Raw genomic sequence first — 272,668 nt, forward strand, 5'->3', positions numbered from 1 at the left:
GGCCGGGACACCAGAGACCTCCCGCTCCCGCCCCCCCGAACGCCCCCCTGCAGCCACGGAGCCCCGAAACGGGGATCCCCGCCGGGGTCGCGTCCCGTCCCCCGGGCCCCCCCCGCACTCACCGGGCGCCGGGATGAGCCCTCCCCACGCCGGGGCACGGCCACGGGCATCGCCGGGGCCGCCGGCACCGACCGAGGGACGGGCGGCACCGGGGCGGCCCCCGCTGCCCCTGCCCGGCTCCACCGGCCGCCGACGGGTCCCTGCGGCGGCCTCTGCTCCCTCCGCGGCACGTTTCCAGCTGAAAAAGAAGGTTTTTAGACAAAACCAGGGATTTAAACAGAGCTCGGAGCCGCCCCAGCGCCCGGTGCTGCCGGCGCCGGCCCTCGGCTGAGCCCCGGGGCAAAGCAGCGGAGCCCCGGGGCAAAGCCAACCAGCCCCCCCGAGCCGCCCCCGCACTCACCGCTCCGAGGGGTCCGTCCCGCCGGCGGCCGCTCCGGGAAAGGGCCGAGGAAGAGAAACCGGCCGGTGCCGGCGGCCGGAGGGGTCACCGGCCGCCCCGGGAGACCCCCGGCCCCGCCGGACCCCGTCTCCCCCCGGTACCGCAGCCCCCCCGGCCGGTCGCCGGGTCACGGTCGGAGCTGGGGCTGAGCCCGCGGCGGAAGCCGGGAGCTGCCGGTGCCCCCCGGCCGAGCCTCAGCCGCCGCCCCCGGGGCAGGGACCGGAGCTTCAGGCGGCGCCGAGCGGGCAGCGGCCGGTACCCCCGCCGCCGCACCGGAGCCTGCCGGCGGCATTCTCGCTCCGGAGCACGCCCGGAGGCGCCGGTGGCCGCTCGGCCCCGGGAAGCGGCCCCGGGAAGCCCGGAGACAGGCCCGAAACCCGGCGGGTCCTCCGGGCCCGGGCGGCCGCTTCCGCCCTTCCTCCCCGCGGGCGCTGCGCCCCCTGGCGGCCGGGCGGCCCTTTTAAAGCCTCGGGGGGCGCCACCGCGCACCTGAGCCGCCCACCCACGTGACTCGGGGGGGGGCTGATTAGGGGCGTGGTCATACGGAAAGGGGGCGTGGTCACGACAGCCTGGCCACGCCCACACAACCGCCTCCCGCCCGGCAGCGCCCCCCGGCGGGCGCGCAGCCACGCCGCAGGGACACCCCCGCTCGCAAAGGAGGGCGCCGCCTGGCGGACACGGCCCGGCACTGCCCCCGCGCAGCGCCATCTGGTGGATGTTTGGCGGTACCGCAGCCCCCCCACCACCCCCGGTACCGGTGAGCGCGGCGGGGGGCGAGGGGGGGCTCGGGCACCCCGGGGCCATCGGACACCCCCGCAGCGCCCCCAGGGGGTCCCCGGGGGCGGGCGGAGGCGTAGGGAAAGGACACCCCGCTCACGGCGCATAGTTCGCGCTCCAGTGCGCGGCCAGACGGGGCAACTCACACCCCCCCCAGCCCCCCCAGTGACAATCGTGTCCCCACCGCCCCAGCGTGACCCTCCCCACCGCCAGACCCCCATCCGCCTTTTGGTTTTCCGCATGATTTTGCCCCGTTTTGAGCGTGGCTTTTCTCGCTTTATCCCCCGGCGAGGGGGGGAACCGTCCCCCAGCCCCGCCAGCGGAGGGTCCCCGTGGCTCTCCCCCTCCTCGCCGGGGGGGGACAAGGGTGTCCCCACGCTGCCCCCAGACACCCCGGGAAGCGGCAGAGCCGGAGCCGGGTGGACGCATGGATGGAGAGCTCGGCCATCACCCGGCCCCGGCAGCGCCGAGGTGAGCGACACGGCATAAAAAATACCAGCATAAACTTTTCTTAGCTTTTCTTTTTTGGGATTTTTTTTTTTTTTTTTTTTTTTACAATTTATAAAAAAAAAAAAAAAGCTTTTTTTCCAAACCGAAGCGGGCGCGCATGCACGCGCTCCCATTAAACTTCCGTTCCGTCGTGCAAATTGCTGTGGACTTTGACTTCCAAGTTCACCTGCTTCACCTTCCTGCCCTTCCCCTCGCAGGCACCCCCCGCTTCCCGCAGGATATTAACGTTCCGGACGGTGCAGTACCGGCTGTCCAGGGCCCTCCCCGCGCCCCTGGGCAGCTCCACCTTGGTGTTGAGGGGGTGCTCCTCCGGGGGGGCTCCGGCAGCCTCCCGCTTCCTCCGCAGCTTCCGACACCTGCGGGTGAGGAGGCAAATTCCCGACAGGACCAGCAGCAGCAGGGCCAGGGCGGCGAAGGCGCTTCCCAGGGAAGCCCCGCTTTGGGACAAGGAGGCTGCCACGGCGGCTTCCTCCCGCTCCAAGACCAGCGACTTCATGTTGGTGCCGTTCTTCGTCTGGTCGCCTTCGTTGTCGTAGACCAAGGAGTCGTCCAGCGTCAGCCTCCCGGCGCCGTCCGCCAGGTCCCGGCGCCAGCGGCGGGCGAGGGATCGCTGGACGCGAGGCCCCGCCATGCTCTCCGGCCCGATCACGTAGATGACCTGAAGGTACCACTGGTGGCCGGCTTCCACCTTTAAGAACGGGAAGAGAGGTGCGCAAGGGAATTTTAACCACGGCTTTTAAATCAAGCCTTTTTCTTAATGAAAGGAAGAGCTGGTTGCGTTTTTTTGGGGCTTTTTTTTGTGTCCCGTTCCTCATGCAAACAGCAACAAAAGCACCGCAGCGGTTTTGTGAGCACCCGCAATAATATTTATCACCGAGTGAGGTGCTCAGTCTTGCTCTCCATCTTTGGCAACTGCAATAATTAATTCAGGAACATTAATGATATGTTTTGAAAGAGCTGCTTTCCCGGGTGCTTTGGAAAAGAAAAAAAAAATCATCTTAATCACCAGAATAAATTCCTCATCTCCATTTTCTGTGCCGGAGTCTGCTTCTTAACGGGCTCCACTGTGAATTTATGGTACAATCTCAGCAATGCCAAGATGCCTTAAGAGGAAACGTCCTCAAGTTGCGCCCGGGGAGGTTTAGGATGGATATTAGGAAACATTTTTACACTGAAAAGGGTTATTACGTGTTGGAAGAGGCTGCCCAGGGAAGCGGTGGAGTCACCATCGCCGCGGGTATTTAGAAGACGGGTAGACGTGGGGCTGAGGGACACGGGTTAGTGGTGGTTTTTGGCAGAGTCAGGCTGATGGTTGGACTCGATGAGCTGAAAGGTGCCTTCCAGCCTCGGCAATTCTATGATTCTAAGCCCCTTCAGCAGACAGAGGTCACCGAGTTACAAGGAGGGCCTCTCTGGGGAGGGCCAACCCAAGCCAAACGAGTGGTGTTGTGTGGAGACATCACGTCCCACCACACCATCAGAGAAGTCGGCTGAGGGTTACCGTTAAGCTGCAGAAGGCTGCAAGACCCACCTTAGCATGAATTTGGTTTCTCTAAGCGGCGTCAGGCCCAGAGCCTACAATTCACAAAGGATTCGGCACATCCTGGGCAGAGAAGTGAGTTTCGGGCTACCCGTACCCCTTGGCACCTACCTTGTAGAGAGCATCCACCTTGAGAGTAAATCCATCGACGCCGGGCATGCTGCTTACCGAGTGAAACTCGGACAGCTCGGAAGCGAAGTGGGCATCGAAAGGCACGTCGTGGAAATACTTATCCGTCACTTCTGGTTGGTTTCGGTCCTGGAAATCAGAGAGGCGTGATGAAGAGGAGCGCACGCCGTCGTCTTGCCGAAGGGATGCCAGAAGCCAGGTCACTGAATAACACCCACCTACCGCTGCAGAAACGGAACCCAAATGCCCGGTCCCCGCTGCCACACGTGGGTACGGACACTTCTCTGAACGCGTAGCTTACTGCGCGGGAAATACTGATGACCGATACGATTTGTAGGCACTTCACACTGTTTTAGCACCGATTCTGTCAACATGAGCTTTGCAGAGCCGAAGACGAGGAGAAGAATTTGAGCAGCGAGTTTGATCCAAACTCAAACCATCAACGTTACCCTTGTCTGGTGAGCGGGGCTGCCAGCGAGGACGCTGGCAAATGTTAATTACAAAGCGTGTAAAAGGAGCTGAACGCACACCGGGAGCTTATTGTAGGTTTATACAAGAATTTCTGTGTCACTGGTAAATAAATCTCCCTTTATACGACGCCAGTGTGTCAATTGCAAGCCACGGGGTTGCAGAGATCACGGGAAACTTTAAGAGTTTGGTACCTCACTTCTTTTTCTTCCTAATTTGGGGTTTCTTTTTTTTTTTTTTTTTTTTTGTTAGACTAAGAAACACTCATGGATAAAGACCGAGGAAAAGCTGATCTTGTCCTTCACGGTTTGCACCTCTCTGCCCAGTATTTCAAAAGCTCCACCGCATTTCTCCGCTCAGCCCTTTGCAGTCAGAATCTGTTCGTAGTCAGGAAAAAACGCAAAGAAAGCAGAAGCAGAGGGCGGTTTTGCAAGTATTGGAGACCCCTCACGGCCGAGGGAAGCGTTCAGACGAGGAGGCTAAACCGTTGGGTTCAGCGCGGGCACCACGCTTCATTCTGCCTCTGGTTTTCGGTGGCTGCACAAAGGCGCAGGCGGCTGGGAGGGTGGGAGACGACTCTGCAGGATGCTGGGGGGGCGGTTTTGGGGGTGCCTGGGGTTCTCAAAGAGAAAACCAACCGCGCTGCATCGCCTGGGACAGTCGGGCGAGCGAGAACACGGGACTGAAATAGCTAACAGCAGCTAAATATCAACGTGGGCAATGCCTCCCCCCACAAGCAGGGAGGCCGTTTCGACCCCAGGTCCGTTAGGTCAGCAAGAGGCTGAGACCAGGCTTCTCCGGGTGCGATCACACACGATATTCCACATTGCGGTTTTGCGCACCGCAAAAAACTTACCAAGAGGAGAAATCGGTGTTTCAGGTGCTTGTTGGGTTGAATACAGCCATACTGGGGCCCCTCGTTATAGACGGTGCCCGTCGGGTCAAAGAAAGGCACGTAGCCGTCCTTGCCCGTGCACAGATAGACTTTTTCCAACTGCAGTTTGTAAGCGGCGTTTAGGTTTTGTTCGGGGTTCCAGAGGACGCGGCCGTACAGGATTTGCCCTGCGGAGGTCGGGAGGAAAACGGTCAGGTTAAATTCTCCAACAGGAGAGAACCATTGCTGGAGCCAAACTACCCACGGCGCTGGGTTTTGAAGGGCTTTGATTTGTGCGTGCAGGTGACAAAATACCGTGCCAGGGCACATTCTCGTCTTGTCCTGCTGTTACAGGCCTGTAACAAGCTCCAAATGACATTTTTTGCTGTAAAAGAGGCAAAGCCAAATGCGGGTTTTACCCTTCTTTCAGAGGAACGGAAGCTGTGAAGACAGAGAAACACGAGGTACAAGCAGAACAGGAAAAGAAAAAGAAAAAAAATCCTACCCTTTGAGAAAGCCCCTTTGTAATCCATTTCTGCCAGAGACATTTCGGACTTGGTGGGGTCCATCAGAAAGACCTTCTCGTTGTTACAGAGCTGAAACTCCGTGTTCAGGGAGTAGACGACAGGAACCGGGCGGTTCGTCTGCTGGAAGGCGATCGGGATCAAAAATCTAAAATCGGGACAACGAAAGGAGAAAGGAGAGGTTTAGTTTGGACAAGCGCGAAGCTACCTGCAGCGTGCTTCACCCCTTTCTTCCCTCCTGCTTCACTATTTCTAGCCTACTCTAGTCCAGGGTGGTATCCAGCCCAAGAGGACTCGTTGCCCCAGTTTTCCGGGAATGCTGCAGGACCAGCTGAAGCCAACAGGTTGATCGGCGACTTTCTTGCTGTCCGGGGACAGAACAGGTTTGATTTTCTTTCTGCCTGGGGACGACCCGAGGCCCCCGCGGGCTTCTGCAGCCCCCGGGGCTGAAAACCCCTCGCCGAGACGTAGGACAGCCCAGGGCAGCCCCTGTTCGGGGTGTCCACAGTCTCGCTAGGTGTGACAGAGGAAAGGCAGGCACACAGGTGAAGGCAACTCTTTTGAAGAAAGTTTTATTTTTCAAGAGAAAGCACAGACGCCTGCCTTGCGCTCAGGAGTAACAGACCCCGAGGGGGACGGTCTCGGTGACAGGGGGACTCCTGAGCCAAAGGGGAGGTTCCTCCCCTCCCCTTTCCCCTTCCTGCTGCCGTTGTAGTGTGTCCCACGTCTGCTGGGACCACGCCAACAACCCGCACGGGCTGAAACCGTGCCGCTGCCGTGACGACAGGGATTCCTTACCGCTCGGGAGCGTGAGCCGTGCAGGGCAGGGGCTTGTCTCCGGGCTCTGCCCAGGGCTGCGTGGGCTGCACAGTGCAGGGGATTAAGAAGATGGTGTACTCTCCAGAGTAGTCCTTCCTGGGAACAGACGGGAGACGCTGCGGTCACCGAAGGAGACTCCCAGCTGTTCGCCCAGCTGAGGTGTTTGTCTAACATCCACCGTTTTGCAAGTGGCGTAAGCAGGCAAGACAAAGCTCAGAGCAGGACCCCTCCCTCGCCCCAGAGATGTCCATCGCCTCCAGCAGTCGCAGGAGGGACAAATGTGACCTGCGGTGTTTCATTCGCCCCTCTGTGCAAGGAGCACAGACTGTAAGAATAAGCGGTCACACACAGAACCAATAATGAAAAGGGTTTTTTTTTTAAAAAGTGAACCGAATATTACTAAATCGTAACACACCCACCTCCACCAAGCACAGTGCTACCGATTAATTCAGTCATGGCCAAGAAACCCTGCTGTTAACTCGCAGACTGCAGAACGGCCTTGAATACACTGTCACCTCTGGTATCTACCTACGCGCTGCCTTAATTGCTAGAAAAATGCATTTACAAGGAGATGAACTGATTTTCCCCTCTACTTATACAACCAGTAGAGGAGCGTTTCAGCCCCGAGAGCGGCGCCCTGCGTGCTCCAGCTCTGAGGCCTCGAGCAAGGCTGGCTCCCGGCCGCTCCGCGCTATCGCTGTGGCTGCCGAAAGGGCGACAGGGATTGCTCTCTCCGGCCTGGACCCGAAACTGCTCCGCTGCTGCTCTCGCCTACGCGCACGTTCATGGCTTAAGAAGAACACTGCGCTGTGGGAAGCTGCCGAAGGTGGCTGAACCCGCCGTCCTCACCTGTTATAGGAGCTGGTTGCTCTCCAGAGCTGGTAGGGAGAGTCGAAAGTCTGAGCGCTCCACAGCAGCTGCAGGTCAAATTCGATCCCTCCCAGGTGGTCTGGGGTCATTAAAAAAGACTTGACGTCTGGCAGGCTGTGGTGCTCCATTACGAAAAGCCCTGGGGCGAGGACAAGGAGGTGACAGATAAGGCAGAGTACGCTCCATGCTGCACACCTCAGCCCAGAGGGACTCCTCACGGCAAGAGGGGCTCGTTCCGCTACCTGTTTTCAGAGCGGATCTGTATTTGTACCTTGATTTCTTTCTTTATCAGGGCTAATGCTCTCACCTCTGAACTTGGCCTGCGTCTTGAACTCGATAACCAGCCGGCCGTCCTCGCGGATGTAGATCCTGATTATCTGCAGCCGGGCTGAGAGAACGCTGTCCGTCTGAATCCCTGTGGAGAGCAGCAAGAACAGAGTCAGCGGGGAGGCCACGCAGCGCAGTCAGGCCTCAGGTGGGCTCCAGAAGCATTTGAGAGCACTCCAAAAAGCCACGGTTTAATTGGGATCATTCTCCAGTGAATCAGCTATACACTTCTTCCATTACCCACATCTGCCGCCTAAGTCTCACTTACGCATAAAGGAAGGAAATACACTGGGTTTCCCGCTACGATTAGCCTGGGAATGTAACTTATTTAACATAATAACTTGTAGATCATTATTTCTGGGTACTCCTGGCCTTAATTCCTGAGTGGCCCGCCATGAACAAAGCTCTGCGCGTCCCTCCTCTACAACACCTGGCGTCACCGCCAGCAGAAGGCACTCCAAGGTGAGGCACCGTCTGTTCCTCGTAGCCCTTTGAGCCGCAATTCTGCTCAGGGCCGCAGGCTCGGGTTCACAGCACACACAGGCTCCAGGTATCGTGGGAAAGGAAAATTAACAAGCTGGAAATAGAAGACTCGGAGGCACAGGATAAACCACACACAGACGAATGGATGTAAGGTCTTGGATGCAACCGCCAGCAGAGGATAGGAATGATTTAGGGATACTACGGAAAAAAGTCCATCCGTGAGAGCCAGGAGGCTGAAGAACTGGTGACTGCAGCTCCCGCATGAGAATCACTGAAAAGCGTCGGAGAAGTCACTCCGAATATCCCGTGGGGAGCAACCTCTGCCTGGTTGTGGAGACCCTGATGAAGAGACAGCTCTTTTCCTGCAGCACTTTCTGGGTCCCAGTGACAACTCGGGGGGGAAACGACAGCCCCCTCGCCAAGCTTACACAAATGCAGGCGTACCCGGACTCAGCCCGCACGCTCTTCACTCCAGTGAGTGCTACCCCATGCTCAGGACTGCGGTGGCAGCGCAGAAACTAAGAGAAAGGAAAAAAAAACAACCCCCAGAACAAAACAATTCAAATGCCTCGGACCTACCCGTCCTCCAGAGAACAGTGTCATAGAAAAAGGAGAACTCCATCTCTGTGTGATGCTCAAGAGATGCCCAACCTCTCGGCGCTGTCACGTAAATATAGGACACATAAAGTGGGACGTGGACTGTTAAGAAGGATTGAGCGGAGTCCCGTACCTGTCAATAAACCCCAAAAAGGTGGTTATGCACCTTCCAAAGGAGAGACACCGGCCCAGACTCGCAGCACCCACGGCATTCGCGTTCTGCTCTGCAAACAGGGAAAAAAAGCCAGAGAACCTGCAACAAAAGACGCTTTTTTTAGTTCTGGACCGTGGACGCCCTAAACACAGGGAGGATAACGTGGGGACGAAGTATTTCTAAAGCTACAGAACGTCATTGCTCCATAAAGACTGAGCGTTATTGGCAAACAATTAGCCGATTTGCAATAAAGTTAATGCCGGCCTGCTATTTGAAAAATAATAATGGACTGCGGGGTAAAAAGTATGCAAGCGCAGAGCGCTCCTTACACACTACAATTAACTCAGAGGCGATTGTCTGAACTTTCCTTAGCTTGAACTGTAGGTACTTTAGACAAACCTGCATTTTAAATAAGGGTAGGTGCTGAAAACACACCGGTGCCATGGTACAAAAGGAGCTGTGGTCACAACTTCGCCTCAAACCCTCCCCCCCTCCTCCCAGTTTCCAATTCCGTGAATTAAAAATAAGCAATTCTGCTTGTTCAGGACTGGCCCTAAGAGGATTTGAAATACCACAGCTCTCCGGTTCGATGTACACCATTTATTATCTGCAGAGCGCAGCTGTACTCCCCAAGGCCCCGAGAGAGCTCCGGGAGACATTCCAGACCGGTTGGTGCCAGTCTCCACGTACTAAATTCTGCAGTTGTTCCGTTTACGCAGCTTCTCTGGATCTGTGCAAATAATTGGAGCTATAAAAGGAAAGTTAACCATGTATTCCAAACTGGCAGGAATTAAAAGAGATGACGTTGGCCCTAACATTCTGACTGGGAATTTAATACAAGAACGTAACGCAGATGAAATATTCACTCGAGCGGGATGTGCATGTGTAATCCACCCGTGAGAGGGCAGTGAGAAGCGTCTAGTAGCGAAAGCTGTTATTTTATAGATTCACATTTTCTGGCTTTTGGTCTGCCAGTCAGTTAAAGAAGAAATTACTTAAAAATTCCCACGACCTCGCTCCGCTGCGGAGTACGAACTGATGTGCCTCTGCTCTGTTCTTTTCTCATTCACGTTGGCTAAGGATACAGCCAAAATTGTAAAAGAACTGAGCACAGCCGAGAATGTTTTGTGTTTCTAATACATCCTTGTATTTAAAATAAATGTTTTACCGGTGCTTTGAGGATTAAGAGAATAAAATTGATGTTACCCGACGAAAATAAATTCATCAAGTGCATTTCACAAAGCACCGTTCTTTTCTAGGTAAAAGAGGGAAAAAGCCATGCTCCCGTTGTATGAGGCAGCAAATGGACAGAAACACGAAGTGGACCTTTGCCCAAGGACTGAGAAAGATCATGGATTACGTGGAAGAGTTTTTAAACACGGCCTCTCACCTGGAAGTCAGCGGTGACAGAGCCTCCGCAGACATCGATTAGTTCAGTCATGTCGTAATAAGCATCGAAAGTCCAAATGCAGCTCTTCAGGTTGAGGTGTTTATAGAGCTGGATTGTCTTGGCCTCTCTCACGGTGGGGTCGAACTGGTAAGGGCGGTCATAGCCGGGACCGAGAACGATGCTGTCGTAGGTCACTTCATCCAGAAACCCTGCCTCTGGGATTAAGAGACATCAGGACACTGAGCGCTCCAGATTTTAAAGAGCTTGAAGCCAAGTACTGAGGTCCCATTTTCACTCTCAAATCACGTCAGTGACTTTTATTACGTTAAGGACTTAATGGGCTCCTCTCCCTTCATTATCCTAGAAGTCAAACCGGATATACACAGGGGAAAACGTTATAGGAATGGGGTAAGAATCCTAAAAACCAAACTTACGAACCTACTAACGAAAGGCGTACGTTAAACTTTAAGAAACGCAGAACAGCTTGAGTATGAAATGAAGAGAATGAAGCCCAACCGCCCCCTGCCCACCACGGGACAAGCGCGGACCACATTGCCCTGAGCGACAGAGACACAAACTGCTTTTTTTCTTTGGCTCTGGCATTTCCTTCAGCAGCGAATTTGCTTTTGCTGCTTCTTGTTGCCAGGCGGGAGACCTCGGTGACACAGACACGGTGATCCGCTTCCTGCGGATCCTCCTCTAACCGCATGGATATCGCAAGACAGATTTGAAGAGCAGAAAAACACCGGCATGGTGTGAACCTACGACCTCCTCAAACAGAGCAACGTCGCTTAACCCCCTTATCTTTTAAACAGTCTCAAGACAACTTTGTTGGGCAACTCTGTTCGCTGCTGGTAGTACAGGACGATTAATAATTATTTACATAACGGCAAGAGAGCCCAGAGGAAGACAAAACCTTCTTTCTCTGCATTTCTTTACTGGCTTCTCCCCGCCCCCGAGTTCAGAAAGCAAAGGCTGGCTTTAAAGATTACCTGAGATGCCTCTGAGGTCCCTGATGGTGACCAGGTTTGAGCAGACGTGCTGGTGCCTGTAGATAGACTCGGAGAGCAGGAAATGCAGATTGTGCAGCGGCAGGGTGGAGATGAGGGGCAGCATACCATCCTGATGGGGGATCTGCACCGAGATGTGGATTCTGGAACAAACAGGGGATGAGAGAGCAGGAAAAAGCAGCCCTGGCGGGCGCGGGAGCCTCACCATTCCCCCTCACCCCCCAGCACAGACAGGCTGAGCCCGCTGGTGGCAGCCTGATGTTTAGTTTTAGCTGGATTTTCCCATCTCCACACCCGCTCCTTGAGCTGTCCCACCAGCTCCAATTGCCTGAGGGAAAGGGCACCCCCTCAGCAGAGCAGGGTGCGAGGAAGAGAGCGGGAGCACTACCCTGAGCACCCTACGCTGCTCAAGAGGGCGCAGCGCGTGGGGGGACGTGGTTTCAGACACACGTTCTCCCCCTGGCCCAAGCCAGCTCTGTAATCCCGCTGACGGACTGCGCTCTCCCCTTCTCCAGGCTCCTACCTGTTGGGATGCTCCTTGTGCTTGACATCCAAGTACTTCAGGGTGGCGATGAACGACTGTGCCTGGAAACCTCGGGCTGTCCCTGCGACCACAGGAGTGTGACAAATGGCACTGTCTGTGCCTATGGTAACCACGTTGCTTCTCAGGGGGGTGCCCACGTGGCCAGCCTTGTCCACAGCCTTGGCCACACAGCGCACGTGGAACCGCCGGCTGAAGTAAATGCTGTCCAGCACCTGCAGGGAACGAGGAGGGAGAAACACGCAGGTGTGTCAGACGCCACCACTGCAACCTCCGACCGCGTACAAAATCACTTTGTCCTGCTGTTTTTGAGGCCGCACGGAGCCAAGGCACAGGCAAACGCAAACCAGGAGCGTGTCTGTGCCAACGCTTGGACACGCAGATGTGGTCGGCTTCTTGTTACCTACGCTGTAGTAGATACTCGAGTATATCGGGTGCTTTACAGCTTCCAAACTCTGCCCACATGCTGAAGGGAGGGGAAGAGGGAGCCTGAGCTGTTATGATCTGCCAGGCTCCATCTGTCTCCTGCCACCAGGGATTTCCTGAAGCGTCTGAACGTTCACTGCTGCTTCCCACGTCAACAGAAGTGGTGCTTTTAGCAGGCTCAGTGAAGAACAGCGCTAAGTTTTCTGAAGCCAAAAGAAAAACAATAATCCCCAAGGAAGCATGCGGATGTCTCATGCCAGTTCCCAAACCCGAGGAGATTTTATGTTTTCAACTCTGCGTAACTGAAGTGTGCGCTACCCACTAAAAATGTCTCAGGCTCACGCACGAGTTGGCACGGTCTAGAAACACACCTGGATGCCTGAGAAGAGCTGAGACATCACAGTTGGGAGCGCCTGGGAAAAGCCCCCAGGGGAAAACAGTAATTCTGTTTGTGGGGCAGGACGTGAGCAGTCCAGGGACAGAGAAGTCTCGGGCCACACAAGGAGCAGTGCAGCAAACCGAGTGCCTGAAGGAAGAGCGGTTCGTAACTTGAGCTATGCCCTTCCCGCAACTCGAGCGGGACGGAAGGAAAGCGGACAGTCCCCCCAGCCAAACCCTGCTAACACAGGTCACAGAGGGGCGCTGAGCTCTTATTTGGGCGCAGCCACTTTTTCAGGCGCGTGACTTTTCAGCTGCAGGAAGGCAACCACGTTTCACATGTGAGTGACCACACAGCACACAGACTGAGCCTCTGACGCCACGCGCTCTTGTGGCTTCACCTGGCCACGTACCTTATGGTTGACGCTAGTGAACGGTGTGTTGTCGGTGATGGTTTCAAAAGGCGACCTGGCTCCGTTCCCATCCGTGGGGGTTGCTACTTCCCAGCTGAACTGTATGGAAGACTGGTTGATCCCAGCCTCGCTGCAGCGTTCCTTCATGACCGTGTACTTGGGGAAGTGAGGGTCACAAGGAGTGACACAGATGAGGGGATAGCCTGGGGAAGGGGATTTCTTAGCACCGTCCTTGGTGACTTCTTCCACCCGGTCGTAATCAGCCAGGGTGACGACCTGTACGGACGCAAGACGGCAGCATTCGCCTGGTGCCGAGGGGAGGGGCAGAAAAGGCAATCCTCCCCACACACTCCAAGCCTGCTACATCATCGCAGCTCTTTATTTCGGAAACCCCACTGGGGTTTTTTCAGTCTGTACTTGGAGGGGTTCTAAATCACATCCATTGCAATGGGCAACTTACCACGGGAGGAGCTGGCAGAATCAGGCTCCCTGCTGCCTCCTGATCCAAAATAGTCACTGTTGCGGTGCTGGTCTCTCCAAGAACAGCTTCCACTGGATCATCTGGACCCAGCACCAGAGAAAAGGATTCATGCCACTCCCGGTCTTCATTGGACATGATCTCCACCTTAAACATGATGTGGTTCACACCTGTGAGAGGAAATGCAAGAGAAACAGAGAGAACTCGATTCATCATCAGATATTGCTCTAAAGTCCCCACGGAAAAAACGCACAGCGGGGCTAGGCTATGACCACTGAATCATTATGATAAAATACGCATTATAGATTTTATTTCCGCTCATTTCTACTAATAATTTAGCCCTGTCTGCCCAGGAGTCTACTCTATACATACAACTCCAGCTATGACAACTGATCCAACTGACGGGGTGATAAGATTTACTAGCAGATGCCACCCGAGGATTAATAATGCCCGTCTTGTATTAGCTGTCTGTAGTAAAAACCTACGATTCGAAGTACGTCCCCCACCCCTGCTGTGGGCAGCCCTCCTCTCTCTCACGCCAGTATGCAGAACTGCTTGGTGAGGGCTTCTCGCTCCAGCAACGTGGTCTGAGCTGTTGCACTGGATCCTGAAAGATCTCTGCTGAGCCTTACGTCTTCTGAAGAGCACTTTAGTCTCGCCTGCCCGATTCTAGCTCTTCTTCCTCTGTTCTGATCACCCTTCATTTAACAGTTCAGTCTTTTTGCATTAAAAAACTACAGCCACAGCAGAGCGCAAGGCTGCAGCCCAGAAGAGTCACACTTTAAAAAAAGACCGCACAGTAAGTGCTCTATTTAAAATACATTACCAAAAAAACCAGAAAAAAACCCCACAAACAAACCAAACCCCAGATCCTTCCCATCCCGTGGGGCACTGTGAAGGGATGAAATGTTGTACACAAGAGAAAATATGGCAAGATGTGGGACGGCCTTCCCATTTTTTCAAGCGACATCAGTGCCAGTGAGCGGAAAGTCTCAACCATCTTTCTGTCCCCTTAGGCATTTATGGTCTGCTCGGTAAAGAGCTCACCACCGCCGGGCTTTCATTCCCTCCGCCTTTTCATTGCTCCCCTGCTTGGGCAGCAGCTTGGCACTTTGCTTCACTGAGCAAAGTGGGTTGGTGCTCAGAAGCCCAGCGTGTTTGAACCAAGAAGGCAACCAGAAGGGGAGAGGGGAAAGGACAGGTCTCACGCAAGGAAAGGGGAGAAGTCTTGCACGCCGCTGAAATGCTGGATAGGTGTTTCCTCCCGCAAAGACCACGATGACCGCAAGATCCAACCCCAAATCGAATACTAAACCCCCACATCTCAGGGTGTATTATGCCTTCTTACGGCTAATGCAGATCACTTCCCTGGGAGCAGTTAGACCTGTGTTGTCTTGTAAACCTCGTGCAAAAAGTGGCTTTTTCCAAATCTCGCAAGTATTTCCCTTCAATGCTCCTTTCCGATATACACAAAATGACACTGGTGATGCCACCTTCCCTCCAAGGACCCTTTACCTGGGCTGAATTTGAGCATTCGACTCTTGGGATAGTAATCCACTCCGGCCTGAGCTGAGCCATCGCGGGTGCTACAGCGGACTTTCGAGGTCCTGTTCTGATCCCCTCTCCGGACCACCTTGACATTTATAACAGCGACACCCTCCGGGCCAGGCGGCTCCCGTACTTGATACGCAGCTTCTTCAAACTCAATGGTGGGTGCTAAAGAAACAGCAGTGAAGGAAAAGCCTCAGGTTTGCACAGCAGGTGACTCTTTACACGTAAAGGGCGTTCAGCAACCGGGCAGAGCTAAGCTCAGCTCCTTTTAGACACTATCTACACACCTTCAGAGCAAGGGGCTCCTCAAAGCAGGGGCCCAAACTGCAGCTGTAAGGGTTGGATGCAAATCAGGGTAAGGGTTGGGCAAAACTCAGCGCACGTATTGGCTACGGAGGATGGCAAATGATTCTCCCGTCCCCTGCCTGTGGCGACAGGACAAGGGTCAAGGGTTTTAAACTGAACGAGGGAAGATGTAGACTAGATAAAAGTAAGACATGTGTTACACTGAGGGTGGTGAGACACTGGCCCAGGTTGCCCAGAGAGGTGGTCAGTGCCCCATCCCTGTAAACGCTCCAGGCCAGGTTGGGAATAGGGAGCTGGACGGGGCTCTGAGCAACCTGATCTAGTTGAAGATGTCCCAGCTCATGGCAGGGGGGTTGGACTAGGTGGACTTTAACGGTCCCTTCCAACCCAAACTATTCTATGGTTATACAAAATCCAGGCCACACGATGGTGCTACAGCCCCCACTGTCAGTCACACCGGAGCGACCCGGGGTTCCCCACAGATCTCTCCAGGCTGTCACGCTGTGGAGGGAAGGCCTCGTCTCCCAGCACAGCAACTGCCAGTGCCACTGCAGGGGGATGGGAAATGGGACAAATGGTGGGTTCGAGCCACCATTATTCAATCCTTCCCTTAAAACCAGTGGAGTGCACAAAGCCATCACGTCAGTGACCTGCACACAGAGCTGTGACCGTGTCACCGAAGGCATTTTACATGTACTAAATTAAACCGCAAACTGTTGATGAGACTGTGCTGACTACCTTGGAACTGCATCCTACATCCTTGCCGAGTGTCCTCCCTTACCATCTTCGTCATTGGTGACAGTTACGGTTGCCACATCCATCTTCCCAATCCTAGCTCCACTCCAATGGTTTCCAAGCGGGCTACCAAGATAGACCTGGAACTGTTCTTCTGGTTCAAAGGCAGAATCGTCACTGATATAAACACTGCAGTTCTTCACCTGAAGCCAAGTAAGCGGGAGAGAACGGCAAACATTCATAAATCTGATGAAGCCACTTCAAGGCCTCACTGTACTTCGCTATCTAGGGTTTAATGTCCGAGAACTGTCAATCCTGGAAGAAACACTTCTATTTTTAAGGCTGCTACTTCAGTGTGGATGAACCACAGTGTTACATGACGAGGCACAGCAGCGAAAACATCTACTTCCACAAACCGACAGCCCTCTGCCACAACAATCCCGAGTCCTGCTGACACAGAGGATTCGCATTTCATGTTTTAACCAGCTTTATCACAAAACAAACAACCCCTTCAACAACTTGCATATTGCCAGGACCAGAAGAATTTGTGACTTTAAGCATCTATGAGACCAGTTTGGACAGCCTCTGTCAGCTCCCTCTGACAACACAGAGTCGAGGAGGACATCTGAACCTCTCTCATCAATGGCTCTTCGTTCTCCCTAGAAGCCAGGTTCAGCTCACCTTCTCCCCTTTCAAGAAAGTGATGCGAGACTCCTCCGCATTTCTCCTCTCCGCGAAGTCCTCCGTGACCTCTGCTGTCTGGCTCTGGGTGTAGCACCTGACAGAGGACTCGTAGCTCAGGTCCCCGGTGCGGAAGATGGGGATGTGCAGAGTACCCTCCTTCTCCTTCACTGTGTACGTATCCCTGGTGAACTGCATGCTCGGTACTGCAGGAGGTAATAAAAAGAGTCAAGCAGCGTTGAAGCTCCACAGAGAGACAGGAGCTAATCGAGACACAAACCCCCTGGGAGAATAAATGGCTTCACTGTGCCTCAACGCAGCATTTGGTTTCAAACAAACAAGCGACCATTACTGCCATCAACCCTCTACAGAGCACAAGATCGAGACCCTGCAGCGCTTCAGAAAGAAGGCGTCTCTCCTTGTCACCTCTCAGGCACCTAACTTCAAGAGCTGACGAGACTTGTTCCTTCCCTATCGTTTTGGTGCTGTTGCAATGCGCTGGAGAACAAGACGGGGTTGGCCATACGGGGACGCTGTGTTTGCCAGGCATGTCAGGAAGGGATTACACCAGGACTCAGTCCTGCAATGGATGCTGTGTCTCAAAGCATTATCCTGCTGTCTGGGGACAGACACGCAACAAACGGCTCGCAGCAAAGAGGGCAGACCTCAACAAAAGATACAAAGGCAGAAATGATTAGAGACTACTACAGAGTTCGATTATACAGCGTGTGCTTTCCTTAGGCAAGCAAACGCGGGAGACGTTAAAACACAGGAGAAAGTAAACGTGCAGTGAGACTTTCTCACGTAGTAAGGGGGACTTTAGCTCCCAGAAAGCACGAAACAAGGACTGAGCTCTGAGCAGAGGAGGCAAAGCGCGGCTGAAAGTGCGGGAACGCTATGGGAAAATTCATTCTGCACTTCTGAAAACTCCAAGCTCTAGCGGCCAGTGAGGCATGGAAAGAAAGGGCAGACAAATGGAATGGGAGGATCCCAGGAAAATAGGCTAAATCCAGCCGAGAAACAACCTAACTCGCACTAGCCCCCTGCTGCGTGGAAGTGTTAAGGAAGAGGCCAGGATTGACCAGGTACAGCTGCCACGGGTAACTTACCATCTTGGAAGATGTCATTAATGGCCACGACCGCTTGGAATGGCTTTGTCAGCTCGGCTCCATGGGGTGAGCTGAGATAAACAACGAATGTCTCCAGCCCTTCTATCACCGGGTACTGCGCATCGTCCAGGATTGTCAGAGTGCAGGCCTAGAAGGAAAGCAGAAGTCTTGCTTTTAGAGACGCAAGGTTTTCACCCTTCCCGGCACTCACATTTGGGTGTCCAATGTAAAGTCATTACGTCAGGCCTTTTCTGAACTCATTAATCAACGGAAACGACGTTCTAGATAAATCCGGCACATCATTTCAGAGAACAGGCAGCCATCTTTATCCTGGGAGAGGTGGCCTGACCGAATCTTTTCCAGCTGAAGTGCTGATCAGGTGTGGGTCTGTGCCTGGCAGATTCATTAACAATTCTCAAGTGGGCCCGAGACGATTTTCAAAACCGGCACATGGCAAACACGGAGCACGCACATAAACAGGAGAGAAGTGTCACCAGACAGAGCAGACTCATCAGGAGTCACAGTGGCCTCTCACCTCTTCTGTCTTGCCCGGCCTGAACTCTATTTTTCTGGAGCTGGGGACATAATCGATTCCCGGGCTGGCAGACGGAGGGTCTGACGTCCGAGTGGCACACCACACCGAGACGGGGGTTGAGAGATCAGGTCCCTGCCGGAGGACTGGAATCTCTATGTTCCCTGCATCACCAGTTGCACGTCAAAGAGAACCGAGATGAGAAAGCAGCCACACACCACAAAACCGCTCCTCTCCCTTCAGCATGCCCTTCTCCCTTCACCACTGCTCCCGCACCCAGGCTATTGCGGAGAACAACCCCCAGCCTTCCCCACAGGGGCAGAGGGAAGAAACAGCCCCCTGTTCCTCCTCACCTGCGGCCTCACTGACGGTAAAAGTAGCATTCCCCAGGAACACTGTAGAGGCATCGTTGGGACCACCGATGAAGACGCTGGCTGAAGCCCGGCTGCCAATGCGTGCGTTATCTGAGGCATCGGCCAAGACGATCTCAAACTCCTCTTCTTCTTCGTATTCACTGTCATCGATCAGCGTAACGTCACACGTCGTCACGGTGACACCCGGACCGAAAACTATGCGGCTGTCATCCGCCATCCCCCGGGACTTGAAGTCGGAGCCGGATTCCAGCATATAAAGGCTGCTTCCCTTGGCTGATTTGGGGACAGTGTAGCAGACGGCAGACACAGTGCTGCTGGTATCCCCTGAGACACAACAGAAAAAAACTCAAGGCTACGGAAATATTTTAACTCCATAAAGCTACGGATATATTTTAATTCCATAAAGCTATGGAAATATTCTTACTCTATTTGGTGGGGACACCACTCACTTAAATAATAAAGCAGCATTCAGAAAAGAGGGAGAGGAGTGAAAAAGAACACCATCCCTGCTCCTAAACTTGCATAAAAGCTGGCTTAGGTCTGACTTCCAGGAAGGCACCCTCCAAATCTGCGCCCTTGGTTACTGTGATCAGGAAACGGGTGGCACTTGCCTCTTAAAGAACATACAGTACAGTGTTAGGGTCCACAGAAAACACAGTATCCAGATGATAGAGAAGCTGCAAGTAAATACAAGGGTTTGCTCCTGCTCATGCTGGGAGGAGAAATGAATCCAAAAGTCAGGAGCTTGAACTGCGTCGGTGAATCTTACAGCAGAGCTGGGAAAGATAAAAAAACCCCAAACATCTGCCCTGTTGCGGTGGCTTGTCATTTCAGTTGCGCCACCAAGCTACTTCCAAAAAATCAAAGAATCACCCCAAAATCGTAAACAAGCAAATCCCAAGGAACACCACTTGTTTTGGGGGTCACTGTTATTTGCCTGCCGCAGGAAGCAGTCGTTTGCCTGAGCCCGGCAAAGGTATATAGTGCAAAGACTCCTCGGCAGCTTTGCAGTAATCCTCGTCATGCGATAAAAGACTGCAGAATAAAGCACAGAATTAAAATCCAAGCTCTAGGCAGCCCCACATAGTTCACAGTCTGTCCGCAGGGGCTTCAGTTCTCTCTGTCCCCAGTTTACTGTTGGCCACAGTCTCCAGGGCTCCCCATCCGCTCTCGCTGCCGAGTGGGTTCAGACTCCGCACGTCTCACCCACAGCAGTGCCTGCGGAGCTGCTTTCCCTCCCTCCCGTGCCACAGAGCACCAGGGAGCACAGGAATTAGATATTAAGAAATTTTTCACTGTGGGGGTGGTGAGCCCCTGGCCCAGGCTGCCCAGAGAAGCTGTGGCTGCCCCATCCCTGGAGGGGTTCAAGGCCAGGTCGGACGGGGCTTGGAGCAACCTGGGCTGGTGGGAGATGTCCCTGCCCAGGGCAGCGGGGTGGGACTGGATGGGCTTTAAGGTCCCTTCCAACCCAACCCATTCTATGATTCTATGAAAGTCATTCTGCCTGGCTCAACCCACCTTTCCTTTCAACAGGAGCAGAGAAAAAGCCATCGCTCTCGCTGACGTGGTACGTCTTCCTGTCGAACTGCAGGGTGGGCTCGTCCTCTGCGTCCATGATGGTGACCGTGGCCCGGGTGACGTTCCCCAGCAGAGCATAGGCTGGCATGCTGAGCTCCACGGCGAAGCTCTCCGTGCTCTCAAAGACGTTGTCATCGTTAATGACGATGGTGCAGGCCTTGGTGTCCTCCCGCTCCTCAAACTGCACCTGGAAGGCAGCGAGTGGCCTGCTCTCTTCGGACTGGGCTCTGAAACTTTCTGTCCCTCCTGCCTTACCCTGGCCTGAGTCACATACCCTGGGCACGGGTGGCATCAGACACAGACCTTCACCAAGGGTAAATGGCTGGGGGAGGTCAAAGGCAGCAGCAAAGGCAGTGCACAGCCCCCTGCCCCCTAATTTCAGTCATGGTTTTAGCCCTTTGCATGATGAGGAATGACATTCCTGCTCAGGGCAGCCTGTAACGCTTGTGGTCTGTCAGAACACTGCTGCAAAGTGCGTCCGCCAACACAAGAAAACTGGTGAAACCTCTTCTGAAAGCAAAGAAACCACTAATTTTTAGAAAGGAAATCGTCTCCTTTGTGTATTTATCAGTTCTTTCATCCAGGCTTGATGGCCTGCATGGTTTAGGGTGGCTATTAGGAAAAATTTCTTCACAGAATGGGTTATCAAATATTGGAACAGGCTGCCCAGGGAAGTGGTTGAATCACCATCCCTGGAGGTGTTTAAAAGACGGGTAGACGTGGTGCTTAGGGACATGGTTTAGTGGTTTTTGGCACTGTTGGGTTGATGGTTGGACCTCTGAAAGGTCCTTTCCAACCATGACAATTCTATGATTCTATAGTCAGACCTTCCCTCTCCTGGTGTCCCCAACCTACCTGCCCTGCGTACTCCACGTAGTCCTGCTCTCCTGGCTGCGAACCGGAGCTGGAGGTGGCCGTTCCCTGCTCGGTGCGGCACAAGACAATCGCGTACTGGTTGAGGTTACCAATCCGCCTCACAGTGACGCTCACAGAGCCTGCGCTCTCTCTGACGTTGTAGCTGGAAATGTTATGAAGCAGATACAAATAACAGGCTGGGGAGCAAACCCTATGTCTTCACGCTGATGCAGAGCACCACAGACTCAGGCTGACTGTGGCCTCCATGCAAAATCCAAGGGATGCTAATAAGCAGGGTCTTGGGCAGACGGCAGCTATTCCGCAACCCTACTCCCCGGTTTAACCCGGCTGGGTCTTCTTCTTGCTGATGCGCACATGAGTTCCCACTTCCACGCTGGCTGCTGTTGCCCTCTCCCCAAAATCAACAGCGTTAATTCAACAGGAATGCCACGTGTGGTGCTACAGTGCACAGCACTGCGACCTCCGTCCTGATGGGGCGCCAGCGAAATACAGGCAGAAATGATGGTAACTGCCCCAGAATTTCATTTCCATGCTGTAGGTCCAATGACATATGACAGAGCTCAACCTGCCCCGCTCCAGGTAAGAGCCCAACCGTCAGAAGAGTGCTGTAAAGCCCATGCCATTTACCTGGTGTACGTAAAGCTGAGGAGAGACCACTGGATGTGGAAGATGTTGCCGCTGACTACATTGGGTTTGCTGTCCTTCACTAGGAACTGAAAGCTGTCCACGGTCTCCTGAACCTTCTCCTCGTGCATCACGTACCGAATGAGGCCCTGGTTCACGTCCTCTGCAGGAAGGAGACATCCGATGAGCCAACCCAGGACTTCAACGCAGTTTTAAAGACGAGCAGTGCGGAGACATGCATCTGCATGGCCGCAGGGATCGGCTTCTCCGCACACCCTTTATGCTGCAGCAGCTTTTCTAACTTCCTTGGTCTTACCTGTGGTGGAAGCCAGCCTACAAGCTGTGACAAGACATTCCCTCGATAGTCTAAACATCGACCAGACCTTGTGATGATTAGATCCACATACAGTACCTACAACTCCTCTTTACTGTCCCGAGTCAAATCTCCAGCTCTAACAAGTCTGGAGAACCTGGGTGTGCTACAGGACACGGGCTGGCATCTCTACGAAATTACAGGATTTCTGCAATCGAGAGCTAAGTTCAATTCTTATTTTTGACACACCTCTGAGATCTCCCCCTTGTCTTCTCCCCTCCCACCTTTTTTTCTTCCCCACACACAAGCTGTTTTGACAAACTGAAGCGGCTGAAGGGAAAAAGCAACAATACACAGCCCAACTTCCATACCCTGCGTAAAGGTGGTCACAGTTGTCCCCGGTTTCAGCTTGTTCTCCACGTAACCGTTTCTGGGACCAGTTGTTATCTCATAGATCAGCTGTTTGTCATCTGTGTCAGGGTCCGTCGTCAGTAATTCCTTCTTAGTGATTAGATTGGTTGCCTGGATTAAAGCCAAACCAAGGGAGTAAAACTCTGGAGATCCAGCAGTGCAAGCCTGATTGACCGTTCATCCAAAAAGCCCAACCATCCCTCTGTCAAACAGTGCTCCACAAGGGAAAAGCTAGGGGATGTAAAAGCACAGAGCACACAGTACAGGAAGGGTTCACATTCTGCCTCACATCTGGTTTGTTTAATAAAAAAAAAAAAAAAAAGACATTGTGGCTCAAAGAAAAGCAAATCCAGAACAAGCTGCCCAGCCCTATCGATCTGGGGCTAAAAGCTACGACAAATATTTGGGTTTCACCCGGAAACTGCTGCTCCGTGAACCGTGCTGATGCTCAGGTGAGGCCTGGCTTTGCCCAAAACATTTGCAAACCGCCTCGAGCTGAACGATTCGCTCAGGACAGTTCATGCTGCTTTAGTGTGCCTGCACTAGTCCTCCTTCAAATGACCTCACAGGGATGTGCCTCAGTTCCACCACATTTTGCCTTCTCTTTAAAAAGAAACCAGCTTTAAGAACAGGAGAAAAAGGAGAATTGAGCTGCCTGAGGCTGCAGGAGTGCTTTTTCTGCAGTCAGGAATTTGAGCTGAGATAGCCACTTCTTAATGCAATTTCCTACTACAGCCTCTTCTAACCCTTTTTCCTGGGAAGACCTGAAGTATTTCTTTGCAATTAACGCCGGGTCCTCAAAAGCACGCGTGAGAATTTCTGGGGGTTTTGTTCGAACGTCAGCAAAATGAAGGCGCGTCACAGCAAGAAATCCCTATGCCGCATTTCTTGGAAAGCCAGGTATCTCTGCCATGGCTGCTGCGGCACGTAATCAAGACTTCTCTGCCACCAGCAAAGCTGAAAACAGACCGCCCTGGGGAGGAGGGACGAGGGGCAGGACGTGTCCACCCAGGTTCTTGTGCAAGAACCAAGAAGAGCCAGGCTTGGCGGTCCTGCTGATGTAAGGGAAGAAGGTGACCCAGGAAGCAATTTAGTGCCCTGGAGCCACGGTTTAGCTAATGGAGCTGCAGGGTAGGCATCCCTGCACACCTCTGCCTTTTCCAAGAGGCACAGAGGGACACCAGTGCTCTGTCACAAAAATAAAAATGCTGAGGGATCAGGAGGTTCTCTCGTGAAGCTCCTTCTCCTGGAACAGCCAGAGGAACAAACTAAGCAAGCAGTTACCTTGCCATCCACGTACTCCAGCCACTGCAACCCCAGGTTGGTGACGACCCTGGGTGTCCCATCATCCACAGAGAGAATGTCCACTTTGAAGCGCTGCGGTGCTGTTGTCACAACCTGACAGAAGTTCAGAGAGACAGACGTTACTTTGGGAGTCGAAGCCTCATCCACCGTATTACCAATTTTGCTCCCTTCAGCTCCGTTGGGATCAAGGTCCTGCGGCGAGTTTGCACACACAAGGGCTGGTACACCAGGGAAAAAGCGTGCGGCAACACATAACTGAGAATACTCAGCTTTTACCTTCAGCGGAGCGACAGCAGCTAAGTCTCCCCTTCTCTGAGAGGAGGTAGTTTTCTATTAGCTATAGAAGATCTTCCTCGCATCCCTTCTCCTCCCCTTACCTTCTTCCCCCCGTCCTCCATAATGAAGAAGGGATTGGTGCCATCAGACACAGTGAAAGTGAAGCGATCTTTCAGCGAGTTGCTGCCATCATGACTGTAGCTGATGCGGTTCTGGTATATGTCATCCATTGTGAAGGTGGTGGCTTGGTGGTAACGCTGCCCATTGCTGGTGCGTTCAATCAGGCCGTGCCGAGGGGGCTGCACGACGGTGAACGTAATAGACTCAGCCTGCAGCAAGGAGACAGAGTGGCAAAGCTGACGATCTGAGCCCAGGAACAGGGCAGGCAGGTCCTGCCAGTTCGAGATACTTGGAGAAGGACTCTACGCCCAGACAGCTTTCCTTGCGCAGTGTTTCCTACCAGGGGTTGAAACGCGGCACCGTGTGCTGAATTGGTTCATCCTGAGGCCTGCCCTGTCTTCATCTACAAAATAACCCCAGTCAGGGAGAGCTACGCCAGAGCCATCACACCAAACTATTGGTTCGGCTGGTCTGAGACAGCTCCCGCCTTCCTGACAACCCCTTGAACGCAAGAGCAGCCCCCCATTTTTGCAGCCATTCTAAGCAACGTGCCCCTTGTCACTTCTGTCGGGGTGGAAGCAGCGAGGACCTTTGGGGCAGGATCTTTGGCTCAGGGCAATAACCGGCAGCCAGGAGCTCTCTTGCTGCGGGGAAACTGCGGCGCATGAGGCAGAGCCAACGTGACACCTGAGACAGACCCAGGAGGAGGAGGAGGAAATGTCATTTTCACCTGTGCTAGCTCAGTGTCAAGGCTAGGCATAAGCTGAGTTCAAATCCACAGAGAGAAGGTGGGACAGGGCAAGCATCAGCTCTTATCACAACTTCTAAGTGTTCTCCATGCAGGTTTGTTGCTTATGTGTCTGAGAGACGCCCCAGATGACGCCGTTTCTCAAGCCAGGGCTTTGCTTCGCTCACGCACTCACTCATTCATCTGTTTATATACAAACTGGGCCTCCCACAAGCTGTTTGTTTGATGTTGGGATCAGACGGGGTATGATCACAGGGAGAGACGACACTCCCTGGAATCTCTCTCTTTGAACACAAGCCCATTTTGCGGATAGCCCAGATGTGCGGCAGAAGAGGGGAGGGAGGAGGCGAGGTGGAGTCCTGCCTTACCTCTGTGTCAGCGTCTGTTGCTTTAAGCTCAAACTCTGTGATGGTTTTTCTCACGCCTTCCTGAACTGTCATCCCCAGGCTTTGCACTACGGGTAAGGAGTCATCCACAGGGTTTATGGTGATGTCAAATGTCTGGCTCACCTGGAACAGGAGGAAAAGCCTCTCTTGACGAATTCAGCCTACCAAGAGCGCAACTCCATTGAAACAGCAGACCACCGTGATGCACTGAGTTTGGGGCACTTTGGTTTGGCCTCGTTTAGTAAGTAAACAAGAGCTTCTAAGTTCAGATCTTGTGAACGTGGCCTCTTCTATCCCTCCCCACTAATTTATCCTTCCTCTTTCTGTGATATTTATGGATACGCACTTTCCCCTTGCTCCCTCATTCTCCTTTGTCCCTCTCCCTCTATTTGCAGCTATGACTCTTCCCTTTCAGACAGTAGGAAGGAGACATTTCTCAAGGGTCTAACTGTGCTTCTGGGTACGTTGTCAGTGCGCTGGATCAAAGCTGAGCTCCAGGAGCAATTGGCAAGCAGATGAAAACCAGACACGAAATCTTAGTACACCACTCTCATGAGGCTACATCTCAGGTGGCTTTCCTTCCCAGGGCTTGCTCCCTCCCCTGTGGTACCTAAGATCTCTCGCAGCAGGGGAAGTAAGAGCACCCACCATTGCCAAACGACAAGCCCACACGTGGCTTGTTTCATCTCCTTTGCTACGTGTAACTGTCTCTTGCAAGCACGCAAGAGGAAAACTGAGTCCCATCACATCCTGCAGAATCAGCAGCCTGCTCTGACTCAGGCAAAAAACCGTGCTGAGACTCACCTCGTTCGTTCCATCAGACACAGAAAAGGTGAACGCATCCGTATGCTTTTCGATGTCACTGGTGTGGACGTACTGGATGCTGCGAGAGGCCAAATCCGCCTGGCTGAAAGAACTAATTCTTGTCCCTAGAAAAAGAAAAAATAGGGGAAAAAGTGCAACAGAAAAAGCGAGGCAGGGAAAAATACAGGGAGCTGGACATATCTAGCCATAAGCACTCAGTCTTGGCCTGTTCTGCTCCAATTCAGGCTGTACCATGAAGCTGAGCTGAGCCAGGGATTTAGCTGGCACGGAGCCTCCTAAAAATTCTGCTCAACAACTTGTAAATTAACGTAGCGGCAAAGCTTCTGCAAAAAGCAGCGTAGACTTCTTCCCAAACTTACAATTTTAGAAAGGCACCTCACACTGCCAGGACACCCTGTTGGGGACGGGTGGGCCTCTCAGGGCAGAGAGCGAGAGAGAAGCTGTGAGAAAAACAGCAGATTTAACACTTGGATTTTCACTCCTGTTCAGGCCTGATCTAACCAGGGCATCACTGAGTATGGGCAAAAAATTTCCCGGCCTCACAGCAGTTTTCAAAAATGCCTTTAAAGTCTCTGCTCTCTCTTCCCCTCCTTGCGCCCCTGCATTTAGACAGAGTAAGCCCCACTTTCAACGCTGACTTCTTTTGTGACATCTTTACAGGTCATTAGGTGTGACGCGGACACAGGAAGGTACCCGACAAGCATTTTAAAAAGCATTTGAGCCTTTAAGTCTCATTGTTGCGTTCGACAGTCCTACTGCTCTTAACAGCCACCAAAAGCCTGACAAAAAGTTTGTCGCCACTTTATCACGCTAAACGGCTACTGACAAGTATTGGCCACACTACAAAAGACACTGGGATCTGATATAAATAAATGAGCCCAAACTGGATGATTAGCCGAGGTTTCCTCAGAGCTCATTAGCTTTAGAAGTTCGTGTTCTCTTTTGAAGACTCCAGTACTCTCTCCCTAAGTTTAGGTCATTTAAATCACGAGAACTCTTTCACAGTGTGCGACTCTGTATCTTTTTTTAGTCCATCGCAGACATGAAAAAGCACAGAAATCAGAATCATCACATAACAGGAGGAATAAAATCCTTAATCAAGCTCTTTCAGGTCTCCGAAGTACAAGATTCACTGTTAAGTTTGCAATTTAGACAAAAATATTGCAAGTTCTTAATTTTCTCTCAGCAGGGGGTTTGCTGATTATAACTTTGATTCGTTATTCCTACCCTTTCAACGTGTTTGCCAGAGGACAGCTTACACCGTGAGAAAATGAGGCAAACCACGCACTAAATCTCAGCTGTACAGGGTCTGTCTGCATCTTGAAAACATACAGCAGATATTTCCGCTTTCGCTTCATGTTAACGAGAGATCTAATTCTAAGAAGAAATATAGTCTTAGATGAGTATGATCTAAATCAGAAGAGCGTATTTTATGACAGCACAGATTTAGACAAATTAATCAGAGAGGGGTAGGACAGTCATACTGTCAGTGGGCATGGAAGGCAAATCTAAAATTCAGATCACATTTGCGGGTAATCCTTTTCCGAGTTTCACAGGATTGACTGATATCCCCTCTCCGAACTACCAGAATTCATTATCCAGCGTATCCATCTCGCCACAACTAAAACTAACCCTGTGGTTAGGTCCCTTCCTCTCTCCAAAGCTGGGAAAAGAGGCTGGTGTTTCGGGATGAAGGGCCATACTGGCCAAAAGGGGACTGAAAGCAAGTTGTCTGTTCACCAAGGTGGGCTCTATTACCATGGACACAGGGGATGGATTATTCTGGGAGTTGTCCTGGATGTGGTCACGGAAATGGCTGAAGGTTTGCCCGCAGCAGGAAGTCCTGAAAGAGGAGATTCACACAGCGGCCAGCGGGACTGACCCGCCAACTCCACCAGGCAAGGTTCCCGTGGGGCATAAACTCACGCAGAGGCTGAATAAATCCTCATCTGTGATTACTGGGCTGCCTTGTCTCCACTCACCCTGTTCTCCACCTCTCTGGGCTAACGACCATTTGATTTCTATCGGGAAACATAACCCTTCGCTGCTGCCTCCAAGCACGTTTTTTCTGCAGTGACCCTGGGGGGTTTAAAAGCCCCTCCGGCGCTTTTCTGCTAGGAGTAACCAAGCGGGTAAAATACCACCCTGCTTACCTGGGGAGGCCACACGCTCCAGGCGCCCCAGCTGCGGCTGCCTGGTGAGCTTGTACTGGAGCTGGGTGGGCTCACTGTCCTGGTCAGTGGCAGAGAGCTGCAGGGTTGTGATCGTCTTCGCCGAGTTCTCATCCAAGACCAGCCCTTTGTTAGCGATGATGGAGGGGGGAAATCTGTTCTCTGAAAGGGTTAAATGCAAAGCTGAGTTAGGAGACAGCCACCCTCCTTTCCCTGCTGTTATCCAAACCAGGTACTTGTGCTCAAGCAAAAAAAGCAAAAGACAACATACACAAAAACACCTCCCAGACTGCTAATTCCAAAACAGGTACTCTGGGCCTCGGCATTAATCGAGGGGATGGCAACATTATAAAGTCTTAAAGACAATCTAGACAGTATGAAGATACTAAGGGGAATTTTTCTACCTATTCCACTGAGTTTGTCAGAAGCCAAAGAACTAATCCTTACAACCGTGAACTCTCCCCATGCCCCAAACTTGAATTAACCGCAAATAAAAAGAGCATCTCAAGAATGACATCTTAACTTGCAGGACACGTGGGATGGGCACCTATGAAGGCCTCAGCTCTCAGCAAAGAAAACATAGCTTCAGCACTATCTTTTACCTAACACAGTAATATAAAAAACCTGGTCCGTCAGTTTGTTGCCGTCTGCATCGATCACATCAAAGGTGAAGGCGAAATTTCCGCCAGGATCCCCTTTCTTGTGACTGTACACCACTTGTCCTGGAGAGAGGGACAGGAGAAAAGAGGTGGTTTATTACAGGCTGCACCATTTAATCCTTAGTTTGGAACAAGGCTGGCGCCACAGGCCGAGGGACCTGGGGCTTGACAGAGCTCCTGGATTTGGATTTCATTACTTTTTCTCTTTATTCTTTTTCTCCCGCTGAGAGAGACTTTCTTTAACACTTGCTTAACGATACGTGTTTCTGCTGTAACGGAACAACCTTATCTTCTTTCTTTCCCTCCCCTGCTTCAAGTCATCCTCCTCCTCTCAAAAAGATCACAGAATCACAGAACATCTCAAGCTGGAAGGGACCCATAAGGATCATCGAGTCCAACTCGCTGTGCCTCGCAGGACTACCTAAGACGGCCACATATTACTCGCCATGATTATCTAAAGTCAAGCACTCTCACCTTTATTTATATCAGCCTGGGTGAAACTTTTGACAGGTCCTTCGACAGAGATCTGGACTGGATTATCGATTTTGGTCAACTGCAGATGCCCCACGCTGGGATCTCTCTTCATGACAAATCTGATCGTCGTGTCATCTGAATAAATAGCTGCTGCTCTCAAGTGCTGATCTGTCAGGTGTGCTGCAGAGCCTGGACCACAGAAAGGAAGACCACAAACAACTTCAGGCCAGTCCGGTTAAACGACTGGTTTAGACTGGACCATACAGCAATACCAAGCAATACCATTCTCCCTCTCCCCGTACCAGCTGGGAGCTGCAGGTTCCTGTTGGCAGCTAATGTGGGGGGCTGCTTCTTCGGCAGGTCCATGGAGAACTCCAGCCTCCCCGTCTGCCTGTAGAGACCGTCCGTGATGGAGAAGCCAAACTCATCTGTTTGTGCTGCCGCACCGCTCTGAGTATAAACGATCAGCTCATCCAAAATGTCCTGGTAGGTGAAGGATGAGCCCATGGACAGCACACGTCCATGCTCCGGGGGCTCCGCGGCAGTCTGCCTCCTGCGGAGATGACCTGACAAATAGATGGATGAAAATTATGGGGAGAAGACAGCCGGCTGGGGACTTTTTCCATGCCAGCTCACAGAGGCGGACGTAGCCTTACCGGCAAAGCTGAAGGAAGTTACCTGCTTATTGCCAAAACTGGTAAGAATTTGGCTACAGAGATGAGAGGTGAAAAAGGGAGCAGAGCCCTCACTAGTTGAACACGACTCTAGCCGTCACTTGACACACTGCAGATAGACACCAGGTGCTCAGCTCTTTGGAACTGAACCCCGCAATAGGAAATGGGGTAACACAAAAGGGAACTTCCCAGGGAAATGCGTGCAGTCCCCCTTCCTCCTCTCCCACAAACAGCCAGGGACATCTCCCAAAGAACAGGTCTGTTCTGAAACACAATCTTTCTGCGGCTGCTGCTCCAAACGCAGACTAAATGTGCTTTACGCAAATACGCCAGGCTCCTCTCTCAGCTATAAAGACACACGGACACGGACGCACAAAGACATGCTCTCTCGCGCTCTCTCTCGGCCCCCCCAAGCTTGTCAGGACTTACCACGTTCAGGACTTTTGGTCACCACGATGACAAGCTCGCTGTTCTGGGTGTCCAAGTCCTGCAGGTTGAGGGAGGCGTTGGTAACCACCACACCCGAGCCCTCACGCACTCTGACAGGCTCCAGCACCATCTTTGGGGGCTCATCGTTCCGCCGCTGCACGGGTCCCAAAGGCACACAGTCAAAAAAGGGAAACGGCCAAGGGGAAAAGACCGCTGCCCCCCTGAATGAAATACAGGCTCCCAAATGACAGTACTGGTGCTGATATCCATCAATGGGCTACACCAGCCTCTCCAAATCTATCCAGCATCTTTTAAAGAGGGAGGAGACATCTGAAAAATAAGCCCTGGGGAAGACGCTGCGACGCACAACTCTGGCGTCACAGGGGAATTACGGGGCTGCACTAGGGGAAGCAAACAGATAGGAGGAAGGAAACTCCCTTTAATCCCCTTCCCACAAAGGAGTGCGCAAAGCTTGCGCTTTAAAGGGCATGTGTCTGTGCGAAAGGAGAGGGCCCTGGCAGCCACTGAGCACAGACGTACCTGAATTGTGATGTTGATGCTCTGCAACTCAGACTGGCCAAAGCTGTCGCTCACGTAAAAGCTGAAAACATCGCTTGTTGGCTCGATGCTCTCATGGACGCTCTGGAAGTAGTAAATGCTGTTCTCTAGAACATCTCGAAGGGAAAAGGATGCGTCTCCGGTCACAGCAGACTCACTCTGCGGGCCAAAACTCTCACCTGCAAACCAGAGCGCCGCCAGTGAAAGGCTGTTCAATTCACTGACGAACTAAAAATAAAAGCAGCAGGATCAGGAGAAGAATGGCACACTGTGAAGGGTGCAGAAGGATGTCCGTTCCTACAACACGGCTTTCACACATCTTGTGACCTTTGCAGAAAGGAACATCTGCTGCCTTAGAGCAGGCATTAGGGAAGCTGCAGTTTTATGTGTAATACAAGCAATGCCACGTCCCAGAATTACTCAGGCTTTCTTCAAAGATGAGACAATGGCTGATGTGCCATCTGGCCTCAAAATAATCTCTACCTCCAGCTCCACCTTGCAAAACTAAGTCTTACGCTTAAGAAAATCACCCAGCCGTTGCCTATATTCAAGGAGAGAGGCTCACCATTACCAAAATGGCACAAACCGGAGTTCATTCATAGGCCACAATTAGGAGGGATGATGTGTAACGATTCGCAACCTGTGCCCTCCAGAAGAAAGGCAATCACGGTTGTAACAAGCCACTAGACTGGCAAATCCACAGTGATATTTTACAAAGGTGAGTTATGATTTAAGTCAAACGATATATGCCACTCCTGTTAGGACAGCACGCAGGATTAAGCAGACAAGTCTCCTGGAGGAACATCTTTGCACAATATGGTAGAAATCCTACCTTTTCTTGATAATGCAATGAGAAAAGAGAACGTTACTGGCCACGCTCTGCCACAGCTCTCGCAGCCTTAAAGCTTGCTGGGACATTTAGAGGGATTTAGCAAAGTTTGTTCTGTGTAACGAGGACAGCCAAAATAAAGCATGATGAAAATACATCACATGGGCTTGTAGAAGCTTTTCATGTCCCAATCTCACAACATTGACCAGTCTGGAACAAACAACAATTAGGAGGAAATGCTCCCCAGAGACACTTTATCTCCTAACGCTGATCTCACGAGCTCTTTATGATCAACCGACGCCAACCAGCACCGCACCGAGGAACTGCGGTGAGCCAGATTAGAATGTGCTCCAGCACGGCAATTCCTACGTTCCCTTGCATTAGCCATGAGGAAGAAGAGTTAGCCAAGCACTTTACCTGTCTTAGTGTTTTCAATGTAGCCATACATAGGTAGAGAGATAACTGTGACCTTCAGGTCTTCCTTGGCAGCGGTATCATAATCAGCAGCTAAGTGGTGATGGGCCAGCAGTGGGACCCTGCCCCCCTCATCCACCTGGAAAGCAAAAGCAGGTGACAGAACTACTGGAAACACACACAACACACAGCTACACACAGATGGTTACTGAACAAGTCTGCCTCTATGGAAGAGGCTTGCCCGGTCTCCGAAGTCCTGCCCTGTCCTCCCCTAGATCTGTTAAGCACAAAATCAGCTGGAAGGTGAGGTGGGATGGGAAGAACAAAGCTTGCCTGGCCCCCAAGAGGAGCCTGCGAGTGCTTTTGCGGGGCAAGAAGAGAGCTGGCAGAGTCACGCTGACCTCTTGGGAGGCGAGATCTGCATTTCTTGTTGAGCAGAGCCTTTTGAAGGCAAGGGAGGGGGAATGTAAAGCTGAAAAGGTGGGAGATGACTTCAAAAGGCTTTGATAAGGAGTCTGAAATGCTGCGTATCACTCCGAAGCACCAGATGTTTTCAGACTTGTCTTTGCTCATTTTTTACATGCAAGCTGGGGAAATAAGGGGCAAAATATTAAACAGGAGGAAGGGAGACTTGTTCCACTGATGTCAACAGGACACCCTAGGGAGAACCCATCTCCTGACTGGAACAGATGTAAGAAGGTAAGGTTCAGGGATGCAGCCTTATTGTCCGCCTTCTCTGGTCTCCAAGTAATTTGTTAACCCTTTGCCCTCACAGGATTGCACGCACGACACCGTGTTTCTTCTGTGATTTCCCCTCAGTTCAGGAAAGCTGTTCAGTTCCTCACATCTACGACATTCTTGTCACGGTTCCCAGTATCCTGGGTAGCCACTTACAGTGATATGGTCAGCAAAAGCAAGGAGCGACGGCGTGGTTTGGGCAGGCGTGATAGTGACGGTGAACATCTGTCTGTCCAGCCGGTTGTTATCAGCATCCAAAACAGCGAAGTGGAAGATGTCCGTAACTGGCTGATTGCTGGTCTCAAACGTGGTGGAGTAGCTGGGGAAGACAGAACGCGATCTGGGTCAGGGAGTCTCACTGACAGTCAGGCAAATACATCTCATCTCTGCATTCAGGGGTTTTCGGTGCCGCCCACCTAAAGTATCACCATGACACTGCGGATACAGAACAAATTCCCATAATCTGAAGCCGCACCAATTGCTGGCATTTCAGACATGCACAAACACCTAATTCCGCAGGCGGGAAAGGCTCTCATTTATAATCTCACAGGACACCAGGGCCAAGAAAGGGAAAAATATCTTTGATACACTGTACTAGCATAATATAGCCCAGAGATCCCTGCGGAAAGCCCTCTCAGCTTTTAACTGGCACAGCTTGAAGGAGAATAGCTCTTTGATACCTGATCCGCTGGTTGTTGATGTCTTCCATGGTGAAATTATAAACCTTGGAAAGCTCTTCGTCGTGAGAGCCAGACATCCGTAAGAGGGTGCCGTATGCAGGCAGAGATATTAACTGGATTCTTATCTCTGAGTCAGGAGAATTGTTGTCCTAAACATGAAGGAACAAACCAAACCAAATCAAGACAAGATTAGCTTTTGTTTCCCTCCACTAAAAATGGGAGGAATAAGATGTTTTATAGGGAAATACATCAAGCTAGCTGGGTCAGACCCACAGCTGATGAATATTAAATGAAGCTCTCTTGATGAGAAGAGACTCCATTGGCTTGACATCCTCAGAATCTACCACAAAATGTCTTTTTATCTTCTCTCAGCTCACAGAGTTTTTTCTGTGTGTCTTTGTATCGCATCAGCACAATCTCCCAGACATAAACCTGGTATTTTTGTTTTCGAATCCGGATTTTCGAATGGACTGTTGGACCATTTATGTAATAGGCATTTCCTGATTCCAGATAAAGTGAGCCAAAATTTAGCTGATGGCTGGCACAGGGAGGAACTGTTGCCCACAGCGACACAAAGCTAAGTTCAGTTGTTAGTAAAACAAAGGTTAATGAGGAGCAATGCTGCAAAAGCCAGATTCAAATCAAATTAAAAGCCAATTTTTGGCTCTTTTTAACTACATTAAATACAACCATCTCTATGACATCGCAACTCAGATGTCATCTTTCTTCTAGAAGTTTTTGTTGGTTGCCTGAAAGAGAAGACCCAAAGCAGAAATTATCGTATCCTCAGCGTACGGGTCAGGAACGAAATCCTCTTTTCCCTAACTGTTCTCTTACTCAGATTAAACCTGAAGAGCTCCCTTGTCAGCCCTCCTCCTTCCGAGGAGAACAGGACAGTCCCCAGCCTTGTATCCAGACTGATCCCTTGGAAAAAGCATTCACCTGCCTTCTTATCCCAGCTCACCCCCTGCAGTTCCCTCATCACCTCTGACAGCTACTACCTGAGGTGTCTCCAGCCTCACACGTGCACTGCAATCTCTCCTCCCTCCTCGCTAAGGGGAGCATATCTGCATACCTGAAACCCGCTGCTACTGCATCTGCTGCTAAACCATCCGCGAGGAGTAAAACACCTTGCCTTCCACCAGCAGGACAACCCTTGTACAACACGCAATCCCTGTGACCAACTCCAAGCTACCAAAGAGCGCAGCATCTTGGGTCGCTTAAACCTCCCCTCTTCAAATACGTCCAGAAAAAGAACCAGGCAATTTTGGAAGGGAGGCGAGGGGGATGAAATTTTCAAGGGATTAGCACTTAGCAAATCCATGTGCTTTCTGAGCGAGTCTGTTTTGATACTAAAATCTAGGATTAACTCAGTTCTCATGTTTAGCGTGGTGGTTCACCTCTGTTACAGCCAAACAGGGAGAGCCTTAAATCCCTGCATGACGAAAGAGTCTATTATCCCCTTTTTGGCAGCAGTTGTCAGGACACAGACACAACTCGAGCTCTCTGCCGAGAATCCACGCCGAAGGCAGAGAGGTGAGTGTGGCGAAGGGTTTGGAAAGGGAGCTGGCAGCATTCACCGGGTTTAGAAACAGATGAAAGCTTACAATATAAGCGAGGTGCAATCGAGAGAGAGTCACAGAGCTTTTACTAGCCACGGTGACTGCCAACAAGCAGCCCGGGGCCGGCTGCGGTCCGTTGTTATCCAGCAGGGACACTTCCACCCTCAGCACTGTGGTCACTGTGGTGACACCGTCGGTGACAGAGATTTCCATGCTGTCCTCTGCTGCTGCTGAACCATCGTGCACGTACTGCAGAGCATTTCGAGTGACGTCCTCGTAGGTGAAGGTGTCACCTTCCCCAAAAGAAAATGCACAAGTCAGAAAGATTCTGTTCAGAGCAACACTCCAATTCAAGTGACCTAAGGCCCCGATTTAGTGAAACACTTCATCACAGACGAAACTGGCATTTAATACCAACCTTACAGGGATGTGAGTTATGAAGACATTTATGAAGGAGCTAGTATATATGCAGGGCAGAGGAAAAGCTGTGACCTTCACAGTTCCACAGGCACAGCGACTCTGTGGTTCTCAGGGAGCGCACAGATCCTGCTTTCTTCCCAGCTGCTTTGTAAGCTCATGCCTGTCATAGCAAGATAAAGCTTCCCTCTCCACCTCTTCTGCTTGCGCTGCTCTCCTACAGAAAACGCTTGTTCATCTGATCACACACTGGGAAGCGCTGCCACCAAAATCAACAGTCAAACTCCACAGGAGCTTTCGACTGCGGGGTCACAACAGGTTTACATGGACTTCAGTGGAAACGTTCACTACGTTACGCCACCAAATTACTTCAGATATAACTTACCAGGTAAAACAAAACATCCCTTTTGATCTGCCAGAGCTGGCAGATGTTATCGCTAGACCACTCTCCATTGTCTTTGCAATGTCATGGGGAACAGGAGAGGTGCCTGAGGACTGGAGGAAGGCTGACATCACTCCAATCTTCAAAAAAGGCAAGAAGGAGGACCCAGGGAACTACAGGCCGGTTAGTCTCACCTCTGTCCCTGGGAAGGTAATGGAGCGACTCATTCTGGATGTCGTCTCCAAACACATAGAGGAACAGGAAGTTATTGGAAGTGGTCAGCATGGATTTACCAAGGGCAAATCATGCCTGACCAATCTGATAGCTTTCTATGATGTTATAACTGGTTGGCTGGATGAGGGGAGAGCCGTAGATGCCATCTACCTTGACCTTAGCAAGGCTTTTGACACTGTCTCCCATAACATCCTCATTAGGAAGCTGAGGAAGTATGGGCTAGACGAGGTGACAGTGAGGTGGATCGAGAGCTGGCTGAGTGACAGAACTCAGAGGGTTGTGATCAGCGGCACAGAGTCCAGCTGGAGGCCTGTAACGAGTGGTGTCCCTCAGGGGTCAATACTTGGACCAATTTTGTTCAATATATTCATTAATGACCTAGATGAGGGGACAGAGTGTATCCTCAGCAAGTTTGCTGATGATACCAAGCTGGGAGGGGTGGCCGACACTCCAGAGGGCCGTGCTGCCATCCAGCGTGACCTGGACAGGTTGGAGAGCTGGGCAGAGAAGAACCTAATGAGGTTCAACAAAAGCAAGTGTAGGGTCCTGCACCTGGGAAGGAAGAATGCCAAACACCAGTATATGTTAGGGGCGGACATGCTGGGAAGCAGCTCTGAGGAGAAGGACCTGGGGGTCCTGGTAGACAGCAAATTATCCGTGAGCCAGCAGTGTGCCCTTGTCGCCAAGAAGGCCAATGGCATCCTGGGCTGCATAGGGAAGACTGTGGCCAGTAGGTCGAGGGAGGTCATTCTCCCCCTCTGCTCTGCACTGGTGAGGCCACAACTGGAGTACTGTGTCCAGTTTTGGGCTCCCCAGTTCAAGAGGGACAGGGAACTACTGGAGTGGGTCCAGCGTAGGGCAACCAAGATGATTATGGGACTGGAGCACCTCCCTTACGAGGAAAGTCTGAAAGAGCTGGGACTCTTTAGCCTGGAGAAGAGAAGGTTGAGGGGGGACCTGATTAATGTTTACAAGTATCTAAAGGGTGGGTTTAAGGAGGACGGAGCCAGACTCTTTTCAATGGTTCCCAGCGACAGGACAAGGGGCAATGGGCACAAGCTAGAACATAGGAAGTTACGTTCAAATACACGGAAAAACTTCTTTACAGTGAGGGTGACAGAGCACTGGAACAGGCTGCCCAGGGAGGTTGTGGAGTCCCCTTCTCTGGAGATTTTCAAGACCCGCCTGGATGCAGCCCTGAGGGATGTGCTTTAGGCAATCTTGCTCTAGCAGGGGAGTTGGACTAGATGATCTCTAGAGGTCCCTTCCAACTCTGAAGATTCCGTGATTAGCAGCTGGTTACACTTATCATAATAGAGTCACTGTCAACTAGCCCACACATCCTTGGCAGAGGAAACGTGTTGACTCAGCCAGGAACAGAAGGGAAAAGACCTTTCACGCGCTCTCTCCTGCAGGCACACACTTCCAGGCAGAAAATTCGCACGCTTGTGGATGCAGCCGTATCTGCCAGAGGCATCGGTCTCCTCCTGGTCAACTACACCAGCTACGTGGATAAGCACATGCTTACCCCTCTCCGGTGCTGAGGAAGACTTCTGCTCGACTCACCTGCTCTCATGCGCTCCTGCACGCCTGCGCTGTACTTGAGCACAATGCCATGACGGGGAGGTTCCACCAGCTCAAAGAAAAGACCCTCGGGAGCCGTATCTGTGTCACTCACGGCTAACTGGATCCCTGCGCCAGGGAAAGGGAGCACGGCTTCAGCATCCTCAGACACGACACTGGGAACATCCCTTTGTGATGTGCTCTCGTGAATGGAGTCAAAAAACTGTGATTCAGTCAGCACGTGAAAAGTAAAATAATTCTGGAGCTGCCCTAGCCCAAGGGCTTGCTGGTTTCGTGGAAATAATTAGTCCCCTGACGATGTTCAGATCAGAGGCTGTATGAGGGAGCTATTACCAGTATGGCTCACAGACAACAGCTATGCAAACCCTCAGCTTATGAGAGAGATGTGCCCATGCTCCTATAGCAGGGGGAGTATCCACAAAATCCCCAGAGAACCTCCTGACGCGAGCAGAAAGTGGCTTATTCTTAACAACCCAGATCACACCACTAGGCAGAGCAGCCTAAGAGGGAAAAAGCAGAGGAGCAGCAGGTCCCTGATGCTGCTCTCCCCTGCCTCAGCCCACGAACAGTCCTGCCACACGCTGGAGGAGTACTGCCACATCTCCGGGCACTTTTCTGAGGCACCGCTGCAGTTTTCTCAGTGGGTGCTGCTACACCCGCGCAAGCACAGCTCCTCAGCCAAACAGACAGCGGTGAGCAAGACCAAAACCCTCCTCTGCCCCATCCATGCGGCCTCCTGGCAACAAACACCGTGTCTGAGGCTGAGCTTTGCACCCCATCTCTGGCACCCTACTCACCGATGGTGGCTTTGCCCCCCTGGCTGACCTCCAGGAAGGGAGCTGTGATCTGGAAGACTGGAGGCTGCTGTTCCGCAGAGAGCAAATGGATGACAAAGACCATCTCCGGGGTTGTGTGTTCTCCATCAGACACTAGGCACAGACAAAAACCACGCCTGAGTGTAGGCATGCGTTTTCAGGGGCAACTCAGCTGGGAAATTCACCTTTCTGGACAAAATCACCACCCCACAATGGCTGACTTCTCTCCCACCTTTGTCAATGAACATACACACGCAATTCACACCTGCAAAGAGTAGTTCTCTTCGCCTCTACGCAATTTAATTGTGGAAATGCTTCCACGCTATATTTAAAAAAAAAAAAAAAAGCCCAAAACTCTGATGCCCTTGTTCACATTGGGAAAAATAACAGGAATGAATCAGGCTTTTAGGATAGATTCCAGGCAACTACTAGAAAAAGGTGTCTACTGAGCTGCAGCTTAGCTTCTATAAAACACTGCTGGGACACACATGAATTAATATTCTGCAGGCACGTGCATTTCCGAAAACCCTCCTGAGCACCCACAGGTGTGCTTGCAGCAGAATAAAGGCCAAGGAGTAACAGGCAACGTGAAGGGCACGAGGATAAAAACCGCTTCGTCCAGGAGAGAGCAGATGTTTCACATACCTGTGAATCGGAAATTCACTGACTCTGGGAGACCTGACAGGACAAACACAAGCACAGAGTTAATTGTGGTCAGGACGGGAAAACACATACTGACGTGGATTTGAACAACTTTTGGAGAAAGCAAGTGGTTTCTACCAGACCGGAGTCTTTCCTCACTGAGGAAAGCACTCTTTCCTTGCCTTTGCTTCAAGTAATAAGAGATAAAATGCCACCCCCTCCTCCGAACTGTGAAACTCCTCTTGATGTCAGCAGAGGCGGCCATGGTGATGCATAGAACTCCATCGACCATGCACTGTCACTTCATCACACAATCCTGTGCATCAACTGGTCAAACGTGCTTCACGTTTGTCCTGTTTTTGCCCCTCTACCTCCTGCTCCAGACTGTTTCTCCTCTGATGGCAGCAATCTTTTAATACCCTAGTTCAATAGGGTATACCTAGATCAATTCTAGTCTCAACCTCAAGGATTAAGCCCACAGTGCATCAAAGATCTGAAGCACAGGAGGGACGACAAGTTCCTAACCACACAGCAGCTGATCAGCAGTTTGCCCAGCACAGCATCTAGCCTTGGCAACGCTACTTGCTGCAGCGAACACTGCCGCATCCCCATAATTCACCGCATGTTGCTACACCAAACCGCAGGGGAAAATCTTGCTCAAGTCACAAGAAACGGGTGAACTCTTGGTACGCTCCTCCAAGGCAGATTCCCACTTCCTTTGCATTGTCAAGCCTCACGCCCTCGCGAGTATGGATATAACCATCAAGTCATTCCGGCACTGGAGGAAGACCAGCAGTCCCAGCTACCTCCACCAGTCTGACACAAAGAACATTCAGTTCCTTACCCGCAAAGGAGAAGGCCATGATCTCTCTCAGGTGAGGAGCTGCAGTCGGCGGACGATAAGCAATCTTGCCATGGTTTATATCTGCTTGGGTGAAATACCTGACGGGGGAGAGCGGTCTGTCTCTATGCTCCACGATACCTACGGAGGGAGGGAGCTCAGTATTAACAGGAGGAATGCACTTCATTTTTAAAACAAGATACCAAAGGCCACAGCTTTCTTTTCTCCCCCCCCAAGTACTTTTTTTTCACATCTTCAGTGGCTCCTGTATGAGTCAGATGGTCGTAACTCCGCCGAGGATGGGTTCTTGGGACATGAGAAGTTAAAGACAGATTCCTCACTTAGTCATTTCTGCAAATACCTCTCACGAGGGAGGTGGAAAGCAGAAAGCCATGGAGTACAACATTCAATATATTCCAGACAATAGTAAGAAAAATGAACTCTGTGGCCTACTCCCAAACGAGCCAAAGAAATTGGGTTAAGAAACAAGGCGTTTGAAAGCTGAACAGATTAACAGATGCCTCCACAGAACGATATTTTGAGGGAAAAATCAGATGTGCTCAGCCACCAATTCAGCAGCAAGCTGCCAGGTTCTGAACAGGTACACTTGCCTTGGCCAGGAAGGAGAGGGACGGTCACGTTGAACAGGATTTTCTCACTGGGAATCTCCGGGTCTACAAAGGAGAGGTGATGGGGCTCAATCACTGTCACACGGTCCTCCAGCACCTCAATAAACACATCAGACCATGAGCATCAAGGCCAGAGACATGGGAAGAGTCACCCAAAAATGCATTGAAAGAGAATTTGCTTTGCTCTAGTTAAAGATCAGGGAGTCTTTGAATGTAAAATCCTAGTTCTCAGACCTAAAACTGACAAGGGATGGATGGGTTGAGCCTTTACCAAATCTCTCAAACCTGTACAGAATAGGGATTATCTGGGAGGAGATTACAGAGGACACTAAAGCCTGATAATGAGTAAAATGTGATAGAATCTTATGGTCCACCTAAGACCACTTTCAGCTCACCCGTCAACCACAGCAAATGTGTAACGCAGAAGCTGTGTACTGTGATGCTCAACAGAAGAGAGCTCTATACAGGCCCACCTCTGTTAAGTCCTTTCTGGAGGATCAGAAGGGGTTTATAAACCTATGAAAAAGAGAAACACACCTCCTCCTTCATAAAATTACGAGCTGATGCCCACTTCCAGGTCGTCCAGGAAAATGGCATTGTTTTTAGTGCACTCTGTCCCCTACAGAGGCACAATCTCTACGCTCACAGGTGGAGGAGCTTCTTTTTTGACCTACGGCAACTAAGAAGAGGTAAAGGAAAATCTAATTTGATCAAAAACTCCTTAGATGAAGACATAATTAATTGCCTACGTAGTTTTCTGGTATAGTCTGATGTGGCTGGACTGGACTTCCTTTTAAAAGAAATCCTGAAAATGACTCAGCCATCTCCATTGGAATATAGAGGAATCAAAGCTTTCCCTTTTGTTTTAAATCTGCCTAAAATTGTTCTGATCCTTCCATTACAAGATTATCATTAGCCAAAGGCTGGCAGTGTGTTACAGGAATTATGGTGCTGCATGAACAGACTTAAGTGCACAAAAGCCCTTAACTTGCATGTGTTCATGAACCTTAATCCTGCGGAATTAACAGCTACGAGAAGTCACTTGAATTAAATAGTTGAGCTGGGTATGAAAAGCATGCAGTTCATTTCATAATCGTGAACAAAATCATGGAGAGAACAAGCTAAATTAAGGATACGGGTAATTAATTCATCTGCTTTGGAACACGGAATGATCAGGTTCAGGAACAAATTACAGGTTGCCACCGGCCGCTGACTTGTGCTGGTTACACATCTTTAAGGCCACCCTGTCCAACCTGTGTCTCGTTCTGCTGGCCTTGGGTCACAGACTGGACATTGGCCTGGGCACCGGCAAGGCGAGGTTTCCTGACACCACCACAAATGCCACCGAACCCCCAGTTCGTCTCTCTACAGGGTTTTTCACCCAAAGGCATCAGAGGCGAAACCGCAGCCGGTGAACGACCGCTGTGAAGCAGTAAATAAAACCTTCTCAGTCCTTCGTAGAGATGAAAGTGCCACAGATCTAACTGGAACCAAAAGCCACAAAGTTTGCGTTATCAACAGCTCTGCATAAAAAAAGCAGGCTTAAAATTAACAGTGGTGTCCCTTTCATACAGCCACTTCGGTAAGGGAAGGGAGGAGCACCTCCATACGCTTGCAAAACTCTCTCTCCTTCACAAACCCAATCCCAGTTTGCATCCGGCTAGAGCGAAACTGCTCCTTTTACCAATATGGGGGAAACAGGTGACTTGATTGAAGAAAAACCAGTACAGATGTTACATCCAGTTTAACCACCAAAGAGACACCAAACTCTCTCTGACCTTTCCCAGCAGGACACTCAAAGACAAGGCTGGAGGTATGGGAAGACTTTAACATTTTGCGCTCGCTCTTCAGCCGAGCAGCCAGTTTAATTCTGAAGGCGTCTGAAGGCGGACGAACAGAACTCAATCACGTTGATGCAAGGAAGTGCAATTTTCTGATGAAAAGATTTAAGGTTATGGTTGCTTCATAGTTGCCTCCAAGGCCTATTTGTCTCTCCCAAAGGTAGGACTCGCAGGTTGCAAGGCGCCCCTCAGTAAAACGTGTTTTATGGCTCTATTGAATTTTGTGGTGTGTAATTAGCTATAAAACCCAGCACTGCATGGCTCAGCCAGACATCTCCCCCATCAATTTTGCCAATAATGACAACAACAAAAAGTCAAGAGCAGAAAGATACATCGCCGGCTATTGCTCCAAGGAACAGTCTGAGCATGTTTTATTATTGCCCACGAAAGGTCACCACTATTTTAAACCCTGACAAGGCCGTTGTGTCACGGACTTTTCACTAATCCCTCTCCCACAGCTTCCTTTGGCCTGTCCTGGTGCCGTGGCTGGCAAGCTGTGCTGGCTTACAAGTCCTTTGCCTCCTTTAGGAGGCTCCTCCCAGGGACCCGTTGCCCCTGGGAGGTCTGCCACATCTGCTCTCCTGCACCGCATGGGCCTCTCAGCGCGCTTTTATCTGTCAGAGAGCGCCCAAGGGCACAGGATTTCTGTTTGATAACACTGAACATACTGCTGGCACCTCAGACGCTCTAAATAAATCATCGGGAATGAATAACGCCAAGGATGCCTGCACGCTCCCTTCAAGTTTGTAGGCCCAGCTCTCCTGAAGGGTTGGCAGGAGCCAAAGCTCTGCTTTTCCACCGCAGCCTGCCCTGTCCCAGCCAGCTCAGGACTGCTGCTCAGGAGATTATGATCCTGGTGCCTCTCGGAAAGCCCCACAGACCACAACAAAGCCAAGGTGATGACTAAATCAAACTCCCTGCCTCTGGGGTCCTGGCTCTCCGTGTGTCCCAAGGTGCAGAGCCCTGAAGCTCTCCTCTAGCTCATCCACTCGGGATCCCTCCCTAGGGAATCAAAGAACTGGAGACAGCAGGAGAAGTCAAGAGGAAAGCTGGACTTCACCCACAGATGTGACGGGGACACACCGAGAAGGCACGCGCAAAGCTCCCCAAACCAACTTTAAACTTCGAGGTCATCTTTTCAGTTAACAGCCAGGGAAATAACTACATTCGAGAGACCACTCTATCAAAATGGTCATTCCCAGAGTTGATGCCGCAAGAAAAGGGCATTCAGTTCCACGGATGCAGATATAATCGGCTCGCCCGAATGTTTTCCACCTACGTCAGTCTGTGTTCCTGATGTCAGGATGATGGATGAAAACTTTCTAATGCGGGTGGGCTGCAGTTCTGATAAATAAAGTTTTACAGTGGAATTACAGGCAAGATCTATTCGTTACAGTCTCTCTAACCCGCAGTTTTTCACTCTTGCCACTCCTAATGGCTTCTCAGGAAAAGGTGTTTTCAAAATGTTAAGAATTCCATTCGAAAGACGTTAAACTTAATTTTTTCTTTTCTCTCTCCCTCCCCCTTCCAGTCTATACAGTCATCACTTTTAATACTGAATTTTTCAACTTTATGTTTTTGTTTTCTCCTCTCCAGCTACTCTTCTAACCTGTCTGTCTTTTTTTTTTCCTCATTTCTGCCTGATATCTATCTGGTGCATAACACCTTGTTCTGCAGATTTAGCTCCATCTTTGAACCAAGCACAACGGCACGGACAATAGCAAGGAGAGGAAACAAGGCTCAGCGGTCGCCGCTCTGCCCGAGGCTCCGGGCGCTGTGCAGCGCCGGAAGGAGAGTGGGAAAACAGAAATAATCGGTCGGTTCCCACTTACGGCCATGTGCAAAGAGGAGCCGAGGGAAAGCTGAGGCGCTCTGGGCGTCTGCGGCAGAACAGCAACGTTGAAGACGTGGCTTTCCAAGGTGGTCTGCGCACTGGCAGAGCTGGACACCTGGGAAGGAAAGATCACATGAGTGGGGACCTGACAGAGGACACCGCTGCTTTTCTAGACCACTTTCATCCTTTCCCTCTCCTCTCCTGCTGCTCTGGGAAGGCAAAGACACACCTTTCCAGCAGATACCGACCTTTAAATAGTCATACAGGCCTTTAAATAGTAACCAGATTCTCCGTTATTACCTGTACAATCTAGAAAGGGTTTACCTCTTTATTAACATTTAGAAAGACGTCTGCTTGCAAATTCCCTACCTGCTATTCATTCCTGCTTCTGAATTTTTTGCTGAATTTTACTCCGACTGTCTTTGCAGCTTAGTGGAACTTTTCATCACAGGGACAGGAAAAAAGAATGGGTTTTTAAACCTTCCTCCCACCCTCAAAATGACCACCAGTTGTACTGACAAGGTGAAATTAACTGGACTTTTAATAAGGGCACTGCCTCGGCAGGGACTCCCTGCGATCCCAACATCTTCCAAGACAGGCTGCGCTTGCGTTTCACGGAGACCCATAAAAATGTCCCATACGCCCCTGCAACACCTAAGTGAAGTCAACGGTATCCAACCCGTAACAGCAAACCTGCAGTAATGACAGATAAAACACATAACATGGGATTTGTAAAAATTCAAAGGACCAAAGCCATGCCCTAGAGATAAGCCTGCAAATGTTCACAGCAATCCTGAGATAAGGCAAGCACCCAAAGAAATACAGTCCCCTTCCTTGTTAGACAGTTATGGCTTTATGAAAGATAAAGAGTAAGGATGGAATTCCGCACTTGAATTCAACAGAGCACTTTGTGAGCAAGAACGGACTTCAGCACAAGCTTCATTTCAAGAAAATGTATAAAAGCGCATCGATTTTCTGAAATGAATGAAATTATTTTAGCCGTTTGCTGGCCCTGTTCTGAGTTGCCGTCATCCGAATGGTAATAGCCAAAATATGGATGAAAATGACGTGTTGGCCCTTTCCGAAATGCCCCGGTCCACAGCTCAAGACTCAGAGAGACGTGTCACGGTCTCCTGACGTGACGTAGGGCTTGCCGGACGGTTATTGCTACCGCTCCAAGATACTAAACCCACACATTTAACTCATGCAAAACGCATACTCTAAAAGAGGAATGGAGCAATTAAGCTAAAGATTAGCTTGTTCAACATTGGCACTCACAAATTCCTCATTATCGCTTATGTTAATTACTTTAGAAATTACCTTAATTGCCTCTCTGGTGCTACAGTAATAGCTTCTGACTTGTAAACCAGATGTAACAAATCCTGCGTGCAAGCGTTCACGTAGGCTTAGTATTATGGGAGGCTGTTAAACCTTCCAAGCAAACAACAAGGACCTGTCTGAGGAATTTTATGGCCGTAAAACCTGTGGGGAGGTGGGATTCATTTTAGTATTACATCTGCTGGGGAGTATTTGTGCCTTCTTGCCTGTTTGCAAGAAGAAGTACGCCACAGAAAAATTAAATTATTAGCTTAGGGACTGCAGAACGAAGGAGGGTCGCTTGGTTTTGGGGCTCACCAAAGAATTTTTAAAAAAGGCACTCCGAACACTGTGCAATCGGGAGTAAATATTACAGGTTTTACGAGAGGGCAATGTATTCGCCGTGCAGCACCAAGGGGTGAAACCTCCCTCTCCGAACTGCAAAGGGGGCATTAAAAAGGCCAGGATACGGGCTGCAGCATCACACCTTGCACAGGGAAGTCCTTTCACAGAGGTCTGGGTGGCAGGAATGGCTTAGGAGAGCAGGCCAGAGGATGAAGGTATGGGTCTCCTCATGCAGATCCAGGTGGAGGACCTCTAGGACAGACAAACCCCAGCTATCTGGACCCACCTCCCCACTTTTCGCTTGTCCACAGGGACCAGCCTCATCCCGCAGAAGGGTGGGCGAAAGGAGTCCCTGGACACACTGCGTCACGCTGATGGGATGTTACAAACCTGCTAGTTTCATCCTGTGGAAGTTGTAAGTGCAGATCTGTTTTGCCCATTCACTCTGCGGACTCGATCTCAGCGAGCTTTTCTACAAAACCCTTTCCTCCCTGAGATGGAATTATTCCACAAAAAATCAGGCCAGCTATTAGTTTAATAGCTTAAATGTTAGATGCTACTTGAAAGACCATTTTCTCCAGATTTGCAAGACGGCCTGTGATTTGACACCCAGAAGGTTAATGCCATCGCATGCGGCTCAACTCTGCGGGTGGCTGGCTGGCTCCACTGCCACAGATTAAAACCTGGGGATCCACACGCAGCAAAAGCTCTCTTGCGCATGAGGAAGACTCTCCCACGAATACAACGGTGGGCTGCATCCACCCTGACGCATAAGCACGTTCATATTCATCTACAGGCATGCAACGTGCACCGATATACACGTAAGTCTGTATGTAAATACAAATACGTAGTTGCAAACATACTTCTGTGTGCATGCCTGTATTCATGTATGTGTATCTATTAAAACTTTGGGGTATAAGATACAGGCAATGGCAGACTGAGTAATCTCAGAGAAAAATGCCAGCAGAACTGCTGTGTGACCCTCCCCGTGAATGTACCTGGAACTGGAAGGAGTCACTCTCTACTTCAGATCCGGAGTGCCTGTACCACACGATGCCTTCGTTGATGTCCTGCTGGGTAAAAGAGGTTGTAGGCGAGGCTGCTCTTCCATCAGGCAAAAGCTGCCACGAGTCTGCTGGGCCATCTGCCGGCATTGGGACCAGAAGCACCACTTCACCTGGGAAAAGCAAAGACGAACAACCAGGGCACAGCTTGTGAGAAAACAAGGAGGAACAGACGCCCTTTCACCAACCGATGAGCATCCAAAACAAATGTCCATCCAGGCTTAGGTTTTTTCCATCTAGTGTGACTAACAAAAATAGCAGAAGAGCTCCTAAAAACCACTAATGGACCTTGCAACATCCCACTGACACAGGGAAATTTTATCTCGTCTCTTGGCAACGCGAGACAGAAGAAATACACGGTCAAGCAAAAAACAGCATCTGCAACTTTAAGCTCCCAAAATGTCGTTCTGCCCGCTGACCAGCCCGTTTCAACCTTGAAACGTGCCTGTTTCATAAACTGAGCAGAAAAAAAGACGCAAAGGACATTCTGGAGTGCCTGCGCAGGGCCAAGAGAGAAGTGAGACCCAGAAAGGGTTAAAAAGCATTGCAGGAGACTCTCCATCTTCCCCTCAGGGGCACAACGTGAGCATCAGAATACAGCATACTAATTTTTTTCAAGGTCAGCTCTTTTGGGTACTTATTATGCCAAAAAGTATACTCAACCGACTTCTCTGAACAGAAGTCTTCAGCTGAACAAGAGCTCTTCACCAGAGATAGCGACGGAGCCCTGTATCACAGGCTGTACAGAAAGTGTGTACGTCCTGGTTTGTCGCTTCTCCTCCAAAGAGTATGTAGCGTTTCTATCTCCAACGTCCAGCTTATTTCTGATTTTTGTATCAGAAACAGATTCTCAGCTGGACCGCAACATCACGGGCTTCACTGCAGAGAAGAGAGAGAAGAGCAGGACGGGGGCACGACCCCCTGGTCATCAGCTTTCCTCACAGACGCCTGCAAGGGCTGGATTTTGATGTCGCTACTCCTGTTCAACGCACTTTAATCCAAAAACATCATTCTAATAAAATTACTCAAAGAGCCAAGAGAAGGGTACCAAAACTTTGGTCAGCAATTTCATTGGCGTGACCGTTTTTCCCAAGCACCCACATAAAGGAAATTAAAACCTGACAAAGAGCTATGGTATTGAAACAAATGGCATATTTTTCTATTTTACAATGTAATCTACTTGGTTTGGAGTTAACGTAGTCTGTGAAAAAATTATATGTTTCCCCTGTCTTTACTATTCTTGAGTATATATAATTTGGCTGCTCTTTAAATAACTTGAGAGTTGTATATTGTGCTTTTCTATTAGTCTTTGAAAGTATCCCTCATGGCTACCAATTCAGAAGCCACATATATGATAAATCACTTCAACTCTCCTTACAGCATTAATCATTCTGTTATGCAAAACACCCATCCTACGCTCTCCCACTTCATTTCCCCAAAACCACCCTCAAACTGTTGGAGAAATAAGAATTCATCAGGCTGAAATATCACACTTCCCTTTTATCGTCAAACTCTATGCTAATATTCCCTTATCACGGCCCTAATTACACTCCCCATCTTAGGCTTTTGCCCATGGGAGCTCACCACCTTCATCTTCCGTGGGATTTCTAAAGATGCTAATCACATACCCAAAGGAGTCAGGGCCCGCAAGTTGTTTATCCCTCCCAAAGAGAAGAAACAATTAGAACATACAGCTGTTCTAAGCAAGACGCATGCCTGCGTGCCTTCCTATAAATTAATATTTAATGCGATCAGGTTGGAGAACTCCGTGGTGTTTCCTTATGTGGTTTACGACTACCATTTCATTTCAAACACATTTTTTTTAAATAGAAAAGCACCTGTTCGTTGGTTACACACACGAATGTACAACTTGGGCACGCTCCGGCAATTTATTAAAACATATGGAGACTATAAAGCTGCAATTTCCAGAGCTGTCTTGAGGATTCAGGCGCTGCGGTCTCACACGTTTTAAGAAGAGTGGACACTTGCGTCACTTTTCACTGGCATCAGAGAGCTCATCCTCTAAGAAGGTACATCACGTGGAGCAGCTTAGGGCATAACGATACCTACTCCTACAGAAGCACGTATTTTTGGCAGGTATCAGAGCTGTGTTGAGGCATCCTGCATGCTGGGAGGAGAGCCAGGTCAGACACCGCTTCTATTTCTAGAGATAAAACAAGAGGTCCGGCATAAAGAGATCCTTAGAAAGATCGACCTCTCGCCGGTGCCCCATCGCACAGAACCAAATCAAGCCCTGCAGCAGGAGGGGATCCGGACAGGGATCCTCCTTCCCTAATTACAGCCCTTTGCTTTGGTTTCAGAGTCTCCAAATAAAGGGTGAGAAGCCTTCTTGGTCCGTGCGCTTGTGCTATGTGTAGTAGATAATTCTAAAGTGGTTTCCTTTCCTATCTAAAAATCAAATTATGTATTTTCTACAGGTATGAATATCTTTTCCATTACTCAAATACTAAGATAGGCAGATAAGCCCTCCCTCATTAAGGACACATTTCCTGCATTTCTCTGTCTTATTTTTTTCCTCCCTTTCGGTGAAATAGTATTCTAGATAAAATGTTGAAGTTCATTGATTTCTACTGCTTATTCCTCACCTGCAGCTACAAACCCATTTGTGTTGCTGCAATTAATTACAGTAGAGATAATTATGGTGATACAAATACAGGATTATAAATTTTGGTTAGGGTTAGGCAGCAGGAGACAAGCTCCTCAGGGAAAAATTCTTGTTTTCATGTAAATGCTTATTAAATACGAGAAGACACTCCTTCATTTGCAGTAGACTAAAGGGGGAATACAAATTAATTACTTCTCTTCTAAATTGCAAAAATAACATAATCTCTGTTTCCATCAGGTACTGGCAGCTGTTATGGAAACCAGCCCATCCTTACAGCAAAAGGCAAAAAAACCAGCACTGATGTTGCTAAAGGGATCCTCGAATTTTATCGGGCTCAGACAATTAAAATCAATGATATCATTTCATGGAAGTGCAAAAATGTATTATTTAAAGACACGGTTCTAGTGAAGAAAACGGTGATGCTGAGCGGGAAAATAGCATTTTTCTTTTCTGTCCGTATTTCCTTTCCCTCCACAGATGGCGTCCTCTCTTTTCCATCCAGTTTCTCTCCGTTTGTATCTCAGCTGCAAATCCCAGCACCTTCCATGCTCCTCCTTGCCTCGGGTTCAGAAGATGTTCTATAAGCTGCAGTCCTACGCGTGGGGCTGCTCATGAAAGCCCTTGCTCTGAGAGATGAGATCAGAGCGTCTCAAAAGGAATTTGGAGACAAGGATTATATACGGGTGCGAATGTCACCAATTTCTGCTTGAGCCAATAACCCCTTCCATTAGTAGAAATTAAATCAAATGTCGTGGAATTTAGGGAGTTCTCCAATTCTTCACGGTAAACATTTGCTCAGCATTTTCCAGAGGTAGATACTACTCTACGCTGCTCTTAAACTACACATTCATCACAGCATATTATCTTTTGGCAGTGAGTAAGAATCTGCCCTCCCAAGGCTGTAAATCCACCAGAATTTAACCAGGGAAGCGCAGCTGCAGAAGTTCAGATCACCAGGCAGGATGAGAGTGCTTCATTATTTTGCATGCTCATTTGAATTGGAAAAAGATGAGGTCAGCAGCACTTATTCAGCATAGTATTATAAGGAAATATTCCCTCAAATGCTATTTGTTGTGGGCAAAATACCATGGAAGAACCATATTCCCATAGGTCTTTTTCCCAGAAGTAACCAGAACCTTGCACTTTTATTTAGCAGATGGACACCTTGGGACATGTGGGGTGAAAAGCAACGCCCCACAGCTGTTTTTCGACAACAGAACTCTGAAGATACTTACCGTGTCTTGGCTGGTCCTTGATGATGGTGTAGGTTATCTCGGAGTCACGGGCACCGGGTAGCTCGGCGTGCAGAATTGTCCTGGAGATCTGTAGCATGCCTCCCTGGGGCACCCAGACCAGGGAATTTGTCACCAGCTGAGGGCTTCTGTCCTTCTGCATGCAGGGGGACAGCAGAAAAAGTTAAAAAATTAACTCAACGTCAGCGAGGCCACACTGATGCAAACAGATTTTTCAAGTGAAAAGGATCAAGCAGAGTATTTTGGAATTTCTCATGCGTTCAACTCTGGTTGTCTGCTTCAAGAAATGGTTTTGCATCCTTCACCTATGTCCCTCGGACCCAGTTCTCACCCTGTAGAACTGACCTTGTCCTCCAATGTTTCTAATTCCTATTGCTGACCCAAAACCTTCTTGACCTCCGTGTCCCTCTGTAATTTTGTCTTTTACCACCATCCTCATTCTCTCTCCACTTGACTTTCGACATACCTTGACAGAATTGATCTCCACGGCACAGTGGAAACAACATCCGAAAAAAACTATCCAGTCTCCTACACTAGTTTGATTTGATCCACATTTTCTATCACATCTCTTCATTTTATTCCTAAAAATACACACCTTTTAAAGGTATTTGGAGAACAACAGCTTCTTACCCATTCAAAACTATCTCCTTATGGCACCTTCACTATCTTTACACACATCTATAATGGCTCTTCAGGAGCAAACCCAGATTCAAGACCAACCTCATGCTTTTCTACATCACAGGGGAAAAAGGAACTTCAGGGTATGCAAACACTAATGATGAATTTTTGGCAGAAACATGAACTATGATGGTCTTCCATCCTTTGCTTGAACAGAAGCAGTTTAACATTCAGAAATCAGATACACAAAGTTCACTTAGTAGCTACTGCACCAAACCCACATCACGTTTTTTGCTAAGCTAGAACATATTTGTAGGAAGACTTTTAGATCAAGTATCTTCTCTCCATGTGGGGACTCACACCCATGGTCAAGTCATCTCTACACCACGTTTCTAAAACTGAAGTCTGCCTGAGCGTCCATCAAAGCCTTTTGCTACTTTGGTGGGATTTCTAACCTTCAAATTACTCCTGCGCCTTTTCTTCAAATGACTATTTATCCGATATTCATTCACGCTTCCTGAAATGTGGATGTCAGGACTGGATGCAGGCATGGTTTCACTACTATTTTCACTTACTTGGTAACGCTACTCTGGCATTCAAGGATTATATTAGCCCTTTTTGGCTCTAAATTACTTTGTTAGTTCGTGCTCTGTTGGACAGGCCACCAAAACCCCCGGTGACCTCTTCTGTGACACGGTTTTTTCTTATAAGCCCAGTTGCTGTAAATGTGACTTTTCTTCTTGATTTCTGCAGATTCGCCTTGAAACTGGCTGTGGCGAACTGCATAATCAGTCAAAATCCTGACTGTTCCACCTACGTGGCATCTTCCTCCTCATTTACTACTCCACATAACCGTGCGTCGCCCCAAAACTGATAAATGACTCATGTTCTTCTGAATCTGCAACAGAGACAGTAGAGAGAGCTAAAAAGATGTTTGTGAGAAAGAATCACATTAAAGGATGATTTCTCATCTCCATTTTGACACGTCTGCTGAGCTACTTTCACAGATTCATTTCGTACTGTACTTATTTCGCACCGTGTTCATTTCTAAAATGCCGCGTGATCTTCGACCGCGTCAGGTCAAGAGTTTCCCAGCACAATGGTTGCTTTATTTTTTTGAAGAACAGCGGAGAAGAAAACCAGGCGCTGTGCCAGCCAAGAGAACCCTGCCAATATATATGATAACTTTCCCCTGACCTTATCGATTCCATCACATCACACACAGAAGCGTAACTCTGGACCAGGAAACACACTAAAAAGGTCAGAAAGGTCCCTGGATTTATTGTGTAAGGAGAGAAAAGTGGGACTAGCCACACCGCAAACAGTAACAGGCAAAACGCACTGTCTGAAAATAAAATATTTCAAAGCGAACGTTAATTAAACACAAGGCTGTGGGTTTGCTATAAACATCGAACCCTCTGGCTTTTTGCTAACTAAAGGACTGAATATTCCTCCACTGGCCACGTTAAAGCAGTCACACGTTTTGTAATAGCATTTCCACCTGGTTTTGATGCTGCGATCCTGCTTGTTAATAAGAACACAGTCAGGAGACAGCTCTTTTTGCTTGGTCATCTTTTTAAAAAATATATTTAGCGACAGGCTATTGTCTGATCTGAGCGCTCACCCTGGGTTCCACAAAACAGCTAGAATCGCAGTAGATTTTTTATTATCTTTTTTTTTTTACTGATAGCTGAGCACACCGTTAGCAAACTGTGGGAAGGCATTCGCAGCATGGGAAAAGTGTTTTTGGAGAGCCCAGGGAGGGCAACACGCTCCCATGTCCATTCTTCACCTACCTTCCCCCAGGGAGGGCCCAAGACGCAGTGCCTTGCAAATATCTTGGAGACCTCCCTTGGCTGGATCTCCTCTAGAGGTCCAACACACTCCTAGAACAAACATCTTTTGCCTTTTTCCTGCATTCCCCCCACTCTCTCGGAAAAGAAAGGCTTCCATATCCCATCAGGGATGGGCAGGTGACATGTGGGTAGGTCTGAGCTCCTCTGACTTACAGTCCATAGCCTGCAATCCCATTTTCTAGGGCATGGGTTCCTTACTCCCCACTGGAGCACCACCGGTGGTGCTCTGCCAAAAACGAAGCACCGGCAGGTCTCAAATTAACTTCACAGAAGCCGTAATTGTTCGAGAACGTCAACACAAATATACAGCAGTGCAAATCGTTATTAAGAGCTCTGAAAAGAGAGGCCAGCGGTTCAAACGGCAGCAGGTCAAACGAAGTGTTTGGATGGGGGCAAACAGGGAAAAGCAGGCTGGTAGCAAGCAAAGGGACTAAAAAAGCACCTTGCAGAAAACAAGGCATACCTGTTGTGAAGAAATAAAACCCTCTAATTCACAACACTTGGAAGGTTATGTTGTCCTTCGTTTATGTTTTCCCACTTCCACCGCACGGCTCCTATGGATTAACGGCTGAGAATTACGCTGTCTGAGCCCATGGAACAGGAATCCTAGAAATGGCCTTTCACACCAGTTCTGACTATATAAAACCATCCAGAAGCACATGATAACAAGGGTACTCAGGTAAGCGACGTGGTTATAAAAACACACCTTGAACTCCCACAGCCCCAGCCAGGGTCCTACCAGGCTCTTTAGCCATCTTTGGTGTACACCAAGGGAAAAAAAACAAGTGTCTTTGCGTGTGTGTCTCAACAGCACCTTTTCAGGACCAAACCCTGCACGCAGTTCTGTTCCCGAGGCTACTCCACACCCACGATCATTAGGATGAGGCAGGAGCTGGGCATCTGCCAGCTCTACCCTCACACTAAAAGCTGCTCTGCTCTCGCCTCTGTCACCAACCTTCATTCTTCTCTGTAGCCAAGGGCTGCACTTGGAAGGAAAATGAGAGACAAAGGAGCGCAAAATGGGCCAATAAAAGAAACTACTCAGCGATCAACCCGTACTGGCATTTACGAGAACCTGCTTAATCAATAGCAAAAAAAATTAAAACGCGTTACAAACAGCACAGCGTGGTGTCCAAGCGCTTTTAGAGTCCTTCCGATCTTATACAGGCTCCTTAGGGCAACGTCAGTGATCTGGGGAAAGAAACCACAGGCAGGGTTGCTTTTATTCCAGGAGTTTAATAACTCAGCACCAGCCTTGAAAGCAGCCCCTTTTTCATTCCCAGGCTGACGGGTGAGTCTTGCCACTAATTACCATTAATTACTGCCGCAGCTTCAGGAGCGCCCGCAGGGTCCGAATGGGATCGGTCCCTCCTTGTGCTAACTACACGGACGCACGTAGCGCTTGTAAACCTGGCTGAAAATGTTCATGCCCAACTTGCTGTGAAAGGCAGCGAATGCAGCAGAGGAGGGGACAAAAGAGGGCTGACATCAGCTGCTCCTGACTCCATTTCCCAGAGCAGAACCTCTCCAAGATCGTGTAATTCTCAGATCCGTACATAAAAAGACTGCAAACAGCAGACGACTTCTCTGACAGCTCCATTTTTCATTAGCCTTTCACATTAACTAAGGGATAAGGACATTTTCAGCTTTTTTTCCTTCTGTTTTTTTTTTTTCTTTTTTTTTTACAATACCACAATACCAGAACTGAAATGCTTGCAAGCACTTTCAGCTTTTAAAAACTCAATTTTTTTCAAGGCTCCGCCACACATACCATACGTACTTCACGCCTTGTTTGGCTGGGGTTTGTTTCATAAACAAATGGAAAAGCACCCCTGATTCTAATTTTCCTGCTGTAATCTCCATAAAATTTAATGTAAAGCGCCACTTCATCTTCCAACTACAGAAGAGACAAACGACCATTATTTAATTACGAACTGCAATAAAAGCAAGAAACAAAAATTAACATACACGTTAATAATTTCTGAATGTAGGTATCTGTGCCCTGTCCTTCGGGAAGTTATCCAACAGAAAGATGCATCAAGTGAAAGATTTCAGCGGAGCAACGCTGAGCGAACAGCAGGAGACACCGCCACCGCCGCACCACTGATACACCCTGTCAGCCACACTGTTTGGTTCGCGTGTGGTCCTTTTGTGTCTCCCACCACGCTCCCATCAGCCCACTAACTGCTTTGCCTCTCTCATCAGCCCTGTCCCCACCATCTGCTCGTTCTCTAATTCTCTAATTCTTTGCAAAACTCTCACCTGCAACTCCAGAAAATCTTTTTATCAAGCTACTACGGACTTCGAATTGTCCGAAGCTGCACATTTTGAGCTGAACCATTCCTGTCGCAAACCAAAAATTGAGGTGACCTCCAAAACTCAATCGATCCCCCGCTTTCTCCTGTCTTGTGACCACAGCCTGGCGGTAATGTGGGATTAGTGACACCTCAGGGACATAGCGATACTTCTCCAGACTTCGCATTTGTCTCCGAGGGTTTATGCCACAGCACGTACCTCGGGAGCAATCTTAACGTGGAACAGGATGTTCTGGAAGTGGTATCCATCGTTCACTTGCAACAGAACGGTGTCATCCCGAGTGTCGGAGCCATCGTGAGCGTAACGCAGCAGTCCGCTGGCAAGGTCATCCAGGTGGAATACGCGGACCGCAGAAGCCGAGTCTCCAGGAGCTTTGATCAGACGCCCGTGACGTGGAGGCTCTAAAACCATCAGCACAACGTCCTGAGGATTGTCACTGTCTCTCACACCAAGCAACAGCTCTGTTATCGTTCCAATTTTCCCTCTGCGGACGAGGAGGGCCTCATTTCTGAACACATAGGGGGCCTGAAACACAAAAGCAGCTCTTAGGCGTTTGCTAAACCGTAGCAATTTGATCATGATCATAGTCTGGAATGCAAAATGTGGGGTTACGGAAATTAGCTCACTTCATCCCTGGAAACCTCCTATTTCTAAGCAGCAGAGAATCACTCTCCACACTTTCTCCCCCAGCGGGCAGATCGAAGAATAGCTAGCAATTTAGACTGACTTAGTTACATTAAAATAAGATTCTCATACCACAGCTAGCTTAGGAAGGGAAAAAAACATTTATATAGACATTTATATAGAAAGCAATTTAGTTATCAGCTAGAGCCTGTATTCCCTTTGCCGTCTGCATGGATACGAGACAAGGGACACAGCTTTGCCTTATTACCGTCCACGGAAACTCAAACGGAAATGCGGACCCCAACTATTTTGGGAGGTCTACGTGTTCCATGCATGTCTGCAGGCCCAACGGGAATGCAGGCACCTCAGACGCTGAAGATTTACATCTGAATAATCAGTTCAGGGTGGGTCGGGGATGGAGACACACCATATTCTCACTGCGTATAACCTACAGCTTCGATAACTCAGACAGACGTCTTTCAGAGCACTGACGCTTGAGAATAAGACCCCAGACAACCAGCACGCCCAGGTTACCTGTTTCAAATGAGTTGCAGAGAGGGGAAAAAAGGAAGCAAGGAAGAACGAAAGGAGAGGGAGAATAACCTGCACAGGTTACACTAAGAGCAGTGAGCCAAACTGAGAGGCAGAAGCTTGAATTAACGCTTCTAAGTAGAAATGAGTGAATCAAGTGACACTGAAGGATGTGCTTTTGCTTGTCCCGCACTGATGAAGTCCACCTTGAAGACAGGAAAACTGGATGTCATCAGCATCATTATTTCTTTATCTTCAAATACTTATTTTCAAAGACTCCACACAGCCCTGCTCCTCCTAGAATGAAGACCAGCTAGAGTCCACGTTTCCGCTGGTTTAAATTCGTTCCCTACTTCTTCGCCGTCAAAAAAGTTTAAATCTGCAGTGTCTATTGATCCCGATAAAACATCATTTGCCATCAGTAATACCTTGCCTCGGGAGGGGGGAGATCCCGCAGAGACAGAGGCAAAGCCCCGGGAACGTTCAGTAGAACGCGAACCGCTGCCGTCTCACCTGCGGACAACTCGTCAGGGTTATTAAGGATCGGCAGGCAAAACTCCTATTATTAAACCTCACTTACGTATTCTGGGGCAGTGACTGCAGCTCTTCCTTAGGTGAATGTCCTACTAGGGTAAACAAGAGATTCGACCAAGCAAAGCTTTCAGCGCCAGCCAGAATCAATAGACACGCAACAGGATCAACATCCGCAGTTTTTCTTACACGAAAGGACAAACTACAACACTTGTAATTTCCAGAAGTTACGGAACGACTAATACGGAATACAATGATTAAAAGCAACAAAATGCAATTAAAAGAAATTATAATTCCTAACCCTGAAGCTACCACACCTCTAGGACCCCAAACTGGAAAAAAGCCGAGCAGTGCAAAGTCTCGAGATTGTCAGAGAAGCACAGAAATCACCCATCTCAGGAGGAGCTGCTTCCTATAAGGAACACTAGATGTATTAAACTGGAGACCCCCCCGCAGGACCCCAGCACGGTACGTGGTGACAAAGTCAGCAGCTCACCATGGTTTTGAGCTGCTGGCTGCACTCGGCATGAGGCACCACATAGCACCAGCACCTTCAGACACAAGCCCTGTCCACCACTGTAATGATTAAAAGAAATTCATTTCTTCGATCCCTCATTGTGAGGATGGACGCCGAGTCAGGCTCGTAGGCAGGAAGGAGTCAGCACTAAAAGGGAAAGGATGATGGCCAGACTTCCAGTTACAGTTTCATCAAGCCATTTAATGCTCCTCTGAGGATGTAAATGGGCCTTAAGAGCAGCAGACTCTCGTTTGCAGTTTAAAGTCTCTTTACACTGCTCGAATATGCCAAGTAGCCACAACTTCCATTCAAGCAAAGCTATCTCATCGAGCATTCAACTAGACTGTTCGACTATGGAGAAAGCTCGGTGCAAGCTGCAAAGCCTCCTTGGAAACCTGGACCCCATTCAAGTGAGTCCACGGCCAACTCCTCGCCAGCAGGACCAGCAGCAAGGGGGAAGCTGGGCTGGGCAGCTCCAGCACATCCACTGCCCTGGAGGAACGACCGGAGCTTGAGCGGGATCAAAGCCTGTGCGGAGGGATGTGGTGATACGACAGGCTGAGAGGCTGCGCTTGGCACACGCAGCTAGGCTGGGCTTGAACAACTCTTTGCTGTGCTGCTGTGTCCTCTCCTTTAATGGGAATCGTAGAATCATAGGGTTGGAAGGGACCTCTGGAGATCATCTAGTCCAACCCCCCTGCCAGAGCAGGGTCGTCTTAGAGCAGGTAAGACTTGAACATCAGGGCAGGTAATCTTGAACATCTCCTCATATCTTGTTTTTTAGAAAGCCTACCCTCAGAAGAGGAGTCACAGACGTCCTGCCTCCGTGCCATCCCTTGGGTGAGGCCCCTCCACGATACCATGCTACAGACCTTGAATAACAATAATACGAGCGACACGGACACTCGACGGTACCATCAACTTGCCACAAGTGGTGAGACGTTTAAGAGACACACTTTAACCAGCTCACGCTGATTTAATTCCCAACTGCCCTGGAAGAAAGCAGTTAAGTAAATGCTCTTGATTGTCAAAGCCCCCCTGCCACAGGGATCAATCATCGTTCAATTGCCCTGCACTAAGAGACCGAACTAGACCATCCGCGGATCCAAAGAATAATTTAAACAGCAGGGGCTCCTTAACCCTCACTGATAATGGCTCCAGGATTGCACAGCTACAATTCCCCACACAAGTACAATTACACGCAGCAGCTTCTTCAGTCACTTACCCCAAGTCCAGCTCTTCCATGTGACTCTTGGCTGCCTCTCAACTATGTAAGAATTAAGTCTAATTTGCCTGACCTCAACTCCAGCTCAAGTTCTGCCCAGCTCCTTCGTTATCACTGCAAGAAACCACGGCTCCGAATGGTACAGAATTTGCGCTTGTTTCCAAGCTTTGTTACATTACCTGTGTTGAAAACGCTTGAATGTTGACCACCTCAGGACGGGAGAAGAACTGTTGATCGCTGACCTTCAAGGAAAACTGTCCTTTCCTAAACAAGTCCCAAGCAAGCCAAAACACAGGATAATATAAATTAATGAAGTACTCGTGCAGGACTCAATAATGACAGAAATATTATATATTCAGTAAATTACCAGCTTTGTGACAGAAGCTTTAGCTCAAGGTTTTTCAATTATGTTTTTATAGTATTTTTTTCTGAAGATTCACAACAGTCACAACAGGTAACAAAATACCTTTAACTATGTAATAATATACCCTCGCTTCCCTTTAACTAATGATACGCACATAGGACGGCATCTCCAAGATAAAGTACCGATTCTAAATGTCAGTTATTTGCCGCGAAAGAAAAACGTCACTTTTCTGGCTTCGGAACAGAAGCTCCAGACCAGGCAGACCAGGAAAAAAACCATGACCCAGAAACACGTGCCTGAAGTCCAGTAAAGATGAGCTAACCCTTGGCATCAGAAGGACACCCTGCAAGTCTTACCGAGAACAACGGATCAAAGAACACCCTAATAAATACAGGCAGACATTTAGAACAATTCCACTGATAGCAGTCGAGTCCCAAGGCTTTACGGTGATGTCAATCAAGCGTGAAATTTGGCAGGACGACTGGCTTATTGCCTGGCAGCAGGAAAAAATCTGCTTCCTTGTGACATGCTGGCAGCGTGAGCGTTGCCAGCTACTAATCACCGCTAATTATCCCACGACACTAACAGAGCTCATATTGCAGGCAAAGAAGTAATGGCTGAATGCAGATTGTGCCGCAGAGCATAGCGGTGACATCGTTGGACCATCTTCCTGACGGTATCAAGGAGTTGTTGTAAGAACCAGAGTAATACGCCAGTTTTAAACCCACAGCAGAGTACCCTAAAGATGAGACAGACTCCTGCACCCCCAAAGCACAACAGGTTTGGTAGCTGGATTGCAGTGACCTCTTATACCGTAAACAGAGAAGTTTTGCACCGTCATTTATACTACGGTGCGGTGTAAGTACATTGGTAATTTATTCAACAGCAGGGAAAAGTGCGCTTCCCTGGAAGAATGTTTCCAAGGAAATACCTGTTCTCAAGATATGTCATTTTTTTTAAGGCAAGAGCTCTGAAAAAAGTTTCAGCACGGTCACCTGGATTTCTCTTTGCTGTGCACAAAGCGGACTCTCTTCTCCTTCACATCCTGGGAGCTGAAGCGGTCGCCTTTGCTCAGCGGCACCTCTTTCCCGTTCACCGCCATCACTAGCCTGCCGTTGGAGGGAGCACTGTCGATATGGAACAAGAGCCGTCCTCTGTCGCCACCCGGATCACGCACACCCAGGAAGGAGAGGTCCAGGGGCTTTACCCCGCCAATTCCTACTGTGAGGGTGCTGTTCCCACGGAAGCTCGGGGGATGCTTGCTGGCTAAAAAGAAAGAAGGGGAAAGTACTACTGAATGAATTACAGCCATGGGCTGCGTTAGCATCTTGCCTGTCACTACCACCTTTTTGGATAACAGACCGGACCCTTATAATGCCCTCTTCGTTACTGACCTAGGTGGACAACCACCATCTTGAGAAGAACCGCAATCCATCCCAGTCCCCACTGTGATTTTGAGACGCTTGGGCAACTTACTCCCATCTCGAGGTCCCTGTCACAAAACTCAAAGCCAACACACACGCGCCGCTATATCTAACTAGGTAACTTCACTAGAAAACCATATCCATGCACAAAAAAAAGAAAAAAAAAGCTGGAGAAAAATAGCTGCCAACTTTTAACAGTCAACACGGAACTGCACAAAACTGAACTCCAAAAATGCCACTGAATGAACACTACTTCTGGCCCTAAAATCTGCTGGATGTCTGCCGGCTCGGTTGCTTTATCATGAGAGACGCTCACCTTCTTCACACTCTCTGGTCCACGTATTGCCATAGAAACCCTGGCCACAGGCAGAAACACAAATCTTATTCTTCAGAAAGGTGGTGCTGTCACAGAGGTGGCACAGGCTGTCACCGTCACACTCCAAGCATCCAGGAGGACAAGCTGAATTGGACGGAAAGCACAACCCCATTGAGACACTGCAAAAACAACGCGTCCGCTGGTGCGCAGAGCTGCCCCCGGGGCTCAGAACAGAAACACCACTGCTGTCTGTGTCTTACCTACCTGCCAAAATAATGAAAAAAGAAGGGGCAGGGAGTTGAGATAAAAGAGCTGTTAACAAGTTCCTTCCCCATTTGACGACTGTTTCCCATTGACTACAGAGCACCTGAGACGATCTTCCAAATGGAAGGAACACATTTTTAAGTAACTGTTATACCTATTTGAAAAAAATACTCCAAACACACTTTCAGGTCCAACACAGCTTGTTAACCCACAAATACAACTGAAACCTCTCTAAAAATGTTGTTCTGACACCTGGCTTTTTATTTCCAGTGCGTACACACATACACACACACTAGCGGCCATCTACATTGAATCTCATTCCTCCTGAATTAGTCGCATCTAAATGCAGATGCAGCCCGTTATCTAATTCTCAGGTGACAGCATCACCTCAGCAGCATCTAAGCTCTTCCTCTTCACCTCAGCTTTGGAGAGAAAAAGCAGCGTATAGAGAACAGAGCCTACAACCCTGGTCCCTCTCTACCACATCACGCTCGCTTTGCTTACCTGAGCACTTTCGCTGTGCGTCGTCTGCGTAATATCGCTTCCCGCATTTGTGAACACAACGAGCGTCCAAGAGGAAAAAGGGGGCTTCGCAAAGGCTGCACTCATCTGGTTGGCGACACTGAAGGCAGCGTTGGTCACACCCTAAAAGTCGTATGAAAAGAGTTCGGCTCGACACCGCTTTGAACGGCTTGAAAGACGCCCTGTAACACCCCGCAGGAACCGCAGCCCTCCTGCGTGTGTGTGCTGGAGGGCAGCGAGACATCTGAAGCTAAAGCATGCCTTCTGAATGCAAGACGTGCACAAATCAGGGGAACAAGCCGGCAGCAGCCATTAGAAGTAACGCTCAAGAAGAACTCACTCTGGCAAGTGTCTGATTCCTTGTAGAAAGCTGCAGGGCACCGCTCCACACAAGCTCCTTCGTGGAGAACGTAGCCCTCCATGCACTGCAGGCAGTCGGTCCTCTGGGGACCTCTACAAGCGTTACAGCTCCAGTCACACTCTGGAATTCAAACAATTCAAAAGTCAATGCAGGGCAGCCCTTTCTGGGGCGCTCACCCTATACGTTAGCACTTGGGGTCTACGAGCCATGGGAATATAAGCCCTAGGAGCAAAAAGCACAGTAAAGAACTGTTAAAGAGAGACTAAAAAAAGAAGAAAGCGTGATTTGTACTGAGACACGTATTACAATTCAAGATACTGGCGGGGTTTTTTCCCCCTCTCGGACTTAACACGTTCTACTATGTCAAATTCGAGCAGGGTTGGCTCTTGGTCAGCATTCAGGCCCGCTAACACTGGCACAGTTTTGTTACCTGACTTTATCCCATAAGGAGCAACGCTCTTTTTCTGCCAACACTGAGTTTGTTGCTCACTAGCAACTATCCACCCTGCTTCATCAACCTCATGCTTTCAAATGACTCCGACCAAAAGAAACTGAAATCGCTGTCGCTCACAGTCCAAATGCCCTTCTGGAAAGGCCACTGGCCAGAAACACGCTGGATCCGGCTGGGATCAGATCTGCCTTCACATGTCCTTGTTCTATGTCCTCTCCAAGTCTTCAGCAGAGTCCCAACCATGCACACGTGCCCAAGGACTACTCCGGCTGCCAACACTGCTGTTCACTTCCTGGTGGCACTTAGACGGTCCGTATCAGCAATTAATGACAGACCCACTTGGCTGACGAGACAGACGAACAGGCAAAAGCAAAAAGGGGGGAAACAAGGACTCGTTGAGGTGAGCAGAACTACTCCAGTCCATGCAGCAGGTCCAAGACAAAGCCAGGACAAGAGCCCTGCCTCATTCCAACACCCTGAACACCAACGTCACCTCTCTGAAGAACCGCAGTGTTAAAGGGACGGATGCTACTCAGCCAAGCCAGGTTCGGGTACTGAGCAAGCCAGCTAGAAATGAGCACTCAACAACAACTCATTTGTATTATTATCCTGGTCTTAGTGGCGTTAGCTGCAATAAAGCCACGTTATCCTCACTTATTTCCACTCTCCTTGGGAGTTCTGGACATCTTTCAAGTCATGTGTCTTTTAAATCACTCCAAACTGTTGTTTCTGCACTCAGCCAGTGATGCAGTATTTAATAAGACGGAGAGAAGCAGGTAAGCACACGAGGCCCTACAAGCACTCTAAACCAGATTTAGCCCGGTAAGCTCACTCATTATTCAGCTGACCCATGACCAAACGAATTGCTGGCCCCAACCCTTGAAAAGTTCGCTGGCTCACTTACTAAATCATTTACAAGACACAGGTTTGCAACAATCTCGTTTCGCTGAAAGGCTGAAATAGGTGACAGTGAAGTGCCGAAAAAGAGAAAAAACGGCAAAAGCCTCACAAGAAATCTCTCGCCAAACAACTCCCCGTCTCACACACGCTTCTTAAAGCCGGCTACCTGCACAGATCACGCTGCAATGTACCGCAGCCTCAGCAATTATTTTTTTATTATTATTTTTTTTTTCTTTAAAGTGGCAATGTATTTTTCACCTCTGCAAGTCTTGCTGGAAAAATCCAGGTAATACTGCTGAGCGCAGCTCTCATACTGGCATTCTCCAAACAAGAGGACCTTCGCTGGGTCTCTGCAGGACGTACAGCCGGCAGCTGATTCACAGCTCGAGCACTGGCTGCTGCAAGCTGTGGAAAGACAAAGACAACGAAAAATAACTGTAATTACTGACGCGCCAGCCAACGGTACACGTGAAAATGGTATTATCCTGTAGGCTTGCCCCTCCTCTTGTCCTCTTTGAAAGACGCCTGCGGAGACTTCGGAGTTTTTGCTGCTTATGTTCCATTTCACCGTTTCCAAAATGTAAAAAGCCTTCTTCCATTTGGAATAGAATGTTACGTCTCCTCACGCTGCTTCTCACTCTCCTCTGGACAGGTCAGGGTAAAACACTGACCCTTGAATTCAAATCACCAAGTAAGAGCTTTCCCTGCCTCTGTTTTTCCTATTTTCTTTAAGTAACCTGCATTTCGTACGATTCCAGACTTAACCCGTGAACGCACAAATCTGGAGACCACAGAAGAGTGCTGCAATCCAGTTAGCAAACCTTGGTGGGACCGAAGACCTGTTTAATTTCACTTCAGGTTTCCATCTTTTTATTTGCACGTAGTGTGAAGTTTTGGAGCAAAGAAAGGATGCCAGGAAAAAAAAGAATTCAGGGCTTTACTGAATCTAGGATCAAAGTCCAGAGGTTCAGAATATTGCAACTCACCTCTTTGATGTCCAGGGTCTAAACTTCTCAGGATGCTGTACTAACAGCCGCGTGCACGCAGCGCTGATGTCAGAGCTCTTAGTTAACTCACAGCAGAAGATTTAATAGCTATGAAAGACCAAAAATATTTCCTAGCCCTCTGCCTACGCACTGAAAAGCTCGCTCTGATTCTGGTGAGAAGAAACTTTATAAAATAAAACATGCGGGAAACTCATGGAGGTTCACGTTTGCTTTATACCAACAACTGTAACCACCCTGTTAGCAAGTACCACGATGGCGTACGCAAAAGGGACTCCTAAACTCCTGGCCAACTACCCCTAAATCCATACGGAGTCGGCATCTTTGCCCAAGCTCAATTCTGTACTTGCGATAAATGAGAAAAAGCCCTGAAAACACAGCCCTGCGTGTTTAAACTAAAGAACAAAGCACAGCTGGCCATTTTTAATGGAAAAAACCAAACAAAACCTCTCCTAGGATTTAGCACAACTACAGTCCAGGTGCTATATACCGACATTACTTGCGGTACCATGTCAGTGACACGCTAATTGTGGGATGCTAATTTAGTGGTATGCCAACTGTGGAAATCCACTTCAATTTGCTTGTAATTCAAGACAGAGGTTTATATCCGTAAAACCCCAAAATACCAAAGTACATGTGAAGATAGCCGTGTTCCTCTCACTGAAGTGATAACCCAGCGCTCTTCAAAACAGTGAACTTGTTTTAGCTCATCTAAAAAATGTCACAGAAGGCCTGTGTTTTATTGAGGTACAAATGATTTCTAACAAGATGTTTATCTAAAGAACCTGGCAGCTGGTTTTGCGTGCTCTGGTGCCTGTTTGATTTCCCTTCACTTAAGAATACTACACAGAAAAAGTGCTATTTCCAAGTGCCACAAAAAGCCAACTCTTACAAGTATGTTAAAAATTCCACACGAGGTCTCAATCTATAGAAGCTGGGTTACCCGTGAAGGCATGCCAGAACAGCAAGCAAAAACTGTATTTGAAATCCATCCTGTCTGCTTGTTTTATTAGCCTGAGTCCCTATCTGCATTTTTAAACCCATGAAGAACTTGTTAAGCGTTGCCCTGTTCCTCGGCCAGTAGGTCCTTGAGTTTAAAAATATCTCCGAGAGCCCATACCTGCACTCAGCATCTCTCTGAACTTCATTCCAAACCCGAGTTCCTCAAAAGTGCAACGCGACTAAAATAAACGTTGAAGAGAGACCAAATTTTCTCAGCCTAAGAGCCGACCTCCGTTTAAACAATTTTCACTACCTCTAAGCGGTAGCTTTCCAGCAGCCTGGGACAGTTTCTACCTACGTGGCTTATCAGCAGTGCTTCACTTGAAGAGGCACAAGTGACACTTGGAATGACAAAATTCCAGTGCACCGACGCACTTCACCGTGAGGCTCCTGCCGCAAGGATTACACGCGCTTCTTGAAAAGCCATTTGCACTAAAGAGATTGGAGCAGTTCAATTTGCTCGCAAAAAATCTATTTGCACTTGAGCTACTAAACCAAATTCAGGAAGGGGACAGTCCTCAGGAACGTTCCACTTCTACCACGATGTCCTGAGGGAGGAGGTATTGACAGGGAAGTTTTCATTAGAAAAGGGCATTTTAATTAGGAAGGGAGGTATTCTGGTGTAGTTAGCAATAAGAGAATCCATACTGCGGGAGAGAACAGTGAATATCTCGTAGAGCTTGTAGGAAACTAGGCAGGACAGTGAGAATCCCACAATTCCTCTTTTTTATTCATCTTTTTTATCACTTTCCTTCTTTTCATTATTATTGAATAGCCTTTTTTTTTTCTGTCAGCAGAAGAACGGTACAAAGTCTTCCACCTATTTCCTTGAACTTATGCAAGGTGTCTCCATTTCTGCTCGCAAGATGGAAATAATAGTTTCAGGAGAACCATATATTTCAACAAAAGGCGGGTAAAGCTGACAGCTGCTACCAGCTTCCTCCTGCAGGACCTCATCAGTAAAGAAACTGGGTCAAGACAGGATGACAACGATACCTATCCTTAGTGCGGTGCAACAGAGTTATTTTATCATAAATCGGGGATAATTTAAACCAGGACTTACGAAATCTGAGCGTTCAGGTTCACAGCAACCACACCACTGAAGCACTCACTCATTTTCAGGTGCGGGTATTACAGGGGGTCAATTCAAGCAGGGTTTTTTCACATTTGTTTTATGCCTCTGGGCCATATAATTTTCCATTTGGGAACACCAAGCCCCACAACTATGTGAGGAATAACCCAACTGCTGTCAGGGCCAGAGCGAACATAGACTAGTAAAGGAAAAGAGAGGCGCCGAGAGGTTCACACGGGATAGCAGGAGTAGGATAAAACATTACTGGACTTAACACCAGATCAATTGCATCAGACCGTTCGGAGGTAAAAACATCACAGCTCAAGTCAGTGGGGGCTGTGCCTCCCAAGCCGTACCTTGTTTCTACCGAGGTTTTACACGTGGAAAAATTCAGCATAAATGCTGCAGTCTTAAAACAGCTTCCACGGCAGGTGCTGGCAGGTTGTGCAGCGGGGAGGGGGTTTGCCTTAGCAAGAATTGATTAAAACCGGTCTAAACTTGTCAAGTTTTCACAAAGCCCAGAATCCACCAGGACTTTTGGCCACTTCTCTATGTACCGCCTAGACAACTTCACAAGGAAGCCTACACAAACCCTCCTGCAGCTTTTAACTACGGGACCCAAAGCCTCTTGCCTTTGAAGTCGCTACCAACACCACAACTGTGTTCAAATGGAACCCACGCTGTAGGCTCCGTTTCTAGGGCAGCTAATCACCTCTGTCAACTCGCAGCCAATTTTTAGGCACTTGAAATCTTTCTTTTCCTGGCGAGAGGAACACTAAGCGAAGGAACAAGAAAAGGCATGTCAGCGAATACGCCGTGGAAAGGAGAGAGACACTCACGTTTGCAGGTCTGCCTGTCGTCCCTGTAGTATCCCGGGGAACAGGCTGGCGCACACATGCTGGTGTGGGAGAGAACCAGGCTGGTGTCGCAGGAAGAGCAGGAAAAAGGACCCCCGCCGCTGCAGGTCTTACACGAGGGGTGACACCCTGCAAGGACAGCAAGAAGAAGTGCTTCTGTTCAAGGGAAAGGAGATCTTTGAGGAAGCTTCACTAGGTTCAGCAGAAGCACTCTCAGAGCCTGAGCACGGTGACACCGCGTACCAAAAGCTCCCGCTAAGTCGAAGCCCTTACTGCTGCATAGCGGTCAGGAGCAGAAACAGGCAATCCAGCTTGGGACAGATGGATTAAATGGGTTTGTTTGTGCTCCGTGTGCTACGCATACTAGCTCCCTCCCCTCCTCTCCTTTCTCTCTCTTTTTACCCATTCCTCTTCTCTTCAACCTTCCCTTCTCCTTAAGAACAACCCCACAGGATCTGGCCCAGACCTGTCGATCAGAACAGAGCGAAAAAAGGGCAAGCACGTATCAGTACCTCTCTCTCATGCTTTCTCTCAAACTAGTTGCAGGTCAGATCCTCCTGAGCCTGATGCCCTTTGCCTATTTAGGAACCATCTAGTGCTTTTCCGACACCTCCACACCTCCCTGAAGATTTACATCCCTCCCTTCGGCAGGAGTTGCACAGCTGCCCCCTACTGCAAAAAGCAACACTGAGGAGAGAACAGGCAATCTCTACGCGCCCCCTCTCCATTTCACTCATTACTTCGTGGGCTTTTGTCCTATTTTCCCCCCTCCTAAGGTCCCCTGGTTTTCAGGTTGAAGCACCGTGTTCCGCTCAGCTGCTCACCGCACAGAAGCCCTTCATCCCCCACATTCAGCATTCGGCATGAATTCTTCTATTCCTCATTCCTTTTAGGACCTCACATTTCATTTCCCTTTCCACGCTGGGATGCCATTTTCACAGGCTGACGGATCACTACCTGGAGATCACGGCAAGGATGCCGACACTCTGCGTGTGAGGTTAGAACCGGGTCTCCCTGTGTGCATCGTTACACCTGCCTAACCCAAACTTACACCTCTGGCGCTACTGCCCAGACACTCAAGTCTTCCAAGATCTTTCTGCAATCCTTCATAGCCAGCAAATCCCTCTGACTGCCTCCAGTAAGGAAGTACATCGCTATCTTTTTCTTTCCCTGCATTTTAAGAGACATTTTTATGCTACCCATCTTGGTTTCTTTCCCTGTTTCCTTCCCATCCCTTGGTCTGCCAATTCTTGTGCTTCTTAGTCTGATTGAAGAGATTTAAAATACCACAGCGGATAAGGCCAAAGTATCCTATGAATTTCTCCAAAGGGGGTACACGCTCACAAAATTATTAGTCCACTTTATTTCTTGATAGGCCTTTACCTAAGGATTGATGCCATCATTACGTCTATCCAGCCAAATTAATCATGAGCGAAAGTGGGCAAAGAAATCACAGAAGCGACTGCATTATGCCGCGCTGGAGATCTTCAAAGCCAGCACAAAATGTAACACGAGCTCTGACACAGTCTGAATAATGCAAAACTTCTTTTAAATGAAACCTTTACACCAAAGGGAAGAAATGGTATCCCTAGGCTTCAGCGTCCAGGACGGCAATATCGCTTTCAGGGGTCTTTCCAATTAAATGACACAGAGCATATTTCATACATCTCTGAGATTTCATTTGTCAAAAACAGGTAAATAAAAACACTGCACAACACGGAGTGCCTGAGAGAAGCTCTGAAAGACTAACCATCCGGTATTAGACTGGATTAGGAAATGCCACTTCCTGCAAAAGGAGCATCTACATCTTAATTCCAATAGATGTGATTTCTTGTCTTGATTTCTTTCTCTTCAAATAAACTGCAATACCCTTTGCTCAGTTTAAGACGCATCGGGCTTTAACGTGTCTCTGCTGACCATTTAACAAGAAAAGCAAGCTATTTCCTTCTACGAGACCAAGAAATATAAAGCAGCTCAGACAATGACTGGAATATGAAACCACGTCAAGAGCAAAAACTGCGGGAGATCCAGGGATAGGTGAAGGCACAGAAGGCTGGAGAACAAAATGTGCTATCGGTGCAGCTTCACCCAGGCAGCTGGAACGCTCCATCTATCATGCTAGCCCAAAAGGCTGAACGAAACTGGCTCTTTGTATTAGAAGCTGCTACAAACGATCACCTTTTGGACCATTACTGTAGCAAGACAAGTCTCAGTGAGAGACCTTAGCGAGGATGGTGTCCCATCCCAGGTTGCAAACTTCCTGAGAAGTTGCTACCAGCTCGAGTTTTGCCTTCTGTGAGCAGAAGTTGCAGGGCCCTTCGAAGCACGTAGACAGAAAGTATTTCCAAGTGTTAGCATCCCAGAACTGTGCTGGTACCACACAAATTGGAGACTTGGTGATAACTCTGTTTGAAGTTATCCTTTCTTGCGCTTAAGAAGCCCATCTCTTCCTAGGAGCGATCCCAGGCAGAACACAGTGTATTGTCGTCCGACTCTCCGTGCCACCACCTTTGAGAGATGGGATTTACCGGAGAGAAAAACTCACCTTCGCCTCCTCCTCACAAGCATACTGCTGTCTGGTGCTCATTACACTTATTAATTGTATTGTCACAGTGGATTAGGTCCCAGTAGCCCTAGCGTGTGCTCAGGACGGTACAGCACCGTCTGCCTCACAGAACTCACAGTCTGAACGCAGACACGGGTTACGGGGAGCAAGGAGACTTGGCAGAGCTGGCAGCAACTCAGCTGGCAGAGTTATTAGCCAGAAAGGACACCTCTAGCTCCCAGTACAGCGTCCTGCCAGCTGGACAAAGCTTCTCTGCTAAAAAGGAACCATTTCACGGAACATCGCGCAAGGATCCAGGCGGTCCCGTGCAGCTCCTTGAGGCACCTGTAGGGACTACTCACTTTTGCAGGCACCGTTCTCCGCGTAGTGTCCCACCGGACAGTCGGGAACGCAGTGATCCCCCAGCAGCAAGTGACGGGTGTTCTGGCACTTCAGACAGATGCTGCCGGTGTCCCGCAGGTTGGCCACACACTGACGGCACAAAGGGTGGCAGTCTAAAGGAAGCAGGGCGTAACAGACACTGTGATCACAGATGGACAAAACAGAACTGCTACGGGGGAACACGTTGCTGAGAACACAAGGAAGACATTAGGCACGTAACTTTCAGAGCCCCCTTTCTGCTAACTGGTGCACAAGGGCTGGCGTCAGGTGCTAAGCTCCATGCTTCCAGGTGTCTGCAAGAGAGATGACCAGAAATAAACGCATTCCAGGAGCATTTCTTTTCCTCTTGCCCTCCTCCCCGTCTCGTGCTCTTCCTGAGCATCACAATGTTTTCACTCCTTCTCAGCAACCACATCCTCCGCATCCTCTTTCCCATCCTTAAGCGAGGCTGGGAAAGCTTTGTACAAAGCCAGTTCAAAGCTCTCCGCTTGCCCCAAACCCTTCTCTGATTTTAGGTGCTTCTACCTACGCGTTCGTCTTTAACAAAGGCATTCACCGCCCTCTGCTCCCACTGCTGAAAAACGAAGAGCGCAACCTGTACAGCTGTACAACCTTCTCCCGTAGTTCTTACTTTCAGGTTTTTCCCACACAAACGAGACATCCATACCCTGAAGAGGCCACTGCAGACCCCAAAGCCAAGCCAAGAGCGGCATTCAGAGCTGCATGAGAGTGCCTCAAAACCTTTTCCTTTTTCCCTTTTTTCCCCAGCAGCACACAAGCTCTTGTCTCCTGACCTCCGCCTGAACTTAGGTGCTTCAAAAGCTTTTACAACAAGCCTTTTGTATGCGCAACGGTGCACTGCAAGGCAACCTGGAAGCCAAATTAATCCTCATTATGGTAATTCAGAAAATTATAAAGGAAATGACGACTGTCTTGAAAGAAATGTAATAATGGGGCTTGATTTGAGTACCTGGCCTCTTGTCAGATTTCTACTGAAGGTTCAACTTTCTGCCTTTTGTCTCTCGTGACAGCATTACTACAGATTGTCAGGCAATCTAATTTTACAAGCTGAAGACAGGCTCACATCGGAGTCCCGGGGAATTCTGCATCCATACCTGCAGGAACGCGATAGCGACCGCAGTCTAACCCAGCCTGACTTCTCTACATTACACAGAGATGATTCTTACCAAACGCTGGTGGAAAGGCACAGATGTCACTCAAAAATGAGCACAACTCTGACCGCGTGCAGGGATTCAAGTCCTTAAAGCAGCCGCCGCCTTCACCTCCTGACTTTACAGGGTATAGAATCCATCTAGTTTCTGCCCCACGCCCTCAACCTTGCGGATGGGACATTAACAGCCAGAGGGGAGGTAAAGGCACGCGAGAAGAAACATGATGCTTAAGACTTAAGGTAGGGACCTTGTCGGTTCTCGATCCCTCACTGTCAGGACAGTGGTAAGAAAAGGAAAGCAGCGCATAAGGTCACGCTCCCAAACTTGATGACAAACTTCGAAACAGCAGACAGGGGTTATCGTACTGCAGCTTCTGACTGCACAGGTGAACCCCTCAATACCCAAGGCATCATCCCATCAATCTTCACAGCCAAAGACCCCGAACCTGTGCTGACCTCGGAGTGGACAGACCTGCCATCTATCTGTAGCTCCCCTGAAGCCAGAAATGACCACACGCAGCTCACCGCAGAGAGCAAGGACTAAGATACCATCCCAAAGGCCCTGAGCACCGTATGTAATTTGTATGCACGGGGCTGGAGGCGAGATGAAGAGTTTTATGTGCTTCTATTCATGAAAATTAACATAAATCCAATTAGTTTCTCATGCTTCCACGTTTAGCTGGCAACGTGTCTACTCCCCTTATTGTTAAAATAATACTCCTCCAGTTTAATCTCTTGCCAGAGCCACTGGTCTCTAATAGAGAGCTTTGGCTGGATATAATAAGTAACAAAACTCACTGTACATTGTCAATAGGTGCCATAAACAGAGCACAAAAATGAGACAGAGAAAACCTAGGGTGTCCAAATAACCAGTATCTACTGTAAATAACCAGACTCTCCCAAACCAATGTTTAAAAAGCTAAGTATCTACAAAACTAGGCCCTGTTGCAGTAATTTTCTCTTTACAGCCTCTATGTTTGCTCCTCTGTATTCAGAGAGTTCTTTTTCTCAGCTACTGTTTCAGGATAAATCAGCCCCATCGCTCTCTTGTTCCTCTGCGAGCCTGGAGATCAAAGAGCACGCAGCACCAACTAAAACCCCAGAACCGACGCTCGTGGTGAATTTGAGGGACATTGGGGAACTAGTGAGAGAGCAGAGGAAGAACTGAAGCGCTTTGTTTTGGAAAAGCTTATTTAAATTTTTCACAGCAGGCTCCCTTTGAAACGAGGACTAACGGAAGCGGAGTGTTTTTCTTTATGCTTCTCACTAACACCGCACGGCCCTAGTTGTTTCCCTGCTTCTGCCTTCTCCCTGTCAATCCTCACTCCGGCTCAGCCAGCAGCCGAGTTACTGCCCGCGGGCTTTGGGCTTTCGGAGGCTTCACGTGCCCTGTTTGTTGCAGGTCAGTACAACACATCACCTCATTCCCTTTGACTTCTTCCAGTATCCAGACTGGATTCTCCAGGGCAGCATGTCACCACCTTGCTCGTAGTGCCACCCGATGCCTCCCTCCTCACCTTTTTGAGACTACTGACTTGCCTCCCACTGTCCAAACAAAGCTTTTTCCTGCTACCCTTTCAGCTGGCTCGAATTTCCTCCTTGTCGATTCACCTCTATGCACAAAAAAACCCCAAACCAACCACCTTACCTATCACTGATCTTCCTATAGAGCAACTTTCATTGTAAGGCATAATACAGTTACAGAGATTTCCATTTCCAGGGTCACTATGCTCCCACACCTCCTTAGCTCTCTCTTAACAAGCAAAGAAAACAAAACAAATAGGGCCCTTCCTACATGGGAAGTATCTATTATGTACCGTTCCCTCGCCTGTCCAGGCAGAGAAGGCTGTTTGGGGAGACAAAATTATCTGTAAAGTGTTTGTGAATGCTCACAAAGGAAACCAGAGGCATTTCTACCTCTCAGTTCCACCCTTTGCTAAGCAATCAACCACTTGTGTTGTTTAAATACAACTCCTCTCTTAAGGGCTCTTTAGAAAAAAATGTCCTGATGCAAGTTTCGTACTATACTCTAAGGTAAGGTACGAGCTTTACAACAGAGCACCACTCTTCAATCAGTACTTACAACCCCATGCAATGCACAGGCATGTCAGCACGCAAACGTTCTCCAGCGCCTTACAGGAAATCCAGAAAGAAAATCAGAATCGGCTGACTCAGAAGGACACCTAGCACTGACCACGATTTTCGTCTTGGTTTGGTTGTTGGAAGGGGTTTTCTGCCTCTCCTTTAGAAGACCTGAAAGGGAATTTGTCACGCAAACAAGCGAGGTGAACTCCTGGTGAAGTGCTACCAGGTTTGCAAGGATCTGCCTGCACCTTCTGGTGCAGCTTCTCTCGGCAGCGTGAGGTGGGAAATGCAGCTGGATGGTGCCTGGCACCAATGAGCCCAGCGCCAAGTAGGGAAATGATGTTCCATTTTCCTCCTCTGGCAGCTCAGCTGGGCATTTCTGCAGAACGTCGCACACCAGTGACTTAGCAGAGCTAAGCCCCCGATTTCCCTCTTGCTCTGCTCAGCGAAACGCCAGCTCTTTGTGATGGTATCAATGTCTTTTTGAGAGTACGGCAACAGCTCATTAATTTTACAAGGAGTCGAATGTATTTCTTGTTGTCAGAGGGTCCCTTCTGGATTTTTAAGAGCAAGGCAAAAAGGCTTGTTACAGGCCTCCTCCTGAGTGAGTTTTTTCTGGTTTATCTTTGAACATTTTTGCTATTGCACACAGAAAGCAAGGGCCCGAGCAGCTGAACATGGGGACTGGGAGTTCCCTTTCAAGGAAGACGCCGCTGGAAGTTAAGACAGGACCTCGGGGGATACTGTACCAGCGGGTGCTTTGAGTTTTATTTCATGCCAGCTGCCCTTCCTCCTAATTCCGGTGGGATGTCCTTCGCATCCCTTTACGGCTTAGATGAGCACCCAGCAGACAGCAGAGCTCAGGCTGTGAACTCCTTGCTTCGGCCTCTGCGTTTTTTCTAATTGCCCTTCCACTGAGTCAGGAAAAGATCAAGGAGGAAGCCCCAAGATCAACGAGGAAACCTCAAGGCAGGCGTATGACTTATCCAAATCAGGAAAGTAAGGGCGGGGGGTTATGAGCGGGACAATGGTTTTAGCGACGGTCCTATTTTTCAGACCGGTGACTCCAACGTCTCCTGAAGCTGAAGTTGCCTCGGATAAGAGGGAGAGGGAAATCAAAGAGTGTTTTCAAACTGGGAAAACAAAAACCACAAAAGCCCCGAGACTCAACAGGGGACGGCTAAAGCCACAAACACGTTCCTGCACATACACTTGAGCTATAAAATAAAATGAATCAACTGAGCACTCTCAAAGAAGATTGGCAGAGATTCGGCGTGCCCAAACCAGAGCTTAGAAACTCATTAATCTTTTGAAACTTGAGGCCATTTTGTCTTTCTCCTGCTTACATTTGAAATGCTTATTTGATAAACTGCTGAAAACAAGATCTTTTTCGCTATTAACAAGGCAAATGTTCCAGTCCTCATTCAGGTAACATGTACAATAACAACATTAATTCACTGGCGATGGTTTCGAGTGACGGTTCGTTTTCTCCACCCGGTATGAAAGATTTTCCCCTGCAGGTCCATAGAAGTCTGGCAGGCAGCTATAACGCACAGCAGCCTCCATACGTTGTAACACAATTCTGCCTGGAGGCTCAGGAATTAGAGATAAATGGGAAGATAATTGTAAAAAAATATTACTTTGGGAAGCAAAGGAGAAAGCTTTGTTAGATCCTGACGCAATTCATATATTACGCAAGTGTCAGGGATTTTAATGTTCTCTTTTATGGGACAGCTGCTCTTTAACTGGTAATTAAGAACTTGCAAGGGCAAATTTAGCATTTCAATCAGTGCTGACTGAGAACGAGTGAAATTTAACAACCTGGATGTGGAGCTCTTTATCTCTAGCAGAACTGGCACCACGCATCCTTTGCTTAAACATCAGACATAAATCTGGCACAAAGAGCAACACCCTTCAGACTGCAGATCGAGACCAAAGCACAGCTTTTTTTTTTTTTTTTAAAGGCAATAAATAACTACGTTCCTCTACAAGGATTTTCAAAACTTCATTTAGATGAAGAAACATCAACGAATCTATGTGCGTGACCACGTGAATGTTACGGTTTCCTACGTTACAAGGAATATCTCGCAATGATGCCAGGCATTACGAACCAAGCCTTAAAAACACGTTTCTACTGCGAGAAGACAAGTCTCCAAACAGCGGACCATGCTCATGACCTACAGGGCTTTGAAATAAAGCTTCTTCGTTTGCAATGAAAGGATGCACCACCTGCAATTGCTTTGGAGCCCAGAAAGCCAGGCAAGGTTCTTGGCAGATGATCCATCACTGTCAGCGTAGCACGTCTGGAGGTCGAACCTTGCCCTCCACGTTGCCTGAACAAGCCCATCGTTTCCAATTTCTGCTCCTCATTATTGCCAGGCACCATGGTGTCCACCTCATCGCCTGGGATTTGGGGAGCACGCTTACCGCTCCATGACACCTCGCCAAACTTACAGGGAACAGCAGTCTAAGGGGATAATTAAAGCACATCGCACGCAGCAAGCAGCAGAATAAGCCCTCCTCAGAAAGAATCCTGGTTTATGACATATGGTAGTAGTGAAATTTTTCCAGCAAAATTTACAGCTGGAAGACCACATTCCCACAGGCCTTTTTTCATAGGAAGCATAATCCAAAGTAATGGGAAAATAAGGCAGAAGAAATAAAGCGCCTAGAGCTATGATGTGACAGGCCATTAATAAGCATCGTTGGAGCCCCTGAAATTTTACAGGGCAGAGACAGCTCTTTACACTGAAATGCTGAATTATTTCCATATTGTAATTATTTGACTGTATGAAACATCACGATTCCCCAGCCTGATTTCTTGTGTACCTAAGGAGCTGTACAATACTGTTAGGATATTTTCCTACTCCTCAGATACTTTGCTTCCCTTCCCTCTTTGCCTCTGCAGACAAAACAGTAACTGTTATTTAAAAGGAAGATGAAGAAAAGGTTCATAAAATTAATCTCTTGGAGAGTAAAGAAACAAGTCTTTCATTTAAAAAACCCAACACATGTAAGTAAACAAAATGACGTCATTTCTATTAAATTGAGAACAAAAGCCTCTCCATGGATACGTTTATTACCTCTAATGCATTTTTCTTTCTTGTTAGGATTCCTTATCTCATTTGGAACTGTTCATCCTAGAATAAGCCTCACACACCATATCTTTTTTTGATAAAGAAAAAAATGGCTTGATAAAGCTCAGAGATTGTTGGAGCAGTTCCCAGGATGCGTTTATACATGCCTGCGTGATGGATTAAAAGCGATTTTTCTTTTTAAACAGATAAATGCAATCAGTGGCTTCTGATGAGAGGCTTAAGCACGGGCACCGAGCACCCACAAACTATAACCCCTGCACAGAACTCCTGTTACCACCCAAAAATGCACACAGCAATGCTAGCTGTGCCAATTTTTCTTTAGGGTCCCACAAACTGCTTCTCTGAATCACAAATGTTTCCTTAACTCACTTTTCTGAAGCTCTGTGCGGGACCTAAGCAGCTTTCCCGGCTCTGGGTCCCCCAGGCTTGGCTCTATGGTGCCAGGCTGTACGCTCTAAAGCCCAGACTGGAGCAAGACGCTGGCAAAGGCAAGCGCATCGCCACTCACCAGAGCGGAGCAGCAGCCCATCCTGTTGGTAAGAGCAAGCTCATTATATTATTAGTAAGTACAGGAATGCTCTGATGATTCCCAGACGTACTGGCCCACGTACAGGTGACCTCAAGTCTTCACGTAAACCATGCAGCAGCAACCCTGGCGAAGGAGAACCTTGTCTCCCTCTCCCGACTAGCTGCCTTAAACAGTGTGCAATTAACTTCACGCAGCTTTACTAAAGATATGGACAGCAGGAGTGGCAAGTGGCTGTGCTATATACTATGCCCACTGGAGACTTTCCCCATGGTATTTTCATCTGTGTGACATTTTACTCCTAACAGGCGTTTTGATTTGCTTCACGGTGTGTGCACAAGTAGCTGGGTAACGCCCCAGAAAGATCATCACACTGGACGACCCACGCCATCTCCTCTTACTTACCCACGCAATATCCCACCAGGTTGAGATACTGCTCTTCCTTGCAGCTTGTCCTGCACTTTCCGCTGGCTAGAGTCGCGTGGGGATGGCAGGTTAAGCACTCCGAATCAGAAGGGCCACGGCATGTCTTGCAGGATGGATGACAGGCTGGATAAAAAAATCAACGCTTGTTACGCTCTTGGTACAGTCCACCTTACGCTCTCCCCTCCCCAGAAAGCCAGGCCCCGTAAAAACCATTTTCTCCTACAAAACACGGACATAAAACGATCTAATAGCACCAGCGACCTCAGAGCTGTGGTTTGGAAGGCTCTTACGTTGTCATTTTGACTAAACAAGAGGAGAAATGAGTTGGCGATTTAAAAATGGGATTTGTTCGCTGCATTAATCACGGTATAAATCTATACAAAATAAAAAATATAAAGAGCTTGGCCCTTTTATTCCTCCCTCCAGCATACGGTTGCGCACATAAGGAAGAGAGTGGGATGCACAGGGGAGATAAATTAAACATCCTGGGTTTGTCTGAACATCACAGTGGCATGAGTTTGATATCAACGAGTGGAAAATCCGGGAATGGTTGGTGCACAAAGCCCTCCCAAACTGAAATCTATAAAACATGAATGCCACGCCAGCTCATTGGCGATTCTGTCTGCTAAAAGCTCAGTGAAAAGATTGCAGAGAACGTGGCTGAGATTGCTCAAAACCATTTCACTCCGGCTGCTTTTGTATTCTTCCACCTTTAAAGACAGGTGCCGTATTTCCAGGATTTCCGTGCTACAGATCCGAGGGAGACAGAAATACTATGGCTCATGATCTGTAAAAAATTCTTAAAAACTACTTTTAAAGCTCTTCTATGAATAAAAGCACACCGCTTGAAAAATCTCCCACCTCGGGACTCCCCCAAGCTACACACAATCCCTCGCTCCCCACATGGAAGCTGGGCATTTCGGAGCTGCCACAGCATAAAGCTCCAAGCGTTTAAGACCTAAACGCGTCCCGTCCCACCACCTTCTCAGCTTCACGCTCCTGAGCGCAGTGTTCCAAAGGAAGAATCCCTTTTCTAGACACACCTATATTAACCGAGCTTCGCTGCTCAAAACCAGCAGGAGATCTAAGCTGGCAGCGTACAGAAAGATGTCACTTTTCCTGGCACGGAAATTTTGGTTTTAAGACATTTACATAGGCCTGAAACTGCGTAATGCAGCATTCGGCAGCTACCTCAGCTCTAAGGTGGCAGCGCACAACCTCAAATCTGACGAATCTTTACAGCGGCCTGCCAAATCAACGTATTTATAGAGTTGTTCCTTGGGTAAATAGAGCAATGGACTTTCGGAGAGGTTTTTCTCTCTAAACTTGAGGCCTTCCAGGGAAGCGACCAGTAAATTTCTCCTACTGCCAGAACACATACATGATGCCTGCCCTATTTTTATAATATCTATTATAAAAACAGCAGACGACTTTCAGATGACCTTGAAGGGACTGATCAGATTTCAAACGCCTGCATTTCCTCACCCTTTGTACTTAGCAGCTCATAATGTACGGCATACCCCCAAGGCCACCGTTTTCTGCAAGTGGCAAACAGGATTTAATCCTTGGAGTCACTCAGAAGGTCAGTAGTCACAGTCATCTGCTCAGATGAGATCAAACAAGCTGAACGAAGGCCACTCGCCGACTGGTGGGCAAGGCTGAGACACGCATAAATAATGCTGTCCCCACTACCCATCGGGCATATTCATAGGTATAATTGCTCTTCTCCCGTATCGGCAGAATTCCTTCCTTCTAAACCCAGCCCTATAGGCAGGAGTGGATTAAAAATAAAGCTACCTCATACGGACAATATGCTTATCTAATCTAATAAAAGCAGACCGTTTTTCAGTGCGGTCCAATAAAGACCTTTTTTGCCGCAGCACGCTGGCCGAGAACATTGTCCAAGCCTACTGAAATGAAACGTAAAATACCTTCAGGGAAACAGTCCAGAGGAGCAAAACTGATCATAATGTATGATTCAATGTGTACGCCTCTCTCCCGTTAGGAGGAGATTCCATTTCCTTAAATTGGACTATCCTATTCTCCCCTGAAAATACTTAAATAGCCTCATATAAAACTGACAGCGTCTCTAATTACATTGAGAAATGCGTTACAAAATGCGCATGCAATGAAATTCAGCAGCGTAAGCCGCAGATGCCCGTACGCACTCACAATAGCAGCGATCTTCGTGGCTGAACAGCCCCTCCGGGCACTCAGAGAGGCATCTGCCTTCAAGCAGGACGTGGGAAGACAGACAAGCCGTACAGTCCTGAGAAGTGTTCCCCACGCAGCCTGCACAGGAGGAGTGGCACCCTGCAAGGAAGGGAAAAACAAGACAGAGAGCGCCCAATTAATTCTAGCTTATCTTGGTTGTTACTGTCGTAGAGTACGGCTGGATTTCTTTCTCCCCAATGACACAGGAAGGTATTTCCTTTACAGGTTTCTCTGCTTGCGAAAGGTTGAAAGAGCAAGAGCACAAAGGCTGCACAGCACGTTTCTTAAAGATAAGGAGCAACCATGTATTTAATCACTTTTGCACCCACACAATTCATTACCAAAATGGAAAGCTGAGATGCACAACGCCGTGTAATACCGTTCTCCTCCCTATAAGAGCTCTGGGGTTCCGCAAACTTACCAGATTCTGGAATCATCTTTCGCTATCGCCCTACGGTTGGAAGGATTTTCTATCCAGCGGCACTCCATGATTATCATTAGCCATTCCAGAGCATCATTAGCCATTCCGGAGCAGTAAGAGCAAATAAACGCAGAGGTGGGCTGGCCACCTGATTTTACGGCTAGTAAGTGAACGGTCATTACAAGGATCATTCAGCAAGAATGAGAAGAGTGCAGTTAAAAAGTCAGACTTCCTCACCTTTGCCGGTAGTGACGCTAAAACAAGCCACCTTAAACTACGCAATCCAATTAAATAAATACATAAACTCATTAGTTAAAAACCCAGTATTTATTACAGCAGTGACTTGAGGCCACGGGTTCCACTGTGTGAGTCGCGGCTGAAAAAAAGAGACTTCCTGCCCTCTAGGGAGACACGAGCGACACGGGGCAGGGGAGAAGAAAAGGAAAGAAACAAAATGAAATAAAATGATTTATACAAGTACACTTATCTGTCTGCCAAAAAGCCAAGGAGCGAAAGTCAGGGATCCTCAGCACAAATTGAACGCCTCCAGGACTATCTTTGGTTCAAGTCACTCAAATCATATCAGAGAGAAATTTCCTACAGTCTCATCGGGGAAATCTCGAGCATTAGAAAAACACAGAGGTATTTCTGCGGCTCGGTGAGAAATTCACAGCCACACAGGTAAAACCTTCCAGACCAGCATTTTAACCTAAATATGAGCGTAGGCATGGTAACCTAAATATAACGTAGGCGCAGTACACATCTGTTGTGGGTTTACTTTTTCAAAAAGGTGCATCTGCAAACTCTGCACGAGTATTTTCCAGGGGTAGCTCAAAGTTTGACATCTTGAATCTCCACACCCTTCTGCAATAAATCAAACTGCTATTCTAATGCCACTACTAATACAGTAGAGCTAATAACACGTGGGGCTGTGCCGGAATTCCTGCCCAATGACGTACTTCAGCATTGTCACCGAACTCTGCTCAGGCCTGTTCGTACAGGTCTGTTCACCCATCTGAGGCAGTGGTATATGGATTTCTGCACTCGGTTTCTACACCATAACCTGGACTCAGCCAAGAAAACCCATTCCCTGCCAAGGAATTGCCACTGCGTGGATTGGAGGCTCTACACTAACGCCTTCGGGAACCAATCCAAAGCACTGGATACCCTACGGTCTGTGTAGGTCACTGTTAAAGACGGAATCATTCCACCCAAAAAAATGCCACTTCTTGCTTTTTTAAGATCCCCCGAGGCAAAAAAAAAAGAGTTGGACAGATTCTTTCCATCAAGTTGAGATGAAGAGATAAAATAAAAATAAATGGATTTTCAATTACGTCCGCTTTTAGACAATGTTTTTACAACAGGAAGAAACAGACACCAGTAGTCTTCTTGCCATTATTACTACTGTTACTTTACTTAAGCACTGCAGAGTCACTGCCTCTATGACTGGTCTTTCCACACAGGGAAATCACTGCTATTTCTGAAAGCATCATTTCTCCTTAGGCTTAGGGTGGGCTGTGCTGGCACAAGACATTCCGTCTTACCTCTCAGCCTGCTTCTGCCTGCTTTATTTTCAAGATACTGCAACATGTCTGTTGTCCACACATCCACACCAGCTGCCACAAGCTCTGTACAGCCAGACAGACTGGCTTGATAATCCATACAGGGAATATTTTTCGCTGAACTCCACAACGGTTTTCTCTCAAAGCGGTGTGAAACCACATACATCCCCAACACACACCGCATCAGCCCCTTTTCCAAACTCTAGTCTTCACGGAAATGCTTCCTACTTGGTATTTCAGGAGCAGAGATGGCACGAGTGCTGCGGGGTATCTATCAGAAGAGCCTCCTCAAAAGAACAGACTGCTGTGGGATGTCTTGACCCGCTCCAAAGGCTAATAAGGAGACAGCTCAGTCTTTTCTGAAAAGGATTTAAGGACTGATCCTGCTTCAAAATAAGTCAGTGGTAAAAATCACACACTCAACTTCAATGAAAAGAAAGCTAAGCTAAGCTAAGCTAAACCGTGCAGACTTGAACACAGTCATTTTAAAATAAAAAGTACCTGAATTCTTTAATCAGAAATTATATGTATATTTTCCCTCGAAAGTACTAGTATACGCCATTCTGAAAGTTACTGAGTTTAAACATTCATGACACAAGGCAAACAAAGGAGCTCAAAGCATGTAAGAATCAAACGTTGCACAACAATCACCCTGAACGCCTAAAATCCAGTGCAGCCCTGTGCTGAAGGCTTTGAAGAGCCGTTCCCACCCTCTACTCACGTCTGCAGACTCCTGTGCTACCCACGTAGAACCGGGCTTGGCAGTGCGAGAGGCAAAGGCCACGTACGGCTCCTTCAACGGTCTGCTGAGGCTGGAGAACGTCCCCTGGCGTCCTGCACTGCAGGCAGCGAGAGGCCCCCGGGCCGACGCAGGTCCGGCAGGACGGATGGCAACCTGTGCACAGGTTGAGAGAGCCGTCAGAGCCACAGCTCTGGGGACAGAGAGACAGACAAGGTCCAACAACCCTGCAAACCTGGGAATCTGGCCGTGAACACGAGACAGAAAGGGGAGAACACAACTGGTTTGGGTCCTCTTGTTCATCCCTCTTTCCGGTTTTGTATTGCCGCGGATAAGCTGATGCCCAAAGAACTAGCAAAGAGCACACCCTTTGCAGCAACTCGCAAGCTAAGGAATCTGATGGGGTGCTGTATTTTCTATAACGGAACAGGGATTTTAGAAAAATACTTCGACATCTTTCCCCCCACCCACAAAATAACAGCTCTTTTCCTGGTGAACAAATAACATTGGGGAAAAAAACTGCAGCTCTGTGCCACAGGCAGTCAATTTTCCTTTAATTTCTGGAACCGCAACGGTGAACACAATCCCACTAGGAGAAACAGCAAGAAATGGCAGTCCAAAGCACTCATAGGAAGCATAAATTCATCTTCCGAATTTTCAGCTTTTCCAGTGCTGCAAAAATGACCTCAGCGTTAGCAGATATACTAGGTGTGTGTAGAATTTCATCCTTCTCTTAACTCAAGAAAAACTTGGAAGCAATGGACGTTTATTTCAACAGCACAGAGCAAAAAAATATGTCCCCAAGATCACTAAATCCTGAGGGCGTGAAAGCAGAGAGTATTTGAGAAAATTTGCTTTTTCTCAAAGTAGCAAACGATCAGCAGGCAAACACAGGAATTACTCATTGACCAGTTCAGCACAGGATAAAGGATCGGCATCGTAGCCGCGTACTCCGAGCACAGCCCCACAAAAGCCAATACAGACACACTGGATTACAGCAGCTGGGGATCTAAGTACACAGCTTACCCTTGCAGACGTCGTGATCCTGGTAAAAACCCTCTCCGCAGCCCTGCAGGCACTGGCCCTGGCGCAAGGCCAGAGGAAAGGAACAGGAGGTGCAGTGGGTGGCCAGAGGTCCCTCACATGTGGAGCACGAAGCATGGCAAGCTGATAAAGAAACAGAGCACGGAGAACTGAAATATCCCATTTTTTCCTCCGGGACAGTGGTGTTCCTGACTACAGCCTCCTCCGGCCAACAATGAAAACTCCCAGCTGGCGTGATATTCAGCTACGTGAACTAAGGAGAGCAGAAGGGCACAGGTATTAACAGCTACTAACAGTAATAACCCTCACTCACACAGTGTTTCGAGTGTGTATCCCAGCATGTCTTAATATGCTTCTCAAGGTAAAGAGGTTATTTAAAATAATCTCTCCCGAGTGCACCAAAGAAAACAAAAAATCAAATTCCCCATCCCCACTCGCACTTCAAAGAATCAAAGATTACAGAACACCAGCTTGGAAGGGACCCCATGGATCATCTGGTCCAACCTTTCCTGGCAAAAGCACGGTCTACATGAGATGGCCCAGCACCCTGCCCAGCTGAATCTCCAAAGTGTCCAATGTTGGGGAATCCACCACTTCCCTGGGGAGATTGTTCCAGCAGCTGAGTATTCTCACTGTGAAAATTTTTCCTCTTGTGTCCGACCGGAATCTCCCCTGGAGTGACTTGTACCCTTGTCTTTTACTCGCTGTAAAAAGAGAGTCTCCATCTTCTTTGTAGCCACCTCTTAAAGACTGGCACATGCTGTAAGGTCTCCTCCGAGCCTTCTTTTCTCAAGGCTGAACAAACCCATTTCTCTCAGCCTTTCCTCATATGGCAGGCTTCCCAATTCTTTGATCATCTTGGTGGCCCTTCTTGCTCTTAACAGTCCCCCCCCACAGGTAAACATCTGGGGAAAAGATGACAGCACGCGGAGGGTGTCTCGAGAGCCTTAGAAATGGTCATGTAAATACGCCTCTTACCTCTGCATCTTCCATTGCTACTTGGGAAATATCCGTCCGGGCACTCTGAAACGCACTTCCCATCATGTAAGAACTTATCCGAAGCACAGGTCAAACACCTGGGCTGGTCGGAATAGCACGTTTCACAGGACTGGTCACAAGCTGCCAAAGAGGACAGCTCATTAATGAAACGCACTCAATAAGCAAAGAATAACAGAGCCTGGCTACACAGACAAAATAAAGTAAGCCAAACCATGCCTTGTCCTTTCTTTGCCAGAAAGGCATCTTTAAACCCTCCTCTCCAACACAAGTAACCTTTCGCACTTCCCCGGAATAAGTTAGTGACATTCACGGAGGCAGACGTGCGAGTGCAGACACGTATTCACTGACCTGTATCCCGTCTAGGACTCTGAGTAAGTACAAACACCAGAAATGGGCCTACCCCAGCACGCCCTCCGCTCCTGACACAACCCCCGCCAGCTAGTGTAGTATCCTTTTCCTGTTCGCCACCAGTCTGTGAACGGGCAGCACCATTCTGAACAATTTCATGTACAAAAACCATCTCATAAACCTTCACATACCTTTGTACAACAAGCATCAGTTATCAGATTGTTCAGGAAGTAAAAGATGGGGGAAGAGTTGATAAAATAAATTGTGATCCTCCTACACCCCTTGCTTGCTTTCTTCGAGTCAAAGTTTTAAGTGTGAAAATACATCTAAAATCAAGCATGACAACGTTACTTATCAATTCCTCTGGTCTATATTCTCCCCAGGCAGCCAGCTCTGAAGTTAACTGACCTGTTGCCTACGATCACTGTGAAACTCTGGCTCCCCTACGTCAGCGGCACCGCCGCTGCCGTATATGCAGAAGGCCCACGCATTTTAGTTAACCAATTTTTGTTTCTTTTCACCGGTCAGACAGCCCCCCTCCAAGTCAGCTTACAGCTCTCCAGCTGGGTATCAAAATGCATGTTTTCGGCAGAAAATGAGAGGCCTGAATCCTGGAGGTTGTGAGCAACAACTATGCAGTTTTGAGAAATCACTGGCAATAAAAATCAAAATTATGGCCAAGCTGCATCTAAGTTAAATTTCCTTTTAAGCTTAAAGGACTTTCGGCTACGGATGTAAGATTTCAAGCCTGCACACTTCAAAACGCAGGTGAGTAACATTTACTGGAACTTGGGCAAAGTGAAATTCATCCAGAAGCGGCCAGAAGAGCAACAATTTTGTCAACGTGCTCCAGGTTTTAAGCCCTCTCTAGCTGGCTGTGGCTCAGACAGACCTCCATGAAGACAGACAACCCCTGTGTCATTTTTACTGACTCTGCCGGACAGTCCTTCGAAGCAGCCGGAGGCAGCTGCCAGCAAAAACACAGATTTGACCTGAATGGTTGCGGCAAATTGTAGATTCTTTATTTATTTGAGATTTTTTTTCCCCCTTTATGATCTGTTTGACTCAGGTCTTTTGATTCCCTCCAGCCATTTCTTCCCCTTTTCTCAGCAAACCTCTCCAGCTCCCAAGCCTCATCCGTTGCGCAGGTATTAGTTACTGTGATGCTGAATTATAATCAAATTTACAGAAACCTGCTGGCAAAGGCCATTTTTCTTTCCGCAGACAAACGGATTTGTCAAGCCCTCAGAAACAACTCACTTAGGCTTTCATGCTGCTCAGTGTAGGAAAAATCCTTAAACCTTTCAGCATCTGATTAGCTTAAACGAATTAATAATCCTACAAACGAACAGCAGCTTTCCTCATCCGATATTTATGCAGAAGGTGCATCTGGCTTCTTAGACACGAATAAAATCACAGCTGCTACGTGGCTAAATGAAATATTGATTCCTTTTTTGCAGAGCGCTTCTCAAACTTCTTGCAATTGGAGAAGAAAACAGGTATTTACCGCTGCAGATTCCGTCCTTCGTATAAAATCCCTGCCCGCAGCTGGCCACGCAGAGACCGGCTTTCAGCACGCGCGATGGCTCTTTGCAGGACAAACAATTGTCCTCGGCAGCACCCCAGCAGGAGGAACAGGATTCGTGACAAGCTGCAGGAAAGAAAGGTGCAGGATTAACAAAACAATCAACTACCAATCATCTCTTTAAAATGAAGAGCTTGTAGTAATCCACTTTTATTTTTTTTCCTTCCCCAGTTTTGTTTCTTAAATTCACAGGCATTCACTGCTTCACAAAAGGAAAAGAAAACAAAAAAAATGCTGCACTACTTATGTTAGGATCTTTCATCCATGCCATCTCAGGGGTACGATTTACAGCTTCATTTTGTAGGTGCAATACGACATGCAGCGTACATCAGAGCGGTTTCTGTAGCTGTAATCAGCCGAGGAGGTGTGTTGGTAACGCAGTTAAATGCTGTCCCTCCTGGTGCTAGGGGCTGTGCAAGCACAAAGGGAAACGGGAAGGCATCCCATCACACACTGCTTAAAAACCAGACCCGCAGACCACTGACGTTAACCCAGCTCCATGTACAAAGGCAGAATTAGACTCGCAGGGCTGCAACCAAGAGCCTGCAAAACTAAAAAGAAGACAGCCTGCTTCTAGAAACAACTCCTTCTGCCCTTCCAGGAGTCCACGCTGGTGCAAAAGGAACTGGCTGTTGGCCGGTCTGGTCGGGCAGGGCAGAAATCCTCACGTGCTCAGCCTGAGTCATTGCTGGGGAAAGGTGGGCAGTGGGTCCCAGGGCCAGTGCAGCGGGCACTGTGTTCTCCTTGACATCGCCAGCTGAAGGGACAGGCAGACAGGCATTCCCTCACTGAGTTCAGCTACCAGGTACTTTTCTCTGTGGGTGAGCCACGTATCATGGCTGGGACACAGTAATATTTCAGATATTCCTGAAGCATTTCACACTCCTGCAGTGCAGGCAGTATAAATGCCCTCTCTGCGGCACCTGGGTACAGGAACACAAAGGCAAAACAGAGCACGACGACACCTTCCAGTTAAACTAATAACATTACAGGGATCAATTCTGCCTCCCAGAACAGCTGCTGAACAAGCCACCTTATTCGAAACGGGCCAAGTTCAGCTGCGAGGGCAATTCAGCCCACTGCGGTTACTGTTTATGGAAGCCGTGATGCAGACTCACGTTAAATCCTGTGCTACCAGTGCTTGCAGGAGCTGTGCAAATCACAGCTCTTCTAGCTATCATCTTTTTTTCTCCATTACCCCCAAATATGTTCCAAAGGTGTTCTTAAATTTATTATTTCACAATAAGGCAGGTACATGCTTGTGCTCCCAGAGCACGGCAGGTGCGAGAAAAGAGAACTTTTTGACATTTGCCCTGTATCTGCAAACATGTCTTAAGTTGCAGCCAACCACGAAAAAACTCATCCGTGAGGAGCCTCAGCGTACCGCAGGAACCGGCAGACACGGCAGCAGCTCATCCACACGACTAAGAGCACATTTACATACAGAGCAGCGACAAAAGCCCTCCTGCCAAAACAAATCCCCTAAGCGAGAGTCAATTCCTCCTCTCCCCAATAACAGGCGAGAGTGAACGTGTCTGCAATCCACGCAGCCCGAAGTAAGTTTATAGCAAACCAGTGAGCACCACTACTCCCCATCTCACTCCTGTTTCTATGCTGCTTCTGCCCGCTTGAGGCCTTAGTTGCTCTTGGGTTCGTTAATTAGTGTGACGGAGCACCTACATTTGTGCTCGCAGATGAGTCACACTGCGCAGCAGGAGATAAACACCCCATCTTAGCGGATCTCACCGCTCCCCACGGCAGGGAAGCGTTATCATCTCCATCTCACGCGCAGGGAACTGAAACACAGCGATGCGATGTGACATGCACGGGGTTAGAACAGGGAGTGTTTAGGGGGCCGAGACACGGGACGTTTGAGTTCACGCCCAGCACACGGTCCTTTGACATTCTGGATGTTCCTTCTCCACACTTCCGTCTTTGCTTATTTTCCCTTTTCTCGTCTTCTTCTATTGCCGTGTAATTAGCTGTTTGCTTTCCCCCATCTCACCTTCCTGCATCTTTTCCCCACCACTGCCTTATTCCTGATCTCTCCAGAATGCTGTGGCTTTTCTACTTCACTCCTATGTGAGAAGCATCTCATAAGGACGCTGGGCATCCTGTACCCGAAAGGATCTTCTCCCTGACTCCTACACCAAGTGCCGTCACGACTATCAAGCGTGTCTAGTTGTGGCCGAATCACAAGACAATGAATACCAAACACCCAATCCCGAGGTAAAGACTGCGCACTTTTCTGCTCCAGTCGGTAATTTCCCTTGCTGATAAAAAGCTGCATGTCATTCCAGCTTGGATGACTCTCGGGGCACGTCTACACTTGAAAGTTAACCGCAGAGTACGAGTTCACGCTGTAAATTCCGAAGTACTGAAATGTCCTCACTTCACCTGCCAGACGTTTTGCTCCTTTCTGAGCTCACTCTAACTTCCAACATCTTTTTGAAAGAGCGGGCACCAGGATGCAGACCTTTTAACTACAGACTTGCCACGGCAGAGCTTGACCCATTTGCTGTTAACCTGCCTCAATATGTTGACGCCTCTGGACATACCCGGTTATTTGCAAAGTTCTCAAGTCCTCTCCAGAGATGCTACTCCTTTCCAAGACATGCTTTTCTCTCCTGGCGGCGCAGTCTCCAGACTCTGCTTTTAAACATGCCGCCTTGCATACAGCTGTATTAAAAAAGCGCTTCTGATGAAAGCCAGGTCAGTTGGGCAAACGTGCTTTGGCTCCCACCACGCACCATTTGCTGCCTGCACTGGACCGAATGCTCCCGAGAACATCCTGACCTCAGGCTCCTCTCTCAAGCAGCTGCCTCAAGCTGTCCCTCTATGTAGGTCAAAATAATGTCTTCGCCTCCCACCAGCGCCACACATTTTGCTGGATATAAGTCTACCATAAACAACACCCAGGCTGGAAAGGTCTTTGGTGCGGCTGGACCCGCACCCCATCCAGCTCTTCTCTGGAGATGCTGCCCGGCAATATTGTTCCTCTGCCAGTCTGTGCACGGCCGCTCTGCTGGGCTTTTGTCACCACCACCGCTATCCTTGCACACAGCTAACTGCGGTGCAAACGACGCTCCCTCCCTGCTCACCTTCCCTTCTGGCTCCGGCTCCCCCATGGACACGTGGCCGTAGGGCTGAGAGAGCAGCAGACAGGCCAGCCCGGCTCATTCCCCCGTTCCCCGCTGCCAAAAGAAACTCACCTCAAATATCACCCTAAACACAGCCACCAAGAAAGGGAGCCAGACAAAAAGGGTGTTTTAGACAAGGCTCAAGCCAGGTGATGATACAAACCGGCACTATCTGCAGGCTGGAGGAGTTTAAGATCTTACTTTACTCCCTTCTCTCCAGTTCCCAGTTGGCCCTCACTGGCACTTGGCAAAGATCCTGCAAATCCACTCCTGGGTATCACAGCAGCTTTCAAGTCTTCCAGTAAGGCAGCTCTTATGATAAAATTGCCTGTCTTCCTAGATGGGGGGTGACTTCTGTGGTAGCTCAGCTACGGAAAGGCTACAGTGAGAGAAGTAAAGATGAAGTAGAAGCTGCCAGAGGTCATCTGACCTTCTGAGAAGCTGCAGTGAATGTGGCAAGCTGATATGAAACAGATCCTCCGGACCCCAAGACAAAGATCAGGCCCAAATGGCTTCTTTGAGACAGAAAGGGAGGGGATCGAAGTAGCAGGGTTTGGAAGAAAGGAAGGAAAGGGGAAAGAATTCAACCTGATTTTTAGCAAGTCAGCCACATTTAGCATGTGGAAGCAGTACCAACGACTCAAAAGTACAGATCGGTAACAATTTCCGCAGGCGGGACAACAAAAAAAAGCACTTGCAGTACGAGCCTCAGCTCTGATGCGCTGCGCCAATCACCAGCTCTGCTCCGCGAGCCCTCCCCGGGAACAGGCTCCGCGCACCCCTCCGACGCTGCCGTTTCTGTATGCGAGGTGGCAAGCGCCTCCAGGAGTTATCACCTGCCAGTCTCCAGATGAGAAACACGCGCAGCCTGATTCATGCTCCTACAGATACAATCCTTCACTTCTCGTGCTTGCAGCCGCAGGCACCCGGACATTTATTTTCACGTCTTGAGGACTTTTTTTGTCGCAAGTCCAGCAGCTACTAAATCCCAGCCACTATCTCCACGCTCGTTTGCCATCAGATGGGACAACTGGAGTTGTAACCAATGGACACCCAACGTGTAGGACCTGGGTTCCTGCGGTTAGAACAGCAGCCCCACACCGTTCCTGCCCTGTGTTTTTAGACACTCACGCACAGCCTGCCCGCAGAAGTGTTGGCTCTTTCAGCGCTGGATCACCGCCAGCCCCAACAGCTGCTCCTCGCCCCAACAGCCAAGTCACCAACTCCGCTGAAAAAGCCCGGGAAAAAATGGAAGCACTCAAGGAGCCACCGTCAGCTAAAACATCTTTGCCTACAGCAACGAAGCGGCTGTGTGAAAATAAATCAACAGAAGGGACTGCATCGCCAGGAAACTTGTTTTCACCCTTCCCGGCTATTTTCAGCTCAGATTTGTAGGGGCCGTTTTGCATTGCCTCCTTCTCTTCAGTGCGGACACAGGACTTATAGGCAAGACCCTGCAGCTTAACCAGACACTGCTGCCGAAGGACAGATGTTCAAAAGAACACAGCTGACCTTCCAGGTGCAATAGGGCGTGCCATTACTCTGCCTCAGCTGACGTGATAGCATTCATTGAGCTGCAGTAACATGTCTTTCCAGAAAACTGGTGGAAAACAGACAAAACTTCCATGGTCTCGCTTCTTGGTCAAAGCCAGAGCACTCCAGTGGCTCCTGAGCCAACGGGTCTTTGCTCTGTTAGGAGCTGCGGGGGTGTTATGTAGGAGTCACACAGAAGTGACACAGGCCCGGGCTTTTAGAAGATGAGAGGTCTTGCAAAGTGACCTTTCTATTCCTTCATGATTGACCAGAAGTCAGAGAATCAATTAAAGATCCACTCACCACACCGCCTCTCATCTGCATCAGCGCAGGTATAACATTCCCAGGCTTGACGCCAGCAAGAGGGCTAATGTAAATGGCAATCCAGCAAAAACACAGTAAGAAATCACTGCTTGGTTTTGGGAAAGCACAGATGGGGTCCAACCACCTCTAACCCGCCCTCCTCAGCACGAGCTGGGCAAGCTCAGCGTCGTGGTGTTCAGTCGTTCATCCTCGAAGTGAGCCTCGGCAGCCAGGTACGGCAGAGAAAAACAACCGGCCGTGAATAAAAACGGAAGCGCTTTGCTAAGAGAGTGAGCCGGGTCTGGTAGTGTCGAGTGACACGTTTCAACGTTCGCGTTTTGGGAGCTCAAAGCAGAAACACTTGGGCTCTGCCTAAGCTTTTGAATAATCTTGAAAACATAAATAATTAAGTTAGAAAAATGCAGTGAGAGCACCGAACACTGCAAGTCCTTCGAGCCTTTCTGTTCTACGAGGCAGACATCTTTTAGTTTTGCTCCCCCTTGCTTTGCCTGTGGTGGGGGGGTGTCTTAACTGTTTCCACGGCCTATTTCTGACACAGAAGACTTCATCTACCACTCTGCTCTAAGCCTGACGCAAACTGACCGACGATCGTTAAATACACTGCTACATCACGGAATCTATTACCTTTTCTTCTCAACTTTACTTTTTCTTAACGGTTTTAATACTTTACAGAAGCAGGTGGAGGGACGGGGGCAGGAAACAATCTTGGTGTAAGATTAAAATAGGGCAGAGATCAAACGACTGTATTCCAAAATTCAAGAGAGATTCAAGTAGACCAGATGTTATAAAACATGAACAAAAGGAAAGACTAATTCATTGTATTTTGTTACAACGCAGACAACAGCGTTTCAACAATAGGATGAAGTGAGAAACCTGGTCTTACAGGTCTTTTTCACCTCCAGAACTAATTCCTCAAGAGGGAGTTTATTGGAACTATAGCAATTAACACAGTCTAGTTCATCCCTTTCGTGATTTTGGAACACGCTTATTGGAGATGTTAAAATCATTACGAGAAAAATATTTCTGAACAGCCTAAGGCTTGTCTGGACAATCAGATTAGAGATTTGTCAAAATAAAGAGGATACAAAGAAAGAGTGAACGGCAAGGAATTACGGACCGTATCTGAAATTTAAGACTTTCTCCACCGGTTTGACTTTATGCAGAAAACGTAGCCAGGCAGAACTAAAGCAAATTGGTTTAATTCCCTTGAGGAAACAGGAACAAATTTTCCCAGCAACTTTCAGCTACAGGCATGCATGACTGCAAATTTGGCTGGAATGTACAATCAGTAATCTACAAACCAGTAATAAAATGAAACATTAGCTTTTCCCCACCGCTTCAGCAGTACGTGGGCGCTGCCAATTAAAACACTAGGAGCAGGTGGAAAGGAAATGGTAAAATAAAACCAAATGAAGTAGCAGATTATTTGATACTTAAGTCTATAAATTCTTTTGGACTGGGTCTCTTCTATTTATACATGCACAATGGGGCCCTAGTCTATAGTCACTGCTGGAGGACAGAGGTTTTTCAGACTTTCAAAACAAACGGTCAGCTCTTCAAGAAAAAACGCTTCAGAAAAGGAAGCTGGACTTACAATCTAAGGTGCTTTCCCCCTGAAATCTGCCAAAAGCCCCAAGCCTGTATTTAATTTTAAGCAGCAGGGCTATTCCCAAAGCCATGTCTCAGGAAGTTAAGCGTATGCTCCATCCCTTTGCTGCATTAGAGCTGCAGGAATACTTCGAAGCCTTCTAAAAAGGCCAACATCAAGAGGAGAAAAGCGTTATCTTTAGAGAAAACAATTAAACTGTCGTGATGAAAAAGCAGCTGCCTTACAGTTTGGGAAAAGTATTCAAAGGAGCAGGGGAAGCTCATAAAAGCACTAGCACAGTTCCATCAAAGAGAAAACTGAAACTTCCTGATCTTATTTTCAGTCTTTCCAATTGCTTGGATATGGGATTTAGACATATCTCAGTGTTTTACAGAATTACTGATTTACTTTGTAAACACGTTTCCTGAGAACAGTTAGTCCAATCAACTTGCAGGAAGAGCGCACCATATGAAACAAATGCACGGCAAAACAAAGCAAAAAACTTTTCCAAAAAAGTATTTTCCGTGAGCTTTTCTGAGTCCTATCAATCCCCCATCCCTCCAAGCAATTTTCCACACACCTCAAAGTACCACCTCCTGAAAAGTCTGGCATTAGCGGCTGCAGCTCGTCTGCGCCGAACTCAAAGAAAAACCCCACGGATCGGATTGCCAGACGTGCCTCAGGGTGTTATATCGTTAGTAAAATTCGCGCATACATCCTGCTCCGTAGCCTTAACGCCACAAAAACCATGGTCACGTTTCCAAAAGAGAATTCTGAATTGAAAGCGGACAGCGATGAAAAACCGCAACGTTCAAAAGCAGCGAGTTTTAGACCAACAGAACTGATCCGCTGAGGAATTTTAATGAATATTTCCCCAACCAGTAATCAATTTTACACTGTATGACTTAGTTCCTCTGTTCACTCCTTCCTTTACTCTAGGGTGAACATTAACACCTATGTCAACAGCAGATCCCCCAATGGAGAGTGTATCGAATACCTCGGGTACAGCTTTTGTCTGCTCTTTCGCTGTCACAAACCGTTGCAGTCTTTTTTGCCTTGAGTTACCTGTGCAGAGGAGCTGATCCTGAAAGTATCCCTTCCCACACGACGTCACACACTGCCCGTTCTTCATTAGCAGGGATGTCCGGCACGAGGAGCACTCAAATCCATTGGTACAGGCTAAGCACGTTTCATTGCAGGCTTCCAAGAGAAAGAACAGAGAAGAAAGATATACTAAATCAGAATAGAGAAGGAAGATGTATTAATCCCAAGTGCCTCGATGCAGCAAGACTCCCCTGCTCTGATAAAACGAGACAATTTTGCCTCTATTTCGGCAAAAGAGTTTGAGAATTTGCATTTTTCAAGGGCTTCCACTTGAAACCTCCTCCAGTCTTAAGCCCATGGTTACTACTCAGTGCGTGCCTAAATGCTTTTCCAAACAAAGCCTGGTAATCTCTTCATAATAAGCCTGTGGGATGCTACGAACCAAAGCAGAGGATGCAACAGAGAAGACAGCCATCTGACAGGGTAAGAACCCCTTGCAGGAATTACCTAAGCAGGTACCCCCATCCTGGTAGAAGCCCAAGTCACACGTCTCCACACAGCGCCCGCTCTGCAGCTGCCTCCTTGCGTCGCGGCAGGCGTTGCAGTGATCAAAGGAGCGAGAGCAGGTCAAACAGTCCGGGTGGCACTCAACTGGCACAAGGAAAAGGCACAAAGGTAAAAACCATCAGCAGCGTTTTCCATCAGGAAGGCACAAAACAATGCGTACTCCAAAATCCAAGTGTCATTCTTTACTTAGTTCTGTTGGTGTTTCAAGGCCTGTTAGTTTTGGAGTGTTTTTTTTCCTCCAAGATTGCAGGAAAAGGGCTAAATATTATAGTGCTGTATCCTAGCATCTGAGAAGTCGTTGCACAGACTCAGATTTTCTAGACTACTGATAAAAAGGATATTCATCGTCCACATGGTTTCTCAGCAATAAAAGTCCTAAGTCATCAGGCATCAATGGTCCGAAACAACCTGAATTTGAGTTTCCTTCAGTCAAACCCTGCCATAAGTCAAGACTCTTTCCACGCCACCATAGCAGTGGCAGACCACTCTCCCGCCGGTCAAAAGCTTTATGCCACAGCACCGTAGCAAGCGTTTTCTGACCACAGGTATTTTCTCAAATGGCACGGCTGCTCCCTCTGCAGAGGCCAAGCGAAGGGCTACCTTCGCTTTACTACTGAGCTACTTTCGCTTGCTGGAAGAAAAGCTGTCGGCTCCTTCCTGACAAGTCCGCAAAAAGGACCCCAATGCTGAAAACTCTCCTTCATTTCCACTAAATAACCTGCAAGTTTCCAGGGAGATGTACCTAAGGAAAAAAATCAGGAATCAAGAGCTACAGAAGCCATACAGTTGAAGATGACAACGAATCCACAGCAATAAACAGGAGGAATGACTAGGAGACTCTGTCTCTACCCATTTCTTTCCAATAACTTTCCAAGGGTATGTGCAGCCCCATCCTTCCAGTACGACAATGAACCGACTACTTGGAAAGGTACAGAGTGGACAATTTTTCTCTGGGTACAAAAAAATTCCCTCTGCTCCAACCCGAATGTTCTCAGTCAGAGGTCGTATTTGCTGGTTTTCACGTAAACGCAGCTATTTTTAGGGCTATATGCTTTAGACGAGCTGAGAATGCATGGGTTCCATCTGCCTGCTTCCCCCAGCACGTCTGTGAGAAGCAGCAATAAAGTTTTGCTGGCTTTAACGAAGCAGATATGATGGGGACTGATGCTCTGGGCTCACACACTGAACTGCTGCAGGCTGGATTCTGCATTTGTTTCTCATTCCATCCAATGCAACCAAGAAAAAGATACAAGGAAAACAACAGGCTTCAGTAAATGAAATTTCCATTTACCTTTTAGGACACAAGAATGCAAGTTTGGCTCAGTACGGACAATACCATGACTTCAAAACCTGTATTTTCCAAAATGGTGTGAAAGCTAAACAAAAAGGTCAGATTTTCAAGGGTAACCAGTACACGGTGGGATATCTTGATAAGAAGAACAGGGCTGAGAGCACTTTATTATCCGTCCCCTCCTTAGGAGCCTGTGCAGATGCTGTTCCCTTTTGCAAATCCAGGACAACTTTATCTGAACTGTCCAAAACCCATTTGCCTCACTTTTCAATTTGCAGTGCTTTGCATTTTTATTAGCATGCAGTAAATAACAAGCTTTAAAACATTCATATGGTAAACGTGCCAAGGCACTCTTGCAAATGACAGCATAATTAAACTGTGGAGCTATTTTCTTTTGACTGAGATCAAACATTAACTGGAGCGCTCTGATAAAACCAAAGTTACGTGAATGCAACAAGGAAGAGCTACCAACATGAAAAATTAGGAAAAAAAGTTAGGAAACCACAGCTCAAGCCTACCAACTATGAAATGTACATCAAGGAAAATCACAGCATCCTGGAGAAAAATGAATTTATATGCAAAATTAACACAGAAGCTACGGCTATCCTGATCTTTCTAAACAATTACTAACTGGCAGCCACTCAGCCCCAGGTGAGCTTGTGGCATAACAGTCTAAAGCAGGTTCGTTCTTTCTGCTCCCAAGAAATAATCAGGAGCCCAGAAATTCCGAAACCCACGTCAGGATTCAGAAAGGAGCAGTCCTTATAAAACTCTGCTTGAAGAAAAAAGAAAGACGACAAAACATTTCCAAAACACCAACCTCAAGGAAAAACTCTTCTGCCAAAAGAAAACAAAACTGACATTTAAATCAAGGGAAGTCAGGGAGAGCCTTTGGATGGAGCTCTAAACATCTCTTAAGAACCCTAATTAAGTTCTATGGAAACCAGTTAATTAGCAAGTGCACACTGAAGACAAGATAAAATTCAACGCAGGTATCAGTGAGGGCTGTAGGGACGCCAGGACATGCCCCGTGCCAGAGGTGCGTGCGATGCACATGCTCCCACCCAACAGGAGGGACGGCATGGAACGCCGGCCCCTGGTTCCGGACCTGGCTCGCAGCGCGGGCAGCAGTCACCCCACGCCTCCACGGCCAGGCTGCCCGGCGGGCAGGGCGGGCAGGAGCGCTGGAAGCAGGTCACCTCCCCATCCCGGCATTCGCATTCTCCGCACGGCCCGTCTTCCCATTTCTCTCCGTTCTGCAAAAGAAGAACCGCACGGACAGCATCAGGAGCAAAGGAGAGAGCACAACGCGGTTCTCCCACGCACAGAAATCTCTGGGTAAACGGCAAGGCTACATCAGTGCTAGCAATAAATGAAACGTTTTTGGGACTGTTTCAGCACGGAGGCCTGCCGACACGGGACTGTGTGGCTCTGTACCATTAACCCTCCTGCCCTCTTTGCCTTTCCAGAATAAGGCAGCCTGCACAGCGCCTACTGAGAAGAGTCCTTGGCCCATGAACACATTCCCTCTCGGCACTCCCTCCAAAGCAGGGCATTTTTCGGTCAGCAGTAAGTCCTTTCCACTTCTTCACCTCCCTTCTTTTTCTCTCACTCAAAGCATTTTCTCCTGTCTCGGAATTTTGCTGCCTCACTTGTCCGCTTCTTTTTCACAAGTGCTTGAATTTGCTCTCTATCAGAACAGACAGATGCCCGTAATCTGTCCTCTGTCCGAATCTATCTCTTTGCATAACGACCTTTTTGTCACACTTTAAAGCTCTTTCTAACTTTCACAGCATTTTATTTTCTCTCGTCCTCTCTTCTATTTGCCTTGTCTACCATCATCGAGGACTGGCTGAAACACCACGGAGATGAAGAGGTATCAGCAGCTTTCGTCAAAACTACCCATCGCACCCGACACTTGCACTTTGACCAGTGGATGGAGGGGAGAGATCTCGCGCCCGCTGCTCCCCTCCTGCGATCTCCACCCCTGGCTCTCCTCAGAAGGCCACCAAAGCTGTCCCCAGCGGCTGGGGCTCTGCTGGCACCCCGTGAGGAAGTCAAAAGGCAGAAAAGAGAGAGCAAGGATTTTAAATCCTGTGAAGCTTTTGGTCCTCTCTTAAAAGGGATAATGCACAAACGGGAATAAACCTGACACCATAATACGTTTTACTTCACTTGGGTCAGAGAGAGACATCTGAGGAAGGAAAGGGAAGCATTGGCATTAAAAAAACCCCAAACCAGTGTGAAACTTCCCATTTCTCACACCCGTTGGCAAACAGCAGCACTTAGCTCCAGTCCTCATCTGTCAGAGCAAGGAAAAGTCCACTATATTGGTATATTTAAGCCAAGATACTTAACGTTTCCTTTCTATTTAACTTCAGAAGGAAAGTTCCTTGACAATATTTATAAAATAATGGACTCTTGTGGCAGTAAAAATTATAATCAGTGGGATCCAGAGCCGTATGTTGCCCCAGCTCTGCAGCCTTTACTTTATAGGATTAAAGTCAGGCATCTTTAACACCATGAGATCTGCAGGAAACCTGTGAGTATGTAGGTTCAATATTAAAGGGAAATGATTGATTATACCGCACAAAGGAAAGCCAGGCAAACTTCAACTCTGCAGCAGATGCATACGTTATAAACAAGTGCATTCTGTAAATTGTAAAAGCAATCTGCAGACAATATTAATACATTATTCTTCTGCTACACTTGCAAATAATATCCCTCTCTGAACTCGAGCAGCAGAGCCAACTCCTCCAAATCTTTACGAGCAGAACTCACCATTACGTGCTCCAAAGTACCAGGATACTCACAGCTTTGGTATGTTCTTTGTAAACACAGTAACGATTACTTGAACTACATTCAGGACAGCACTTCCCATCTAAGTGAATTAATTCTTCACCCTGCAAAGAGAAAGGTTGCAGCAATTCAAACGGAAACATCACCACCAAAAATACTGTGGAATGCAGAGGCAGAACAGCTCTTGCCCTGGAATGCAATCTTCAATATCTAATTTCACCTTATCTTCTCTCTATCCTACTTCATCTCTGTAGGCACAGTCAGAAAAATGTGCTTAGTGAATACGGCAGTTGCAGAAACAACCTCAGAAAAGGCCACAGAATTCAGCGATAAGGCCATTACTCCATCCCTATGTCGCGCAAAGAGAGACCCCCCCCCAGTATAATCCACCGCAAGGACAGAGAATAGGAATGCCATATTTTTACTTACTGTGAATCACTAGGATTTTACTGGACCACTGTCACGATTTCAATGCATAGAAGCTTACCTTCATTTTGAATGTTCTACTCTTTTTCCCCAAGAGAATTTCAAAGCACATGCTCTACTTATCCCAGATGGAAAAAGCCTGTCCTTTGTTACAACTGTACAACTCCACAGAATCCACTTAAATAACTTCAGTTTGCAGACAAGAAGTTAGCAGCAGGAGAAGGGAATAAAGCGCCCTAATTCCTCACAACTTTTTGTGCCCAAGTGAAAGCTGAACGTTTCGAAAAGAGGGAGACTCTGTCCTCGGGAACCAGGACACAGCTCGAAAGAAACAGCTTTGATTTCCTGACCTGAGCAGCTTTCCTGGACCAGATTTTCACGCGCTGTAAACACAGGTAAGGTAATACATACTAGGCAGAAAACAGACATACGTATACAAGACCACTACAATTAAAAAGTTATAAACGAACGACTAAATTAGATTTGGTGCTGCTCTGCACTGAGCACTTGTTTAACCCATGCCCAATAAATGTCAGTGTTAATCCCCATCCCAAATCTCAGTGGGCATAATCTTCACTTCGCAACTGGGCTGATCGTTTACCTGCGACAAAAAGAGAAGCCGTGACCGCTCGGTAAATGTTTGCGAGGGGCTCGCATACCCAGTGCAATCACACAGCTCACACCGGTTTCCATTTCAGCGTGTTGTCGCTTTCTTCTGATCTCGGCTCACAAAATTGAGCCCAGCGCCAAGTTTACCGAGTTGCTGATTTACACCAACTGGGCATCTGGGCCAGCAGTCATTCTAGGGGATTTTTCACTGTGCCACATTGGCACGGTCACCAATTTGTGTCTGTGAATTACTTTAGACACACACAACGCAATAACAGCACTGGCCACAGGGAGTTTCACCAAGGTAGAACAATTCAGCCAGGCCACGCTCTGGCAACCCTCACGTATTTCTGAGAACGGGTAAGAGAGGAGAAACCGTACGGTTCTTCGCCGTGCAGGACCACACGCAGCCTAAACCTCTCTCTGCCTGTTCCACACATTTTTGCTCTTAAATCATTACTTCAAGATGCCATCGGCAGCGGTTGGATCTCACGTCACTACTATGTACTGTAAATTCTCCCATCCCCATCCCTGCCCATGTCCCCACCCACACACGTAAACGCACACTATAGGAAAACTGAGAAGAACTAGCCACGGAACATGGCTCGCCTGGCCAAAAAAAATGCAACCACGCTGCTCTGCCAGGGCTCAGCAAAGGGAGAGGCTGTGTGAGATGACTTGTGGCTTTGCTGGGGAGAGATTCATCATATTCCAGGTTGAGAACACTGAAAGGCAGTGATGGGCTGGGAGGCAGAAAAGAGAAAATAATGTTTTGTGCCATGTCTCTCAAACACGTACACACCCACATCCACGTGCACCGTCCGTAACTCGCGACACCCCGGCTCCGTTTCTTCTAAATACCAGAAAGACCCCTGCGGCGCGCTGGCTGTACGGTAATCACGCCGCGCCCTGCAGGCTCCATCTTACTGATCCTGTGGTTTCTAGGGCTGGCGGGGCTGCCAACAGAAATAATCCATCGCCAGCCTGCTCGGGTGGGCTGCAGCATCCCCTGCCAGCACCCATCCTCCTCTGAACATCGTCACGAGCGTCCTTACTTAGCTGGGGTGCCGGCAAGTGCTCCAGCGGGATGATTTGATGCTCTGACAGTTTGAGTGGTTTTGGTCGAGCGCATCCACATCCACGGCTATCCCAGCCCGCCGCGTAACTTGTATTCCTAGCTCATCAGTAACCTGCTGAAAACGGCTTTTTGAAGATTAGGTCAGAATCACCGCAGACGCTTTCATTTGACGGTTGCTGGAGAGGTTTGTTTGAAAGGGTTTATAAGCTAAACCTCTACCCGACCCTCACGTAACGCTGCGAGATAATGTCGAGCTGTCTAGGATTTGCAGTTCGTATCTGTGGCCTCATTACACTTTAAATAGGACAATGCGACCAGAAAATTAATAATGAAGAATAATGAAGAGATGACTCCAAATGCTCCCAGCTTCACATCAGCTCTGATTTATTGATGCAGGTGCCTAAAAAGCAGACCTGCAACTCAACAAGGAAAAAGCAAAGCATTTGCTTTTTGGGTAAATATTTTATTGTCATTACTTAATGCACGCCTTGTACTATTGAGCTAAACTACGACTGAACGTGACTTGAGGAAGCTAGTTTATCTTAAGGGAAGCCATGCAGGACAACAAATCCTTGGGCAAATACCTTTTATCAAGCGGGACCATAACTCTTGTCTGCAACAAAGGACACCGCCTTCCTCCTTTTGTCCCCCCAGCAATCATGTTTCATTCAATTCAAAATTGCAGCGGTTCGTCTTCTGACAAATAGTACCACTTTTTTAGATGCTCGGGCTTTTAGAGGGGTGGTTACTTGTGAGAGCCTGCGTTTGAAAAATTGCTGCGCGAGTGATAACGCTGCACACTTTTTAACTCCCCAGTTTTGAACCCTACACGCTAACATCTTCAGCTATTGTTCTGTAAAATATCCCTGGCTTTTCTGAATAATGGATCCTTCGTCAGTGCCCAAGATATGAGCATGAATATTAAATAATTCTCCCTGCTCAGCCGTGACAGCACACCATCATCATTAGTGTAAATGATCCAATTTACAGCCATAAGCACGCAGGAAGCTGACTGAAACAGATGCAAGCGCACAAGATTTTATGACAACCACGACCTTCCGCCCAGCAAAATCTCTCCATGCAGTTTAAGGTCAGACGATCGTCAGCAGTCCTACGCCAGCGACAAGAGCTTGGGTCCCCCACTCAACGGATTTTTGCTATTTACAAGGCACAGTATGAGATGAAGAAGGACTTTTATTCCTAGATACATCCTCTCTGCACGATCATCATTTGGGACGCTGTGCGTGGATTCTCACTTTTTTGAACGCTCATTAAAACAACCTAATCCAGTGAATCCCTTATGTCCGGATTTTGGCTGGACTTCAGACGCAACAAAAGAGCGCTGCTCCTCAAGATTTAGCTTGCAGGCCGTCGCCAGAAAAGCCACTGAGAGAGAAAACTTAGAAAAACTCAGAAGGCTACAATTCCTTCCTTATTCTTCACTGACGCTGTGGAGTAGTAGCTACAAAGCTGATATTAGCCCACCAATTAAAACAGACGCAGTGACAAACACCACAGAAGTCTTAACCCACTGCAAAAAGGCAATTCCAAACATATTTCCAGGGGGCGGGGGTGTGTGTGTGTCTGTGCATGAAGCATTCGACCCTATCTAATGCATTTTGCACGTCCACTATAGAGCAAATCTAACGTAACCTGGGGGGGGAGATTCAGTTTTGGAGTAAACAGCACCGGGAATAAAATATCTTACCAGCTTCACTTCCATGCCAAAAACGGCATGGAAAAAAAAGGAGAAAAGTGGAACACTGACTTCCAGATCCAAGTACCCTACCGAAGCCCCCTGTAGCATACAGAATGAGATAAAAGGAACATTTCTTAAGCTTTTAACTACCTCTGACCTGTACGTCCCTCCCCGCGTCCAGCTCTTGGTAAAGCCGGTGGTCGCTGAAACCTCTGGGTGCCTGACCCTCCATTAGAGCAGGCAGACAACAGCGTGGGAGGGAATCCAAGTTAAATTAGTCACCGATTCACACTGGCTCGCTTCACAATACAAGCTTACTAGCAGTCAACCTTGCATAGAAAATCCGAAGCTTACTCTCCTTTCCTGCAAAAGTGTTTGCGAGGGAATTGCACAAAACAAGCCCCGAGAGAAGGGCAGGTTCTTCAAGCGTCTGAAGATGTCGGTCGAGAAAAAAAGGGGGGGAAAAAACAATCACAAGACTCGACAGATACATCTTGAAAGAAGAAAATCCTTCTTACCTTGGCACACTCCACTCTGGCACACTCTGCTTCCTGGCAAGTGACTCGCCCTTCCTCACAGAGGCAGAAGTCACAGCGGGTACCATTCCACATCTCGCCGTGGTACCTGACAGTGCCATCATACAAGCAGCTTCCCTTGGAAGACACGCACTCCTCGCAGCACTTCCCAGGACGCTGCGCTTGGTTCTCCCCCTACAAAACAGCAGCAACCATTGAGCAGGACCACCGGAACCCGCCGGCACGGGTACAGGGACACGTGCAGCCAGGGGACGGGAGGTGAATGATTTTTAACTACCTTCTCACAGTTAATAGGGTCACAGGTCTCTCTCAGACACCTGACTTCCCCTCTGTGACAAGCACATGCAGTGCAGGCATTTTTTTTCCACTGTTCGCCATGCTGTTCAAAAAGAACATGTATGCAATTGTTAAGCGCACTTTGTAAATGACCACACTCTTTCCCGAAGTCTGTGCTGCTTACGGAATACCAAGGCTCCTTCTGCATGTCTGTACCCGATAATAAAGTTTTCTTAAAAAATGCTTATCTCTACAAGATCAGCAAACGGGAAGAAGAGGTATGAAGTCTAGATGACACTGTGGTGTGTGTTTCTCATTAATTGCAAGCTAGTACATTAGTGAGGCCTTAACTACTACTATTAGCAAAAAATAATCATTAACAGAAAATCCCATCTACGTATATTCATTAAACAATGCACCAAGTTAATTCCAGAAGATACAAGAACGCAATAAATACTTTGACCTTCACCAGTGCTTTCTGCTTCCCTCCTTCAAAAAAGTGTGAAAAGAAAGTGCCTAATCTGCTTCACCCTGCAAACTTCCTTTCCGCTTGCCAGCAAATTCTTATCTAGTCCTAATTTCTTTCAACTCTTCTGGCTTTCCAGGAAGAAAAAAAAGCAACGGTTGTGCTAAGCTATCAGTGCTGGCAGAAAGTCAGATGTCACGGAGAAGGGAGAGAGAGCTGTGCCAGAACTTGTGAACAACTGCCTTTCGGTGCGGCTCGTCAAAAGTTACCTGGTACACTCTTCCCGACACCGAGCAGGGCTTTGGGACACATTCTGGGCAGCATTTGCCAGGAGGCATCACCATAACTTCATCCTAAACAGAAAGCAGGAGAGAGAAGTCAAGTAAGAGGATGAACGGGTAACGTGGAGCTCCGCATCACCGCCTGGAATTCCAGGTATTTAGTATCTGTGTGATAACCCACGGCCACTCAAGGCTTCATTTTGGCTCCGGTATCTGGCTTCACAGCACGAGATCAGCGTAGAAAGCTAGAAAGATATTTCCTTCAACTCATTTTCTGGGCTTCTTTGGATGGCAACCGAGCTCCAAATACATAGACAGGTTTATCGAAGCCAATAAAGACACACGCACACACACGATAAAGTACATAAATTCTGTATACAGATAATCAGAGAAAGAAGAAGTATATATAAAGCTATGTAGAGAAGCACAGAAAAGCATGAGATGGAGAAGAGAAGAGGTTTTTTTCCTGGTACTGCCGCATTTTAAGGCTTTGAAAGTGTGATTTACACTTGCCATCTCTCAGGCATTTGCACTGCTTTAGTTAAATCCATAGAGCATAACTGTCTGTACGGGTGTTAAATTATGCTTAAAGCTGGATTACCTTAATTTAAACTTTTTCATGACTGATTTCAATCACACTGGAATAGGCTGGCACTTCACATCAATATAACCGTTTCTGCATGCCTCAACTCCGGCCATCCAAAACGTGTCTGTAATTCCCCAGCTGCAATTTCACATACATCCAATAATTTGGAATAGCAGTGTTCACCAGCACCTCCCTCCAGCCACCTCAGGATGGACCAGAAGACTGACTTGTGGACTGAAAGTAAGTGCAGAAATGCCAAGCACTATTATCTCCTCTGCTTTCCTAGTCAAATCACTAGCTTTCAAGGAACGAGTGGAAGACTTTGTATAAAGATAAGATTTCCCAGCAGAGTTAAAAGAAGCCTTTCATGGATTTCGGTGGGATATGTGGTGGGACGTTCAGGTGCACTCCTGCATGCAACAAGGCATTTTTGAAGTTCCTCTCCCTCAGGACCCAGGGAAGGACACAGTTATCTGAAAGACGGAAGACGGGAGTTTAATACTGGGAAAATTTATGTATTTGCTTTTGACGGGGAGTGCAGAATGAAGAAAGTGACAGAGATAAAGGCGAGAAAATGACAGGTGTGACTGAGAGCAGAACAGGATTCTTGCACATCCTGCCGATGTCCTTTCCACCGGGCACCTTGGTAGGAAATATCTGGAACACCATCATAATCGGCTTTCTGCTGCTTTAACTTGGATGCTCTCAGCCAACTATTCTCAGATACACCACAGCAACAACACAGTCGTTTCTGTTTCCACAAATTGAATCCTAATGATTAGCCGATTAAACATTAGTGCAATCAGTCAGCAGGTAACATCGGTCCATTTGGAGTGGGTAAAGAGGAATCTAAAGCAGGCATAAATTTGTTTTAATGCACAGTACTTAGTCAACGAATACTAATTGGTTATCTCAGGACAAAGCACAACAATTAGCAGGCGCAGAAACAGGTGGGTTTTCCTTCTATTAAAAAAAAAAAGTGTTAATTGCACAAACATCTGGTCCAGTAATAGAAAGCTGGGTAAGCATCAACAGGAAGAGAAGTTTATGACTACTGCTTTTGTTTTTCTCAGTGCTACAGGGAAGTGCCCTCAGCCAGAGAAAACATTCCAAGGGAGCGCCTGGATTCATCACTGGAGCATGGTAATAGATTAAAAAATATCTGGGAAACGGCAGCCCCTAAAACATAAATGAAGGTCAGAAAGAGGGATTTCGAGGGAGCCGGCTCCTGCGTTTCTTTAGGACGGCATGCTGTTGTAGAGGAGTACAGCACGGTGCCCAAGACAACTGGTACAATGGGCCCAGTGAAAAGAAATCGAACGAGCACGGTCACACCCTTAAGCATTTTCAATATAATAAAGAGAATTCAAAAAATTGAGTCACTTGTAGAGAGTGTGGAGTACTGTGTAGAGTTTGCTGCCTTTACTAATCCCTCTGTTAACACTGTATATAATCTTGTAGCGTTTCGGTCGGGTTGATCGCTGAGGAAGTGCTAAGAACTCATCATTTGTCCACAGAAAAGTCCCTGGAGACAGAAATGTCCCTGTTCTCTTAACTGGACTAACGCTGTGAGTTACTACTTGAGCTTGCCTAACTTACCTTACTGGTTTTGTCGATTTCTCAACACAAGCACAGGTAAGGAATAGTGCTCTGAGGCTTCTCTTTCAGCTGAACTTGTTTTGTATTTCTAAACTCTTTAAGTCAAAAAGGGAATTTCATCTGCATTTGACTACTTTCAACTGTATTTCTAGAGTTCCTGTAATAAAAAAGTAAACACGACCTGCAAACCAAACTTTTCAGCCGCAAACCATACACTGAAGTTTGTGAAGATAAACCCCCATTGAAAATCTTGTGCTTTCTTTCCTTCCCTAAAGAAATAAAACATTTCCTGATCAACCCTACATAATTTTTACAGTATAAAACAAAAAGCAGCTTCTTTAGACAGCAGCTGTACTTAATTAGCCAGCAAAGGCACGATAAGAGTAAAATGACAGGGAAAGAAGATACGGGGGACGAGACAGACAGCAAGTGTATACTGACAGACTTCACCGCTCCACATCATTTCCATACATCAAAACTCCCTTTTCCAAATCACCCACTTGTCAGACAGAAGATTTGCCTGCTAATTCGTCCATCGGCACGAGAAACGGCCCTTGCCGAGGGAAAGACAGAAGGCCGATGGGTCCTGACCTGGCTGCACAGTAGAGGCTGGCAGGAAGCTGTGAAGCACTGGGTCGTGCCGTCCCTGCAGACGCATTTGGAGCACCGACCGAGGCGCCAGTCCTCACCATCCCGGAACAAGCGTCCATCAAAGGAGCAAGGCTCTAAGAGATACGAAAACAAGGGGTAATCATCTTTTCCAGTGCCCTTTAATCCCTTTCCGTCACCCATAATTAAAACACAGATTTTGCGCATCTCAGAATTCAAAATTCCGGTTTGTCCAAGCAGGTAAGGACAGTAACAATTCCACCAGTTTTCAAGGGGTTTAGACTTGTGAGTTAAGAGCTCTGGGTGCACTTCTCCCACTGGACTTCTATGAGAAAAGGTATCCCATTTTTGGAACTTGCAGTCCGAGCCTGCAAGTGCCAAAGGTACCCTCAGCACATAGGAAATATTTGCATCTTTTTTATCCAGATTTTAGTCTCCAAAATAAGAACATATTAGGCATATCTGCTCACTGCTTAAAGCTTATCGCTTCCTCTTGGCCTGTGGGTGAAGCCCTTAAAAATGTAAATATGATAGCAGGACATAAAGAAAATTAAGAGACACACCTGACACCAGCATCTTCCCAACAGAAATGAGTAACAAAAGAAAAGCTTTCCAGATTTGTTACTAAAAGGAGATTTCCAGTGACCTACCGCTCGGACCACTGAAGCCAGACAGTGCCCCATTCACACGCAACACTCACCGCCGAGCCCCACACATCTGGGACAGCAGGATCCCTGAGCAGTGTATTCCAGCTCCCCTCGTCCACAAGTGAGGGCCGGGCAGGTTGTGGGGCTGCAGTTCACCTTCCCGTGGGCACAGGAGCACCGGACACATCCAGAGGTGGTCCACTGCGTGCCGTGCTGTGGCGCGACACAACCGAAGGCACAGAAAACACAGACGTGAATCCAGCTGCCAGTGAGACCCGTAAATATCTCTTCTCCCTTTTAATGCCCCCTAGACTAGTGTTAACTTCACTCTTTTGCAGGCCCGGTCAATCTTTGCACGCTATAGCCCTTACTCCTGCCTGCGTTGTTGGGGCAAAAAGTAAGTTAATACTGGTAAAGCAGCAAACCTGGGGATCGGCCTGATTTTCCTTCCTGTTGCAGTGTGGCATCCAGCAACAACGTACTGCAAAAAAACCAGGCTATTGTATCCCGCCCCCCCGCTACAGTTTCTGCAGGGCAAACTCTACATTTAGAGACTTGTTTTCTTTAGAGAAATATTCATCATGGGCCCTGACACACACCTCATCACAAGGTGGTCAGGTGAACACCGCCCGCCCCACATACTTAACACACTTCACTAAAATCTCGTTAGATTTGCGTGTTCATTAATGCAGAAACAAACACCTCTACCCTGAGGCATGGTGAGGAAAAATTGGCCCCAAGAAGAAACCTGCTGGTGCATTGTGACACTCTCCAACAAATAAGAGAATGCTAATTTTTACAAAATATGCAATATTGAGTTAGGCAGGGAGTAAAAAGGCTCTTGCCAAATAGAGGACAGATATTTTCTTTGATGGAGCTACCACTAGGGCCAGCGTTGCTAGCTAGATACTTGTAGAATGAAGGTCAAGTCATAAACCATTACAGTGGCTTAATAACCAAAAAGAAAACTTCTTCCTTCAGGAAATCTGTGCCAATCATCAGGGTGAGACTTTGCACCGACAAACACACGGCTGAATGACCCCCTCACAGTGGAACTGGACTCTAGCTACAAATACGTCTACAGTCCCTGTGGGGATGCCTACTTATCCACCTGAGCTGCGTCCCAAAGAACAGGCTTACAGAGAGAGAAAAAGACAAAAGCTGCACCAAAAATACAACACAGCAAAAGGCAGCAACAGCAACAACAAGAAGAAATACAATGCCGTATGATGTAATATAGTATCGCCCAAATGGCAGGCACAAAGAAACAGAAGAGGATGGATGCGTTATCCCTCCTATTCCAGTCTTTGCCTAGCTTGTAGCAGAATCACGCTGGTTGTGCCCCACGCTGAAACAGTGGTTACAGCATCCATCTCAGGTGTCCAGATATTCAAACGTATCTGGGCATTTTAGCATATTTCTTAAGATTTGGACCTGACTTGCCTCTCGTCAAACAGAAAAGTCTTTAAGAGACCAGACATAGGACTTGGGTTCACTGTTAAGCCATTTTTCTACATTTGCCTATTGTTTGACATGATTCATTAACTGCTGCCCATGAATCTTTGTTTTTTCCTTATTTGTAGACACTTATTCTTATTGTTTTGGCCCTTCAGCCCCTCTAGGTGAAACCGCATCCTGGAATCTGCTTCTTGAATAATTCAGGATTACAAAATGCACAACGGCAATCAATCTCTTGCAGCACAGACGGCTGCTGAGAGAAAAGCCTTCTTTCAGGCTAGCTAATATGTCGAGTTCAATGTGCTTTGCTCCCCTCCCAACATTATTATATCGTCGCAGTCATCCACAGAAACAGGAAAGTGAATGAATGAGTGGGAAATCGTCTCCTTTTAAGCCACGCAGGACACGCTATTGCTCAGCAACGTTCCCTTTTTGCAAACCCTGCTGACCAAACTCCCGATTTATTACATTATCTGATAGAGACAGAATGTAATCCCAATGAACTATCCTTCTCCCGCATGTCAGCTAAGCATCCTTCATGGACGTGAATGAGAGAGAGATCTAAAAACTGGGAAGGATTGCCCGTGCTGAGGAATACGACAGAGCACTCACGCTGCGGATCTGTCCTTCATGCTGGCAAAATCCTTCAGCTCGGGAGGCACACTCAGGGCAGCACTTGTTGGGCGCTATTTGGAGCACTTCTCCCTAAAAAGAGACAAGATTCCAATAAGCAGTTCGCACAAAATAGACTTCAACATGAAGGTAAAGACACGGGGCCTTGCTGGACCCAGTGCTCTCAGTTTAGAGAGGAAGCGTATGAAGTGAAATACGTAATGCTGCTACACCGGGTCCCTTTGTTGAGAGGCGGCACTTCCTTCTCCTGTATAATACACAATAATACACAGCCAGTGACAATAAAAAACAGTTTTACTGAGGTGAGCATGGGGGCTGGAGAGGGAGAAAACAGAAAAGGAAAACCAGAGAGAAACATGTCAGGTTGAGGAAGTGAAATGTAGAAAAATTTTATCCACGAGGTCACTTTCTTCCAAATATTGCAATGGTGTTTCTCAGGAGACATACTCCATCCTTTCCGCTTTGAAAGGGCACGGCCAACGTGTAAGGGATTCCCGCTCAGAAGGGAGTCGTTATTTATTTTGTTATAATAAAAAATGAAGGCACTGCGATGCCAAAAAAAACCTGTCTTGCCTTTCACTCCTCTATTTATATGATAAAAGCAACCAGAATCATTTCAAACATCACCAGTTTTCTTTCCCTGCTTTCCAAAAGAAACATTTTGATTTTTCAAAGCGAAAAAAGTCTCTCCCTTCAAGGTTTCCTTCAATGCCACGATTTTTAGGAGGTGGGAAACAAAATTAAATATTTCATTTAGCTTAAACCATTAAACCCTATTCAGCTGTGATCCTGCTGCGGAGGAACCCTTCTTGGTTCTGGGTTGGGTTTGGTTCACGCAAAAGAAATAACGTTTGCTGATTTCCCACCTACTCAAAGCATTCGGCACGCACAGCAGCAGGTTTTACACACAAATGCCTAGAACACCACTGGGTATGCGTTTTGCAAGGGCTGCCTGCTTTTGTTTATGCCTTGTCGCTGTAAACAAGATCAGCAATATTAGCATAAATCTCATAATAAGCAGACAAGAAATAAGCCACGGAGACGATGGCGATTTCTGACCTTGTTCATCCGTGGTTTGTTTATGCTCGAAGGATGATCAGATTTTTTTCTTCTGAGACCCTTGATGATCCTTTTCAACATTTAAATGTCCAGACCTTTATGGAACACTTAAACTCTTTATCTTGAATATTACCCGTGTCAAGGAGTCACGCAGATTCATTTCTCACTATAAATCTATTTCCCTTTAGGAGCTTTAAAGTTACCACCTTTTAATTTACCCAGTTTTTTAAAGTGAACAACTTCTTATCTAGCCCGCTCGTTGTTGTGTGCCATGACAGCACCCTTTTTTTTTATTTCTCTCCTCTTTAGCATAAAAATTGCTAGTATTTCAGTCTTGCTTTAATCAATACACAGTGATAATAACAGGGAAAACCGGGAAGAATCAAAAGTATTTCCTTTTTAGTGCCGTTGCACTGGAAAACACTTTAACCTGCTTCATAAAGCCATATAATTATATTGGCAGTGCCTCTTTAAAACATTAATTTTCATTGTCACTCACGCGTACTACCCCAGTAATCCAGATGCTAATGCAAGACCAATTCCATGGCCAATTAGCTGCAACCATTAATGAAGGCTCAGACAGAGAAATATAAACAGGAGACAATGAGAGCTCAACCACCACCACAAGGCAGAAGAAGCTGAAAGACAGACAATCTCAGCTCTGTTGTTGTTCACCGGAGTGGAAAGCGTCCATCTGCGTGTTTGAGGGAGACCCAGCTCCGCGTTCAAACGAAGGGTGAACTGGAAGCTGTGGGCTCACGCTGGGAGGTCCAAACCCAGTTCAGGGGTTTCCTTTGGGGACCAGACCTCCCTTGGGGCACAGGCAGCCGGCAAGTTGTCCCAACACCAAGCCTCTGGCTGTAGGGTGGCGAAGGAGACAAAGGCTTCACACGCTGGGTTTTGCCCGCGTGCTTCTTGCGCAGGTTTGCATCCATTGGAAGTGAAAGGGCAGAGAGACCGTGCCTGACACACACTCTGGGAGGACAGTCGGGATTTCACTGCTCCCTCTTGTTTCCCCCAAATCCCGCTGCAAATCACATCCTCGGGTGCAAAGGGAGCTGCAGCTGAGCCCAGAAGGTTGATACAGTGGCTGTCACCGCGGCGTACAAAGCGAAGCAACCAGCTCACCTCCTTCAGATTCTCCAGGGAAGCGCCTCATGCTGCATCCTCTTTTTGTGTCCCTCTTCACCTTTGCTTCCAGAGGGACTGCAGGAACAACTACCCCAACTGCCCCCACCATTCCTTTACATATAACACAGTGTGGGGGACCCAAACGAGCGTTTGGAGATATAACTGTTCCAGGGGTTTAAAGCAGGGGAAGGCTGGGAACTCCAGAGGGACCTGACATTTCTCCCACCCCACAGAAGGGGTCAGCTGGCATTCGGACAGTCGCAGGCCCTTACCTTCTGAAAGTCACACTGAGGGTGTTTGCAGATGGTAGGTTCACAGGTGACAATATTGCTGCGGCAACGGCAGTCTTGGCAAGAATCTGGCTTCCAACTCGTGTTATTCTGCAAATAAACAGACGTTTTAAATTAGACCCGTAGAGCACAAGGTCTGTGCTATTTTATGCAACCGCAAATGGCTCAAATAGCTCAATATAGACAGACGGGAAGAATAAAGTGTGCGACAGACCACCCCAAACTCCCACATGCTTACCAGGCACAACTTTGGCATTATTCGTTTGATCCAGCACGCAGTTGAAAGACAAGGCCATGCACGGCAAAGAATCAACTCCAATGGCAAGATAATCGATAGGACTTCACCGCCAATAAACTCAAGGCGATTACACCTTCTCTGGCAAACTTCTCTCTAATCAAGTTCAGACTGTCCAAACTGCAGCTACTGCTACGATCACAGCTTGTGCGGAGGCAGCCGAGCCAGCCTTGAGGCTGACCCACTCCTGGACAGACAGTGGCGGCACCGTACAGCACCCCAGGAGCTGATGGGGAACGCAGGGAAATATCAACATGCCTGAATCCCAATGAGCTGCTGAACGCAACATTCAAAACTTTCAGCCTGCAGGATCACGGAAATAAAGAGTTCTCACGTCAAAACCACGATTATAAACTGTGCTCATTACGTTCGGCTGTAAGATGGAAGGTCTGAAGAGCCTAAGATGCAATTATACTGATTTAGTCAAAGACACTGAATGCACAGCCAGGTATGAACAGGCTCTACCTGGCCCCGTTTATTCCAAAATGTCACGAAGGGGACTCTGGCCAAGCAGACAGTCCAACAGATTTGGAAATGGCTGTCGCCACCACTCCATCAGTGCACCCAACTGGAACACACGCAGCTAATTCCTAAGGGTTTTCACCACCCCTGCTTGACCCCTTCCCATTCCCTCCGCGCCGAGGTCATGATCCCACGCCACCACCATGCTTTTGGAAGGCATCTCAGGCCCTCAGCCCGTTGCTTGAACACTTGCCAAGCTTCTCCTTGCCTCCCACCAGCTTCTCCAAGGTCTAAGCAGCCTCTTGGGACTCATTACTTTCGGTAGGATACGTGGAAAACAAAGCCGCCTTTCTCTTTACTCCTGAATGCTGACTTCCAGACATCCTGATATCAAAAAGCATCAGCAGCATCCCAGAGAAGCAGCCAAGTCTGCCTGTCATCCCCTCTTCCTATGAAAATGTCTTGCCTGCACTCAGCTCCTCTGCAGTGTCCCTTCGCCCATGCCATGTATCCTTTCTCTGCCAGTTTAAAAAAAACAACCAGCAACTACATACGGAGGTAATCTGAATGATACAATTGCTACGTTCGCATTTAATTACCTGGTTTTAAAAGCCTTCAGTTAAATCCACCACAAGAAAATGGAAAGCGGAAGATCAGTTTCTCATCTAAACAACTCTTTTCCATTAGACGACCCCTGTGCGTACACTAGTCCAAATTTACGCCATGCGGGAAATTTTCCCGTGTAGTACAGCCAGCCGCTATCCAAGCCATTAAGCCTCATTTTTAATTGACCTGAAAGAAGACGAGACTTTGCTACTCATTTACATGATGTAGCGATTTACTAACAGTGTAAAGTACGACTCGGGCAAATTAAGATATGAAAAGATGATTAACAGCTTACTACTAAGAACACATTTCGGGCTAACTACTAAAATTGTTAAGCGTAATGATAAAAGACTGAAATGTGCCTTAAAGGCCCATTAGACTGCTTAATGAGAGCAAAACAATCTTGAAAAATCCGGCCACTCGCTCAGGCACTTACGCAGAAGCTGCTGGCTGCTGCGCTCTTCTGAAAGCTTAATGCGATGTACTTCAAAGCAAGCCACGGGGAGAGGCAATTCTAGGTGTCAAGGTTTCGCCACCCCGGAGTTGCTCAGGGAGGACACTGGTAGAGGTTCTCTCTTCTTCGACCCATCCTGCATCCAGGGCCGACTGTCGAGTAGAGAAGGCTGGACGCGTTCCCTCTAAAACTGTGCTTTTTGTCAAAACAAAACGGCTTACGCTACAACGCTGGATAAAAAAGTGCAAAGCAGGAAACAGCGGGATAACCAGAAATACTGCGGAAAAATCCTTGCGTCTCTTCGCTGCTTTACAAAAGCATTTAATTCATTTCAAACTGTGCTCTTCTCTCGTGGCAAGGTTCACGGCACAGGTAACAAACACTCCGGCAGCCATGAGAAATTTAGGGAGATTCTCTGTAAACATGCTGATGGTGGCAACACGAATCTTAGTAACAGCAAGAGGTGGCAGCAACTGCACAGCCCCTTGGGGCAAGATGTCAACAAGACAAAGAGAAATGGCAATTTCTGCTCTGGTGACACAGCCGGTTCTCCTCTCGCGTACACACGGCGGTGGCTGTACGACAGAAAACATGACTTCAGACTCTGATTTATGGTGCAGTTATAGAATAAATTCAGGTTAAGTTACTTGGGTACCAAGCTTTGGCTAACACACACATCGGAGTTAACTCATTCTGCTCTCTTTAACAAAGCTTTATCATACTCAGATCCATCCTAAGACTCCTAAACCCATAATACCCAGAACTCCTAGTATCTTTCCACTGGCAAAAAGTGACATTTAATCTGTTAGACGAGATTATTTGATATATCTATTGATTTATGCCTTCGCTTGTTTTTTTCCGGATGGAAGGAGGATCCCAAAACAGCGTGTGGGAAAGGAGAAAACCTGTGTGAGAACCATGTGAACCGTGAAAAGCAGCCTGAATTTCCGCGTTTTAGAGCTGGCAGCTCCCTGCGGGGTGAAGCTGGTGTCTCAGAAGCCAGGCATGGGGTAAGCACCGGCAGAGGAGAGGGAGAGAGCAGATGTAGTGCCTCATCACTTGGCTCCTAAACCTTCACCTTGTGGCCTCTCCTTTATTAAAAAAAAAAAGAATTACTTCCATAGTGGAATAATGGCCAAAGGACATGGCAAGAGGTCAGCACAGAGCCACCCTTACTCATATTTTGAGACTTAAATGCTCAAGTTTCTGATCAGAAAACCCTCTCTTTGGTCTTCTCCCTCCCCTGTATTCTAGTATAGTCTAAGCTGGCTGACTTCTATCTGGGGGCTCAAATCAGCTTTTTCTAAATCCACCTGGTAGAGGCCTGGAAGTCTGCACGCGTCAGTGATTTCCATTTGCCAGTATCAGATCCAAAGGGGCACATCTCTGCAGAGGTTTTAAGAATTCAGAACCTAGTTAATAGGCAGGAAACTACTACTTGATTTTTCAGATATGAGAGTCTTCCAGGCAGTTCATGGGTCTTTGGCGTTCGGCTCTTTTGACGGTTCAACATTGAGCTTCGGATTCCTGACCGTGGAGCAACAGAGCCAAACTCAAATTTGACAAGTTTGGCGACAATTAAGTTTCCCGATTTCCCGAAAGAAAGGTGGGGGGTTATTCTCTGTAATGCTACCAAACGTCTGAATGCTACAGCCACAGGAAAACTGAGCAAAATGCAATGGTCTGGCTATGAGCCATCTGAAGTGTAAGGCCATTTAATTGGAGATGGGAGAGAAAAGCAGCACAGGTACTTCATACACATGGTGGAAATACATAAAAGAACGGGGAGGTTATTGCGACAATTACTTCTGGTGGTATTCCTGGCTGCTGACTATCTCAGGATCACATTTCAAACTCATTTTAATTTGTTCCCTGTTTACAGGGAAGCGCGTGGCTGACAGCTGCTAATACAGGAACGCATAAAAAGATTTATTGGGGTGCATTTAGAGCTCTTACGACCTGCAGAACGCAGACTGCTAGGATGTTAATTATTCTTTCTGTTTGTTTCGGTTCAAATGTGACTATCCCTAAGGCAACCAAAGGTGGGCCAACAGCTTAAGAATGTTCTTCCCAGTTTTGCCCCAGGCTAACTGTGAGATCTTGGTCCACACAAACTGGGGCAACATGTTCAAGTGACGCAGAGCCCCAGTACTGTAGGAAAGGTTCCTAAGTCACTCTGCAGATAGGAACCGAAATACGCATCACTCAGCTGCAAAATGAGAGTCTCACCTACCTGTCCTGCATGCCTTAAGGCTTCCTTAGTATTCATCCAGCACTTACAAAGACACTTTAAAGCTCCCAGGTATTACTGGTTTAAACATAAAGCAAGACTTTTCAGTAGACACTTAAAGAACTGCTGTAAATCCGCCTTACATCTTCTCCAAGGCAACGGACCTCAGTGGACAAATTATCTGCTACAACTTAAGCGCTGAATTCCTATCCCGTTAAGAGTGTACTTTTATCAACGACAATTTAAGGGGCTTTTTCCTTACAAGTACTAATATAATTAACAGTATAAATAATGAAATACTGCGCACAGGGCACTTTGAAGGTGGAAAGCTCTCCTTAAGCGCCCAGTAGTGCCACTATAATTTATTAATTCTTTGGATTTCCCTACATCAAAAGAAGAAACGATACCTAATTCAACTGAATTTTAAAGCGCCGCGCTGCAAGAAGAGATATCTACATTACTTGGTCGGTTTGTGGAACAGCGGCCAAAAAAGCAACATACGCTCACAAAGCTTTAGAGCTCGCAGGCACCCAGACAGAAGATGAAATAAAATAAAACCCAAGACGCAGGAACACAGTGGAAGCACGTGCAGGGTTTGGAGAATACTGATGAGGATTTAGAAAAAGGCAGGAGAGAGAAAAGACGTAGAAGACGGAGAGGCAAGAAAGCAACCAGCAGTAAAAGCAAAGGAGGGTTGAAACAAAGAATAAGCTGAAGAGACAAAGAGCAGACCCAGCGTGGAAGTGGGAACGCAGAGCAGCTGGGAGCACTCATGGTTTGCTGGTGCCACACTGTCACATTAACTGCAGCACAGAAAGACCACAATCCCTTTGACCGTGGCTTTTTCGACCGGCTATCTAACCTCATACAGCTGCACCTGTTCCTCCTCTACCTCAGCAAAAAAACACGCCCAACAAATCAAAAATAATCAGAGCCTGCTATTAACATGTAAAAAGCCTCGGTAATTTGATCAGATGCCGCTTAACACGGGATATCATCACACTAGATAACAATCCGTGCTCTATTCTGGCGCAGCGACTGTGGAAATAAGAAGCATACAACAGCTGGTTTGTGTCCTCCCCCCCAGCCCCCTTTCCATTCCTACGGCTTCACGAAAATATTCAGTCAATCCATAAAACGTCACTGGATGCTGGATTGTCCTCCGTAGCACGCCAGGCCCGTAAAGCCGGTCATCTGGTTGGTGGTATTGCTGCAATTACAGAGCAGGGTGAAACCAGCAATCTACAGCTGAAGCCTTTACGTTAGCCAGGAACCAAGCTAGAAATTTTAACTGTCATGCCGAAAACAAGGTGGTTATTGCTTAGGGTGTACCCTACTAATTATCTTTCCTGCTTTGATGAGAAACCAGTAAAACTCGTGCGATTAACTTTCCAAGGGGCTGCTCTGTTCCCGGACCAGGTGGCACCCTGGCTTTGGGGAGCCCAGGGAGAGGGGTTGCCGCCCCTCTCGGAGCGATGCTCCAACGGGCCCCCAGCCCAAGCGCTCCCCGACATGGGCACCGGCTCGGATTTACTTCACAAGTCGTCCTCCGCCGGAGACCAGGGAAGAAAGGCAGGTATCGGGTGTCTCAGAGAAGGAATACCAGGCTGCTTTGTTGAAATCCGTAGCAATTACATTTTTGGTAACAATTACCAGCATCACCCACCAGCTGCCAAGTGAAGAGACTCGGCAGCTCCGTAACGCCGCTTGCGTTTATCATTTCCACTCCAATTAGTTGACAATAGCAGGCAATTGGCAGAAGAAACCCAAATGTAAGGGAAGCCGAGAGAGCGCAGCGTGGTCTGTGGGGACATCCGTTAATGGAGTGATGAAGAGATGAAAGTAATTCAGAGACACATAAAGGATTCCCAGTGTCCATTCGGGTTTAGACTTGATGTTTTATCTTTTGCAATAGGGAGCTGTTGCCACCACCGAATAGGTTTTCAAATCTGGTATGCGCTCGCATATAATAAAAACCCCTTGAAAATGGGTTTTTAATGGGCTTATTCCAGCATGCCCACAAGCAGAACAACACAGGAACGGCTCGGTCTCCGAAACCAAAGAGAAATTCAGCTCATCTCAGTGGAAAAAAGTTTTAGCCCTACGCTTCTGGTAGAGCACAGAGCAGTTAAGGCAGAGCGTACACAGCTTGATTAACAACGCGTTAACACAAACACACTCCTTCAGGAATCAGCAACTATTTTCCCCCTTCTTCCAACTAAGGAATGAAAAAGTTACACAAATTAAAATTAAGGTACTGTTTTCATGGTCCGTTAGTCTGATGCTTTTCTACGTTTTCTAACGGTTAAGCCTTTCGCCTGTTGTACCAGCCTTGTCAAAATCAAGAGTCTACAGCTAAAATTTCCCAGCAGCCCTAAGCTATTTCAGGGCTGGGAAGGCTATGATATTTTAAGATATTCTTAAATTCCTCAGGCGTCGTTGTAAACTTTGTCCTATCTTTCATACAGACACAAAAGCAGTCACCAGGAAAGAGCTCAGAGCAAAAAGGAGTGGTAAATTAAAGCCATTTTTTAAAATCATCAGTTCTCATCATGATTTAAATCAGCATGCAGAAATCTTTATTTAGACCAACAGGCCAATTGTTTTTCTGCAGCTGTGTCCCTCTCTAGAGGTTAGTGCCTTTTGGTTGCCAAAAATCAAAAAGTCAAATATATCCTTTATATCAAACACTCCACTTCATTTTTGCCCTGACTGGAAGAAACACCGTGCCCTATAATCACTTAAGGGACTGCAGTTTACCACATTTCTATTCCGATACTTACGCATTCCTCCCCGTTTCTCATCAATTCATATCGGCACTTCTAGAACGAAAAATTAACAGCAGTACGATCTCTGAAGTAATCTGTATTAGTTAAATAACTTCCTCTGCAATGAGTATTTTAGGAGAAGGCTTTGCATTGAACAGCAATAATTAAAGGTAACATAGTTGCATCCTATTAAGTTTTTAGACCTAGATCTCAGCCCAGCTTTTATCATTGTAAGAACCGGGGTTTTCCCATGCTCTTTAACCCTTAGCTTTAAAGGAAAAAGGATAAACTGCTTGAATACACTGAAATTCATAATTATTTCCTTGGTCCCTGCATAGGGGGCTACCATTGCCAGAAACTGATTCAGCACTGCACTTGTTCTGTATATTTATTGAAAAAAATCCAGAAGCTCAACAAACCCAGCCAGGACCGCTGGAAAAAAGCGCGCGCGGGCTCTGACCACCTAACCACGGGCAACACAGCCTGCTCTTAAATCAGCATCCCAGGGGTTAGGAAATGAAGGGCGAGAACGCTTACGGTGAGGCATTTTTGCACGGCTCCATTTTTCCTCCACTCGACCTATTTTAAAAACATCTTCTTAAGCGCCAACGATGTGGCAGGAGCAGGAAAACCTGGCCCAAACCAGCTCGCAGCTTCTTTGCAAACTTTCTTCACCTGTTGGGTCCATCTATAAAAGGAGGTGGCAAACAACTAATAGCAAAAACAATTGCTAGAGGGGAAGGGGTTGCAATTTTAACAGCACTGGACACAGCGAGAGCAAAGAACCATTTCGCCCAGGAGCTTGCATTTGACAAAAGCCAGAATCAGAGAGCTGAGAATACAAATACAGAAAGTGATACTTCTTCCAAAACAACCCCCAAAGCAGTTCACAGTTCAGTGACTTCCCAAGTCAGAAGTCGGGTTTCTGTATTTAATAATCTTCACGGATTTCTCCTCTGTGAATGTCTCCAGTCTCCCCTTGAACTCACATAAACTTTAAGCATCGACATCTTACAGCAAGGTTTTAGTGCTTTATCACACTCAGAGCGAAAAAAAGCATCTCCCTCGTGGAGAACTAAAGCCTGCACCGTGCTGTTACGAAAAAGGGACAAAAATGGTGGGTCAGGCAAATAAATGGCATGCTGACACAGACTGGATCCTTGCAGAGAACAGGGATTTTCCCCGCTCAGCAGCTTAGGGTAGGAGGGCAGCAAAAAAAAGAGAAGAAAGAGAAAATCCTAGAAGATCTACACTCAATTCCTGTTTCTGCAGACAACTCCTGAGATCCCAGGCAAGATGTTTCCCTTCTCCATGCTCGGGCTGCCCTGAAAATTTCCTGGCATTAGGACCAGCCTTTCTTACACCCTTCTCCAGCATTTGGCATCACGTGCTCTGATCTTAAGGCCTGAAAAGGACACAATGCCGTCTGCGGTGGCTCAACCGAGCCAGCCAAGAAGCGGCAGCGCTGCCGATCCATGCCTGATCCCGCTGACGCCACCAGGCCATGAACAAACCCACCCCTCGCACACACACCTTTGCTGCAATAAGCTTGGAAAGGGCACACAGGGGAGATGACCATTAAGCTAAAAAGTGGGGGCTTTCTTCCTTTTAGTTTCGCTGACAATTTTTTCCATGCCAAATTGTACGCTACGTTTGAGGAGCCACACACACCAGTAATTCTCCTCAGCATCCAGAAAAACACTTGGAGTCCTCCCGCTGTTTTACTTTTCCCCCCCCTTTACTCAAACAGTTCCTAACCTGCCAGAACTGGCAAATTTCAAACATCCTCCCTCCAAAAAAGACTTCCGAATGGATATCAAACCCAGAGCGTTTGACGGAACAGCTGCTGAAAAGAAGGGAGGTAAGGGATTAATTTAACCTAAACTTGATCACAGTTTTAATTATGGTATTTATTGCCATAGAATGGCTATCTCTGGAGCAGCAGGAGTCGCAATCTCCACTGTGCGATGCTCCGGTGTACGTGCAAAGCATGCCTTAGGTTTACCTAAGGCAAAGCGCAGCTTTACGTGTCCAAGAGCACTGCGGAGGTTATGTTCTGCCTCCTCAAAACGACGCCGCTGCTTTGAGAATTGAACCTGTGAAAGCCGCCAGGACTTTAGCAAGCAACATCAAACGCTGAGGGCTGCAGAACTGCAGGCAACCGCTGTCAACCAGCGTGCGCAGAACAACAGCCTGAAAAAAAAATAATCACAGGTTTGAAATTGGCCATTAAACCAACTTAATCCGGTGCATATATTACAAGGGATTCCCTGCGGAGCACAGCCTGCCTTGTACCCTCTAGGAAACACTCCTGGCCTTTTGAGCTTTTTTTTTCAGCCTTTTCAAAAGGAGGAGGGAATATCCTCTGCGGTCCCAACACAGATATGTCAAATGATGAAGTAATATTGCCAGCAGGATGCATAATTTCAAATTCATGCTGTCGTGCTGCTGAATACAGGCTGTGTTGGGCCAAATGCTTCGATGCTGAATGTATCTAGCCAGGGCAGAATGAACAAGACAAGCTAAGCCTTTTATCCCATTTCTAACAAAAAAAAACCCAAACCATCAGGGCATGAAAATCATTGCCACTCAGCCAGCTGATTCAGCAAAGAAAGAAAATATCCTTCAGTGAAAGTCATTTGCAACAGGCCCTCCGAAGTACTGCACCGGGTGAAACATAACTCTGTTTCTACTTCTTGAAGGCACCGATACACTCCAGAGCAATTTTGCAAGCCGCTTCAGCAAATATATAGGTACCTCCGATTCCAAGCTGGGTATTAAGGAGGTGTCTTTTCAAAGTGCAATGCAAGGAATTACGCACCACGAATCCTACTAGTGTTACCGTGGATCCAGGCGCAGTAATCTCTCATACAGCTCCCAGAAAGTACAGCCCTTTATGTCCTTATCTTCAATCTCAGCTCCCTGTGCAGCAGATTAATAAACTGGTTCTCTCTTTCCTTCGAAGGGGGAAGGGGACCCCTGCAAAAGTCCCGCAGAGTCATTAATCTTTGCGAACAAAGACTTCACTACTGAACAAAAATGATTAGGAAAGGCCTGTAGAAAAAGGGATTTCGCAGGCTGTCTTCCTGTCCTCTAGTATTGTTTCCAGAGCCTCTGGTTCACTGGTAGCTGTCAAGATTTAACAAGGTGGTAATTTTATGACCAAACAGATTGAAATTAATGGCAGCAAAAGGTACGTAACAGCTAAGTATTTTACTCGAATACACAGGCTCCGTCTTGCCTTCTATTACAAATGATTAAATTAATTGACTGTGGCACGCAGAAACTATAGGCTTGAAAACAAAATCAGGCTTAAAATAGCCTGAAAAGGGCAAAAATGATACATGCGCTTGTGTGCTTCTTTTAAGGAAAGAGGTCTCTGACCGTTTTTGATAGGTAAGATGTAATAAAAGACAGTGTTTTTTAAACGCTTCATACCATCCATCTTTTGCTTTATTTCCTCTCTATTTGATAGCGGTGTTTAACATTTCTCCTCCCCATGCGTTAATCAGGTAACACGAAGAGGCTTTTCTTCCTCTCTGCCCCACAGAGGGAGGGACTATTTTAAGGAACTCGTCTTTGATGAACCAAAATACTGTAATAACTGGATTCACAATAGCAACAGGCAGCGTGGGTGAAGAACACGCACATCAAGCTATTAAATACGACTGCCCAGCTCCTAAAGGACGGGTGGGAAAAGTTCATTTGCAGAAGCAATTGGCACGGATGCTTAAACACAGTGAGAGTGTCTGGCAAGAAAGAAGGAATTTCAATCAAATAGTGGGTTCAACAACAATATTTGCATCGAAGGGTGGTATCAGCATGAGGCTGCAGCAGATCCCAAGGTCCTGGCAATGGAGAAATACAGTTTTCCCAAAGGAGCAGCCTAAGCATCCTACAATGAAAGAAGTTCCTCTATTAAGTGATTAGAAGGAAAGGGAGGTGGTGCTGGAAGGAAATATCGGGGTGGATGGGTGTACTACCTTGTGACAGGTTGGTACCACTCCCGAAAAACAGCAACTCCTCCAGCAGTACATTTTTTATTAGTGTTTGCCTTAGGGATTACATCTGTCCAGTCGTTATCTGCATTATCAGCACATTTGACTGTCCGGACAGTGTGCAGAAAAACATTACACGCAACCATTTCGCCTTGAAAGATGCCAGAACTGCCTTTCTTTCCTGGCTGACTTAAAAAACTCAACAACAACAACAATGCCAAGTAGTTGCAAATATTTAAAAAAAAAAAAACAACAAACCAAACACAACTCCTGCTGCAAAGTCAGATTGTAACTCCCAGCAAGATTACTGCTGGACAAGCAGGGAAGACACAAAGAGACTTTCCTGTGCGCATCCCTCCATCTGTGTACGCTGCAATAAAAGCCATAATCTCCTCTGGCACACTCACTGCCTAAAGAAAAAAACAATATATGCCTGGAATCGTAGTCCAAACTGTTTCCAAGCCACGTACTGGGACGGTGATTGATTATCAGGACAGATTGAGAGTGACAGCGTGGGAGGAAGGAGAGAAGCAGCAGCTGAGTTAAGCAACGTGGTCCCTACTATAAATTGGGTGGCACACGCTCTAAAAATGGTTATTTTTTTACAGTGACAACAAAGTGTAGCCCACGCAAAACAAGCTGAGAATTACAGCTAATTGTCTCTTGCTCTACAAAAGAAGGAATTCCGTGGGTGTAAGGTTACCCTGTGTGTCTTGTTGTTTTCATTGCCTCCACACACGTCTCCGTTAACAGGATTTTTTGCTACTGAACTGTAATGAGACAAGACCAGGCCTTGCTTGGGGAGCTGTTTAATGCCTTTTTTTATTCTCTCTCGAGTCTTTCCCTCCTCTTCATGGATTATTCAGTTTTTATGAACTTTTCTTTCTTTATTGCACCGTTAAATAACAAGAGCTTGCACGCACAGCTCGCTGGAGCTAGAGAGAACGGGGACCACCACCTGGTACATGGCCTCGCTCAGTGACAGCCCCACTAATGAGCGAGATGTCACTTGCCCTGAGAAAAGCCACTGCCAAGCAACCGCAGTGAAATCTGTCATTCAAGCTAATACTAGCTAAAAGCCAAACACCTGGTTGCGACGGAGGGCACATTCAGCAGCAGAGCGCATCGCTCCACAACAGTACACGGGAGGCTCAGAAATCAATGAGAAACAGCTGAAAATGGGAGAAAATGGGGGACGGTGACAAATATATCCTTGAAGAACCAAGGGCAATTGCTTCTATAAGCAACTGGTCACCAATTATGACAGGGATTCTTAGAAAGAAACAAACCTTGCCGGGATGCAGCAAAGTATAGAGTATGTCCACTTTGCTGCAGTTTCACTCCAAAATGATGATACCTCAGCTGGGCACTCAGCACCGCTGTACTCCAGTCCAACAGGCTACTGATGGCAAGGCAAATACTGTTCTTTATTAAGGTTATGAACCCGTCCACATCCAATGCCAAGTATTTTATTTTTTTTAACAACAAACCTGAAAGCTATGCAATGCCAAAATCACCATCCATGACTATTTTCCGGAAAAAAAAAAAATCAAGAAAGACTGACTCACAGTACTGAAAACACTGACAAGATGGGCCACATCTGGTCTACAGCCCCAACCGCAGGCTGGCACCAGGCAGTAAGCACCACAAAGTGCAAGAAAGGTTCAAGAGGAGTGAGCAGGCTGCAAAAACCTCTGAAGAACACCTACGGAGGAGCAGTCTTTGACAGCGGGTGCAGTGGAGGCAAGAAATAACTGCGGGGCCGAAAACGGTGCTCCGATGAATCACGAGCTGTCGCTTTTCGGGGAGGCCGGGATAAGAAACAGTTGCGTAAAGGCATTTAAACTCCCGCTGGTGAGACAGAGAAGAGAAAAGCAAAAAACAGGGCACAGCCGGTCCCAGGAGAAGTACAATTGTGTTAATTAGCACGACTGGCCATCAGCCAGAAATAAATCATATTATCCATTCATAAGTGGCAGCATTCCACAGGAAATAAATTGCACATGTCTTTGGGCTCGTGCTGGAACAGCTCATTATTCAGAAGCACTGCATAAAAGGTCATGGCCAAAAAAAAAAAATTATTTAAAATTAAAGCCCTATAATCCTATCTAAAGTATATTTACTTTTTCAATGCATAAGAATGTGTAATGCCATGATTCCAAGAACTGCTCTTCCAATATAATGCCAGGGAGATGTCAGGAGTTGCTCTGAAAATAAATACAATTCGTACATTGCACAGCTCTCCAGTTTGCTCCCTTTACTACACTCTTTCTTCTGTAGAAAAAACAATTTTACAAAATTTGACTGTCCACAATAGAAGCGAGCTAAGGGACACAGATTACCATAACCTCTACAGCTCACGCACATGAATTTTTCTCTCTCACCCCTTTCTCAGTACTTAACATCTTGCTCAGAATAAATCGGTGGTAAAAGCTTAGGAACGATTTATATGGCAAGCCCGTAATGGTGACTGGAGCAGTAAGGGTAAGAAAGAGCACATGCATAAGCACTTATTTAGACTCTTGAAAACAGGCTGGGTGGTCCTTAAATCTCTCCAACGCTCATCGTTTAAAAAAGGGACAGTTTTATATCAAAGCACTTTATTCCTTCACTGTAGTGCTGTCTTAATCTGCAGAAGCTGCTCTATGAAATATTTAGCAGGGGCAAAACACGTGCATCCCTTAAGTTCAGGCTGAAGAAGAAAAAGCATTCTGCCCTCCATCCGCAGGCACGCGAGAATGGGCTGAACAGTATTGAAAATAACACCTGAGAATTTGCTTTCGTTAACCATTTTAATTCTGTTTCCTTAATAAGCTTAAAAGAATGCTTGGCAATGCGTTTTTCAAAGCATATCTCTTGGGTATACAAAGCCTCAGGCATCGATGTCCACACGCATTCAGAGACGAGAGACTGAGAGAGCTCTCATCACACCACTCTCAGAGCTGCCACGGATATTTGCCAGTCGGAAGACGGCTCACTGACGTGGTGTGAGCTAATGCTTGTCGTGCTACTTCACGCTTGGCTAGAAATAATTGCTGCCTCATTACAAATTTAATAATGACACTGCGATATGGTGTAACTCTTCTTTGCAATTTTCTTCTCTTCCATTTTTCTTTTTTTTTTTTTCTTCTTAAAGAAGATATGAAACAGATTAACTGTTACAGAGCCCAGGTATTTTTAATTAATTTTTTTTTTCCTTGAAGAAGGAAATCCCATTTTTCAAGATTTTGCTCAGGTAGTTTTTTATGGGGCTTAGGAAACACCTCTACAATGCTTTTTTTTTTCCCTGTAGGATCCTGGTGAGGTTTTTAGTTTTCCTTTATCTGCATCTACTTTCAGAAACTCTGGGAAGAATCCCATACTTGATGTCTGCCTGTACCCTGAATGATTCACAGCTTCCCTGAAAAATGAAGAGATTTAGGAAAAGTGACACAAGAAACCATCTTTAAGGTACCATCCTCTCCGCCGAATGGGTTAGGAATGAAAATCACCACGTGGAGAGTGTATTTCACGTTCCTCTCTCACCTGTGCACCCGCAGCAGCTTGAAACACATGCCCTGTTTCAGCGCAACCGTCTCTCACGAAGACGGTGGTGACGGGAGCTCCCACCGCCAGGGCCTTGGTGCTTCTAATACTTTCACGTGTCTCTCTACAAGTTACTTTCCACGTTTTTCAAATCAGCAGCATGTAAATAAAGCACAACCTGACAATTAAAAAAGGGTAGGAGATTTAGAAAAACATTCGATTATATTTTTCCTTCCTCTTCTTCCCCTTTATTTCCCCCAGCAAAGAAATAAAACTGAACTGGGAGACTGAATTCACTGTCTTTTCTGTAGGATATTTACCTATGGCCACCTGATAATCTGGAAGGGGAGAAATAAAACCTCAACACACAAATAAATGCTGATTTGAACTCAAAGACACGGCAGATTCACACGCCCGTTAGACTGAATGATGTTAAAACAAAACATACTCCAAGTTTCACTGTAAAGACGGCATAACAAATTACAGTTGAGAATGCAAGGAATTTGAGAAGGGAAGAAACTCATAATCAGCCATTTCCACTATCATGAGACACCTGGAAGCATCTGCCATGGACTGTAATTAAGACAGGCGACACGCTGCAGACACAATGCAGGGCATGTGCAAATGCAACGTTGTCCAGTACTGTGAAAGGAAGAGATGATACAGCTCCAGGGAGGAATCCACACTATATTAATGACGATAGGGTTAGCTCAAGAGAAATCACTCTATTTTACTGCCACCACCAGAGACAAGCAAGCAGGCAAACTATCCTCTCCAGCACTGCTCTTTCACTCCTCTGCACTGCAATACTTTCAAGAGGTCTACGCACAGCGGCATGATGGATTTTCCAAACACCTTCATTCGTCATTTGATTTTGACCTCCACGGCTCATGTTCTTCCCTGCAACTTTAGTTAGTTTTACCTCAAAATGAAAAAAAAAAAGGAAAGCAATGTGGGTTACCGGAGTGAAGCTCGCAGCCAGGCTTACTCTTTCCCTGCCTGCAGGGAAATAACCGCGACTCCCTGGATGCGGCACAGGTCTCGGACCGCACCGACACAAATCAGATGCCTCCCACCTCACCTCAGCACCAGAGCCAGGCCACCCCACCGTCCGGTTGGAGCAGGAGACAGCTATGGTGGTATGAGCTGTTCTCATAAACAGTGTGCTGTTCTCATCTCCAAGTGGCATTCCCCAGACGGCCATATTTTGCCTGAATCCAAGAAACTTTGCTTCTCAATGAGCTGCCCGGAAACAAATGAAGTAACAGCGGGAAGCACAGTCCTAATCACAGCCTTGAACTTGTTCCTTCTTGTTTCCTCCTACTCAGCGCCATGAGAAACGTTGTTTAAGGCTCTGGAAAGAAACTGACATAATGTTCAGTCATGGTAAGACAGCCTGTTTTTCAGTGGCTCGGGTACATTAAGTATTTCACTGCTCTCTTCTATATTGCAGTAAATATTGCACTTTAAATCCATCCGATAGGTGTTTAAGTCCTGCTATTAATCTTACTTTCAAGTCCTGCGACCTGAAGTACAGGTTTATGGGTTCATTCTGCAAGCTGAGAAAGCCTGAAAGAAGCTATCGTAAATGTAGCCCTCGCCAATTACCAGGCAACAGCCTAAAGAAGAACATTTTTGTGCAGGGCAGCGTCATTCCTCTGCCAAAGAGTTCAAGCAATCTCCCCAGTCTAGCCAAAAAACCCTAGAGATCACCACGTAACATCCTAGAGTTGGATCTGCTTTAAGTTTCTGTGCCTCCACACAAAACAAGTCCAGAATCAGCTGTGATGACACAGCATTAGTAGTACAAAAGGCTGTAACACACACATCTGGCAGAGCTGACTCACCAGCGTCATTTTGTAATTGTCTCCTATCCGTAGGAATACCCGACCGTCCTTGCACTAGCACTAAAATGTTCAACAGAAGTAGTGCGGTGACGGACGAGTGGGAAAGCGGTTGCACTATCACCTTCCAGGACAAAGGCGTTAAAATAGCAGCTAGACCAAGTGGGAATTGCACCTGCGAAGCCTGAACGCAGCCACCTAGCATCCTGCCCTTGAAAACACGCACGCGGCAGCTTCAAATAGAGAACAGACTCCTAAAAACACAGAGGGTTACCAAAAGCAAACCCTTCTCAACACAGCACACTAAAAATTCTTCAGCTTCCCCCCACCTTCAAAGGGGCGTCAGTCTTTTTGAAGCCTCCAAAGCACGGCGTGTAGCTGAGGAAGGATGCCTGCAACGCAACACCGCTTCTTTTGGCCGATGAAAGATGCTCGATGAAAGCCTCGGCTCTCCCTGCAAAAGCAGATTGCTCAAGGGAAATCCCAAATTCCCCACGTCCCGTACCAACCCCCACCGGGCTGAGACGTTAAGACAGCCAGGCCACGCTGTGCTTGGTAACAGGGATCTACTGGGGGATAAAATATCGCTTCTTATCCCATTATTAATCTGCAGGGCTCTTCCATCCCCTGAAGAGGAACAGAGAGATGCAGAATTTCGCAGCCTAGCTCAGAGCATACTTGGCTTGAAAGCAAGCCAACACACAGATTTTTTTACGCCTCTTACCTGTATCCGGGTACCACTCCCATGTCTGCAGACACAGTATTCCACAATTAAAGTGCCCACGAGCCACGCACACAAGTCGTATTGCATCCACCCCACCCCTCGCCACCCCACAATTTGCACTGTGAAAATAAGAGTTTTATAAAATAAGAGAGTCTCCTCTCTAGGAAGAGGATTATCTACCCTAGGAGTCATCCATACGTCATTACAGCTGCATTTACACATTGGGTTTGCAAGCACAATGGAAATATTTCATACGGGATGCCAGGAAAAGATGGGGTTTTACTCATGCTGCCACGCTAAAGTGAACACATCTGGTTCCAAGAGCAAAAAAGCAAGACAACCAGTGGCAGAAGGACAGCGGACAGGCCCCCAGGCTCCCTGCTGGCTCTCCAAGTCATGGCCAGGGTAAAGAAAAGGGACCAGCACTTCCAATAATCTCCTCCAGCTACGCCACCTGCTCGGCATCATCAGCACACGGTTCCCACCACACAGCAGGGGATAACAGAAGATCCCACAGACTATCCAAAAATGCGAGCCTGTTAGGAATGTTAATCCAGCCTCACACCGTGACCCCGATAAGCCCTGCAACGCACGCTCAAGGAACCGAACTGAAACTCAGATGCCTGGCAAGGTGGTGGTTTGCAGAAAGGCAGAGTATCTTCAGAAAACTGATGACGTCAAATGTTATTTCTAACGCTTTGAATCTGGGGGAGGGAAGCATTTCTTCCTCTTCCCATAATGTCCTTCTTTCCCACAGTTTCTCCTTTCTCCTCCCTGCTATTTTTCTATTTCTCATTGCCATCATGCATTAAATTCTTAATATTCAGGCTATTTTACTTTATCTACCCTTTCCCACTTGCCCCTGCACTCACTTTGTTTTGTTGCCCGGCTCTGCTACTTTCAGTAACTTTTCAAAACTTTACCGGCTGCGGAAAGTCACAGTGTGACAAAAGGAAAATCCAAATTTTGCCATCTTGGTGCCATCTCGTTATCCAAATGTCTTCAAAATGTTCAGATTGCAAAGTCTCTGAATCTTTTAATTTTTAAGTTTTTAAACATTCCTGGAATGTAAAAATGCTCTGAAAGGAGATGACGTTTTAGTCATCTAAAATTCTTTTCTTTTCTGGAAAAAGAATTTTTCCAAATTCTTGGAAATTTTCGTTACCATTTTCTTTCTTTCCAAGAAGATTATTTTGGACAGCGTTACAACTTCGTTAACACCTCACAATAACACAATGGGAAAACCCTCAGTTCCTAGATTGAAATCATTCCCTAATTTTGGCGCAAGCAATGATTCATTCAAATAGCACAAGAAAAAAACGCAAGCGGCCTGAAGGTATCCATTGCTACCACGCTGTCAGTCAAAGCTGGCAGCCAGGGACTCTTTCTTAATGGACCAGAAAGTAAGGTGGACCCAAGCCTCTCAGTTTTCCTGACCCAAAATCCAAGGATTGCAAGTAGTCGGTGCTCTCAAAGAGGAGTCACAGCAGCCAGGGTAACACGACAAGAAAATCTAAAGCTCAAAGACGCTTAAGGTAAAAAATAATATTATCTTTTCTCTCCAAAATATGTCCCGTGGATGCTGCGCCCTAATTTTTAGCTGGTCACACGTCCCATCCCAAGAGCTGAGATTTTGATTGGAGCAATGTCAATGTAATGTAAAACAACTTTGATATTTCATATGGATGGGTCTGGCAAGTCCCTTCCTTCCAGATGTCATTTAAATTTTATAGAGAGGCATAAGAAAAGTGATTTATGCAAGATGGAAGTCCTAGGAGGAGCTGCCTGTCACATACAATACTCGTACGTCGTCCATTGCTCCAATATAACGGCAAATTGCACAAATTCAAAGGAACGAGACAGCAGGGAACCATACCTCTTAGGAAACTGGCAGAAAAGCAGAGCCTTCCACTTTTGTTCTAACAAGCTGGTAATGAAGGATGGTCATTCCTGTTTGGTGGCCTTCATAAAATGAGCTGCTAGCATCAGCTTTACTCCTACACGGTCACACGTCTAAATCACAGCCGGAAATAAGCGTCCCCCTTAAATGACAATTCCAGCAAAATGGACAAAACCAAATGAAATCTTAAAGAGGATGAACTGATAATTTGATCCCCACAAAGCACTTCCACCAGAACAGACAGGAGCAGCCAAAATTAAGCTATCTAGGGAAGTTTTGGCCACAATATGCCCTTTGTTAGCATTTTTAGAAACAAAAGTGTTAGGCATCGATGCTTTGCTGGCCTACTGTTACACAACTTGCTCTCTCCAAAATCTCCAAACTCTGTCTCTAGGAGCCAGGTATATTTGCTGGCACTCAAGGAGAACACTGGCTGTTCAGTATACCTAAGCACGCACCGGGTGCCACTCTGAGACACGACACAGTGCTAATAGATAGGAGGTAATTTGTAATAATGAGGAAAACCACCTTCCTCATAAGGGAATCTCCATTATTCCAGTTCAGAAAACTGACTGTAAAGAGGAATACGAGAAGGGGGTCCACAATAAACTCTTTAAAAGGGACCGGGTAATGGCAGACAGCTGCCCTTCTGAAGGCTATTTTAGCATCTGTCCATGAGCAATCCGGAAATAAAGCCATAATTCCTCGCTTCTTAAATACTGGAGTCCAACAAGTCAGCAGAAATGCACCCTTTCCTCCACTGTTAGATTTTCTTCTCCCAGCAAAACAACTGTTCCTGCTGGTGTTCATCCAGGCCAGCTCTCTCCCCTCTGCTTCCAGCTAATGAATCAAAAACAAAAGCTGCACTTAACAAAACCCACGTCTGACCCTGCATCAAAGCCGTACCTTGCCCTGCTTTGATTCTCCCGCAGATAAACAAAAGAAAACAAGTCCCTGGTCTACAATCATCTCATTTCATCCTATCCTCCGGGCAAACTGAACTTCAGTCCTGCTAAGGATGGGGGCACTAGAAATGCCCTTGTATAAACATTTGGCTTGTCTCAATCACTTGATCTTTGTGTGTTCAGCATTTCACAGACACATGAGCAAGTACAGGCTTCCTCTCTTCTTCTTCTCTCCTTCCCTCTTCCTATCTGGTTAAATTCAGGACAACTAATCCTCCAATTACAACAGAGTTAAAGCACGGTTGGAGGGAAAATGGTGCGTGAAGTGTCTGTTTACATCTCCAGCGACTGAGGGAATCATTATCATCCATCCAACTGTCACAGGGCTTTGTATCACACGGTCAGGCCATTAGGATTTAATTCCTTTACACGATATCTAAAAGTCATTGACTTGCAGGAACTTGCAATTAAAGGCACCGCACCAACCACAGTTGTATGAGTTGTAGCACTCATTATTACACTTGTTTGTCAATGCTGGAACAGAGACTCATAATTTCATTTGAGTAAGCGCTCAGCAATTTACCCCAAAGAAAGGCACGGGTCAATTTGATTTGAGGCTGGTCAAACAAACAGCGAAGATTTCATCAATAAGACTCTTTGCAACACCGTCTCCTATTGATTGAAGACTACTGAACAGTTAGACCCAACCTCTCCCCAAAACAGCTTCCTACGCTGGCCGCAAAGTCCCCAAAATAACCCGTCTTCCCTTCTCCCGACAAACCCCATGGTTATGGGTGAGGAGTTATCTAAAGCTGGCCTCCAGTGAAGCGTCTTGCTCTGCAGTGCTTTATTCTAAGCCAGGCAGCAGCTCCTGGGACTCGGAGGCCGCTTTCCTCTCCATTTGGCGTGAGCAGATACGGCTTGTTACCTCCCACCACGCAGAGCTGTGAAAAAATAAGACAGAGCCAACAGTAATTTCACTGTTGCCCAAAGCCGCAAAATGCCTTCCAGTGGCTACCCAGATCCATCAAACCCCCCCAGTTATTCAGCCCCGGAGAGCACATACACACAGTACCCTCCTCCTTTACTTTCCCATTCCCAGCACGAGCGCTAGTGTCAAAACCTCATCAGAAACAACCCTTTAATTGCTTTTCGTTTAAATGTTTCCCCTAATTAGACACATTTTGAAGCTTCCCATAGTCAAAGGCAGGTAGGAGGGATGCAAATTAAGACAAGCTTTACCCAGAAGGCCACAAAACCTAATTTAGTCTTCTTAAAGTAAGAAAAAAAGAACTGACTCCAAAGTACCAAACTGTCCTCACAAGAGACTTTCTGGAAACACTCCCAAAGAATCCATGTTTTACAGTTTTCCAGGGATGGAGAGGTGGGGAGCGTTTTGTCCTGGCTGGGATCTCAATTTCAGGCAGGAGTTTTCCCAGCACCTGCCTCCCTACCAAAATATAAAAGTCTGCCCAGTCGTACTCTACCCTTCTCCGTGTCTATGACACCATGAGTTACATTCACTGCTGTCCTCTCACCTTTCAAACTTCAGCAGGATTTTTCAGACAAAACAAAGACTGGTGCTCGCAAATAACACACGCAACCCCACATTGCATTCCCTGTGTATTCCCTGCGATCAAAATATAAGGCAAGACCTTAAGTCCGACAGCAGGCTTCCCTCTGGCATGGACTCCGAGGAAGTTTTTAACAGACAGACGTGCTGAACGTTGCTGAAATCAGAGGTAAGGTCTATATGGACCTGTTTCTGGTAGGATTATAGATCTGAAGGCTCTTTGGCACTCATCCATTTGAAAAGCATCAACGCAAAAATATGACGCTTTTACATCTAGATTTCCGTACTATTCAGTACCTGCCTGCGCATGGTACCAACAGCTGTTCTGCGGAAGGTGGTGTTCCAAAATAAGAATATCTGCAGGAAAATATGAAGTGGAAACAGCAGACATAGAGACATCCAAGTCACAGCTGGTTGTCGAACATAACCTCTGCTAACATCTACATCTATCTCTTGCTACAGAACCCTCTCGTCTCACACAAATTCCTTTTCCAGACAAAGAGGAGCCAAAAATAAGTAAGAGGGGAACCTCTTCTCCTGCTGAAATCTAATCCTGCGCATTCCAGCCTGCATCAGCTCCCATCCCACTCCTAACAGCCTATTCTCAGTCTTTCACTGCCCCTTCGGCAGCACGGCTTCTAAAATGGAAGCTGAATTGGGTATTTGGGTTTGGAGCTTGCATGAGCACAGGGTCTCACTTTTCCACTGGGAATTCGAAGGAACTCCAGGGAAAAACACAGTTCCCAGCGGTGCACAACAAGACGACCGTCTGCTCTAAAAAGACTGCAAAAATAAAAAAATTAAAAACCCCCAAAATAAGACATTTAACAGACACCTCAAGAAGAAACAAATTTAAAATCTATTTTTAAAATTCCAATTTAAAAGGTACCTCCCAAGAAGCACAGGTCCGGTCTACTAACAAAACAACAAGCTGGGGAACAAAGACGAATGACAACAAAGTCAGAGTTCATTATCACCAACTCCTAATGCCTAGATGATCTTTCAGTGTGAGCTTTGCCAAAGAAAAAGGTCTACAGCGGGACTCAAATAAACGAAAAGGACGGCTAACGGGCAGAGTGAATCAAAGTCTCCTAGGGTTTATGCAGCTTATCCTTAGAGATGATGGTCGGGAAACCGAGAAGCTCTCTCAGATGCTTTCTTGCTTTATGCCAAGTAATAGCTACAAAGGAGGCAAAGGTTTCTGAATCCTACCCGTACACGGGAGCAGTCTCAAAATGCAAAACAGCACGATTTGATTCAATACAAAAGGATTATCCCAATTTCAGGAAGTCTGACCTATTCTTCAGTCACCTAAAATAAACCTTTCCTTAATGATAAAAAGAAGGGCATTAGATTTTGCATTTCACAACCAGGAAAATCCATGCTTTTAGCTAGGTTCTCCTTTAATTCTAACAGGGTTATCTTTTGCAGGGAAATGCGATAAGTCAGGATTGAAAAAGCTAAGGTAAGCTATCCCTAGATGCCTCACCGAAATCAGCTATGCACGGCAGCCTGCCCTTTTTGGTGTGTTTGCCCGGATGGGAGAGCTTTACCCGTGATCCCATTCACAGCGCAGGCTGCAGTCTGACCCAGGTGGTGATTTATGTCTCAGTTTTCCATTGAAGAGATGCCAATATTTGTAAGCTGACCCTGCACCCTTCATTTTATTCTGTCATCTGTTAATTGCACGGGACATTGTACGCACAAAGTACCTTCACAAAGTGCAAGCAACAAGCAGAATTTATTAGACACGATGGCTCTGCACAAAGAGGAGTCTCCAAAAAACACTTGGTGCTGTTCCTGTTTCCTAATCAAAGAATCCGTTCTCAATTCACAGCAAATGGTCCGCGGGTATTTCACAAGACACAGCTATTTCCCACTTCGAGGAAAAAGCCCATATTTAGCAACCGGCAAAAAACTAAGCGAGGTCTACGCAAGATTCTTCTATTACCACAAATACCCTGGAGATGAGGCAGTTGGTATGAGAATAAAAAGCCAGAACAAGCTCTGCAATTCTTGTGAATAATTAACTTCAGTACAAGAAAACGCTCTTCTTGGAAAATACCTTTCCTGAGCAAGCACAATTCGCAATGATACAGATAACTCCACGTAGCAGGAAGGAAAAGATGTCAAATAGATGATGATAAACCTAAGATTTCTGCAGGAATGTTCCTTTTCAGGGCATCTGCAGGAAAGTATTTACTGGGCTTGACACAGACCTCACACGCAAAATAAACACCGTGGTAAATGGGAACGCACCAGTGTTAGGACACGACGCACTCGCTCCGAGATGGCCAGGCCTAAGCAAGAGCAGCTCTGGGCAGAACAAGTCCTTGACCTCGCAGACTTACATGTGCCTTACCTTAACGACTGAGGTCCGATAAGGTGAATAGGAATAATGACACAAGTCAGATCTTTGCTGCATTTAGCACAAGGTAGTGTAATTGTACACAATAACGCTGTAGGTACAATTTATAGAATCACAGAATCTTCATGGTTGGAAAGGACCTTTGAGATCATCGAGTCCAACCATACACACACAAAAAATAACCCAACCCACAAACAAACAAACAACCTACAATCTCTGCCACTAGAGCATGCCCTGAAGTGCCAAAATTATGCCTTTGCATATCGTAAAAAAGTCTGCATTATGCCCATTTATGCACTTATAGTTAATAAAAAAAAGGTTTCTTGGCGCACATTCACCATTCCTAACAGCAGGAAGTTTAAAACCAGAAAAAAAAGGCCAAATGCACAGCTGGTTGCTGGATCAGGTAGGAGACAAGGGGCTATGAAATCCTGAATACCAAGTAAGCCTGTTACAGGTCATGTCTTTTCGTTTCAGTTTGACAGACGTGAAACATTGTACTTTTTTTGGCCAATTGTTACATCTGCTAAACCCTCAAGTGTTTTCAGCCACCAAAGTGAATGGCCTTTTTCTGCAGCAGTGACAGATACGGAGAGACATTTCTAAAGTCACAAAATAAATGATGTAACAGGGCTAAGATGCAAGCACGGTTTCAGAAAACGCATGCTGGGTGCGAAATTCGCAGAGCTGACACCAGACGGGAAGCAAACGGAACATTTCCAGCCTCGCTGAACATCATTTACCAGCTATACAACAATTATGAACAGGAATGGTGCTTTTAGTGATGGCGTTCAGCAAGCAGGGCAGTCACAAAGCCCCACGTACCATGCGTCAACGGTCCCTGTGATAAAACAACTTCATCCGACTGGGGTTACTGGATTTCATTTCAAGGTCCCCTGTGGCCCAGCCACTAATATTTGCCAAAAACATTCTGGTATTTGCCATCCCTTCCCACCAGACTTCCTTCCAGTGTCTAAACTATCTTTTAATTTCTATTTCCCCCATATCCTTATAGTCCTTTTCACATTTGAGGTATAAAGCTCACAAAAAAAGGGATGCAGCAGACTAAATCCAATCTATCAGTCTTTCCTCTTTGTCCTTGTGGACTTTTAACTGTCAGAATTGGTGTCACTCCACCTTTCATCAGCTCAGTTTTTTTACATGTCTGTTTCCCAAAACTCCTAAAACAAAACTTAAAACTACACTTAACTCAATCAAGTCTGAAGAGCAATTTAGTTGCCCGCATGTATATAAAACGCTATGGTTTTTCCTTATAATGGCCTTAAATATGCTTTAACTGACTTCAGCTGTGCAACTACATCTCTGGTACCTGCCAGTACGCTCAAGGAAAAAGCAGCTGAGAAAAGATGCGTTTTATAATGCCTAAATTTGTAAAGAACAGGTGGAAAGTCAGATTTCTCTTCTTTTTCCTATTGATTCACGTCCCTAGTTTGTACAAGAATTTCTCCCTGTTCAAGATCCGTTCTGAGCTGACCTACGGAGAGTGTCCGCGTAGCACTTGTCCATCCCCCTGCCCGCCTCAGGTCACTGCAGGCCTCACTCACGTGATTCAGCTATGCGTTGGACCCAGAGCAGAAGGCAGCAGCGAGAAGATGCGACGCGAACTGCAGACAGTCCCAGAAAAGAACTAGCAAAGCCATTTTTAACGTCCCCCGTGCCAACAGAGCCCTGCTTGGGGACCCATCTTTCTTGGGCAATCATGCTTCACGCTACTGCAATGCAAAGGGTGATTTCTTTGCTGAAACTTCATCAAACAACATACCATCCCTGTAGTGAACAGAAAGCCGTATTTCTTTAAAAAAAAAAAAAGGAATAAGGACCTTTCCATCGTTATTGCCTGTGTAGAAACAGCTTAGAATTTGAAAGCAACGCTGTTGGTTAAATCACCCAAAGCTCAGACCACGCAGAAACAACAGCCACAGTTTAAAAAGTATTTACTGCAGCAGGAGTCTTACTCTGAAAAATTGCAGTCTCCTGTAATTTGTGATTTTAGGGCCATTTAAAATTATTTTTCTCACTTAAAACAGCCTCTGCCCTTGATGCTTATTGAAGTCAAGTACTAGCTAGTGGTTATAGGGAAGAGACAATAATTCAAACCATTATTATCTCCCGCGCTTGCAAACAAGGATTTTATTGTTTGTTAACCTCAGAAACATATCATTTTCTGTCAGCTTTAGAAGAAGTAATGATTACAAATGGACAATCTCTGCCAGGCAAGAGCCTTGTTTAAGAGCAATCTGTCCTACGGTTGCGCCTAGAGACCACGGGCTAATACTGCAGCACACCACAGTGCCATGCGCTATAAAAAAAATAGAAGGCTTTGTAAACCTATGAAACCACAAGGGAGCCGGGAGAAAGGTAAAATTCCTCAGCCCTTCAGGAAAAGAGCCACAAAACAGTTTATCATTTCATGCACGCGTGCACAGAAGTGACAGGGCCATAAAAAGTCCAAGTGGAAAAGTTCAAGGAAATTGGCATGAAGGCTGCAGGACAGAGAAGAAGTTAGAAAAAACAGGTTTTCAGCTCCGTCACGGACTGCAAAGTGGCTTTGGGCAAATGGTTTAGCATCTCAGCACGTCATCTGTGAAACAAGATGAATGCCACCTCTCTACCATGATGGCAAAGTGAATACAGACCACAGTGGCACGTGATTTTATAGGAAGGGCAAACGCGTCCTACCTTCCCGTCTGCAAAAACGCATTACATGACTGCCTGATTAATCCAACAGAAAATTCTTACTGTAAAGTCTGAATACACAAAAGCCGTGCTGAAACAGGGTCTGCAGACGATCATATGTTGTCACAGCAGTAGGCCATGGGGGGAAAAAAGTGATAAAAACCTGGAAAAAAAAAATCCATCTTCACTTTGGCTAAAGTTCATGACTGTTCAAAGTCGTTTGTGATTCGGACGGGTTTGGACTTGCAAGATTTTATTATTTTTGGTACTTGAGTTGATTGGCCGCTTGCCCAACTCACGGTCTTAGGAAAGCCGTGTCCCGCCCTGCCGAAAAACGAGCGAACAGAGATCCCGTTGATACTCCACTCATCAGCTTTGTAAAACTACTCAGGTTTGATCATACCCAGGGCACAGAACACACGCGGACTTCCTGGGCCGTACCCGAGGAGGAGAGAGCAAAGGTGGGAAGGAACAAGGCAGCATTCGGTGGTTGTGTTGTGTTTCCCACTGAAAGGCGCACGCATAACCAGCTACAAAGCATTTTCAGACCAGGGCTGAGGAATTCCCTTTAGTGGAATAGCTTTGAGAGGAAAAGAAAAATGGAATTTTGCAGCATTTTACAACAAAGTATAAAAACTCTGACATTTCCCCTAAAAACATGTCTTTGACCTGCCAAACAAGGAGACTATATCATGTTACCTGATGAGGCCCAAAGGCCAAAGTATCTCCTCAGATGCATCTAAAGTATGGGGAAACAGCAGCAATTCCTATGAGCACTCACCTACAGGCTAGTGCAGGGTCAGCCTTCTAGTCCTGGGTTCCTTAAAGAAGGCTTTAAAGACAAAAATGCATTTAAAAAAAGCCCAAAAACTGACAATATGAAATGACAATATGAAAGCTGAAATAATTCCGCTGCCCAAATTTTACCTTTATTTAAATAGTACAACTTTTCTACTTGCTTCCTACATCGAAAAGGAACGCTAGGTAAGACTGGTTTCTATTTTAAGCTCTCCCAAATTACAAGCGAAAGATTACGTTTTTAAAAGTCACCATTTTCCAAAATAGGTGAGTAAAGTCAAGCTCCCAAACCTAAATTTATGCACCAAAATGTTCAGTGTTATTCTCCAAAAATACTGTATTCAGCTGACCCTCTGCAAGTCGAAGGGAGCCACCATACAGCTAAAATAGCAGAGAAAAGAATCAAAAATCAGGCTGCCTAAATCCACAGCCTAGCTTTAGCCTCCTGACCTTGGAAAAGCTATGCAAGTCACCATTAAAGTGACTTTAAAGTGATTTGGGAGAGGATGGAGAGACAATAGGGTTATTTTGAGGGAAAAATAAAAAAAAAATACTCCCACGGGTATTAGATATACTGTAATTTCTTTAAGGACAAGCTACTATCTGCTTTATTCTTCTACCAGGCAAAGGGGCACAGCTGGGAGTGTATATAGTCATAAATGTCTAATACAACCTCAACTTCTCAATTCCAAACAAACAACTGAATTAAACAAGCACACCAAGTTTTTGCACTGGCCACCAAGACACGGCGTATTAAAAGCAGAAGCGCTTCGAAGCAGAAACTTGGCTCTTCCTCCTCGGTTAATTCTCCCTGTCTGGAAAGTAAAAGCTCGGTTAATTTAATTCGCCTTTCAGTTCCTCACTACTGCAATAACTGAGTTGCTAAGGGTGAAATGATGAGTTACAGATGGACTAATCCCACTGTGGCCTCTATGGTGAACTCTCTCCCCGACCCGTCCTCCTTCGTGCCCTGCTTCCCAGCCCCGGTGCTGCCATTCACGGGACCCTCTGCTGAGCAGATTCAACTTGCTAAATCAGCAGAGAATTACTCGCTTTTCCCTGATTCAGGCTTCTGCCTTTGAGGGAGGCAGGGGAAAGTGTGGCAGCATACGGTTGCCTACGATTCGGTGCAATATTAAATGACACCCTCACGTTACTGGTGACAGCTGGCATGTGGTGAACTCTCATTTGTTGGACTTTTCTTTAAATTAGAAAATATCACTTATGATATCAACATACAGAAATGCTTGACTTTTAAAGCATAAACTTGCAGCCAAAGTTAGAATCAAAGCCTCCTACAAACCCTGTACCATAATCAACCATAGCAGCAACAATGAAGTTGATCTTCTGTGCTTTTTCCTCTCAGATTTCCACACGCAAGAAAGAATTGATCAAATATATGCGGTTGCAGAATATCAGGAAGGATTTAGCATATCAGACAAAAACAGGACTTGCTGACTAAGAGGAACCCAGCAGACATTAGCAGAAAGTTGTTATTAATTCAGGCTACCAAGGCTTTACCAGATAAGAAGTTTAAAAGCTTGTGGTTTAAAGTCCTACCATTAAAGCACACGAGGTAGAAGAAATTGCTTCAGCGGATTTAGACAGTGAAGATTTTTTTAAACTTCCTACAGAGTATTTTCCTTTTCTACCCTCGTCATCCTATCCCATTTCTCATAGATTACAGCACCGCTACCGAGTGTGTTTAATGAAGTTTACACAACATTATAGGTACTTGATTTAGCTGTCACAGCTACCATCTGTAATTAATCCTCCCAGGAGCTAGAACGCTGCACAGTTTGTTACCGCAAGCTGTGTTTCTAATGTGGTACAAGCTTATAACCTCCGTAATTCTGATCTCGCGTCATTTTTATGCCATCTTCTTCTGCATTCATTTGGCCACTCACATCAGCCAGCGGGGAACGCGGCCCACAGGAAAAGGTTGTAAATGAGCTGGATGTTACCAGGAACGGCAGGCGGGAAGGAGTCCTTTCCCTCTTTCCTTGCCTTTTTCTTTCCCTTCCCTTTTCCCAGAGCCAGAAATTGAGAAGCACACAAATGATGTATAATTCTGACCATTTCTGTGTATTTTTTCACACGGCTTCTTCAGCAAGAGTTCAGCCTCCCCTTCAGTGTGACATTAAAAAGTAGGTGGGATGCATACTACACCTTCTTCATGACGCTGTCTGTCTGCTACTGTTCCTTCACAGATTTCATAGCGAAATGGAGCTTGCCTGTCTTTTAACGCAAGGAGGCCTGTTCTAGTTGACTGAATAAATGAACTCCTGATCCCGGCCCAAAAGCTGCAATTTAAGCACAGCATAACTTTAAGGGAAAAAAGCCAACCGTGTTTTAAAGATTTCTAGTGATACAGAATAATTCATAGCACACCTCAGGAAACTGTTTCAATGATTCCTTATCTTCGCAGTAAAAATCTACCTAATTCCTAAGCTGAATTTATGTAGCTTTCATATTCTGGCTACTCTATTTTCTTATGGACAGAAGAGTTTTATTTATAAGAATTTCTATTCCCTCTGTAGCCTTCTACAAATCACCCTTTAACCTTCCCTTTGAGAAATGATTCAGATGATAGAGCTCAAGTCTTTTGTTACGAGTAATCATGCCTCTCCTCCAGATCCCCTCCCCATCCTTGTGCATCCCCCCACGTGCACCCCACTAAGCTCTGTGGGGCTCACTGGGCAGATGAAACGAAGGGTTCAGGCAAGGGAACAGCTCTTTTAGACCATCCCACTAGATTTTAAGCTGTCCATTAGCAACCATACTAATTTTATGTCAGCCTAGTTCCTTAAAAAGGTCACCCAAAGACACCTTAAACAGGAAAGCATGAAAAACCTGGATTTCTCAAAACTGCCCTCTCCTATATCTTATGGCCACATTTATCAAGACCACATTCATAGACACTCTTCTTTAGCAGCACACTTGAACTCCTTAAACAATAAAAGAAATGAAAACAAAAGTGTCCTTGAAGTGTGGTACCTTCTTTCACCAGGGAACAAATAAAGGAAAAAGGACGGAGGAGTTTGTTCTTTGAGAAAAGGGAAGCATGACCAGGTAGGAAACAGGTCAAATGCTGAATGCCTGAAGACCCTGAATATCTTTCCTCTAACTCCTCTCTGCCTGCAGGCAGTTCTTTGGCAACAGAAACAAAAATGTGCAACTGGCCCTGGCCTCTGGTGGAAGATAAGAAGAAACGAATGCTTTTGTGGTAGGTTCCCAAGATAAACTATTATGCATGCCCAAAGGAGCCGTGCAAACATGTTTATTGACTCCACACAATAAATCACTGCTTTCCAAAGCAAATCCAGCTTTGCATTTCTAGTTCACAGATTTGGTTGAGACAAACAATGAGGAGCAACCCCTAAGCTTTTGAACTTCTCCGTAGTTTGTTGGCTTGAACAAATTGGATTTCCTCTCCTTGGGGCTGGCAAATGATCCCACGCTGGATAAATGCTTAATGCGAATGACACGTGAAGGCTCAGAGACAAGCTGCTTTCATTGACACAGTAACTTCTAAACAGAGGAGCAGCGCTCCCTCTACCCCCATTTGAAAGGGGCAATTACTGCCCTCTGAAACCACCGCAAGAGGCTGAAACACCAACAAACATCTGAGTAAGGGGCCTTGCCAGATCAGTACCTTGGTCCTTCCTGTCACAGAGGGACAGGAGCAAAAAAACATGACTCAAAGGGGGGGAAAACCCCCCCATGTTTCCCGGTCAGAAGAAACTAAGACAGAGGTAAAAAGAAATATGCAAGAAGGCCTCAGCTCCGATAAAACTTTCAAAGTGAGAATAACAAAATTAAGCATCTCTGCTCACAGCGATGCCCTCAGCAACTTTTATTAATAACTCTCATGTGCGTTACAGAGTTTGGGAGACCCAAACGGGCTCAGGGTCCCCTCTGCCTAAATGCTTAGCACAAAGAGCAAGTGCCAGTTCACATGACTGCGGCAGAGGTAACCTAAAGCCGAGAGAAAGAAGGCCAGTTCAGCTCGGAGAGGAGAAGGGACTTTGCTCAGCTACTGGGGTGGGGGTGTCAGTGAAAGGGCCAAGGCGACAGCAAAAGTGTTTGCTTCTCTCCAGAGTACCTTCATCTACAGCCCCAACAAAGGTGACATTTAGCTGCTCTAAATACTGAACCAAAACCTTTCAAATAATAAACACTTTGAAAGCAAACAAAAACCTTTATGCACAACCTCTTTTGTTTGGACTGAAAAATTCTGTAGGGTTTGGTTTTGGTTTTTTTTTAAATGTTATTCTGAGGAACTACCCAAAATACTGCGTTTACCAACAACCACATTTCAGATTTTGTGCACACAAAATAAGCTCAGCAAAACATCTGGCAGAAAGCAAAACTGCAGTAAACCTAAGGGCACAAAAACATAATCAACCGCCTTTCTGATCAGCTTCCAAGTTGTTTTTTTTTTTTAAAGGGTACACACACCTTTCTCAAAAACCTGGCACATGATGCGCATACCTGCTTTTAACACTTCAAAGGTTCAGGGTACGGCTTACCCTTACACAAATCAGCTGTTGTGGATATCCCCAAGCCCTGGCTTGTGTTCACAGCAGAACCACGCAGTTGGGAGCCGCACCAGGAGCGCCGAGAACAGCTTTATGCCGTCAAAATACTCCCCAGAACCACCAAGTAAGAGCTGGATTACATCCGGTACCTACACGTTTGGTCTTCAGGATGTTCAGGGTCCCCTGCTAACCGTTTGATGGATTCCTACAGCAGTAGTTTTTGCAAATGATGCCCTGTCAAAAAGCTCACCCGAAGCTGACTATCACATCTCCTTCCCTCTGACAGGGCTCATCTCAGAATTAATTCTGCACTGCAACGAAGGGCTCTGGGAATAAAATACTAGCTTTGATGCTTGTGAATTCCCAGGTGTGCTGGCACCTTGCGACAACAACCACATCGCATAGTTTTGGCTGGCGGGCAATTCAGCTTAATGGTGTGTTTTTTCAATCGTGTAACGGATGTTTGAAAGACAAGCGCAAATCAGCTCACTGAGATGGCATTTCGGCATCAATGCACAGAAAATACCCGTGGCTCTGCAAATGAACTCCTCCTAACGTGGGTACCCATCTTAGAGGAATGCAGACCAAGTACTACTACAATGCCCTTTTTTTTGGATCTGTCTTCTCCTACAGGATTTAAACTCCGGCCTCCACTGACTGTATAAAGTCCACAGGTAACGGTGTAGACATTCTTTCCTCCCCTAAGTCTGTAACGAAATCTGATAAAATTGCGAACAGGCTCCTCTAAGTGTAGCTCCTTAAAAGTACTGTGCAAAAAAGCACGATGCCTGCAGGTAGTTTTATTTATTCATACAGATGCTCCTATTAAAAAGCCAGGGAAAACACTAGGAGAAAGAGAATGGGACAAGGGAAGGATCTCAGGAACTTCGCTATAAAAAAAACCCTTGTCACTGATAAATTTTTACTTTCTCTTCTGTGTTAAAGGTAGCAAAAGACTCCAGCACACCAGTTACGCTGCATTGCTTTCATTTCAAGGTCGCCACATGGACAATGTAGTCAATAAACTAGCAATTGGAACACAAGGAGGCTAAAAGCTCATTAGAAAATCCTCTGGAAGTCTATATAAAATGATGATTAAGAGAAAGGGGAACTGAAGGGGAAGGCAGTTTTCTTTGGATTCCTGAAACACTGTCTTCCCATTCCTTCAGACACATGGGGATCACGACCTTCCTAGCGACCAAACTGACTGTGCCAAGAAAAAAATGAACGACAGTAAAAGACCTCATTTGACTTCTCGGCAGTCACAGCAACTGCCTTGCCAGGAAACAGAGACACGAACACAAACCAGAGCCAGGAGCTGTTCCCGGGGAAGCCAGAGGCAAAGCACGGATGGATTTCCAACACTCGAAGTGCCTGGGAAGGCAAGGATAGTCATGTTCGATTAGAGGAAGAGTAACCTCAGGGCAACTACTGCAGAAATAGGTGCGGAGCACAAAATATAGCCCTTTCTGTCATAATTCACACAGTGACAAGAACCCCGTCAGGACAGGGCCTGTACCCATGGGCCTATCAAACCAGCCAACATCTTTGCTGTAAGGGCTCCCCTACTCCAGCCTGGGCTACAGCCTCGGGATGCCAGAGCATGCTGCCCAGCACACACCATCAGGTCCAGTGTTAATGCCGAGTGTGGAGTAATTCAGATCTCAAATCGCACCAGCAGCTCACGGATGATACTATAAAAGGCAAGAAGGGTAACACCAAAGGCAGCTCTCGAGGGAGTCCAGCCCACAACTCTCCATCTACACGCAATCCCCAACACCCCTAATCTAACACAAGGGTCTACGTTGCTGCATCTGGCTTAACCTCAAGCTTTCAGACACCCCAAATACTGTGTAATGCCTACAAAAGCCCAGAGCTTTTGCTTATTAGTCTATTAAAACCCACTTAACCATCATTTTTGTATTCGGAAGCTGGCACGATGAAGTGTTACTCCGAGGGAGGGACTTCTTCACGACACACAGAAGAAACAGAGCACAGACTGGTTTAAGAAAATAACAAGTTGGCACAAACCAACCAGTCCAGCCTTAAAGGTGGTATCTTCATATGCACAGGAACAGCAAACACCACAGAGAGGGAATGAATTAATGAGTAACTTCTCTCTTCCCTCCCACCAGCTACACACTAGGGCAGATCTCACAGACTGGTCAGTCTGGGAGCCGCCAAGTAAGATTGTATGCTGCAAGCATATTTGTAATTGATTCGGGAACCCACACACACACGAAAAACCCAAGAATCCTAAACAATTATCACCACCCCTCACTTCAAACCGGCCCACAAAAACAGTTAATAAGCACAAGAATAACACAGGGAACCGTCTGAAGACGGCCAAGCGAAGGATATCTCAATTCCACCATCAGCACATCTGCTTTAACACATTCCCCAAAGCCAGCTTCCTTTACAACCGCTTACTCGTATCCAATGCTGAATCATTTCTGCATATGCGTACACGTGAGTTTGGCTCAAAGGAGCTGAAACTTCCCGTGTAGAGCCAAGATGAGGTAAGAACAAGAGACAGATTAGGGCTTACTGCAAATCTCTTGCAAGTAAAGTTAAAAGGTAAACCTATGCTCTCTTTGGAAAACACCAACTGGCACACCAGTTGCCATTTTGCAGCCTTGCTTCATGTATTGAATAAGCTCAGTGGCTCGAAGGCTGACTGCCCGCGCTAGGGTCAAACGCTCAGATGGCAAAATGCCCAGCTCCACTGACATCAAAGCAGCTACAGCCATTTACAGTAGCTGAGGATCCAGCCCTATAAAGCTGAAGTGTGCGGGAATGTGGGCTCCCCAAATAGAAATATGCTGATCACATTTCCATAAGTGACTCTGGCCTCACCTCTGATTTCTCTGCAACACTGCAAACTGGCAAGTCTACAGTCACCATCTAAATCGCTCCGGCATCGCTTTCCAGAGACTGAAAGATTAAAGAAAGAGTTCAACTCTCCATGCCAGCACGGGGCGGGTATTTCTCAGCTTTCTGACCTGCCCAGTGATCCTCACATAACCTCGCTCTGTCCCTCCGGACAGATGCCGCTGTCAATGCCATCTCAGGGAGGTTTCCAAATATGAATGTTAACAAATCACAGCTTTTTCGTTTCTACGTCATCTTGCAGTCAAGAGTCAGGGTAAGCCCGTAACAACAACAGACCACTCCCATACTGCTGGGAGAGCAAATACCAGAAAACATCCCCTGCACGCAACACTACAAAGTTGTCTGGCACCCACAACTGCACCAAATGACTTATACCCTTACAGGGATTACACAAATTACACTCTTAAAAGGTAGCACTACCCCACCACAGGCTACCTCCGTAGGCGTAGCAACATTAGGAAAAGACCACGCTCCCTCAGACATCCTCCTCTCTCTGGTCCGTGATGCAGTCCCAGCATCGGTCACTCCAACAGCCATAAAAACCAGCCAACCTACAAGGTGAGTACGTGGGAACTCCTGATCAGGGATAACAGGAAAGGCCACATTCCCAGTAAACCAGACACCATTCAGCGCAGGGATTTCCATGGGAGGAAGCAAGTTCTGCAATGTGAAGCCAACATCTGCATCAGTGTGTTCTTAGCTGCGGCAGGAGAGGGAAGGGATATAACATAGCCAGAAGGGAATAAAATCCTTACCCAACTCTCAGCTAAGTTATAGGGCCCTTAGACGGCTTTACCCTAAACCCAGGTAAGTCACTGTCCTCCTATACAAACCTGCTTTCCTTTCCTCTACTCCTGTCACATATTTGGACTGAGGTGCTGAATTCAATCCACTTTGGATTTGCTTGCACAGACCGGTCTGGAACGCCACAGAAACTAGAGGACTCCAGAAGAGAAAGAAAACTTTCTTCAGAAAAATTAAAGCTCCCAGATGCGTTCTTTGTTATGTTACGGTACAAGTGGTTATAAGCAGAGCTCCCTGGAACTAAGTGTAAGCTGAAACGTGTCTCTGTTTTTACAGCTCTCATAGCTAACTCATGCGGTTTCCATCGCAGAAAAGCACAGCGGTGACACTTATGGCACTCTAATTATATTAAATAACCAAAGCCTTTAAAATATTGGTGTAACCATCTAAAGGGGGAAAGGCTCAATTACCAAGGTTATTTTTCCTATTTTAGCTAACTGAGAATAACCGTTAAGAGGTTGTTCTACAAAATGTGGCGGATTTAACCAGATGCTCTCATCATTTCTACTGCAGTGCTTGAAAAAACAGCTTCTATAAATACACTAAAAAGCCAATGAATTACAGAAGCATGAAATTACTTCAGTAAGGTTAAAAACATGCTGGCATCATACAGAACGCACTGAAAATGTTAAGTGTGGAGACCTCATTGCAGCTCTTACACTGACAGCACTACTGCTGATTTTAACAAGGAGGTTACCTATCAGAGCTGCCATATGAGAAATTATCATTTCCTCAGTCTAAACATATGGATTCACGTGGATTCATCAGTTATTTGTAGAGGCTAAAGAAGGCATCTGTGTAAACAGGACGCTGAGTAAAAGACATGACCTTGAAGATCAGATCAGCCCCTTTGCTGGTACCTGCAAAACAAAATACTCAAATGCAAGACTAACAGGAAGGAAATGATCATATATTAACAAACTGCTGCAGTCCATTGTGCTAGATTTTAGTATTAGAAAAGGGTCTACTAAACCACACTGCACCTATCGAAGCACTGTTAAGCTTCGAAATTGAAACAAGCCTAACAACCGATAGGCTTTTTAAATCAGAGCTGCCTGCACCTCGCATATTCTTAACAAAGCCACACGTCAAAAGCAGCAAGCACTGCTTGTTGGTCCCTTGCTGATAAGCAGGGGAAGCTCAGCAAAGCGTCGTTCCCAATTTATTTTTGATACTAACACTTCCTATTTTTATTAGGGAAATCGACATTACGATAATAATTAGAAAGTGCTTCACAATACAAATCAGTGCTTCATACAGGAACGTACAGCATGACACAGTGGGTACCCACATCCAACTATTACTAGAGAGAAATGCCATGCCAAGTTAATAACTGAACAACACACGGGATGCTAATCATAGGAAGAAAAGCAGTTTAATTGCACAGCGCACTCCTACGATGCAAAATATCATGGATGACGCCTTTTCCTGGGGATTTCGAGAGGCTTGCCTCTGATCTTATAGATATTTCTTTGCCTGAAGCAAGAAGGAGAACTGACACTCTTACATCTTGTGAGCTGAGATCTTCCCCCACAGAAAGATATTTAAGCATTGCAATAAGGGCCGCTCAGAGGAGACGGAAGCATGTGTGGTAAATCCAGCACGCTCCTCTCCACAGCGTGAGGAGATCCAGAGGTCTCACCACTCTTCCACAGCCAGAAAATTCTTCTGAAATTCACTGGGAAGGATCCCGTGACCTTATGGGGCAGGCTGTTGCTAAAAAAGTACTAAGAGAAACCCCTAAGTTGCACAATACCAAAGCAGGACAGACACAGGGCTGTTAAGCTACATCATCTTCCAAAAGAAACTGTAGGATCAGTGCTGTCTTAATTAAGTTTGCTCGGAAGAGTCCAAGTATTAATAGACCAGACAGAAAAAAACAGAGGGAAATTATTTTAAAGTGTGTTCTACTTTTTACCATGCCAATGTGTCTCAGTTATCATGGATTGACCTCATTTTACCTTGTCAATGACACATCACATACGTAGGATCACTCACTGGATTGCACTCAAGCATCCAAAAACCTCTTAGGAAGTAAAATTACAGCATTTGAAAAAAAAAAAAAAATGCAGAAAAACACTACGTTGCAGTCACGCCCAAACTTCTGCAGTTGCAAGATGTACTACTTTTAGAAGCACATAATTCCCTTTTGTTTTGGAAGGTTTTCCACAACAGTAGACTGAGGCACTTCTAGGTTCTCTGTCCATAAGCATGATGACCCCCAGTTTCACTGAGAAACTGAGATAGAAAGGATCGGATCTACTGATCCGATTTTTAAGTGCCTCCAATTTAAAATCAAACCTAGGCTTTCAAAATGGAACACTTCTAAAATTCTGGTTCTTTAAAACAAACGAACAAATCCACCAGAATAAAACTGTAGCAAGTTACCATTACTCTGTAAATACTGAGAATTTAGCTGTAAATTAATTCCTTAAATACTCAAGAAAATTAGGCTTCTTACATATATAGAAGAACCTATAAAACTGCAAAAAATGTGGGAAAGAAATTGCTAACAAGTTTGCTCATGTTTTCACCTGAAACCACTCCACCAGGCTCAGTGCATAAAAGGATTTACTGCATCCACTAACTCAGAGCTGGCTATTAGTGTGTCAGTAATGACAACTCTGTCTAAATCAGCGCAGGATTTCAAGTTCCTAACTAAATAACCGACCGTGTATTTCCTCTGAAACTATGAATATCCTGAACCAGAAAAGAAGACTTGACTTAACAGCGTATTGGTCTCGTGCTGGCTAAGCACCCGAAAGTAACTTATTGCCACATGACTACGTCCAAATATATTAACGTAGGACAACAGATGAATTCCCCAGGAAATGAAAAGGTTAAAGTTTTCAGGGAGACTACATTCCCATTAGAAATAAGATTTCCAGCCTGATAACTGAGATAAATAAAAGGGTATGTACATAGCTGCAAGGTCCGAAATTTCTCATCTTTGTCACCCCGCTGCAAGACCCAAACTTTCAGCTCCCCTGGATGTCACTGAAAATTTATGCTCAGTATGAAACTTGAATTAAAATTTCCCAGTTTTGAGCCTGCAAAAAGTTTAATTTTCATCTCCATAAAACACACGGGAAGCAGTTTATGAAACTTCTTTTTTTTTTTTCTGAGTCATGAAACATCTGGCTTAAAATTGTTCAAATTAATAGAGGAAGAAATCATGCTCAGGATTTATTATTTGGGGGAGGAGGGAGAGCTTTTTTCCCCTCACTGATCCTCAGAAACACAGTTAAGGGTGTCTAGGACTCTCCCTTAGCCGTAGTATTCCAGCTGGTAATATAAAGATACTTCGGATGCTGAGCTCGCAGGGTTATTTAGAGGATTCATTACTGAATGATTCCAAAGTAGCTATAATGATTACAAAACCGAGTAAGCACCGAGTATTTTATCCTAACGGGTCTCCTTAATCTATGACTCAACAATAAATCACAGCACTAGGAGAATTACAGTGGTCTTCCAATGGAAATCTGTTGTATGTATTCTCACTAGAAGCTATTTAATATGCATGGCAGAAATATAGATATCCTAGCATCATAAACTTCAGAGCAACACAGCATCGTGTGGCTCTCTTTACAGACGCTTTGAAGGCTGACAGATCTGAGCAGTGATATAAAATCAATGCACCCATCTGGAAGAGCTTCATATTTGGGATTTTTTTCCATCTGTTATATGTCTTCCTGAAAGCACCAAGGAATATCTTAGGCTCCTTGTGAAATTCAGGAGTTACAATAGCAACAACTGGAGAGCTGATGTTTACTGAAAAGGCTCAGAGAATGATTCATCCTGAACAACTCCGAATGAATTAATTTAACAAGCCTGTGCAAGAACTGTAACGGCGAGCGGGTTTCATACTGGCATTTCTGATGGGGATATGAGTTGTTCAAGGAAAAAACAAGAAGAGAAAAAGAAACACATGAAACCAACCTGGAAGACAAGAAATTCCACGTGGGACCACTGTCGAGACACAGTAGTCCAATTTTGCCTAAGTTTTATGATTGATTAAAGCACTAGTGGTTTATCTCAAAAGACTGAGCAAACATCCACCAGTTCCTCACAACTTCTTCACCCAAGATGTTTTGAGGATGAAGAACAAGGTCTCCAACACATCCTGGGCTGGTAAACGTGCAAGCGTAGCCTGGTACTAGTATAGAGCAAATCTGCCTCTCCAATGCTCTAAGGCACATTGGATCAGACAGAACTCCCACAAATTCACCTACCGGCAGCTCTTTTCCATAGCTTTTGCCATTTCTCCCAGCTGCCTCCCTGAAAGCACACCTAAAGGAACAGGACAAAGGACAAACATTTCTAGGCTTTGCAAGTCCAAGTAGTTCTGCTTTGACCCCTGAACCAGAGCACGTCAAATCCTGCTTTTCAATACTAAAAGCCCTTTTTTGCTGCCCACGTGACTATTCAACTACAAAGCTCAACCTTAATAGACTTTTCCAGTGTTTTGAGATTCAGTTAAAAAGATCGCATCCAAACTGTCTTTTGTATGTTCGGTATCATTTTGTGTTATACAGCTCCATCTAAACCGGGCTGTTTCATTTGTCCTGACCCATTTTCATGTCAACTGATACTGTACCACAGCGAGACAGCCATTTACATGGGAAGGACAGAAGAAATTCAGTCTATACTAACAGTTTCTTTTCCATTTCTACACAAAACCAGCTTGGTTCAGGTTTGTTTTTCTCTATAGAGGGAGACAGTTTCTTGCTGACACACACTGGTAGCTTCAACGTTTCTACCTAAAAATTAAGCCTAGGATTTTCCTATACCCGTACTAGAGAAAAGTACCCAATTTCCAGTCAATCCCAACAAGGGATCCATTTTCCTCAGTCATCTAACAAATTCAATCCAAAAGTTCTTTGGGGGTCATCAAAAATGTACAGCAGAGTTCTATTAGTTCTCGGCAGTCGTATCCAGGGCCAATTACTTTTCAAACTACCAAAAAAATCCTAGCACAAAAAGCCCAATGTCACGCCAAAGAAAACTTTCACAGTTGTGATATAAACCTCTGATAACTAACATTACAGTAGAAATCAAAAGCTGGCAGAACCCAGAGCGGCCAGAAAAAGATGCACTCTTTAGATGCAGAGAAATTCCATGTTTACTTTCTAAGGTGCCCTGCAGCAGGCAACGTTAGGATGGAATTTCAATTTCCCGCAGAAGTTCAGTAACACACTCGCTCAGCTCCACCGAGCACTCAGGTGACAGCAGAAGGCGACGTGCCATTTCTGTTATCGCATTAGAAGACAGCCTTGTCTCCCGCAGAAAAGGCGTTACGGTTATTTTCCTCTTTGTATCGTTTCTGGTTTTACCTATTAGATCAAATGAAACAGTCAAAACCAAGTTCACCTCTCCACTAGAAGATACCAGGTGGCAAACCCCACCCCACCCCCCCACGAAAACCTCACTGGTGTTTACATTGTCTTTTTCAGATGCGGTACCTGGCAGGCCCCCTCCAGGAGAAAACCAACATGAGAAGCAAACGGCCCAAATTCCCAGATCACAACAGCCTTCAATGGGACTTGCCCACGCTTGCACAGAGTGATACATAGAGAGGATCTGTGTGTTTTTAGGAAGTTGAAAGAACATCTCAGGCACACACATTAGGGCAAATCGCTTGCTCCAGCGAGCCACAGCCAATAAAGAAAGCAAACATCTCAAGTTATTTTGCTGCAGTGATCCGTTCTCAAAGCACTGAAGCTGCCAGACAAAACCTCCTTTCTCCGTTCAGGGAGTGGTAAACTTCTCCCTACCATCTGCTGGGTGGAGGATGAATCTACGTGTCGTCGCAGCATATGCTGCAGTCACACTAACGCAACAATGCTGTACCCCATATGCCAAGGAGAAAGACACATGCAAAGAACCTGCTGCCTCAAGGGGACTGGAAAGAGTGCGTGGGTGCTAAGAGGAAAAGTGAGACTCAAAGCAGACTTGCTTCTACACCTCTAGCTGGAGGTTATATCCCTCTTCCAGTTACAAGCAAGTGAGCTTATATTACCTTCGGTGGGCTCTTTTCACGACGGCGCGCTTTCAAATTTCTTTCCAATACACGATCTTTCTGTTTCTTTTCTAACACAAAAAAGGAACGACAAATTCTCCTGACTTTTTTGCTGCAGCCTTCTGTCTTCATTTTCTCTCTCCTAAAGCCACTGATGTACACGTACATTCAGAGTGTAAACACCACTTCTGTAAAATGTTGTCTGGGGATAATTAAAACGATATTGACTTTCCTGATCAGTTTAAGACCTTTAAAAGTCATCTGACGAACATTAACGTTATGGTCCTGGAATATGATTACAGATTTTTGAGTAGCCCATAAAAAGAGTAAGATGACTGTCTCCAAAACTGCGTCCCACCGGGCGATTTCTACAGCTTAGAATTATTGTGCTGGAGAGAGGGAAAAATCAGTTTTCAAGTGAGCTGTCATTTATGACTCGCGCAAGAAAGAAGAAAAGAAAAGCAAGGGCTGATAGTTCAAAACTAAAGTCACATTGGACACACACAGATACGATGAAATTCCTTCCGGAAAAGCAGGCTATGACTTCCAACCCCAATGCCCTCTTGCCTCTTCTGCTTGCGGCACACAGACCCGCCGCTGCCCGGCACAACTGAAAGCCCCTGAGAGATAAAGGGGCCCAGTCTCATATACGTGTATGTGCATGTAAACCCACTCCTGCTAACCCCGCTGAACACAACCACTTCTCACTTCACCTGCAGACATACTTCACCACTCCACAAAGAACAGCGTTGGCTTATGCTTTCAAAAGCACCAGCAGAATATAATAAATCTACAGATTTGACGAGTACCATTTTCCATTTACGCTTTTATCATATAACCCACTACGGAGACAGCTATTTTATCTTCTCCCAACATTTTCACAGTGGGACACTGCTTCCAACTCCAAAGCTGGCACCGACGCTCCCAAAGCAAGAACAGGGAAGTTTTCAAAGCAAGGCCCAAGTCAGGCACACACGCCAGTACAACAATGGTCTGTTGCCAGTTTGAGCCCAGTGAGAAATTACATGTGAGGCAGGTGCCCACGTGATGTAAGCTGTCATCTTTCCTATAGCTACATTACTTTGCACGCTCCACGGGTCTCAACTATTAATGCATTATAGGCTTTTTCCACTGGCCAAACCCGATTTCCATCATTTCTCTTACCAATTAACTAGACAGCACAACCCCTACTCTAAAGAGAAAACGCAAATGGGAAACCTGGTCACGGTTTTGATAGGGTTGAGGAGAGGGAAGGAATGAGGAAGTGACCTAGCAAAGGAAAAAAGAATTTTTCATGCTGGGAATTTAAAAAGGAAAAGTAAATGACAAATTACAAGACGTTGTTTCCTAAACAAGGCTCTTCAAATGCACCCAGAAAGGTAAAAGGCACGATGACTTGTGAAATTTATAAATGCTAGGAAATTGTGAAAGTGTTGTCCTGGTGCAAAAATCCACGAGAATCCACCATCTCCTGCCAAGGCTCTGGCATATAGCTCCTATAACTGTGTTATTAAATGTTAATCATCTACTGAAGTCAGTGTTTGTGGATGAACAGTTACCATCCAGGAAGATCACTGAAACGGAAAATATGGAACAGGGCAGCTCTTGTAAAGACCCTGATCTCCAAATAAGACTGATGCCAGATCACCTCCCGTGACCCAGTGGAGATTAAAGCACGAGTCGTTCACCAGCCAGGACAGAGGATGGAGAGGAAAGACCCCTGAAGCAGAATATTAGAGCCAGCAGACACTCAACACCTTCCAGGAAAGAACCCCACAGGCTGCAGAAAGTCATTGCGGCCAGCCCAGGGTCTCTGATTAAAGCTCAAAAAGCCCCACAACCCATAGAATCGTCTCTTTTAGTTCATTAATTTGTGTTCGTTTCTTTTGTGCTACCTAAAGTAAAGAAGAGCTGTTTCAAAATCTCTTTTTGCCACAAACACCACGCGCACCTGAATGTTTAGAAAAAGCACCCCGCAGATTCAAACGCTGTTCTTAAACACACAGAGACAACTGAGGAGGACCGTGACTTCACTGCTGGGCCCCGGACTGCTACAACATGAGATCCCATTTACACAGAGGAAAAAAGAACACTTTCTGACCAGTAAATGTACCAGGAAAAAAGACAGGCATGTACATACACACAGAAGACTTGAGGAGGGTGGAACTGGATGATAAATGTAGCATATTGGAAGCTCATTGCGGAGAGAGCAGGTCAGTATGGCAGATAAATCACCCCAGGGTAAGCAAAGACACCAGCTTCGTGCTTCAGTTGCATCACGTTAAACGTTAAGGCACGGCGCTTGATGTAAAAAAGTCTGCTTCACCACTACTTATGTAGTTCATGAAAAGGGAGATGGCTGCTCTCAAAAAGCAGCACCTGGAGAAACCAAGAGGGTGCCCTGTGGACGCAACTTGCTGCTCCCAGACACAGGACAATGGGGACCTAAACTCCTACCCAGCCCCAAGCACCGGGGGAACTGAAAGATGCTGCTTCAGCAGGACCAACCACGGGCCCAAGCTGCAGGAGAAACATGCGTGGCCCCAGAGACAGAGCCAGCCCTGCCACCCTCTGCCCCTGCCCCTGCCCCTGTGTTCATCTCCTTCTGCATCCATCACAGAGCAACGTACAGGCAGCTCTTGAACGAAGTTTGTGTTGTATGAATTTGTCTTCCATTTTACGAACAGCAGTTCAGTTGCAAATTGTCCCAGTTGCCGCTTTCTTCATTGAAACACAAACATAGCAAGTAAAAGGAGCAGCATTTACCCTTCCAGAGGCAAAGCCACAGTTCTTTTCTGATGTGCAAATACCCTCACAGCGCTCCTGAAACGTGAAAACCCATGAAAAGCATCAGCTTAGAGAGTTGTCAAAGCGCTATGGATTGGGGCCATGGTTTTCCAACTAAAATGTAATTCCCCGCTCCTTACAGTAGGGTAGGAGTACAGTTTAAGCAGATCCTTCTGGGTTTTTAAGAGATTTTAACACCCGAGTCTCAGTACTTCCTCATTACAGAAGTTTTTAACAGAGACGATAACTGTGTAAGGATGTTAGGGCTCCATAAGACTTCTTCGCAGAGATAAAAGCAAAAAAAAACCTAAACCACCACTGACAAGCAAACTGTACTGATTATATGTACTATGTCATAGGCAACTAACGCAAGTTCTCAAGTTTTCACTGTGTGTTATTTAGTATTCAGAACAAGTTTGAAGTCGCAACAAAACAAAATAAATGCGATGATTCCAGAACATACCAACCCTCAGCTACGCTAAGTGTTGTGTTTCCTTACAGAAATGAGGGTTCATTTTCTCAGACCAAAAAAAATGACATTTAGACACCTTCTGTATGAGAACCACTAAGATACAAAAGAATAATTATTATACATTACAAATGTGTGCTTCAGTCCACAAAAAAAAACCCAAAACCTTTACTGATTAAAAGACAAGAATTGTCCCCATCCTCAGGAGAATCTTCACCTTACATTTAAGTTTCTTTAACCCGGTACCATGAAATAAAGAGCCTACCCCCATTGCTCTACATTATACCGTTATTTTCAAGGAACACAAAGAAGGAACACACGTGCAGCACATGCTTTATTCAAAAAACACTTTTGTCTTTATTGTTGATCTCAGCTTTCTGAAACCCACAAGCAGAAGGGATTTCCTACGTAAGAAGCATCTCATTATTATATTAATAAACCTTAACTGCATACCATTCATCTAAATTGAGAGGTCTATTTTCCATCACAGCTTGCGCTTCCATTCATAGCCACACAGAACAAGGATAAGTTGGCTAGTAAGCCCTACACACCGCATAAAACAATTATTAAGTGTTATGCGCTTGCTCTAAACAGGCTTAGAAGACTGCACAACAGCACTGCAGAACCAGGCCCCCGCTGCACCAAATGCTCCCAGTCTTTCCATCACTACTCTTTCAAGTCCTGGGAGGGTTACGGCACCTCATTGCATCTGTCCAATAAATAAAAATCATCATATATAGCATATTAGTCAACCCATAGCTACAAGAATGCAACCACCCTGCAACAGCAGGAAAAAGCGACCTCGATCTTCCCAGCCTCCGACACAAAAAACTTGTTACCTCCCTACTGCTCGTGGCAGCGCGGGAGACAGCAGAGGAGCAAATTCAGAGCACGGACCTCAGGCTGCTCCAAGAGGAACCCCCACTGCAAAGTGGATGATGTCGTTGTGTTCTTTAAAATGTTCATGTCGACATTATACAGAAGGCAGATTCATGCTGCTGTAAACTAGAGTTTATAGCTACCAACCAGAAATTTATAGCTTTGTTCCCTGGTGGAGCTGAGGATGTACCCCAAGGCTAAGGAGTGGCATTTAAATCACATTATTTAAAAAAAAAAAAACACAACAAACAACACAACTGAAATCTTCAATTCTGATCTCATTTTTCAATAGTAAGTTGTTACCCTTCTAAAGAAACTAAAGTGAAGCTCATTTTCCATTGCAAATTTGAAACATTCCCTAACCAGAAGCGCTCTGCACCCGCTAACATTTATTTTAAGTAGTCACTAAATTTATTCAGAATAGCAGCTATCTAAAGTAGGAGATGTAAAATTTTGGAAAAAAAAAAGGTATTTTCTATTTATTATCTTTTCCCTTTCATTTCTGACTCAGCACAAACTGTAGATGGAAACAGAAATCTGAATTAAAAAGCATAAAATCAGGCCTTCTTTAAACTTCTCGCAACAAAATGTACATATGTAACTGCAAAATGTTATCAAGTTAATCAGAAGATTTAAAGGGATACTTTTTATTGAACCAGAGCGTGTTCAATGCAGTCAGTCACATCAGGTACTTCAAATTTTTTTATTGACACAAGCTTCAAACTTTTAGCATCAGCACTTTTTTTCTTCAGACACAGAACTTGAAACGAGCACTTGATTTCCCCACTCTGATGACACTTGCCACTGAAATGAGCCAAATAAACCAAACGTAATTATGTAAAAAAAAAAAACAAAACAAAACATCTCTGAAGCTGAGCAAGCAACTACATTTCACCTCCTCATCTTTTCCTGGTGTTCACCCCTATCATTCCAACACCTTCCAAGTGTTTACAAGAAGTTATAGTTAATGCGCACATTAAATTAATGAGCTGATTTATAATGGAGCTGATGGAAGTTGTATTTATACAATCGGTACTTGTGAACATGTCAATTTTTTATTATTATTTTGTGACCTCTACCATGACTGACTGCAGAACAGAACTGAAAAGATGAAAAGCTGAACTATCTGAAGAACTACAACAATTATTATGTTTTTCTTTTCTGGAATAGGCACATTGCTCTTTTGACTGACTGCTAAACCCAAAGCCTCTTCTTTTAAGATGTTCAAGTCAACTACGCATTTCAATCAACTTGAATCTTTTTTTCAGGCAGTTTCAAAAGGGAAGCAAAATTTTGGTAGAAGCACAAGTAACGTACCATTTACTATGGATTAAGTTAGGGCTTTTTATCCTGTTCATAATTTTCATTCAAACTTGAAGATTAAAAACATATTTCCTTTCAAGAAAAGCTGCTTCGCTTTTCTGGTGCTTTACAGTGTTAAAAAAGCCCCATATGTGTCTCCTGAAACTTACAAAACAAATCTGCCAGTCCAGAAATTCATCCTTATGTGCATTACCAGCAGCTGTTGCAGCAGACAACATCCATGTTTTAACACAGCCAAAATAAAAAATTTAGTGGAGACTGCTCAGCTGGACTCGTCCTTCCTTATTGCAGTGTCTACCAGACATGAAGGGCCATTTATCAAGTCACACTTCCCATTTAGACCAACTCCCACCCGAATTCACAGCCCCGCGCTTCCCCTCTCCTTCTCCCAGGGCTGAAAACTCTTCTCGGCGCAAGCCGGCTGGCAGAAAGACGCAGACACACACTTGATCAATGCCTCTCTCAGACATTTATTTTCATTGTGGCATGAATGTTTCCTCATCTCCACCTACACTACCCTCCAGCTGAGAAAAAAACCCAGCAATGTGTATTTTCTTCTTTGCTAAGTAAAAGAAGAGGCTGCGCTGGTTGCGTGGCGTGAAAACTCCCTCAGAGGTGAAGACAGAGGGAGGAATGCAAACCTCCTCAGCGCAGTTGGAAATCAGAGAGATGTGTTTTTCCTCAGAGGAAACACATGAACACAAGCTGACCCCTTGATATACAAGCAGCTAGGTCAATCAAGCAAGACGCGGAACTTTTGCGGCATTACCAATTCAAGCAACTCTGCAGTGCTTGCATTCACTACACTTACGTGTTTGATTTATGCACCAAGCATTTCTCAAGTAACCGTACAATGGTTTGGGTTGGAAGGGACCTTCAAAGCCCATCTAGTCCAAGCCCCCTGCAATGAGCAGGGACATCTTCAATTAGAGCAGGGCTCAGAGCCCCATCCAACCTGACTTTGAAAGTTTCCAGGGATGGGGCACCTATCACCTCTCTGGGCAATCTGGGCCAGTGTCTCACCACCATCACTGTAAAAAGTATTTTCCTTATGTCTAGTCTGAATCTTTCTTCTTTTAGTTTAAAACCATCACCCCTCATCCCATAGCTCCCCTCCCTGCTCCAGAGTCCCTCCCCAGCTTTCCTGGAGCCCCTTGAGGGACGGGAAGGGGCTCGAAGGTCTCCCCGGAGCCTTCTCTTCTCCAGGCTGAACCCCCCCAGCTCTCTCAGCCTGTCCTCACAGCAGAGGGGCTCCAGCCCTCCCAGCATCTCCATGGCCTCCTCTGGCCCCACTCCAACAGCTCCGTGGCTTTTTCAAGTGACTTCAGAGTTTGGGTTTGCAGGACAAGCAAGACAGCCAAATGCCATAAAGCACGACTTGCAGCAAATAGCATTCCTACAATAATCCAGTAACAGCTCATCTACAACTACTTCCACATGGAACAATGAGGAAAACACTGAATAACAGAAGACACTGAAAGGAAACAGTGTTTCTAACTACAGCTTAAAACACAAAAGAAGTTTCTATGGATTCCTGTTGGAGGTTGTCAACAGCTCTATTAGTGCCACAGGCACACTGTGCTGCTGCCACGGTGGGTGACAGCCATCAGATGAGGTTGCAGCGTTTGGCCCGATGCCTTCTTGTCATTCAGAAAAGCCATCTTCTCAATGAGTAAATGGTTTGTAAGCAAACACACCCAGAAGGCACGTTCCTCCTCCGGAACAGATTCTACAGAGATGACATCCTTAGCTTGCACGTTTATCATGTCACTGAGATTTCCTCACTGAACATGTTCTTTTATGTGGAACTTTCCAAGGTCCCAAGTGCCAGCAGAACTGCTTTGTGCCACCAGCTCGAGCGCAGCGCTGGCTCTGCACAAATTCACCAGCCCTAGCAAAAAGGCCGGTGAATACAGCTCCCACCAGTCTTAACAGAGAGATTAAACAGCAACACACAGACACAGATTACAGGCAGAATAGGCTTTTACTTTTCTCATGATCTGGGATAAAGTAGGGAAGAAAAAAAAAAGCGTTCATTAAGACGACAGTATAACAGATATGACATTTCAACTTGCACCTCCAGAATCCCAATCCCAATTCAGAAAGCCCCTCCTCCCCAGTTCAAATAAACACAATTGTACCAGCAAAGCCACGAGGCAATAGCTCCTCATCTTTATTTGTCAGACAGCTGCATCAACGCTTTACAAGCACTGAGTTTAACAAACAGAGCAAGTGCCTCCCACATGGGTCTTCAGATTTCGTATTTTTTTGAAAACAATGTTCACTCTGAAGCCAGGGAAACTGCAGGAACCAAAACGATGGCAGCGGCAGGATTGCTTGTCTTGTCATCTTCCACTTCACAACTGACCTGTCCGAGACAGCGGCCTTCTGCAAAGGTAACACAAGCTCTGCAGCCCTATCCCAGCTATGTGCCACCAACCCACAAGTACTAACTGCCTTGAAATCACTCACACGCTACCTCTAGTGTTTGATTTATACAGCTTTATTTAACCAAGCCAACTCCAGTACTGATGTCGGGAGTGGCACAAACCAGAGAATGAAACGAGTCCTATTGAAGGTTCTTTTCCATGGTTGCCTGTGCAGTTCCTGCTTTCTCAGGGAAAACAGCTACCCAAAGAAACCCGTGAAGCAGCATTACAGAAGAATATTCATTTAAACCACTAGTTTGGTGCACTGCATGTGATATTTTGCCCGTCTGAGTGGAAATGAGTGGAACGTGGATTTAGTACCTGTTCTGAGATTGCTAGCTGAAGCCACAGAGCCTGTCCTTTGATCTGTATTCAGTTCCAAAAAGCAATCAAAAGTTGTTACATTAGTACATAGGACATAGAAGAAATATCAACATAGTCGTGGCAAAGCAAGCGAAGGCCTGTTTCCACAGCAAACATCACTCAGAGAGGAAAGCAGCACATCTTCAGACATGACAACAAACAACAGACAGGACAGGTCCTTGTTCCAAGAACGGCAACCTCCCGTTGTTCAAGTTTTACTTGATTTTTAAATGCCAGCCGTATACCTGCATCAGTTTTGCGTCTGCTCCAAGCTGTAACGCAGAGCAACCCTCTTGTACAGCTAATGAAAACTACTACAGTTACAGAAGTCATTTATTAATAAAAACCCAATAATCTTACTAAATATAGAGATAAAGACAAAAACCAAGGACACTGTGAGCAAGTGCTTTAAACAGGAAGCATCTAACCTAGAATATCCCATAGACTTTATGTACAAATGTGATGGCAAGACATTACTGAGACCCACACTGGCACTTCAAACGCACAGCAGCAATGAAAGAAAGGACAGAAAAAAAAACATCGGACCACCAAGAAACCACAAAAGGCAAAAAAAAAAAAAAAATCTGTGACTGACATGGCAGTAGTAATCAGCGACAGATGAAACCCCTCACTTGCTAACCCTTCCACTCTGATACTGCCCGTACCAAGCTGTAACACTCAGCAGAAAGTGACCTGCCACACAGTTCACTGAAGCTGGAATCCAGACAAACTTCCCAACTGTTGTTAAGACACTGATGCTCCACGGCACGTTCTTAAGAGCAGCAAACACATTTAGCCTGCTTCAGCTTCCTCCCAAGCCACCCACCAAAAACTTTCGCCTCCAGCAATTCCCCCCACACTCCCTTCTCAGAGCAGAAAAACTTCCAAGACCCCGAGTCCACGTGGGAAGGCCAAAGGAACCAGCTGCCACCAGTTATTTCCCAGATACTCAGCGGTCACATGTCACACACGGAGAGCATTCATCCAGCTTTGCTTGAGAGCTGCAAGCGAAATAAAACCCCAGGCTTTCCCTGACAGCTGCTGCCTCCCAGCCTACGGTAGCAAATCCCTGAGCACATCTGCTGTGGGACTGGAGGCAGGTACAGAAGCCCTCCAGAAACGTAAAGTTGCTCAAGGACTTCCTTTTAGCCCAGAGTACTGAAGCAAGGCAGACAAGCGTTACAGAGCAAAACAATGTTTATAAATCGTTAAAAACCGTGATTCTTGTACAAAGTTGTTCATGGATAATGTACATGCAAAGGGGAAGACTACAAAAGAAAATACATTGGATTTATAAAGAAGAGTCAGGGTACACAGTACTCACCATAAACAGCTGAGAGGAAAAGGTGTTAAATTGTTGTCATTAATACCTTATTAATTCAGGGAAATTAACACAGAACATACCCCGGCATCACAGTAACATTTTACAAAACATAACCTCTATCCTGCCTAGGACTGCACATTTGTGACTTATACGGCTTCCAAAAACCTTGAAATTTCTCACATCTCTTCACACACTGGACAACGGAGCCCCAGTTAGCAGCAGGCAGAGCTGTGCTGAGAAGGAGAATGGTTGGGTTCAAAGGCCCAGGGAGAATTTCTGACCTCTCCAAGGGCTCACAGCTCTGTGACCTGCTGCAAGATCAGCCATCCCAGTTGCAGGCGTGACAAAAATCAGGAACTAGAGTCAAATTCAACAGCACCTTGTCTAACACTCGCCGAGCCTAACACGTTCAAGCTTACCTACCTCAAACAACAAGCCTTGGTAGATACAGGCACCTGCGAGACAAAAAAGAAAAGAAAATTAAAATAGATTAGAAGCGAGTAACACCAGCACCCTCTCCAGCAGACATGCTACGTAACAGCACGAGCAGCACTGAGCTGCCACCTCTGGCCACGCGCTTGCCAGCAACAAAACAAATGCAGTTTTGGTGCAGCAGGGCAACCCTCTGGGTAAGCTTCAGACTGCATTGCCAGGGACTCTGGCCAAGATGGATTTTAATGCAGCTGATCTTCAAAGATGAGGTTAGCACATGCCTCTGCAGCACCTCACCCGACCACTGATGAAGCATGGCAGCATCACAATTGCAGGAAGTTGCCGAATCTTTCTCAGACAGCAGTCAAGGACACGATTAAAGAAAGCAGGAGAATTCGAGGCAGTAGAACAGGGGCGGACACAAACCTCAGAAGGACCTGACCGCACCACCACGGATAACAACTCACTTTTGAACAGGGCTAGTATCATAACCCATTCCCGCAATCACCTCACACTCTCTCAGACGGGTGACAAATTCAGCCATTTGATGGCACTCATTCTCTTCCTCCACTGTCACAAAGGCTACCCGTCATAAGATGGGAATTCTCACAAAATACACGTAAGATGAAGCTCAGAATTTTATTTCAACTTCAAATAATTGCCCGAGCTCTCACTGAAATAAAGGGCAGCTACTCAAGGGCAAAATATGGCCCTTAAAAAGGCAGGGTTACATGGCATTTAAATCACATATTAAAGAGCAGCCTCTTCTCTGTGCTCCTATAAATCCTTTTACCATTGACAGGAGAAACAAATAAGCATGTGAATATATGCATAAAAACGCAATCATGGTGAGAAGAGACGGCTTGAATTCCCGCTCCCAGATCACTCCTCCATGGGCAACGGGTCACATTTCACTTAATGACAGGCTCCCGGGACTCCTCCTGCTTCAGCCTTCCCAGCCCTCACCACCTCACTCCCAGCTGAGAGAAAGGTCCTTCAAGGAAATGATATACACCCATTCAAGTATACTTTATATATTCTACTTCAATAAATCAAATAAGAGGTTAGAAAATAAAACCATGAAAAAGTTGAATGACGGTTCTTTCATTGATTTTCCGGGAAACAGCCATTCTCAAACAACTACACATATCTGCCTACTGAAAACGTGACAACAATGTGAAATCAAGAACAACCCAAGAAACTCGAAGATGAAAAGAGAACGCGGGAAAAGCTGCCTCAAGGGACCACCCAGGGAACTAAGAATTTCCTCGTCAGAGAGTGGTGTTTTCCATAAAATGCAGATTAGACTAATTTGTACAGAAAACCTTGGAGCTAACACTGCTTCGAATCAAAAACTCCTCCTTCGAGCTGGTCTTCGGCTCAGATACTAGAGGCTGCAGATGCACCATCAGGAATTATTTTCTCTTGCCAAGAAGATGAGCCACAAGAGCCCAATCGTGTTTCTCTCAAATTCAACAGATACCTTTCTACTCATATTGACAGTAAACAAATCAAGCCCTACCCATCGCATGCACAGACTGAGCACCAAAGAGGACTAACATGCTGAAACACGGGGTTTCACTCCCACATCTGCATAGTATCCCCCCGCCACCTCACGAACCCTACGATTAACCACTTCACATCTGACTGGCAAGCTCTGCACATTCATGGCGGTGCCAAGTTACTCGAATGCAACTAAGACTCAGAGTCTCAGCAATTACCTGTTCATTTATTTACTTGACTTCCATAGCAATTTGTGTTTACAGAAAAAAAAAACCAACAAACTGAAACACTTCACCATACCTCAACTTCATGTTACTGCACTGATTTTCAAATACCAATTATCTTCCTACCCCCCCATAGCTCTCTTGTCCCCCACACTCTTCTTCTGGCAATAGATAATTTCAAGGTTCATCATCCAGCTGCACCTCAAAACTCAGTGCAAAATACAAGGTCACATACTGTTGGAAGGCATGTGGGGAAGAAAAAAGAAAAACCAAACTTAATACCAGTTAGTTAAAACCAGCACAACTGGACTGTTTTACTCTTAAAAAATGTGCTGGCTGCCCTTTCTTTTTTGCTCACTGACACCTACAATTCCGTAAAAGTACCAACGTAGCAATGGTTTGATACACTGAAACGTGGAATATGGTATCAGAGCCCCCACTGAGGATTTGAAAACCTCAAAGAGACAGCGGGAAACTATAAAAAAAAGAAAAAAATGAATCGTTATTTCCTACTTTTGCTTCAAGAGGCTGTAATTACATCTAGGGCCCTTTGTGCCAGGCACTACAAACACATTGTGAAAGAGCAGTCATGTGCCAAAGAGCTTGTCCTCTGCAGGGCCAGAGCACAGAGTAAGGACCAAGGCCTCAAACAGCCCAGGCAGGCAACAGCAGGAATGAGACAGACCTTCAAAAACTTCTCTCTCAGCTCCCCCCACTGCACTCTGTAGAGACAGGCTCACCCCGGCCCATGCGGGACTGGAAAGCAAACACAGAAAGTCTGATTCTTCCTCCCCATTAAACCTAAGACATTTCTCACTCCCTCACAAGTTATCAAGGGGGATAACTACGATATAACCCATCTTTACAGGACTTTGAAAATCCTTAGTTACAATTACCTTTTAGCTATCTTTTTACTCCCAATTGTGAGCGAGCCCACGACATGACACGCAGGTTAAGCAACATCGCTCTTTGTTACAGTGCCCGGGCTTTGCATGCAACTCCAAGTCACCAGTGTGATTAACGACTGTTTGCAAAGCTCACCTGAAAGGGTTTCCCCTCAAATGATCCTATTGCCTTTCACATACTGAAGACACTTGGGAAGAAATCCCCGAACTTTCTGCCTTCGGATTTTCTTGTTGGGCATTTTGGATGCAGGAGGTTAGCAGGGTAGTTTTCTGGCTTGGAGTGGGGTTTTTTTTGTAGAAGTCTCTCAGAGCACTGCCTCAAAAGTTAATATCCCAAATTCCTATCTAACAGCTCCTCAGCTCACACACGCATAGCTACTTTTAAGTACTGTTACTCACTAAGACAACTCCCTTAACGAATGGGAATCACAGCGGTGGGACTGCGGTGGGAGCTGCACTCAGGGAGTCCGCCACTTTGGAAACCAACAACCTGCAGTCTCGCGGCCAAAGGAAAAGCGGGAAAACAACCTAAGGGCACAAATGCAGCCACACTGCACTCCCAAACTTAAAACATCAGTAACTCTACTGCCTGCCAGCATCGCAAGATCGTAACCTTGCGCTTTTTACAAGTCTGTCCTGAAGGCTTTTTTTAAGGACAGAAGAAACCAACGCTCAGCACTTGCTGAGGCGCTCTCAGAGCAACATCCACACACGCCAAGCGCAGGTCAGCCCTCTTCTCCCAAAACAAGGCTCAGTGGGTGACTGGTACCGACTCCCCACAGCTCCTGTCACAGCCGCCCAGGGCAGCAGATGACCAGTGCACACCATAGCCATTCCGAGCCCCCTGGGCAAGCGACTGAGCCCTCACCACCGCCACCAACACCCGTGGAGGGTGTGCGGGGACAGCCTGGCTCTGCCCCGAGCCCCGGCGACAGCCCTGAGGGGGTGGCTCTGCCCCGAGCCCCGGCGACAGCCCTGAGGGGGTGGCTCTGCCCCGAGCCCCGGCGACAGCCCTGAGGGGGTGGCTCTGCCCCGAGCCCTGCCGCTGACTGACCCAGCTCACACCCGGGCTCTTTCTGTGGGTTTGGACAACTAAAATCCACAAAACCCTTTTTGGGTAACCCCGCTCCTTCGGCTCGGCAGGGAATTTACCGCTGTCCTGGGCCGCCTCCTCGCCCTCAGGAAAGGGCGCCGAGCGCGAGGGGGAAGCCCCGCAGCCCCAGCCCGACGACCGGCGGCACCCCCCGGCCCCGTACGCTCGAAGCGGGATACGGTCCTCCACCCCCGCCGCTTCCCGCCCGCCAGCCCTCAGCCGTTTAGCGGGCACCCCACCACCACCGAGCGGGATGAGCCGGGGGAGAGACGCGGGAAGGCACCGGGCACGGCTTCGGCCCGCCTGCGGAGAGGCCGCCAAAATGGCGGGGGGCGGGAAGCGGACCCCCGCCCGGGCCGGGGAGCAGGGAGGGAAAGATGCCCCCAAACCTCCCCGGGGAGAAGGGGGGGGATCCCTCCTCAGCGTGGGAGAGCTCAGGGCACCCACCGCCCGCGGGACCGGAGAACGACTCACCTGAGGCGGCGGCGGCCGCCAGCGCCGCGCTGAGGAGGCACAGCGTCGCCCGAGCGCCCATGGCCCCGCCGCCGGCTGCAGGGGACGAGAGGGAAGGAAGGGGATGGCGGCGGCGGGGTGGCCCCGCCGCCCCTTCGGCAGGTGCCGGGGCAGCGCCTCGCCTCTCCTCGCCAAACTTTACCCCGCAGACAAAGCGGCGGCGGCCCCCGCAAGAAATGCGCCGTAACCCGCCCTTCCCCTCCCCTCCGCCCCGCCCGGCCCCGCCTCGGGCAGCGCTCTCCCCCCTCCCGCTTCCTCCTCCTCCTCCTCCTCCCTCGGCGGGGGGCGAAGGCGAGCGGCCCTGCCCGGCCGTGCCCCTCGGGTTGGCGGGGGAAGGCTCCCCCTCCTCCTCCTCCTCCTCCCCGGTAAATCCGCAGCCCGTCCCGCCCGCAGCAGTGACAGCTTCCCCGTTTGTCCCCCGATTGGGGCGAAAAGGCGACGGCGTTGGAAAAACCCTGCAGGGCTCCAACCCCAAGAGGGTCTCCCAGCCCAGGGAGCTGCGGGAGGGGGATTTATCCCGGTCACAAATGAGGGGCTGGAACGGAGAAGTCATCCTCTCTAGGGGTTTTGAAGCTTTTCAGTAGTTATGTTTGGATCTCGCTTGTGTGTGCAGGATTATAAAAAAAAATAATATCAATGGAGCATGGTTTGTTTACTAGGAGGACTGTTTTCTCCTCACACAGGTCCACAGTGAAAGAATCTTTCAATTTCTCCCTTCAATTTCAGTTCCTGCGCTCTTCACCCATTGTATAGATTTCCTCTATCTATAGATATCCTCTATCAAGGGAGACCCGAGCATCAGCAATCACCGAGAGAGCACACAAACTAAGAAAATAAACTACCAAAGCCCAAGCTCGCCACTTCCCATTCTAACATTTTCTTTCCCAAGGCTCTTCCCTACACACACAGTGCCCATGGCACTCGCCAGCTCCCGGACGGTCGGTAAAAAACATCCTAATTTCACACCTCCAGCTCTGCACGCTCACCAGAAGATACCAGAGCCGACTTTTCCATGTGCTTCCGCAATATCAGAGTCGGGTTCTTTTTCAGTGACGGGATAAAGAAAACCAGCCACAAGTCACGAAGTCACAGCCATTGAACTGCTACGTGCAAAAACCTAAAACTGACATGAGCTAGAAAAGTGATTCTACTTTTACCAGTCTATGAAAGAAATAATCTTTTTCAGCTAATTGCAACGTACCTGCTTCACAGCGGTATCCCAATTATCATAGAGCAGTCAGTCAGTCGTACAAAGCCGGAATTCTGCAGCCGCCTTTTCTCGCCTGATTTAAACAAAGCCTATCTGATTAAACGCAACTATACCAGCTAAATTTAATAGTAATTCCTCATAGTAATTCAATCTGTTCAATTTTGATTCACTTTCAAATGAACACTACCATCTTGAACTCCGAGTTGGAGGTCATTTTTTTTTCCCCCCAGGATTGTATGCCATTAATTACTGTACCGCAATTCCTGCAACAAATGTGCGAAGTGAAGCGTACAGCGTGGCACCAGTCCAAGATCCAAACAGCAATTTGCATGATGGGTTTCTCAGTGCTTCACCGAGTTATTACTCATTAACTATTATCAGGAGGTAGTTTTTGTAAAAATAGGAGCAGAGACATAATTACTACCACTGCACACACAAACACTAACCAAACAAATAATTTTGTCTAATTCAAGTATTTCCTAGTAAGAAGAGCCAGGCACATACAGGGCTCATTAACTTAACAGATGTGTAAAATCCAAGAGATGCCTGCCACGTAGAGACCAGGTGCACGTTCAACAAAGCGGCCACTCGGTGGAACACCTCTGGTTGCCCCCTGTCCTCACTTTCTGTTAATTACCGGTAAAACCAAGGCAAACGAAGACAACGCTGCCAATATTTTCTTGCCATAAAACCCACCTTGTCAAATTGCACAGCTCCTGTCAAATGACGGCTGCGGAGCAGTCTGGCTCTTTGCTTCGGATCACCCGAAGAGATGCAGAAATGCAGCCTCCGACATCCGAGCGTTTCAGGCAGCGCAGGAGAAAAGCTCCAAGAGGCAGCATAATCCAGGAAAATAAGGGATTTTTGATTGACACCACTCCACATAACAGCTGAAACAAAAATTTATCACCTGCTCACACGCTCGGTGAGATTGTGATTCTTACCAAGGCATTAACAGAAGCAAGACAGGTCCTTCCCTACTACTCAAGATAGAAAGAAATAGACAGAAATAAGCCATTATTTCACAGCAGCTGTACTTGGGAGTCAGTTTCCTTGGTCTTTTCCTTTCAGGTGTATTTTTCATTGCTGAGCTCAGTTGCATCCGGTCTATTTCGCTATCCCTCCACCTTTTTTTTCCCAGGGGGAAGATGCACACAGAGAAGGAAGCCACCAAGCTAACTGCTTATCTGCACATTTTTTGACTAATTTGAGTTGCTGTCCATCTTTCTGCTCCTATTCTCTAGGCTTTTACAGTTTGTTTCTCTTGTTCAGCTGCTGCTTCCCCCTCCCTATTTCTCCTACCTTCCCAATCCCAGCTCTCGCCTATGCCCACCAGGTCCAGCCCTTCTGCTGTGATGCTTTTGCCTCTGTGCTGCGTCCTCCTTGGCCCTACTACCAAGAAACCAAAGGATTTAAGAAGGAAGTTGAGGAGACCTCGAAGCCAACCAAGGCAGCTCCTTTAGGCGTGTGTTAATAGCCAGCAGGGAAGAAGAGAAGGATCCAAGTGGAGCAATAGAAGGTACGTGATCCCCGAGGGAATCCATTCCTACACACAGCTATTTCAGACCATAACACAAGTCCTGGTGGAACACAGGAGAAAAGCTAAAGTTGAAATCATTTCCTTCCTGCCTCACCAATGTACCCACACAGAGAAGCAAAACGCTCCTTGTTTAGAATTTACACCATTCTGGTCTCACCAGACCTGAAAAAGTAGATTTTCTACCTGCAGAGAACAGGTATTTCGCCGCTATCTATCAAGGCAGATGGTGCTACAGGTTTTAAATCATTTGAGGTGACCGTGGAAGCGACTTAAATGAATATTAACACTGTTCCAAAGAAGCTGTTAAAGTCAGAAGAACTCAAGATCCCTAATTTACATAATTGTGGAAATTTACCCATTCCACAATATGAATGAAGAGCTTTTCCCTCTGGAAAAGAAAATATGCACTTGAAAGAAGATATTTCTAAAGTTTTGCACTAAGGCCTCCCACACAGTTTCAGAAATTCAAAGTTTTATAAATGCTTGTCCTTCAGATTCTTTTTTTAAGCTCCTACTAATTCAATACAAAAGCAGCATTTCTGTTCCGAGTCCATTTACAAGTTAACAACAAACAAAAATACAAAATAAGCTTCAGACTGTCTAAAGAAATAAGAGATTTTTCTAAGATGGAAAGCTTGAAGGGTGCATCTTGCAAAGCAACGACCCAACTGTCAACTGTAGCTGCGGCTCTTGGAGCTAGCGGCACAAAAAGTCACTGAGGTTGTAGGAATAAACCATTTTTAGCCATCCTTTTATCAAATCTCCAGGCAGAGGTCAGTTTTCTGCACGTTGGTGTTAAGGATCGGTTTCTCAGTTTGGCATGCAAATCACTGGTTTAAGTAACTGGAGCCAGATATTAACGTTCATTGAAAGCCGGGCACGTGCTGGCACAGACTTACACGGAATAGCTGAAGAAACACGTTTCTGAAAAGGATGCGTCTCATTCCAGCTCCGCGGACTGGGGTCTCTTCTCGGGATCTTGCGAATTTCTTGGAATTTAGCCCACGCGGTCCATACTGGGAAATCTGTGGGTTAAGCCTTCCAAAGAAGATTGCCACCTTCCTATAGGAACTTGTCAGATAGAATCAGACTCAGATGTAGTCCTACACTTGAATCAAGCCAGCTGCTTTCTGGGACAATTAAAAAACCTAACAAGTAGACAGTTATGAAATGGATTTTTCTGCAAATTCCCCGCTTCCAGAATCCCTTCACACTTCAGTTAAAAATCCTTCCAAATTTTACCTGATCTAAGTATACACTCCTTTCTTTAAGGCTGCTAAATTATAGTAATGCGTTGTGTAAATTATTTTTGTATGTATTAATTACATTTAATCCCTCTGAACTTCGAACTTCTGGTCCACCTAGTCATCGCTCTTCAGTGGAAGAAGATGAACACGAGGCCAGAATCTGCAGAGCTCTTCCTTTTCCTATTGTTAACATTTCCAGCCTGTCCCACGAGCAGAATTTTGCCAGAGCTGATTTTTTTTGATATCTTGGTCTACTTTTGCTCTGTCTTCTTTACGAACAAGCTGATCTGTTGAAGTCCATAGAGTGGTATAACAAACTGACCTTCTTCCATGAGCAACAGAGTCAGTGCCGCGCTTGCGCTGAGCAGAGCTTTTAGCATCTCTGAGAGGAAAAGAAACAAACGTACATGGTTTTCTCCATAGAGAAAACTCAGGGCAAAGGAAGCAATAGCTACAGGTACAAGCAATCCACGAACAACAAAATTACACTGTATCCTGTTCCCTTCCCTGGAGTTTAAAAGCGCACACCGGATGCGAGTCTCCTAATCAATGTTAAATAGCAAAACCAATCCATCTTTGATTGTTATCAAAGTGCTTTGCTGAATTCCAAGCAGCAAACCCCGTCAAAGTCGAACGAAAATCTCTACCGGTGGATGTTTTGCTTGGCACAGAACAATAAAGCGCCAGAGGCTGCAACTGTGCCGTAAGTAATTCCCAGTTCTCATATGAAAAGTAAACAAACGCCGTATAAAGTGGCACAAGTTTTTTTGGGAGAGGACTTAACACTCATTCCCTAACGTGTCAAGACACTGTCATTGACTAGAAGCTTGGCTTGACTTTAATGTGTTCGTGGTTGTTCGCAGGTGGTATTGTATTACCCGGAAGGATGAAGGATTTATTCCTTTAATTTAAAACAGAAAGCATTTTTTCTAGTCTAAGCGTGAGATCAAGATCTGAATGGCTTTTATCTGGCCAAAGAGAAACCAACTTCCTTTCGTAATATTCTGATGCTGCGATAAGGCTGGGAGATTAAATTCTCTCTCACGCAGCATGAAGCCTGATACACCCTAGCCACCTTCGACTACTACAAACTGAATCGCAGCCTGTCTTCTGTCAGAGGTAAGCAAAACTCCTTTATCTACCAAGACATGTCTTTGGAGAGGACACATGTGTTTTTAACATGATGCCTTCCAAGATTATGAATTTGACCTTCTACCCACTTGGTCAATCTCCCTCAGAAACATTACAATATACTTTTAAAATACCTAAGTGTCTGTAGCTCAATACACACACACACACACACTAGGATACAGTGCCAGTCTTTGATTTTAGTTCCAAGTTCTCCAACTTATAAAGGCTTTGGGGAGAAAATGACAACTTGAAGGCCACTCTGACACACTTCAAGAAGAGTCTGCATTTCAGAATCTGGAAGCTCTACGTTTAGTAGATATTTCACCCCTTCACATAACATTCAAGGCCACAAATCGCTACTGAAACGAAATAAATTCAATCTTTTCCCAATGTCTCTGCACACAAGCAGGGAATAAGACACCACCTCTGTGCACTACATAGAGTACTACAGATTTTGTTCGTAAACATTTTTAAAACCCAGTGAGGTTAGACCATTAAAAAAATGCATCTCTTTCAAGCCACTATCCATTGATAGCGGATGCTTTTAAGGATTTGGGGAAAAAATGAAATACTGAAAACTAGTTTTCTTGAAATATGAACAACTCGAGTTTCACTGCCGTCTCATCTACTCACAATCCCGTTGGAAAGCCCTTGAGAAGCAGAAGAGTGACCCTTCTGCAAACCGAGTGCCCCCAACAAACCTTCGGAGCTGAAAGCAGGTGCGCCTGGGAAAGCCCTGTTACAGGAACCATGCTTACGATGGTTCAAAATCCCTGAAATAAAGCTTTATTTTTCACAGGGCACCTCTAGCATAAGGTCACTGTCTACCTTGCATGCCACCTTTTCTAAATGGTAAAAAACCCACCCTAAAAATAGTAGCTAGCCTGCGTACAGGCCGCTTCCAAATTTCTCTCCTCATAACCGATTTCACTAATACTGGGAAATGAAGTTTCTCTGATTTTGTAGAAGGGGCATCCTAAAGAAAAAAAGCTTTGCCTTACTTCTCTTTCATTTCCGCCCAGTGACTCACAGTCCACACCGCTAGCAATGTAATCGCAAGACTCCTCCTGCTGGCAAGATGAAGCTTACGGAAAGAAGAAAGGTTTTTTTACATCACTACCCTTTTTTCTGAAAACATTTACACTTTATGACTTGGGTTTTGTTGTTTGTTTTTTTTTTAAAGCCTTCTTTAGGCTGAGAGAAGAGTCCCCAAGTGTTTCTCCGCTTCAACAATATAAAAACCTTTATAACTCCAGCTGCAAATAAATACCATCGGGACGGGATTTTAGTATAAAGATGCCCGCTAGAAGAACACAGAGGTTCACGCAAAGACCTGCCACCCCACTGAGGGTCACACCAAGGCTTCTAAGTGCCACAGCCCCCGACATCCACGCGTCCAGCACTGCCAGCGACCGAAGCGATGTGGCATTGCACGGTCGCCATGTGCAGTAACAGTTTATCTTGACCCAGCATTTCCCAGTCCCCGGCAATTTGGACAGACTGGGTTTTCCCCCTTGCTTTCCAAGTACTCTTGGATATGAAGAACTTCATGCTTAACACAACTGGATTCGACTTTAAGAAATTCAATACTCCTCCAATTATTTTCACATTTTTCACAGGCAGTTCTAGCAGAAAGCCCCATCTTTGTTCTCAAAACTGTCACAAATGAGCACTCGCCTTCGCTAAACGGTAGGACACTACCCACTAGGGGTAAAGGTAACCCTAAAAACAAGCCGCTTATTTTGAAGGCCACTGATGAAAGACAGTACTAAACCTTGAAAGTCAATGAGTGTACCCAGATCAAGTCTCTCGCGAAGCCTCCACCTCTCAAAAGGCTGCTAGTACAAACCCCTGATGGACCAATTCCCATGCTGCTTATCCTCACGGCATAAAAAAAATCCTGTTTTCTAAGAACAGCGCAAGGAAGTGAGGACATTGCTCTCCTCCCAAACTTCTTTTCCACCTGAATGACACAGCACCCCCCCCACCCAACATTAAAACCACTTGCAGATGCACTGCAAGGTACAACATTTGGAGGAATTCACTCCGACAACTGCCTCTTCATGTAGCTGTGGGATTAAGCCTCTCTAGTCACCTGCAAGCTGAGGCACTGACAGAAACAACCACTTGTAAAATAACAATATTTATCCCCAACAGTATTTTTAGTCAGTATTAACAGCTTTTTTTTCCCCCGCCGGCCTACTTAAGTCAATGCAAGTTCTACCACACGGACAGAGTTTCGGCTACAGCATCAGCTTCACCCGAAGTTTGGAGGCTGACAATACCAGTGGTACCGCAGAATACGAATGCAATCATTCATAACGCCTGTCTCAGCATTTGGGAACATCTTACCCCTTGTAGGCACAATTAGATTTTTAAACAAACTTCCTCAGTGACATTGCCTGGCTGGGTGTTGTGCTTAGCCCAGCATTTTTACATACTTCAAATGAAGCGCTCGGCCCGACGTCTTAGACCAGCCTGACTTTCAGAGCAGAGGCAGACACGCAGCACGACTTGGCAGCTCTGTCCCCGGGAAATTAGAATCGGTGTCTATACCCAACAAGTTAAATTCAGGAGGCGTACAAGGCTGATTTTACTTGACGTTTCCAAGACTATGCTCAGCCACAACACAGCAGAACCGCAACAGTGGGACTAGGGCTAATTCCAACCGCCAGCACCCTGGAAAACCCCCAGGGGGTATGGAGAGGCGAGTCTTCCCTGCATCAGTTTTGAACACGGCATTTGTAACATCCCTGTCCTGCTCTTCGAACTTTGCCTCCATGCCGTAATTTACAGCAAAAGCCCCGTGAACTCAGTTTGACCTGTAGAGAATCAAAAGTTTTTTGGAGTGCAACTAATTCCCGTCCAAGTCTAGGTTTAGGCTGAGTGTCAGCCTAAACCCTTCATTCCCCGCAACCGCGTGCACGCCTCTATGGCAATTTCTTCCTTGTTTGGGCAAATGTTTCTGTAAGCACTAACTGTGAATCCGAGTTTATTGCCTGCTTCTCCCTTAGTTAAACTAACAGCACTTTCATATAAGACAATGTTAAAAGCAATCATACATCATCTGCATTACTAAATGGACTCCAGCACTCCCTTTTTTCCACGAGGAACCTCAGTGAACTTTTTCAACGCTCATAAATAGCAGGGATTCCGAGCCCCATACATCAACTCCTGCTTTCTTACCATCAACGAGAGCACACTTTTTAGAGGCAAAGAGGCTGCGACCTCCAATGCCGTAACCCGATATTTCCCCAAGAAATATTTTTAGTTGAAATTGAACTGCCAAGCAAATTCAGCATAGCTTGGATTGTGCAGCTAAAAATTAGACAGGAGAAAACGAAGGGTAAACGCACTGAAAAACACAAAGCCCTTTGGGAGAGAACCGGGGCACAGCGATCGGCCTTCTTCACTTTTGTGGTATATTGGAAGACGGTCTCCTCCTTCCATCACCCTCCCAGGCATCTCCCCCTTCTTGCTGAGGGCCACGCGTGCACAGCAAGGTACCGTTTCTTAACGGGAGAGAAAATTTAGGAACTTGTCAGCTGCTCCACAGGCCCCAAGAGTACGTGCTCTCATGCCCAAGTATGTGCAAAGAGTTTGCCTAGAGTTCCTTTCCCTACGGAGTAACTTACTTGAAATAAATTTCCACTTACTGCATGGACTGGTTAATGCCTCATAACACATCCTCTCTCGCTTCACCACATATTTGGGTAACCAGGTCCTGAGCTACTGCCATTTTGCTTTTGATAGAAGATGTGTGCTCTCTTTACCTACCAAAGGAGTATTAAGCACTCGTTAACACAAACTCTGGTGAAAAGGGTGCCTCTTATTATACAGGATTTACAAGGACTTAACATTCAAGACAGGTAACCTATTTACGTACTGCTCTAACTCATCAGAAACAACTAAAGCATTACAACTCCACGCTTTGCAATGAGTACACTAGTATCAATTTCTAGAAGCCAGCGATGCCATTTTGGTTACGCTACTGTAATAATTAAACCGGTTTCCAAGGCGTACTGGCACAAGAACCACATGTACAATTCCCATTCCTCATGTTTTGGGACTAAGTTTATTCAAGGGGAATAATCTCATGTTGTCTTCCTCCCTTTCATCTCTCCCGCGCGCCGATCAAGCGTTTCAGGATTAAAAATCACAATGTACTCGACAGCTTGTATAACGCTATTTCAGTATTACACAGACCAGGAGCATTATTACTTTATCAATTAGTAGCATAGTAACACGTATTCAGAACCGCATGATTACACCTCAACAAAGGCACCTGAAAATTTGCTAAGTTCATGAGCTACTTTTTTTGATCGCTTGAGTTCTAGAGGCTCAGATTTACAGTATTCCCATAGCATTCACATTTTCAAAGTACAGTTTTCTGTGCTATTATTCCCCACTTACTTATTATTCCCCACTTATAGGCTTTGAAAGTACACCCAGCAGTCTGAGAGCTTACGATTTAAGTTCACCTGTATATTTACGCTTAAGCATCACTTCTTTAAAAAGCCACCCATCTTCAAAAGGGCAGGTCTACCTTTTGCCATAATGGTTAGTAAAGTCTTTGAAATAAGCCAAGAAAAAAAAAAATAGAGAAGAGACCAAGAAACCTATGCAAATGATATCGTAACCCTTCCTTCTCTACACCAACAGGTAACTTAGCTTCGCATTGCTACTTTCGGGTCACAAACCAGCACATAACTACTGTAATATCCCATAATATTCCTTGTATGTGTAATTCATGAGTGATAAAAACACTCTTTGCTTTCACACAGGCAGAAAACATTATTTGCAGGGCGAAACAACGCTCCTGTAAAACAATATCCTACCTTTTGCTGAAATGCAGTGTTAATCAGCCACCTGTAATTGAATTGGGATGCGTGCGAGGTGAGAAAAGCACACCCCCATGGCCCCATCTTTCCCCTTCACGCAAGCACATGCATCCCCAGCACAAACCCCGGCTAGGAAAAGCTTACAGCGTTAAGTGATGTACTTGCAGAGGATGCTGTAACTCGGGCTAATGATGCCAGACATATTGCAGATGAGGCACTTATGCAATATGATTAATTCTTTTTTTTCCATCAGGGAAAAAAAAATCTAGGTAAAACTCGTCATAAGTAACCAAGCCTTTTGCAGCAGACTGATTAAGTTGCTACCCCATTCCATGTTGGCACAGACTAGACTTGCCAGTACACAACCATCAGTAATCAGTACAATCAATTATTTAGGGTACAGGGTGGAGGGGAAAAAACCCACAGATTTGAAACGCGCTAAAAAACCCTGTTTCTTCTCGATTACCTCGCCTCACCTATCTTCTGAAACTTGCCTGGTGCTCCAGACCAGAAATTAATAGACTAACTAATCAGTATTAGGGAGCTAAAAAAGTTTTACTCTGCAACTTGAACTTCTGCAGAACAGAAGGAGGAGGAAAAAAAAACAACAAAAACCAAGACATTATCCATCCTAAAGACACAAGTTACTACCGTTACCAGCCTCCTCATCACCAATTCCTGATGCGAGATGTGGACCAAATGGGATGTTTAGGGCAGTTAACATCACCAAACACATTTGAGTATTTTTGCCAGTCACGTCAACTGTTCACATCGAAAAGCAACAGTTTTAAGTTTCTTCTTTCTACCAGGCATATGAGCACCGCCCACAGTAAAAAAATGCTTTTAGATGGCTACTCAAGCACATCGGGATTGCTGTTTTCACATACTACCTAGTAAGTTTACTGAAGTCCGTGTGAAACCTTCTTCTACCCCTAAGAGAATTTTCTGATCGAACTCTGAGCAGAGCACGTCACGTAATCAAAAATACAGCAGCGTGGTCTAACAGTAATCTGTCAAGCACCTTGTCCGACAGCTGCCCGGTGCTTCAGATGGGAGGTACAAGAATGTCTATGCAGACAGATATGGGTAACCTCTTTGAAAAATGAGCCCTGCCTCCAATAATAGGAATGAGTTAAAGCTGCAAACACAAACCACCCTTCCAGATTTGGATAAGTTCATCCCTTTTGGAACCATCTTACATTTTAGGGTGCAGTTGTAGTAACATATGTTTAGCAACAAAGTCCAAAAAAAAAAAAACCCAAACCACTAAGAAACTCTTTCCCTAACACCTCTACAGAAAGGAACAAGAATGCCACCTGCTGGAAACAATGTGGAAAAAACTGGGAAAGAAGTTCTGCAACAAAGCAAAACCCACCTATTTTTAAACAGTCAGTTAAAAGCTGCATGGATATTTATGCTGGTCTCCAGTTTATATTTAAGAACTATGCTGGAGGAAAACAAGGTAAGCAAAATAAAAAGTCACGGCAATTGCCACAGACTGAATTAAATCAGGCAGAACGGTAAGATTACATTACAAGCACGCTCGAGACTGGCTATTGCAAAAAAGGGTTGGTGCTTTGGTTTTAATCTGTTTGACCCACACCAACCAGCCCCCAAGAACAAAACGCTAACTGTGCAAGAAACAGAACCGTCGCCAAGCTGAGTTTTCTGGTGTGTTTAAGAGCTCAAACCCCAACAAGAGTTCAAATCATTTATTGGGAATCTACCACTAATGTCAAACTGCCATTGCCGAGAGAGACCTCTATTGCCATTAAAGAATCTTTACATTCAAGATTTTACACCAAATCTAACTGGTATGCATAGCTACTAAGAGTCAGAGGAACAAAGTTAAGCAGGTAGATAACCAAAGATGGACCCCACAGCCTCCCCCCCCGCCCCCCCTACACCAGCAGAGGGGATGGGGAGCCTCCATCCAGCCGCTAGAAAAATCAGTGTCTTCTAAGCAGGTCTACAGAGCCCAGCGTACCTCCAAGACGACTAACTGGCCCAGGACCACAGCCCTACAGCTCCTAGCTACTCACTGCTCCCGTTACGTACGTGCTTTTCATCTCCGAGGGACATCGTATCAGTTATGTACAGATAAAATAGCATTATTTGAAAGACAAGGTGCATCACCACTCCTCTCACGGAAAGCATCCCATTTTTCTTCAGAATAACCTCACCTATTACAGTCTGTCACAAAGACTAACCTGCATTCAGAGGCTCAAAGTAGCAGAGCAGTAATCCTCTGTATATCCCTGCGGTATCTAGGCAGGCAGACTAAACGAAAAAGAGAGTGAGATACCACAGGCATCACGCAGACGTTACTCCCACTAACTCAAAAAGACCACCATCTCTGACTGTGCAGAAAAATGGAATAGTAAACAAAAACTAGTTTCTTTCATTCGCGATTTACACAGTGGCCGTATTGCCACAAGTAGCTGCATAAGTTGCTCTGGGGGAGACTGAGTCAAGACAACAAAGGCATTGAAGATTCTGCAATTCCCAGAGTAAAAAGCCCAGCATTACGGATATAACATGTGCTAGCTTTTCGGCTGCAACTGTGGAAATTGGACGGCAATACTTCAGAAGTCATAGAAAGACTTTTATTAAAATAAGAACTATAACGTGCAAAGAAAAAAAAAAACACACACAAAGTAGGGAGCTTTCAGCTACCAAGAGAAGGAATTTAAAATGTCTTCGGTTTTGACAACGGACTTCTGTTTGTGACAACGTTTCTTGTTACACAGAATTTACAAGTGAAATTCACAAGTTAGATTTATTTTTTTCTTTTCATGAAGTATGATTTCAATTACACCATTTGCTTTCCAAGCTTGATCATCAGGTCTACAAGGAAAGACATCAGGTACTAACAGGTTCTTGGACACGTTTTTCTTCATCTTCTGCAGGCTCCTCTTCATCTTCTACATTTTTTTCTCCTTCTGCCTTCTCCGCCTGAGGTAGAAGTCCATCAAGGTTCAATAGCAAACCTTCACTGGTTGAAGATCTAATAACCAACTTCTGCACAAAAGGACCTGGAAAACAAAGAACACCGCACCGCCAATTCGGTCACTCTACTTTTCGTGTCTCCAGGTTGATTTATCTTAGTATTAATCCACACTGTGTCAAGGAGGCGACCAGAATCAGAATTACACCTGTAGACACATCCCTTTAGTACAGAGAGTTTAACCTCCACCCTGGCCGCTTGGGTTCAAAATGCGATTCCCACTCAGGCACTGTAACAGATACTAACTTAATGGCTACCTTATTCCTTTGGTACCTCGCGCTTGGCATCACTGGTGCCCCTGGGCCTTAGAACATACAAGTAAAGCTTCACACACACACACACACTCCTCCAAAAAAACAAGAGACAGGCAAACTCATTTTGGGAAGTAATCTTGATTGGCAAGATATGGGGGGGTGGGGAAGTTTGCCGATTACCCAAATATTCCTACATGACTCAGAGCACAAAAGAAACCATTGCTAATTCAGGATCCCACCATGAAACGCTGTGGGAACATTTTGACAATAACTACTACAGAAATAGTCAGATTTTTTTAGGGAAGATGAAATCGATCTACATTATACTTTGAGAACATTTGCCTGGTGGTATTTTTAGTCTGGCATTAGATCAAGTGACTTGGCAGAGGAATGCTGTTTTAGTGATAAGCGCATAGCTGCACGAAGACGTGCTATTACACATGGAAAGTGTGAAAGGAACAGATATCTATAACTAGTTGGTCTAAGGGACTGATAGCTAGCAAACGTATCTAGACTCCACTGTTGTAAAGCTATATTAACTATCAAGTTTGCTTCCTACAAACAGGAAATGTTTTTAATTGAGCCAGTAAAAGACCCACCACAAGAATCAAGCTTGATATCACAAAATCAGTAGAAGCGTTAAGACCAGAAGAGGTTACCCTTACTTAACGAGGTTGGTGTAGTTCACATATAAACTCATTAAGGACAGAAATACCATCACTTTCTGCTTCTATTTACTCGTATTTCAAGTCAACCGACCCCTTACACTTTTTATTTGGGCTGAAATGCTTCTAAAGGCATGTGTCCTTGGCTTTTTGCAGCCCGTTCTCTGTACAGTAGTTAACTGCATCACTGGAAGAGATGCAAGATGATTCTTTATGCAGATGTTAAGCCAACATGAATATAAAAAGTTGTTTTCTTAACTTAAACGAGGCTATTCTTCCATAAAATTATGTTCATATATCACCGTTTCCACTCCAGTAAAGCAGACGACATTTGTTTCAAGTTTACTTCATTACAACAAAGAGCAGATAGTGCGTTAGTTGTTCACACTCTGTGAGCACAGCCCACAGGAACACCACCCAGAATTCACACCTTCGCTCTTTTGTACCCTGATCCTTTCATCAAGTAATAATAATTTTAAAAAAAAAAGAGATCAACACATTTTCCCTTGTAGCAGCAGAAATTTTAAAACTGTCTTGGTTACAGAAAAGAAAATGGTGGTATACCTTCAAACAGGGTAGCCAACATCAGGCTAGATGTTAACTGAAGCACGGGTTTTACCGAAGGCAACTGCAGGTGGATTCTGGGTTCAGATTTTTTGCATTGAGCCACAACAGCGTCACGTCAGTGGGGTAAAACCAACACACACGGACGCTGAAGGCCCCATTTCTCACCAGGGTTTCCTTCTCTGGCTTTAATCCATTTCAGCATCAAGCCTGCAAACTTAGTTTTGTACATCATCTCACTTCTTTCCTCACACAGACACTGAGGCAGTGCTGCGGTGCAATGAGAGTTCATTTAAATGAGAGCAGATGCTATTTGTGCAAAAGCAGCAAGGTGATTTAACGACAACCCAGCGAAGAACGCTCATTTCTTAACTTTGTTTGCTCTAACTTCAACTACCACATCAGAATAACAACTACTTACCCTGAGTCGATGGCTTGAACGTGCAGATATCCTGGATAACTGCTTTTAGATTGGCAACTATCTGCTCAGTAGGCATATCCAGCTGAAAAAGGATAATGCGAAGTTAGCCACGGTGATACTTAAAGCCTGGATTAATAAATCTGAAAGCACTGGGTACATACTTATTCTACATTTGGAGAGATTTTGTTTCTCTGTGTTCCCTGTTAAGGAGTTACAAATCCCATTAACAGCCTTATCCAAATGACTCAGAAGAAAAAAAACCCTATTTTATACATGGTTATACGCTCATCATTATTCTCCATGTTTCTACTCGTGACATAAAATTCCCATGGCTCTGCAACAACATGTTGCCTTGAAGAGGCAAAAAGTCTAAAAAAACACCCTACTATATATGTACAAGGTGTTTTTTTCAAAAATCATATTCAAATAAAGTAATTGAGGAAAAAAGCTTCAAGAAGCAGATATCAAAGACCACAAGACAGATCAAGTCAAAAAACACAAGCATCTAAAATTGAAGATATTAAGAACTTCAGCAGAACCAAATCAAGCATTTAAAAATTATAAAGTTCCTTCCCCTTTTCCTTCCCACTTTAACATATTACACAGAATTTCTATTGTTTCATAACGTACATGGAAGCATTGAGCTCTAAACACATACCAGTTCTGGATCTACTATTTTTTACACACCCTGGTTCCTGTCCGTGACATTTTTGACCTTCCAGCAAAAACCGTGGGCTGCTGGCTCCTCATTCTGCCCAATGTCCTCATCGAACGGAGCACTCAAGCACACCTCACTTCAGACACATAGGTGATCCTCACTGGACCAATCAACTTTAAGTGAACATCGTTGCCAAAAAATTAATACCTCCATCTTCCATCCTATACCGATTACCTTAAACCACGACCGCCATTCATCTCTTCGAGAACGCGCAACTCCTGATCGAGAGACGTGTCAACCTGAAAACCCCCTCAAGTCAAAGCCAGGACTGACCGATCTCTCAGCTTCTGCAGAGCTCAACGTGCATTTCTCAGACTTAACGTTCGGCTGCTGTAATGCCCTGCTATGCTTTATTTAATGTGTTGTCTGGTCTCACCCATACCATCCGCCTGTCTCCATCTGGATGAAAAATCAAGTTATTTTTCTAGAGGTTTCAGCTATGGAATTAAGAAAAAATCATAGCATTTATTCTCACAGGATCAACTCTGTTTCAGGGGAGCGTACAGGCATCGCTGGGCTCTCTTCCTCTCTGCCACCTCCCAAGGTAGCATGAGCGTATTTTATTAATATCTCACTTCTCTGTAAATGTATGCGTTACTTTGCAACAGAAATACTGTTATACTTGACTGCTCTCCTCCCAGATCTGCCCATTAATCTCTCTCTATGCTCTTCTGGCAGACTTACAGTCCAAATGCAGTTCCTCTGTTACCCAGACCAGAACACATTTGTCTTTATCATTGTTATGTGGATTGCAACGTGCTTAATCATTCATAAATTTACAGACGTAACAATCTGTTTGTTAACGCTGAGCATTTCACTCTGCTGGCAGACTCACCACGGTGTATCGAATTCAAAATAAAGGAATACTCAGAACCGTTTAAACGAAACAATTCATTGGTAATAACTAATCAGAAACTACACTTCAAACAGAAGCTCAAAGAGTGTTTGCTCCCAGACCTTACACGAAGTTCAGGTCTTAAGCAAACCTTCAGTTGTACCGTTTGAGTAAGCTACTTGGCATTCGTCACCTGTAACTAAGTCTAGAAGCATTCAGAAGCGACAAAATTTGCAAGTTGCTCTAAACGAGTTACACGTCTCTTAAGGATTTAGAAGTACAACACATTATGAGACAAGACGCGAAATACAAAGACATTAGTTAATACTCTGTGTTTGTTAAGACAGGAAAATAGGGCAGAGTGACTTGCATTCAGTCAGACAACACCACGCATCCCAAGAGATCACACACACCGTAATTTCCTCGAGAGGCTGACAGCTCCATAATGAAGACAGGTAACGCTCAGAGGGTTCCAAGTATTTCAAAATAGCTTCCACATCCAACTAAATATTCCAGCTTCCAAATAAGTATTCCACAGTAACTCCTTGGGTACACACAGTCACTGTGTGTCAGCACTTAGATATTTAATTCAAACCTTCACCAAACTGACAAAAGCACTCTGGACCAGGTCTTCAAGGCTGTGCAAGCTACTCTGTTCAGATCGATCGCAGTCAGAGCTAAATATCTTTAAGTCCTGAGCCTTCCTGAAGAATAACCACGCCTGCGGAGGGAGCAACTGTAAGTCAATTTCTAGTCCACTTTGTATAAATACAATTCAACTACAAAGTACCTTTGAAAATGACAGTTCATACTACAATCAGAACACAGAAATTAAGTATTACCTATCTTACCATTTAAAGTTTAGGACGCTTCTCTGGAGAGCAGCATAAGGTGCTGTAAAAAGGCTCAAGGAAGTTATTTGTTCCTTTTTTATTATTATTATTTAATTAGGACATATGTTATATTTGTCTTTAAATGGGCCTCCCGCTAACTCTGCTGCTTAATGGGGAATTGCCTATTAATACTCAGCACTGCATAAGTTTGACCAAAACAGATGCCGTTTTAAAACTTGATTCATGAAGTCTCAATGCTTCTGATCTTCTAAGGGGATCTTTAGAAGACTGCAACTGGCTGAATATGAAAATGAACAAAAAAAAGATGCCCTGCTATTAAAACACTAGCTTTAACCACAGAACGGCTTTTCTAAACTGTACTTAAGAGAGTTCTATCAAGAGATCGTTCAGAGCGCTGAAACCGTACTGCAGACTTAACTACCAGGCAGTTCAAATATAACACACACGCAGAGAATGACAGTCGTGGCAGGGCAGAAACGCTTGGCAGAAGATGAGAAGTGACTAACACAAAATGATGAACGCTCTGCAAACCAAGATCATTGCCAGCTATTTAACTCGGTGCTTTAAGAATCGTAGGGCAGGAAAATAAAGCTAGAAACCAGCCAGTAAGAAAACCCACAAGTAGACGCAGCAAAGCTGTTCTTCATGGTAGAAGCAGTATGGATGGAGTGTCTGCTTCGTGTGGGATAAAGTAGGTTCTGCAGAATGCCCCTTCTTTTTCAAGGGACACTCACACTCAGGCCTTCAATCCCCTTAACACTCGAGGAAGGTAGATGCTACTTCTAGTGCAAACTGGCATTTCTGTTTCGTGCCTCAAACCTCATTTCCACGCACCTCTACGTTCTGGTTACCAAGTTTGAGATCCCTGTTTCAGCACGCCTCTCTCCATACGTCTAACCCTGTGAACAAAACAGTGTTCCAGAGCTATCCTCTGCACATAGCTTGATACTGAAGGAGATATCCCGAGCGTCCTCATTTGTCTCCCTTCTGCTTTTAAGCTCCATGTCTTAAAATAACATTTTATGTTCTCAGTTTCACAGCTTCAGACCTACTAATTAAACTTAACCGCTGCCAACTTTTGGGCTTTTCAAAAGACATCTCAATTACTACTAAGAAAACACCACTGGGGCTGCACAGTTATGTGTGAGCGCAGCATTAGATCAAGCCGCTGGCCATAATCGAACTAACAGGCAACGTGAGACAGCAGCACGCCAGGGAAAACATCACTTTGAGAAACACCAGCTTGGCAGACTCCCAGCAACATCTACACTACTGTCTGGAACACAACAATAGATCTCCATCCTTCTGTGTAATTCGTAAATTATTATTTTCTCAATGACAAGATTTAAACTTAAAAAGCTCTTGATTTAGTGGTGAGCAGATACGCAGAACCACTCAAGGCTCTCGCAGCCTCGCCTGCGCTCGATTTCCTTCCAGCGTCGCCATGCAAACAGTGAGAAAATTAGGTCAGGTAAAGGATAGTAGCTAGAGAGGGCGGAGACATTTTTACACGAGCCATAACCAACTGAGTCACCCTGCTGCACACAACTCAACACACAACACCGCGACAGAGCATGTCACACGCTGCGCGCAGTGTTAAGAGTCACCTCTGCCACGTAGCTGACATTAACTTAGCAGATGAGAACCCTCTCCGTAAGCAAACCCTCATCGGACTGTTTCTGATCCAAGATGAAGAGCTCATTCACAAGAACCTCTTGTTTACTTGTACAGAGCGACATCTCCGGCTGCACCGAATCTTCTCAAGCGCCACAAAACGGCAGGGCTGAGCTGCCTCAGACACAGAGCCTAAGGTCATCTTTAACACCACCATCTTACACCAGTAACAGGACGCGGTTTTAACTTTTCGCCGCAGCTGCAGGACGCTACGCTAAGCAGAACCAGCTGCAATTGTACCGAATACTGTCAAGACATCAGAGTTCCTCATTCACCTTTATTAAAAACATGATTTTTCTTCTTTACTAAACAAGAAGAAACTTTACAGTAAGTTTAAACTGCAAGTATTTTTAGCCTGATCTACAGGCTAATGATTAAAATTTAAGCAGTCCAAAGCAAAATTAAAGAACACCGTCACAACACTTGAAACCAAGACTCATCTATGGATTTGAAGCATTTCACACAGCCCATTAAACTTACAAAGAGCTAAAGGTACTTCCTGTCCGTATCCAAGTGTAATATATAACATGCTTTCGCAGAACAGTCCCAAGAACCTCAGTTTTGAGTATCATATAGACAAGAAAGGCCTTGAAATTCACACGTACAACTCAGAGCAGCTAGCCTGAACTAATAAACTCGCTTATCTCTAACAGTGCCAGACAAAACTTCGGGGTTAGATATCCCGTACGCTTCTTTTCTGTACCACCATCGGTTAAACTAAAAGTTAGGCAGGATTATAAAAAAGACAGAAAGAAAACAAAAAACACAGTTTGGAGCAGGGAAAATAAATAAATGAAAGAAAACATTAAGGAAAACATACTAATGGCCTGGAAGAAAAAGAGAAAAAATACTCTTATATAACCCAATTTCTTACACGACAGCAAAGCACACATTAATTTTATATCTCAGGTGTAACGCAAACAGTTCTCGCTTTTTGCTCCGGTGCAGAGCAAAAGTTATCAAAATTAAGTGAGTCTTTAATTATTAGGTTAAACCAAACACTTTTTGATCCACCTGTGCGCATCGACCATGGACTTACAACCCCACCGTTTATTTACTTTATAAAAAAAAAATTATCAAATAAGCTTTATTTTACCCACAGAAAAGCCATGGGGAAGGCAGGAGGAACAGGAAGCCTACGTTAAGATGTCACCTCACAAGGACATTATTAGGCATAGTACCTTTTTCATTCTATTTTGTTCATTATTACAATTCCTTGCCAAAACAAGGATGCCCATTCTCAGCATCCTTAACTTCCTAGCATCGGGTATGCCTTGCTCTCAGTTTGTTTTTTTTTTTTTTTTCATTAACAACGTACAGGGCTCGCATCAGCTGAAGATGTCACACAACAAAGACTTCCATTTACTTCACGGGTCCGTTAAAGAACATAGGTAAAAATCTTGGGAAGACACAGATTAAAACCATGTTTTTCTCCCTGTTTTATTACTAACTTTAGTTCTGCGCAGTACAGAAAAACTAAGAAGTGTATATACAACTTACTCTTGCTATTCTTGTCTTGATTACACGCTCGTCTTCTACCATATACTCAAGACCTTCTCTGAATAGTTGCAGCATTTTGGGAATATCATGGCCCAGGGAATCTAATTTCAAAAAAAAAAAAGGCAAAAAAGTCATCTGAGTAATTCTTATTAGCGGGGCTAAGCGTGATATTAATAAAGAATTCAATCTTTCAATGAAGGCAGTTAAACTCCAATCAAAAATGCAGTTTCGCGGACAAGATAAGACAACACATACTATATAAATCGTTTCTATCTTCCCTCCTTCCTCATTAATGAGCAGCCATGAACAGCGCCGGCTTCACTTCAAATAAAGAACCTATTTATGTATATACAAAACAAAGCTTTATTACCTAATGCAATTAAAGTAGCGTGAAAGACCAAAACCTACTGAGTTAGGTTTAGAACAAGCCTCAAGTCTTCCTTGCCAAATCCAGCCATTCCCACAAGTCAAGACGTTGTTTCTTATCTCAGCTGCAAGGGCGACTTTGACAGATTTACACCATCACTCAATTGCTTCAAATAGAAGTATTACTTCTCCTACACATCTTTTGATGGCTCCAAAAGAAATCGGCTCTGGATAAGCTACAAACCAAGCTCTTAACGGCATAATATCGCTTTCATTTGCTCCAAGAAGTATTTGGAGTAGTCTCTGGTGCAGTGTTTTGGACAGGTTAATAGGTTTGTCTCAACCTAAAAACACTGCCTGCAGCTTGTAAGGCATTTAGACTGCTGGGTCACGGAAGGAAGAGATACAGTTCAAGCCTCAGTGCTTTCACACAGCTGGCATAGGATCCGTGTTTGAAAAACAGGTTGGGTTTTTTTTTCCATACTTGAAATAGACCCCTGACACATAGCTAAAATAAATTAAGTCAGCGAGGGAGGATAAAAGCATTGAGGGACCGATGTGTCTGTTGTTGAGCAGTAATGAACAGGCAGAAGGAGCAGTAGCAGTCACGAAGCCAATATCCAGACAACTGCACAACCGTTCGACAGCGCAACTATCAGTGAATATGTTTTTTTCAAGTTGTTTCTGTTTTACTGTGTAACTTCAGAATACTATCATGGTTCACCAGGAACTAACAAGCACAGGGGCAACAAGGAGGCAAAGTTATCTTGATTCTAATCCCACATCTTCCTGGTGTAGGAGGAAAACACAGTTCTAGGTTCCTAAAACTACCCTTATCTGAGACAAAACAAGCGGTTCAGTCACATACAGTCTCATATTCAATGTCATTACACATTCTCATCAAAAAAGTTTCAGTGTCACCTCTAGAGTTAAATCTTGTTCGGTACTTGAGATTCATAAGAAAGAATCGATTCTTACTTCTTTTTGTACTTGGGTATTTTCGTCTTAGTTTGTTCCTTAATGGTATTAGCTTAGGCATTATTGCAGGAACAGCTACATAGAAGTCCACTTGGATTTCATCTTCCAAAATCTATAATAAAAACAATTAAATATATTAAGGAATACAATAAATGACCTCGGTACACAAGCTGACCTACAAGCATGTCTGAGCCCAGAAACCCATCTCTCACCCTTCATACGGGTTGTTAACTTCAAGCTAGAGTTTACTGGACATGAGGTTTCTTGCTCCCCCCCCCAGTCACTGTTTAAGTTAGGAGAACTATGTGATTCTCAAAAAAAAAAAAAAAAGAAAAAAAAGAAAAAAATACCCATTTGATTAATTCAACTCCTCCCACAACAGCAGCTCCATTCTCTCGAGCTATTTCAGCTTCTTGCTCATTCTGTTGAGAGAAAAAACACAAATTTAGTAACATCTGTACTGCTAATTAGTTTATATCAATGGCACTGGATCAGTGATTTATCTTGAATAACTGGGTATAAGAACAAGCTATTTACAGGTTAAGAAAGAAAAAATGGTTTAAGGCCATCAAAGACCAAAAATATCTAATGCTGGTGATATAATATAGAAGCAGCAATTCCACTTCACGCCAGATCCCGATAAGAAGCAATAGTCAAGCCTTTAGTCAACTTCTACCGGAGACGAAGGAGAAAAGCCCATTGCATTTGCTGAGGAGCTCTATCAAAAGCTCTTCTTCTCCCACTTCCATGCCCTGGAAACTACAACCAACCAACCACTGGATGGAGCCAACATCTTACTCTAAGCTTTGAGAAAAACACAAAACATGTTACTATAACCCACTGTAAAATAAGGCTATTCGACCGACGAAACTCCTATTAAACTTTGGCTTCAAACTTCATTTTGAAGTTAACCCCATCTGTCCTCCGCAAGGTTCCGCTTTTAATAGTCTGAAATATGCAAAGGTAAAAGGCATCAGTTCTGTAAAACCTTTGGCCCAAACTTGTGATACAAGCAGATATTCGTGACTCAAAGCCAGAATCAACTTTTCCTCACAAGAATAAACTGAATAGCTCCACCCCTCCATCCAAAAGCACTCGCAAGCTTTTCAGTGGCTCAAGTCTTTTTCCACATACACACCTTCAAAAGGCATGGCATCTATTATCCCACACAAACTCGAGTGAAGAAAGTTGTGAGATGCAGCACCAAAGACCCTGGCGTGCTCGGGTGTTTTGTCAGCCCTCCGTTCTATAGGAGTATTCTCATCTTGTAGCTCAGGTAGAGAGTTTCACAAAAACTGAGCCCAAACGGCAGTCAACTAGATCTGTGACGGTTCTCTAGGATAATCTCATACACGTATTTGTACGTCCATTCTCTTTGAATGATTGGCTGGCAAAGGACAGCAGCAGAGGCTGAAACTAGTCTCATGCAGATGCTACAACCGCTCTACACACCATTTCACAAACTACTAGGGGAGCAAAGGGTTTGGGGCAGAGGGCTGCTAAGTTGTTCAGGGTTTTTAAGCAGAAGGTACTTTCCTCTCCTCTCCCAAAGGCATCCTGTTACAGCACAAGTTACTGTGAATAACACCCTCTTCCAATCTGCACTTCCTACTAAGGCTTAAGACAGCGGGGTTGGACACAGCTGCTACGCCAAACCATCTGCCTGTACAACAAAAAGGTGACAAAGGTTTTACTCTAAGTGATCTTTAAACATCTCTGCCTTAGTCACATCTATGCAGATGTTTACTCCCGAAGTGACTTGCCAGAATAATCTACATATACGTAAAACTATCAAGACGAAGGAAATCCTGTAAGATGCTTGTTAATACATTAAGACGCTGCTGAAAATGAATCGTAGACAGGCTGAAGAGTTCTGTAAAGCATGCGCAGAGGGTATAAAAGGTGTAGTACTTGCATGGGAACTAGTTGCAACAGCATACGTAACATGCCTAAAGCAAATAATTCAGGCTTACCCACCTCTGTGAAAACCAAGACCTTATTCGTTTCATCTGTAAAACGATATGGAAGAAGAACATTGCTTGCAAATGGATCCACTTTTTTCTATAAAGAAAGAAAAATATTAAACCAAACAAAAAAGAAATCAGGGCTTAAGGGCAAGTTATACAGTCACATGGAGTGGGTGCCCTACATAGCAATCTATCTTACAATTTCCTTGCACCGAGGCCATAACAAACAAGCACGATGCAGAAGTTTGGACTGCTTTTTAATGTCTGGTATATCCTCAGACTTAAGAGACGTGAATTAATTATGCTGGAGTTTGCCCAAGAGAAAAAGGCTGGGATTAGCAACTCCAGTGTAGAATCGCTACCAGGCTCAGGTGCAGTCAATAACGACCTGTGCTGTAGTTGCAGCTTATCTAAGTGATATTTCTGATGCAATGGCCAATGGAAAGCATCAGCAAGGAATGTGTCTCTCACCAAGCCTCACGAATACCACACAGCCTCCCAAAGCAGGTGCAAGAGCTCTGCATTTCTGTAAGCATCAACTTATTTTCTAGCCCTACGGGACCCCCGGTTTACCAAAGGGTTATTTAGTTACGCATGCAAAGAAATCAACGCTCAAGTGGCCTAAATGTTTTCTACTTATGGGGGAAGCAGAAGGAGTTTTAGGGAAAGACTGAACTGGGCTAGACACCTTTAAATCAAAAATGTCATAGGCAAACAAGCGATACCATACTTTCAAGGAACATTATTAAAAAAATAATTCAAAACAACGTGAAGGACAGAGGAGGGAAGAAGCTTGTCTTCACATTTCTCCCGGTCAACAATCATCCCAGAACAAAACACACACACGATTTTGGTAACGCATCTTTTAATGGAAAACACGAAAAGATGTAAGGCTTAGTTTGATCGGTTCTGTCCGGACATGAATTTTAGTCACATAATTGCCTATTTTCCAAATTCTCAACGGTGCTATCTTCAGCTCAGGAATGTGAAGGGTGTTTAATAATTATACATGTATAAAGGCACAAAGCCACCTGCAAAAGCACACGTTATTCTGCCAATCAGAGAAGCTGCAAGAGGCAGCCAAGAAGGCCGACAGCAGCATCTGCTCTGTGCTTAAAATACAGCCTTCCCACGTTAAAAAGAAAGAAGTATCAAAATCTGTATACGCTTCCAACCTACCTTTTTCTGTAGCGCCATATCTAGGAATACGTTAATATAGACATACTGTTTGGGGTGAGTGAAGTCCAGTTCCTGAAATTTCTTTAGCATACCCACAGCCTTTTCCACATCATAGGAGGGCCGCTCATAATACCACGTTAAGTATACATCATCCACAGGCTTGCTCATCAGCGGCCACCTCCTAGTCGCTGGTTTCTTTTTTGTTTCTTCCTGCTTGGTCTTTTGTGAACCTTTTTTTGCGGTTCTAAGACAAACAAAAAACAGTGTTAGATCATCAAATGAAAAGTTTGGCACATGTTCCAAAACAAAAAAGTAAATTTTGACATGTGTTACTTATTAAGTAACAACCAGTTAACAAGAAATGTTCTACACAAAGATGAACAGCATCTCTAAAGTCATACCAGTTACTTGTCCCAGATGGCCAAGACAAAAATCAAACACTCTGAAGGCAATTAAGCTTCTCAAACAACATAGCCACATTTATGCATCATGGAACCAAATTAATGGCCTCCTACCATATCAAAACAACACCAGTTTGAGATAACACACTTTTACACGTCTTGCCTTCGCGCAAGCTGGCAGCGGGCACTGTGCCTAAGCTGCTTCTAAATACAAGCAAATGCCATACGCCTTTTCCTGGTTATCAGAAGGAGCCACGCCTGCAGAGTTTCTCTTCTTCTTACCATGGATCATGGCAGTCCCACCTTTCAAAAAAGGTTTCTCCTCCCTTTCCTGTATCATTTTGCATGCAGCTAACAAACGCTAGCCCCAATCCTTATTCTCCCACCTATTTTCAAAGGCTCGCAAATGAAAGAAAAAAAAATATTAAAATAATAGCTAAATACTCCATTTCTCTGGTAACTACGGTGAAAGGGTCTGCAACGCTTCAGAACGCTTGCTGTACAGCACGCTTCGCTGCTCTGTACACAGAGGTCAGTTTTACTTCTCCCACTTACGCCGTAATATTAAAGAGATGACAAATTAAACAATAAAAAGCAACCTGAAACAAGAAAAGGAACTGTGTGAAACCAGTTCCATAAGCTCACCAGCATTCAGGTTGATAGCGCACCTTCAGCTGTAATCCAGCCATACCCTCTAAAAGCACACACCAGAAATATCAAGTAAAGCCTTCCCCATAACCATTGCATTCATTATTACTAGAGTAAGCCACAGCAAGAGAAAACACTCCCTGCAAGTCCAGCTTAAACTTTCTCTCGCCAGGCTGTTTCTTAAGGAGCTAACAACTTGCAGAATGCCGCCAAGGCCAGCTCGGCTAGTAAAACGACACTGCAGACACCAAAAACATCACACATCCCCCCCAACGCTTCCAGCACACCCTGACATTTATAAACACCCAAGGGCCGAGAGAGATGCTTCGAAGGGGAGGGAAGGGACTCACTTGGCTGCGGCTGCGTACGGCCGGGCGGGCGGCGCGGCGCTCACCACGGCGGGGGCGGCGGCCAGGCGCTGGTCGAGCCCGGGGAAGACCCATCCGCGACGCGGGGCGAGCGCTACGAGAGAAAAGCAAACACCGCCTCAAACAGGCGCCCGGGCCTCCTTCGCTTCGCCTTCCGCCCGCCACCCCTGCCCGGACAGACCCCACCGCCCCCCTTCGCCACCACGAAGGGAAAAGCCGACAGTGAGAGAGACGCTGGAGCTCCTTCACCTCTCCACAGGCAGCGTCCCACGGGCGCCGCCATCTTGCGGAGCCGCCGCGGTGCAGCGCGGGAAGCTTCCGGCGGCGGCCGGAAGTGCCGCCCGGGGTCCCCAGTCCTCCGTTCCCCTCCTCCGCTGCTGCCGGTGCCCGCTGAGGGGGTTATTGCCGGGGCCGGATTAAAAACCTCCAGATCGGGTCTGAACCGGCCTGGAAGGCGACCTCGGATAAAATTGATACACGCAGACACGCCCCCGGAAGGGGTCAGGAGGCTGGGCCTGCCTCACAGAGACCAAACATGGCGGCCGGCGCTTCCTGCGGGCGGCCGGAGCCGCCATCCCTCAGAAACCGGCCCCTTTCCGCCGCAAAAAAAAAAAACCATCTGCGTGGGTTAACGCTGGCCGTTTCGCTCTGGACGTTTTTTGCTGCGAATCCCAAGTAATTCAATAAAGAGATTTTCCGTCTGCCGTCACTCTTGTTCCCTCGCAAATGGGTTAGGAAAATATGGGCCGGGTCTACAAACCTCCTCGTGGGGCAGCGTCCACCTATGAGGGCTTTGTTTAGCGGGGTCCTAAGCTGTTCAGATATACGCTGTGAACTAGAACTCTTGAACTAGAATTGTTATTTTTAAATCGGATGTGTGTGCATGTGTAAAACGAGCGGTAACGCGAGCGATACGGGTTGGTCCGATGTAACTATACGCTCAGCGTCCTGGGAAAGGATCAAGATGGGGAGGCGTGAGGGTGACGGGGAAAAAACAAAACAAAACAAAACCCTCTCCTCGGTCCAAAAAGTCTTAGTGAGGAGTGAAAAAGCGTGAATTTAAATCACAGAGGCAAGAGCGGGTTTGGGGAAGGCCGCCTTTTCGGGTGGGCACGAGGCGCGTGTGTCTCCCATAGCGGGGGCAATTTCACACAAGACTCACCCCGTGGCTCCGTTTAAACGGTCATCAGGTAACGAGCTGCATCCTTTATGGTCGCCCTCCGTCACTCCTCGGTCCCTTGGGAGGCTCCGGCTCGTCACGCGCAGGGTCGCTGCTGTGGATTTTGGCCCTGGGAGGGAAACACGGACTCACGGTTAACGTGCAGCCGTTCCCCGTGACTCGAAGCCTGCTCCCAAACCCCCCCGCCTCTATCGCAGGGGCTCCGTCTGCACTTCCCGCTCTCGGAGCATAAAATGAGCTTTTTTCGTCCAGCACGAGCCTGGGCAGAAACCAGGTTGGAATAAAAAGCTCTTGGCCCTGATCTCGTCCCACCCCGTGCCCCCTCCGCCGCCTGCTGCTCCTGCAGACACCTCCCCACACCATTTTCCCACCCGGGCTGTCCCACAGGCCAGCGCGCAAAGACCTACGTCCCTCCCCGCCCCCGGCTGCTGCTTTTATTTTATTTTTCAACCCATCTTTCCCTCACGGTAGGCCCACGTTTCCTCCTCATCGACCGCGGAACGGGCCACCGACGGGATGTTGGTGCGCCTGAGAGAAGAGGGGGGGCTCTAACGCTGGAGCCACATTTACCTGCGCTTCCTCACCCCAGCCGCCCAGACGAGCATCCCCCGTCTCACGCGGGTCCGTACAACTGAAATTTGGGGCGCCGAAAAGGATTCCCCGGAAAAAAAAGGAGCCTGTGGAGAAACAAGCGGGACCGACACTTGAAGAGGAGACGCCTGCACCCTCAAAGAGGAGGTCTGGCCCTGCGGCCCCCCCGCCTTCGCCGGCGGCCGTTTCCCTCTCCCGCTCTCCCAACCCTCCTCACCGCCTCGCCTCCATAACCTGGGGGGTCAAGCAGCCCCCCCAAAGAAGCCTCCCCCAAACCCCAGCCACGTCCCCCCGGGGGGGGGGGGGGGGCCGATGACAACCGCCTCCTCGGCTCCCGCTCCACAGAGCTGTCACCGACAAAATCATGAGGTAAAAATGGGGTGTCTTCCCCTCGTCGGGTGTTTCGGCGACCTGCCGGTGTCCCCCTCCCGGCTCCGTGGTGTCCCCCCAAGCCGGTGATGCCCCCCCGCCCCGGGCCGGTAGCGCGTCGTTCCCTGCCCCGAGCAGGTGTTGACACCGGCTGCGGGCCGGTGACAAGGCCCGGCGTGTGCCCGAGGTCCCCCTCCTCCACGGCCCCGGCACCGCCCGCCTCCCTCCCCGCCTCCTCCTCCGTCTCCTCCGCCCTCCGCGCCGCCCGAGCCCCGGCCCGCTCCTCCCCGCCACCGCCGCCGCCGCCGCCGCCGCCGCCCCGGCCCCCGCGGCTCCGTCCCCGGCCCGGCACCGCTCCCCGGCGGGCCGCCGCCTGCATGTCGTTGCTGCCCGCCGCCCCGCCGCCCCGCCGCCCTGCCGCCGCCGGCCCCGCCGCCCCGCCGCGCCGGATGCAGGTGAGCGCCGCGGCCCGACGGGGCCTGGCGGGGCGGGGAGCGAGGGGAGCGGGCCCGCGCCGCCATGTCGGGCCCCGCCGCCGCCCCGCCAGCACCGGGGCCAGCACCCGGGGCGGCCGCCGGGGCCCGGGCCGCCTCGCAGCCGCCGCTCCGCGCCCTCACGGGCACCGTGTATGCGGGGGAGGACGGGGTGCGGGCATATCCCCGGCGGGGGGCGTCCCGGAGGGGAATAGGGCCCCCTCCGAAGGGCCGGGGGGTGAGGAGGGAGCGGGGGGCCCGGGCCCGGCGGTAGGGGATCCCCGGAGGCTGGGGCGTATTGGCAGCCGCCCCCCGAGCTGCTTTCGGGGGTGCCAGGCTCACCCCGTAGCCCTGGCTGAGGGTGGCAGCGGTGGGGTGAACCCCGGTTTGGGGTGAACCCTGGCTGTGGGGGGAACCCCGGCTGTGGGGTGAACCTGCCCGTGGGGCAACCACAAGTGCTTGGCCGCGGGCCCTTCCAGACCCACCAGTATCCCAGGATGGGACAACCCGGGTGACCCCTCGGCGGGGTTGGGGAGGGTGTTTTTGGGGAGACGTGGGTCTCAGCGCTTTTTCCCCATGGCCCCCAGCAGTCCCGTAGGAGGAGGATGGCAGGAATGTCACCTGCGATCAAAGCAGGGCTTCGAGCTCAGGCGGTGGTGCTCGCAAATACAATAATGCGCCTAAACACTGAGTTTTCGGGACAGTTTGGGGCTTGGTTTTTAAACTTCAGTGCTCTTGGTAAATATGGCCGAGGGCTCGGTGGCTTTCTGCCGTTTCGCAGCCACACCAAGTTTTATCTGACCTTCTGAAATCTTTAGACGAGTAGCCTTTATCAGGCAATTTTTGAAACTTTGAATAGGCTAAGTATTTGCTTTGGGGAGTTACAACTTCTCACGAGCCAGCCCGCTGATATGAATTTTAGACGGCCTTGTTTAAGCGGGAGGGGGGAGGTTGCTACAATTAAATTAATACCTATGCCATCCCCTCCCTGCAACGCTCAGCCAAGCCCAAATGTGCTCCCCCGCAAACTAAAACTAACGTGGAGGGGAAAATGCCTCATCCTGAAGTCGCTCAGAGTTATACTTCTTGTGTGTGTAGACATGGCTGATAATGAAAGTGATGATAATGTGTCTATTTTTAGCCTCTGCCATTCCTTTGAGATGTTTTGGCCCTGGTGCTTTTTTTTTTTCCCTAAAAAAAAATTAGTATTTTTTTATTGTGGGGTTTTTTTTTTTTTAAAAAAGGCATTATTTCTAGCAAGAAAGTTTTCCCTCTGACACAACCCCAGGAATTCCTAGAAGCTGTATCCCAGTTTGGAGGGCCAGAAGGCTCTGACAAAGGTGGAGCACGGCCTTTACAAACACAGCACTGCCAGCGATTTTATTTCTGTGTTCTCCCTATCAAAATAAGAAGCAGGGGGGAAATTTGTATGGCCAAACACGGCCCCTCCGACACGCAGCCCGCTTTAGGTAGGGCCACGTGCTGGCGATACCTCCCGAAAGATAAAGGCAGGCTTTACGTTTGAGGTTTACTTTGCGCTGCGTGCAAGCGCCGCAGCCTGACCTGACTTCCTGTACGTAACCCTTCTCCTTTCCACAGCCCCGCGCTTCGCACAGCTTTATTCATTATTGAACGCCAGCGGGTTCGGAGGCACCGAAGCATTCGCTTGTAGCTTTCTTTCCCCCCACGGAGGGTGGTGGGAGTTTATTTACAACTTGATTTTTGTAGTTTTGCTCCAAAGCAGACCGGCAGCACGCGCGTGCGCTTCTGACATCTTGCTGCTCCGTGCTCTGGAGTAACGATACACATCGCCGTACGCACGACCCGCCGGATCGTGTCGATTCACCCAAACAGCACTTGTGTTTGAGCGTCAGCTCGGGCGTTAAATCTCCTTGCTCGTTGTCTTCAAAGATGATTGAAGGTGACAAAAGCCCCGTTACAGTTTGACTGTTTGGTTTAACTGAACAGTGGGAATTTTGCAGTGCTTTGCTGTCAGCTAAACAAATCCCATTAAACACTTTCAGTTTTGTTGTCTTCTTACTATTAAAAATGAGGGCGGTCTGAGTGCTAAAGTACAGCAGTATTTAATTTATTCCGTCTTATCTTTCCTTCCTACAGGGGCTCTTTCTAATTTAGTTTGTGTATTTAATTGAAGGATAAAGTACAATGTAAATGGCTGATAGGTATTGCCATGTTCCTGAGCTAAGTTTAGATTTCTTCTGTCCTTGGAAGCCGAGATCCTAACGTGTCAGCGGCACAGAAGTAAGACTACCCATCATCAGGCTGTTAGAAAAACTTAGTTTGGCAGCAGCACGACACTTTACACATTCATTTTAGTGGCTGCTGAGTTTCCCACCAGGTCTATATGGCAAACTTCTGCTGGCACAGCTCTGTCTGCGAGCGCTGTGACGAAGTGTGACCCGTGACTGACATAGCTGTGCCAGCAGAAGTCCCAGCTGTAGAAGCAGTTATCTGCAAAAGCGCACTTTTACTGATATAGCTTGTTTTCGTTTTCTAAAGGGTGTTTTTCCCTGTCCTGCTAGCAGTGCCGCTGGCAGGAAAGCCCCGTGCTCGCAGGGATGTAGCGTAATTGGTCATTTATTTACCTGACTTGGAAGGGACGACTGGTCAGGGTGTGTTTTCTGCGTGTGGCTCTCCTTTGCCCATCCACCATCTATAGGAGCTCGGTCACGCTTGCAGTGGGAATTGTCTTGTGGAAGTAAGTGGTGTTCTAGCTGCTACTTGTTTCCTTTCCCTCCAGAGGTGTTTCTAAAACTTCCATTTCATGTGATAAAGCTGGGATATTTATTTTTATGTTTTTTTCCATGTGGACTGTGGTGGTTTTGCCATGACAGCCTTGTTTCTGCTAAGAGCGAGACAGACTTTTGATCAGGTTTGCCAAGCACAGTAATATTTAGCTTTCACACCAGTTGTACAAGAAATAAGCCAGAAAGTGATCCCAAGCTGCATGTGGACTCCGGGAGTAAAATGAAAAGGCACCACTGGAGAAAAATTAATTAATTTCCACACTGGGGTAAGTCTTTACTTAATTTAAATCTAAAACACTGAGAACAAAAACTTACATTTAGATAGGTCGCAGGAGCCGCTGTCTTTTTTGTCCAGAGTCAGTGTGCACAAATGGGGAGGTGTATTTCTTTTTTCTTATTATAACCTTTCCGAGGCCATTCTGTTTTTAAGTGTTAAAATTGCACGTCAATTGCAGTGCAGTTTGAGCAAACTTTCTTGAACTGAAAAAAACCCTGGACCTGCTTAGATCAGCTTTAATCTGTTGGACGCTTTTCGGTTACTTGTGTTTAAAAGGGGAAGATAAATACGAATAAATGGCTCGCTTACTATTTATTGGAAAGAGCTTTTGGGATGCCAAAAGGGCACTCGAGGCACTGGCTGTAGCCTGATTTGCGGAATAGTGAGAAAGCAAATGTAACGGTGGAGCTTAGTTGTTCGGGAGCATAAGATGGCATTTGAGAGAACTTTAAAAAAATAAGTTAAAATATGTCTTAGGCATATTTAGTTTCAGGAGGATTTGCTGTGGATTTACTGCTTTAGAGCATTAAATGCTAAGCCTCTTGTAATATATTTTTTTTCCCCCAAATTCTGTGGTTCTCTTGACGATAGCCTGTTGTAATCGAGGCTTGGGTGCTTGTTATTTCCTTTCTTCAGTTTATCAGAGCGTTTCTCCTGTCTGAAGCAGATTTGCTAGCGCCATAAAGATATCCTGCGTTTGTCTGCGTCCCCTTGTGCACCACTGGTGGCTCTGGCTAAGGGAGCAAACTGCCTTTAACCCTGCACTTACCTTGCTGTCAGCTCTCCAGTCGCTCTAGAAAGCCGTGCAGAAACTGATTAAATCCACAAGGTGTTCCTTCTCCTGCGTTTATCAGGTTATCAGTTAATGTATGTGTGAAAACACGCAGCAGGCTGTTTTGACAGTGCAAGTGTCCCCAGCTGAGCCGATGGAGCTTTGCTGGTTGCCGGAAGGGGAAGCGCTGCTTTGCTCCCAGCCCTGCCGCTGGTTGGACCCTGTGCTGAGGCAGTTTTGCTTGCTAACCTGACAGTAAATAAAGAAACAAAACAGGAGATGGAGGCTGCAAAGCATTCGTGGTTTTTTTAAAAGCGTTGATTCTCATGTTGGCAGCAACAGTACCTTCTAGCTTCACTTTTTGATTAATTCTTCAGGTTGCAGTGATTTGTCTGTACAGCTTCTCCATCTCACCTGTAAAGATAAAAGCAGAGACTTTCTTAAGACGTTTCTTTATCGGTATCTTTAGCTGGTGACAATGTTTCTGGAATTCTGTTGCTCTCCTTCCCCATCTTAAAAGGCTTGTGCGTCTCAGGTCTGTGTCAGCAAAATTCACGTGTGTACCTCCCACTGCAGGACCCCCCCAAAAAATCAAACAGCTCAGAGGGAACAAAGCAAACACTCTGCAGTATCCCACAGGGGATGGCAAAAAGACTTTATACGCACAGGATTTACTGGATCCATTCGTGCCTCTTTCCGGAGTGCCTCGGAGTAGATCTCAAAGAGCAAGGTGCAGAGAAGACCGTGTAAGGCCCTTGGCTGAACACACTGACTGGCTTTGTTTGAAGCTTGGTAAATCTGCAAAATTCGCAAAAGGGCTACGTGACAGCTACCTGTAACGGCAAGGTACTGGACATGACTTGGTTTCTGTTACTCGGGAGAAAAAAACCCACATCCACCAAAAAACCCCACCCCAAACTAAAATTACTCTTAAAAAAAAAAAAAAAAAAGAGCAGCACTGGAAGAAAATCTCTCCAGAAAAGTTGCTCTGGAATCTTGTTTATAACAACTTTTGCAGCCACTTGCACATCTCCCTACACAGGATCAAGAAGTGTGACTTCAACGTTCAGACACTACAGAAAGCTTTCTCTCCAGGGTCTGAGAGGTGGTCATTGAAAATATGATTAAAGGTAGGCAGAAGTGCCTTACATAGGGCAAAAAGGCCTTATACGATATTCTACAAGAAACAAATGCTGTTATTTTCAAGGGGACAAGTTAAGCCAGCACCTGTAAAAGTGCTCCAAGATGAAGAAACAGCTACAAACAATTTTAGATACAAGTCACACACGATCAGCGAACACAAATTTTTGAAGTTGTACGAAGTGAGCACGTAGGAGCAAGGAACCGAACCTCATTTAGCCGTTGTGTGTCAGGCACACAAGTAATTCAACTCAAGCTTGTAACCCACATGTGTACACAAGGAACAGATAAGGTGGTGTGTGTTCCCCCTTACTTTGGCGTTTCCTGATGTAAATGATTAATGGCGTTTTATGATTGCACGGCGTTGTAGCTGTTTATGCCTAGCATTTAGCTAAATGGTTTATTGTCTTTCCCATTCTGCTTGCCTGCAAAGGAACTTTATGTTTTCTCTGAGAAAGGTATATAAAAAATGAGATTAAAAGGGCTGTAGGACTCTTATCTGCAGATTTCCTAGGATACGAAGCCTGTGGTATAGGTGCATATTTTAAATAAAGCTATCACCGCGCATACGCTGTCTGCAGACAGATTTCACAGGTTTCCAACACAGTCCTGTTAGCAAAGGTGCTCAGACCGTCTCTGCCGTAGCAGCAGAGAAATGAAATACTTTTCCCTTTTGGAACTTCCACTTTGAGCACAAAAGCGAGAGTGGGGCCAGAGGAGAGAGGAAGAGGAGGCGTTTTTGCTCATTGCCTCGCTGCCGAAAAAGCAAGCTGAGGCTTGCTTGATGACGCTCATGATTAAAAGCGGAGGTGTCAAAAACAGGGATCTCAGGATCAAAACAGCAGCATTGCCATCTGGCTCCAGTTCAGGCAGGTCCACAGGAGCTCCTGTAGTATTTTACTTGTCCCACCAAAGCGTCCATCATGCCAATGACAATGATCAGTCTAGGAATGAAGATGACAACCCCCGGGAGGGGTCACGTACTTACTGAGTCCATGGGGTGATGGACCTTCAGAAGGGCTTTTAGTTTTAAGGGTTCCCCCGCCATTTGCGGCTTGAGGATCAGTAAATCTTTGACTGTTTACAGACACGGAGCAACTAATCCTTCAGAGCAGCCTGCCCTCATCCCTGCTGATGTGAATCAGGATTATTCCTTACCCTAAACCAAGCGTAAAGCCAAACCTGTTGTGCCCTCGGCTAGGAGCAGCAGGAATTTTTATGGCTGGGGAGCTACCGGAGGCAGCTCTCCTCCGAAGAGCCTGTGGGCCTTTGCCTTCCCGAGGTCTCCGGAGGAAGAAGGGGAAGGCAAGCCAAAGCTCCCGACTAAGGGCCCTTTATCCTGGCCACCAGTCTCGCGCAACTACTACTGCAAGTCAAGAGCTCCCCAGTCTCCTACCTACAACCACCTGAAACTAAAAACCAAATTAAAATATCCTAAATGCTTTTTAAAGGCAAAAAGTACTGGTGGACCGAAGCAGCTCTGCAAGTTGGAAGAGAGAGGAACGTTTAGCCTTGTGTTGCTGCAGAGGGAAGTTCCGTTGTCCGCTTTCAGAGCGGGCAAGGAGAAGAACGGTCTCAGGAAAACCGAGGGGGAGAGGGAGTTGCCTTTTGCTGTGGCATTTGCTGTGGCAATACACTTGCCACAGCTCACAGCTACAGACAGAAAGGGTACGGAGCCTTCACCTTACGGGGCCCTGGTATTGAAAAGGCAGCCTTCGCCATGTAAAAAATGGCTGTGGTTTTCTTCTTAAGACATTTTAACAGCTCCAGAAACCTGCTTTACTGACAGATCATTTTGAAAAGGAGTTTTTTTATGGGCTGCTAAGCAAAGTTTTGTGAGTGCTAAGATGTAAGCCTTTCGGGTAAATCTGAAACCCAGAAAGCCTCTTTTGTTTTCATTTCTTCGAATGCCCACTGCCAGGCGAAACGACCTTTTTCAGCAAGTTTATTCTCCGAGTGAGGGACCCGAACCTCACACTGGGAGCAGTAGCGCAAAGCAACCCGCTCTCTTTTTTGTCCTTTTTGCTTTGGTGGCGGGGCCTGTCCAACGTATTTTTTTCCGTTCATCAGATTTCACGAGTACAAAGATAACTACAAAAAAACATCCGCTTTTAGTCAAGCTGTTAGTAATAATCAGGATTTGTAGACTGGGCTCAAGTTGGCTGTTTGCCCTGCAGGGCAGCTGAATGAATTGATTGGGTCGCTCTCCCCTCGCTTTTCAGGAATGCTTCCATCTGACTGACCATCTTTGTGCCTTCTAATCACAAATTAGTTTTGCTTTTTTTTCCTGCCTAAGGAATCAATCTAAAGGCTCTCTTTGAAAGTTCTGGCTTGGCTTTAAGGGTGTAGAGAGAGCAGCACATTGCGGAAGACTTCCTCCTGCAGAGTTCTGTCTGTTTTTTTTCTACGCAATACTAGCTGGAAAATTCAGAAAGGGAGAAAGCAGAAAACATACAAAGTATGTTTTGTTGGATACTACCGTCCTGTGTTTTGTAAACAGCCAAGTGGAAAGATCCTGACGTTTTTTAAATTTTCAGCTCTGTGGCCTGCAGCTGTTCCTGCTCCTGGTACTTTAAGGCTAAGATTTTATGGCCTAGAAAGGTATTTGAGAGCTTCCGATGGAAAGGTCCCATTCAAGGACTCCGGATACATTCATCTCTTCCATGCAAGCTAGGGAGTTTGCTCTCGGGGGTGGAGGTGGATGTGTACCTGAGACTTGCTTGCCATACGTACTTGTGTGAAATCAATAAGCTTCCCGATGGCACAAGGGGTGCGTATCTCCCTCAAATAAATGTCTTTTATCTCGAGTCAGCCTTCACACGTGGAGAATACCCTTTGCTTTTCTGATTGCTTCAGGCTGAGAGCTGGAACAGAATTAAGACGCTCGGAGGAAAGCGTAGAGTTGTCATCCCGTCGCCTGCGGAGAGAAACGCAGATAGGAACCGCTACCAGCGCTGCGAAACTGCCAGTGTTTCCTGGCCTTTCGGAAAGGGTTGGTTCGCTCGCTTCTTGTCGGAGCACATATCAGTATGCGCAAGGGCTGCTGCAAGATAGAGCTTCCTGCTGATACAGACAGGAAACTTAAAACTGGCTTGCAAGGGACATAAAAGCAGAACAGTTGTCAGAAACCATGCTCTCCAGGTAAAAAAAACACTCCTCTTTGCATTTTCTTAGGCTCGTGGAATTTGCAGCTCCTGGCAGGAGAAGACCAACTGGGGCAGTGCTGAGCATAGTTCCAGAAGACTTGTTACTGCTTCCTCTATACCTTAAAATTCAATTTGTATTTATTCTGTTACGTGAATTTACGACTGGCCCTGCAAGTGGGAGAGAGCTAGCACAGGATGAATTATCCACCCAGCAGAAATTTCCACTTGTGAACGCCTTTCCTCTAATCCCTTTTTGTTTTGGACAGTTAAGAAAGCAAAAGGAAAACGGGGCCAGACGACTTCTCACGTACCAGAATATAGTCACAAGTGCCAGGAAGACTCTGGTTCAGCTCGTCAGATGGCCCTTGGCTTGCATTTTTTTCCTCCAGCCAAATTACGTTTTACCACTGGGAGTAGTTCAATCTCTAGGCGCATTTCTGTACCCGTGCAATGATCCTCTTCCTTCTCCTTGTTGGTCTGGAGCACAAGACTGTGAAGGGGTGGAGTTCATCGGGTAAATTAGGAATATTTTGAGTGGATGAGAGAAGCACATATATTAAGCGTTTGAGACCTGTTGATAGAATAGGAGGTTTGGGGTTGGTTTGTTTTTTGGTTTTTTTTGCAGTATTAAGATCTCTTTCAAATGTCTCAGATTACAAGGTTCTACGGCTTTTTTGCAGATTTAAGTAGCAAAGCCTGAGCGAGGCTTTGACCGTAGGATATCCGTTTCATTCTTTGATGTGTTTTTTGGTGTGTGGTGTGACTTGAAGGCTGCGCAGTGACTAGTCCTGCGATGAACTGCAAGATGCTTTTCTGCCTGCTGTAGAAACCCCTAAGTGCTGCCAAACAAAGCTCCCCGCGCAGGTAAAGGTGGTACCGCTCAGTTTTCAATTGATGGCCATGTATTTCGCAGCAGCTGCAGGTATGGACAAAACAACCTTGGACGTGCATGCGGGGAGATGAGTATAACTCATAAGTATTTTCTACTTGGAAAATTACCTGGTTTAAAACCTCAAGCTGTCAACAATGCTACAGCATTCCTGAATGCCTACCTGCCTCTTCCGCATACCCCACTGTCTCTGTGCTCTTGCTTTAGCCTCTGCTTCTGTAAAGCGGCGGTGTGCCTGCAACCCAGCGGTGAGGGATGCTTGGTAGGACCGGGGCTTCGGACTGTATTCCTCCTCGTTATCTTCCTTTCAGAGATCATTATCTTCTTTGCAGGTTTATAGTACTTAGTGCCATGAGCACTTGGACCTCCTAGCACCTCAGTGCCTCGAAAGTGTTAGTGCCACAGCTCTTCCGATGGTGCCCGATGGCTTGCGTTACTCCAAATCCGCAGCAAAGGACCGTGACCAAAACTCAGCATGCCGGAGAGGGAGGGGGGACCACGAGGAAGCCTTTGCAAACGCAAACATTAGGAAACTCTTGAATTAACTTCTCTCATGCTGGCATATTAAGAAGTAGCAGGAAATTGGCCGGTTTGAAAAACTTCAGCAAGAAGTGCCAAAGGTATTCCCCTTGTTAGGTAACACATGGACTTTAGATGAAATCCCTTCAAGTGGCTGAACAGAGGAATCCATCCAAGTTCAACCTATCTTCTGGCAGAGGAAAGGGTAAAATTCATGTCGGCTCTCGGCCGTGCCCCCTGACAGCTAACACAGACCTCAGGGTTTGTTCCTGTACGGCCTGCTTCCCTCTAATAAATGAAACATTACAGCGATCGTTCTGGGCAACAGAAGTAGCCTTCTGCAAATTTTGGTTTAGAGAGCAGGCTACCTCCTGCACGGGGTAGTGTTTTAACCCACTGGAGATCCCAGATCTTGTGTCTTGTTGCAGTCAGATTTCACAGATGCTCGTTGTTTAACCTCCGGATATCCGCGTCTCCCTTTCTGTGAGAGGTGAATTTCCTGGGCCCCACAGAGATTGTCTTAGGCTACTGTTGCCGTAGTTTCTCATTTTCCACCTTGCTGGAATGTAGCTAGAGGAGTATCTGTTACTTGTCAACGTTGATTTTAAAACTAAATGTAGTATTTGCAAGTTTAAGTGTGGTGTAAATGCGCACGGGAAAGATTTGTGTAATCAGATACAGAAGCAGCTGAACTAACTATCTTTTGATATCCAAACAATATGCTTTTCTTAGGCTATCAGGCAAGCTTTTTTAATACTTTGATTAAAGAGGTAAAGTACATTTAAGCGTGCCCTACCGAGAAAGGGGGTTATGCCTACAAACGGCTTGATTTTAAAGAGATCCCTTTTCTTTCTCCTCCTCTTCTGAGCATACAAGCCTAGCTACTTTGAGCACTGATGCAGCATCCTGTGGCCTGTCGAAACGGGGCTGTAATATTAAAGGACTAATTTATTGCGCCAGCGATTGCAAAACAGTTTCCACTATTGGTGTGTACCTATTCCTATGGCTTCCACCCCCACCCCCCTTCCTTTTAAAATCTTGAGCTTTGACTCATCCAAACCTACCTGTAGCTGAGCAGAGCAGGCCGTGTAACTTTAAAGCTAAGTTTTCTGGTGGCAGATTTCTCTCTTGTTAATTATTGCTGCAAAGAACAGATTGTGAGCGATAAGCTGGCCGTTATCTTTCTATCATATAAGGAGAGTAGCTGAAGTGCTGCTGGGCTTCGCTTATTTTGTTAAAAGTGTTGGCAGCCTACCACTTAAAAGGGTAAGATAATGTCGTAGCCGCAGAAATAATCTCGTTTCTTCTTTTCTCCTAGCACAAACTTTTCTTTGAAGGATGAAAGGTTATTGATGATTCGAATTGTATTTTAAAGAACGGAGGAAACGTTTGCTGAGAAGACCACTTCCAAGTTGCTGCAGCGGTGTGCGTGAATTAACAATTCCGGTGTAGTTTTGTGCAAAAAACAGGTCGATAGCTGACTTCTCTCCAATTATTGATCCTGAGGGGTTGAATGAGATAAGGTGTTGGCTCGGGGCGACCTGAACAGGGTCTTTACCATTTCTAAGCGAGTGCCTGGATGAGCTGAGGTGCGGGATTAGGCTTGTCAATAAAACAGCTCTTTCCCTCGAGGCTCGGCGGGACGCTCGCACACCCCCCGACGCTGTAAGCGTGCTCGGTTCTTGGTGTTGAGAGTTTTCTGCGTCCCCGGTCCTATCGCTGTCAAACCGGTACTAGGAAAAACTCCTGCTTTAAACTGCAGCCACGCACTGCTGCTTTCCTTCTTGATGCTTGCCACTGAGCCGGCACTGCCTGCTTCCTTCCCCGGACTCCCGGTGACTTCAGTTCTTAATCCTTTAAGCCACTCTGTCCTGTATCTCATTAAAAGACCAATGCTCTCCAGGGGATGGGGCGACGTTGCAAATGGGTCATTTCTTTGAACTGGTGTGGGATACTTGTGTAAATAAATGTACTCTTTAAACCATCCCTCTGGGGGCTTCTGATTAGGTTTATTTACAGGCTGCCTGTTGAAACCTCTTCTTGCCCTATAATAGACCTCTTGTATGCATTTCTGTTAATCAGAGCTTTGGTTTTGACGAGCTGCCTACCCTGTGTTTGCCTGTAAACTAGTCCCTGAGAGCTCCTTTGAAAGCAATAAGAATAAAAGGCATCTGCAGACAAAGGCGGGTATTACCCTGTGACTTGATGCAGATACTCAAGGGTTTATATTACACACACAACAAGAGGTAACAGACTATTTAAAACAGAGCAAAAACTGTTCTTTTGGAGTGAGGACCGAAGTGTTAACTAAGTACAGAAATTAAAAATAGCTGCGTAATGCTACATATTCTTTCCATGCAGTAAATAGTTCGGCTGTTCTTGTAAGTGGGGATGTGACATAGAGGAAGAGGAAGGGTGGAAACCTGGATATTCTTGTGTTACCTGTGATTTAAGAAAAGACTCTGTACTTCATTTAGAGGAGATGAGTGAACAGGGGGAAATAACTAGTGGGTGTATGTCAGTAGGACAATTAGCATTTCCATCAAGTGAGTGCCAGTTGGCTCTAGAATTAATCAAATACAGTTCGTTCCCTCCCTTCCCACTCCTCCCCTTGGCTTCTGCTGCCTTTTTTTTTTTCTCCAGGATTTGCTTTATGACTTTTCTATGCTTCTCTAGGCTTTCATGGTCTTTGTTGAAGTGATAACACGAAGCCCCCTGGGATCCCTTCACCACTGCATTGACTGTCAGCTGCAGGTTCTTGGTTAGCACTTGCGTTTCATAATTCCCACCCCAAACTTGAATTTCCCTGCGCTTGGGCTTGTGCCTTATGTCTGACGGGCCGAGGAGGCGAGAAGCTTCGCAGGATGTGGTTGCTGAACATCCCTGCAGCCGGTCGTACGTCTTGTTTTCCATGCCCTACAGGGGCTCGACAGCACCTAAGCAGCTCAGTGTGAGCTGAGCCGGTACCCTAACCAGTGTGCCGGGCATAGGCAATTCCCTGCTGGAAAGGAAGAAAGCTGTGTAGTTAAGGTAACAGCTACTGTGTTTTCAATCCCTGAAAACAGTCCCTTTGTACAGCAGCCGCTGGCAGATCCCTATGAACTGCTGCACCTCTCGCGCGATGGAGAACTCGCTCATGAGCAAAGGGAGGATCATCTGTGAAACTGAACACGCGAAACCTAAATAGCCTCCTCTTGCTGAGCCTAATCTAAGTACCACATGGAATAAAAACTAGAGCAAGGTTTGGACAAATTCCATCGTATTGTTGCCGTGCTGCTTGTTGACGCATCCTTTTCACCACGCTTCTGGCCTCGCTAGCTGGAGTGGGTGAATGCAAGTCCAAAATACCGCCTGCAGGTTCTCGCAGGGTTGTCACCGCTCAGGTAAGCGAGCGCAACACTTTCCAAATTGTCAACCAAGTCCATCAAGGAGTAGTGCTCTATTCCCAACCCTGAAGTTACTCCATGAAGATGCCTCCTGCCTGTACGACCTTGTTCCAAACCCAATGGATGGCTGTGAGTTTCCCTCGACTGTGGCAAAGATAAAATTGCCAGGCAGGGGCAGCACCATAGTAAGAGTCTGGTCCCTTCTGCTTCTCAGCACAAACATGCCTCCTGACCAGTTATAGGTCATATATATACATCTTAGAGGAACAGCTTTTCATCCTCTTGGCATCAGTATAGAGATCCCACTAAAGTCTTTCCACTTCTGCGTATTTTGCCTACATCAGCTGCAACATAAAGCTATAGTCCTTGACGGAGATCTGCCTTGTGATAGGTACGTGGAAGGACTGAAGCTTATTTTGTTGGTATGTTTTCTACGTCTAGTATTTATCTTGATCATGTAGCAGAAGCGGCACTTATATTGAAATGTTCAGCCTGCGCTATGTGTCAATGCTCTCTAAAAGTTTCACATTAAGGTATTTAATTACCGAACCTAAGAGTAACAAAGATGTCTTACCAGAGCAAGTTTGGTTCTAGATGCACGACTGATGTGGTTGAAGAAACCACCCCCCCCCCATTACCTTGCTGTATTTTTAAATGTATTAGCAGACGAGAAGAGTACAAGCTGATGTAATTTGCTAACAGCATTACAGAAGTAAGGTCCTGTCTCCTTCCCACTTGGAGCCCAGATTATTTAAGCAGCAGCAAACCGGGCTGAGGCCCTGCCTACAGGTTACTATAGAAGCAGTTACTACAGACTTGAAAGGAGATCATCTTTAATGGTCTAGATGTCTTCTCACTATGTGGTTTTGGACTCTTCCCGGTAAATAAGAGATTGCTAGTGAGTGGAGATCAGTAGTCCTACTGAGTTCACATAGAGGAGCCCTTTGTACAGCAGAATCGGCGTGCCTTCTCACGAGAAACAATTTTCTTGGATGGATGGCGTGAAAATAAATACATCTTTTCACAGATTTGTAAAACAAAACATTTTTTTTTTCAGTTGTACTTGTGGACTTTATCATTTGTTGCTAGCTCCATGCTGCTAAGCTTGAAATTTTCGTTGTTATTCCTTAGATGTAATATTCACTTCAAATTGCATCTTTTGCCTTGCGATTTATTTCCACTTACTGTTTAACTCCTCCTGTTGGTAGGATACTTGTGTCCAAGTAGTTGCTATTTCTGTACTTAAATTATATTTTCCTCAAAGGTTGTTTGAAATCTCAGCATTGGAAATGACAGCAACAAAGCGCTTATTTTCCTCTTTTTAATAAAAACCCCACAATGAGGCATTTTTATTCGTTCTGCTGATACTCTCTATTCCCAACCAGGTTACTTGGAATAAGGAACTGAAAAGGGACAGTACCTTTGTTGGCAGACTCGCGGTGCTCGTTGAACTCTCTCGGTAGGGACGGCGTATGCAGAGGTGCTTGAACGTGTTCCTGCAGGAAAGCACAATGAAGGAAATTCAGATCCAAGCAAAAGACGATTCAAATTCCCCATGCATGTTTTCTTGCTAGCATATTTACACTAGTTACTATATATACACTGATACACTAAGTAGTTTACGTTAAGCTAACATATATATACGTATCCGAGCATTAGCAGTTTTGTTTTAAGTCCCCTTAACATACCCTCAAACAATCACCTTATTTTCTTGATCTTCATCCCCCCTACAGGACTCTTAAGAATTTTTTATGTTTGTGGGTATTGACTGTACTTCTCCTTCAGAAGGCCAAAATGGGGAGACTTTTGTCATACACTCACTTAAAAGCAGAGCACGCTTATTACAGACGAGTAGCCTTCCTCTCCTCCCTTTGCAACTTTTTAGTCCCGTTTACAAAATAAACACATAAAAATGGCACCGTTTTCCGGGTTGTGGTCCAACTTTCCAACGTTAAATAACATGTGCCCGCGTGTATACACACGTACGCACACACTCTGGCTTCATCAGCCAGCAGGATTTTTAAATCCTGGGAGGGATCACCATATGGAAGTGGATGGACAGTAGGCTGTTAGCACGCAGAGGAAGGAGGAATGATTCAGGGCCGTCTGCCTGGATAGTTTTCAAAACACTTCGGCAGTTTGACTCATCTCTATCCAGAGACCGAAAAAAAAAAATAAAATAAAAATCACAAAGAACGTCACGCCGTTGGAGGCGAGGGTTTTGAGTTGCGTCAACACATCCGTGAACACAGGGCTGAAGCGAGATGAAGTTGCAGCTCTTTTTGATTTGCTTCCTCGTTAGAGGCAGACCTTATGCACTGAGGTAGGAAAACTTAAATGGAACGACACGTTATAGTCACTGTAATTTAAGAAATGCATCTTCTAACCTCTCTGGGGAAGGGACTGGTCATTATTTTGGAGCAGCACGTTGCTTTAAGGGCCTTTCACCTATCTGGCTTCAAAGTCCTCCTGCAACATAGACACCAAATAATCTGGACAGCTTTGAGCAGGCTTGCTCTTTCCTCTGAACATACATTAATCCCACTGCCTGATGAGGGGTATTTGCCTTCGGAAGACGACATCTGACTTCATTAAAAACTATAGTGATGCAGTTCATCTCTCATAGCGACCCTGAGGTAGTTACTTTGGTGGGTTTGGATGTGCTGTGTAATGGGAGAGGTTTTCCTGTGTTCACAGCTGCTGTTGATTTCCCCCACCCATACAAGAAAAAATACACTGTGATTTAAGAAATTTCTTAATCCCTAGCATAGCATCCTTTTTTCTCTCGTGCTGATGCAGTTTGTAGGGCTGCCTTCAGCTTCTCCCTAAGAAAAATCACAGTTTATATTTCATACTGCTAACTATATCCTCCCTATCTCCTATTCTCCACACCTGTATAACTTCAGAGGATCTTAGACAGTTAAATAGAAAATAGCAGTCCTCTTTTTTGTTATTACCTGGTTGTCTGAAACTCCGAGAGTGCAGAAGCTCCTGTTTGTTGCCAAAAAAACATGTCTTCAGAGTAAAAGCCAGTGACGCAGCCTGATAGCTGAAAACTTTCTTCTTTGCCGCTCTTCACTACTGTTAAGGCATTCCTTTTTGGGGGGCTTTAATTGATAGTCAGTGTGCCCCATACACAAAAACCAACAAAAACAGCAGCATATAGAAACAAGAGTGTAAAAAAAGGCAGCCACAGACCCACCCTTTGCAACACTTCCAAACCAAGCAACTTCCCCCGAGCCCTTTTTATATACACCTGAGTGAGAGCTGATTAAGTTCACCTGGGACACACAAAGGGTTTCAGCTGAGTAACCCAGCTCTGACAGTTCAGCTCTAGGCTTTTGAGGGATGGACTTGTAGCCAAAGAGTTAGCGCATAAACATGACATTGTTAGGAACACCCGGATTTTGAAGTTTGTTCAGAGCTTAAATACTGCTTTTACTAATACAGTGATGGTCTCATGTTCAAGTTTTCTTTAACTAACACAGTATCAGGGTCATACAATTTAGGTTTACATGGTTAGACTTGTAAAGTTTTAGCAGCTTCCGAAGTTTTCCAAGGGAACGCCTTAGAAGAAAAACCGGCAAGAATTCCTTTTTTGATCCCACTTGAAAAGCAAAGAAACTGAGTGCACTTATTCTGCGCATGTCATGCCTGCGTAAGCTGAATTTTAGCAAAGGCCTTGCTTGAACCCACAGGGTGCAACTCCGCAACAGCTCAAGCTGACCTAAATCAGTGCTGCTTCAGTTCCCACATCCCTGGCTGCATCTTCCTGCTTTGTTCCTTTTGCTAATACCCATCCGATTTTGGGGTTAACTGATTCAGGGAACTCAGTGTAGCTCCCTGAAGACCGAGGAAAAATAGGCTGAGATTTTTGGATACTGGTTTAGTTCCAGGACAAGCAGAAGAAGAGATGGGAACGATAGGAGTTGGGAACCCAGGCAGAATTCATTTTTGCTTCAAAAAAATACATGTGGTGGCTTTCAAGTCTTGCTCAATGTTGTTGTGACGCAGAAGAAAAAAAAAGAGTATATTTGATTTAGGTTTGTTTTCCCTTTTCTGTAACTGTGGAAATTACACTGATGCTCGTTTGACTCACTACTATTTCAAAATAATATTAAAGTGACTAATATCTGAAAAATGTGCGTGTCGTTTGACTCGCCGTTCAGGGCTCATTTCATTGGAGGGCCTCTGACTGCCGCAAATTGCTTTAAATTGGCAGAGCACTTCTCATAATGAGCCATACTTCAACATAATTTAATTGGGTCCCCTGCCAAGGAGGAAACTGTAATCCTGAAGCTTTTTGATGGTGTCACCTGGTCAGTGGTCATCTCTTGGCCTGGGGAGGGGTATGGATGAGTATAGGGTGACTCAGATGGTTTAACCACCGCAGTTTTAAAGACTTTATCACCAGGCTCTGGGGTGTTTGTCTGACTTCTCTCCCATTGCGAGGAGTGAAGCTACTGGCATCTGGCAGTGGGAACGGTAAGCCTCGGCTCTGGTTTCCGGCGAGGCTGCTCGGCAGCTGGAGAAGACCTCTGCCGCCGCCAGACTTCGAATCAACGTGTGTGTGACAGCAAGGACAACTGGCTGGACTGAGCCTTCTTCGGGCTCGTAGCCATCTGTGTCTGGCTTGCGATGAAACGGCAAGCAGAAATACAGCTAATTTACCACTTGCCTTTTTTTTTTTTTAACCTGGAAACGCACCTTGAGAAGCAACCGTGGCCAAAGCTTTTGCCAGCAGGATGCAGGGCAGGGAGGACTTGCAGAATGCAGGAACTGAAATGTAAATCTGCCTGCGTCTGATATTACTATAATATTACGCTGTAGAAAACAAGAACGCGAAGACCCGGCGAGGACAGCGTGTTTTACAGAGCACTCACCCAAATGGTGATGCCGGGTATTGCACAGCAAGGTTTGCGATGTCCGAGGTCCAGATGTGGTGGAAGTACGGATTGTTTTAATATATGACAGATTAAAAAAGCAAAATGAATACCCATCCTGATCAGTTCAAATGTTCGATAATTAAGACTTAAAAGATCCAAAAAACTCCCTTTTGCCATAAACACTTAATCCTTTGTTGGTATTCTGCTTGATTTCCACCACCCAGCTTTTAGGTTTTCCCCTTCTAGTGTGCAGTACGCCTTGCGGATGAAATAAATATTGCCAGGCAATGAAATCTCATTTTCTAGTAAAGGATTATTGTAGGTAACTGTGTGACAGTGACGTGCCAGCTTTACTTGCCGCAAAACTGGCTTGCTGCTTTTTGGCACGGATAGGCTCGCTCCATTTATGCTGCGTCTGACTGTCGTCTTGATTTGGGTGTGTATCTCGTAAAATTTCTGTTGAGTAATACGCTAGATAATACACTCAGTGCTGATGGAGGCAATTAGGCTTTAATACGAAGTGCGGTAGCGTTGGGATCTGCTTCCTCGCAGGTGTTGGGGCTGGGGCCGTGCCCTCCGCAGCTGCCAGGGACTTCAGGCTCTCCCAGCGCTCGGGTCTCGGCCCCCCCTGTCTCGGCAGCGATTCACGGCTCTGCTGGATGTCTCTGGTCGGCTCCGGGGGTCGAAGAAAATCCAGGCAGAGCCATGTCGAGACTTGCTGGAATGTGGATTAGTTTCATACACGTCTAAGGGCAGGGATGCTCGGGAGAAAAAAGGTGAAATAGGGCTCTTGTGGCTTTCAGCAGGGGCTTTGAGGAATCCGTTTTTTCCCTGCCTCTGCACATCCGCGTATTTAACAGTGAAAATAAATCCATCAAACCCCGACCACTGGAGATTTAGCACATCCGAAGCACAGCCTGTAACTCTGACTGTATCGGGAAGTACCGTTCCCGATTTTGGGGTTCTGAAACGAGGATCGAAGGATTTCAGGTCTAATCCCGTGTCCTTAAGTTATCTATTTCATTCATCACCTCGAACTGAATTGCTGCAGCTGAGCAGCGTGAGCGCAGAATCCTCTTACCCTGTAGCTTTCCTCGCCGTGTGACTTCACCTGTAAATAGAAGTCGGCTATAATTAGATGTGGGGCTCGCATCTGCCCTGCGCCTGCAACAGGGAGCCTTAATTCAGCGTGAATGGAATTTCCTCGGGCATTTGTCGGGTAAGGAAGCACCGGACCTGTAACCGAGAGCCTTCGCTGGGGACAGCCCTGAGAGCTCCTGCTCCCGTGCAATGCCGCAACGCTCTTTTTGGTCTTCATCAGTTGGAAAAAACTGCAGTACGTTAAGCTCGTAAAGGGGACGTGTGGTCTTTGTTTAGCTGGACTAGCTAAAAAAGCCCCTGAACTAGTTTTCTCAAATTCTTCATAGTTTTCTGTCCTGTCAGTTCGGCAAACCAGACGAGTTGGAGTTGTTTTAAGAGCTTCGCAGCTATTGCAGCCAGTTGTAGTAGAGACGTATGGGTGAGGGAAAAAAACACAGCCTGTAAAACAGCTGCTTTGGATTTGTGTAAAATCAAGATTTGTGTATTTTGTGTGTCTGGGGAGGAAAAGAGCAGTGAACAGCAAGTTCAGCTAACCTTATGTTTTTAGACCAAACAGCCCCTCTCCCGCCCCAGTCTTTCTCAGCACGATGATAACCGGGGAGGTGTGGAGGGAAACTTCTCCCCGTGTCATCTGGAAAGTGTCTTGTTTTTTGAACGGGACATCGGAACTCCCTTGTGACAAGAATCTGGAAAATGCGATCGGTTGAATTTGTGCATGCGCAAGCTCAGCCTTAAGACATGTGTGCGTCTGATATTAAAGTTTTGGCATGGGCTGAAGCCCTGTATGTATAAGAACGGCTAACGAGAATTTTACCCGAGCTCGTTTTATGTCTCCTAGGCCATTAGGAGTAAAAAGGTCTTGACTGATACTGAGTGTGAAAAAGCACAGAACAGAAATCCTAGATAGTTAATGGAAAACTTGAGCTAATTCCCCTTCACGTTGCCATTTCAAGTCTTGTATAAGTGGAGTGCAAAAGTAGGACTTTGTATGTTGAAAATAATGGCTGTAGAAGCAAAGAGAAGAGCCTTCCCTTCAATCGTTGGTTCCCTGGGAAAACTACAGGAGGGAGCAATCCCTGCGCTTCCGCCGGGAACAGCGAAACGCTGTCATCTTGTCTGCAGGTTCTGCACACAGCAAATAACTCAGCGATGACGTACGTTAGGCTTCGGTCGGGGGGGGGGATAAACTAGGAAATCCAGAAAGTCTGCATCAGGGCGGTACAAGGTAACACTGCGGATAACTGCAGAAAACCAAACTTTGTAGGAAGAAACGCCCTTTTCCGTTATGGGCCCCTATTCTGCAAAGGTCTGAGCACCTGCTTAACTCGTTGCGCTGGGAGCAGTTGGGCTGACATCAGCATAATATTTATTGTACATAAACTCCAGGGCATGTGTTTTTGCAGAGTGTCACTGGGGAAGGTAATCTGGCGGGCTAGAAATGAGGAAACGCTGGCGAGTGGCAGACCGTAACGGTTGTGATGGTCTTTCAGACTAACAGGGATGCCAAAGGAAAAATATGATCCTCCAGATCCTCGCAGAATTTACACCATCATGTCAGCAGAAGAGGTAGCCAACGGGAAGAAGTCGCACTGGGCTGAATTGGAGATCTCGGGTGAGTTGATTTGGGTTTGAATTTTGGTTCGGCGGAGATGTCAGTACCCCAGAATCGCACCAGATGCTTTCAGACAGGAGATCTTGTTGTGAAAACAGTTTTTCTGAGCTGGGGGAGGAAGAATAACTGACTTCCCAGCTTGCCTTTGGGCTTGGCTGGCTCATATTCGGCCCAGTTGATTTAAAACGCCAACTCAGGTTGGACATGGGTAGCACATCTGCTTCCCGAGAACTGTACCTCGGTCTCTAACTGGGAGGATTAAATAATTATTTAAAATCTGCTTGTGGAAAAGATACACGGAGTTATCTTCCGCAAGCATCACTGAGCGTTCCAGTGAAGTTGTAGGGTTTCCACCCCGGAAATCCCATATTCAGACATCCCCCACAGTTTGTATCTGATGGTTTGAGAGCACAAACCTGACTGAAGAGGTGGTTCTTTGTTTTTCTTTTTTAGGTAGAGTGCGGAGCTTAAGTACGTCTCTCTGGTCGCTGACGCACTTGACTGCTCTGCACCTCAATGACAATAATCTTACTCGCATTCCACCTGATATTGCCAAGCTTCATAATCTGGTTTACCTGGATCTGTCATCCAACAAACTCAGAAGTTTACCAGCAGAACTAGGAAACATGGTATCTCTCAGGTGAGAGCAATTATTCCGGTTCACTAGTCAAAAATCTACATTCTGGGATTGGGACCGAGAATCTTATTTTGCTTTCCATTCTTGTATTTAAAATAATTCTGAAAAAAATTCAAGATTGGTGCAAAGCTTCAGTTCCAATAATTACTGTTGGGTTCGTTACCCTTCTTTTCTGATCTCTACAGATAAACGTCTGTAAGCTACGTAGTCTTCTGCTCTGAAACGTTCTTTGAGACTTGGTGATTGCTTGCTGTTTAAATTCTCCCTGATTTACTTTCGCGTTTGGGGGTTTTGCAGCTTTTTTTCCCCTCTAATGAAAGTATTTTGGTCGTGCTTTGAAATGGGAAGATTGGCATATCTTTCCGTAATACAAAAAAAAAAAAAGATGTTGAAAATGTCATCTTTGAAGATGAGCGGCACATAGCGCTTTAAGAGTTTTCTTGTGAAGTGATACTCATCAAAAGTGTTTTTGCATTTGCTGCAGGGAATTGCTTTTAAATAACAATCTGTTACGGGTTTTGCCTTATGAACTTGGACGTCTCTTCCAGCTACAAACCCTAGGTTTGAAAGGTGAGCGAGTTCTTTACCTTTAAATATTCCTAGGAGCACTCTTGAATTACTGGGCTCAAAAGCTTTGTGTATTACCTCAACATTTTCTTACAGTTTATTTGAGATAGTAAGCTCGGAGCAAAAATGACCAGCCAGTTTGGAAAACAATGCTTTTCTTTTTTAATGCTATTAAACGTCCTTACGAGCCTATTTCAAACCTGTAGATAGGTAAATAAACCCTTTAACCTACTGTGTTATTGACTGAGGTGAGTCAAAGGAAGAAAGTCTCTGTGTGTTAGCTATTTCTATAGCATCCGTTGCTGTGGGATTCCACAGCTCCAAGTTAAGCAACCTAAATATCTTCAGGGTCAATTTGTCTGTTCTCATTATGGGAGATTTTCTTTGGTTGGAAAGCCTCAAGAAAGTCAGGCAGCTAATCACCCAGTCATCGTTTTCTCCTCTTGGCAGGCAATCCTTTATCACAAGATATTCTCAGCCTCTACCAGGATCCAGACGGAACTCGAAAGCTACTGAACTACATGCTCGACAATCTAGCAGGTGACAGCCCTACAAATCTGATTGACCGAAGTGGTTTAAAAGCGTGCATTTCTGACAGCGTTTGCTGCTGAAACAAGATTCCGAACCCCTGAAGGGAGAGTATTTCCTAACCGCTTTTGCCTTTTTGTCAAGCGGTTCCAGTCGTACGCACAAACACACGCTCGCACACACAGTGGAAGCGGTTGACATATATTGTCCGAGCTTTTCCCATGTTACCACGTTACAGCCAGTTGTTCCCACTGTTCTGTTTAAAACCCTTCAGTTACCAACAAAGTGCAAAGTACTTCCTTACCGAAGCCATTTTGATACTTCCCAGTAGAAATCATAATCCAAATGCTAGCAGAATGGCAAATTGAGATCTAAAAATACCAAAGTGATTAAGAATATCCATTACCTGACTTAAATCCTGCTTCGTGGTGCCGTAACTGAGCTTTCTGTTTTGCCACTTGACGTCCACTAAGTTAAAACGTTGCAGGAATGATGGCTATAGGGTGAAGTTCTTGGAGAACGGAGGGGTATAGGATGCCTGAACCACTACAGGATTTATCCCTCCTTCTTCAGCAGGAATATTGCAGCGGTGCTTCTAGATTTGCAAGCAAGAGACAAACGTAGTTGTGAATCTTAAAACTGACAAATTTGCTTTTACTATAGCTAGCCATTTAAATGATTTTTGCCTCCCCTTGAGTGTAAAAAGACTTGGGGTTGCAAAGCACAGTACGGAACATTACTGTTCGGTTGTCATTTTGACTTAGAAATTGTAACTTACAAATATAAACCCGAATAAATCACTGTTTTTGTTTTTTTGTTTTTTTTTTTTTTTTAGTTCATCCAGAGCAGCTGCCTCCAAGGCCATGGATTACTTTAAAAGAACGAGACCAAATTCTGCCCTCAGGTAAATCTGTGGTTCTTTTCCCCGTATTCGCACAATGGCGCACCGAAAAACTTTTCTTTGGCTCGATTTTCAGAGGAGTCGTCTGCCTCACATGGATCGGATTGAAAATAGCAGTTTGCGTTCCTCCGTGCTAAAACAATTAACACACAGCTGTGCTGTAAATATCGTTTTTGTAATTTCAATGGGATGCCGGTCATTTCTTTTCCACGTTAGGCTTTCTCATAACTGTTCTAGCCACGGATGCCCAAGCCAAAGAGCTTTTTAAAAAAACCTTATTTCTCAGAAATAATAAGAACTGTAAAATAACTGTCTGAAAATGCCGTGTCCGTGCACGGGCTGACTAAAGTGAGACTTTGAGAAGTCCCTATCTGCAAGTAAACCCCTGGAGTGCCTGGTATGAAGTTAATTTAATGCCCTCTATTGTTGCTTTTGGTAAAGTGCAAGAGGCAGCGTTTCGTTGGCTGTCCAAATCCAGTGGCTCTTCTTCCCCTGTGCATCCTGGATATAGCCCTCAAAAAGCATCTGTGGGCTTGTACAAAGAAGAAAAATACTAATATTGTTATTGCAGATGATCAGATTAATAACCAGCGAGAATAACATGGCGGTCCTCTACAGTTTTTTAGAAACATGAAGATGGCAGGTCTTCAAAACTTACCTCGGTTGTGCGTTAGGCTGGCTAATGTTGCAGCTAAGATCATCTGTCACTTTTTTTCTGTTAAATAACAACACACCAGAAAAAAAATAAAGGAAGAAATGAGAGAAGCCAAAGTCCCGTAAGCCACCACAACATTAAGTTCTGCATTTCTGTTTCAAATTCCCTTACAAATCAGTATCTCGGTGGAGCTTTGTGGACCTTGGTTTTGGTTTTTATACTTCCTGAGCAGAAATAGAATTCAGAAGTCCTTAGAAAGCATAGTTAGGCAAGTGAGCTGTGGAATATTTCATGGTAGTATAAAAAAATACAGCTTATAGTAAAACCTCACTTCTTTCCCTGCAAATACGAGCAGTCTTTTCCCAGTGGCAGGGTGCTAGGATGTTGCATTTACTTATCTTTTTAAATTGAAGTGAAGTCTGAGGGAGTTCAGAAGTTTGTGTGGAAGAAGTGTGTTTCAGGTTGAATGAACTGATGAGCTGCCTGCTGACTACTCTCTCTCTTTTTAAAAAAAAATGCGACCAAATAACGTATTAGCTGCTTGCTAATTTATGACTTCATTTCTCCTTCCCTTCCCTGCCCTCACCCAGACCTCTCTCTCCCCCTCAGACTTGATAGACACAGATACAACTAGATACTACTTAGAAATGTTGAATAGGCTCTTGGAAAATTGTACAGATGTTTTGGAATGAGACTGTCTGAAAATGAAGCATTCTAAAGCAGCGTTTCTCTATGATGTTGTGGTGTCATGACATGGTATCAGCTGCTTTAGCAGCCTGGGTTTGCCTTTGCTTTAGAGTTGTACCGGTTGCTTAAGCCTGAAGTTGCTTTATCGGGGCATTTCATGCAATAAATACTGGGTTTTGATTCCATCTGGCTGCTGCTTTCCTTCTCCTTACCCCCAAATTCAGAGGGAGACTGTTCCTAATTGTTTCCGACCTCTGCATCTCCTCCATCCTCAGACGGAATAAAGAACTGACCGTGAAACGGGATTGCATTGCTTTGTTAGGCACACGATGCCGTCTCGTTTTGGTAGCAATGCTGATTTGTTTTCGGGAAGAGTTTAGCCTTACGTGGTAACTGCTGGCTCAGCAGGGCCTTTTTTACTCCCGCTCACGAAACGCTCAGTGGAATAGGCCCACTGACTTGTGTTCGCTAAGCCCTCCAGAACAGACCGTGTAAGATTCAGTAGTTTTGGCTTGAATAAGATCAGCATTCGTAACCTTCAGAGGCCGATAACCTTTCCCTTTCTTTCTTTCCTTCCAGCTTCGTTCACAGTTATGTGTTACAACGTGTTGTGCGATAAATACGCCACCCGGCAGCTCTACGGCTACTGCCCATCTTGGGCACTCAACTGGGAGTATAGAAAAAAGGGAATCATGGAAGAAATCGTCAACTGTGATGCAGATATCATTAGTCTTCAGGTAATTGGAACATAACTGTATTTTTCATCAGAAACAGAAAACATTAACTTCCACCTTTAGAATGAAATGCTCCCTTGAAAACACCATATTCGCCTGCTTACTAGCAAATTCTGGGGTTTACGCACCTTGCTTACCCGTTGGCTTGTGTTTTACAAAATGAGACAAAGGGAGCGAGATAAAATTAGCTAAATTGGTAGGTAATTTGCATTGGAAGATCTGGGTCTTTTCCCCGTCAGGTAAGCATCCTGAATATTCTCCCTCTGTGCATACGGGGTTTACTGCAGAAAGGGAGAATATAGACTGCTGTAAGTACAGAAGCTAAAGTCCAAAAAAATACTCTCATCGGCAAGCAAGGGGATTCTCGCGGTCAAAATTAAATATAAGTTGTCATCGGTACGTGTATCCTGCTGTGTTATTAGAAATTTATCGCCAAAGTGTAGAACAGTTGAATGCTTCTGCCTTTAAACTGATCTTTTCGGCTTTCAAGCAAGTTGTGGTAGGCAAAAATCCTGCACAAGAAGAGAGTAGTTACCTCAGTCTGAAAACCTCAAGAGATCAACCTCTGAAATCCTCTCGGCGACCAAACGTTACTACAAAGAAAATATATTGTTATAGAACAGCGAGAGACCCTTGTGCCAAAGAGCTCTCCAGATTAAATATTAATTGCTCCTGGATATCTATCGATCTAACCTGGGACGGTATCGGCATTCAGCTGTCAAAAATACCAGGTGTAATCTGTTGCTATTCAAAATACACCTGTCACTTGCCCTTTTGGGAGGATTCCAGGATATCCAGGAATGCAGATCCGTTTCCAGCGGGCCGTTCATCTGGGAAGTGACATGATTTGTGCAAACAGAACCTTTTGGTTTTGGTGAGAGCTGCTGCCTGCAAGCCAAGGCAGGCCCGAGTTGCCAGACAGCGGCAGGAAGGGTTTCTTTGACTTTGGTAGCCTTAGGGTGTTTGTGTTCAATTGCAGGAAGTGGAAACAGAGCAATACTTCACCCTTTTTCTGCCAGCCTTGAAAGAACGGGGATACGATGGCTTCTTCTCTCCAAAGTCACGTGCCAAAATCATGTCCGAGCAGGAGAAAAAGCATGTGGACGGCTGTGCAATATTCTTCAAAACTGAAAAGTAAGGGGCAGAAGCGGCTTTTTAAAAATACATTAAAACCAGCGTGATGTAGGTCTGAAAGCTTTCCTCTCTCAGGGTGCGTGTTAAAGTACTGTGCTATAAAACAAAAAATAAACTTCACTGCAAAGAATGATCCTCCCTTCCCTTTTCCTGCTCTTTTTGCGACAGAGTCCTTCCATTCCTTTCAGGCTACGAACAAATATCTCTCTCCCAAAACACGGGAGCTGCAGGAGAGCTAGTGTGAGTAAAAACTTCTGTGCTCCGTGTGAGCATTTTTTGGCAGGTCTAACAAATACTTCACCTCCTCTACAAACTTTTGCCTTGCTTGACAGAAGTTTCACCCCCTCTAAGATCAAAGATCTATAAACTGTGCTGGCTTAAGGTATTAGAAGATGTCTCACAGAATATTCTCTGCTTTTCCGAATGGAGACTTTCCATTATTGAATACCCGCTCCAAAAAAGTTCTGCTACACCAAAAACAGCGAGCCGTTGGGAAGGGAAGGGAGGTGCTGGCATTCAGGCTTCTCATCTGCGTAAACTGCTGATGGGTTGCACCACCCCGAGCATCCCTCTGAGTATTCCCCTCGCAACAGTTTTTGGTGATGAGAATGGAAGTTTTGCAAAGCTTTACCTCTTTTACAGAGTTTTCGTTGCTTCCAGAAACCAAAATATGCCTTTGGGATCATGTATAAAAACAACCCGACTGGTTTTGAATAGAGGAAGTCTGTGAGAACAAACAACTGGTGTTTTTCAAACCTTGGTACAAAGAAGGGTATATACAGAACTGGCTATTACGCTGTGGCACTCTCGGTTAACAAACAGAAAATATCTTCTTGTTTTGCTATTGATATTTTTTTTTTAACTTCTAAGAGGACAAAACCAAAAAACCCCCTTTTAATAGGTAGCCTTCAGTTTGTCCCAAAGCAAGGTGTTTTGGGGCATACTAAGGCTGGGATGGAGTAAAAACCCAATTTCACAAAACTAGTGGTGACAGCTGGTGGTTTGGAAGAAGCTGGTCTATAATACTGCAGTTGCCCAAAGTAAAAGGCAAGCCTTTAATTACTATTTCATCTTAATTTTTTGCCTAGAACGCGCCGGAGGAGGTGCAGTAACCTCTGAGCGTTGCTCTGAATAGTGCTACGCTGAAACAAGTAAACACTTCCCAAACCCCAGGTTGCTCATCACCCCTCAGAGTATCTCACTTGCCAGACCGAGACCTCTCCCCTGACTGGGGGAATGTCTCTTACAACTGTTTTTTCCTTTTATAAAACAAAAGAAATACGCCTCACCCTGTCCTGCAGGCTCTCTCCTTGGACGTGGTAGACCGGAGTGCAGGTAGAAACCATGCCTTTGCCCGTAGCTGGACGTCACGCGTGCTCACACGCGATTCTCTCTGTTTAACCAGATTCACGCTGGTGCAGAAGCATACGGTGGAGTTCAACCAGGTGGCCATGGCGAACTCTGAAGGTTCAGAAGCCATGTTAAACAGAGTGATGACGAAGGACAACATCGGAGTTGCCGTGGTGTTGGAGGTGCACAAAGAATTATTTGGAGCAAGTGAGTATGACCGTGGTTCTCTCTTTATTCAGTTCCACGTAAAGGCATGAGTTATTCTTTAGGTAAAACGTCTCTATAGAATATTATTGCCTTCGGTGGCGGTAACCAAATGCTTGCAGATGAGAAAACACTGTTGACTGTGCTAATTTGGGAAATTGTGTGGCTAAGTCGGTGGCTAAGACGGGGCACAGATGACATGATTTCCTGGTCTGCTTGCGCTCGCAGCCAGATGCCCAGCTTTACCTTTCTCCTCTCAAGCTTTTGTCCCTGCTGACTTGCTCTGCTAAATTCTACCTGAAGAATTAAGCTTTTCCAAGGTCAGCGTGTTCATATGCATACGCTCTTACCAATAGTTGCCGGCAGCGTTCAACTTCTATTCTCAACTCTCTTTTTTTCCCCTTGATTGAATCCTTCCCTCCTCCCCCAGTGATTATATGACAGTGCTAATGTACTGATGTGGAGGAATGAGATTATCAGGTATCTTTTCATGCCACCTGATTGACCGACTGTCACATTTTCATTAAGTTCGATCAGAGGCAGCAGACAATTTCAACGTACTTAAAATTGCCACCCTGCTCTGTCTGTGCGTCTGTTTTTTTGATTGCTGGTTTCCGGTGCACCCTTCAAAGGAGCAGAATGTCTAAATCGCAGGACTGGAAGGAGCTGCCGGTGACTTTATGCCCCGTCTTTCAGCGTACTGTTTCTCAGATAAATAGGGAAACCAGCTGTAGCGTTTGGCAGCGGCCAGGTTCACGCTGCATTCATTTAAGCAGGTTTTTTTACCCAAGCGAACAATTTGCCGCAGCGTAGGAGCTAAGTCGAGAAACTCCCTTGTGCCTTAAATATTGAATAGTGGTGCACGGTCAAGGGACGACCGCCTGAGCAGTAGAAAAGGGGTACAATTGTAATGGTATCGGATTCTGCTGGCTATTTCTTTCCTTTATTGGAGAGATTTAGTCACATAACATTACGTAAATGCTGCTAATTTAGAAAAGAATAGCGGTTCAGGTAATGCCTCCATCTGCTGGTGTGTCTGACTTGGAGTCCTTAGTAGGTAGACCCTGATTGTCTATACACATAAAAAAATCCACTGATAAAAATGTACTTGTTTATCTAGGTATGAAGTCGCTTCATGTGGACAAACAGCTGCTTATTGTGGCCAATGCCCACATGCACTGGGACCCCGAATACTCAGATGTGAAACTCATTCAGACTATGATGTTTGTCTCGGAACTGAAAAATATCCTGGAGAAAGCCTCAAGCAGGCCCGGTAGCCCAACAGCAGATCCTAACTCTATCCCTCTGGTGCTGTGTGCGGATCTCAACTCATTGCCTGATTCAGGTAAGACTGGTTTTGCCTTAATTCTTAACTTACGTTTTTAGAATGTTTGAATCCTCTTGTCCTCGGAGGGCAACGGGGCGGTTTGCGCTTCCCTGGGTAGGTACGGATGAAAGCTTCCTCAGTAACAGCTGTCCTTCGAAATCTGGCTGAAGAGAATGCAAGTCCTCCGGTTGAGTAGACCGCTTTTCGCCATCGGTCATACGCTCCAGAAAAGTTGGTTGTGCCTGCCATAAATCGTTAAATAAATACCCACGCCTTGAGCAGCAATAATAGGAAAGGTGTGAGTTTGTGATGGAACGTGAAAACTTTCTAAGTGGACAGGTTTGATACTGTAATATCAGGTATGTCTATGAAAGATGCCTCTCTAGCACCCCGTCATATGCGTACTACAGTGCAGGTTCTATGGGTTTACTGTAATCCTCAAAAAATGGTGTCAAAACCGCTGGAGAACCTCAGTTCCCTGGCTGACGGTCGGAAAGGTGGCTCAGATGTGGACAAGGCAGCTGCTGTTTAGACTTCCCCTTAGGTGGAAAGCTCTTTTCTCATCTCGTGGGGTGTTTTATTGGCGGTTTGGTTTTTGACTCCGAGGCCAACATTCCCTGGACGTTGTATTTTAAAGCAAGTCCCTGAATCCTTTCCTTTGCAAACAGGTGTAGTGGAATACTTAAGCAATGGCATAGTAGCTGACAACCACAAGGACTTCAAGGAGTTGCGTTACAACGAGTGTCTCATGAACTTCAGTGGCAACGGAAAAAACGGGGCTTCTGAAGGAAGAATAACGCATGGCTTCCAACTCAAGAGCGCCTATGAAAACAACTTGATGCCTTACACCAATTACACTTTTGATTTCAAAGTAAGCAGCGATTTTTCTGAAATGGCAGACGTTGACCTGGTCTCCCCAGGACGCTGTCTTAATTTTCTGACCGTTGGCTGTCTTTCTCTTTGTTCCTCTAAGTGCTTCATCACTGGTTCCTACACTCGCTGGACGCTTTCCTACCGCACACAAATCCTTGATTTGCTGGTGTTTTTAAGCTTCCCACCTGGCTCTGGCCAGTGACTTAATGAGAACGGATGCCGCGCTTTGAACACAAAACGCCGCGCGCGTTTCTTACCCTAATGCCAGCGCTGTGCCTCTTCCTGCGAGTCGCAGCTAAGAGGCCAGTCAAGTTGAGGTTGCCAGAAGAAGCCAGGTCTGTTCTCACTCTCGTGTTTCTCTTTCTCCCTAGGGTGTGATTGACTACATTTTCTATTCCAACACTCACATGAACGTGCTTGGTGTCCTGGGGCCTTTGGACCCTCAGTGGCTGGTTGACAACAACATCACTGGGTGTCCACACCCTCACATCCCTTCAGACCACTTCTCACTGTTAACACAACTCGAACTCCATCCTCCGCTCCTGCCTCTTGTCAACGGTGTGCACTTGCCGAACAGGAGGTAGTGTGGAGCCCTGCCCCTTTGAGGGCAAGGACCTGTTGTTACGGACCTGTACAGTTGTAAATCAAAGTATATAGGAGTGAAGTATGGCCAACCTTAAGCTGCTTCTTCAAGCTCCTTTCCTTATGTGTTTGAGATGAGATTTTGCACATTTTGGTGCATATTGGTATCATTTGGCACTAGGGCTGGAACCAAAGTATTATTCCCTTTCCAGGTTTTTAATTTAAGTTTGGGTTTTTTTGTTTTGTTTTGGTTTTTTTTTTTTTTTAAAAACTGGCAAGCTTTTTCTTTTCGGTAGGAAGCTGCACTTATAAATGGAGAAATGAGATTAAAAACTTGCTTATTGACATATTTCAAGAGAACGCTTTTTTCCAGAGCGTGGCGAAATGAGCCAGCCTTTTAGGAGAAAGGAAAACAAAAATAGAAACGCTTGTTTTGTAGGAAGGCTATTAGAAATACTGTTTGTTTGAACCCAAAACGGAGACTGAACTCTGCATCCGAAATAAATTTTGCACATTAGCGAAGCACTTAATTCCTGATTATAAATGATTAGCAGCGTGGCCCTGCCCCTCCTCTAACTCATATTAGAAAACCAAAGATGGCTTCATACCTGTGATAAAATCGGAGGTCTAAATTCTCCTGATGTAATTTCCTTCACAACGAAATTTCCAGCCAGGCTGCGTCTCGCAAGACATTGCGGGTGAGCGTTTAATGCTGCGTGTAGATCGCTTGCTCGGCCGATGCCGCAGTGATTAGTTTTTTCCGGAGCTCTGAAGGACTCCGTCCTTCCTGGGCGAGACGCGCAGGGATCCAAAGGAACCTCTCCGCTCTGGCAAAGCCGGGGCAACGCTGTTGAGCAGCGCAGTTTGGGAGCAGGACGTAGAAATGGTAAGAAATTGCACTTGAAGCGATTGCCGTCGCCAGCCTTCGGGTTGTGGGGGAGTAAAGACGTTGCAAATCCCTCCTAGCTTCCCTTTTTTCCAAAGTTCGGTCTCAAAGACGGGAAGCTTGGGATTAACCGCCTAAGCGTAGGGTACGGGGAGAAGCCGCTGGAAATGACCTTTCTTCTGCCTCCGAAGGGCCCGCGCAGCAGCTGGCGACAAGCTTTTTTCACCGGGGGAGCGAGCGGTAGCCGTAGTCATTCCTTGGGATTATTTTTCCTGACCCTAGTTGCCAAATAGCCATCCCACCTTTTTTAAAATAATCTCGCTTTTCTGTTGTCGGTCAGGGTTGAATTAAAAAGCTGCTGGTTCATTCCCAACTGTTAATGCTCTTTGGATGTGTTGGAAATCCTTTTTTTTTTTTTTTTTTTTCCTTTTTTCCCCCTTTTTATGCTTTAGGTGGCCAGTTCAAAACCTTGTGCCTCAAGAGGCGTTAAACATAATGCAATTTTCTGAAAAATTGGTTGGCTGCTTAATGTTTAAAAAAAAAAAAAAAAAAAGGGCAAAACAACAAATGGCACAGTGATAGGAAAAGGTCGTGTCTGTGTTTTTAAGTTTTTCCTTATTCTGCTTTTTTGCTGCTATAAGATTTTCTTGAATTTATATTTTAAACTTTTCATGCACTTTACTGTTTCTAGTCTCAAAATGTGATATTTTTAATAAACGAAAAAAATTTTCCATGATGTGAATGAAATTTTTAAAGAGATTGATAGCCTATATTTATGTCTCATTCGTATACTTAAAAAAAAAACAAAAAAAAAGTCAAATTTAAATTGTGAAATTAATTTTAAATACTAAGGAGCCATCTTCTGCCTCGCAAAACTGCCAAGTCAGGCTGTTCCTCTAACTCTATAATTAAGCGTTTCCTTTGTCGTTTTATACGTAGGAAATTACCCATAGGAAAAAATTAATAATAATAATAATAATCAATTGGATCTAGAGTAGAAACTATTCCCTGACTCTTGTTGGGGGCCGGGGAGGGGGTGGTGTGGGACAGAACGCAGAGAGGGGTTTAACGAAACCATAGCTCCCTTGGAAAAGAAGTGCCTAAAAAAACCCACCAAAAAAAAAAAGAAAAAAAAAGAAAAAAGGAGGCGTCGTCTATTCTCTGCTCTAAATTGGAAGCGATCGCAGCCGGGTGAAATCCCTGGAGAGCGCTAAAAACAAACAAACCAACAAACAAAGCCCTTTTTAAAGACGGATTTTCCTCGAGGTGCAGGTATCTCTTTTTTAACATACCTCAGCGTTCGCCACCTGGCCATTGATTGCCCGTAAATTGCGGGAGCGATTTGAGAGTATAGTACTGGAAAGTAGAATAGCATGAAAAACTTAATTTTGTGGACATTACCTTTCTGTAATCAGCTACTGTATCTTTTTTTTTTTTTTTTGGGGGGGGGGTTGGGGGGGGGTTGCTCTGCTCTGGAGGTGTGCACTAACAAACCCTTCTCCTCCTTTTCCTACCCGCATGGTAACTAGCGACGCGAGCAATATTTCCTACCATACTTCACTCCCAATATTTTTTGAGCTGTTTGTATAAAATGGAATTTCAAATTTCACCTATGATTGTATATGAACTGCGGAGGAGCCCGTTTGTTAATAAAAAGCAAAACCAACAACAATCCTTTTGTAATATCGGGGTGGGAGAGGATGGGGATGAAGAAGAAAAAAAACCAACAACAACAGCAACAAAAAAACAAACAAAAAACCAAACGAACCAACCTGGCAAACATTGTACGCTGCTTACGTTTGACTTTCTTTGGTTTCTAACCGATTGAAGTGTTCCGTTGCGGGAAGGTGTTTAATTGGATTTTCTCTGCTGCGAAACCCACTTCCGAACGTCCGCTACGCTCTGCGATTTTTAAAAAGAAAAAAAACAAAACCAAAACCCACGTTATTTTAACAGACATTGCACAAAACCTCTGCATTTTTTTTTTTTTTTTTTTTTTTTAAAATAAAGGAGTCTTGTTTATGTTTCAGTCCATGCATGTAACTGGGGACGTGTTTACCCGCCTTTCACGTGTCTGGCTCCCTCCCAGTTTTCCTTCTGTTTTTTTCCCCCTTTCCCGGCAGGAGCAGTAAGGGGATTGCGCTTTTTTCCCCCCCACCACCCGAGCAGAAACGTGATTTTGTAAAAAATCTCTCAAGGGAGCAGGCAGCCCTCGGCGCAGGATGAGATCCCTTTGGGTAAAACATACGCATCGTCCAGATGGCGACGCTGATTTTCTCCTGACCCAGACGGAAGGCGACGGGAGGGTTTTTTTTCCTAGGGGAGAGGAAGTATTACAAAGCGAAACATCCCTAATCCTGAGCAGAGACGGATGGGAAACCATCACTTTCCCTCCATCTCCGACCCTCGGTTCCCAGCACGTCACAGGCGACGCCGGAAAGATTAAAAAAAAAAATAATAAAATAAAATAAAAAAGCTCCGAATCCTTTACCGCTCCTCGCCGGCTCGGTTTGCTTTGGAAAATACGGTGCCTGGTGTCAACTTCGAAGCGACAGCACTGCCTAAAGCAAGCAGAGAAAATAAAATCCAACACCCTTCTACAAGCAACTTTTTAAAAATTCAATACGGTGAATCTGTTAGATACGGGGTTTTGCGTGTGTGTGTGTGTGTGTGTATATATATATATATATATAAAAAAAGAAAAAAAAAAAAAAAGAGAATTTTGTACAATGTAGCCGAATATTTTTGTTTCCTTCTTTCGATGTTAAGGAGCGTGAACACTTGCGTCCCCCACGCTGAAGTCAGGTGTGGCACAATGGGCTCCGAGACCAGCTTCCCATCCCATTTTGCCTCCTTAAAAGCTTTTGTCGTCTCTTTCTAGCATTCGTGGAGAAAATATGTCATTTTTTCGGTAACCTTTCGCTGCCTGTCGGAAGCCACTCCCTGTTAGTCCGCAGACACATTCAGAAAAGGTCTCATCAGTCCCAAATCCTCACCCTTCTGTGTTTTATAGACTAGAAAGCCAAAATCTTTGACTCTTAACCTTTTCAGGAGCACTTAACCGCTGACCACAGCTTTCAAAACCACGTCGTCATCTTCAGCGTTTGGGCAACGCTGCGGATGGCTGACGGTTGCCCACTTTACAAAGACGCTGAGCGTCTGCAGCTCCCACTTGATCCCCAATATTGGGTTTTTGGAGACTGGTTTTCCCCACCCAGCTCGTGAGAGACGTCGGGTCCGAATCGCAAGCGAGAATTTGAGACCTCAAAGGTTCATATCACTTGTTTCTCGGGGGGTTGGTTTGGATGAGGTCGGGGCTGGGGGGGAGACTGGAAGGGCTTGTTGAAGTTCAGAGTTTCTTTGTTAATTTAGAAGACGGGTGGGGGAAACACTTTAAGGATTCCTAGTCCAGGAGCACAGTATTCGCACCTTCTCGGTAGGGAGCAGGAGCTATGCAAAGACCAGATTTAAACCCAGCGACAGAGGAGCAGAGACTTCGCTTCCACCATTTCCGAGCATTTTCGGCTTCTAGCATCAGACCCTTCCTTTGGGATGAAACTTGGCGTAGCGGGACGGAGCGAAAGGTCTTTTAGTCCCACCCAAACCGAACCAACGGCCCGCCTTAGAAACATCACCCAAATGCTGCACGCACCCTCTAGGCACTGGTATAAAAGGGAGTTTAGTCACAAATATTAGTTGTCCTCTCCCCAGCGACCGCAGCTTTGTACGCAATTACGATTCCTCTGTTCTTGGCTTCTGCGTAGATATTTCTCTTGTAATGATAAGGAAGATCTAAGACCTGATTTAAACCTGAAGACCTTCTCCCTGTTGTACGGAGGGGTGACCGAACTGAGCGCATCCCTATCTGACGCCCTGGTACACCGGGCAGCAGCAGGAGGTGCAGCGGGTCGTTGGCCTGCTGGGTCACCACAGAGGTGGGATGATGGTCTGGGCGGTCTTCGCCACCAAAACCCACCTGGTAGGAAGCGAAGCAGCGCACGAAGACTGGCTGAAGTTCGTGTTGGCTGCAGAAGGGGTATGGTTTCGGCACCAAGCACGGGCATTGAAAATCCTCGCCTGCCTCATTTCCCGTGTCCCAAAAGGAGCCCGAGCGCTTGGTCTTGGAGAGGTTTTACCCTGGGGAGCAGAGGACCTGCTTTGTTAGAGGCCGGAAAATAAACGAGCCCTAGATGCAGAAAGGTTTGGGTTTTTCTGACAGACACTCATAGCGAGGGAAAGCATCTTGCAATACACAGCTCATCAGTTTTTATAATACAATCAAAGTATAGTCATGTACCTCCCCTCTCCCACCCCGCGGCATTCAAAGGCCACACAAACCGCAAGAGAACCTGGTGGAAACCGTAAATCTCTTAAGTCTCTATGCCGAGCATCACCCGAGAACTCACTTTTAAGATTAAAAACACTTTTTAGGAGATTATTAGGCTCTAGATACAGGCGCAGCTCTAAGCGACACAGTGTCTTCTCCTGGGACCACTCTTTGCACCGCCACCGACCACGGGTTGGCTTTTCCTCCAGGGAACAAGAGCAGGGACAAAAACCAGAGGGGACGAGGCAGGCGCAGGCATCGCACCATCAGAAAAGGGACAAAATCAACACCTTTAAAGAACTCCTTCATCCTAAGAAAAACGATTCGACCCTACAAAAAGGTATTGAGAGAGGGTAAAGTTCGCTGGTTTGGCTACGTTGGAGGATGATGGGCTTCAGGAGCACGGTTTCTCGGAGTGTGTCTGAAAAGAAGCACGAAGATGGAGAGATGCTGGGCTATTTTGGTACTTCGGGGTGATTTCTCAGCCTTGATGGCGAAGTACGCCAAGTGATATGACTCTTTCTCTATTTTCCTTTCCCCTCCCCCGGCAGCCGTATGGTGCGTTGAGCTTGCAAAACCTCTCGACCCTTCTGAGCTGGCATTTGTCTGTATTTGTCTTTGTTCCAAAGAAAAAAAAAACAAAAACAAAAAAAAAAACAAAAAAAAACCCCAACTCAACCAAAAAACCCAACCCTCCTCGTGGCTTTCTTTACGAGTGACACGTTACGTGACTTTTTCCGTTTTTAATTATCGCGTCCTCTGTTGGCTTTCCGAGCAATGAAAAGCGTTTGTGCGCACCGTGTTACCCAAATATGCCCTTCGTTCACAAACTCGCAGGCTTAGGCCGCAGCAGCGGCCGTGCCAGCCCGGGTTCCCCCTCTTCCCGCCCCCGTTTCCCACTGGTTATTTTGGGATGTCCGGGACGGGGAGGCGGGGGGGCGGAATTTTTTTAAAGTTGGTTTTCTTCCTTCTGCGTTGTCTTTGCAACCGCAAGGTCCTGTCCCTCAAAAGATGGAAGTGCACGTGGGGAGGGGGGAAGCGGCAGTGGCAGTGTCACTCCCGGGCACGCTTACAGTAAAATTTTAGGGGGGTTTACATCTCGTTTTATGGGAAAAAACCAGCCGGGGGTTGGGGCAGGGGGGGCCCTGGGTGGCTGCCATCCCCACCAGCCCAAAGTCTGACACCAGCCCTGGGCACCAACGCTTCCAACTTCAACCGAGACCTCAGCAAAAAAACCAAGTAACTTGCTTATTCCATGCTTCCCACGAGAATAAATAATAAGAAACCTTCTCTCCAGCTCTCCCCTTGGCTTTTACAAAAGGATCCTCTTTTTCTCTGTTACTTTTTTCTTCCCTTTTTAATTTTTTTTTCAATTTTTTTATTTTTTAATTTAATTTAAATGCTCCCCCCACCCCCACCCCGCACCATGGAGATGGGGTACTGCTCACGCGCGATGGATAAGATGAAATATCTCGTTTCTCCTCACCTGTGTACTTTTATTTCCTTCTGTAGGCAATAAACGTCCCTTTTGCCACCACTCTTGGCCCCTTGCTGTGGTTCCCGAGGAGCCCAGGGGTGGGCAGGAGGGGGACGCGGGGACCGGCCGGGGATATCACACCTTGTCCCTGCCCTGGGACATGCTTTTGGGTGGTGGGGAGGGTGACGCGGGTTTGATTCCTACCCTTTTGGGGAGGTTCCCAGAGCTCAGACGCCAAGGAGACCTTTAAACAGCGATGATTTGGGTTCCAAGTCACACCTGCATCACCTTGGTCCCGGTGGCCAAGGGACATCCCTATGCCGAGGTCCCCGCGGGACCTGTGCATCCCTCCCAGGGAAATGGGGGTCCACGGAGAGAGCCAGAAATTTCCCAGTATCTCCCGTTCCTCCCGCGCTCGCCCAACTGGGAGCCAACGCCGCGGGGCTGGAGAGGTCAGACCCCACCCCGTGTCCCCATAGCACGACCCGCTCCTCCCGGGAGCTGTCAGAAAAAGCCACCAAAACCCGGGCCAGACGAAAAGCGGCACGTTAAGATGAAGCAGCCGAGGGCCCCGTGGTGCCACGGTCCGGTCTAACCTCGCCCCCCAAAACCCCCCCATTTTCACACAAATCCGTGCAGAAAGAGCTGCTGCAGCCCAGGGAGCGAAACACGTTCATCCTTTTATTGATGGCGCCTGGCACAGGCTGCCATCGCATGCAGGCGACAGAGGGTGACGCCGGGTGACCAAGGGGGAAGCGTATTTTTTGGGGGGTGGGGGGGTGGGTAGCAGGGGAAGGCTCCTACCCCCTGCCAAAACCCTGGGAGCAGAGCAAGCGCCGCCGGCGTTGTGCCGTGAAACCCAGCGTTATCACGGCGCAGAGGAATAAATAACCGCGGCCGGTTATTTATCGTCGTGTCAGGAGAGAGGGAGAGAGATGCTTTAGGGAATCTGTGGGGGGGGCCAGCACCACGGCCCCGCTCCCCCAGCCCACCGCTCCGCTTCCCGCCGTGCCCGCGACGCCCCTTCTTTTTTGGTGGCGTTCCTGCGGGGTTTTTTTTTTTGGGAGGGGGGAAGGAAAGAAATGAAAATAAAGCAGTGGGGAGGAAGGGATGGCCCCACCTTGGATACATCCCTTCTTTATGGGCGGCGGGGCAGCGCATACCTCTGCATCAGCTTGTGGATGAGCAGCTGGATCCAGGGCGCCTCGGGGGCCACGCACACCTTCTTGTTTTTCTTTAGGGTGAGGCTGCGGGGGGCGACAAGACCCCCCCCTCAGCCCCACGCATGCCGCTTCCCCAGCACTTTTCCAACCGCGCCGCTGTCTGCGGAGAAAACCCCTCTCGCTCCCCGGCACCGTTATAAGCCAACCCCTGCAACCCTCGCTGGGAGATAGATGGGATTTTGGGGGGCTCCATGAGCCGCGCCGGGGGTGACCCCTGTTAAAACGAGCAGCGGTGTCCTGTGCGAGAGTCACCGCGAGATGCGGGGGCTTCGGAGAGGGTGGAAGCGTATTTTTGCACCGGAACGTAAGCAAGCGACCTGCGGGAATCAGTCTGCAGGCTTTCCACTTACACGATCTCCTTCCTCCGGCAGTGAATCCCCGGCGGCGTAACGTCGATGGCGAGGATCAGCCCCAAGTTGATGACCCGGGCGGTGGATTTGATGCACTTGCACCTCATGTTGGTCAGCAGGCTCTCCAGCGACAGACCTGCGCCCCACAGCAGCCCGCACCCAGCTCTCCGCGTCCCCTCGGAGGGAGGCAGACGGGGACATCCCCCCCATCCCCGCCATCCCCCTGCCACCGTCCTGTCCCCTCCCCAGCACCCATGGGGATGCTTGCAGGGACGGACTGGTGTTAATGGGGTTTGTAGCGGCGAGGCTGACGCAAGGCTAATCCTTCCCAAAGCTTCCTTTTCATGCACACGGAGGGGGTTCAGCGCCTCAGGGCTCGAAAACCAACATTTTATGAATTAAACCCATCACCCACCCACCAAGCGCTCTGGTTTCATGGGGGTCTTGAAGAGAAGCAGCTTAAATCCATCGGGCAAAACCCCCCGGCAGTCCCATGCATCCCCCTCCAGCTTCGCCACCGGGTTTAAAGGATAAACTCCAGCTCAAAGATGGGCCGGAGACAAACGTGAAAGCCCAGAGGAGCCCATGGCTCCATCCGGGGCACCGAGGGGTTTGGGTGGGGAGACGGACGGACACCCCCATGTCACTCACCGCCCACCGGCACCAGGTCGCTCAGAAGCATGGCCAGGGCCAGCGCCGCCGGCAGCAGCCGCATCCTCGCCGCTCGCCCCCAGCCGCCGCGGGGGCTGCTTTATAGCCAGCCCCCATGGGGATTTTGCAAGCAGGGAAACGCCAAGGAGGGGGGGGGAAAAAAAGGAGCTGCCCCGCGCTTCGACTTCCCTGCCATCGCTTCCCCCTGACGCACATGGCCCACGCCGCCCCCCCGCCAAAAAAGGCGGAAGACACAGTGGCCACCTCCCCAAACCTCCTGCTTGCCCCACGTTTGTCGGTGGAGAAACGCCGATTCTGCCCCTCCACCCCGTGGGGACTCGGTCCCCCTGAGCACCCCCAAACCCCCGGCGTGCCGCAGGAAGGGACGCAAGTGACGGTGACCGAGGGCTTCCACCTTTATTGGACCTGTTGGATGGCACCCAAAGGGGACACCCAGTGCACGGCCACAGGGTGGGAGGGAGGGGAAGCGCGGACTGGCATTTTCCAGGGCTTAAATGCATAAAACGCAAAGGAAAAAGGGGCTGAGGACATCACGCAGCAGCGCGCACCCCCCCTTCGCACCGGAGCAAGGGGACAGCAGGGTGGGGGGGGTCCAGTTTGGGGCCTGGCACATCTGGCCGTCCCAGCGGCGGCAGCTTCCTCAGCGGGGAGCCTCTTTCTTCCTCCTGCCAAAAGCAGAAGTGGGGAGAAACGCGTGAAGACCGGTCCCCACGGGACGCCCCAGGTCCCGCCAGGAGCCCCTTTGGCTGGGGAGGGGGGGGGTGTGTGAGTGGAGGGGGGAACCTTACAGGTGCGGGAGGTCCTGCAGGAGTTTCTTCACCCACAGGGTGTCAGGATCCACGCAGACCCTCTCCAGGCTTTTTAGCTTAATCCTAGAAAACACGGAGGGGGTTCAGCCCATCCTCCTCTAGTCGGGGGGCTGGAGCAGCCGAGCCCCTCAGCACTTCTCATAAAGGAAAAGAGTACGAAACAAATAATTTGGGGAGGATGGGGGGGAGAAGAGGACTCGTACCCCCCACCTTCCCCCCCCAGGGAGCCACTTACACCACCTCAAGGCGCCGGCAGCTGCTCCCCACCGGCCGGACCTCGATGCTGCTGTATTTCCGTGGGGAGATGAAGGCCCTGGTGGTCTTGGCGCAGCGGCAGCTCAGGTTGCCATTGGCTTCCAGGAGAGCTGGAGGGGCACACGGCCGCGGCTTCACGCGTTGCGTGTCCCGAAAACCCACCGAAAATCCCCAAAACCCTTTCTGGGCAATGCATCTTCCCCCCGCTCCACATCCCACCAGCATCACCGGACCCACTTCCAGAAGAGCCTCAGATGTATTTAAGCCCCAGAGGTGACAGTGGGATGCCACCTCCAAAAACCTCCATCCACCCCCCCCCCCAACAAGCATCCTCCAGCCCCACGCCTGGGGGGTCACGGGGAGCCTCACCTGCATCCCCGGGGCGGTGAATCAGCAGCAGCACCCCCAGAAGCAGGGCCGCCCGCGCAGCCATGCCGGCCCCATCCCCGGCCCCGCCGGCATCCCCCTATTTGAGCCGGAAAATAGGAGAAGTGAAGCGGCGCAGGCGGGAGGCCCCGGGGTCGGTCGGGGTGGTTTTTTGCCCATCTCCCTTTCCCTGCTGACGGCGCTCGCGGAGTTTGCAACGATGCTGATAAAAGCAGCTCCGGGCTTGGCGGGGGCCCCGGCTTCCTGAAACCGACTCCGTTTTCCCCTTCCTGCTAAGCTGGGTCTTGCAAATATACCCGTCCTTTCCCCCGGCCCTTGTTCTTAGCGGCCGCAGGAGCCCGGAGGGTTTTTGGGCTGCTTTTTTCTTCTGCACCATCAGATATTACTCATTTTCTCCTACACCCAGGTTTCCCCCCTGCAAGGCTCATCCCAGCCTGGGCTTTGGGGGCATTTGCCTTTTGCCATTAGCCCAAAAACCTCTTCCAAGTGACCTCGCACCCCTCCCTTATATTTTCTTCATGGCCTTCGCTGCTCTCCAGAGCCGTACGCCCGCCTGCATGCCCCAGCCCCATCACCAATGCTTGGATGGGGGGGGACATCACCTGTGTCACCCATTTCCCTTCCAGCAACATCGTGGCCCACAAATCGGCACCGCGGGGGAGAACAGGTTACGTGGGGAAGGAGCTTCGCTTTCCGCCGGCTCTGCCGGGGCTGCCAGATCCCTGGCTGGTGGTCCAGCGCCCATCCCAGCTGCCAGCATTGACTTGGACAAACCCTTCCCTGCCTTCATCTTATTCCTCTGCGTAAAAGGGGTTTTCCTGGTGCCTGGCCCACGCCTGGGTGCTGCCCTCGCTCCCCTACCTATAGTCGAAATACCTCCCCTGACATATATTCAAATGCACGTTTCCATAGCGTGCGGAAGAGCACCAAGACAAGAGCGCCGGATGCAAATGACGGCAAATTTGGCTCCAATAAGGCTACAACCATGGGGTTTATCAAAACTCTGCCCCGTTTCTTCGAAGCCAGGAGATGCAGGGAAAATACAACAGAAGAAAAAAAAACAAACAAACAAAAAAAAAACCAAAAAAAACCCCCAAAAAACTGAATTTTATTTGACTTGAGGACACGCCACGCTGGGTAATAAAAACCCGGAGAGAGTCGCAAAGTCGTTCCTACAGAGCCAGGAGCAGCCCCTGGCAGAGAAAGGCTTCACAGTCTATGGGCAAGTAGATAAACAAAGGGTTCACATCTACGCTGATCCGGGGACCAAATCCGGGGACCCCCACTCCAAAACCTGCCGTGGGGCTGGGGAGAGCAGCGGCCGCGTTGGGGCCGGACACAGGGTTTTTTGGGATGGGGGGAAGCGAGGGCAAAGGAAGGAGCAGCCAGGTCCGCACGCCTGCGCATCGTCCGTGCCCCCGGCTCGGGGCTCCGCACCTCAACTTCCTTAGCAGGAAACTTATTTTTTCTTCCTGCGAAAAGCAGAAGGAGGAGAAACGTGTGAACGCGGAGAAAAGTGGCTCCTGCGGGGGGCGGGAGAGGAAGCTCCTGCCCCAACCGAAGGAAGCGGCTGCCATTTCCCCGGGCGTCACTCGCGGGGACACGTCTGAGCCACCCCTACATTGTGCCACCAACCCGGGCACCACAGCGGAGGGCGGCTTTCGCAGCTGAGCGTCGACACACTACTGCGCCCGCAACGAGCAAACCCCGCTCTTGCCATCCCCCCGCCCTCCCGCCCCCAAAATACATAGATTTTTTTGCCAAAATGTTTTCAGCATCACAGCACCGTGCACAAGCCGCGGAGAGCGGGATGCAGGGATGGCAGCATTGGCACGTTGAGCGCCCGAAGGCTGCTTTGCACAGCAAAGTCTCACCCCACATCACCTTGGGATGGGTCCCGTGGCCCCCCACAGCACCCCCGTGAGAGCCCTCGGTCCTGCAAGTGCTCCCCAGGACCGCCGATGGGATGGGACATCGCCCACCTGAGCCAAAGGGTTGTGGGTTGGGTTTTTTGGGGTTTTTTTGTTTGTTTTTTTTTTTCTCCAATCAAAGCAACTTACGTGCTTGCAATACGCTTCAGCAGTTTCTTTACCCAAGGGGTGTCGGGATTCACGCACACCTTCCCTGAAGTTTTTAATTTAATTCTGCAACGCAAGGAGAAGTCGTGAGCGTCGCCCTCCCCTCCCCGAGGCGGGGATCGGGGCAGCCAAAGCCGAGCCACGGGGCTCAGCTTTCATTGACAGCGCCGGCAGATCGCGGAAAGCCGCTGGGACAGAGGGAAGCCGCGGGACGGCCGGGGAAAAAGCGAGACGCAACACGTTCCCGTGCAGAGCAGAGATGGCGCTGGAAAGCCAGAGGTGGCCCTTCAAAGACAATTTTCTTTACAAAAGCCAACAGTTAAAGAAATCTTATGCTTCTGCTTAACGCGCCGCTTTAGTCAGGGCAGGAGTAACGAGAGAAGGGCTTGACCCGAGATGCTGTTTGCTCTCAGGAGCATATCGGCAGCGGAAAAATTGGTTATGGCTCATCCCGCCTCGGTGTCTGAGGATGCGCTACCTCCAAACTGCAAACAGCCCCCCACCATCGCGCTCCCCGCTAAGCGCCAGCATGAGGAGATTGTGCTTTCCCCCCCGCTGGAAAGGCTCCTTTAGGTCCCAGGGAGCTCCGGGTCGGCTCGGATCCGATGTTTCTCAGCCCCTAAGCATGAGAGAGCTCCGCCGGCAATTTTGGAAAGCTTTAGTTGCCAAGAAAAGGAGCGGAGAAGGGAGGCGGCTGCAGGAGAAAAGGTGCGGCACTGGCCCCGCTGCTCCACGGGGGCCGAAGGAGAAAGCGGGTTTCTGCCCCCCGACACCCCCCCTTCCCCGCCTGCAGCACTTACATGATCTCTGTGCGCCTGCAGGTGCTGCCCACGGGCCGGATCTCAATGCTCTCGTACCTCTTCGGACTCAGGTAGTCCGAAGTTGTCTTTACGCACCTACAGTTCAGGTTTCCGTTCACCTCCAGGATGGCTGAGAAAGAGAGAAGGTGGCAACTTAACGGAGACAAATGGCCTTATTTCGAGGTGCGGCAACTCCGAATCTCCTGGAGGGCCAAAGAAATTGTCCTTTTCCCTGCTTCTGCTGACAACGCTTTAGGGACCACGCTAGGAAACTGATCTGTGCCTCTGCCTCAATGCCCTGCTACCGGGTCCTAGCCAAGGAGGAAGGTCACGCTCTTCTCTTGGCTACCAGGAAAAACCCTGGGGCTGAGCATCCAGGAGGATTCCCTGTCTCCTCCGGTCCCTTTCGGTGCAGGACGCAGGAGATGCCCACCCCTCGCCAAGGACCTGACAGCCGTGGGGACCCTCGCAAAGACACCCGCCTCTCACCTGCATGGGCCGAGTGGGACATCACCAGCAGCAGCAGCAGCAGCCACAGCAGCACGGGGGCTCCTGTCCCCCCCGCAGCCGGCACTCGCATCCTCACGGCAGGCTCAGCCCCGGGCACGGACTGAGGCACCGGCTGAAGAAACACCCCTATTTATTCGGGGGGGCCACGCTCCCACACAAGCGGCGAGATTCAAACTTCGGCAGCCGCATCTGGGCGGTGGACCGTGAAAAAGTGACGTGATTTCTCAGATGCTCGCCGCAGCCGGGCCAGAAGCCGCATTTACGCCCCATTACTGATTAAAACCAGCCCTTGGGACAGAGGGCGTGTTTGGATTCCCCGCAGAATCTTCCCCACACCCCCTTTGTGATTAGCTGGGTCCGCACAAACATCACCCCTCGGGCCCTTTAGCGTTTACCCCCCTCAACCACAAAAAGAGCCCGGAATAAAATCAGAGCGCAAAACCCCGGGTAAGCAGGGTTGTTGTTTTTTTTTTTAATGCATTCAGATATTTACATATTTCTTTCTTAGGGCTATAATTCCCACCCACGGTCTTTTTTTGCTAGCTCTTACATCAGCAAAAACGCCTAGCACCGTAGCGGGGGGAAAAAAAATAAAATAAATTTAAAAAAATCAAGATCTCTTCACATCTAGCGCTTTGCTGTAGGAGTCGAACACCCAGGAAATGCAAGAGATGACTGGGACGGTAGCACCAGCAAAAAAGCAAACTGTTCCTACGTCTCCGCACATTTTGTGACTCAGTGCCGACGTGCGCATTTATCAGCAGCGACTTTCTCGGTACCGGCGGCCTGGGATGCCAGAGAACGGCATCAGGAACAGCAACGGGGTTAGGACGGACTCAGGGATGTGTGAGGGTGAGACACCCGCCCTTGCGGTGTTGGGGTTGGAAGGAGAGGGGCCGCTTCCCTTCCCAACATCTATGGTACGCCCAGAGCGCCCTTCCATAACACAGGGATCAAATCCTCACGGAGCCATGGGGTGGCACCAGGGTTTGTCCTGTTCGGCCCCATTTCGTAGCCCATTACCGCACTTAGGACCTGAAATACCCTGGGCTTAGCTGGAGGTGTCCTACCTGCCTGTAGTTTCAGGAAAAGCAGCTTTTATTTATTAAATCAGCAGCCAATTTATTATCGGTTCGAAGGCGCGGTGTGCTGTGCCGTCAGGGAGCCCGTTCTCCATCATTCCTGGCGGGGATAATCAAACTGTAGTGGGCAAACTATCGACACCAATATTCACTATAGACGTGAACATGGCATTGAGAAACTATAGGAGCGTATAGAAAGGGAGGTCAGACCACGCGCCTCCTTACAATGCTGTAGAGCCACGTGTCCACAAGGCTTTATTCTGGCAACGCGGAGTCCTCCAGGACTTACACACATGGGAATACACCCACCTGTTTTGGAGGACCATCAGCCGGTCCTTGCTCCTCTGCATGTTTCACGGCATCTTTTGGGTTTCTCGCAAAATGAAGGGCTAAAGCGATGCATTTTGGCACGCAATGGGCCAACCCTGTAACACCAACACCTTCAGCTCTCACGTAGGATATTCAACAGCCACTGCTGCAAAGCGATGGCCACAGCAGCACCCTGCGCTCTCGGGTTGTGCAGGGGACGGGGGCTGCCCTGAATAAGACAAAGTCACCAGCCGGGAAGCAGAAGGGGAAGGGGACACGCGGGGACACAACAGCAAGGCGAGGAGGAAGGAAGAGGGCAGAAGAAAAAAAAAAAAAAAATGATGTGGTTGTGTGATAATGTTGTAATTTGGAACTTTCAGGTCACATCAGCATTTTATATAGTAATAAAATGGTTAAAGAAAAAAAAAAATCTTCCGCTCAAACTGTAAGCTACTCATCTTTCTCTTAAGAACTTGTTTTTCCCTCTGAGATAACTCTTTCCAAAAGTCTTGCGAAGACCTGGTTCAAGAGATCAAGGTGAAAAATGCATGAGCGAGGAGGAGTGACAGAAAGGCCAGGGACAGTTTCCACAAGCTATTCCCAAAGTCCTGTAGAGGGAATTCAGAGCCTTGCTGCTGTGGCAGTGGAAAAGGAGATGGCCTTAAAACTGGGTTTTGTTCAATACTTGCGTAGTTCTCAATTTCCTTGCAGAGAGTTATGAGAAGGAGCCCAACCTAGGACTGGTTTAAGCGGCTTTGCTGGGTGGTGGCAGGGGTCTCTTCAAAGAAAAGTCTGTGAAATGGTGGGGGAGGCAGCAATTTACCGAGAAAGACGACTGGTCACATACTCGAAGTGCTGTGGAGGCACCAAAGAAGTTTCAAAATCTTTCTGCATTTCGTGACTTCAAAACGATCCCGCATTTACAGCTGGGGAAAACCAAGAGAAATGAAAGCAACTTTCCCCAGAGCTGCGTGGTAGAGAGGACGGTGTTGGGGCGTGCGGCCGGCACTCCAAGCGTGGCTTTTCCACGACCGAGGGAAACCAACACCAGTGCTGGCAGCGCTTAAGGAAACCGGTATGGGAAGAAGGTACCCCTGGGAGACACGCAATGGACAGACCAAAATAACTCATGAGCGAGATCATGCCCCAGATTTGTGGCCACAGGCCAGGTGTCCATCTCCTGTCCACCCCGGAGAGAAACGAGAGCTATAGAAGCATGTTTCAGCTGTATCGATTTAGGGAGTTGGCTTTAGAGGGGTCTCGGGTGACCAGTTTGGCCACAGCAACCTCAGTTTTAGCCTGGGGCAGATGTTTGCCCCCAGACCTATGCAAGATCCCAGGTGTGGTTGTGCTGCTCTGGGCTAATACGTCGCTTTATGCGTGTCCTCACAACACTTCTTCCATGGCAGCCACGGTGCTCATTACCTCGCTTTGTACCCAGGATGAAACCCACATGTCCCTCACAGAGAGGACAGGAGGGCCTCCTCTTCACTGAGGAAGTTATCCCCTCTGCAGAGGTGGCCTTGGCAGCAGCTTCGCTCCAAGTGGGAGAAGTCAACACCGCCAGGACAAAATAACGAGCTCACCCTGGGGCTGTGGAGAAGCAACAGAACCGTAGCATCCTCAGTATCATGGCATCCTTTGAGCAGGCAGTGCTGCCCAGCAGCGTCCCTGGCCTGGCCCATGGATGCTTTTGGAAAGACAAGTCCCACGGTGTGGGCCAAGCTCTGGTGGGGTGGCACGGGAGTCATTGCCCACGCGGCTACGAAGATGAAGAGAGCACAACCAGCGGTTCCCTTTCAGCCGTGCCCTCTTGACTCATACCTAGACCTCAATTTTCATAGCGAAGCCCAGCCCGGGCTCCGTCTCTGAAGCGACGCGCTTGGGTTTCCCCCAGGACGCCGGGGTAGTTTGGTGAATCCCCACCGCATCGCCCCACAAGACGTGCATTTGCCTAGCTGGTCCTCAAGTTGCTACATGTTTCTGCTTTGGGTAGGAAAGGCGAAATAAACGTGGACGCGGCGAGAAAGGAGAACTTGACGGAGATACTGTAATCCCAGGGTTTCTGAATCACCCTGATAGTAGTCACGGTGGTTTTGATGTATGACTAATGCGTATATTGATAAACATTGTGGTGTTTTCTCAGGAAGGAAAAGCTTGCCGTCTTTGCGGGTGGCTAATATTTGTGCACGCCGAGTGGTAATTCTGAAAAGGGAGAAGGAGAGCGAGGATCTAGCTTGTGACTATATTTAATCTAACCGCTTCCTGGATGCCAGTAATTCAGAAAAGCGGCCCTCACATATTGATCTGTGGACTTATCCAGGCCAGCACCAACCCAACGTGTCAGAAATACCCTAACAGCTTCTGTATTTTCTGCAGCAGCTGAACCTTTGCAGGCAAGAGTTTGATTTCTCTTACTTTTATTAAATATTTTTTTAAATTTTTTTTTTTTTTTTTTTTACACCCTCTGGATCCTCCAGACGTCCTTCCCATGGTACCTCAATCAGAGCCCTACAAAAATGCGGTGCAAATACCTCCCAAAGGCCACGACAGTGGCAGGACAGAAGTCCTCTGCTGCCTGGCTCGGCTGTGCTTTCACAGCCGTTAAAGCGCTTACAAACATGTAATTTAGTGGCATCAAACCATAGAAAGCCTCAGGCTAGTTCAGGGAGGTCAAAGATTTCCTTGAAGGCGCTGAAAAATAGGTGATGCGAAATGGGAGGGGAAGTAGGTGAGGAAAGAAGAGAGCTCCTGCTTTTTGGCAGATGGAAACTGGAGGTTCTACACGCCTGAGCCCCCTCTGAAAGATGAGGATGGAAAACCTGTCACAGCGCCTCCAAACACATGAGCCAGGGATGGAGCGAGAACTTGGTCTGTAACAACAAGGCAGCTTCAGAGATCATAGAATCATTTAGGTTGGAAAAGACCCTTGGGATCATCCAGTCCAACCATCAACTCCACTCTACAAAGTTCTCCCCTACACCATATCCCCCAACACCACATCTAAATGAGCCTTAAACACATCCAGGGATGGTGACTCCACCACCTCCCTGGGCAGCCTATTCCAGTGTCTGACCACTTTTTCCGTGAAGAATGAGTAGAGAAGGACCCGAGCTAAGTGGAGCAGGAGGAGAAAGCCCAAAAAACCTTGTCCGTGTTTGACCAGGATGGGCTGAAACCCAATGCTGATGTAAATACCATGAAGACGCCGTCTCTCCTGCCCTTCAGTGAGGACCCATGTGCTCCACAAACCCAAGGATTTGCAAGAGGCTGCATCGGAGACATCTGCAGCAAGCAAACCTCTCGGCCACGCTGAAACCACTAGGTTTGTTTCGAGAGAAAGTGAACTTTCATCACACCCCTCCTTTCTCCACAGCTCACCCAGCGCTCCTCACAGGAGAGATAACAACTTTAAAAAAAAAAAAAAAAGGTTACCCCCCAAAAAAACCCAACTGCAGTGAATTGTCACCACTGTGGTTTGTGGTCCATCATCTACTTCAGAGATGAAGATGCCTCCTGTCAAAACCTGAGGGAGAGATGCACCCACACCTGTTTCAGCGCCGACCAGTTCGGCACTGCACGAAAACCCGGGCAGAGGCGCCCAGGACCCAAGTGCAGCGTTGGTTTCTCTCTTATCATACAAAAGTGCATCTCAGAAACTTCATGCAGTGCCCAGTTTCCAGCCCAGGGCTCCTTTCAGCCCAACTGGAATGTTCTCCATCCCCTTGCGCCTCCTACACCTCGAAAACACATTCCCAACCAGCCTGTGTTCATTTATCCACGTATGAAAAGAACTTCTTTAGCCCTTTTTCCTCTGATGTCCCTCCTCCTGGTTGCATTTTAAGAAGAATCATCCCCTTTATACGACTGTCCTTCCTTTCCTCCAAAAATTTACTAGCCCAGGTCTGCAAAAAATAGTACCGACACCAGGGTACAGCCCAGAGGAAGGGAATGACTGACATGACAGGGTCTGACAACGACAACGTCATGACGATGACAGGATCTCCACGGCCCTGTGCTGGTGGGTTACCAGTTCAGGCACAACTCGGCGGAGTTTTATTGGTACTGGGATGCAAAACAGGACGGTGCTTACTGCGGCAGGTGCCAGGTATAGAAGCGAAATTTCAGCACGAGAGCACCAGAATTAGCCAAAGCCTAACAAAACGAGTCCAAAATTAGGTTGTTCAAACCACCTATTGAACTTGCTGTCACTTACTGTCTTCGAGTGAAGGTGCAGCAGACTTGCTGGTGACGTGGCACGGGGACGAGATCTCATTTTTGGCTTATTTTTGGCGATACCAGAGTGGTGTGACGAGACCTCTGCTCCGCATAGCTGCAAGCAGGTGAAACACCTACTACAGGCATCTCAAAAAGTGGGGCTCAACTCTCTGGTGTCTTGAGAGCTAAAGAAAGGAAATACAGTAAGAGGGAGCTTTGAAAGATAAGGAGGAAGGAGAAAGGCTCAGAGCAAGAAAGGAAGCTCAATCAGGGCGAGAGAAATTAAGGGAAACTTTTAGGAAATGTGAATTCTGATATTCCTGCTTCCTCGGTCAAACCTGAGCCATGGAACCTCTGCGGAACAGCCAGCGGGTGCTTTCTGCTGAAGGGAAGCAGCACATCAGAGCATGCCACCAGACCCCAGAGCAGGGACAGTTTCTGGGACATCCCGTCCACCCCAGAGATGCAAATGGTACCAAAGCAAGGGCAGGAGAAAATCCCCGGACCGCTGTGCTAATTTGCACTTGCTGCTAGAAAAACACGCCGGAGAAATACCCCGGCGGCCCTGCGCTTCTTCGCCTGAAGGTCTCAATTTGTTTCGAATGTGAGTTAATCCAAAATGACTCTAAGGCGAAGCAGAGAAGCAGCATTATTCCTCAAAGGCATGCCGGAAAAGTGGAAAATGTCGTGCCACCTGGCATAGAAGAGGTGAATCGGGAATGAAAGCCAAGGGTTTTACCAGAGACTGGTGTGGGTGGCTCGGCCGCCGGCGCCAGCTCCCTCTCTGCGCATTTGCATGGGGGCCCAGGAACCGGTCTAGACGCTGCAGGTGCCACCAAGCGCATGCCGTTAGCGATTTGCATAGGGGCTTCGTGTGACGGTGATGGCTCGACCCCCCCGCCCGCATAGGAGCAAGTCGATGATGAGTTAAAAGGAAGTTGGGAGCCAATAAATAGCAAGGCGACACGTTATAAGCGAGCCGTGGCTGTTGGCATGACCTTGCTGCTCTCGTTGCATCGTTGGTGGAACTTCAACCCGATGTCCTCCACAGCTCCGCTGGCTGAGAGGAAGGTCTCTTGCTTTTAGCGTTTCGTTCTTGGGCTAGCAAAGAAGCGGTCCAGGTCTAATTACAATGACTGGACTAAACCATGTTCCTAGAAACTCCGCCAGCTCGATCTAGCCTGCGCTTCACAAGATGAGAAGTTTCCACCAAACTCAAAGGTGGCCCCCACAACCCCCAGCGCCTTTCCCTGGAATAGAAAGAGGATGCAGCAACGCCGGTGAGGATGCTCCAGCGCTTCAGGAGACTTATGCAATGGGTTCCGAAGAGAAGCTGAATCCGAGCGGCGGCAGCATCACGTGCTTGTCCCGCAGTGCTGATGATCCAGCCAAACCCACGGTGGTGGTGGGTGGCTGGGTAGCGAGCACATCACTGCGGCAGCTCAGGGTCTTAGCTGTCTTCTGTGTCTATGTCAGCAATTGCACCACTAGCTGGGCAACTGGAAAAAGGAATTAGACCCAGGGGACTGCCAACACATGGAAGGAGTCATGCAAGTTTGACAGTTGGACCTTTCTGCGCATGACGAGGTGGAAAGAGGTGCCAAAAACACCACACAAAGGCCAGAAATACAACAAAGATACCGGTATGCAAGCAGATTTCCCCTCCGTACCTGAGGGAGCAGCCTCCTGAAGGCACCTTTTAATTGCTTGAGCTGAATTACATCCTATTTGGGTAACCTATTTAGGCAAACACTTAGCAACAGTCCTACGACCAGCATCCCAAGAAGCGTTATGGCAAGGTCCCCTCCCCTTCTCCTCAGAGTTTGACATCTCGATAAACGCAGCTAGAAGCTGGCAGGCTTGGTTAAAGCGGTATTTTTTTATTTTTTCTTTTCCCAAATACCAGTGGTTCCCATTTTAGTTGAGTCAGGAATTAAGCTGTCTCCACATTATTTGGCTTGCAGAGCAACCCGTGACTATTATTTCTGGTAGAGCTAAACATGGTCTTGCCCCATTTTCTACTGGTTAACTCAGAAAACAGTAGCTCGTCTTTAGAAAAGCAGCGCATCTTGCTTTCTAGCTTGACAAAAGCTTCCTCAACCACAGCCTCCCCGATGTCTAATGGCACATCTCTGCTTCGCACGTACGTTGGTGACTCATTTCCCAACAAATGTCATCTCTTTCCAGACTATCGGGGTTTGATTGCCATGGCATATATGACATTTGTCTCCGCCCTTTTCCACCTGTTCAAAGCGGTATTTACAGATCTTGTGCTTGCAGTAGCTTGACATTTCCCATCTGACCAAATAACATTAAGTTTACCGACCCTACTTGCAAAGTTCACCAACTACACATGAGGTCCAGCTCCCCACCTCCAAGCAGGGTCTTGCCCGATGAGGTCCAGTCTGATAAAGTAAAATGAAGGTGACAGAAGGTAGTCGAAGGGTTTGCAAATCCCCATTGTCCACAGGACCCTCTTCTCCAAGTGGGAATCACACACGGAGAACACAGCCTGCTGCATTCGCAGCCTGGGATGAGCTACCTAGAGGATGGGAAGCCAGCAAGGCGGGATGATCAGCTAAATGGACCACGAGACGAGCTACAGTCCCGCTCTGAAGCGAAGAGATGCAGAGAGGCCACCAAAACACTAGTCCATGCGATGCACAATTACTTACAACACGATCTGCTCTGAAGAGCTGGTACTGTTCAAACAACATGGTCAACGGAAAGGGACGCGCCCAGCTACCTTTGAGAGCCTCACTAGCCCCATGCGGTGGGTATTTCTGCCTGACGCCATCTACTGATGCTGCTCCAAGCCCTAGGCCCAACCCCAGTGCAGCACAACACACTCGGGTATATTGTTTCTGCCATCACGGTACCCTAATGTACCAGGAACGGACCCAAACTTGACCATCAGACTTGGGCTTACACCCAGAGTCATTATTTTAATTAACGTCCACTTAATGTTTTGAGGCCTTTCCTTATCCTCTTTTTGCCAGGTGTCTCCCCGCATCTTCTCCTTGGGGAAGATGTTTTCCCCACATTTCATCTGCAAGCCACCATAGAAGTAGTTATATTAAAAAAAATAAAATAAAAGCAAGCCAAGACCAACTGTTCTCTAGCAGCAACTTGAAGTGCACATGGTCAGGAGGGGAAATCCAGTTCTCCACTGAGAAGGAACCACATTGCTGCCACACATATGTCTTTTGGGGAGATAGAACAGCCCTCCCGCCCCCTGGAAAGCCCCTTCTCAACCGTTTCTCTTGGACCCAGCACCCCTGAATCAGCACTTTGGGCATCGGAGCCTTGCACAGGCTGCTACCCGGAGATGTTCTCAACGGAGAAGGAGAAACTCAAGCTCAACTTCTGCAAAGGATGTAAATCTCACCAGCTAAGAGAATCGATACTGAAAGCAGCTGTCTTCCAGCTAAAATAATCTAATGTCGTCTCAGGTTTGGGGGCGGGGGGTGAAAGAAAGGCTAGTCGAGCTCCCAAGTCACATTCAAGGCTGGAAAAGTCAGCAGGCTCTCACCTGCCGGGTGGAAACGGGGAGGCAGATGAAAGGGTAGCACGCAGGGAGAGAAGAAGGGCTTAGGGAGACACTGGAAAGCGAAACCAAGAAGCACAAACCCATAAAAACCATTAAATCTGCTTTGATCTTTCCTCGGCTTTTATCTCGGTTGTCGCTTACAAAACACACCCTGAAAACTAATAAGGCCTAAAAAGAAAAAAAAAAAAAAAAAAATCACTTCTGTCTCAGGGCACAGCCTTGGGTTGGATCCAGAACGTTCTTGGAGCTATTCGTGCATCTCCCCTCCCTTTCGTACCCCACCTTCCCGCGGCTCGCGTGACCGCCTCTCGCAAGCGCAGACTAGGGCATCTCCCGGCTTGAGGTTCTGTCGTGCCAGAAAGGCTTTCCATCCCAAACCCGAAGCTTCCCGCCCCTGCTAGCCACGCGCAAGTGGAAAACGGGAGAACAAGCAGGAAAAGAAGATTTACTACTGCTCTCCTCCTCCTTCCACATTCCTCTCAGCACTGTGATTTATTCCCTTGAGGGAATAAAATAAATAATAACAATTCCCTTAAGGTCAGAAAGCACCATACAAAACAGCTAAAAGGCACGCTTATAAAGGGCTGGAGGCAAAGGCAAGCACTGCGCGTGAAACGGTTTGAAACACCTCCTCTAACTACGTGGATACTCGCTCGGGTTATTTTTCAGGACCCAAAAGGGAGAAAAACCCCAACATCTTGAAATACCTTTATTAAACAAGTGACCCTGCTATTCAGACACGTGAACCTGTTCATTTTTTGTCCAAAGCAAGCAGCAAGCCGGTGCATCAGCCAACCGCCTGCTGCAGGCTGGATCGGACAAAGGAAAATATAAATTATTGAAGGCACGATGGGCTGAGCTGGGTGCAGGGTGAGAGCACCCAGGGCCAGAGCCAGCGAGCGAGTGTGCGCACCCCGACACCTCCTGGCGCCTCGGGGCATAACCGAGACACCGGCACGGGCTTTGCAGAGAGGCCCCCAAGTCGGGGAAAACCCTTTCCTGAAGCCAAAAAAATATTAAATATCAACATATTAATATCAATATGGCAAATATTACATGACATCTCAAATATACAAACAATAACCTGTAGAAAATTTGGATTCTTTAACACATCAACTACTTTGACAAACACAATTACAGTTGGTTTCTTTTTTAGGCTCTCTTTTTCCTTGTTCAAACAACAATACGAGAAGAAAAATTGCCAAAGGGCTCTAATATTTGTGCTTCACTTCAGAGAAATATCACAGACGAGGAGGGCCGCGGTGTGATCCACGCTGACCCTCCCCAAATTTATCTGATTACGGTCCTGTATTAAAGTGCATTTTCCAATAAAATGAGGTCACCCGTTGCACGTTGTTCTGGCATCAGACAAATGGGATTGGTACCCAAATCGAGTTTGGCATTGCATTTCAGATCCATATTTTAGATTCGTACTTCGGAGAGGATTACTATTGCTAGCAGGGTGGTTTGAATCAAGTTTTTATTTCCCTTTTCTGTAGTCTGCTTGGTTGTCTTTTTATATACTTTATTCCAATGAGTTGCTGCTTATACTTTGTTGTCACCTCTAAAGTTGTGACTTGGCTTTTAAATGGCAAAATACATCAAGAAACGGTAACTCAGATCTCAGCGTTATGCCTTTTCTCCTTGATGTATATGTACACCCAACAGAGAGACAGCCAGGGGCCAAATTTCAAAATTCCAAATTTCAGCCGACCAAATCCAACCTCCTGCTTGACGAAAGGGCTACCGGGCAGAGCAAAACCCCTTCCTGCGCTCACCCGAGAGAACTAGGTCTCCCCAAAACCTTCCCCTTTGCTGGCAGGGACTGCAGCACAGCGGAACGAGCATCCGAGCTGCGGTAACTGGAAATGACGAGACAGAGCAAAAGGACATTAAGGCTAGAAAGGGTTTTTCCTCTCCTGCACGGGGGATCTTCTTTTCTACGGTGTTTGCTGAGGATGTTTGACTGGACATCAATGGTCCCCGTGGCAGACAGAAGCGCGTATTTCACCTGGCAGCGTGGAAAGTGGAGGCGGTGTACAAGGGGGGTGCTTGGGAAGATGTTTCCCCAACATAACACGTCCACATAATTTATCACCTTAGCATAACGAAGTGAGGGACTTTCCTTCTGCCCCTGAGTAAGGGACTGGGGAACCTGGGCAGCTTAAATTCCCATGTCATGTAGACACGGGATTTAGACTTGCCACGGCAGAAGTAAGCTCCGTAAAATAGATGAAAAAAAATTAAGAAAAAAGCACCAGCGAGGTTTTCACTTTGTAGTGTCACCACGGGATTCATGTACCGCAAGCCGGAAAAAAAGCCTTCTCCTTGAGTTTCAGAGCCGTATTTGCTGGTTTATTCCATTGACCTGATCTTCAGGCACAGCTGTTGTAGCTAAACCATTTGTGCAACGTCCGCAGAACACATTTTTTGCCCTTCTTATGGGAAGATTTTTAATCTGGTTTGAGGAAAGACCCGCGAATGGCTCTACTGAGTGAGGCAGGGAGCCCAGTAACTCGCCGCGGGCAGGATCCAGCGGCGGATGCCCGGAGAGGAGTGGATGTACAGACGAAAACACAATATTCCACAGGGATGTGCAAAGCTGATGTACAGCAGAGCTGCCCGGGAGGCTCCGGGCTCGGCACCACTAGAGAGCGGCAGACACCAGCGCCGCCGATGACAGCCGAGCGAGGAAAAATGGAACGGCAAAGGAGATTTTAATCCAGCACAGGATCTACCCAAGTGTCCGGGTCGCAGGCAGAAGATGACAGGCAAAGCTGATGGATCGTACAGGAAAAATTTTAACCGATTTGTAGGTGTTACATGCGCCTGCTCTCTTCACCGAGGGGGTTTATTTTTCCACTGCCCCCACCTTAAGAAAGGCAGTTTTCAGAAGTATTTCTGAACCACCAGCTTTACATCTTTTCCTGGTTCGCCATTTCTGTTAGCGACCACGGAATGATAAAACTAGAGCTGGCCAGTGCCACGGCATTGCCCGGTGTCATCCCACCCCAGCACAGGTCCCCAGGGAATGGGCATGGAGATGGGATGGCAGCTGAGAAGGACCAAGCAACCAGGTGTCAGGATGGGAGTGAAAAGAGGAAATGCGGGGAAGGAAAAAGGAAAGAGACGAGATACAAGGAGAGCTTCCTCCTCTCCCGTAACACACAGGTTAGGGCTCTTTGCTCAATTCCCAGGCGAGAGCAGTAGCAACCTGTGGAACTGGCTTGTCTTGATGTTCGGCAGCAAAGCACAGTTTAGGGTAGGTTTTTTTTGGGTGGGGAGAGGCACAGAGGCATCCTGGAAATCTAGAAATGCAGGTTAGACCCCGCAGCAATGTAAAGGGACCTTCGTTTGAGGGAGGATTGAGGAAGACTGCTGCGTAGAATGGCGATGGCCCTCCAGGATGATGAGGAGGAGATGTAGACAGAAAGCCTTCCTTCTCCTGCGCCGCCGGGGCACCGGCTGAAGCCTATGGTGTGGGAAAGGAAAAAAAAACTTGCGGCCAACATATTGCCCTGGAGAGACAGAGCGCTCCCAACAGGACAAAGTGCACAGGACCATCTGTGGGTGGAAAGAGGAGGCTGGACAGCAAACCACCAGAAATGGCGCCCGGTCGGGGAGATCTTGCACTGTCCTTGGGGCGAGCAGAAGGGAAGGGACACCCCTATACAGCTTCACCTTCTTTGCAAATACACCTGGAAACCTGAGCGGGCATCACTGCTACAGCACATCTGCCTGACTTGGCGAGCAGCTTAAAACATCAGCCTTATGTCTGAGTTAACCAAAACACGCTTTTCTTGTGCTTACGGCCTGGAAGGGTATTGAAGTAGCTACGCGTCCTAATTAAGGCCAGCGTGGCTGAGGAATATATACTGTGAAGGACTCCCACTGCTGAACTATGCTGCAATAATACACTAAAAGCATGCCAGCGTTAAAAAGACAGTCAGCTAGGAAAGTATCACTGTCACCAAGGCCAGAGAGACTGATTATTAATATGGCTTGAGCCTTGCTAGAAGCATGAAGACGCAAGTTCACGTCCAACTCCTTTTTAGCGTGTGTATACTGGCTATATTCCTGGCTTGTAGGTTAAGTAGCCTTAAGCTGAGCCATGAGCGTTACCGTTCGGCTGCACACCTGGAAACAGCTGGAAGGTGTTAGTGGTGTGCCGTATATAGATGTAGAGAAATACTGCGATGGCTGAGGCTTCCAGCCGGGAGCAGCTGCAGAACCAGAGCGCTTTGATCGCTCGAGTATGTGATCTCACTGCTTCTGCATCCGTATGCCAGGAGAGCACACGTTTGGGACCTCTGTTTTCTTGGGTCCCAGAGAGAAGCGATGGTGGGACCGAAGTTCAGGGGAGCTCGAGATGAACTCCTTTCCTCATTTCTCCTGGGTCGTGCTCCATAGACACGCTTCCCCCATGGCAGTGGTGGATGCTTGTTTGATCAAAAGTAACACGGGTGTAAGCCTGCAGTGTAGGACTTCCCGAGACGAAAGATAAAGGAGGGAGAGACTGCGGAACAGTACCGTTACCTAGCTAAGCCTATGAGCCTTACAAGAAACCACTAAGTTACTCCAAAGTTCCCCGTTCCGACAGATACCGAGATTCGCCCCTGTGAAGGGCAAGACGCAGCTAGTGAACATGACACATCATGATCTATTCGCTTACGCAGAGTATTTCTTGGTTTTGTGACAGTCAGTACTTCCGAGTAAGTGACAGAGGTGTCAATTGACCGAGTAAACTACTCAGTTGTGTAGAAACACAAAATCCCCCTAGAATATTCAAGTATACATAGACACAATAGCTGCTTCTTTCCGGACAGCTGCAGGAGGGCAACACGGGAGGTGGGGTAGCATTTTCCCCAGGGTTTGTGCAAACTGCCACCCAGGAAGCATTCAGTCCCGGGTACCGGTTGATATAACCAGCCTATCTTACGGTTATTTGTCTGAGCCTCACTTGAGCCTAGTTTTTCCTGTTTGACGGTACAACCGGTTATCATTCCAGCCGGAGGGGAGCGATAGTGGGAAAGCCGCGGGGGGCTGGAGGGCGTTCAGCTGCTTCCTGGAGAGCGACACAGGTCGGCGGGGAGGGTGGGTGAAATGCCTTTCCACGCCAAACATCTTCAAAAGCTGGGATTTTTAATACTCCAGAAACAACAGCCGACGCAAACTAATAGTTAAACGGTGCTTCAAGTCCAAGGTAAGCCTTAACTGCTTCAGCGCTCATCCAGCATCTGTAGGTAACTGCAATGGACCCTCCCAACCGTTTAATTTGTTATGCTAAAGCAAACGATGATTATCTGCCCCGAACTCAAAGGCATGGGACTGGGAGACCACGTAACGCAGCGGACAGCATCACAACAGCGTGATTCACAGCAGATTTACACTGGGCCCAGCCTCACCCAAAGTGTTTTCTACACTCCAGCTGAATCAGGCTGTGGAAGCGTTTAAAGGTCACGGTGCTAAATGCCATTGGAATATATTTGCCACTCAAAGGACTCCTTCCTGTATCAGCCCTAGGATTGTGCCTCCACTGGCCACCGCCACTAGATATTTTATGATGTGCGTGAAGTCACCGTCCCTTCCCCGGCTCTTGCACAGCTCCAAGGTGAGCTAGCCGCATTTTGTCCCCACCACCGGCTCTGCGTCGCTTTCTTATCAGCCTCCCCCCAGGTACAAACCCACGGGCAGGAAGCCCTGCCTGCCTCCCTTCCTCCTCCTTCTCCTTCAGACGGGGCAAATGGAGGTGAAGGTGTGACTCTGATTACACGTCTGTGTCACGCTCCCAAGCTGTCACCAGTTCCACCTCCTCGCAGGTAACGCCGCAGCTATTTGCCCTACCCAGCTGGTATTTCCTTGTGATGTTTCCTCAGTTTCTGAGGTATTTTCTGAATTGCTTGAGCTATCGGGGTGTTTGCATAAATAGCAGCACGCTCACGCCCTCCTCCGCCGGCCTCTCCTGAGGTTAGTCACTCTGCTGCCTAACCCCAGACTAACCCGCAAGCAGGGAGCCCACGTTTCTACCACACCTACGGAAAAAACCCTTCTTTTGGGGCGCAGGTACTCCGTGCCACTCGTACCCAGAACAAGCGCTTGCGTTTCAGGGTCAGGACAGAAGCCCACCACGTGCCTGCGTCCGTATAGTCAAGCCTGGGAGACATCAGGAGGCCCTTTGCCAACACACAAGATCTGAAAGATGGAGGAAACGATTCAAGCCCGGTCTTCTTTCCTGTGCGATACCTCCCAGGCAGTGGCAGTCATAGAATCGTTTCGGTTGGAAGAGACCTTTAAGATCACCAAGTCCAACCGTTAACCCAGCACTGCCAAGTCACCACTAAACCATGTCCCTCAGCACCACATCTACATGTCTTTTAAGCACCTCCAGGGACGGTGACTCAACCGCTTCCCTGGGCGCAGCGAGTGCCCCGCACCTCCATGACTGGGTACATGATGACACAGACCCTTCAAAGCTGTGTTTAAAGAGATACGAGTCACACGGCCATCAGCATCAGGCCAGACGGCATTATTTTAACTGGCAAAGGAGACTTTTTGGTCACCAGCTGGTGCTGTCTGAACCCCACCAGTACCAACGCTGAGTAGAGCCACTGGAAAGCGGTAGAGGTACAGCTCCCCGGCTCAACACACTGCTTCAGGACAGGACCCCATCCCTCCGTCCCCTTTAGGTTCAAACTTTGCCCTGTCTCCTTCCCCGTCAGGGCAGCGACGCCAGACTTGGGATGCTCAGTCCACCAAGACCTACGCAGCATTTCACCTCCGGCTTGCACCGGTTTAAGCGAAACGCCAGCGAGGCACCATTTTTACCCCAAACACATTGCCCTGGTGGGTATTCCCACCTTCTCCGCAATACCTCGTGGCAGTTCACAGGGAGCGACAGGCCCTTTTAAGTCTTTATTTGAGCCTGAGCGAATTTATTTGCTATCAGCAAAACCCCCGCTCCCCATCAGGGCCTGAGATTATTTTCGCTACTGAGGTACGGTGGCTTTTCCCTGCGAGGCCGGCTACCTCGCTGTACTCGAAAGCAAACGGGATCCTCGCAGCGTGTTTGTGCTTTGAAGCGGACGGAGGAAGTTGTGGTTTCTTCTAGAATTAATAGCAAAGAAGAGCCAAATCTCCTTCCGCCTGTTCTCTCTGGAAGGAGCCTGGGACCCATCAGCAGCTTTGCTTACGCTTCCAAAGCTTATGCATTCACTAGAAACATGACCATGGTTGTGAAGTTACTTTCCAATTACAAGTGCTTAAAATGGACATAAAACCAGTCACTTCTCTAACCCCAAACCTCTGTTCCGTAGGCATCATTTCCACCGAGAAAGGCAGGTTGGTTCAAAGACACAGCGGGAAAGTTTTGCGTGGAAAAAGGGCAGTAACGCCAGAACGTGGCTTTTCCAAACACAGAACTTCTTTCCTCCTCCAGGGTCCAAACAGCCCCAGCCCGTCCCCAAAAGCCGTAAGGCCCTGTCACAGGGCAGCAAGTCTTTTTCTCGCTTGCTGCTCTATTTAAACAGTCGCAGCCCTCTGAAGCCGACATCGCAAGCCCTCCCTGGGCTTTGAAATGACTCGGAGGGAGGGAGGGACGCTGATTTTCACCCTCCCTTCTTGTCCCCGAGCTCCTCAGCTCCTGCTGTCTGTTTCCCAGCTCTGACTCTCAGCTGCCCCCCGCCCCCACTGACAGCATGTTACTCATGGGCTCTCAGTAAATGGAGAGAAACTATCCTACTCTAGAGAGTTTAGGACTTCAGGTCAAGGTCGTGGGTTATTATTTTATTGAGATGCGTTTTCAAGCCCTTGAAATAGACATGTTTCCTCTAGGAAGCTTTTAAAAATGCAGAGGTGAAGAAGCGCCTACAATTCATTGGGACCTCGGAGCCGGAACTTCAACAAGTATTTCAGGATGAAAGGCAGCAAGATCCAAGGACTACGCTGTCTACATGAGCTTCGTCCCTCTCCATCCATTCACTTCCTCAGGGGTATACTGGTTCTGCTCCATGAATTCATTCCTCCATTCATTCTCTTCTCATTTCTCTACTCCGACGAGCCTGATTTGGCAGGCCAAGTAACACATCTCTCCCCGGAAAGAGCAAACCAGAAGAAACAAGGCAGAAACAACCAAAACGGCCGTCACTGGGGGTTTGAGACGGGCTAACAGCTGCTCTCCCTGACACACGCTTTGCTTATTTCAACTTCATCAGAGAAAAAAAGACTCTTTTGCCCAAGACAGTCTTTGCAACCATTTAGAAAACCGCTATGATGGCACAGAACTTTCTAACAGAGGGTAAATTTCAACTCGACTTCTCGCGAGACGAGATGTATCGACACCAACAAGCCCGTGTTCTCGGAAGGACAGTACGCACTGCCTTCCCTTCACGCCCGGTAACACCTAGCTGAGAGAAAGGCTCCCCACCCTGCAGTCAAACAGAGATTTCTACTTGCATTTGAAAGACGGCAAGGCCAAGGTGTATTTCTATGAATAAACAAGTTCCTACTCAAGTTAAACAGCAGCCACCGGCATAAACCACTCACAAAACAATTGGAAAAACTCCGTGTACTCACATATCAAAGTCTAGCTGCCCTCAGTAGCTGTAAGAGGAGCAACGAAGCAAGAGTCCTGCCATCTCCGCAGCCAGATCGTGCTTCACAGCTGCGCTTCCCGTGGGTGCCTCTGCTAAGAAACATGGCCACCAGCTTCCCTACAACCGGCAGGAAGCTCGCTCCGAGCCCCGTTGACACCTGGGCTCAGCTAGGGGTTGGTGTGCTGCCCGGTTCCTTGTAAAGCACTCCCACCTGGGAGCCAGGGAAGGTGAGGGATGAGGATGCTGGCTTCCATGCGTTCCTCAGCTGCCTGGTGATTGGCAGCCAGAGAAGAGGACGAGTTGAGCTAATTAGAGGAAGACAGAAGCAAGTCAGTGACATTTTACCTCCCGACTACTTCCCTGCGGGCTTCTGTCATCCCCTCTCTGCAGTAATTGCCAAGCTTAAATTTTACAAGCTCCGAGTGGTGTGTTAGTTTGCCGAAGCACGCGACCTGTGAGGGGAACGCATGTTTTTTGCCGACATGAGAATCCACCACGTCGTCCCGAACGCTGGGACAGGGGAGTTACACCATACCCACCCTGCCAAGGGCAGGGCGATGCCGGCCGTTTCCTTTGAAGCGCAAGGAGAGGATGCTGGGGGTGCATTCTACGAGTGCGCGAGGAGCCTTCTTCATCACGTGGAAGGCCGCTTCCATAAAGCGGTACTGAAGTGGGAACGCATTTCCAGAAATCCTCAGATGCCTCAGTCAATCCCTGTTGCTTTCCGAGGCACGGGATTCTCCTTTCATTTACGTTGCGCTGCTCTCTCCCCTCTTTGTAGCAAAGCTTTTTAGCACGCGTCAATCCCTCAAATCAGAAAGTAGTTTAGCGTTACATTTGTGCTCAAGGAAGCAAAAAAACCCCCAGGATTAACAGGGTCTCCCCTCTTCTTTCATTCTACTGATATGTTTCCACTGACCCATTTTACACAGCCTTGAGGGCTGCAGGGACTCCGCAGCCAGATTTCTCCTACTTGTTAGTACTTCAACTCAAACCCAGCCCTGAGCTTGTTTTTCCCTGGCTGTGATAAAGAGGATGCAGATTGCAGAAGAGGTAGATTCTTACTATTCCAGCCCCTTTGTGGTGGGCTACCCAACACGGCCCCACAATAGCGCAGTAAGAAACAGAGATAGAATTCAGATAAGCAATTAAGACTGACATTAAGTACGGGAAAAAAAATCAAACTGCCCTTATTAGTTCCTTTTTTTTGGTCTTCAAGCCTAATTCCCTGAGAAAGCTAATGAAACCATAGGCTAAAACATATGACTTCCAGGAGATCATTTTCTTTCCTAGCCTCAAAAGGCTTTGTTTTTCTTAGGACAGCTAACAATCACGCCTAAAGAAAACTTTCGGAAGTTCTCGATAGGAAAGCCCTACCGTAGGATTAGTCACATTCGTAGTCACCCACTCCATCAGTGGGCTGCTCGGCTGGGATCACATCGCCTTCGCTCACAGCGCAATACCCCAGGTAAATGCAATGCCTTGGTTAAAAAAAAAAAAAAAAAAAAATCCCTTTACAGGCTGCATGTAGAGGCTCGTCAAGCCTCAAGCGCCCCACGGGCCACGCTTTAAAAACCTCCGTTCTAGATGATTTGTCTGTCAGGTAAGTTCTTTTTTCCCCCCTCCCGGCTCTCCCTGTTTGCAGGGCGTTTTCATCTGTGGAAGTTTCCTTTCTGCTGACGCTAACGAAGCTGAACCCTGAGAGAAGAGTCTGATTTCCATCAAGCCTTCCAACTCCCTCGAGATCCGGCGGGAACTCAGCTAAGAAATCATTTTCCTCAACACCTATTATCTTCCTACAATTTCTTCTCTAAAATGCTTCTCTGCACGAAAGCATTTCCCTGCCATTTCCCATCAACTGCAGACAGAAGACTACCATTTCCATAATCTGCCTTGCCTCTCCGCCTTTCCACCCCGCCTTCCCTTAAATTACCCCCCACCATCTAAATATTACAGACAGCCACAGCGTCCTTTTTATAGAGTAACCTACAGCGCCCTCTTTTAGATTTGAACAAATGGAATGGCTGAGTGACTTCTCTTTGCCCCTTCCCCCCCAAAACAGGCTATTTTATAGACTAAGGACAGCCGTCAGGCAACACTTCTTCCCTATACAACCCCTGGCCCTGCAGATTTGCCTCTCCGTCTCCCTGCAGGACTGGCTCTATTACTCTTATCAGTCTAGCACTAAGCATAAACAAACAGAGAACGTTTGTGTCTCGGCTTAAACACATTGTGCTTCGCCAAGAGGACATCGTGGGCATCCTTCGGCCAGCTCTTCGCTTGCAGAAGACTCGCCTCTCTATGCCGTTTCAAAATCAGGAGGACTTATTTGGCCGAGTATCAGCGTGAGAAAGGGTCTGACGCCGCCCTCTTGGCTCAGGTTTTGAGCTGAGATGCGTTTCCTGGTGTCGATGGTGCTGAGCCACACATGTGCACAGTGAATATGACATCCCCAAAGGAGCATTTCCCGGTCACGTTGTCATCTGCTCCTATGAAAACACACCAGCCCCACAATACAACTGGCAAGGGAGTAGGTACTGGTGATGGAGTCAAGCCATCTACAAAAGCCCAAGAGAGGTTTGGGTGGGTTGTGGATGTAAAGAAAGGAAGCCGAGAGGAAAATAATGGCCTTCTGTCTTTGTAATACACTCTGAATAAGGGAGTGGCTTGGTTTTGCAAAAGAGCCTTGTCTGAGTTATCAAATATGCTTGAAAGAAAGGGCTTGAAAGGCACCGGGCCACAGCAGACTGGATGGTTCCCAGCTGCCAGCAGCAGTTTCACTGGAAGACTGTGAATAAACAGCCCCGGAGAAAGACAACAATTCCTCCGCAAGGCTGGGCACAGGCAGCACCGGCGGTGCGAGGCACAGCCCATCGTGCTTGCTTACGTCCTTCATGGCTCAGGGAGCGATGGTAGCCCGTGGGGTTACGTCTGCTTCTGCAAAATCATCTGCCACAGCTGAGCGAGGGCACGTTCATCAGCAAGTGCCTATTGTGTCAAGCGACTTAAAACTACAAATTCTACCTCTCAGCTCCAATTTCTGTCCAAGTCTTTCTCATGGAAACAGTCTGATAGCTTAAACATGACGAGTGCTGGTATTTTGCCATTATTAAGTGACAACACAAATAGCAAAGGCATCCTCTGTTGCCTTTTTTTTTTTGTCGTACAGTAACCTGTCCTCCGAGAGTTTCCCCATTACAGGAAGGTAAAAAACCTGTCAAGTTCTTGTTCCCATCTCAAAAGCGTTGCCGCGTTTAAAGCATTTTGAATTTCAAACCACTGGCAGGGACATAAATTGTCCTGATTTTTTACCCAGAAGGGCGTGGCAATGCTATCAGGAGGTTCAAGTCAGTAATCATGGTTTAGTATCTTTTCCAAACGTGTACCAAAAAGATTTACATGCCTTACTTATGCTAGAAATGGGGGAGGGAGCACTCCCCAGGGCTGGGTTTTCATATCCTATAGACGATGCTATAAATCGCAACAAGCCTGTTGCTTAAATACGACCTTACCTGACAAAGGCCAGGGAAGGCAATAGTGAGCCGAGGAAGAAATAGTGTACTGGCGCCAAATAGAAAACAAAAATTACAGCCGAGGTAAAAGGAGAGCAAAAACAAACTATTTGCTCAGAGTCTGCTATTAGGACACAGCAGAATATGTTGCGACACAGGACAGCTGACCTTCTCCACAAAGGTAAGCCCATCAGCCCAAAATACAGAGCTGGAGAGCAGGCTCGAGGCTGTTCCACAGGGGTATTAACCGGGGTTGTGCGGCTCAAATGAGTTAGCTTTTTGCCAGGTCAGGATGTGGGGAAGCAAACACCAGTGTTAACAGACGGCTACGCGGAGCAAACTGTCACAGCTTCATGATACGGGAACCCAAGTTTCAAGGGTAGGCTCAGCCGCCTGCCAAATTGGAGGTGAATCACTAATCACCTTTCAACCTTTAAGTTTGCTTTTACATGCTTCTCAAAATAGTTTATTTTCAGTCCTTTAAGGAGAGTCTTACATGCAGCCTCTGACGTTCCTTCTCTGGCCTTGATAGGGCATGGGAAATAGCTTCTTCTACACACCCACTTTCTGGAAATTGTGCTCCAGCCTAGATCCTCCTCCCCGCACATACAAACTAAACAATCGGCATCACCAGTCAGCTCCAAAAATGCCTGCCACTGAAGATAAAATGGTAAAATAGCTATTCTCCACCTCATACCTTGTGATCGTCGCTTACATCCATCTGCTCAAAACTTTCTATTAAGACACTCGGTCTTCTGGCCAATTACTCCTGGCTCAACCTACGGTGGGGTATTTCCGCTTCTGAAATGGAAATTAAAAGGCTGGCCCAGTCTCAAAGCGCAGATTTGAATTTCAGACTTCCTGAAGTTCAGGAGCATTCTGACTGTTTTAATTCAGCCCGCAGTAACGCGGGACAGTTTTTGCTTGCTTGTTTGTTTTCAAAACCCTGTTGCTGAGATAAGAACTTACTCATTTGCAAAGACTCAGGTGTTGATTAGGTATTTTATATCCAAAGTTTCCCCGCTGGCATAACCCCAGGATGTAGGAGACCTGAGTTTCGGAGCTCGTGAATCACTTCAGAAAGTAGTGGCAGATGGAGGCGTTCGGCTACTGGAAAAATCACCTTCTCTGCTCCAAAGTGGAAAAACGCTGCTCCTGTTTCATATCCGAATAGCTTCTGTAAACCTCCTAGGCTAGGAACGCGAACAGCCCTACTAGAACAGTACGCGTCAGGCAGTCACATATAACATGGATGCATCGTGTCGAAGGAGAAATCTCGGCTTCAACAGCGAGCTCTACGGTCACGGCACAGCCCGCATCACTGCTGGAGGAGATGGGCTTATGGGATCTGATGAAGGTGGACCAGCAGCCAGAGCACAGACTGGCCGTGCTCCAGACTTAAGGTTTATCGTTAATTTCTTACAAGGACTGTTGCAAAAGCAAGTCCCTATAGCTACCTACGCCCCCTTCTTCATCTTCTCCAGAAATAACAAATCCTGGGTATCCCCGGAGTGATACAATCACACCAGGACTAACCCAGTCCTTTCGCTGTTTCGTAGCCAAGATGACACTACAAGACTGAGCCGGACACAGGCAGTAGCTCAGGGACACACAGCTTCTTTTGTACACAACTAGTTGCCTTTCAAGAGACCAAGCCAAATTTTGCGTGCAGATGTGCGGGGTTTTCCAAGCAGGCAGGAAAGCGGCTTTACACAGCTGGGTAAATTTCCATAGCATAAACATGCTTCTCAAAAAAAAAAAACAAAAAACCAAACCACCAGCTTCTTGAGGTCAGGTTTGAAGCACGGACAAGAGGAAGTACAGAGAAGTGTGTGCTGCTGTTCACTACTTGAAAAAGGACTTTGATCTCCAGAGCTGACAGCCTAACGCCTCCAAGAAGCAATACATTTCACAAAGAATTCCATTTGCCTTTTATATAATGTAAGGCACACAGGACATCAGTTGAAGGATAAGTACCCGATACAGAGCACTGTCATCTACTATTGCTTATTTAAAAAAAAAAAAAAAAAAAAAAGAAGTTATTTCCCCGCTCACAACTCAAGAAATAATGCCAAAAGATATAAACTGATCACAGAGCAGCGAGATCAAGCGACGGCCAGCGCAGACCTAAATGCTCCACATGCCACAGCGTCTGAAAGATTGGATTGGAAAGATCTAAAGAAAGCAATAACATAAAAGCTTGAACCCCAGTGAAGCAGAAAATGATTTATGACCGGAGCCAGCACGTCGTCAACCCTCCGAGGACTGAAAACTATACAGAAAAGAGTTCAGCCCTGTGACTTCAGGTGGACCTTTTGCAACAGGCGAATCACAGGGGCATTCAGAAGGCAGGATTCTATGGCAACTGCGGTCAAAGCCCATTAAACAGAGTAGGAGAGTTAGCAAATTCTCCATTACGCAAAGTCTCTCTCCAACAACCGTGGCAGTACAACAGAATGTCCAAATAAACACCGATTAAAACGTACATCAATATACCCAGCGCAGCGTAAATAGGAATTCACGTAACAGTCAAGCTTTTACCTGCTTTCTGTAGCAATGTGAAGCCACCCGCATCTTTTTTTATTGAGAATTACATGCCAGTTAGAAGTTGGCCCCTAGAGCATCCCAGATTAAACACAAACCCCTCATCAACCTTCTTGCAACTCTGCATTTGTGTGCAACGGATACACATTTGAGGGGTGCATTTCTCACGGAGGCAGAGGTAGCCACGGAAAGGTGGGACCTTCAAGAAAGTCCTCAGCGGCATCGGCGAGGACAGCAGGGCATAGGTTACTGCTGAGAACCTGGGGAAATCCAGCCCTGCAGCAGTTTAACAGCGTCCCTTGGGCTGATTTAGACACAAATCGTTGGAAGAAGAGTGCTCTAAGAAGGAGGGTGGCTGATGATCCTGCCCAGGGCAGTCAGAGGAATTCTAGAAGAAGGGAGGCTGCAGGGCTTTGTTTGTCTCATCTTCCACCATTAAAAGGGAAAAGAATGCAAGGATTGAGAGATTTTATTAATTAATTCAGTGCTGTGTAGTTGGGAGAGAGAGAATGTTGTCCCCACCTGTACAGCAACCTGCAACTCTGAAAGCGATGGTAGGAAATGGCAAAAAAGCAGCAGTAAGCGGCCCTGGTTCCCCCGGGGTACACCTGGCAAAGCCAGCTCAGACGCCTCTTCGGGGGTTGCAGCACGGATTTACCCTTGCTCCTGCCACAGTCCAACATTTCTAACCGTAGCATCAATCTCCATGAACTCCCAAGAAAGCTACTAGGCTTCCTTCTCATTCCAAGGGCACTTTGAAATACTGGCTACCCAGATCTTTCTCCAGGCTGCTCGTTTGCAGAGAAAGGCTTTCCACACTGCTCATATCCTCGATATATTCCCACCGGTGCCTCACACCTCTCCCGGTACTCCAACACTGTGCTCTTGGAGCTGCAGCCACTGCCCGCTTGTGCCTTCAGGCCCAGATATATGTTGAGTGCCTTTAATAGCAGGGAATATTTGTGAAATTGCACACACCCAGCAGCCTCTGCAACTAAAGGTCCTCCCCTAAAGGCATTAAAGGTCACCTTAAAGGAACTTCCAGGACACAGCTGAGCCATTTGCAATCACTGTCTCAGACAGACTTTGACTCTTTTTGGAGAGATTAAAGGGAGGGATCCAAAGTGGTTCATTCAGCAAGAGAGATGGAATCCTCAAGAAATGTTTCCTAAACACAGACATTGAATAGCAGCAGCCCGCACAGGAACGGCTGGTCCCGCTTCCTGCTTAACTGCGTCTAATTCCCCAATTTTATGTTTGTGAATACGTGCTTGCTGCACGTGCGGCTGCCAGCAGCCTATCTGATCAGTGGAGTAGGAATTAAAAATAGGAATAAGAAGGTCCTCTCTTTCTACAGTACCATTCTCTGATCATCAGACAGGTTAATCACCTGCTCGTTCTTCAGCTACACATCTAAGATCCAATGGTTTTCCTGCTTTGTAACCATGGCCTGGTGAGATCAAAGCTCGTCAGCAAACATCCTGGGCCAAATCCCCTGCTGCACCCTGAGGACCACATTATCAACAAACCTAGTTGAGCCAGGCAGCAGGCTTGGCCCTGTTAAACCTGTAGTCAACCATTTTGATTTCGCTCCCTCTGGTCCTAATGTCCTAGGAGTTCTGAAATAGTCCCTGGGGAAGAAAGGAAGCAGGGGACGAAAACCAGCGCTAGCCCCAGCTCCTGTGATCTTTGGTAACTGAATCTGGTTGGAGGCTCCAGGCCTGTGAGCATCGACATCCACCTGGAGTGAGATCTCGCCCCCAGGGCCACCTGGCTGGAGGAGATCAAAGGTGGAAGAGGGAAATACTGGAGAATGCGGGGTGACACGTAACCAGGAGCTGTGGACTAAAAACTCCGATGTTAAGTCAATCCCAAGAAGAAAAGCTGAAGGGTTAGACTTGACTGTAGGTGCTCAGGAGCCAAGTGTTGCTGCCAGGTTGCTCGAAGGAAGCAGAGGCACTGTCACAGAGATTAGACACCAGAGGAAGTTAAAGCCGCTGTTATTTCCCCGGAAGGAATTAATCCGTGTTCATCCTGGAGATCTGAGAAGAGCGCTCAGCTACCTCCACTGGTAAGTTCTCGTTTATTAAATCATCTAGTAGATGAGAGGACAAGAAACCAGACATTTTTCTAGCCAAAAAAACAGCCCTTAATTGCAGTGATCTTTTTTATTTAGCTGTATCCAAAGATACCAGGTGAGACTGCTATATGCAAATGGAACGAAGATACACTATGTACACAGCAAGCAAGCGCACAGCACTCAGTTCACTGCAGTAACATGCCAAGCACATACGAAAAGAGAGAGGAAGAGATTATCATTTTGCAAATGGAACAACGATTAGCTAAATTTCTACAGGGTGCGACAGCAGCTGCTCAGAAGTCCTGCTGAAAACCCAAGCCAGAGCTAGGAATCCCGTATCATCTTTACACCAGTCAAATGCCTTAACCAACCTTTCTAGTCTGTAGGAAACCGCATACCCTGAACAGCCGGGAATGACAGCGGAGAAAATGGGCCCTTTTTCTAGAAAGCCATGGCCACAGCTTTAGGAAACTTAGTGACTGCATCAGTACAGACTTGGACATAAAAATATGTTATAAGCAAGGTCCAACAGTTAGCACCGTATTCCTTCTCCTTCCCTCTTAATTTTTACGAGTGTAAAGATGTATAACTGCAGAGTGGAAAGAAAAAAAATCCAGCCCCCTGCCTCTAAAACCCTCATGTAGAAACCCAAAATAAAGCTATAGGCTGCCAAAGGAAATAAATAGTCTGTTCCTGTTAGAAACTTGTGGAAGATCACCACTATTCTACCATTTTCTGCACTGTCTCACTGCAAACCAGGAAGCCTCGGTGTTGTGCCTATCACTGGAAAAGCTCTCTTCTGCACTGACCCTTGTCCTTATCAGCTTCTGAACCAAACCGTGTGGAAGAAGAATGGATGTGCGTTTCCTCCCACTTGGATATTTAAGGCATAGTACACACTTTAAGACTAGTCCATAGGCTGCCTATAAAAATAGAATGTCTCAGTCTTTGCCGTTTACCCCCAAATCAGCCTTATTGGCAAGCAATGGAAACGTAAAAAAAAAAAAATCAAAGAAAGAATGTTTCTAGTGCAGTCCCAATACTAATATTACAGCTACCTTGTTTGGAAAAAGTTGCAGAGAAAAGAACAAGGTACTAGTTTCTAACCCTACTTTTGAGCAAATCCACGAGATGTGCTTGTTCATCCAGATAAGAAAGTCTCAGGAGCCAGACCCTTAGATGGAAGGCACCCCTCACGCCAAGTGTTTACAGCAGGGATTATTTTCAGAGAACATTCCCCCATTGAACACACCTTGGGCAAAGGCATCTCCCGTCCAAATAATAAACGCAGTTAATAGCTATGTAGCATTCAGCTAACTACGCGCAAACATTCAACATGTTATATGACTGCGCATTCCTCTCTGGTTGGCAGGACAAGGTGCGCATTTTCCACATTGAACCAGAAATCCATGTTTTCACAAGCATTAAGAGCCACACAGCACACACGCACACAGATGAGAGGACTATGTGTGATCACCATCGCTTGATGGTAAAGACAACAATACTCCGAGCTAAAGCGGAATTAGAGAGTTTGGCGCATAAGAATGAATCCCTAACTTGGGCTTGTAAGAATACCCCGACAGTGGCAATGGTGGGCTGCGGAGGTGATCGGTCAAAGTACACGTCTTCACAACAGAACAAAACCAAATTCCCTCAACGGAGCCACATTTAGTATCACGACTAATCAAAGTAGCTCACGTTGCACTCGGAGCATTGAGTGTGTGGCTTCTCCCGATTGCCCGGACCGGCTAAAAGCGGCAGGATTACATTTCATGGAGCAATAAAAACTTAGAAAAGCAAAAGGCATCAGACAGATGACCTCTGGACGCACTGGACAATGCTTCTGGTAAAATGGCACTGCTGAATTTGGCAAGTGGCATTCCAAGAAGGGGAGGTCTCGGCCTCACAAGCGAAAACACCAAAATTGCTTCTTACAGCCTGGTTTGAGCAAGGGACAGCAGGCAGCTGCTGCTGGAGCACAGAGCATCAACTGGGACACAGTGAGGGAGGAGCACGCTGCTTTGCTCTTTGTCTCGGAACAGCTTTCCCTTCCCATTTGTCTGACACAGCGCCAACATCTCGGGCAAGGAGTTGGCATGTAAGCCACAACTACCTTCTGATCAGCTGCGGCACAAACCATTCGACTATGGGCCTTTGCTTCTGTAATCTTGGCAGGACAGCAAGCCGAAGCCAGGGATCACCTCAAGTCCTTCTGCCCCCTAAAGTTGTTAATAATTGAGCTGTGGACGAAAAAAGACTTCCGAGACCCCTGGCTCAGTCACTGCAGATGGGAAGACTGTTACGCAGACCACAGTAATGTTTTCCAAAGTCCCTCGGAGACTTGGGATTATAAATTCAACTCTAACCTTTGAAACTTTTTACCCACAGCTACACGAAATCCTCAGAGAACAAGCACGCAGGCCCTCGCAAAGTCAACAGAGAAGTTGCATTTCCACCCTTGCGTAACTTGCAAACTCTTCAGCTTGGTCCACAGATCCACACGTAATGCACAGTGGGCAAAGCTCTAGGCGAACGCGCAAGGCTGATAAAGAAAAGGTACCCTTCCAGGCACAGCACAGGACCTTTCCCAGCAACCAGAAGGTATCTGTGCTTGGAAAATACCGAATACCTCCTCCCACAGCGACTGGGGCAGGCGGGGGATGTTAGCAACCGGTCCCGCCATGCAAAGGTAACATTACATTTGAGTGTGAATCCCTGGCCCGGGCACATCTTTATATAGGAGCACCGAAATGCCCTGCTGGGAAGAAACAGGAGGTCTAGCGCCACTGACACCGAACTCTGCAAGCCCTGCTTTCTCACAGGCCGTTCTGCATCCTGCCTCTCCGCAACAGCTCCATCGTTCTCTGCTTTCAGCTTATTCATCCTTATGAATATGCTTATTCATCCCTGATAACTGAGAGCTAACAGTAAGATTCAGGAATACACAGAAGGTCAAGGAGGAAGCGTGTGACAGAGGAAGGAGTTGCATTTGCCTTTCTAAGTCCAGGACAAAAGTTTCTCACCATAGGCTAGATCTCCCATCGACTTCCCTGGGTGGGAATGAAGCCAGCGCTGGGTGCTCTGGAAATCCCATCACAAATGCTGCCTTCGTTTAGATGTTTTAATAGTGTTTACATCTCTATGATGAAGATGTCCTCGCTGCAGCCAAGAAAAACCCCACCAGCACTCTTTGAAGGAGAAATGAAATGCTTCATTAATTCAAAAATTGTTGAGATTGCAAATCAGGAACCGAACGTACAGGTCTAGAGGCAAGATTACTAATAATTCATGAGCAAAATGCTATGTTTATGCAACACTAAGGATGAGATTTTAATTGCTTATTAGTGTAATTGATTTCATTCAGTTGTTATGGCAACTTACTCCTTTTAGTACATGCACTACACTAGACTCCTACAGGCTTGAGCCATAAAGCAAGGCTGAGTGACACATCACAGCTGCAATACGTAAGATAAATACTACTGAGGATCTGCTCATACGATATATAGTAGACGGAGAGCACAGTTAGAGCTGTCTAAACCTCCTCATCTAGTGCTTTATGAATTCTACAGTTTCTCTCAGCCGGCCCACCTGATGACTTCCGTGCTTATCTCCACCACTATCCACTCTCGGTTTACACTACCCAGCACCCTGCTTGAGCAAAAACAGTGGCTGTTTTGTGAAGAAGCTAGTTAGCAACAGTTTTGTCAGCACATATGTTAGGCCTTATCTCATCTACATTCTGACCATCTTCCAGAAAAGCTTTTACACAACAGGAATCCAGCGCAAGAACTCGAAACCTGACAGTCGAGACCTGAAGTCAAACCCATGCCTCGTGCTCTTCAGAAGCAGGTATGCGGTTCGGTTAAACAAGAACACCCAGCACAGGCTTTGCTCAGCTACACTAACACATCCGCTCATATCTACCCCTCCTGCCCAGTCTCTCCCTAGCGACGCTGGAACTGCTGCTTCTGTGTAAACATATCCACTAACTTGCACACAGCGAAACAGATCTTGCTCTCCAAGCACGTTTGCTAGCAAACCACATTTTGCTGGTCCCTGGAATATGTCCTTAAAAATCTCTTGCCAGCCACCCATCTCACACGCGTCAAGTTTTTAAGGACGGCAGCGGCGAATTAGATGTTCGGACATGGAAATACAGGTATTTTCCCTTGCTAAAGTCTCTGTGCGATGTACACCGAACTGGAAACTGCAGAAGCTGGTTTCTGGTCTTGCCCCAGTATCCACTGATTCACATTTTGCTGAGCTTCAAAGCACCGACAGCTAACTGGCATCACAAGAGTAAGGCATTCGCCTATTAGTCCGGCCCCTCACAAGCAAGCGAAGAAACGGTATGAGATTGGGAGGCAGCACTGTCTTTCATGTCAACTGTTTCCTTTACTGTACACGCTACAGTCAAGCACAGAGACTGCTCTAAGCACTGACCAACAGAAACGTATTATTCCACCAGAAAAAAACCAAGGAGATATTAAATGCCAGGGCCTGAACACACCGACCAATTTATGCTGAAAGATTTTATTGCTCCATGTCACTTGTTATGTGATCAAGCAGCAGAGAAGTCAAGTTTCCTGTTTAAAAGGCTATTATCATTATTTAATTATGGAATGACAATTCACTAAGGAACAGAAGCGGTTCTACTACTGATCCCTTGCGGCCCAGTTCAGCCACAGGAGAGCAGGTGAGCAGTAAGATAAGATCTCGAGATGCTCTCGGAAGCCAGGGCTCATCTACACTGCTGCGAGCCTTCAGCTCTACACTTGAAATAAGTCAGGCAACACGCTATCTCGCAAAGGCACCGGGAGTAACATCCCGGAGCTCATACAGAAACCGTACAGCTAGGAGCTGTCTCAGGGGATTGTCCTCCCCACAGAAATATTCCTTTTCAGCCCCCTCATCCACACCCAAACCAGTCTTACTGACAAGGCGGTTACAAAAATGAGTGCATATTTAAACTCTTGAGAGGGCAAGCGTTCAAAGTTTCACCTCGTGGTACAAGAAAGCCCAAAGCAGTGCTAAAAAAAAAAAAACCATGCACAGCTCTGCTATTAAAAACCAAGCCAACCACCAAAAGCCCCATTCTTTGAACAAAGCCAAGCAAACCTCCTTCGAGGGATACGCAGCTATCTGAC

The 272,668-nt window shown here is 47.0% G+C and overlaps 6 protein-coding genes across 12 annotated transcripts; 1 reads left to right on the top strand and 5 right to left on the bottom strand.

Annotated features, from left to right (window-relative positions):
- Window positions 1–1,546: 1,546 nt before the first annotated feature.
- FRAS1 (Fraser extracellular matrix complex subunit 1) lies at window positions 1,547–168,364 on the bottom strand. 2 transcript variants are annotated; one of them, XM_074588658.1, is made up of 73 exons: window positions 168,167–168,364; window positions 163,959–163,990; window positions 112,541–112,648; window positions 110,058–110,150; window positions 108,041–108,200; window positions 107,323–107,456; window positions 104,535–104,618; window positions 103,801–103,902; window positions 103,506–103,697; window positions 99,190–99,279; window positions 97,485–97,632; window positions 95,026–95,169; window positions 94,540–94,674; window positions 86,812–86,955; window positions 84,936–85,076; window positions 83,940–84,080; window positions 82,896–83,069; window positions 80,150–80,290; window positions 77,957–78,100; window positions 70,632–70,784; window positions 67,707–67,853; window positions 64,048–64,194; window positions 62,418–62,558; window positions 62,060–62,200; window positions 61,292–61,435; window positions 60,547–60,817; window positions 59,367–59,451; window positions 55,958–56,284; window positions 50,952–51,105; window positions 47,025–47,203; window positions 44,363–44,479; window positions 40,672–40,786; window positions 40,064–40,201; window positions 39,223–39,255; window positions 38,560–38,691; window positions 37,745–37,870; window positions 35,191–35,438; window positions 33,584–33,732; window positions 33,060–33,222; window positions 32,169–32,304; window positions 30,905–31,101; window positions 30,365–30,518; window positions 29,564–29,827; window positions 29,262–29,450; window positions 28,731–28,850; window positions 28,111–28,290; window positions 25,937–26,061; window positions 25,115–25,255; window positions 23,980–24,207; window positions 23,582–23,695; window positions 22,258–22,408; window positions 21,577–21,736; window positions 20,929–21,091; window positions 20,014–20,260; window positions 18,475–18,819; window positions 18,125–18,285; window positions 17,590–17,737; window positions 16,481–16,686; window positions 15,846–16,002; window positions 14,723–14,923; window positions 13,190–13,377; window positions 12,730–13,005; window positions 11,495–11,727; window positions 10,954–11,114; window positions 9,962–10,176; window positions 8,400–8,550; window positions 7,318–7,425; window positions 6,990–7,149; window positions 6,120–6,236; window positions 5,303–5,469; window positions 4,780–4,985; window positions 3,438–3,584; window positions 1,547–2,474 (listed from the first exon to the last, which is right to left on the bottom strand). In XM_074588658.1, exons 1-73 carry the CDS (start codon window positions 168,225–168,227, stop codon window positions 1,899–1,901), a joined length of 11,970 nt encoding a protein of 3,989 aa, XP_074444759.1. In that variant the 5' UTR covers window positions 168,228–168,364; the 3' UTR covers window positions 1,547–1,898. The 2 variants fall into 2 exon arrangements, with proteins under 2 accessions (XP_074444759.1, XP_074444760.1); XM_074588659.1 differs by lacking the exons at window positions 1,547–2,474; window positions 3,438–3,584; window positions 4,780–4,985; ... (4 more) ...; window positions 8,400–8,550; window positions 9,962–10,176 and adding an exon at window positions 10,205–10,321.
- Window positions 168,365–180,766: 12,402 nt separating this feature from the next.
- MRPL1 (mitochondrial ribosomal protein L1) lies at window positions 180,767–195,054 on the bottom strand. Its single transcript, XM_074588666.1, has 9 exons — window positions 194,823–195,054; window positions 194,556–194,667; window positions 193,157–193,400; window positions 191,988–192,071; window positions 190,361–190,432; window positions 190,011–190,122; window positions 188,667–188,767; window positions 183,086–183,167; window positions 180,767–181,209 (listed from the first exon to the last, which is right to left on the bottom strand). Exons 1-9 carry the CDS (start codon window positions 194,854–194,856, stop codon window positions 181,037–181,039), a joined length of 1,014 nt encoding a protein of 337 aa, XP_074444767.1. The 5' UTR covers window positions 194,857–195,054; the 3' UTR covers window positions 180,767–181,036.
- Window positions 195,055–197,023: 1,969 nt separating this feature from the next.
- CNOT6L (CCR4-NOT transcription complex subunit 6 like) lies at window positions 197,024–229,483 on the top strand. Of its 5 annotated transcripts, XM_074588661.1 has the most exons (13): window positions 199,541–199,905; window positions 200,042–200,220; window positions 217,561–217,682; window positions 218,136–218,322; window positions 218,804–218,889; window positions 219,337–219,426; window positions 220,250–220,318; window positions 222,237–222,394; window positions 223,371–223,525; window positions 224,931–225,082; window positions 226,200–226,424; window positions 227,075–227,277; window positions 227,651–229,483. In XM_074588661.1, exons 3-13 carry the CDS (start codon window positions 217,571–217,573, stop codon window positions 227,861–227,863), a joined length of 1,650 nt encoding a protein of 549 aa, XP_074444762.1. In that variant the 5' UTR covers window positions 199,541–199,905; window positions 200,042–200,220; window positions 217,561–217,570; the 3' UTR covers window positions 227,864–229,483. The 5 variants fall into 5 exon arrangements, with proteins under 5 accessions (XP_074444761.1, XP_074444762.1, XP_074444764.1 ...); XM_074588660.1 differs by lacking the exons at window positions 199,541–199,905; window positions 200,042–200,220 and adding an exon at window positions 197,024–197,168; XM_074588663.1 differs by lacking the exon at window positions 200,042–200,220.
- Window positions 229,484–233,410: 3,927 nt separating this feature from the next.
- On the bottom strand, window positions 233,411–236,886 carry LOC141743760 (C-X-C motif chemokine 2-like). 2 transcript variants are annotated; one of them, XM_074588667.1, is made up of 4 exons: window positions 236,776–236,886; window positions 236,125–236,260; window positions 235,715–235,798; window positions 233,411–233,690 (listed from the first exon to the last, which is right to left on the bottom strand). In XM_074588667.1, exons 1-4 carry the CDS (start codon window positions 236,837–236,839, stop codon window positions 233,447–233,449), a joined length of 528 nt encoding a protein of 175 aa, XP_074444768.1. In that variant the 5' UTR covers window positions 236,840–236,886; the 3' UTR covers window positions 233,411–233,446. The 2 variants fall into 2 exon arrangements, with proteins under 2 accessions (XP_074444768.1, XP_074444769.1); XM_074588668.1 differs by lacking the exon at window positions 233,411–233,690 and adding an exon at window positions 235,067–235,594.
- A 353-nt stretch (window positions 236,887–237,239) lies between these two features.
- LOC141743762 (alveolar macrophage chemotactic factor-like) lies at window positions 237,240–238,336 on the bottom strand. Its single transcript, XM_074588670.1, has 4 exons — window positions 238,230–238,336; window positions 237,841–237,970; window positions 237,585–237,668; window positions 237,240–237,461 (listed from the first exon to the last, which is right to left on the bottom strand). Exons 1-4 carry the CDS (start codon window positions 238,291–238,293, stop codon window positions 237,437–237,439), a joined length of 303 nt encoding a protein of 100 aa, XP_074444771.1. The 5' UTR covers window positions 238,294–238,336; the 3' UTR covers window positions 237,240–237,436.
- Window positions 238,337–239,060: 724 nt separating this feature from the next.
- On the bottom strand, window positions 239,061–241,706 carry LOC141743761 (C-X-C motif chemokine 2-like). The gene is made up of 4 exons (XM_074588669.1): window positions 241,615–241,706; window positions 241,126–241,255; window positions 240,308–240,391; window positions 239,061–239,719 (listed from the first exon to the last, which is right to left on the bottom strand). The coding sequence occupies exons 1-4, from the start codon at window positions 241,703–241,705 to the stop codon at window positions 239,707–239,709; spliced, it is 318 nt and encodes a 105-aa protein (XP_074444770.1). The 5' UTR covers window position 241,706; the 3' UTR covers window positions 239,061–239,706.
- Between the last annotated feature and the right edge of the window lie 30,962 nt (window positions 241,707–272,668).

Source organism: Larus michahellis, chromosome 5, assembly GCF_964199755.1.
Source record: "Larus michahellis chromosome 5, bLarMic1.1, whole genome shotgun sequence".
NCBI lineage: Eukaryota > Metazoa > Chordata > Aves > Charadriiformes > Laridae > Larus > Larus michahellis.

Excerpts from the sequence above, each read along its gene's own strand:
- CNOT6L (XM_074588660.1), top strand. The coding sequence starts at position 217,571 with ATGCCAAAGGAAAAATATGATCCTCCAGATCCTCGCAGAATTTACACC. Across the intron at positions 217,683-218,135 it reads GGCTGAATTGGAGATCTCGG|GTAGAGTGCGGAGCTTAAGT; the intron begins GTGAGTTGATTT and ends TTTCTTTTTTAG. Across the intron at positions 227,278-227,650 it reads ATTACACTTTTGATTTCAAA|GGTGTGATTGACTACATTTT; the intron begins GTAAGCAGCGAT and ends CTTTCTCCCTAG.
- LOC141743761 (XM_074588669.1), bottom strand. The coding sequence starts at position 241,705 with ATGCGAGTGCCGGCTGCGGGGGGGACAGGAGCCCCCGTGCTGCTGTGG. Across the intron at positions 241,256-241,614 it reads GTCCCACTCGGCCCATGCAG|CCATCCTGGAGGTGAACGGA; the intron begins GTGAGAGGCGGG and ends TCTCTTTCTCAG. Across the intron at positions 240,392-241,125 it reads TGCAGGCGCACAGAGATCAT|AATTAAATTAAAAACTTCAG; the intron begins GTAAGTGCTGCA and ends CTTGCGTTGCAG.
- MRPL1 (XM_074588666.1), bottom strand. The coding sequence starts at position 194,856 with ATGGCGGCGCCCGTGGGACGCTGCCTGTGGAGAG. Across the intron at positions 193,401-194,555 it reads CCGTACGCAGCCGCAGCCAA|AACCGCAAAAAAAGGTTCAC; the intron begins GTGAGTCCCTTC and ends TGTTTGTCTTAG. Across the intron at positions 183,168-188,666 it reads TCAAGACAAGAATAGCAAGA|CTGGATATGCCTACTGAGCA; the intron begins GTAAGTTGTATA and ends ATCCTTTTTCAG.
- FRAS1 (XM_074588658.1), bottom strand. The coding sequence starts at position 168,227 with ATGGGCGCTCGGGCGACGCTGTGCCTCCTCAGCGCGGCGCTGGCGGCC. Across the intron at positions 22,409-23,581 it reads TGGAGTACGTGGATGGCAAG|GCAACCAATCTAATCACTAA; the intron begins GTAACTGCTTGC and ends GCTTTAATCCAG. Across the intron at positions 21,737-22,257 it reads TGTGACCACCTTTACGCAGG|AGGACGTGAACCAGGGCCTC; the intron begins GTATGGAAGTTG and ends TCCTTCCTGCAG.
- LOC141743762 (XM_074588670.1), bottom strand. The coding sequence starts at position 238,293 with ATGGCTGCGCGGGCGGCCCTGCTTCTGGGGGTGCTGCTGCTGATTCAC. Across the intron at positions 237,669-237,840 it reads TGCCGGCGCCTTGAGGTGGT|GATTAAGCTAAAAAGCCTGG; the intron begins GTAAGTGGCTCC and ends CGTGTTTTCTAG. Across the intron at positions 237,462-237,584 it reads CTGCAGGACCTCCCGCACCT|GAGGAAGAAAGAGGCTCCCC; the intron begins GTAAGGTTCCCC and ends TGCTTTTGGCAG.
- LOC141743760 (XM_074588667.1), bottom strand. The coding sequence starts at position 236,839 with ATGCGGCTGCTGCCGGCGGCGCTGGCCCTGGCCATGCTTCTGAGCGAC. Across the intron at positions 236,261-236,775 it reads CGACCTGGTGCCGGTGGGCG|GTCTGTCGCTGGAGAGCCTG; the intron begins GTGAGTGACATG and ends TGTGGGGCGCAG. Across the intron at positions 233,691-235,714 it reads ATCCACAAGCTGATGCAGAG|ACAAATACAGACAAATGCCA; the intron begins GTATGCGCTGCC and ends TTTGGAACAAAG.